The sequence below is a fragment of the Peromyscus leucopus genome, chromosome 2 (assembly GCF_004664715.2).
Source record: "Peromyscus leucopus breed LL Stock chromosome 2, UCI_PerLeu_2.1, whole genome shotgun sequence".
Taxonomy (NCBI): Eukaryota; Metazoa; Chordata; class Mammalia; order Rodentia; family Cricetidae; genus Peromyscus; species Peromyscus leucopus.
The window spans coordinates 38,045,502-38,333,859 of record NC_051064.1 but is presented as its reverse complement, the minus strand read 5'-3'; the positions used below and the strand labels follow the sequence as shown (position 1 = coordinate 38,333,859).

At 36.2% G+C, this 288,358-nt stretch overlaps 1 protein-coding gene across 11 annotated transcripts; it reads left to right on the top strand.

Annotated features, from left to right (window-relative positions):
* Nucleotides 1-70,376: 70,376 nt before the first annotated feature.
* On the top strand, nt 70,377-276,698 carry Fut9 (fucosyltransferase 9). 11 transcript variants are annotated; one of them, XM_028861161.2, is made up of 5 exons: nt 70,620-71,023; nt 71,334-71,427; nt 78,908-79,033; nt 172,965-173,051; nt 265,001-276,698. In XM_028861161.2, the coding sequence occupies exon 5, from the start codon at nt 265,010-265,012 to the stop codon at nt 266,087-266,089; it is 1,080 nt and encodes a 359-aa protein (XP_028716994.1). In that variant the 5' UTR covers nt 70,620-71,023; nt 71,334-71,427; nt 78,908-79,033; nt 172,965-173,051; nt 265,001-265,009; the 3' UTR covers nt 266,090-276,698. The 11 variants fall into 11 exon arrangements, 10 of the variants coding, with proteins under 10 accessions (XP_028716994.1, XP_028716996.1, XP_028716992.1 ...); XM_028861163.2 differs by lacking the exon at nt 71,334-71,427; XM_028861159.2 differs by lacking the exon at nt 78,908-79,033 and adding an exon at nt 134,731-134,766 and having other exon boundaries at nt 70,620-71,427.
* The last annotated feature ends 11,660 nt before the right edge of the window (nt 276,699-288,358 follow it).

Here is a 288,358-nt window from a genome sequence, read left to right as displayed (position 1 = left end):
AAGAAAGAAAAAGACAATTACTAATTTTAAATACTTTACATTGGATTGAATTGTTTTATATTGTATACAAATTTGAAACTGATATTGTTAGAAAATGCTATATGTATATTTCTAATTGTATTTATACCATTCATTTAACAATGTAATGCAAATTTCTGATCCTTGAATGTTATTATTGCCGACTATTAGGATATAAAGAAATGAAAGTTAGTAGTTAGACATTACAATAGAACTTGTAGTCATATTAGATATGTTTTAAAAATTGAGCAGAGATGTTTTAGACAGGTCATCTTCAAACCCTTCAGAGATCTACAGAATATGGCATTTAAAATGTTTTAATAACTTAGAAAATTTTTCTTTTTTGAGACATGTCGGCTCCTGGCAGTACCAATCTACTTCAGAGAAAATATGGCATTGAAGAAACTGCATATGGAGTCAACTTTCATTGTGGCAAAAGTTAGCCACTGGACAACAAAGTATCCTCAAATCAACAAGACAAAATGGACAGACAGAACATGAAACAAGGGACTACTGATTCTTGCCAAAACAAGTGTGGTTATGGCTTTATTAAAAGGCATCCTCTGAGGCCAGGACAATATGGCCCCATCCCTGAAGTGGCTTTCGCAATCCGGAAAAGATACAGTGCCCTTTTCTTCGAAGGCAGCTTAACAGGCAGAGGGCCGATGGCTTCTGTTGTGCAATGGAACAGCAGCTGAAAGCTCACACCTCTTGATAGTAGACTGGCATTTAATAGAGGGATGTGGAGAAGAAGGGGATGCTGAGATGAAGCCATATATACACAGCCAAGAAGAATGAACAGCTGAATTAAAAAACTGTCAACAATTTCCAGAATTTAAAATCCTGAATCATGACAGGACACTAGTGGAATTCAGGTGTTTCTGGTACATGGACTGCTCTCACCCAATGTGAGGTTGAACTGTTGACCTTGTGTACATCCTACATCACAAATGAGTCTGTCAGATACACTAAGCCTATATGCTGAAGATGATGCCCCAACACCTCAGGTGACTGCCCAGGCAGCTGGCTGTTTCTGTCAACTCACAAATTTTTTGGAAGTTGCTTGCATGCACTTCCTGTTTTTATTTTTGTTAGCTAATATTATTCCCTTCTTGGGTCTCTGAGGAGTTGGAGATTAGTTAGTTATGGTTGAAGATTAGTTAGTTATAGTTGAAAATTAATTAGGATAGAAAGTGCATTAGATACATTTTGGATTTACCAAAATAGGATAGATAATGGAATTATTTTCTCTGATTTGTCAAATACCTGTTTAGGTATTTATCATTTGTATATATTGTATATAGTTATTGTACTTTTGTATATAGTTTTTCTTTTGTTAGTTATAACCTTTTGCTTTCTTTTTCTTTTTATTAAAATAGAAAAGGGGAAATGTGGTGGTAATCTAATTGTACTGAAATGTGATTTTGATTGTTTGTTAATAAATAAAGTTGCCCAGGGGTCAGAGCTATTAGAGCCATAGACAGAGTGTGGCGGTGGTGGCACACGCCTTTAATCCCATAGATCTCTGTGTGTTCAAGGATACAGCCAGCATTGGAGACATATGCCTTTAAGACCTAGGGGGCTATACATTCAGACAGTGATGAGGCAGTCACGTGTTTGGGTTTACAACCAATGAGAAGGCAGAACAATAATACTATAAAAAAGACGTACAGACAGGATATAGCTCTCTTTCGGAAAGCTGGGACAGCAGAAGGAAGGGTGAGATTTTAGCTCTGAGTTCTGACCTCTTGGCTTTCTCTTTTATATTGTTTCTGTGTTTCTTATTTAATAAGACGGTTGGTTACATCTACAGTATGTTGTAGCATGAACGACTACACTCATCTCAATATATCAGTTATTCCAAAATGAATTGACCATGATCAAAGCCATTTATCTTAACCAACAAAAATAGCTCCCAGTTCTTTGAGAACTGCTAGAAAATCTGTTTTATTCTGTTACATCCTTCTCATTATGTGTATGTTTGATTAAATGACCAATCACTGAGTGAGTGTATGTTACTTTCTGAGAACAAATTGTCACTTGGTAAACATTATAAAAAAATCACTATAAATATTTTAGAATTTGTAATTTCATGAAATTGTGCAATAAATGACCACTGTTTCCATCTGTTCAAAGCTTTGTTTATCTAAATTCAACAAAGTCTATTCATATAAATACAGATTGTAACACATGATAATACATATTGTAACATATAATATGATGTCATACTATCATAGTCACATCCACATCACAATTGTGGAAGTAGTAGCCATTTCAGCTGTTTATAAAAAATAGACTACTGTCTTTCATGGTTCAGTAATACTATTATTGCTTGTCCTCTTGATTTAATGCAAACAGCTCTGAAAAGTGTAAGTAATTCAGTCATCCTTTTATACTTTTACATTTGTCATCATTTTTCATTAGCTAAATACAGAGTTCACTAGTTACCATCATAAACACAATTAGCCAAGTACAGTGCAGTATAGTAATAGCCTATGTTTGTTCTATTATTACACTTCACTCAACTAATGACAAATGAACTTACATCTAAAATGTGAGTTAATGTACACTGCAGACCAAAACATAGGCTGGTTTGGGTTTTCAAACAATCGGTGCAGACAAAGTATACTACTGATTGGCTGTCAATATCCCAACAGGAGTCGCTGTTCTCCGGGATATCTGCAAAAGAAGACCCCAGTGTTATAATGGCAATGTTCCCATCCATGTGTGGCTTTTAGTTATTATGAATGAACACATGTCAGAGACTGATGAGTTGGGAAGTGTGTATTCACAATATTGGCTTTGTGTTCTGCACTATATGACAATGAAACACAACAGAAAGAACTGCTTTTTTAGAAAGAATACCAATGGTGGTTATTTTAATGCATCATGCCTTAAAGCATCCAATGTTACAAGAAAAAAAAATGTTGACTTTCAACAAAAAGCTATTGTGTTGAAGTACTTCAAGACATTTGAGAAGAAAATAATGAATCTGCATTGTTCATTATTGTTAGTCTCCAATATATATTGTCATTACTAGACTGATCATTCTGTCTGTGACTGGCACAATACCTTTTTTATTATGTAGAGATTATATTCAGTATTCCTTAGTTTAATAAATAATAATAAAACTTGACATGAAGAGTCCTTATAATTCCACAAATTTTTCAGTTAATCTACTCTAACCTAAAATTTATAGCTACAGCTTGCTTCTATCTTTATGTAACATCACTTTCAGTGTAATTGTAGAAGTGAAGAAGGCTGTCTAACATTACAAGCAAGCTTTTTAATTTTGAATCAGATTCAAAATCATTCAGGCTAATTTTAAATAGTGTAGCCAAACTAAGAACTCTACATATCATTGTTAAGTATAAGTATTTCTCTACAACCCAAACTTTCTTCCTTGATTAACTGGTTTAAAAAAATTCATGAAAGTAATTTTAGAAAACACACATGGAAAACATGGAACAAATACAAAATAAAGAAGGAGGGAAAAATAACAACAAACATGTCCCCAAAAATCATAAAGAGTAATACTATTAACTATTTACCTAAAAACAGTATAATACATGTAAGTCTGTGTATAAATATACATATATAATTTAAATGAAAATTTCTCCTTTGTGCTGACAATGCTTCCTCCATGAGCCAAAATCCACCTACCTACGCCTGTAATACCAGATATTATAAGCCCTTTATGGGTCACTATTGCCCAGGAGATTTCTAAAACAAACAGGCTATTAATATTGCCTTTGGTTGCTATCTAGAGAAGGAAGGGAAGTGTTTATTACTGGAGATACTATGTATTTCAGACACAGGGCCTAGAAGACCCTGAGCTAAAATTGACCTGAATGATCCTTCCTAGGGATTGCCAATCATGGTACAACAAAGCTCCATAAAAGCTTTCAAAGGAGGAAAACAACCAACAGTCCTACCCAGTTATGATACCTGTGACATACCAACATGACAGCATATCACTAAGGGTGCAGTAGTGGCATCCATACCCTGGCAGAAACCTCAAACTTGCTAATTGGACTAAATACCATGAAATAAGAATGAAAATATGTCTGGTATTTGTAACCAATTATGCAGGTTCAGTGAATCCACAGATGTTGGTGAACTGCTGGGTGATGCTTTTCTGTATGATATATATATATATATATATATATATATATATATATATATATAGTTACCATTGGTTAATAAATGAACTGCTTTGGCCTATGGCAAGGCAGCTTAAAGGCAGGCAGGAAAGGAGAGAGGCAGGAAAGAGAAAGGTGGGGTCAGGAAAAAGATGCCACCCAGCTGTCCAGAGAGCAGCATGTAATGGCACACAAGTAAAGCCATGGAACTTGTGGTAATACATAGATTAATAGTTATGCGATAATTTAAGGTTTAACAGCTAGCTAGTAAGAGGCCTGCCATAGACTATACAGTTTGTAAATAATATAAGCCTCTGTGTGTTTACTTGGGTCTGAGTGGCTGCAGGACTACGTGCAACACAGGAAAACTTTCTGACTAAAGAGACCTACTATCATCACTTTATGAAACCAGCATAGTCCTAGCTATATTCTCAATATTTGTCCTTATACCACATATGACTGTAGCCCTCTCCTTTCATCAAGGACGCTTCTTTGAAAGAGTAGCAGATCACTACAGAAAACTACAAGTAATCAAAATGCAGAGTTGTGGATCTCAGTGGCAAAGAACACTTCTACAAAACTCTCCTATAGCAAAGGCTCAGAAAGCAATGCAAAAGAGAGGGAATGAGACAATTATACGAGCCCAGTAATCAGGGATTTTGCTGTGAGGATGTATCTTCTAGGGATAGCAGAAGGTACACGCAAAAAATCTCACCAATAAGACTGCCTAAATATGAGTTGAACAGAGAGAGAGCAACAAAAGACAGCTAAAGTGGACAAAGAGAAGCCCACGAGACCCCAACCTTACACAAAGAACTGCAGGCAAACAAGGAAATTCCGGAGCAGGAGAGATGCTTTTCTGAAAGGAAGAGCAAAAATAACGTTTCCCATACAAAATGATCAACCATGAAAACATATATAAAAGTAACATTATGCCGGGCGGTGGTGGCGCACGCCTTTAATCCCAGAACTCGAGAGGCAGAGGCAGGCGGATCTCTGTGAGTTCGAGGCCAGCCTGGACTACCAAGTGAGTCCCAGGAAAGGCACAAAGCTACAAAGAGAAACCTTGTCTCGAAAAACCAAAAAAAAAAAATAATATAAATAAATAAATAAATAAATAAATAAAAGTAACATTATATACACTGAACAGGCTGAATCCAGGGATATATACATATATGTATATAATAATAATTAATGAAAAAAGAGGCCATGAAGTTGAACACAAATGCAAGGAGAGGGATATGAAAGAGTTTGACGGAAGGAAAGGGAAGAAAAAAAAATGATGTCATTATATTATAATCTCAAAAAAAACCAAAACTCCTTACATAATTATCATTATTTTTACCATGAAATATTAACTGAAATATATGATTATTTTATTTTAGTTTACTTGTCTATCACCATATCCTCTGGTTTAAAATAAAGTTAAAATAATATTTTTTTCTTTTTTTTACCTACAATGAATAACATGGGTTTTGATATGTAACACACTAACAACATTAACAAGTTTACTTGTTCAAATTTATTAATACAATTAGCTGAGTCTTGAAAGGTGATTCAGTGTTTGTGGGGACTTAAAAGAAGCCATGTCTGAAAAGCAGAGAGGTATGTGAGAAATCACAAATTTATTGATATAGCTGAAGGGAAGAATTTGTTAATAAGGATTAAGAAGCCTGAGAGAGTAACAATTGAGAGAAATCCTAGAGAAAATCAGGAATTAAGATTTTGTTACACAATACAAAACTCCACTGTCATATATAAAGCAAGGAAAATACAAGAATTTTTTTTTTCCATTCTGTTACTTATTTGGCCACTGATTGTCACAGTGCTTGAGGTCAAACCCAGGGCCTCACACATGCTAAGAAAACATTGTACCATTGACTTACATCCCCAACCTACATTTTTTTTTATTTTAGAAACTTAAAACAGACCAAAGTAAACAAGATAGATGTTAATTTAAGAAGCCTTTAGTTCTGTTGCTCTTCAAACAAAAATAAATAAATAAGTAAGACAATGTGTCTATGGGATCCTCTGTATTACCTATGTGAGTCAGGTGACATCTTTGAAGTGTTCACACGCATACTTCTCTTGGTGATTTCTGTTGGAAATGTCCAATGCCTATTGTCAAATAGAGACTAAAATAGATTTCTTTAAGAAGACAATAACTTGGGCTTAAGGCTATGTTAATTATAAATTTTTTGTTTAAATATGAGTTTACTAACTGTGGATACAAGGAATATCATTTAAATAAATATTTTGCCTTTTGTATTTTGCATCCCAACTGCAGTTTTTCCTCCTTCCTCTCCTCCTAGTCCCTCTGTGCCCACTAACAATCCACTCCTCCTCCATTACAATTCAGTAAAGGACATATCTTCCCCGCCAAAAAAAAAAAAAAAAAAAAAAAAAAAAAAAAAAAAAAAAACCATGGAGTATCAAGATACAGTAAAATTAAGCTCCTCCCTTTATATTAAGGTTGGGCAAGGCAACTTGGTATGAAGAACAGGGTCCCAAAGCCAGCACAGGAATCAGAAGAAAACACTCATCCAACAAAGAAAACTCCAGAAATTATCTCCTAACCTATAATCAGTCCAAATTCGTACCTAAACATAAGTGTAAGAACACAAACCAGAGCAGCCAGGGTAATATGTCACCACCATAGACCAGCCATTCCACTGTAACAAGCTCTGAATATTCCAACACAGCTGAAGCACAAGAAAAAGACCTTAAAACCAACTTTATGCTGATGAAAGAAGTTCTTAAAGAGAAAATGAATAAATCCCTTAATGAAGTCGAGGAAAAAACAAAAAAAATGGAGGAAATCAGTAAATCTCTTTTAAAATGTCAAGAAAACCAAGAAACAACAATAATAATCCAATTATTTCACATTAGTTGAATCCAAAATGACTAACACATGCATTACCTTTATGAAAAACCAAATTACTAAATTTTTTTATATTTAATCTTACTAAGTCCAAAACCCAAGTTCGTTATCAGATGCCTAAGAAACAATGTAGGTGACACCAAAATGTTTTAAATTATTTGATTTAAGTTTACTTCTATATCATAGAAAAAGACTGTGGAAGAGTTTTCATATTTTCAAATAGAGTCATTTCTTAAATTCACACATAATTTAAATAGGGTCCTTAAACATATTCTGTTTCAAAACTTTAAGCCAACAGTGCAAATCAGATGAATATTATATTCATTAACTTAAAAATTGTGAACAATTTTAAAATTTGAAGCTAACTGTTAACTAAAAACAATGGTATTCTGGTTAAAGTTTTAAAGGCTTTGTTACTATATTATAAAAGTAGAGGCTATGAAATTTTGAACAAAATAGTTTTTGTTCTTTTCTGTTTTCAAAATACAGAACAGGATCTATACTACGGGCAGTCAGACAAAAACATGCAGCTAGAAGTCAACCTGTTCAAATGATTTTTTTCCTGCCATGGTGCCTAACTATTCAAAACATCACCAGATCCATTCACTGTCCAGTCTTTGACTTATCATCTTTAGTTTCTGTAAATTCATCAACATAAAAATTACATTTTATTTAAAGGGTAGATACCATTTCAAGAATTAAAACTTCAGTTAAATTCTTTCACTTATGGTTGTTTCATATTGTCAAGGATCTATTTGTAAATAATCTAGTTATACTTAAAACTAAAATATATCTTGCAAATAAATACTGTGACAACACATGATAATTAAATGTGCAGATTTTTTTTTGAAATATTGAAAGTTACAAGACTGTACTAAAGCAATTGACAGTCTAGGTTTAGACCAAAGGGCAAGAAAATGGTCAATGATAGAACATATTCTACTAGAAATAAATTAATAAAATAACACCGAAAAAGACTGCAGGACTCCTAGGAGCCTTTGAGCCAGCCTGGAGCAGACACAGGAACTCCACCTGCATTGGATAGCACAGCCCTTCTAAGCTTTATAAAGACACTGCTCCACTCTTGGTGTCAAATTTATCCTCCAGGACCAGCCAGTTTCATGCATCCTGTACTCTGCAACTTCCTGGTGAGTATACCTGCCTTCACCCCCCCCACACACACACAATTCCAAGACTATTTCATTGTAAAACCTGAAGTGCTGAAACTGCTAGAAGAAAACATATACAGCACCCTACAAGACACAGGTTTGGAAAGAACTTTCTGAATTTTCCCAGGAATTGAGGCAAAAACTGACAAGTAAGACCTCATTGAACCAGAAAGCTTCTGTACAGCTAAAGAAACAAGAGGAAACCCACAAAGTGGGATAGAATCTTTTCCAGCTAAATGTCTGACAAAAGAATAATATCCAGTATATATAAATAACTCAAAAATAAAACAATCAACCCATTAAAAAATGGGCTACAAATCTCCTATATCCAGGAGAGGCTTTTAGTGGCAAGACTATGTTGCAATCAACTGAAATTTTGGCCAAAAGGATTCCATGAAAACCCAAAAAAAACCTAGTCTGTTTCTAAGACAAAAGATTGCAAAGTGACAGCAGGATCCCATTGCTCAGGAGAACCCCCACACCAGGCTTTGAACATGGAGAAGTCAAGCTGATGCTTACATGGACCACTTAACCTTACATTCTAGGCTATTTGTTGTAGGAAGTTATACTGAAGGCTACCAAAGGAGGAACTTAGACTCCAACTCAGACACAAAACCTTTGACCTGCAATGTATCCTGCCTGCAAAATATGCGAGAGCAATGGTGGTGCAGAACTTGTGGGAGTAACCAACCAATGTCTGATTTGAACTAAGATTCACTCCATGAGAAAGAACCCATACACAATACTGTTTGAATGACCATGAATCAGAGACTACATGGGGAGAAGGCACTTTATTGGCAGAGAGGGTCAGCTATCAGAAGAAGGAACATGGTGGGATACTAACACTAAGGATATTTGAAAAAGCCCTAAGCAATCATATTACTTTATATTTACCTAAAATTACATATAATGCATATAAATGTATGTGTATACATATATTTGTTTTAAATGAACTTATGATACTTATAGTAACAACACTTTCCCTAAGATCAATAGACTAACAAATATCCCAGGACCAGGAATGAAAGGTATCCTTTCTAGTTTTTGGTTTGGGGAGTCCAAGAGAATCCCAAAATAATTTAGGTTATACTATTGTCCTTGGTTGCCTCCAAAAAACTGAAAATAAATCCCTGTTGTTGAATACACTAAAAATTTTGGACAGAACTTGGAGAACTCAAGCTGGAGTTCCCAAGGCCTCCTCCCTCCCTGCATACTAGCTTTCATAGTACTGGAAGGTGCTTGCAAGCTGCCAATTAAAACAGTATTTAAGAATCCTAGCCAGCTGTGATGCCTATGAAACACAGAATGGCAAGATAGTCCTAAAAGTGCAGCCACAACACTTATATCTTAGCAATAACCATCATATGTCTAATTGGACTAAAGGCCTACTCACCAGGAGGAAAACTGCCTGGTACTGTAAACCTACACAAACTTCTAGGGCTAGCAACATCATAGATCTTAAAGGAAGACCTACTATTGTCACTTTCCTCATCTAGTATGATTGTTAACTATGCTCTGAATGCTTATCCTTAGGCCCAAGGTATGTGTAGCTTTCGGCCCTCATCCAAGAACCTCTTTTTCAAATTGATGGAGAAAATAACAAAAAGTCACACTGGTCAAAATGCAGAGATCAACTAAACATGTAGTTCCCAGCTCCAATTAATACATTTACAATATAATCCCTACACCTAAATCTCAAAGAGCATCTTGGAAAAGGGGCCAGAAAGATTGTAACTGACATAGAATCACGAAGTATGCTGCAAGATTTTGCCTTCTAAATATGGCCTGGAAGCTATACCCATGAAATCTCAAAACAATATGGCTGCTTAAAGAAGACGTGAACAATAATACCAACAGTTGACATGATAAAACGGATGGGAAATATTGCAAGTGTCCCCACACCTGGATGAAGAGCTACAGGCTATTCACAACTGCTTAGAGAGGGAGAATTATAGGGAAGAGGTGAGTTTTCCCTAAATGGTTATCCAGTCCCAACCAGACAGCCCTAATTTGTGTGGTGTGTGTGTGTGTGTGTGTATGTACTCAGTGGGCTTCATTGATATGTGTATTTCCATACATATTTAACAATAATAACTAAAGATTAATAGACTATAAATTTGAAAGAGAATAGAGTATAGGAGGGGCTCTAGGAAGGAGGAGAATCAGAGAAGGATGCAATATTCTTCAATTAAATAAACATAAATGTAAATATATATCAACACAAAAGCCTACTGGCATGAGGAACCCTTAGACTCCAATTGTGGTAAGCTAAGTACCGAAAAAGTAAAAATTGTGCCATAATAAAAGACTTTTTAACTCAAGAATAAGTGTTCAAATCTGTGAAGTCAGAAAAAAAAAAACTGACATTGATTAAATTGCCTGATTATATTTGTTTCTTTGTTTATTGATTTTTTTTTTTTTGAAACAGGGTATCTCTGTGTTTTCCTGGCTGTCCCAGAACTCTTCTGTAGACCAGGCTGGCCTCAAACTTAGAAATTCACCTGGCTCTGCCTCTCAAGTTCTGGGATTAAAGGCACGGGCCACCACCACTCCAGTTTATTTATTCAGTTTAAACTTCATGTTTGGCAATTCTTTATCTATTTTTTTATTTCAACAAAAATATAATTACATCATTTAACCCTCTACTCTCTCCAACCTCTCACACTTCTACCCTCCCAAATCCAAAAATTCATAGCCTTTTAAAAATTATTTATGTTAAATATATAAACAAAAATATATAAATACAATTTGTTGAGTTTGGTTAGTGTTGCTTGTGTGTATATAATCTCAGGGCTGACTATTTTGTATTGGGTAACCAATTAAAGGTCTCATGCCTAGGGAAGATAAATTCTCCCTCTCTTAATTATTAGTTTACTGTAGCTCTTTGTCTAGGGGCCAGACATATGAGATGTCCCCTCTTCATTGTTAGCATGTCTACTAGTATTATTATTGTTCAGGTCTTAATTAGGTAGTCATACTATTCAGGTTTCATTTGTGATGCTTCACTGTCATTTCCTGGTCCTCTGGCTCTTCAAATCTTTCGACTCCCCTACCCTACCCCACCACCCCACTTTCCATGATGTTCCTTGAGCTTTAGCTCAGAAACTGTGCTGCAGTATGGGCACCCACCATCAATTATTTGATGCAGCATATCCTCAATGTGATGAGGTAAAATGTACAAAGATTTATGTATCTTCAATTAGGAACTCTGTTTTCAAGTATGGAAATAATTTTTAGGTATAAAAAATAAATTCTATATTATGGAAAGCTAGCTAAATTCATAAAATGTTTTAAAATGGGTGTTTGTCAAGTATCATAGCCTTAAAATATGTAAGGGAAATATACAATGAATTCAATTCTAAATCTAAAATTTAAAAAATTGAGCATCTTTCTGACAAATAAATTGAATAATAAAATAGTTTATTAGTGTTTCTGAAACATGTTCATAAAATTTTCATGGACCCCTAGACTTAAAATGTTCTATTATGAATGGGGGTGATGATTTCATAGATATTAGAACTAGAGTTATTCATCAACCTATATAACTAAAGAATGTATCTCTTTACTTTTATTTTTATGAAATCACTTTATTCTTACTAACTTACTAGTAAACACATTTTACAGTCTATGCAAGAAAGCCACTCAAATACTTCACAATCTCAAACTCTATACTTTTCAGTAAACCTCTATACAGTTAGGACGAATATTCTAATAACACTTCAGATTTTACACTTTCATGATCACTTGCATTGTTGAAACTTGAAACAAGACATAGTTTTATAGCCTCTTCCATGACCCAGGTGTCAATTTGCCTTCATTTTTTCCCTCCTTCCCTCTAATACTACTCTCTTCGGGCTTTCTTTCTGAAGCTGGTTTGTACTTACCTGTTTACCTATGTGTATGTGTACAGCACAGACTAGAATATACATATGAGGGAGAACTTTTTTTTTTCTTTCTCAGTGGGGAATACCTGGCTAAATATTATACTTTTCAAATCCATTCATTTCCATGAAAATTTCATGTTTTAATTTTTATTTTCAACCAAATAATATCCTACTTAATATCTGTGCCCCATTTTTATTATCCATTCTTCTGTTTATAGGTATCTAGCTTGTTTCCATTTTCTTACTGTTGTGTTAAATACTTGTTTAAATTGATGGCTTTGCATAAAACTGTCTAAACACAAAAAGTAGATTCCCAAGAGAAAAATTCATGAGAGAAAGATAGAATAGAACCTAAGTAGAATACATAAACTGAATGCTCATTACATATGATCAATAGCAATGAGTAGATAGTTTTCCAAAGAAGATAATCAAATGACAAACAAGAAAAATGATGAACACCCCTACTTATTACAGAAATTCAATTCAAAATCACAGTGGGATATCCAGTCATACCTGTTAGAATTATTTTTCACACAAAGATAAAAGATAATATTTGGTTAAAACAAACAAACAAGTAGTGTGTGTGTGTGTGTGTGTGTGTGTGTGTGTGTGTGGTGTTTTAAGTTGAGAAGATCGTTCTTCTAGATTGTTGATCAGACTGTAAGTTAGTGCATCCATTCTGGGAAACAACATGGAAATTCTTCTGATATTAAAGGAATAACGATATATTATCTATCAATTCCATGGCTGTGTACACATCTAAGAAAAACAGTCACTAAATGAGATACCTGTATTTCTTTTTTTTATTTTAAATGTTTTTCATTTTAAATGACAACTACAGTTCCCCCTCCCTCCCCTCCTGCTGGTTCCCCCATACCTCATTCACTTCTCAGAAAGGATAAGGCCTCCCATGGTCAACAAACCCTGGCATGAGATACCTGTACTTCTATGTTCATTGCTACACTACCCTGAATACCTAAGGTGTAGAATTGACCTCACTATCCATGAAAGATGAATGGATAAAAGGTTTCCTAGCATCTATCATCCTTACATCTGTCTATCTATCTATCTATCTATCTATCTATCTATCTATCTATCTATCTATCTATCTTCTATCTATCATCTATATAACTATCATCTTTCTTTCATCTATCATCTATAATAAAATAGTTTTCAAACAGTCAAAGCAAACTAGAAAGAAAGATGATCTCCATCACACGTAGAATGTATATTATTATTCAATCTTTCAAAAAAAGAGGGGTTTGTGTAACATGGATGAGCCTGAAAGAATAACACACTGAATGAAATAAATAATGTAGAAAGCCAAATATTGAATGAGCTCATTTACACATGAAAAGTATTCTGTAATTGAAATAAAGAATGGAATTGAGGCTTAACAAGAGATGGAGGACAGAGAGAATGGATACTCATGTTGATTAAATGATACAAACTTTTATTTATATGGTGTTAATATTCTAAAGAGCTAATGTTTTATCTAGTGACTGTAGTTAACCAAACACAGAATTTGCTGAGAGAGTAGATCACCAGTGTCCTCATCATGCACACACACACATACACACACACACACACACACACACATCCTATGTAATAGATAAGTTAGTAAGTTTGATCGAAGTAATCATACAATGCATAAATATAGCAAAATAAAGTTACAAAACATAAATATGCACTATTTTAAATTGTCTAATATACCTCAAAATGTCAGAAAAAAATTAGAAGAGACAGATAGGTCATCATTGACCTGTGAGAAAAGTCTTCTAGGGAGGGACATGAAGATTTAGGGAAATGAAAGGAATATGCCAAAGAGGATATCAAGCTGAAAGGAATGAAGTCAGAGAACACAAGGAAGGTTTTCACTGGGGGTGTGGGGATGTGGGGGGGGGTGCACGCCTTCAATCCCAGCACCAGGGGGCAGAACCAGGCATATCTCTGTGAGTTCCAGGCCAGCCTGGTCTACAGTGCGAGATCCAGGACAGGCATCGAAACTACACGGATAAGTCCTGTCTCGAAAAATCAAAAAAACAAAACAACAACAACAAAAACACAACAAGCTTTTCTTTTTAGTAGACCTAAAAACTGATCTCTTGTTGCTGGATTTTCACCGCCACAGGAAAGGAGGCAAAGCTGTAGGTGCTAGTGTCGGAAGTGAGGTCTTCAGTGGAGGATAAAAAAGCTCACTGTCTCCTTGCCTCCTGGACTCACAGATGGTTTCCTGAGAATTGAGAAAGGATTAATATGAGACTTTCAGCAATGATAAGAAATTAGTGAAGTCACATACCAGAAAGCATTCATTGATAGCCTTATGAGACAAAATATATCCCCAAAGGGAAAATCAGCAACTCTGGTTTTGTAATTTGTTACATTATCCTCCAAGTTATCGAAAGTAAAATATCAGGATAGACAGTCTCCCAAGTCCAAATATTATCAGTGTTTTTTGTGCCAATTTAATATGTGATTTCTTTTTATAAACTTTTTTTATTCTTTATCTTACTATTAAGCAGAATTGGCATGGCTATTGTGTTATTATACAGATTAGAACACTTTGAGTCTAAAAACAAAGGATTTAGAAATTTGCTGCAGTAAAAATAAATATAGTAATGACCTCAATAGATTAAACATTTGAGAGGGTGTATATGTGAATGCTGTATCATATTCAACATAATGAATACTGAGTCTAAGGAAAGGTCAGTTGGGCATCTTCCATGAATATTTGTAGAGTGGCATTTTGGTGAAATTACCATATTTTTCAACCTGAATCTTAAACTGTTTATTTTGGTGGTCATTGTTTTGTTTCTAGTACTGAGAATCACACCTTATGCTTTGAACATGGTAAGCAAGTGCTCTACTACAAAGCTCTATCACCAGCCCTAGTTATTGGATTTTTTTTTATTGAAAATAGATAGTTCTCTTATACAATATATCCTGATTATAATTTCCTCTCCCTCTACTCCTCCCAACTCCCCCCCCTCCTCAACTCACCTCTGGATCCACTCCCTTCTGTCTCTCATTAGAAAAGAACAGTCTTCAAAAAGATAACAACCAAACATGACAAAATAATATATATTAATATATACTGTCATATCGAAGTTGGACACAGTAACCCCACAGGAGAAAAAGAGTCTCAAAAGCAGGCAATAAAAATTTTATCATCAAACTAAGGGAAACACATCCCAGAGGAGAGCCTCATTTGAACAGAGCCAAAAACTTAGAAAATTGATGTGCTTTATGTTTTGTATAATGAAAATAAAACTAGATTTCATGTTTATGAGCATATCTGAGAAAGTAGAAAGTCATCTCATGTATAAAATTGAAGTGTTAATTTATTCATTTGTTACTAAAATAGAATTATAAAATTGAAAAAGTACTAAATTTGGCCAGATTAAATACATACCAGACAAATACACAGCAAGCCAAATTTATTTTTTGAGTATATGAATATTTGTCGAACTCTTTAAAGCTGTGAGTAGAAAATAATGTAAAGATGAAAATTGTAGCTAAATTGAGAAGTTAAGGTAAGTATTGGTGTTTGATTTTTATTGTAGTGGTGTTATAATTTAAATTACATTAAACACAAAAAACATGTGTTAAAATAAGATGGGCTTATAATCTAACACTATCAATGTCCTTATTAAAAGATTGCAATATAAAAACAGAGACACAGAAACACATGACTTTGGAAGATAGTTATTAATTATGCATCTTCAAGTCAAGAAACAAAGCATGGCCAACCACCTACCAGAAGACCAAGAAGCAGTTTGAATTGCGAGGGAGTAAATTGTTGTTTAAATGACTCATTGTCACTATACTCCTGGGAAACTACAATAGAGAGGATAAAGATAAGTAAAGCTTGTTGGGAATGGCTGACTAGAAAGGGACAGAAAATTAAGACAGGATCAAAAGGAAATTTTGGTGTGTTCTTGACAATAGGAGGAAATACTGACCTAGAGAAAGGTCTTACGACAGTGGTTCTCAACCTTCCTGATATTGCAGCGTTTTAATACAATTCGCTAGTTCAAATGGTAGTCCATTTTTAGTTTTCTAAGGAAACTCCTCCATACTGGATTCTGTCCTGACTGGACTAACTTTTCTACCCACCAGCAGTATAGGAAACTTCTTTTCTCCATCTATCCTTAATAGTAGCTATTTTTTCACTCTTAATAACAGCCAAAATGACAGAGGTGTGATAGCATTTGAATCTAATTTTGATTTGATTCCAGAGGTTACTAAATATGTTGAACACTTTTTATATACTTACTGGCTATTTGCAGTTCATCTTTTGAGAACTATATTCACTTTGTCTATTTTTTTCACTGTAGTTCTGGATTTTTTTAAAGTTGCCTACAGATTCTCCTGTCAAATGAATATCTGGCAAATACTTTCTATTCCATTTTGTAGGCTCTTACTGAATTTAAATATTTGGTTCTTTTGCTGTACAGAAGCATTTTTTTTTTATTTTTTTATTTTAAAATACTATTCAGTTCTACATAACAGCCACAGATTCCCTTGTTCTCTCCCTTCCTGCCCCCTCCCCTTCCCCTCAGCCCACCCCCCCATTCCTACCTTCTCCAGATCAAGGTCTCCTCTGAGGACTGGGATCGACCTGGTAGACTCAGTCTAGTCAGGTCCAATCCCCTCCACCCAGATTGAGCCAAGCATCCTTGCATAAGTCCCAAGTTTCAAACAGCTAACTCATGCAATGAGCCCAGGACCTGGTACCACTGCCTAGATGCCTCCCAAACAGATCAAGCCAACCAGACTGTCTCACCTATTCAGAGGGCCTGATCCATTTGGGGGCCCCTCAGCTTTTGGTTCATAGTTCATGTGTTTCCATTCATTTGGTTATTTGTCGCTGTGCTTTATCCAACCTTGGCTTCAACAATTCTTGCTCATATAAACCCTCCTATTTCTCACTAATTAGACTCCCAGCGCTCCACCAGGGGCCCAGCCGTGGATGTCTGCATCCAGATTCTTCAGTCCTTGAATGGGGTTTCTGGCACAACTATTAGGGTGTTTGGCCACTCCATCACCAGAGTAGGTCAGTCCCAGCTGTCTCTCGACCATTGCCAGCAGTCTTTTTTGGGGGTATCTTTGTGGATTTCTGTGGGCCTCTTTAGCTCTTTGTTTCTTCCTTTTCTCATGTGGTCTTCATTTACCATGGTCTCCTATTCCTTGTTCTTCCTCTTTTTTCTTGATCCAGCTAGGATCTCCCGCTCTCTTTCCCTCGACCCTCGCCCTTCATTGCTCCCACTCATGTCCAGGCTGTTCATGTAGATCTCATTCATTTCTCCGTGTCTTTCTTGGGGTCCTGTTTTCCGGGTAGCCTCACTGGTGATGTGAGTAGCAGTCCAGTCATCCTTATTCCACATCTAGCATCCTCCTATGAGTGAGTACATACCATATTTGTCTTTCTGAGTCTGGGTTACCTAACTCAGTATGAATTTTTCTAGATCCATCCATTTGCCTGCAAACCTCAAGATGTCATTGTTTTTCTCTGCTGAGTCGTATTCCATTGTGTATATGTGCCACAATTTATTTATCCATTCTTCAGTTGAAGGGCATCTAGGTTGTTTCCAGGTTTTGGCTATTACAAACAATGCTGATATGAACATAGCTGAGCAAGTGCTCTTGTGGTATGATTGAGCATTTCTTGGGTATATGCCCAAGAGTGGAATGGCTAAGTCCAAAAACACTGAAGACACTTTATGCTGGAGAGGATGTGGAACTAGGGGAATTCTCCTCCACTGCTGGTGGGAATGCAAGCTTGTACAACCACTTTGGAAATCAATATGGCGCTTTCTTAGAAAATTGGGAATCAATCTCCCCCAAGATCCAGCTGTACAGAAGCATTTTAACTCAATTTGATTCTCTTTATACGTTCATGCTTTACTTCCTAGGCTCTAAGAGTCCTCTTCAGAAAACACTCCTCTATGCCTACTTCTTGAGGCATTGACATAAGTTTTCCTCTAACACTCTGCATGTTTCAAGTCCTGCATTCAATTCTGATTCAGTTAATGTGCTTGTTTAGGTTGAAAAACAGGGATCCACTTTCATTCTTTTATGGGGATATATAGTTTTCCAGAAGCAGCTTTTTAGAGCTTGCTTTTCAGGTCTTTGTCAAAAATCAGGTGCTTATAGCAATGTAACTTTATCCCTGGGTGTTCCAACCTCTGTCATTGTTTCAGTACCCTGTGCCAATGTCATGTTATTTGTGATGCTGTGGCTCTGCAGGGCCATGGCCATTGATATCGTAGATGGAGCCTCCCCCAGCACTGATCTTTCTAAACTCAAGATTGCTTTGTCTATTTTGGCCTGTTATACTTCCATATAAATTTTAGACATGCTTTTTTTTATTTCATGTAAAAAAATTCATTGGAATTTTAATGAAGATTAAACCAAATCTAAAAAAACCTTTCAATATTATTGCCATTTTTGCAGTTTTTATTTGAACAATCCAGAGCATGGGAGAGCTATTCACATGCACTGTCTTTAATTTCTTTCTTCTGTTAAAAAAAATCTTAGAGATTGCTTTCCTTGTTTATGTATTTGGGGGTACTATTGTGTGAGTATTTTTTCTAATTTCTTTCTTGCAGCTTTACTATTATTATATGAAAAGGTTTGATTTTCGTGTGTTCAGTTTTTTCTGTTATTACTTTGTTGAAAAGGGTTAATCCATTTTAAGATTTTTCTAGTGGAGTCTTTAGGATCTCTTAAATATATGACCTTAGCATCTGTGAGTAGAAATAATTTGATTTCCCAAAGAGAACACCTTGTTTCTTTCTCTTGTCTTATCATTCTCATTAAGACTCCAAGCACTATATTGAAGAGAAATGAGCATACATGTCTAATTTTTAGTTTAAAATTAAATTATTTCTGTATTGCTTCATTTTGCATTATCCATTGGATAGTCGTATAAACCTGTGATGGTGCTTACATATGTTCCTCCAATTCCTTTGTTCTTCAGGGATTTTATCATGAAGGGATGTTACACTTTTATCATGAACTGTTTTCTGCATTTTGTGAGATGATCATGTTATTTATACCTCTGGAAGTATTTATGAGCCAAGTTTTACATAAGTTTTTGTTTTCCATATGTTGATTGGAAAGAAGTAAGTTCAGCCATAGAGACATAATCCTTTATATATGTTGCTAAATTGACTTACTAATAATGTAAAGAAAATTTCAAATCTGTATTCAATAGGGAAATTGGTTTATCATTTTTTGTTTGCATGAATGAGTATGGACCATATGAAATAGCAGTCAGTAAGATAAACTTAATACTCCTTAACAAATTCATGCAAGCAAAACACAAGAAATAAGATAGATCTTTTTTTAAGCATCTCTTTTTGTAAAGTAATAAAACAAAGTTCATCATTTTACACATATATTTAAAATTAATAAAATTGCTAATCACTAGAAACAAACATTAATTATCAATAAGTCATTTCATACAAAGACAGCATAATTTTGATGGGTTATTAATCCTTTGCCTGTTGGTAATATATGTGTGTGAATGCATACATTAGATACACATAATCTTCCTGCTGAGGAAAGACTGGAGAAAGGCTAACAGTAAAACATTTAGGTATTTTATCAAGGGCCTTCCACAGGGGAACCTTGCCATCTCTTCATTCAATGGGTTCTGGGTTTGCAGACTAGCTCAAGTCTGGAAATTCCCTTCTGACAATATCCAATGTAGCCATTCTCTCACTTGTTTGAGATTTTTTTCACTTATACAGATCAAACAAAAAGTCACTAGGCTTCTAATCTTTTTTTTATGCCTAGAAACACCATGATGGATTAGCAAGTACCAAAGGACCATACAAGTCATGCCACCATAACATCACGTTGCCTGTGCTGTCCATTATGTGTCAGGCCATTATGGACATGACTTTGTCCATGTTGCCCATTATGTTAACCATGATCATCTTACCATTGGTGATTCAGTTTTTCCCCCTGGTCCCTGACACCTTGGGTTGTAATTAACCCCATTGCATTTAATTCATCCAACTAAGCAGCAGTGTCTCCAATCTTTAGGTCTGGTACAAGAAAAGGGGCAACAACACAATTTTTCAAATGTGCTGGTGCCTCTCTCACCATTTTGCATCTTATAGGATTAGTGAAGAGCATGTCTTCTGGGATTTCCCATTGTGGATGATTACGTTTTACACAGCATACCCACTCCAGCATTCCATTTTCCCTTGATCCTTAAGATCCCTTCATCAACATTATGTCAAGGAATATTAGGCATCTCCAACTCCTTTTCACTAGGACATCTTTTGACAAAAGCTTCAATCAACCTTTCAAACAAACTTTTAACACGTTTTTAATTGTGTTAGCTTCCAAATTAAACCTAGAATATCCACTCAGAGGGTCCATATCAATAAATTCAGACTGATCCCATTTATGTTACTTCCAAAATTATCCCACACTCTTAAAATCCATCCCACACATACTTTCCAGACTTCTGTTTAAATTAATTAGCAACCTCATTAAGCTAATTAGTAGTATAATGCACCTCCTAATGGGCTACACTTTCTACCTCCCCTTCTGGAGCCTGCTTTGCCTTAAGTCTGGTTATAGGTCTAGAGGCAATTATTGGTAGGTCATGATGGATATCAGTATTGTCTTGGCTGACATTTTCTTCAGAGAAAGTTACTGCTGGTTTAGCAGACAATGAAGTATTAATTTCTTGAGTCAAAGGGGGGAAAGGCAATATTTCAAGACTACTTTCTCAGGTGAGATAAACCCTTGAGAATCTGAGAGTTCAAAGTTCTCAGCTTCAATAGGATCCTCCCACACAACTCCACCACAAGTTAAAGGATCCTATTCTTCACCAATTAATACCCTTACATTGACCATCAACACCCTCAGAGGCCGGTACTTGAATTTTTGCTGTAACTCAACCAACCTTACACAGCTTTGGCTTGATTTTCTTCATCTAGAGCTCTGTGGCTACTGAAGAGAAGATTCTCTTCTAGAACATGCTTTGAATCCTTTAGACTGTTTATGGCCATCTTGACACAGTTAATTTTTATCACCGAGTTCATTGTTTTCCTTCATATTCTGAGATGCTGGACATTGGTTAATTTTATTACAAAGCTCATCACTAACCTTTGTCAATTTATCCAGAAATGCTAAGAGCAATGGACCAGAATCATCATTTTCCTTAAAACCTGTCAAAAGTTACATACACAGAATCAACAAATCCATTGCCTCTCACAGTTGGCGAGTTATGATAATCAAATGTGTTTGTCTTCTTAAGTTTGTTAAGGAGATAATAGCTCACATGATGGGCTTTAAATATTCTCAGAGCTCCCATGTAAGACTTCAGTAATGGGAGAGGTTTCAGTAACTGTAGGTGTTGACAAACTGGAAAGTGTATTCCAGGTAATTAAAAGATTCACCCTAATACTTCTGCTGCTCTACAGCCACTTCTGGCATCAAAATCTGTATCAGTCATGGTTCTCCAGAGGAACAGAACTTACAGAATGAATCTCTCCATATGTATATAGAAAGGGGGATTTATTAGAATGCCTTGCAATCTTTGGTCCAGTTAACCCAACAATGACTGCCTATGAATGGAAAGTCTGAGAACACCTGCAAGGTGAAAGCAGGAAGGTAAGAGCAAAAGCTTCCTTCTTCCATGTCCCTATATAACATTGGTTCTCAACCTTCCAATGCTGCAAACCTTTAATATAGTTCCTTATGTAATGGTGATCCCAGCCATAAAATTATGTCCATTGCTGCTTCATAACTGTAAGTTTGCTACTGTTATGAATCATTATATCTTGTAATCCACATGGTCTTCATTTGACCCTACCCCAGGAATCTCAACCCACAGGTTGAGAACCACAATTATATAGGCTTTCAATAGAAGATGTGCCCCAAAATAGAGACGGGTTTCACTAGCTTGAATGATCTGAATTAAAGGATTTTCCTATGTCAAAGATTCAGATTAGAAATGGATCTTCCACCAGGTGGTGGTGGCACATGCCTTTAATCCCAGCACTCGGGAAGCAGAGCAAGGCAGATTTCTGTGAGTTTAGGCCAGCCTGGGCTACAGAGTGAGTTCCAGGACAGGCTCCAAAGCTACAAAGGGAAACCCTGTCTCAAAACACAAAAACAAAAACAAAACAAAAACAAAAACAAACAAACAAAAAGAAATGGATCTTCCTACTTCAAATTAAGCAAAAGTCCCTCACAGTTGTGTGTGGTGATAATTTATTTGTATTCTAACAAATAAAATTTGCCTGAATGTCAAAGGACAGAGCCAGCCACTAGATTAAACATCGAAGGCAGACAATGGTGGCACACATCTTTAATCTCAGCACTTGGGATCTCATGCCTTGCTATCAGTATTTGAGAAGCACACACACCATTAATCTCAGCTTTAGGAAGGTTAAAACAGGAAATGATATGTCTGGGCAGAGAAAGGCATATAAGCCAAAGTAGACAGGAACTCAGTTCTTTTGGCTGAGAACTCAGAGGCATTTAGACTGAGGATTCGTGGAGACAGGATCTTCCCCTTTCAGCTAGAGTTGGCAAGGTGAGAAATGGTTGTGGCTTGTTTCCTCTGATCTTTCAGCATTTACCCCACTATCTGGCTCTGGGTTTTTATTGTAAAACAAATTAGTATTTGTGCAACAAGTATGCCCTCCATTTCTGGATTTTAGTTAATTCCAAATGTAGCTGACAACCAAGAATAGCCATTCAAGATGGGTAAATGATAAAACTCATACTTAGTTCTCGATCAATTACCTTTACTCAGTAAAGGAATTCATATTTATTCATTAGGAAAACATAATATTCTTTTATGGTTTTGTTGCAAACTCAGAGAAAACAAAAGATCAAACCTCACTGCCACAGCTACATTAGCTTAGAGATGTGAAAAATCATGTATAATGAATACAAGAGGGCAGATCACTTTAAACAACCATTTCGTTTTCTCTGAACACACATTCTGAAGTGCAATTATAAAATTACTATTCGTAAACTAAAATTAAATTAAATTTAGACATCAAAAATTGTTAGCTTTTGTTTTGTAGGTTTTTTTAATCCTAGAGACCATAGCTTTAGAGTTTGTGTCATTTTTGAACAATATCTCTTTTAAATGGTTCACTTTAGTCCTAATTGTCTGAGTCTTTTTTCCAAGATTGTAAGATCTAACCACTGTGCAAAAAAAAAAAAAAAAAATTGCTACTGAAAATGTTTCAGCATTTCAATGTCAACACTCAGAGAAATATATTTACTTCAACTAAGAAAATAGAGTTAAAACCGACCTTGCAAAGCTACAGAGGCCTATAGCAAAGAATGGTCCCAGTCAGCTGCTTTTAAATAAAATGCTAAAATAAACTGAATTAAGTAATTTCTTATATAAATAAAAATTTAAGAATACAGCGGTAGAATACAAATATAAATATTTGGGTACATGAACTTATTGCAAATTGCTTCTTAATTACACAATAAATTTTGAGAAAAATTGTTGTGTACATAAAAACACAAAATATATCACACCACTGTAATTGTGACAAATCATCATTCAAGGAATTTTAATGAAATGTAAATATATTTTAAAGTTAAATGACATACATAAAGGGAATGAAACAGAAAGTACATTGTGGTGATATTGTGTGCCCCAAAATATTGTGCACCCTAATAAACTTATCTGGGGGTCAGAGAACAGAACAGCCATAATATTACACATAGAGGTTAGGCAGTGGTAGCACACACCTTTAATCCTAGCATTCCAGAGGCAGAGATTCACCTGGATCTCTGTGAGTTCAAAGCCACACTGGAAACAGCCAGGCGTGGTGACTCATGCCTTTAATCCCAGGAAGTGATGGCAGAAAGCAAAAAGTTATATAAGGCATGAGGACCAGGAACTAGAGTCAGGTTAAGCTTTTAGGCTTTTTAGCAGCAGTTCGGGTGAGATTCATTTCGATGAGGACACAGAAGCTTCCAGTCTCAGGAAACAGAAGCAGCTGAGGAACTGTTGAGGTGAAGAAGCTTTGGCTTGTTCTGCTTCTCTGATCTTCCAGCATTGACCCCAGTACCTGGTTCCAGGTTTGTTTCTTATTTAATAATAACATTCAGAATTACATCTACAGAACATTTAGAATTGTATTGGTCACTTTTCTCATTGTTATGACCAGAAATTTAAGGAAGAAAAGTTTTATTTTGACTCAAAATTTAAAGAGACACACTCCATCACAGCAGCAGCATGATGATCAAGTGGCTGGTTACTTCTGGTCAGTAGTCGAGAAACAGAACGAGATGTACACTGGCATTTGGTATAGTTTCCAGCTGTTCACTCTCCATTCACCCTTAAGGGCCTAGCTCAGGCATCACACATTCAAGGTGTCTCTTACTCCTTCAGTTAATTCTTTCTGAACAAGCCATTACAAATATGTCCAAAGACGTATTTCAATGATGTCAGAGATGTCCCTGGACCAAAACAAGGTGACAATTGAAACTTACCATGACAGGTATGTTCTTACTGTGTCTCTGAATTTGTACTGAAAACTCAAGCAATGCTGACATTTTAATGTGTTAAGAAAGGTTTTTATGTTTTATTGTTTAAATTTCTAAAGTGTCTAACCTCTATCTACAAAATTTTATGTAGCTCAATTTATTTTACATGTTTTTGGATAAAGTGTGATAATCTAATGTATATATAAAGTATGAAATTATCAAATCAAAATAGTCAATATCCTGTCTCTGCAAATGTTGCTCCCAATATTTGTCTGTAAGCTATAAGGTAGGGTGTAATATTTATGCAGGCATATATTATGCACTGGACAGGTCAGAGTAATCAATGTTTCCCTCACCTATCCTAGTTTTGGCTCTAAGCCTTCTAGTGCCTCCCTGATTGTTTTGCCTTAAAATGTATAATAAAAAATAGTGAAATACAGTTATTCCACTATGCTGTCAAATGGTGTAACTTATTTTATTTTCCTTAGTTCTTGTTTCTCATCTTTTCTCTGACACTACTTATCTCCAACATGAAAAACCAGTAATAAGAAGTATGTGTTCACATTGACGTTTACATCCAATTGAGAGAACATTCAATATTTACCTGACTTGGCTCACTTACCATTATTGTTTTAGCTTTTAAGAACATTACATCATTTCAAACTCTCCATAGGACTAAGGTTTTAAAATTATGTTTCATTTGGTTTACTCTGTTCAGTACAAACAATGCAGTTAGGAACTATTTTAGCCTTGAAGAAAGACAGTTGAAACTTTGGTTGAAACTAAACCACAGTAACTGATATAGGCACACACATGTACACCCACAGAAGTTTTCTGTTGATCAGTCATATGTACCTGCCACATATTACTCAGCTTAAACTGTAGCTGTTACAACTAGAATTGCTTAAACATTACTGAAAACATTTAAAACAAATGAAGCTCTGTATTATTAGTTTATTGTTTCTAATAAAATTTAATTGGTGTTATATGACAAAATTGAATGTAATAATGGAAAAAAATTACATGCTATGAAAGTCAAACACACCAATTTGGTCATTTGTACTTATTCTAATTAAACTTTCTTAGATCCTTCATGACTTTTCTACATAATTAATATATTAATTAGTCTAGCCATCTTCAATATAAGTCAATGGAATTATAAGTAAGAAATTGTGTTTATGAAAATAATTTTTAAAAAAGATATTGTATTTACTTGCTATATACTATTTATGACAAAACATAGGTATGTGCTGATTTAAGGTATTATATATTTGTGGTGGGTACTTTTCTAATTAAAACAGAACTTCAGCATTCTGATCAACATCAAGTCAGAAAGTTATTAAATTTTCAAATTTCAATTAAGTTTCTTAAAATACCAAGTGGCAACACAGCCAAAAAGTAGGGAACTTGGATATTCCCATGTAATCATGTTTGGAACTACAGATTTCTTCAGTAAATAAGTGTATCACATCAATTTTCATACCAAAAATGACAATTACTGACACAGAAATGTATCTTTGATTTATTTTTAGTTTTAAAATATGCATGTGGGGAAAGAACAAAGATACACAGTTGCCAGTTTATCCAGAGTGATATTTTGTTTTTTCTTTTCTTTAATTTACTTTTGAATTAATTCTGTTATGATAGCAGGTTTGTCATGAGTTCATTTTATCATATGACAGTTTCTATGGGATTCAGAGCTTCTCATCACTGATTGTGTGCACTGTGAAGATAACTGCTTAAGCCATAATGTCATCTGAGTGTTAAGAACCAACAACACTTCCCTATCATCAGATAATTGCTCAAAATCAGTTTTATGCTTGCAAGGGTATGTCATATTTATGTTTTATTTAGAGATGCACTGAAGAAAGTATATGTTATTTAACGTTATTTTAATACAGTCACTGATATAAACACAAAATATAAAAATTATAAACAATAGAAAGAAAGAAAGAAAATTGTATATTTTGAAAGCATACAAAATGAATTGAAAAATTATTGAACCATATAGATTTTTTAGTATAGGACTAGATTACATTACAATAACAGCAGCATTTTGTGTAACTACTAAAAAAGACATGATCAAGCCAACATTACAGGAAAATATTTTAAATGGGCTCATTCAGTTTTTATTTCAAATAAAACTAGTTTACCTTAAAATTTCAAGGTTTTAAATTTTCTATTACCTGATAGAAATTATGTTACTCATTTTGAAAAGCAATAACCTACCTGTGATTTAGATGAAAAGTGAGTTCTGTGAAATGCTGCCAAGAGGAAGTTTACAAATCTCTCTCTCCTTTCTTTCTTTCTCTGACTTCAACTGGCCATAATGTTGTTCTTAGCTACTGTTACAGTGCCTGCCTGTACGACACCATGCTTCTCACCTTGATGATAATGGTCTAAACCTCTGTAACTGTAATCAGACCCCCAATTAAATACTTTCTCCTATAAAAGCTGCCTCAGGCATGGTGTCTCTTCATAGCAATGAAATAATGACTAAGACAGTTTCCCTTTATAACATTTATTCCCCTATTGCATCTGTGAACATATTTTTCTGTGCTGATCATTATTGTATCTCACAGAGTTCACAGGTGAGCATCATATAGATCAAACTGCCCTATAATTTCATATCTTTATACCTACAGACTAGTACAGATCTCAGACTTTATTAAGAGAGATTTTTGTTTGTTTGTTTAAGGGGCGGCAATTAACACAGAAAAACACAACTAGTAAATGCACAGAGAGTAACTGTGGAATGCTAAGTTACAAATGGAACATCTATATCAAAATTTTTTCCCATGTTTTAGGAACTATTATACAAGAGTAGACTGAAAGATGGCTAAGGCTCAGATATCAGGAGGGACAAGATTGAAAATGTCTTGTTGTCATAACTGGACTTCTACACTCATGAACTCAGAGTAGCTACTGTTACCTACCCAAGACTTGCACAAGGTCAAGCCAGTCAACATTCCACCATGAAGAGATGAGACTCGTGAGTCCGCACAGCCAGCTAAGTAGCTATGATAGTTGATTGCTTCTGGGGGAGAGAAATTTTATTTTCCTGAAGGGTGTGGGCTCTGGTAGATCAACTATGGTCTTGTGAATGACCCCATACTCTTGAGCACATTAGCAAAACAAATCATATATTGTGAGTTATTTATAAAAAGGGGGTGTGGGATAAGATTTGGTGGGAGGTAGGGAGACTGGTAAGAGTTAGGAGGGGAAGGGGCTGAATACAATCAAAATTCATTCTATGCATGTTTGAATTTTTCAATTAATAAAAATATTGTATTTTCTAAAATTAAATGGATATATAAGTATAAAAATATAAATGTATCTAACAACAATTAATGAAAAAGAGAGGCCATTAATTTGAAATACAGCAAGGAAGATTTGGAGGTAGAAAAGAGAATGGAGGAATGGTTTTGTTTGTTTGTTTGTTTGTTCTTTGAGACAGGGTTTCTCTGTGCAGTTTTGGTGCCTGTCCTGGATCTTGCTCTGTAGACCAGGCTGGCCTTGAACTCACAGAGATCTGCCTGGCTCTGCCTTCTGAGTGCTGGGATTAAAGGCATGTGCCACCACTGCCCAGCTGAGGAATGATGTCATAATGTCATAATTTCTGATCATAATAGGTATAATTAAGAAAAAACTAAGAACTTTTTAAAACTTATTTTAATAATCAATGTTAAATAACTGTGTGTTTATATTTGATCCAAAAAGAATTATTTCAATAATGTTATAGATTTTTCAATTCAAAAAATTAATAAAGCCAGTTAGCAAAGAAGAAAAGAGAGTGGATCAAATGTCATTCTCTGGTACCTCATCTTCTAGAATAGCAAAAGCTGCTAAAATACAATGAGAGTTTAATTGTTCCTTTGTCTGTCTGAGGCTTCAGTAGGTCTATAGCCTTAGGTCAAGCAATATTTTTAATGCAATATAAACTGAGGTCCTCTGCATTTTTTAAAAAAATATTTACATTTTGTGAGTATGAGTTTTATCTAGATGTATGTCTCTGTGCATGTCTGGTGCTTGTGGAAGGTGGAAGAGGGAACTGAATCCCCCAGAACTAGAGTTACAGAGATTTGTAAGCTACTGTCTAGGTACTTGAAATCAAACTTGGCTCTTTCCCCACTCCTCATACTGTGCTGCCTTGCCCAGCTTAATACAAAGTGAGGTGCTTAGTCTTACTACAACTGACATGCCATGTTTTGTTGATATCCATGGGAGGCCTGCCCTTTTTTGACTAGAAACAGAGGAGGAGTGGATAGGGAGGTGCAGACAGGAGGTAGTGAGGAGGGGGTGGGAGGAGAGGCAGAAGGGAAAACTGTGGTCAGGATGTAAAAATTTTTTTTCAGCCGGGCGGTGGTGTCTCACGCCTTTAATCCCAGCACTCGGGAGGCAGAGCCAGGCGGATCTCTGTGAGTTCGAGGCCAGCCTGGGCTACCAAGTGAGTTCCAGGAAAAGGCGCAAAGCTACACAGAGAAACCCTGTCTCGAAAAAACCAAAAAAAAAAAAAAAAAAAAAAAAAAAAAAAATTTCAAATAATGTAATAGCATAAATAAGAAAAGAAAAAAGTAAATTGTATGAACTATTACATTTATTTTTAAAAATTATTTAATTTTATGATGAAACTTGGTAGAAAAGTTTATTATGCTAGTAACTCATTAGAGTTGCATACTTATTCTTGTGTAATGAAGTTGAATTAATCAATAAACTTGATTATTTACAAAGACTAAGATCCTTAAATAGATATAAGATTTTAAAACATATAAATTGGAGAAAATTCATAGCAAAATGATTGATGTTAAAGATTTTTTTTTTCTTGTTGAAGTTAAATACAAACATAGTTTAAATTAGTAAAGTGGGTGGAGAATAAAACTAGACTACAGGATATATAGTGAAAACATGACTTTCTCCAAAGCAATAGAATCAGTGCTTATATATACAATTCATAAGTTTACATGAAAAAGTCTGTGTATTTTCTGCAAATATAAAAAGTCAGTTCTTTTTATATTCAAAACATTCTGCAAAACATACCAACATCTTTCACAGGCTCCTTTCTATCCTTTAACTTTTGAAAACCTATCAACACAATTGTGTTCCACACATATCAATTAGTTTTTTCATTTTATTTTTCTCTTGGTCTAAGATCTTAATTCATATTCTTTGGCAATTTTAGTGCCAGCAATTTCTAAAAGGTCTTTCCAGCTCTGATGCTTTTTTTAAAACAAATTTTTCAAGAAATTATCATACATTTAGAGAAAGATCAAATTTTCAGGCTTTTGCAGGAGTTTTGGAGATTGGCTTTATATATATATATATATATATATATATATATATATATATATTTATATATATATATATCCAATGACTGAGAAGAAAATCGTTCAAGTATCATCTATAGGTCATTTTTTTTCTTTTTAATCACATTAACTTTTAGAAGGGTTTAAACCATCATATGATTCATTTTTGTGATTTTTTTGAGACAGAGCCTCACTATGCAGCCCTGCATGGCTTGGAACTAGTTACCTAGACCAAAGTAGGATTGAACTTACAACGGTCTTTCTACCACTACCTCCCACTTGCTGGGACTAAAGGCACATACCTCCGTGCCTGTATCACTTTTGTGATTTTTTTAAATAGAACACGAATTCCCTTCCTATCACTTACTAAAGTCACATTTTCAATTTTTTTTTTTTTGCAATTTGTTCTAACAAACTGCAGTGTCATTAGGTTGGATGTCACTGAATTCACCTATCTCCTCTTCCTCCCTTCCTTTTCCTTCTTCCTCCTTCCACTTTACTCTTCTCACTGCACCAATATTTCATTTTATTTTTTTCAGAAGAAATCTTCAAATTTCTTTGAACAATTCTGCAGTTATACAGGAAAAAAAGAATATTTTATTTCAAATATTCACCCCATTAGACCATTGATTAATAAATGGATTTTTTTTTTACTTTTGTTGTGCAATCTGTCGATTTCAAATAGAAAGTGATATAACTAAACAAGTACTTAGTATGACTTTTTCATAGGAAAATCACCTTTATCCACATCTTTTGAGCATAAACAACTTGATCTAGCACAATGACACACCCTTTAGTGTCCTTCATTTCTTCTTTTATACGTTCTTCATCGGTGTGAGAATTCCTTACACCTGAGCCACAAGAATTCCTTTGAACAGTTCAGATAAAGGAGGGTTGAGGTCAAAACAGCACAAAAGTTGTTGTTCTAAAAAATAATTTTAGAAGATAAATATGGAACCTCTGTCCATCAGGAGGGATCAAATTCGCAGAATATGAAAGACACTGTCCTTTCACATTGAAAACCCTTGACAAGTTGAGTTCAGTGGTCATATACATTACCTTTTCTTAACTTTAGACTCTTCCCACTTCCATAGTTATAAAGATCAGCAGTGATTCATCTCAGTCTCTGCACTTTGTTTTTTCATGTGTTTATTTGAGATAGAAAGACAGAGAGATATAGAAAGACACAGGGAGACACTTGGGTAGGCAGGTTTTCTCCCACCATGTGGGTTCTATCCAGACCATCATTTTGATTGGATATACCCTTACCAGCTAAGCCATGATGTCTGCTCCCAAAGGTCTTTTAGTTTACATATACAAAAGTTTCTACTTTTGCCATAAAATTCTGCATGTTCTTCCAAATATACAATGCAATATCAAACAGCATAATTTCATATCCTTAAAAAAAATCCATGCTTGAATTATTCAACACCAAACCAAAAGCAACCATGCATCTTTTCACTCTTCAAACTTTTTTCTTTTGAATTTTATTATATAATTAGAATTACACCCCAAAACTATCCTTTATAACATTAAAAATATGCTAGTTCCTCTAAGTGTTTTGATAACTTGATAATCAGCATTGGTATGTCATTGAATGAAAATTTTTCTCTGAAGACAATAGTGTATACCAGTTTTTGTTAATTAGTTAATTAATTGGTAGCCTCTATTATTTAGCATTTATAAATAAAGTTTCTATAAATATTTATAATATAAATAAGGTTTTATGTAAGTGGAAACTTTGTTAGTTTTTGTTTTTTGAGACAGGGTTTCTCTGTGTAGTTTTAGTGCCTGTCCTGGATCTTGCTCTGTAGACCAGGCTAGCCTCGAACTCACAGAGATCCACCTGGCTTTGCCTTCTGAGTGCTGGGATTAAAAGTGTGTGCTACTGCTAAACAAATTGAGTAGATAATGAAGAACATAATTTCTGGACGGTATACAGTCTATTCTTCCCTTTTTATTTTTGCCTTTATGTGTGTTTCTTAGCCTTTTCTTTGGCTTTTTTCCTTATATTTGTTTGTTTTCTCTTATTCTGGTTTGTTTGCTTTTATTTTGTCATATTTTATTTTATTATTACATTTAGGTGTCTGTTTGGTTTCTAATGAGAGAGAGAATGGGTATGGATTTGGATGGGTGGGGAGGTAAGGAGGACCTGAGAAGAGAAAGAGAAACCATAATTAGGATAAACTGTATGAAAAGAATCTATTTTCAATAAAACAAAAAAATATTTCTTTCTCTTTAGTAAACAAATAGGACATTGTGAGCATCTATATTAGATAAATTCTCTTTAATGGGAATTAGAGCTTCATTAGCATTTGTTACATGGGTTCAAAATTAAGGAATTTTAAAAATAACTCTTATTGCAGATAGATAGCTTGGAGAAAATGGCTGATACTGATTGAATCTTTTCCATCAAAGAAACTTTGAACACAAAGAGCATGTAGAGAAACATGTAGGGAATTAATACATTTAGAAATAAAACTTTGAGGCAGAGGGTATAACTCAGTAGAAGAGTACTAGTTTTTATACAAAATAGTTAACAAACAAAATCCTATGAAAGCTATTTGCCAAAGACACTACAATATAGAATGAATTGATAAAATATAGCAAGAGACAAAATATACATCTCTAGCCTATTGACAATTACAGTTTTCTTCAATTCAAATGCCAGAGAACTAAGATTCACAAATAAAGATTCTTCTTTGGAAGCGAGAAGTATAGCAAGAGAAAGTACAGGCAGCAATGGAAATGCACTAGTGTGTCATTCAAACTCTACTATTTAAATGAATATGTCTGGAAAGAAGCAAAGATGTTAAGACAAGGAGACAGACAATGACAGGAAGGAAAAATGCAAAAGCAGATCTCAAGAAGCAGAGGAGAAAATAGAGTAATGTAGCAGAAAAATTCTTTAAAGAAGTAAATGAAGTATACAAAAGCTGAGTATGTTACAAAGCAATCAATCAGTCAAGGTGAAATTGCTGAAATCAAATGTTGGCACCTAATTGTGAAGAAACTAATAAATTCACCTACAACAAAGGTAGTGATACAGTTTGTATAACAAAAAATACATTTTTAGAAAGTTAGGACTAAAATGTAACATTGATGTGAACTCATTGGAAAAACAAAAATATTTTACATTGAAAGTTAAGTGAAATCTAAATTTAAATTAATTAATCTAAATAAAGAATTTGGAATGCAGAATTAACTTCATAGTAGTTCTAGAAGAAATTTATTAGTAAATATGAAGAAATAAAGATCAAAACTGATAAAATTCTGATATCAGCTGTGCAGACATTGAAAGGTACATATATGTTCTACTATAAGCAAATTTCAGAAATTATATTCAATAGGTTCTACCTTAGGCAAATTTGTATGTCTGGGGAGTTCTGTGGGTTGTCTTTCTGTATTCTGTGAATATGTGTGGCTCCCATTATATAATAAATAAAGCAGTTTTGGCCTATTGCAAGAAAGCTTACTGCTAGGTGGGAAAATCCAAGCAGAGACACAGAGAGAAGAAGGGCAGAGTTGAGAGAGTGGAGCCCGCTACAGAAGGAAGAACAAGATGCCAACAGACCAGCAATGCCATCGCTACATGGCAGCATATAGATTAATAGGAATGGGTTGATTTAAGATAAAAGAGCTAGCTGGCTGGAAACTGAAGCTGAAAATATCCAGGAAACCTCCTGGAACAATATGTAAAGGCCAAACTTACAAATATCAAGTATACAAGAGGAAGAGAATTTATTTTTAAAAAAAATCACAGATTTTCCCAAATCTACATTAAGAGATGCCTATCAAGGTGCATGAGGCATCCAGAACACACACACACACAAAAAAAAAAACCAAGACCACAAAAGAAACTTCCCGAGACACACAATAATCAAAGCATGAAATAAACTGGAAAAAAAATTAAACTAAAAAAAAATCACATATAAATAAAGGCCCCTTAAATTAACACCTGTCTTTTCAATGGAGTCTTTGAAATCCAGATAGGCCTCAGCTGTTGTTCTAGAAGCTCTGAAATACCACAGGCATCCCAGACTTCTAAATACTGCAATAGTATGTCATAACAAAAAGAGAAAGGAAAAATATTTCATGATAAAACAGATATAAAAATTTATATCCACCAGGACAGCTGTACAAATGACAATAAAAGGAAAATTTTAGTCTAAAGAGTAAGTTAATTATACCCAAGAGGTCAGACGGAATAAACAATTCCAAACAACCAAAACACATCTAAGAAAACAGCAACATCACAACAAAATAATAGCAATTAATAAACAATATTTAATAATAACTCAGTGGTCTCAATTTACCCTAATAAAAATCTCAGATGAACAGACCGGATTAAAAAACAGAATTAATTCATTCAACTTTTTGCTGCCTCTAAGAAATATCACATACCTCACCATCAAAGATAGACAGCATTTTAGGATAATGGGATGAAAAAGGGTTTTTCAAGTAGATGGATCTTAAACATTAGTCTGCTATCTATTATATTTTGATTGCCTCATTTTTTTTTTTAAGACAGGACCTCTCTATGTGGTTCTGCCTGTCCTGTAACTAACTATGTAGACCAGGCTAAACTGGAACTCACAGAGATCTGCCCGTTTTTGCCTCCTGAGAGCTGGGATTAGAGGAATGGCCCAGCACGCTCAGTTTGTCTAGCTATTATAATGTCTGACAAAAAGGACTTTAAATGAGAACTAGTCAGAAGCAATAGGCAATGATATCACATACTCGTTAAAGGGAATTTTTAGCAAGAGGGAATTTCAATTTTAAGCATTTATACACCAAACATGGGCACTGAATTTTATAAAAGAAGCAGCATTAGATATAAAATCTCATATCGCCCCTACCCAAGGAAAGTGAGTGAATCAATACCTCATTGTTACTACTAGACACACAAAAAACAGGAAAAACTCTAGGGTTAAATATTAAAATAAATTTAATGGACATCTATAGAACATTCCATCCAAAGACTAAAGAATATACTTTGTTCTCAGCAACTCAGATAACTTTCTCCAAAATTGACAATAAATAAGGATACAAAACATGTCTCAACAAATATAGATAAATTGATATAGGATAATGTATCACAAAGAAAGTGAATGCCAATAACAATAAAAAGGTAGAAAGGAAACAAATATATGGAACCTAAACAACACACTCCTGAAACCCCTGAATAAAAATTTGGTCAAGAGAAAAATCATGAAGAAACTAAATATTTTATAGGATTGAATGAAAATGACAACATATCAGAATTTATGGGGTACGCGGAAAGTTCAGGTCATTAAACACTAACATAAAGAAAAAAACTAGAGCTATCTCATGTTAATAACTTAACGATGTACATGGAAACTTTAGAAAAACAGACAATCATACCTAAAAAGACCATGTAGGAAGAAAATAAAAACAATTCAGTACTAAAATTAATAAGATGGAATAAAATAAAAATAAATGCAAAGAATCAATGAAACAAAGAGTTAGTTATTTGAAAACATTAACAAGGTTGATAAAACTTTAACCAAATTAGATAAAAGAAAGAGAATACCCAAATTAACAAATGAGAGATGAGAAGTGACAAATTATGTCATATTGACAAATTTCAGAAAACCGCAAGGTTATACTTTTAAAATCTGAATTTCACCAAATTAAAACACCTAAAAGAAATAGATAAATTTCTTTGTACACATATTCTACCAACATTAAACTGAAATGAAATAAATAATTCAAACAGAAGAATAACATCTAGTGAGATATAACCAGATTAAAAATCTGTTGTTACCTTAATAAGGAGTGGTAGCACAAGCCTTTAATATCAGCCAGATTAAAGAGGCAGAGGCAAGCTAATCTCTGTGTTTGGGACAAGCCTGGTCGACAAAGTCAGTTTCAGGACAGCCAGAGCCATAGAATGAGACCCTGTTTCAAAAAAGCAACCAACCAACGAACCAACCAAACAAACAAAATGCAAAAAATCCAGAAATCCTCAACCAATAACCACAAACAATCTATCATAAAAGAAAGTCCAGTGCCAAATGAGTACAGCACATAAACCTAACAAATCTTCAAAGAGGAATGAACAACAATCCTCCTTGAAAATATCCAGAAAATAGATTCTGAAGGATAATTTTAAAATCTTTTTGAAGCCAGTATTATCCTGATATCAAAACATAGCAAAGACTTCACAAAGAAATGTATACACCAATAATATTTATTAACATAAATCCAAAAACTTCCAATAAAATGCTTGAAATGAAGTTAAAAAAACACATCCCAAAGGTTATCCACAAAGATCAAATAGGTTTTATCGTATAAATGAAGAAAAACTTCAACATACATAAATCAATAAACATAATCACGCATACAAATAGAGTAACAGACAAAAATTTCACCATAATATCATTAGATTAATAAAAGATCTTGACAAAATTCAACTTTTTTTTCATGTTACAAGCATTAAACACTACTACTTTATTCTCTTAGTGGAATAATTCTAAGACTAGAGAAGGGAGGGCATATCACAATATAATAAAGGCAATTTGTAATCAGACCACATACAATATGAATAGAAACTCAAAGCATGTCCAGAGGAACAAGACAAGAATAATCAATGTCTCCACACTTGCTCAATACAGTGCTAGAAGTCTTAGCTAGAGGAGCAACACACATGGAGAGGAGCAAGGGGACACAAATAAGAAATAAAGAAGTCAAAGTATTTTATTTGCACATAAAAGATTTTAAAGACTCCACCATGAAATTTCTAAAGCTGATAAAATAAGTTCATTAAAGTTGCAATATACAAAATAAGTACCACAACCAGTACCCTACATATGTATTAATAATAAACAGTGAGAAAGAAATCAAGGAAACAATGCCATCTTCAAAGGCCTAGAAACCTCCTAGAATAACTCTGTAGAAATAAAAAAGTATAATAAATACTTTGAGGTACCAAGGAAAGAATTTGAAGAAGATGTCTGAAGATGCAAATACAATCATGCTCATGGATCAATGAGATTAATTTGGGAAAACAGTCAGTCTACCAACATGATCTACAGATTCAAGGTAATATACATCAAAATTCAAAATAATTCTTTACATAAATTGAAAAGAAAAAAAAACAACCTTAAACTTCATATAGAAATATTTAAAAAATCCAGAATGTCTAAAATGATCCTGAATATTACAAAACAAAACAAAAAAAAACTGTTAGGCTATCACCAGGTTTTGGCAATGAAATCAACAATATTCACAGGAGGAAAGACAGCATTAGCAACAAATGGCAGTGGACAAAATAGCATAGCAGTGTTTGGAACAGTGACACTAGCTCTTTAGCTTTAATTTTGCACAAAATTCAACTTCAAATCAATAACAGACGTCAAAACAAGACAGATTCCCTGAATCTTCTAGAAAAGAAAGTAGAAAATATACTTAAATTCATTAACACACACACACACACACACACACACACACACACACTTTCTGAATAATAATGCAGGCATTAAAATTAAGAATTAATAAGTGGTACATAGTGAAATTAATAAACTACAGAAAAGACACCATCATTCCAGTGAAGAGTTAGCCTATGGAAATGGAAAAGATATTACTAATTATACATCTGACAGAAAATTAGTATTTAGAAAATAAAAACAAACCTTTTGAAAAAAATTTTTAAAGAACACCAAGAAAAAAATCATTCAATTAAAAATGGGGCATGAAACTAAACAGAATTCTCCAAAAAAGGAAGCATAAATGTCTGAGAAAAAACCTAAAATCTAGCCATCAGGAAATTTCTAGTTAAAACTACATTGAGATTTCAGCTTATCCCAGTCAGAAAGGACAAGATTAATGATCAAATGACAACAGATGCTGGTGCAGACATGGGGAAAGGAAAATACTCATTCAGTGCTGGTGGGAGTTTATATCAGTACAACCAATATAAAAATCAGTGTGAAGATGTGGTGATGCTGTGTTCCCCAAAATATTGTGCACCCTAATAAACTTATCTGGGTTCAGAGAACAGAACAGCCATAATATTAAGCATAGAAGTTAGGCAATGGTAGCACACGATTTTAATCCTAGCATTCCAGAGGCAGAGATTCATCTGGATCTCTGTGAGTTCAAAGCCACACTGAAAACATCTAGGCATGGGAACAAGAGCCTTTAATCCCAGGAAGTGATGGCAGAAAGCAGGAAGGTATATAAGGCATGAAAAACAGGAACTAGAGCTGGTTAAGCTTTAAGCTTTTAGCAGCAGTTCAGGTGAGATCCATTTGGATGAAAGCTCAGAGGCTTCCAGTCTGAGGAAACAGGATCAGCTGAGGAATTGGCGATGTGAGGAAGCTGTGGCTTGTTCTGCTTCTCTGATTTTCCAGCGTTCACCCCAGTACCTGGCTCCAGGTTTGTTTTTATTAATAAGACCATTTAAGATTTGTGCTACATGAAGATTCCTCAAAGAGCTGAAAATAGATTTACCACAAGAGCAGGCCACAAAATTCTTGGGTTTGTACCCAAAGGACTCTATATCATACTAAGGAAATATTTGCTCATTCATATCCATTGCTGTTCTATTCACAATACCTAAGAAATAGGAACAGCCTAGATGCCCAACTGATGAATGAATAATAAAATTTTTATACTTACAGAGTGGATATTATTCATTTGTTTATAAAATTATGAAATTTTCAGGTAAATAGAAAGTATTGAAAACAATCATCCTGAATGAGGTTACCTAGACCCAGAAATACAAACACTTCATTTTCTCTCATATGTGGCTCTTAGCTTTTGTAATTTGCATTTAGGTGATTGTTTAGAGTTTCAACAGAGGTTACTAGAATACATCTAGATAGCTAGTAAGAGGCCATTTGGGAGAAAGGGGATCTTTGAAGGAGGGGAAATTACAACAATTTTTTATAGATATAAGGAAGAAATTGGAACAGCAAAGAATAAATTTAGTGGATAATAGGAGAGCTAGTTAGATGAAGGAATATACATAGAGATAACTAACACTAAAAGTCTTTTTGAAAAAGCAATATGGAAACCTACTACTACAGAATATTTCATATATATATGAAATATATATATTTATATATATACATATATGTATATATACATATATATATTATTCAAAATAATTACTGTCACTGGAATTACTATTAAATGCAAGGAGTTACAAACTCATATACATATATATGAGGTTTAAATAGAGCTACCCTATAATTGGGGAAGAGCAATACCCCACCTGGACATTACATGGCAACAAATAAATAGCCCATAGTAGAAATGGGTTCCATCTTTTATTGTTCAGTGGAGTCCTATAGACTACCCAAATATGAGAGGCTATTGTTAATGCTATTGGTTACTCTCTAATGCTATAGATTATTCTCCTCTACTGATTAGACAGCGAAACTCAACTACTAAAAACATGAAATACTTATGTTATATAACATGGAGACATCTAGCTGGTGCACAATTGGTATACAACTAAAAGCTACAAACCAACTGTCTAGCTACTGAAAGAGAAAAATAATAATGAAAATCATTCATTTATTATTGCTGAGAGTTTCAATAATCAACTGCCTGGCAAGATATGCCCACTGATGTAATGGTGGCACAAATGTTATGGGAGTAACCAATGACTTTTTTTTATAGAATTTAAGGCCCGTTCTATGGAGACAGAATGCATACCTGATAATGTCAATAAAGTCAACTACCTGAAGCTGAATATGTTGTGGGCCACGCTGAGGTAGAACTTAGAATTATTCCGCTAAGAGAATAAAGTAGTAAAATGACTCCTGGTGGCACAGTACTGGTAGAATTTTGCCTCACTCAGTCCTCATTAAAGAAGCTTCTTCTTGCAATAGATGACAACACAGATATCCATAATTGGTCAGCATTCAGAGGAAGAGACTTTGAATTGCTTAGCCTTATGAGATGCTTGTATCATGACCTTTTCCTCAAGATGCAGGTGTGTACAAGAGGGTGAAATGATTATAAGGGCCAAAGGTGGTGAATGAATTATTGTAAACAATATTTCATAGACATAAAAGTGTGCTTGTGACAGCAAGAACACGACCAGCAGAATCACAAGTCAGACAGAATTCCAGGTGTGCACAGTCTCACTTCTATGCCTAGGAACTCTTGGCAGCTGATTGCTGATATGTGAGAAGTCAGTTTCCTTCCATGAGGTGGCTTGTGGGATATGAGTAACGCTCCTTGGCAGGACCCAAATCTAGTAATAGAACACCACCATCAACAACAAATAAGATTCCATGTTTTATTTGTTGTTCTTTTTTGTTTTGCTTGTTTATTTTTAAAAAAGAGAGCATGAAGTTGAGTGGGTGGCTTGAGAAGTGTGGGAGCACTTTGGAGGAGTAGGTAAAGTGGAATGAATATGATAAAATGCATTGTATAGAATTCTCAAAGAACAAATAAAATCATTGCTTTAAAAATGTATGTTGTAAATATTCCCAGAAAAAGAAGAGTTTGTAATTCCTTGCATTTAATAGCAATTCCGGTGACAGTAATTATTTTGAATAAAAGATTTAATCTAAATGCCCATTCCTAGTGAATAAGTCTGATGATATTTGAAAATTCAATTTGGCACATCCATTTAAAGAATAATTTGGATGTGTATTCATTAATCTGAATGGAATCAGAATCGATGCATGGATAAAATAAACACTATGCTTTCCAAATTTCAAGACTGTGATGCCTGAATTCCACTTGTTTGTTCTATACCCAAAACACAGAATTAAAAATAATTGCAGGAGTTTATAGGGACAGAGGATCTGTGGAGATACCAGAGCAGTTTCTGTGCTTGTATTCAAACTGAGGTAAGATTAGTGGACAAAACCAACAGTATCCTTAGCTATAGCAGTCAGAAGCACTGGGTATCTCTTTACCTTCTAATTGTTTTATTTTAGATTAGCAATTGTTTATTTTCCCTAATTTTTGTAACAGAGTGTAATCCTTTCTTTTCATTCTGACATATTTTGTTCTATTTCACAATACTTATTAAAGGAGAGTAATTTGAGACACAAATGTATCTCTGTAGTTAAAAATCCCAAAGACAATATAACAATATGCAGTATGTAGATTCTCTGTGTAATTCTTATCTTTATGTGACTTAATTTTTATATTATATTTATTGTCACTTTAAAGACTATTTTTTAACTATCCATTTCTTTATATAATTGTCTATATTTCTTTTCCTCTCTCTTCCAAACCTGCATATATTTTTACATACATTGTAAAGCATTTGGAGGTTTATTCCATCTGTATCTGTCTTATTATGTACCTGTAATCCTTTTTTGATCATTGTGTTAAATTGCAGCATGACTAGGACTGAAGTAGCAGCAGCCCTGACTGCTGGCCCTGCCCAATTTGGTTTTTTAATATGGTGTAGGTACCAATGAGTCTTGCTTACCTCTCCAATCTGTGAAGCAGTATTAAGTAGTATGTGGGTGTTTTTAAGCCCGTGGCTGTGTTCCCATTCCCTCAGGAAGCAGCTGTGAGAAGCCTCATTGTATTGTGGCCCAGCTTGTCAGAGACCACAGGAGAACACCATGTTGTTGCTGAAACTCACTCTGGCCAGGGGTAGCATCTCTGTATTGCAGCCTGCCATGAGTGACATGAACAAGGAAGCTGCTCTTAGCTCCATATTGGAAACATTTTTTAAAGCCTTTTCAGGTTTTGGGTGGAAATTCTTGCCCCATATTAGGCACTAAAATGTAGCCATAAATTTCTCCAGTCCCACCCAGCCCTGCAATCCCACAGCCACTTATAAAATAATCATTCAGAGGCTTAATATTAATTGCAAATTATACGGTCTATGGGTCAGGCTTCTTGCTAGCTAGCTGTTATAACTTAACTCAACCCATTTCTATTAATCTATATGTTTCCATGTGGCCATGGCATTACAGGTCTGCTGGCATCTTGTTGCTCCTTCAGTAGTATGATGGTGTCTCCTGGAGTCCACCCTTCTTCTCATTTTTTTGTTTGAACATACTACTTAACCTTATCCTGCCCTGCTATAAGCCAATGCAGCTTTATTTATCAACCAATCAAAGCAACACATACTCATAGCATACAGAAAGACATCCCAAAGCAGGTGTCAGAATTGCAACTGAATTTCTATAATAATTTATTTAATCCATATGTAGAACATGTGGGGGCTGGAAAGACTGATTAAAGTTTAAAAACACTGGCTACTCTTGCAGAGGACAGTATCAATTCCCAGCATCCACATGATGTCTCACAACCATCTGTAATTTTAGTTCTCTATTATTTGCTATCCAATCCTGTTTTCCATGGCACTGTATGTAACTGGTAAATAGCTATACATGTAGGCAAAACTTTCATGCACATAAAACAATAAAATACTAAAAAAATGTAGCTAAAAGTTTTCTTGGTCCTGCTTGGATCACGATCAGGACAAATCTCTCTCACCTGTCAGTCCCGCAGCCGCTCAGACCCGAATAAACACATACAGGCTAATATTAATTAAAACTGCTTAGCCATTAGCTCAGGCTTACTACTAACTAGCTCTTACATTTAAACTCAGCCCATTTCTGTTAATCTATATGTCACCACATTTTCCATGGCTTTACCTGTGTGCCATTACATGCTGCTCCCTGGATGACAGGCTGACATCTCCTGACTCAGCCTTCCTCTTCCCATAATTTTCCTTGTCTACTTATCCTGCCTATACTTCCTGCCTGGCTACTGGCCAATCAGTGTTTTATTAAACCAGTATACAAAAGCATTATCCCACAGCAAAACATGAATTTTTTAAATGTAAAATGATGTAGAACTTGAAACTTTCATGTCAACAATGGCCTTATTATTTAAAAAACAAAATAAAACAAAACAAAAATGTATTTTTTATTGACTCTTTTCCTGTTTCAGTTTCCAATTCTGTTTACCTCATGGTCCCCCCATATCATCCCCTCATCCCTGCCACGGCCCCCCACATAAGGAAACAAATCAAAGTAAGCAAGCAAGCAAACAAAGCAAAAGCAAAGCAAAACAAAACAAAACAAAATCAAAAACAAAAACAAAACAGAACAAAACAAATACCACAACAGAAAAATCTCTTTGCTTCTCCTTCTTTCCTGCTTCTCTGACACCTCTCATCCTGGTAGCAATGGAGGCTTCAGTGTGCCATATGGTATATATCTTTGTCCCATCAGTTTTACTGGCAAATGTTTATTGCTGTGAGTCACTGGTCTGGTTCAAGGCATCTGGTTTTTTGGTACACCATTATCACGAGATCCTCACCAGTACTCCTCTGGGATTTCCTGTGACTGCCAAGAGTCTTGGAGATCTTGTGGGTATTGTTCCATAGGACCATCTCCTTCACTAGCTCCTACAGGTCCTAGGTGGGGTAGATGCTAGGGTGGGTCAACCCAAGGCCCAGATATGGACCTGGATGGTAGCCAAACTGGTCAGTTTGGACCCCTTTTCCAGTTGTCTTTTACAGTACTCCCTTCCTCCATACCCCCTCACCACATGATCCCTCATGTTCCCATCAGTACCCAAACACTGTCAACTCACAAAATCTATTTAATTTCCCCTTCCCAGGAAGACCCATACTTCCCCACTTGAGCCTTCCTTGTTACTTAGGCTCTCTGGATCTGTGGATCATGGCATGGTTATCCTTCACTTTATAGCTAATTTCCACTAATAAGCGAGTATGTACCATGCTTGTCTTTCTCAGTCTGGCTTACCTCACCCAGACCATCCAATTTCTGGTTCCATCCAATTGCCTGCAAGTGTCATTATGTCACTGTTTTTAACAGCTGAGTAATACTCCATTGTGTAAATTACCACATTTTCTTTATCTGTTCTTCTATTGAGGGATATCTAGGTGTTTCCAGGTTCTGAATTTTATGAATAAAGCTGCTATGAACATAGATGAACAAGTGTTCTTGTGGTATAATTAAGCATTTCTTAGGTATAAGCTCATGAATGGTATATCTTGGAATTGAGGTAGATCAATTCCCAATTTTCTAAGAAACTGCCATACTGATTTCCAAAATGGCTGTTCTAATTTTCACTTCCACCACTAATGGAGAAATGTTACACTTTTTCCACATCCTCTCCAGCATGCGCTATCACTTGTATTTTTGATCTTAGCCATTCTGACAAGTGTAAGATGAAATCTCAGATTAGTTTCAATTTGCATTTCTCTGATGACTAAAGATGTTGAACATTTAGTTAACTATTTCTCAGCCATTTGAGTTTCTTATATTTAGAATCTCTGTTTAGTCTGTGCTCCATTTTTAATTGGATTATTTTGGTTTTGATGTCTAGTTTCTTGATTTCTTAATATATTTTGGAAATTAGCCCTCTGTTAGATGTGGGGTTGGCAAAGATCTTTTTCCATTATGTATATACCTCAGCTGCAGCCACAAAGAGCTCCTCCTGTGCACATTCACTGTGTTTCCTCATAAAAGACAGGTCTTTCTCCGATTGGACTCCCAGAGCTCCACCTGGGCCCTGGCCATGGATCTCTGCATTTGCTTCCATCAGTCATTGGATGAGAGTTCAATCATGACAATTAGGGTGTTCGGCCATCTGATCACCAGAGTAGGTCAGTTCAGGCTTTCTTTCAACCATAGCCAGTAGTCTTATTATGGAGGTATCTTTGTAGATTTCTGGGGACCTCTCTAGCACTTTGTTTCTTCCTATTCCCATGGGGTCTTCATTTATCATGGTCTCTCTTTCCTTGTTCTCCCTCTCTGTTCTTGATCCAGCTGGGATCTCCCGATCCCCTAAGCTCTCTTTCCCACGACCCTTGCCCTGCATTACTCCCCCTCATGTCCATTTTGCTCACATAGATCTCATCCATTTCTCTGTCACTGGGTGATCCCGGTGTCTTTCTTAGGGTCCTCTTTACTAGGTAGCCTCCCCGGAGTTGTGAGTAGCAATCTTGTCATCCTTTGTTTTACATCTAGTATCCACCTATGAGTGAGTACATACCATGTTTGTCTGAGTCTAGGTTACCTGACTCAGGATTTGTTTTTTTTTCTAGATCCATCCATTTGCCTGCAAACCTCATGATGTCATTGTTTAGTGAGAGATGCTGAGACCATGATTGGAAAAAGCACAGGGACAAATAATCAAAGTAGCAGAAACACATGAACTATGAACCAATAGCTGAGGAGCCCCCGTGGAACTGGATCAGGTCCTCTGGATAAGTGAGACAGTCGATTAGCTTGAACTGTTTGGGGGGCCCCCAGGCAGTGGAACTGATACCTGTCCTTAGTACATGAGCTGGCTTTTTGGAACCTAGGGCCTATGCTCAGACACTTTGCTCATCCTGGGTGAAGGGAGGAGGGGACTGGACCTGCCTTGATTAAATCTACCAGGTTGAGCTGAATCCCCAGGGGAGTCCTTGTCCTGGAGGAGATGGCAATGGGGGATGGATTGGAGGGATGGTGGGGGTTGGGGCAGGAGGAGGGAGGACAGGGAAATCTGTGGCTGATATGTAAAATTAAGTTAATTATAAAATTTAAAAAAAAATAACAATGAGCTAAAAGAAAGAAAGAAAGAAAGAAAGAAAGAAAGAAAGAAAGAAAGAAAGAAAGAAAGAAAGAAAGAAGGAAAGAAGGAAAGAAGGAAAGAAGGAAAGAAAGAAAAACAATTATTCCAATAAAAATTATGAATCAACTGAAAAAATAAAAATAAAAGACAGGCCTTGCCCACCTCCTGTCTCCTTTCTCTTTCCCTCCCTTGTACCCAGGGAGTGGTCACTGCCTCCTTCTCTGCCCCTTCTCTATCCCCTTCACCTCAATAAACCTCCTACATGGGCCTTGTTGTATGGTGTGACTCCTTCCCACCATTTTTAATACACAACTGTTGTTTCCCTGCCTTTTTTATCAGTCCATTTATTGTTTGTATATAGAACGGCTAGCAATTTTTTTCATTAATCTTGAATCCAGACACTTTGCTGAATGTGTTTATCAGCTGTAAGTGTTCCATGGTAGAATTTTTTGAGGTGGTTTCTGTATACTATAATATAGTATTATTAACCACAAGTTGTAATTTTTGTGGGCTCCCACAGCTTTCTGAACATATGTTCCATGAGTTCTTTACTAGTCTGTTGTCCAGTCACATGTTTGATGTAATGAACAGATTGCCTAATTTTTCCGCAATATAAAATAATTGAGAATTTTCCAAGTATTTACATTGTAGTTTCTTTTAGCTCTACATGTATGTCTTCCTTTATCTCTACTCTTACAGTTTACTATAAGAAATCAAACCATTCTGCCAACAGTTTTTCTAGATATCTGCTCAGCTACACATTTATTTTCAAAGCTGACCAATTATATTTTCTACAAACCACTAGAACACAGCTCAGTCATGTTCTTTGTCATTTTATGACACTCTTCACTTTTGTTCCCAATGTGTTATCCTTTATTTCTATCTGCGTTGTCACCAAGATAATCATTAAAGTCCACATTTTTAGCATAAACTTCAGCATCTATTAACCTCTACCATTCTCCAGGTCCATAGTTGCTCCTCTAAGTTTGGATATCTGTAGCATCTAAATGTCGTATTCACAGTAAGTCTTGATTTCTCTGGAGAAGTAAAATTGATGTGTTGGAGCCAAGCTTTGTAAACTGTGGGATGTGGCCCAAAATACTATAATATAACTGAATGTGATGGTCTCAGAATTTTTTCAATAGTACAGGTTTTTGAACATGCAATCACTCAAGATTAATTCAAAATCAAATGTTTAATGAGTCAATGGAGTTTCTGGAAAGGGTTTGTTGTATCATGTAACTTCACTTCAGCCTTGATTCTGAATACACCACATGTGTACTCTGCCCTGTGCATTCCATCCCACAATGTATTATCAATAAACACTGCCTGAGACATGCTTGCTCACATTCAGGATGATTATATGATAAGAACTGCCATGTTTTACTGCATATTTGGAGTTTTCTGTTTCTTTGAAATATAATGATTTAATCATGGAAAATGAAGACAATATATTCTTATGTACTCCACAGTATGTATCAAAGTAGAATACCTTTAGATTGTACTGTTAAAATGATTGGATTTAGAATTACTGTTTGAGTTGGTTACCTAGGTTTCTTAAATAAATCATTAAAATAAACTTGACTCGGAATTAAGTGAAAGTTATCAAAAATCACTAAAATGTTTCTAAACATATTTTTGTTATTTTATACTGTACTTATGCAAAGTGGCACTCTCAGCATTGACATGATAAAAATAAACTAGCCGGGTGGTGGTGGTGGCGGCGGCGGCGGCGGCGGCGGCGGCGGCGGCGGCGGCGCACGCCTTTAATCCCAGCACTCGGGAGGCAGAGGCAAGCGGATCTCTGTGAGTTCGAGGCCAGCCTGGATTACCAAGTCAGTCCCAGGAAAGGCGCAAAGCTACACAGAGAAACCCTGTCTCGAAAAACCAAAAATAAAAATAAAAAATAAAAAATAAACTAAAAATATTAACCCTGCAAAGCATTGAAATTGGACTGTCCTGTAATAGCAAATATTCAGCTAAGATTTAATTATTCTATAAAAATAAGTTGGTACACTCATGTAATTAGTATACAATTTTGTATTCCTTTTTTATTAAATGATAAATACATAAGTTTTTCAATGGACTGTTTTAAAATAAAGTTATGATTTATTGTCAGTAAATGCTTGATAATCATATATATATATCATATAGATGATAGGTAGATATATAGATAAATAGATAGATAGATAGATAGATAGATAGATAGATAGATAGATAGATAGATAGACATGGTGTGTGTGTGTGTGTGTGTGTGTGTGTGTGTTTTGCAAAAAAATTTTTGAGTAAAAATGAGTCAAGAGGGGAAAATATTTAAGCTGTTCTGCCTTGGTCAATCAGCCAGATGAAAAGTCCTTCCCTCTTCTCAGAAAGGCCTTCAGTTGATTAAATGAGACCTATTTGCACTAAGAGCTGTTTTATTCCATTTCCCCAGTGCAGACTGGAATCTCAGAGCTCCAGTGGTGTAATTGGTTAGCACTTGGTACCTAAAGAGCAAATAGGAATCTCACCTAGGGCTCCTCACAGACACGTTCAAAATAATGTTTAGGTGAATGTCTGGATACCCTGTTGCCCTGTTAAGCCAATGCAAATAATTAACAATAACAGATGATGAGGTTTCCTTTTCATTTGAAATATTTATTAATGATACATATAAATTCAGTGTGAATAACTTCCAAACTTCACAAACACATTTTATACCTCTAAGTAAGCTGTGATCACATACACTTGGGCAAAATCATCTAAAACAAACCTGTATAAAAGTGTTGAGTATCTCAGATAATTTTTATAAGTTACTAAAATGAGAATAAAATTGATAAGTTGAATGTTCTTTTTCCCTTTTTCTATGGGATCTGCTTGTTACATTGAACATGTAGCTGAGAACATGGGCTCTTACCTAGAAATTGTGGTGACTGTATTTTCACAAACCCATATATCTTCTCTTAAATTTTTACAGGAAGGAGTCAAATTCATATACAAATGTGGTACAGAAGGTAAGAATAGAAAATGGCACCCTGGCTTCTAATGGATTCTTTATCTTGTGTCAAGGGGCACACTAAACTACTTGGACAAAAGTGGAGGCTATTCCATTCTATCAATATTTTTACTAATGATATAACACATGAATTGTTCCATCATAATTGGTACCACGTGTATTTCATATTGCTTAATTATTTTTGAATTAAAAGAATCCATTTTATGTTGCACACTCTGAAATTTCCTTTTAAAATTCCATATCAGTAATATTTCAGAGTTCACTTTATTCCTCAACCTCTTGAGATTTATTTCAGGCAAGGAAGATCATTGAAAAAGTAAAAAAAAAAAATGCTCTCAATTTTTGGTGGTAAGAAAGATTCATTCGCCAGGTGGTGGTGGCACACGCCTTTAATCCCAGCACTCAGGAGGCAGAGGCAGGCGGATCTCTGTGAGTTTGAGGCCAGCCTGGGCTACCAAGTGAGTCCCAGGAAAGGCGCAAAGCTACACAGAGAAACCCTGTCTCGAAAAATCAAAAAAAAAAAAAAAAAAAAAAAGAAAAGAAAAGAAAAAAAAGAAAAATAAAAATAAAAGATTCTCGTTTTTTTAAAAAAAGGGGGGGGGTGCTGGAGAGATGGCTCAGAGGTTAAGAGCACTGATTGCTCTTCCAGAGGTCCTGAGTTCAATTCCCAGTGCCCACATGGTGGCTCACAACCATCTATCTGTAATGAGATCTGGCACCCTCTCCTGTATACATAATAAATAAATAAATCTTTAAAAAAAAAAAAAAGAAAGAAAGATTCATTCAATTCAGTCTTTGAAAGAATTTGTGGAATTCCACTTCAGAAATTTCTTCACAAAATTGAAATATGTGGTCAACAATTTATATAAAAAACAAACCATGTTTTCTCCCAATAATTTATTTATTTTTATTGAGAAACAGTACAAATGGTTAAGAGTATAGAGTTTAGAAACCATCATTCCAGAGTTTGGATCTTGAGAATATACAAGTTACTTGTTATATGATCTTAACCATGTAAGTTTAATTTTCTTTGCCTTAATTTTGGCATTAATCATGTGGGCATTATAGAACAACTTATCTCTTTATGAGGATCATGTCAAATAGAATAAACTATTTAACATCTTACTAACAATCTACAGGGTGTAAGCATCCCAAAAATATTAATTATTTTCTTTTTAATTTTGTAGTCAGTGTGCTTCTGAAACACAGGACAAGAAACCACCATTCTCAGTCAAGTCCTCTGCTACCTGAGTGAATGAACTTGATTGATTCTGATTAAGTGGAAGGGCAGAAAATAAAAGTAATAATATTATTGATAGAGAGAACAACCATTATTAGGCTTGTAAGTATGGGTGTAGCTAGAGTTTTCCTGCCTTGCCTACAGTCAGGACAAATCTTTGTCACCCGCCAGTCCCACAGCTGCTCAGACCCAACCAAGTAAACACAGAGACTTATATTGCTTACAAACTGTATGGCCATTGCAGGCTTCTTGCTAACTGTTCTTATAGCTTAAATTAATCCATTTCCATAAATCCTTGCCATGTAGCTCGTGGCTTTCCGGCATCTTCACATTTTGCTTGTCCTGGTGGAGGCTGGCAGTGACTCCTTCTGCCTTCCTGTTCTTTTATTTCCCCTTTCTGTTAGTCCCGCCTATACTACCTGCCTAGCCACTGGCCAATCAGTATTTTATTTATTGACCAGTCAGAGCAACACATTTACCATACAGAACATCCCACAGCATATGAGCTACTTTTGTGTTCTAGCAAGTGATGTTTTGGCATGGACCCTCTTTTATTTCAATACTGTTTTCTGACTCTACTATCAGCTTTGTCCTGATCCTTCAAGGTGTCTGTTCCCTAACTCAAGTCTGACAAGCACTTATCCATCCTCAGCAGTGGCAGAGTCCCAGTTTTTTTTTTTTTTCAAACAATTGGCTGAAGTCTGACAGCTTGAACTTTGCTAAGATGTCCCCTGTTCTGCTTCTGGGGTCTACTCAGCAGAGAAACATGCAGGTGATTACCATAGAATGAAACAGGAACCTGCCCAGAACTTCAAGCTACTTTTGGGAAGGACTACAGTACATCTTTAAATCTTTTTAAAGATGTACTGTAGTCCCCGCTTCCCAATAGCAAGATCATTATGAAATTCTTGTTTCTGGTCTTCTGGAGAACAACAAAATGTATTCTTCCTGTGTCCTGATTCACTATATTCTATGACTTTTACCTTTTCAAAAATTCCATGTGCAATAATGATTTAAATTTAATCACTTAAAATAAGAACCAAAACAGAATTTATAATTGGAAAGGGCCATTGGGGGACATTTATTTAAATTCTCTTACATATAACAAATTTTAAAGGCATTCATATGGTGTCAATAGTATTTCCTTGATTTAGAGAGGAAAAAATATTTACTGAAACTTCATTGATTGGGAATTTGTAACTTACCTTGTTAGAAACACAGACAGATGTTGGTTATGAGAGAAATCATTGTTAGGTGAGTGTCATTATTGTCAACCATATTAGACCTTAGTCTGCACATCCACAAGAACCATCATTCAAAATAAAACTTATTTTTGCAGCCAATACTTTGATTGATTTACAAAAACACATATATTGATGGTGAGAAAAAGAATTCGGACAGCACTTTCAACACTTTAAAATAACCTTTAGCTTATACATGGTTACAGAGTTTGGAAAGAATCATTTATCAAGGACACATCCATTCACTGTTTTATTCTAGAAGTATTTCAAGAATATTTTTTCTGCTGATATTGGTGATGAAGACATTAAAATATGCCAGACAATTGCTGTTTCTCATGGAGTTTGTCCAATCTAGGAAGAGAAGTTGTTTATTTATAGTCCAAGACAGGTACTGATTGGCAGGAATGGGGAGAAATGAGCAAAGCTCTTCAGAAGCCAGGATTTACAAAGATAGCCTTTCACTTGGGCATCTCAATTGTGATGGCTTCAATTTATCTGTGAGAGAGTACGGTGGTATTTTATTTGTACTTAAATGTGATTTTATTTGTATGTTAATAAATAAAGTTGCTTGGGGGTCAGAACTAATAGCAAGCCATAGCAGAGCTGGGCGTTCATGGCACATGCCTTTAATCCCAGCACTTGGTAGAAGAGCTATGTAGATCTCTGTGTGGTCAAGAATACAGGCAGCATTTGAGACACACGCCTTTAATCTCAATACCATAGAAGACCTGGAGGGCTGTACATACAGGCAGTGACAAGGCAGTCATGTGTTTGGGTTTACAACCAATGAGAAGGCAGAACAGAAAGACTATATAAAGACAAACACACAGAAAGTAGGTCCCTTTCGGAGAGGTCTCTTGGCTTAAGAGGCTAGCTGTAACAGGCGGTAAGGCTCTTAGCTCTGATCTCTTGGCTTTCTTCTTTGCATTGGTTCTAAGTTTCTTATTTAATAAGACAGTTGGTTACATCTACAAGAGAGTACATTTGATCATATGCAGATGATGACATTAGTTTAAAATGAATTTCAAATAGTACAAATTCATGGGAGACCTGCTCCTTCCTAAACTGAAACAGAGGAGAAGTTAATTTGGGGAGCAGGGGGAGCAGAATGGGAGGGAAGGAAGGAGGGGAACCTGTGGTCAGGATCTACAATAAATGAATGAATTTAATTAATATAAAAGAGTAAATAAGTCAAATTGTAAAAGTATGGTATAACATTATTGTAATGTTTATGGTCTGATTTCAAAATTTTTATATAAATATACATTACTTTTGATTAAAAACTAGAAATTATTTTTCTGATTATAAACAATTTCTATTATTTTTAATAATAAAATATAACAAGATAAAACAAAAGCTAACACATTGGAATTGGACAAAACAAACAAACAGAAGGATAAGAGCCCAAGAGAAGTACAAGAATCAGATACCCACTTGTACATACATCCAAGAATCCCATAAAATGCTAAAATGGAAGCCATAATATATATACATAGCAGACTTGGTGCAGATTCATGAAGGATCTGTGCACACTGGCCTCCATCTCTTTGAGTTCATTTGAGCTTTGCTCATGTTGATCTAGAGAGCCTTATTTTCTTCCTTCATTCTTCATTCCCTCTCACTTTTATATTCTTTCTGCAACCTTTTCTACAGGGTTCCCTTTGCCTTGAGGGGAGGGATTTGTTGAAGACATCCCATTTAGGACTGAGTGTTACAAAGTCTCTCACCCTCTGTATACTGTCTTGTGATGGGTATCTGTTTTTGCTACCATCTCCTATAGGAGGAAGCTTCTGTGATGATGGTTGACCAAGGTACTGCTCTATGATTATAACAGAATGTCACGGGAAGTCATTTTATTGTTTTGTTGGTTTGGGGCAGGGCACGGGTAATGTTTGTTTGTTGTGCTGTTTTAGAACAGTATCACTTGGTTTTATCCTAGGTCCCTGGGCTATCTAGTCTCATATTCTTGGTCACCCAAACAGTGACAAGTATAGGCTACATCTCATGGAGTGGGCCTTAAGTCAAATCAGATATTGATTGGTTACTCCCACAAGCTTTGTGCCACCATTGCCCTAGCATATCTTCCAAGTAGGACATCATCATAGATCAAAAAGTTTTATGCATGGCTAGGTGTTTACATTTGCCTTTTGGTAGTGTATAGAGTTATCTTCCATACTGAAGACACTAGAATATAAGAGTGAATGCTCTATGAGCCACCAGCTTAGTTTCTTCATGTTAAATGAGTTGTGTAGGTGTTGTCTTCAACAATGGAGCCTTGCTGTCTGTAGAGAAAAGTCTATAGTCTTGGCAACAGCATGGATTGTTTTGGGATTCTGAGAGCACCTCTTTGGTCAACAACTCAATTATGCTTAACCTAATCCCAGTATTAGAAGTTTCATTTAGGGACAGGAGCTGGCCAGTTGAGACTCTGTCTCTTCTATTATTTGGCAATTTCATTTTTCATATATGTATATATTTTAGGAAGATTCTGCTATGTTAAGTTTCTGTACTATTACTCAAATGCCCCTTAATTTTAGCTGTGTTTTCTCTTAGTTCCTCCGTCATACCCTTCTTTCCCTGCCACTTGATCCTCATGTTCCAGGCCCTCCATTCCATCTATAGCTATTTATTCTATTTTCCTTTTGTAATAAGATCTATTTGTCTCTCTGTTTGACTTTTTGTTACTAAGTAGAAATTATTTTTTTTAATTAGGAACAATTTGAAACCAATTTTTATGTCAAGAGAAAATTAAAGTGGGGTAGAGCACCTTGCAGAATACTATTATCCCTTAATTTAATTAATGTCTGATACTTAGTATTATTTAGTAGATGATGTTTATTAAAGCCAGTCAGTAGCTAAATTTTTGTATAATTTTAGGACAGAACTCTTTGTACCCTTCGCATCAGATATATCCTTGAGCTTTGCAATGTCAGGAAGCACTTTAGGTGGAGAGGATAAAGAAGAATTCTTAAGACATGACAGAGTAAAGATCAGTGGAAACATCTCAAAAAAATCAAGAGCAGGCTGGGAGAGATAGTTCGCCATTTAGGAGTATGTACTGCTCATTCAGAAGATCCAAGTTTTGTTCTCAGAACTCACATTGAGCACCTTACAAACTGTATGTAAGTTCAGATCTAAGGAATCTGACACATTTTCCTGCCCTCTGTATTCACACGCCCAAAATCCCATATACATATATGACATATATAATTTAAAATAAAATGTAATTTTTAAAAGAAAAAGGAAAACAAAATTAGAAAAAATAACTTTTTATAGCCTTATAAATAAATCAAATGCTTTATCAACCCAAAGATCATTTATTCAAGGAACTAATTTTAGAGGTCATGAATTTAGCTCAGTTGGTAGAGCAATTGAATAGCTGGGTATGTGGATCATATCTGTCACCTTAGCACTTGCTGTCTAGATAGAAAAAGATCAGAAAATCAAGTCTCTCCATACAGCAAGTTCAAGGCCAGCCTAGGAAACAGAAGAACCTGATAAGAAGACTGAATTTTGTAGTATTTTACATTTTGTCAAGTTGAATCTCTACTCTCAGCTTTGTGATTTCAATATATTTTATTACTCAAGTACCTATCATCATCAACAATCAGGTCTTACCTCAAGTTAACCAAAAGCCACAAATGTAGCTGGTAGTGTCCAGGGGGATCTATGGAACCCATTGATCCACATTGCCGAAAAAAGGTAACCAATTACTACTGTCTTTGAGCTTTGATTTGATAGACTATAGTGTCTGGTCTAGGCACTGGTTCCCCAATTATAGGGCAATTCCATTGCAACTCCATTTATAGATGTATATGTATAAATTTTGGAAATTTGTACAGTGATGGCTGTAGCTTTTTCCCAGTAGCTTTTTCAAAGGTCTTTAGAGTTAGTCATCTCTCCCTGTATTCCTTCCTTTACCCTGAACTCCCATCCTTGACACCATCTAAGCATTCCTTATGCTATTGATGCTGAGAATTTGAACATAATTAGCAGAAAACATGAGATGAACGTGCATTTAGCAAATGATACAAATTATAAAATTCATGTAATTTAACAATAACAAAATTAGAAGATAAACACAACCCAACAATTATGAAGCTATAATAACCAAGATAGCATCATTTAGGTTGGAGAACAGACAGGTCGATTTGTATAGTAAAAAAAAACAAAAAACAAAAAACAAAAAAAACCCCAAAAACCACAACAAATAATGTAGAAATATAGCCACCTAATCAATTGACCTTTGACCAGGGAGACAGCGAGTGAAATGAAACATTGATGGGAATGTCATTCTATATGCTGTGCATGCATTGTTCTGATTGGCTACCAAATAAAATTCCAGTAGCCAGGAAGGAAGTATAGGAGGGATAAACAGACAAGAATAATTCTGGGAAGAGGAAAGCTCAGTCAGTAAAAGCCCTCCTGCCATCCAGGGAACAGCATATAATGGCACACAGGTAAAAACCATGGGACATGTGGCAATATATAGATTAACAGAAATGGGCTGAATTTAAGTAAAAGAGCTAGTCGGTGGTAGGCCTGAGCTAATGGCCAAACAGTTTTAATTAATATAAGCTTCTGAGTAATTATTTTACAAGCAGCTGCTGCAGGGTCTGTGGAGCTGGGCAGGACCTGAGAAAACTTCAGCTACAGAACTCAGGAGTTCAGAGCTTTTCATTAGATGTTGCTGGATCTTCACATTAATGTGTGAGGAAAAAAGAATCTAGACATAGGCTGTAAAATCATAATAGAGATTAGGTGAAAATCTTACCAAAAGAATTCAAAATGAATCATGGGCATAAATGTTAAATGGCTAGTCTAATATTTCTAGAAGAAAACATAAGGAAATAATAAAGATGACATTGACTATTCATAATTTGTATCACAACAATGATATGATCCTTGAAAGAAATAATTGATAAAACTTATTTAGTCAAAATTTAAAACGTCTATTCTGTTAAAGACAATGTTGAGACAATGGCTAGCTAAACCACAGATTGGGTGAAAATGTTTTAAAAATATTGAATGATAAGGACTGTTTTCTAAGATAGACAATGAGAATTCAAAGTGCAGAATAAAAATGATAGACAATGAGAATTCAAAGTGCAGAATAAAAATGAATAATCTGATGTTCAAAAAGGGGATAAAAGACAAAAACAGACAGTTCAACAAAGAAGATATACAAATGAAATGTGAGCATATGAAAAGATCCCAAATACTGTAAATCCTCAGGAAGTGAAAATTAAAGCATGGATGATGTTACCTGATTGTTGTTATTCCTCAAATTCAGTAGTGGCAACAGTAAATGTTGGAGTGGACATAGAACAAGACTGGATATGGAAGTTTCATTCACTGCTGCCTGAGAAAGCTCAGGGTAGATGAGACCATGGACACCAAGATGAAGAACAGCAAAGGACACAGCTTATTTGGGTAGCAGAGTGCAGAGTCTGTATTCATAGCCCTATGATACGATTGAAGTTCTGATTATAAAATATCGTGGTGTGTAAGAGAGTAGTCTACTAATGTTTGCCTTTTTTCTTACTGGACAAAGAGTAGCCTTTTATATGTTACTAGCTGAACCTTTCCCCAGATGATAAATGAGAAGAGCATGACATCTGACCAAGGAAATACTTGTTGGAATGTGAAGGCAATATTCTGCCAAAGCTCTGCAAACATCCTCTTGTTTTCAAGGGATGTCTGGCAAGTGCACTGTCTTGGCCTGATCTCAGTTCAACAATTCTTTTTCAGCTACCATGGCCCAGCAATTTCAGAAAACATTTTAGTTACTTATAACACTAAACATATTCTTAACACATGATCACCATCACAGTCAATAGTAACAAAGGGGTGTGTGAACAATGCCCATACAGCAATTGCATATTGTTGTTTATATTCATAGATCCAAATTTTGAAATTAATCATAATTTCTATTAATAGTTTAAACAAACTGTGGTGTATACAGAAAATAAAATGGAAGGCAGATGAGATTCAAGCCACTAAAAGACATGGGAAAAATTGAATCTGTATGAGTAAAGAAAGAAGCCAGTCTGAAACAGCCACACACTGTGCAATTTCAAATATAAAGCAGCTTCGAGAAAGCAAGGAATCTTGGAAAAATCAGTAAATATATAGTAAGCTGTTGAGATTCGGGAAGGAAGGGGTGATGAACTGATATTTTAGAACAGTGAAGCCATTCCACATGATACTACAGTTATGGACACATATCGTTATAAAATTACAAAATGCTAGAATGTATGATTTCAACAGTCAATCCTAAAGCTGACTGTCTGTGTGAAGTGACAATATGTGTCATTGTAGGGTCACTGTAGACAACAAATATGGAAGATATTGAGAACACTTGAAGAAGATTGAGCAGGTAATGAGTGAACTCTACTTCAGTTTTGCTAAAATCCAATAGCCACTCTAAAAAAGGAAGTCTTATCTGAAAAAGAGAATGTTTAATGCACTCATATATTACTATTATGTCTTAAAATCATTTTACGATAAGTAGCCTTAAGAACTCTGGATGTTCAAATTTATTTTTATTCTTAGCAGGACATTGATAATAATACAGAAAGACTAGAATTGAAATCTCAGGAATGAAAACCCAAGACAGGACAAAACATGAGGACAGCACATTAATAAAGCATCACAAAGAGTTCATTATTCAAGAAAAAGAAGAAAAGATTGATTCTGCTATCATAGCACAGCTGCATAATATCATATGAATGCTAATAAATACAAGTGACATCTAGCAGGGACTTACTCCATGCCAGCCTTCTTGCTAAAGATTTGGCATGTGATGGCTACACCAACAGTACTTTAAAAATCATGTAAATTGAGCACAGATATTTTATTTCTGTTTTGTAGATTAGATAAATGATGAAGCATGTTTATATATATTTTGCTATATACACATTCTTACATTCTTGATAATATAGCAGATACATAGTAATGGCATATTCATATACTGCTGTGATTTATCTAATATATTTTAACTATAATTTTTGTACTGGTGCTTTCAATATTGGCCTTAAAATATATATGTAATATTTCATATTTAATATACTTTCTAATTTTCTGTTAATATAGACACAGATTGAAGCTTTAAAATTCCTATTAATAATAGCTTCATTGTAGCTCTGCTTGCTATAATTTCTCATGTAGTAATGTTATTATTATCTGAGACATACATAAAAGTTCATAATTTATTAGTTTTGTCTATAATAGAAAAGTGCCTGTTTTATTATCTTGAAACCCCTTTCTTCTTGCTGAGCATAACTTGGCCTTGGTGAAGCTGTTTCCCTGGTTGTTTGCAATTCCCTGGTTCTTGCTTACCTCTTGTGTGCATGCCCATTCTTCTCTCTATCAATCTTTTGGAATTCACTTCCTGGAAAAATAAACAGACCTCCTTTTGTAGTCAAATATAGAAATAAAATTTCCCTATTGCATATAAATATGGAAACATACTTCTATTTATTTATATGGATGTTATAATCAGTCTTGATTATGATATATACTTTTATGCTGCTTTTATTCCTTACAGCTATGAATTTTCCTTACAGTATAGTTTATTTTATAGTATTATTTCTTTACATATAGATTTTTATATTTGTGAAAGTTTTTATTGTACTTTGTGATTTTAATATGTATAAATTGAATATACATTGAGAAAAAGAAATTCTCTATTTTTACAGACTACATAGCTTAGTTTACTGAAATATCAACAATAAAATTAAAGTGTTTTGACCTGGGGAGATAGCTAGGTCACCAAAGGACTTGCCACCAGTGTGAGAACCACAGATCAGATCCAAAGCTTCCACATAAAATACCTGTGCAGCACATACTTGTGATTGCAGCACCCTCAGGTGAAGAGCTCTGAGGATTCCAGGGATGTGATGGATAGCCATTCTAGCTGAACATGTGACCCTGTCTCTAAAAATAAGGTGGAAAGAGATTGAGGAAGAATCTGACATTGACGTATGGCCTACACGGGCACTCACACACACATGCCTGCATGTGTGTATGCACACACACACATACATAATTGTATATACAAATGCACACACACATACACACACATGCTAATAACAAGAAACACACACACACACACACACACACACACACATATATATATATATATATATATATACACACACACAGTATTTTTCTATTCTTCCCTGTCTTCCTGTTTAATATAATCCAGCTGTTTATTTTGTTTTTTGTTGCTTTAAGTGATCTTCTTTCATTTCAAACCATCAAATGATCATGGTCTTTATAGCCTATCTTCTTTCATTTTTTCTTCAAAGTTTGCTCAGAAGTATCACTTTATAATCTGTGGATCAATGAAGCTTACATTCTAGTCTATTGCTTTATTTCTCATATTTTTACAAAGTTAGATCAATAGATCAATGATTCCAATTTATTGACTTTAACAATCAGCTTCTGGTCCAGCACATTTCTTTCATTTGTCTTAGAAAGCTGCACTTTGTTTTCTACTTTAGTGATTTTTCTGAAGATGTGCTCCTGAAAATAGTATTTCTTGAATTCTCACAAATTCATACTAGTTTGTAGTCATTATATTAGAAGGGCATTAGCTAAACAGAATTAAACAAATAAAAAATGAGTACACTTCACTACTGGAATTAACAGAATTTTAATAAGAGTATCAATAATTCTCCTTAATGCAAATCAAAACTACTTTTAGATTCCATCTTACACCTGTCATAATGGCTAAGACCAATAATACAAGTGACAGCTCAGTGACTGGCAAGGAAGTGGAGCAAAAGGAACACTCCTACATTGCTGGTGGGAATGTGAATATGTACAACCACTATGGAAACTAATTTGGTTCCTCAAAAACCTAGAAATTTATCTACCTCGGAACACAGCTGCTATCTCACTATTGGGCATGTATGCCAAGGATGTTCCATTTTACCACAAGGACACTTGCTCAAATATGTTCATTGTGGATTTACTCATAATAGTCAGAAACTGGAAACAACCTAGATGTCCCTCAAGCAAGGAATAGATACAGAAAATGTGTTATATTTACACAATTTACTTAGCTGTTAGAAAAAAAAATGACATCATGAAATTTGCAAGCAAATGGAGGAAACTAGAAAAAAAAATCATCCTGAGTGAAGTAACCCAGACCCAGAAAGATAAACATGATCTATCCCAATTGTCATCAGAGAGGTGTCTGCTGGCAGCTGATGCGAACAGATGCAGAGACCCACAGCTAACCTTTAGGCAGAAAGAAAGCCCAGTTTGGAGATCTCTATTGTGTCCTCCCTTGGAGCTCAGGGAACACTCTGCAAAAACAGCAGAGGAAGAATTGACAGAGGGGTTGAGGAAGCAAAGGAATAAGGCTCACAGACATCAACTAAGCAGGGCTCGTAGGATTTCAAAGGGACTGAAGTGGCAAACATAGAGCCTGCATGGGCCTGCACTGGCTCCTCTGCATATATGCTGTGGTTATGCACCCTGGTGTTTTTGTGGGATTCTTAACAGTAGGAGTGGAGTGTCTCTGACTCTTTTGCCTACTCTTGGGACCTTTTCCCGCCTACTGGGTTGCCTTGCCAGTCTCGATATAAGGATTTATGCCTAGTCTTATTGTATCTTGTTATGCAGTTGTTATCTCTGAAATGCCTGCTCTTTTCTGAAGGTAAAAGGAGGAGGAGTGGATCTTCAAGAGAGTAGAGGTGAGGGGAATGGGGACTTAGAGGAGTGGAGATGAGAACTGTGTTTGGGATGTATTTAAAAAATCTCACAAACAAAATAGACAATGAAATTCCTAAAAAATAAAAAAAAAAGAATAGTTTTTCTTAGAAGTTGGAGTTTATATTTCTAGAGAACTTTCTCTGGCAATCATTGTTTCTGTCCAATGAAAATTGAAATTTTTCAATTTACAGAAAGTATTCTTAATATAGTTTAAAATATTTCTTCATTTCATTACAGTTCTTATTCTTCAGGGACTTAGTGTGTCTATTATTCTTCAGGGACTTGTTATGTCTATTGGCTTGATAATGTCACCTCATCCTTTTCCTGATTTACTTTTACATTTCTGTCCTCACCCTTACTCTTTGCCTCAGTGTCTACTTTATGTTGTATTTCTTCCATTTTTCCGTCCTAATTTGTAACTGCTCCTTTTCTCACTTGTCTTCTGTTCTCTGCCAGCCATGTGTCACTATTCACTATTTTCTCGTCATCTCTCTCAAAAAATCTTGCATTTATGCCTGTATTTTTCACTCTTAGAAGCAATTACTTTGCTGTGTCTTTATAGAAATTCATGTCAGAATACTAAAACAATTTTTCAACTTCTCCATAGCAACATTTTTTATGGCTTAAAATTTTCAGCCACTGGTTCATTTCATCTCCTCTCAGGGATTTTCTTGTTTTTATATGGATACCATTTTTAGCCACTCAGAATTAATGAAGTCAACATATTTTTCATCAAAGTGAGAGACAGAAGAGTATCCCAGGACTTCCAATGGCTTTTCTTTGTTGCTACTAAAAAACCAAACAGCTAATTGCCATCAGTGCTCCTGTCTAATCATTCCATATCCTGACCTCCTTCAGGGATTTAGGAGAGGTGTTGCATCCCTCAGAGATCCTGGGGAGGAAGGAATGCTGGCTTCTCAAGCCAATGTCAGCGACTATTCTCTGCTGACTCCTGTGAGGCCTATGCTTTTTCCTTTCCTTTTATATCCATGGGTCAGTTCTTGTTCCTGAATGCATTGTGCCAAGGAAAATAAATTTCCCATTTCCAAATGAAATTTCCACTTTTCAGAAGCACAGATTTGTTGGTTCATTCTTACAGAAGGTGTCATTGGGACCACTCTCAGATCTTTTTCATTTTTCACTCTCTAATAACATCTACATTGAATCTTGGCAGTTTTGACAACTCATCTATACATTTTGGAAATGGCAAGCTGTCTGTCTTCTGATTTGTTGACAATAGATATGGCAGAGCCTTTTCTTTTGCCTTCTCACTGTGGCTTTGGAATATTCTTCAGTGGGACAGAGGGAAAGATGAAGCTTTCAGCAACATCTTCTCTTCACATCAGCTTTAGTTCATGTAGCCAATGGTACCAAACATACAGTGTAATTCATTTGTAGTTTTTAGAATGCTCTATAAGCTTAGAGACACTATTCTATGAATTACCACAAGTGGGAACAGATACCCATTTTAAAAAGCTAAAGCTGACAAAAATTTCACTTACCTACAAATTATGATTTTCTCATACTGTGTGAATTTGATTTTTTGTTTGTTTGTAAGCCCTCTTTCCTCTTTTCTCTTCATATCTCATTGTTGTAGAATATTTCTTTACAGTGTTTAAAGATATTTCACTGTGAAGGGTTTAATAAAAAGCTAAATAGCCAATAGCTATGCAGGGTTTTCAGAGAAGAGAGAATGTGTGGTGATATTTTATTTGTGCTGAAATGTGACATTTTATTTGGATGTTAATAAATAAAGTTTGCCTGGAGATCAGAGGTTATAGCAAGCCATAAACAGAAGTCAGGTGGTGGTAGCACATGCCCTTAATCCAATCACATGGCAGGCAGAGTCTCTGTGTGGTCAAGGACACAGCCAAGCATGGTGACACACACCTTTAATCCCAGTATCAACCATAGAGATCTGGAGGTCTGTATAGACAGAAGTGATGTGCTGGGCTTAGAGCCAATGAGAAGGCAGAACAGAAGGGCAACAAAAGCACAGTTTAGACAGGAAGAAGCTCTCTCTTGGGAAGCTACAGAGAGGCAGTAAGCTAAGGTTAGTCAATGGCTATTGGCTATTTCTCTTATCTCTTTGGCTATTACCTCTGTATTTGGCTCTGTGTTTCTTATTTAATAAGACTGTTTAGAAATTCATCTACAAGAATGCTGAGAAGGGAGGAGTTTCAAGGAAACACCAGGACTCAGAGGAAGCATCATGGGAAGTACAGAATAAAGATAATACATCCAGAAGACAAAAAGTAAATTGATAGAAATAGGTTCATTTAAGTTATAAGAGCTAGTTAGAAATAAGCCTAAGCTATCAGCCAGTCTTTTATAATTAGTAATAAATCTCCATGTTGTTATTTGTGAGCTGGCAGTCCAAACAAAAACTGATCTACATCTCATATCTAAATTCACTGTATCAGAGCCTCGTAATCTTTCTTCCTTTACCTCCTATGCATCTTAATGACTATAATAAAATTATACTCTACCCTAGACTACTGGCAATAGTCAAGAGGGTGCTTGAGCTGACCTACTCTGGTGATCAGATGGCTGAATACCCTAACTATTATCATAGACCCCCTCATCCAGTGACTGATAGAAGCAGATGCAGAGATCCACAGCTGGATCCCAGGCAGAGCTCTGGGATTTCAATCAGTGAGAGTGAGGAGGAATTCTTTGAGCAAGAGATAACAAGTCCATGATTAGAAAAAGTACAGAGACAACTAGCCAAACTAGTGGAAACACATGAACTATGGACCAATAGCTAAGGAGCCCCCCATGGTCTAGGCCGTCTGGATAATCAAGACAGTTGCTTAGCTTGAACTGTTTAGGGGGCCCCCAGGCAGTGGGGTTGGGACCTGTCCCTAGTGCTTGCACCAGCATTTTGGAGCATAGTGCCTATGGTGAGACACTTTATACAGCCTTGGTGCAGGGGGGAGGGGCTTCAAATGAATGTACCAGGCTCTGCTGACTCCCCAGGTAAGACCTTGTCTTGGAAGAGGTGGGAATGGGGGTGGGCTAGGGGGAAGGCTATGGGGTATGAGGAGGAAGGATAGGGGAATCTGTGGTTTATATATGAATGAATAGAAATGTTCTTAATAAAAAAATAAAATTAAAGAAAAAAATAAAATTATTAAGTATCTATTCTTTAGGTATAAAACATATCATTACTGCCATTATCATATATTTTTTACTAATAAATTATTTTATTGAATCATTGAACAACAACCTTTATAAGGGCAAAGTTAGCACTTTCCATCATTGTAGTACCCTTTAACCTAGTACTTGTCCATGGAGTGTTTATTCAGTATCTGTTGTATAAATACAGCATTGATTTAACTGCACTAAATATTTCCTACCACATGTGCATTAATAGTTCATAGATCAGGCCCTTGAGACCTCCAGTTTCAAAAATATTCAAATGTTTTTGTTTTCAACTAAATAAATTCAAAGTAGCAAGCTATTCATGAGGGTTTTTACTTTATTAATCAATTTATTTTTGTTTTTGTTATTGTAATTCATGATATTGTTTGGGCAAGTCCTACCCCCACTTTATTCCCCAGAGTGCTCTTGAGCAGGGAGAAGTGAGAAATATTTAGATAGAAATACAGAGGAGAGAGACAGATAGAAACATGGGATAGCCTTGGGAGGGCCTGGGTTAAAACCCACCATCTCCCTCTATCTCTTCTAAATGGCTATTTATAGAAATGCCAAGGGGTAGAGCAAAAGACCTCCCTCTTGCACAACCAAGTGCAGCCCTTTCCAAACACCTGGTAACTATGTATGGCTGCATAAGGCAAGCTCAGATCTCACTAGGAAACTCCTGTGGACCCCAACAATCTTAATTTTTTTAAAGAGCTCCTCAGGGCCCTCAGATAGTATGAAGTCTGTCTTAAGTCATTCTCCCTGATTATTTATTCCATTACCCATCATGGAGATATGCTTTCCATCAAGCATACTCAGTCTTAGGTTGGATGCTATGAAGAAGAAAGTTGCCTATCTTTGACAATCAGCCTCTGGCAGGAGGGAGTATTGAGCTTAGCTTTGGCCCAGGTTCCTACTCATCTTCATAGCTGCCACACCTCCCAGTACAGAAGTAGAGGATAGTAAAGATGGAATCATTTTTGGAATGGGTCTTAAGATGTCTGTAACAGTCTTAGCTGTGCCAAATCCTTTTTAAACTCAATAAACTCTTGATGCAAACTGTATCAAATAAACTACATCAAACTTAATGATTCCCTTAGCTTCACCAAACCTGGTTCATTAACATCAATATAATTCTAGTATAAACATTACTATACATATTTACAACTCTCTTAACTGAATTATTATCATTAAACATATTTATACTTTTTCAAGTTTACATTAAACACTTAGACTTACATTCAACATTTACAGTTTTCACAAACTCACATAAAATATTTGCTTATTCATACTTCTCATTCATACTTCTTAGAAACTTATATTGAAAAGCAAACTATATAACTATTTTATAAACTTATACTCATAAGGAAACTCTCTTAACACAACTAACTTACACTAGGAAAAAAATCTCTTAGGAGAACTTAGCAAATATCTAGAAGAGATTTCTTAACACTTAGAAGAGATCACTTAACTAACATTTAGAAAAGATTTCTTAACTAACATTTAGAAGAGATTTCTTAACTAAACTATTAACAAGACAGGAAGTATGCAAATTATTTCTAAAGTTCAGAGTTTACAGTCAACTTTGATATCATTTTTAAAGTTCTTGAGAGTTTGAGACAAGAGTCTAATTTGGCAATGGTTCTCTCATCTCTGGGATTTAGTGAATTCTATTGCTATGGAGTTGTAACACTTGCCACATAGGGGGTGGTAACACTCAGAACAATGCCACTCCCACAAAGTACCCTTTCTGCTGGCCCTTCCAGCAGAAGTGTGCACAGCATGGATGGTTGCCAGTAGGCAACTGTCCCTTCACCAAACTCATTGCACCACTCCTGAGTGCAACAATTCAGACAAACATTTCTGTTACAACAGAACTTTTGGTTTGCGCTACCAAAAGCCTCGCCTCAGAATGAGGGTGAAATTACCATATGGAGCTGCTGTAAAGCTCTTAGAAAAAACTCCTTGTTCAGCTATTAGGCCCTGTCTCAAAGGAGTCTGCATTGATTTGCCAGGAGTCAAAAGCAGTGTGGCCTGAGCTCCATTTGTTTTCAGCTTTTCATTGGAGCTGATATTCCTCTGTTTTACACTCATCACCAAACTCTCACACAATTTCCCCCTTTTTAAGTTTTTTTAAGCTGCTTTTTAAAAGTTTACCATGAACATTTTTTAATGATATCAATGTTTCTCTCTTGAATCTTAAGCCCAACTCAATCTCATAAGTTTTTTTTTTTTCATACCTGAAGCCATCTCCCAGTATAAGGTCTATTCTCCCTTGTTTTCTAAAGGGTTTTAAAGTAACTTGTTGATAAACAGTATTAGTGTTTTCACTATCTCCTGAGAGGCAAGTTGTTTGTCTGTTCTTAGTCTTTGGGAAATAAAGTTAAGCTTTCTAGCATTGCTTAGAAAAGAAACTTCACGTTAAGCTTAAAAAGCAGCTTTGTGGGGCAGTACTGCCATTTTGATCTGAAAAACTATGTTTCCCATAGTGCCTTTCTCTATGTTGTCTCTCTGTTATGAATGACCTTACGGACTACGTTTCCCATGGTGCCTTTTGAGTACACCACCACTTCTGTTCCCTTAGCACGGCTAAAGTCAAGTTTCTGCCTTTAGATCAAGGGGTTTCTGAGTCAAGCTTTTGCTCTTTTACCACGGGAGATTGGGAGATTTCTGTTCTCCCTGAACTGGCATTGATAGGTGGTTTTGTTTTTGTTTTTGTTTTTTTCTTTCTTTTTTTCCCCCTGATATTGTCCCCATAACGGGTCACTCCTGTCTGTGTGCACTCAGACTAGTGTTTTAGTACCAGAGGCAAAAACCCTTCAGGGCTTGCTTGCTCCTCCACCTTACTGAGTCAGTAAAGGAAAATGAAACTAAAGGTTTTTTAGAGATATTTTCTCCCAGATAATTCTTAGTTTTGCCATGGCTTATCTCCTCCCTCAGACACACAGCCCCTGACGCAGCGGTAGCAGCAGCCACAGCCAAAGCTCAGTTTTATTGCTTCCTCCGCACCAGTAGCTCCTCCTTGTCAGGGACGAATCTGCCTAGCCAGACAGCAGCGCTCTCCGCCTGCACTTGCCTCAGCGTCTTCGGCTAGGTGCTAGCTGCAGAGGAATTTCTGACTGCTATTTTTACAGGCTTGAAGGAAAGACGAGGAGAAAGGTTTTGCCCTGTTCCAAGAGGTGTGGGTTTGTTTTTTCTTAGAGAGAACCACAGGTGATTTTCCCATAGATGTTATTTCCAAGTGAAAAAAAATTTGCCCTTAGAGAAAATCTGAGAAGCAAAGACCTGAAAAGCTTTTTAGTTTTTTAGAGAGAGAAATTGCTAAGGTTTTCCAAGAAAGCTTTCAGTTTTTGAGAGAGACTACCAAGTTTTTCCCAAGACTTCTCTTCTCTAAACTTCTGACTTCATAGTCAAAAGGTAACAGACCCTGTTTGAATGGTGTTGTACAAGTTTTCTCAGGCACTGCTGGCAGAAGAGAGGGTGTTGCCTCTCCCATGTCCACCTCAGGGAAAATTCTTTCCTCTGCTGCTTGGGACTGTTCACAGGCCAAAAGCTTACATTTTTTTCTCCTGTTTGATAGATTTCCTCCCAGGATTTTGCGCTCACAATCCCATAGTTGGAAGTCAAGGACATAGTTCCTCTGTCTTGTTGCTTATCTTATCCTATGCTTTTTTTTCTTATGCTATATTCCTGCATTCTACTTTATATATTTTTCTTTTTATCCTAAGTTTTCTTTACACTATATTCCTACCCTATCTTACATTTTGTCTTTAAGTTTTATAGATAAAGTAAGAAAGACACCTTGATAGGGACATATATCTATGCTGCAGCCTCACATTCCAACTTTGGCACTTTGCTGCCTAACCCTCACTCCTGAGAATAAAAACCCCTGCCTTACTTTTCACTACAAAACTGGACATGTCCAACTGCTTCTCACAGGGTCAACTCCCCACGCTTTTGTCAAATCCCTGGGTCGCTGTTTCTGGAGCCATCTGTGGGAGACCTGCTCCCACTTTTCCCCACAGAGTACTCTTGAGCAGGGAGAAGTGAGAAATATTTAGATAGAAATATAGAGGAGAAAGACAGATAGAAACATAGGATAGCCTCGGGAGGGCCCCAACAATCCCCTTCTGTCTCTTCTAAAGGGCTATTTGTAGAAATGTCAAGGGTTGGAACAAAAGACCTCCCCCCACACACACACAGCCAAGTGCAGCCCTTTCCAAACATCTGGTAACCATGCACATGGTCAATCCATCCCCTTATGCAGCCCTGCTGTGTAAAGCAAGCTCAAATCGCACTAGAAAACCTCTGTGGACCTCAACAATAGTTATACAGCAATGGAGATGCAAAGGAGAAAGGAGAAAGAAAGAATGCTATGGTAGAGGTGAACATTTTCATTCATCCAAAATTGAAATCAAAATTGAAGTCCACAGGCAGGAAAAACAGAATGCCCTTTCATATTTTTCTCTCTCTCTTCTTCTTGTCTCTAGTGGGTCACATGGCTATGGAAGAAAGCTGAGGTGAAATTGTAAATGTGTTTTGCTGTATTCTCTTTGCTTGGATTTAAGGAATTTTAGCTTCCATTCTTTTCCATTTCACAACAGTAAAATCAGCCTACAGAAGTATTGTTATTGCCAAGTGATGAACCAAATATGAGGAGATGACACTAAGACTTCTCAAAGGCAAATTGAGGTGTGATAAAGATGTCCCATTATGACTGATCCAGGGTTTGAAAAGACCTGGGAAAAACAACATCTTTAGGACATGACAGGATCACTACATTCATGAACTCATAGTAGCTGAGGCTGCTTACAGAAGACCTCTTAGTACTGTAGTGTTCCCAGTCAAGCCAAGCACAAGAGCTTCCAATACCACCTACTGAGCAGCTGACAGTCAATGGCTGCTGAGGGTGAGACAGTCTGTTTCTTTTAGTGGGGTGTCCCCTGGGAGGTCAACTGTACTCTAGTGGATGGCCTCAAACCTACAAGTGCAAACCTGACTTGGTGGGTTATTATTTTAGTTACTTTTCTATTGCTGTGATAAAACACCATAACCCAGGCAACTTATAAAGGAAGTGTTTAATTTGGATAGTGGCTCCAGAGGATAAAAGTCCGTGATGGTGAAGCTGAATCATGATGGTAGGAACCTCTGAGAGCTCACATCTCAAACTACAAGCAAGAAGCAGAGAGCACCCTAGGGATGACAGGAGGTTTTTGAAACCTCAAGCTTACCCCCAGTGGCATGCCTCATCTAACAAGGTGTGTTAATCCTTAACTAATCCCTAATCTTTCCTTAACAGCTCTAAGAACTGTGGAGCAATTATTAAAATATATCAGCCTATAGAGGCCACAATTGTTCAAACTACTACAGTTACGAAAAACAAAGTCAGAGCATATGAAATTGAGGTGGGGATAGGGATGGATCAAGAAAGGAGTGAAGGGTATGGGTAGTGGTTAATATCAAAATACAATGAATGTGTGTGTGAACTCCTCAGTTATATTAAGTTACATAAAAACATTATATTAACTACAAAAACATGAGGGATATCTTAACCACATATGAGGAAATCTGTATCTTGGCTAGTTCTCAATAACCATTCGCAAACTTTTACCGTTCACTTGTGATAAAGACAAGAGTGCTTAGGCAGATTCATCTGGTGCACTGCTGCATATGCCCCTTGGAGCCGGGGTGTATGGTCTCTTGGCCCTTATTGAATAGATCCTTCTCTTACTCTTATCATTAGGTAGATGTGAAATCAAATATTTTCATTAGCATGCACGCTCAACAGGAAAGAGTCTAACAAGCCAGGGACACTATCAAATATTAAATGTCACTAAAATTTTACTTTTACTTTTGTTCATGTAAAAAGATACAGGAAGAGATAGAAGGTTTTCATTAATATTTAGGCCTGGCTTGTTGTATTAAAAATGTTTTCACACTGCATTTACATCTGAGAGCGCATTTATTTTAATATGAGTACATTTGTTATATAAGACATAATTATGTAAATTAAAATGTCTAAATTATTCTGGAGACTAAATTCCTTTAGCAGAGGAAAGATTACTACATGTAAAAAAGTAGCATGTATGCACATGAGTGGGTACACACACACACACACACACACACACACACACAACCTCCTTGCCTCCACTCCTCTGTCAAGGAGTACAGAGGCACTTCCTGTATTATTTGAGGAGAGCTTTCCTAGACTCCACTTTCCACCTGTATCCACATCATCCACTTGCTCCCTGCCTGCTGCCTATCCCCATTTAATGAAGATTGCAAAAATCAAGGTTCACAGGAATCAGTCAATAATACTCTGGTTGTCTTTGTATTTACTAAATGTGTGACTTTATTTCCCAGTTCTTGGAGTGTAGGAGGAGGCACTAAAGATAGTTTCTATATGTATTTGAATCATTGCAGTTTAAGAATAAATAGCCAGGATTGATTTGCAGCCTGATACAGTAAACAAACCTATCCTAGTAAAATGGGAGAAGGGGTAATGAAGGCTGAGCCCTTTTTTGCTATCTATATATCTATCCATCATCTATCTATCTATCTATCTATCTATCTATCTATCTATCTATCATTTGTCTACCTACCTACTTACCTACCTATTCATTTTTAAATGTTGGCTAAAGAGGAAAACCTGTACTAACTGCAGCCCTGCCCTTCACATTTACAACCTTCTTAAATCACTAAGATAATCTGGTACAAATATTGTTGTTTTTATCATCCTTTTTTAGCTGGTCAGCCCCAGGGGAGAACAAGCACCTCAATCCAGGCAGCAGATTTTAAGGGACAGGAGAATGTTGCCTGTCCTGAGCTCCCTGTTGTTGCCTTCTGGCTGGACAATCGGTGCCAAATAGCGCCCAGGGAAACAAATAGCAATACAGAACTCCATAGATGCGGTTGATGCACGTACAGAATCACAGTTTGACCGAAAAGGAGAGTGGAGGAAGGTGACAGGCTGAGAGTGGGCATCTGGGAGCCTCAGCAAAGGAACCAGCGGCTATGTGTGCACACACAGGTGCCACAGGCCTGGCGCCCAGAGCTCTGTCTTTGCAGCCTCCCAGCTCAGCACAAGCGGCAGCTTGCTGAAACTGCAGCCGCGGCAGAGCGTGGGTATTCCCAGCCACCTCCACCCGAGGAAGAGCCAAAGGAAAGGGCGCGAAGGGGGAAGCATGGCGTGGCAGGGGTTTGGGGCAAGACCCACAGCCTCATCTTGGAGCTCCTCTGGTGAGAACCTGTACTCAGCGTCTGTGCTCCTCCCTTCTCTTCCCAACTCTCGGTGATCATCTCCATCTCCCCTCGCGCATCCCTTCCCCCCCTCCTGCCTTTCTTTGCTCTCCCTCCTTGCCGCGTGCCTGCTCCCCTCCCCCTCGCCTGGCTGCTCTGGGCAGCAGCAGCCTCAGCAGCCCCGGAGATGGGCAGAGAGCGCGCGGGGCGCTGCAGCTCTGGAGCAGCGGCTCTCCCCGTCCCCGGTGCCCTGCGCCCCTGCTGCCGCTCTCGCCGCCTGGCTGTCCCCCGACTCCAGCTCTGCTTCTAGGACAGCGCCGCCACCGCCGCAAGCCCTCGTCCCGCCTGCGCTGCGCTACCCTCACGCGCCCTGGATGGCGCTTTCCCTGGTTGGGATGGAATTGGTGAGTACCAGAGAGTCCAGTGTGTCAGGCACAGGGCTGAGCTCCCACAGAACATCCTTAGATGCGAGAGGCACCCCAACCACCTGCTGGGAGTCCTCTTGGCACAGGATCTCCAGCAGGTCTCCGGGGACGTTTGGTTTCAACTCGATCAGCCGGGAACCTGAACCCTTTCTCTTCCAGAGATAGCTGATTGTAGATCTTAGTCCCTCGTCACCCTTCGGCCCTCTGGCTGCTACCCTTACTCCCGCTGCAGACAGCCCCTGCCTGGCCTCACTTCAAACAGGGTCGTTGCTGCCCTCCTTGTCCCCATGTCTTTCTGAATTCCCTCTTCTGCCGCGCGCTGTCGCGCGGACCCAGCTTTCTCCACGAAGTCCTCCCATGACCCGCCTCCCCTCAAAGCCTGACCACAGAGCTACCGGTCCTGCTGTCCGGTTCCTTCTCAGAGTGGGTAGTCTTAGTGAATTCTGACCTCATTCTCTCCATATGATGCTGCCTCCCAGCTTTTCTGACACTCACCTCAAGACTGACACTGACACGGGGTGATCCTCCCTTCCGAGTGTTTGTGTCTCTGCACCTGGACTGTTCAGGGGATGATCAAGCATGAAAAGGGAAGGACAAAACCAGCAAACCTTGTGGGACTAAACTTTTGTCACTGTTTCAAAGTGCGTAACTATTTATTTACCTTGTTTATATTCCTTCTTGTCTGCGGGCTTGTTGGCTGGGTACAGGAAAGGCACCTTATTTTACCTGTTTTTCCAGAATCGGTCTTTCTTTCAAGTAGGTCTTAGGGCAGAACAACCACCTAGCACAGTTGTGAATCGCCCTCAGCCACGGCACCCAAAGCCCATCAACTCTTGAGGTTAAACAGATTTTTCTTGAAAGAGGACAGGGTGGCAGCAGAGTTAACCTTTGAAATCTTTTTCTGAAATTTCAATAAGCCAAAGCCCTATTTCTTTTTGCGTTTAGTGCCTAAGAGGGGAACGTTGTGCAGAAGACCTCTACATCATGCTCTTCAGGTGTGGTGTAGTCTTTTGCCAACCCTATGGGATTTCTGTATGAGCTTCCTGAGTGCAGCAGCCTTTCTTGCTGAAACCAGGTTCCTTGTGTCTGTGGTTGGCTTGACGGAGAATAGGCATTGTGTTCAGTGAATGAATCTGACTAAGAGAGGATAAAGGAAAGAGGGAGATAATTTAAACACTGCAACTTGTATCAAGATTTCTGTGTACTTATTATCTTAAAATAAGGCCCCACACAACTTATGATTTACATTTTAACAACTTGTAAAATATTAATTTTGAGGTGGCATTTTACTGCACAGAACTCCTGAACATAGGGTTAATGTTGTAATGTACAGTTAGGAGTATTCAAAGAAATGGAAGAAACTTTGAAAGGTACCCTATTTAAGCATGGGTTGTGTAAATACAAGTTTCTTGGTATTTCTATAAGCAGTTTCAGGGGGAAAAGACTTGAATTGCTATCCTCACCTGTGCAGCTGATGGAGAGGATGTGTTCTATCTTCTTCTTGAAAAGGCAATTCTCAATTTACAAAAAACAGAAGGGAAAGTCAATCAATTGTATGAGGAGTTTGTTTAGCAAGGATTCCCTTAAAAAAAATCCCACCTTTTGCATTATCAGGCATTTTACTTCATTTTGTTTTCTTTGTAGTTCTCTGCCTTGTGTGGTCTGGGTAGGAGCACAGTGACCAGTGGTGGTTGTCAGTAAATGTGTTCAGCTATATCAAAACTCCCGGGGCCATGAGTACTAACTTTACTCTTGGTTTTCTAAATATGGAAATTTGCTTAATTACATGTAGTGTTGAACTAAGAAGAACACTCAAAACCATGTATTTAAGTTTGCAATTGCTGCAGATATTCATGTATAGTATGTTGTGTGAACAATAAGTGAGTTAGACGCTGAATCAAAGGATCTCTTAATTTTCCCTCCAGAAATATTTACCTTTTGTGTAGTAATGGGGTAATTTATATGTATAGTATATCCTAAAATAAAGAGTCTTCACTAAAAACATAGACCACGACTGGACAAAGTAAAGGAAGGAGTAATGCTGACAGCTCTGATTTTGTGATAAGCATAAGTTCAATTCAATGTATTCTAACATAATTCTAATTTCTGTCACAATATTAAAATTGTCTCAGAATTATCTATGAACGTGCAAATTAATGTGTCATAAAGTATGGCAAAGATTTCTAAGAATTCTTTTATTTTACTCATTTTTATTTTTCAGGAATTCTTATAAAAAATTCAAGAACCTCCTGGATTTAAAGTTTCTGTAGTTAGTAAGACTATACAAAACAATCAAATAGAACAGGTAAAGAGACAGGTGCACTGATATTGGACTGGTACATTGTTGAGTATGTAATGTTCTTAATTATGTACCATCAAGAGGACAGGTCTAAAGTAAATATTTACCTTGGAAAAACGTATTAACATTTGTGTAAATGACATAGGTATTTCATCAACAAGTTGTCATTTAGTCGAATGTTCCATGTGAATTATTTTACTGAGGGTACAAGGTAAAAAGAGAAAAAGGCTGAGGAAAAGGAAGCATGGAGGGAAAATAAAGAAACTGGGATAGTGGCTTGGAACTATTATTAAATGAGGAAAACTGAATACAGTTCCTATTATGTGGTGCTTTAGGTAGCAGCGGTTTTCCAACTTGATTTTTTAGAAGCCTCTTAATTTCAGGAATAAAAAATGCAACTTTTTTTTCTTTTTAATGAAGTGATTATTTAATTTCTTTCTCTAAAATTTGAGGGTCAAAGGCAAATTCAGGTAAACTATCTAATTGAACTAAATTCTAGACATATTTTAAACCAAACCTTAGGACAATGAATATATAAACTAATACCTAAGTTTACAATATCTTGTGCTGGTTTACAATGTTGGTGGATGTCTCTTTCAATTTTATTTATATTTGCACTTTATTTAATCACACAGTAGTCTATATATTATAACATACAAATTTTAAGAGTTCAAAAAGCAACCAATAGGATGAATAATAAAGCATTATATAAGCATTCATAATAATTTTTGTTTCTAGCCCCAGTCTATACAGTAATATTTAACAGCAAACCTTCTCAGGGAACAAAATAGAGATAACTTCAAAACTAGTATAGTGATTCCACCAAAGTTTCACAGTTTTCTAAGATGTGTGATTAAGATACTTATGTAAATAAGCATTTCCTTTGATGTCTTGCCACGTGCCAATTATTCCAGTATTTGGGAGGCTGAGGCAGGAAGGTCATGAGTTCAAGGTCAACTTGGTCTCACTCAAAACAACAAAGCAAAGGCATGCACCGGCAAAAGACATATACATTCTTTGCTGTGACTTGAGTCTGCTTGAAATATAGCTTGATTCATTTAATTGCAAATGAAATGACTGGTAGAATTTAGAGGTTGATTAGAGGATTTGAAGGACATTCCATTGCCATTGTTTTAATTGTGATTTTTCTAAGTCTTGAAGTAATAGATTTAGAATACGAATCCAAGTCTCCTCTCTCCATGTGGTGTCTATCTTTTGATGACATTAGAACAAGCCCCTCATTTGTAAGGCAGGGTTATTCAGTTTCAGCATTAAAGCAAACAGGAAGCTAAACACAAGGAAAGGTCCTTTCTGCTTCAGAGTCCACCGCAATGCTTAACCTTTAGTGATCAGAGTCCACCTTGGCGTTTAATCTTTAATCACCACAGTTGATGACAACCATGCATCCTGACATGTTTTTGTCACTTTATTGTTAATCCTTGGTAAACATTTTAAAATTATACAGCAACCGGGCTACCCAAAATATTTCATTTAACTTTTCATTTTTCTCATCAATTATGCACTTACACAGTGTAAGTTTATCTTACAGTAGCAATATACCACAGGCATTTTCCATTTTACTTTTTAGAAATAGTTGTTTGGAAGATGTTCCGAAAACAGACACTAGCTTCTTTAAGTGAGGAACAGAACTGAATTTGTAGTTTTCATCTGTGTGTTTACTTAATTTTTATTTCACCACAAAGAAAGTTTACACATCTGTGTGCTTATTTTTCACTTTGATCTTTGTGTCCCATAGACTAAATAGCTTGGGTAGTTAGGGAAGAAAAATCTGTTTCACAAAGTTAAAAACCAGTTCTGATAATCCTGGCCTCCGTAAATTTCTCTTCATTGACAGGGGACAACAGGAAAGTGCAAGAATATGCCAATAAGGTGCCATCCCTATTACTGGCTAAATAATAAATTGTCAGATACATTCTCTCTTGGACATGGTGGATCATCATTGTCATCTTTGCAAAGAAAAAGAATGAATATGTAGATAACTAAGTAATCACATGGAACAATATTGTAATGTCTGAGTGTGGCTGGATTGGAGGTAGTTAGCAGAATCAGCATGCTGGATTGCTTGGTGGCTTGCTCAACAGATGAGGAACCAGGCTTGAAGGGTCCCTTGTTAAAGGAATTTGTCTTTGAGCCCTTTAGAAGGCAAATTTGAGCCGGGCGTTGGTGGCACACGCCTTTAATCCCAGCACTTGGGAGGCAGAGGCAGGTGGATCTTTGTGAGTTATAGGCCAGCCTGGGCTACTAAGTGAGTTCCAGGAAAGGCACAAAGCTACACAGAGAAACCCTGTCTCAAAAAACCAAAAAAAAAAAAAAAAAAAAAAAAAAAAGAAGGCAAATTTGTCTAACAGAAGAATTGCATTTCTAAGGTTTCCATGACCTAATTTCTTTGCAGTGCAATTCATCCTTCATTAACTGAGATCTTACTATACTGTAAGATCAGATGTGATGAATACAAACAGATGAAAGAATATGACATAGGCTCTGACTTCAGACATATTACAGTTTAGCTCGAGAGGCAGCTTATAAATAAGAAAGATTGATGAAATACTGACTGCCCTTAAAGTAAGGCAGCCCTATCTTCTTGGAAGAGATGATCCAAGAAAAATCACACAACTTAAAAAGAACACAACTTGAGCAAGTCTTCATTGCATTTAATTTAGGGCAAAGATATGTCATTATTAAGGCTTGATATGAAATTAATACATTTCCTTGAAAGCATATGACTTTGTTGCTGCCTATACTTAAATATAATGTCAAAAAAGTTCTGACAATACAGACATTTATTATGTTATCTTAAACAAATATATCTGCATATTTATAATCCTTACAAATAAACACATTTTGTAATTAGGTCACAAGGTAAATTTCCAAGGGAAATGTAACTAATTTGTATACTTTCATTAGTGATTAGAATTGCCTACTTTGTCTTTTTAGCAACCATTCACAAGAAAGTGAGTAAATACAGGACAAGAAGCTATAAATAATTCCTATATTGCATCCTCAATACTTACAAGTCTACAAATGATTTTAATAAAGCATATTTAAACTTAAGTAATTAAAATCTCTAACTTATTTATAAGGAACATTTATTGAATGGTAACAATTGAAAGAAAAACAGATAAAACTTAGTTGGAATGTTAAAATGTATTTTTGGGAAATAGTTTGGAGAGATTTATAATGTTGACCATAGACTGAAAGATTCTTTTCATAGTCATCAAAATTTATATTATCGTAGCTATAGCAAAGTAATAGTTTGCAATAGAATCTTAGGTTACTTGAATAGTTTTGCATGAAAAAAACTATTTTATGCACATTAAGAATTCATTTATTTTATGTTTTCTGTTGGTTGCCCAAGAGGAATTAGCATGAATCTGATTTTTACATGAATCATATATGTCTATATGTATATACACACATTTATACATATACATACACTTGTGTGTGTGTGTGTGTGTATGTGTGTGTGAACAAATTTATGAAATCTTCACAGCAAGATATAATAATGTGGTAAAAGTATATTGGTGACCTTGTTCCATGAATGTAACTTGATCTTTTACCTTTAGCAGCCTTTAGTAGAGAAAAGATGACCTTGACAGAGACCAAGACCCATTCTAGAAGTTTAAGATGTGCAGTGTATCCAATTTCATGAACAGCTGGGACTCAGGGACCAACAGCTGGATTCAGTGGGAGATAATCCACTCTGAGCTAATAAAGTTGATTGACTCTCTCACTGTCTCTGGAAAGCTGCTATATTAGGATATTGCCTCGCTCACTGCCAATGGCCCCTTAAAGTCTATAATCACATCTGTGGTCTTTCTTTCTCCTATAATATTTAAGCAGTTCCTATTGGACCATATGGGAAGAAAAGAAAAAAAAAAGAAATCTACTTATGTCTTGTTAGCACATATGACATATGTGTTTGCCCAGGTTTAATAGTCTTTTGATAGTTAAGAGATGATAAGGAATAAGCACATGAAATGTTATTTTTTACTGTAAAACATTGTCAAACAGATTCACAAGACCTTATCACAAGGTGTTGGTTCCTTGCCTTTCCTGCTATGATCTTGGTATAAACTCAAGAACTGGGTCTCAAAACCTTTATTTTCTACAGATACAGGTAAAAGAAGTGATCTGAGCATCTATATCCAACATACCCAACCCTTCTCCTCACTGAGAGTCCTGAACATACTTATACATGTGCATATTCACTTAAAAACAATTAATTTAAATTTTATTTTATGGATTTTCCTGTATTTCCTAGAAAATACTACCTCAGTTCTCACCAATATCAGGGGCTGAAAGATGGGTTATCATGTCTACATAGTGCTAGCGATCCCAAGAATTTAAATTTTTTTCATCATTCTGATTTTCCAGTGAGTCACTTTCATCTGAATTCTAACTCAAGTGGACAAAGACAAAGAGCCCACATACTAGTACGTGTGTACATGTGTCACACATCCATGATTTCAAGAGATTTTTTTGGGGGGCATTTTTTTTCTCATGGGAAAATCTCCCTGAGAATACAAAAGTCATTGAATTGGAAAAGGTCCCTGAACACACACACACACACACACACACACACACACACACACACACACACACAGAGAGAGAGAGAGAGAGAGAGAGAGAGAGAGAGAGAGAGAGAGAGAGAGAGAGAGAGAGCAATCAAATAAACAAAACAGCTTCTGAGAACCTTATTACCTTATTGTCACTTATAAAAAGCTCCATGTTTGCCATGATAGAATAACCTTAGGTGGGGTTTGGGCATAAAACAATGTATTGCTTGCCATTTTATTTTAGCAAATATATTAAAAAGTAATGGATTTCATGGTTCTTCTCACAGGACACAATCAAGATTCTTATGATGGACATGGTAAAGTCCCCTGTCCCACTGGATGTATGTGTTCATTTTTCTAATTACTGTCACTAAGTCTCAGAATCCTGAGACTACCAAGGATAAATCTTACTGCTACTATTATTAGGGCTGTACATGTGAGACTACTGCTCATTCTATTGAGGAGGGCATGTTTCTGTCAATAGGAGAATTAGAAACAGTTGCGATGACATTCTGACATCTGCATTTTACTTATTTCCTATTCATTATGCTGAAATAACTTCCTTGATTTATTATCAATACAGGCAAAAAAATAAGAAGAAGACCATTTATTGTTCACTGTGTGTTTGTTACTGACTCCTGTAGACTCGCTTCAATCCCATGAGAAAACCAGCAAGGACCTCAACACTTCTCATGCAGAAAGAATGCAGGTGATGTTGCTATGAACATTTTATCTTTATCATTGTCAACATCTCTGAAGTCTGAGATTTAAACTCTTCTTGTTCCTTAGCTCAAAAACCTGTCATTCTTTCACAGATACTCACAAAAGATTTTAGATTTCTAGGTTAGAGAGAAAGGAAGGTTTGTTATTCATAGAGGTAGCAAATAGGATCAACATTTTTATACTGGTTTCCAGAGCTCAGTTTTCACTAAACATACCCTCACATGCCTACACATTACAAGAAAGGCACAGCAACGTAAAAATGCAAATCTTTTGTAATAGATACTAAATGTGCCTCCCTTTGTTCCAGAAGGAGACTCTCTTTATAACTTCCTGGAGTGCTTGAATTACAAACATCTCCTAAAAGCAGTTGAAAGTAAGCTAGTCAGTGATTCATAAGAAGTGAAGAAATATGAAAGACTCATGGGAAATTATCTCTCAGTGATAGCAAAGAGCTTCAATAAATGCTTATTTTAGCCAGGCTCCTTTTCTACCACATGCTATATGTGAATCCTAATGATAAGATGCTTTTGCACATGGGATCCCTGAGATTTCTGAATCACTGAGCTTTTAGAACAAGTATGTTGCATTTAATTTGCAGTATTAGATTTTAGATTATTTCCTCCCAACCATATATTTTAAAGAGAGATTATGCCATTGAAAATTCCTATGCCAGTAAGTAAATATTTGAGCCACAACCACAGACTATAAGAAATGTATATTTTACCTGTGTAGATTATAAATAAAACTCACTAAAACATTTAATGTTTACATGCACACATGTCCTTAAATTTCTTTAACATGTTATCCTTAGAAATTAGACTAAAGTTTCCAAATAATCAAAAGCAAATAAATTTTGTCCCTTGAGAGGATTATAATTGAAACAATGCCTTGGGGGTCATAATGATCATTTTTTTATATAAATACTTATTTAAATATAAAAATGCTTATTTTTGTTTGTGATACATAATTAATTCTTAAAGTTTTATTTGACTTTGTATACTTTTAGAAATTGAGATAAGACTCACAAAGCAAATGATTGATTGGATTTACATTATCCAAGATTGACTTCAGTTTTTGGAGATCCCAAACTGAAATCTCCACAGTTGCAAACTTCTCTTTTTTTCAGATGAAACTGAGGATGAGGATGCTTTTCAGTCTCCTTTTGTGTCTTTCTTCATTTCTTTCTCACAATATTTTGCTCTTACACCAAAACATCTGCTGCCCCATCTACCCCATCTCCATCACTGAGGCACTAACTCTATAATCTGCAGAAGCCTTTTCCTTGCTTTTATATACCATCTTCAAATTTATTCTGTTTTGAATTGGTCACTCATACTCTACAGACCATAAAATTATAACAAAAAAAAAAAATCCACCCTCTAAGGGATGCAGGGTTTTCTTCTGTGAAGGGAGAGTGGAGGTGCTGATGTGATGATGGTTTCTGGCTCTTAATTTTTGCTGGCTGCTATCGGTTGATGATGTAGTCATTTCAAGTCTTACTGTTAATTTATTTTTTATTCTACACTGTTATGGAAAGTTAAAAATTGCAAGTTCTTGCATTTTTATTGAAAATATATTTTTCACAATGTTCATAATTAATATGTTCTTGGTAATTGTTTTGTTTCTACAATGTTTCATTCCTTTCCTGACAAGATTATAAGGGTGCTACATAAACATGATAGAATATATGGTATTTAGGAGAATACAAAGGTTAGAGTGAATCAGAAGGCTAGTATGTTTCCATGGGAACCATGAATGGTGAAGCAGTAAGTTCACTGACAGAAGACTTTGGTGAAAATCTTGTGAAAGTATGGTAAAGTGAACATAATTTTCAGTGTGATAACATCATAGAAAGTAGAGATGATAAAACCATTTACAAAATGATAAAGTAAAAAATCTGTCTAACATATACAGCTTCACAGAGACACCATACATAGAGAAAAGAGTATAAATCTGTAACTGCATACAAATGGACTCAAAGTCTCATAGAATTAATAGTTGAGAGAGTAACGTCAAATTTTGTAGGATCTATATGACTCTTATTCCCTTTATGTAAAACACTTGGTTATTAAAAATGTACAATTAGACAATATTTAGAAATTTCTAAAATACTGGGTAACACTAAATTCTCATTCAACAAATATCAAAGAAAATCATTTTATTTTTGCTTAAACAGTTAGGAAGTGATACTTAGATAATCAAGTTATGTAATTAGCAAATCTAGCGCCACTAAGAAATTTGGGCTTGACTGGTGGATGTATAATTATATAGAAAGTAGCATATAATGAGTAGTTAAAATATAACTAGAATCATATTTATGTGAACAAGATTAAGTGAGCCTTTAAAAAAGCAGTTTTCCCTTTTAGTCATAACTAAGCTGGTGTGGTACAATGTTTTTCACATTTATTAAAAGTCATTAGCTGACTGAAGGTCTCTCTTGATAAAATATTTTGGAAAGATTGTAAATCCTTCCCACACAGTGAATGCTAGAAGAAGAACAAGAGTGAAGCAGTTCTTGAACCCAATAAAACACTGAATTCATTGGGCCTACAAATGTTCAGATTGTATAAAGGTCCTTCCATGGAGAAGTGGGTCATCAGTTCCTGATATGTGTGGAAAAGCTCAGAGAAGGATTTGACCACAGTAGAGATGTTCATAGAATCAGTATGGTCTATCTATATCATCTAGTAATACATAAAGTAAAGTTTTGACAAATAATTGAAAATCAAGTATGAGATATAAAGAGACAGAATGAGACCCATGAAAATCCCCAGTGAAAGTCTGCTTGAAGTGACTCACCTTGATTTTAATTAGAACTCAAGAATATTTGCTTGAGATAAATGTTAAAACAGGCTGAAAGCCAAAAAGAAATGTCCATCAGACATTAGATGCACAGTACGTCTATCTACTAATGCATGTTCTACAAGAAATCCCCTAGCCCCTCTCTGAGCCTCCTTTTTAAGTTCAAAGAAATGCAATGGGTTCTTCAGTACATAAAAGGCCAACTTCTGGTTAGAATAACTCAGTGCCTCAAATAAATGGCCTTAGACTATAAAATATGCAAGCTGTGTCCAGACATAAATAATTACTGTAAATCTCAGTTTACCCTGCATAATAAATTTAACAAACAGTTACGAAAACATTGAGAGAAATAAAAACATTTAAAGAAATTCTTAGAAAAATTTAAAGAAATAAAAACATTGCCAAGAGTCTAAAAACGTAAAATGAGACTCCAGAGATAATATCGAAGTTGGACTGTGAGGTATATTCAATATGGTGACTGATAGACTAGAGAGAGAGAGAGAGACAGAGACAGAGATAGAGACAGAGAGAGAGACAGAGACAGAGGGGAAGCAAGAGCAAGAGGAAGCAGAAGAATTAGAAGAGGGGAAAGAGGAAAAGGGGGATGAGGAAGAAGAAAAGACAGAGGAGAAAGAAGTGAAAAAGGAAACAGAAGAGGAAGAAGAAGAAAACAAACACATAAACAAAAATTCAAGAAACATTTTCCAAAAACTCCAGGATAGTATCAAACCATTACACTTGTAATTGAAGTTCTAGAGAAAAAACAGACAGAAGGAAAAAACACTAAAAAGGAAGCAGAAATTTCTTTATAAAAACAGGAAATAGACTAGACTTTTTTCAATGGGCTCTCCTAAATAGTACTCAAATCATAATTTTTTTTTTTTTTTTTTGGTTTTTCGAGACAGGGTTTCTCTGTGTAGCTTTGCGCCTTTCCTGGAACTCACTTGGTAGCCCAGGCTGGCCTCGAACTCACAGAGATCCGCCTGGCTCTGCCTCCCAAGTGCTGGGATTAAAGGCGTGCGCCACCACCGCCCGGCTCAAATCATAATTTTAAAGAGTCAAATGTGGAATATTAGTTTAAGATGTGTTACATTTGTTTATGCTGTGCTTTATTTGTTTAGTGGTGCAAAGATGTGTTGCATTCTTTTATGTTGCATTTACTTAACTCTTTATAGTTGGGTTACTTTACTTGCCTAAAATACTTGGTTTAATAAAAGAACTGAACAGCCAATAGCTAGACAGGAGAAAGAGGAGGCAGGGCTGGCATGCAGAGAGAATAGGAGGAGAAATCGAGAAAAAGAAGGAGGAGCAAGAAAAGAAGAAGGAGAGGAGGATGCCAGGGGCCAGCCACCCTGCCACACAGCCAGCCATGGAAAAGAAGAAAATCAAGATATATTGAATAAAGAGAGGTAAAAAGCCCAGAGGCAAAATGTAGTTAAAGGGAAGTGAGATAATTTAAGTTAGAAAAGCTGGCTAGAAATAAGCCAAGCTAAGGCCAGGTATTCATAAGTAAGAATAAGTCTTTGTGTATTTATTTGGGAGCTGGTTGGTGGTGGGTGAGGCACAGAGTAAATATCAAGCAAACAACAAAAACACTAAAGACAAAAGAACTAAAAACTAAAAACATGATAACCAACCAACAAACAATTAAAATACATGTACCACTATACACATTTGGATAAAATAAAAATCAAAAAGAAAATCTGAGAACAAGAGAGTACTATGATGTATATATATTAAGTGCTCTATTAGAAAAAAATTAGATAGAGACAGAAGCCTGGTTTTCCTAAAGATAAGAACCCTAGGGATAGTAAAATCAAGGTCAACATAAGGATGTTTTTTAATTGTTGCTACTCCACATAACAGTTAATTGTTTACATATATAAATTTAGAGTATATATTAGTACATCTGAACTTTTGAAAATATAAATTTGTTTCATTTTGCCTAATGTAGCATATTACTTTGATGTAGTCTCTGATAAGTAACTTATGGTTATTGTAAAATTTAGGTCAAGTAGAAATGTTTTGAAGACATGTAACTATTATGGTAGAGAAAATGGCATCACAAAAACAGAACCAATAAAAAATAAGCAGAAAAAAATGGAAAAAAACAGGAAGCAGTTCATGTAGCTGCTGAGTAAAGTTAGTGAGCTAAAGAGCTGAACTAAATTCAGCAACCAGTGAGCCACTATTTAATCAAGGGCTTTAGAAAAGAAAGAAGCCCTTGATTTAGACTGTAAACTATTTGGTGACAAGCATGTCTCAGTGAATATTAATCAATTGTTAGAGGTGTTCTCTGCTGTAAAATATACTGATAATAGTTACAAATTTATGGGTTGAACGGTCATATAGAAAAAAATCTTAATTTATGTTGAACCTAATATTCCTGTAAAAACAGTCTATTAACAGCATATGAAATAAAAGTTAAAGATGAGTAAAAATAATTAATTAAAATTATTAACTAAACATTATGTTTTAAGCCAAAAACTCTCTCAAGGTCTTATTATTACTTATAAAAGAATAAAATTTAGAAACATAGGTTACTTGAAAACAGAAGGGTAGAAAATGATGCATCATATTATTTAATAAAAAAAGAAACAGGAGTTTTTGTGTTAATATCAGTTAAGTAACACTGGACATAAAAAGTGCATATGAGTGCATTTCACAACATGATTGCAAGATTCAATGGGTATCCAGTTAAAGAATTTCTTAATTCAAGAAGCAAAATGGATCAAATTAAAAGGATAAAGAGATAAATCTGAAAATCTGTTTGAAGATTTCAGCTCTCTTGTCTCTGTAATCACAGATGAACAGAAATAAATAAAAATATATACAGCATCAAAAATATCAATAAGCCAGGTGGTGGTGGCACATGCCTTTAATCCCAGCACTCAGCAGGCAGAACAAGGCAGATCTCTGTGAGTTCGAGGCCAGCCTGATCTACAGAGGGAGATCAAGGACAGCTCCAAAACTACACAGAGAAACCCTGTCTCCAAATAAAATTGTCACCAATCAATTTGGCATAACTATTAGTTAGAGAGCATATCATTCAATTGGAGTAGAGTTTTATTTTTTAAAGATATATGATAAAGAACTAAATGCAGAATATGTGAAGAACTATCACAAGACAATTATGGGGAAAACCATAATAAAACAGGGTGAGCATTTTTGAGGACTCAGTTTAATACATAGACATCATTAATAAAGAAGTATGTGACAAAATGGTCAACATTTTCAGTCATTAGGAAATTTAATGCCCATTAAAATCAAAGTAATATTCCACTGTATACCTACTATAATAGAAAACAAAAAGTACATGGACATTTGTTCTTATCAAGAAGGATTAGGATGATAATGCCACTTTCCCCTGGAAAACACGGAAAGATTTCTTTATAAAGCTGAAACATATACATACATATGGCCCAGGAATACTATTTGTATAAAATAACATTTATTGACATAACATGACAATATGCGTGTGCAGACGTACAATGAATATATATGTCCATAGTTTGCAAAAAGGAAAACAAACCTAAGCGCTCCTTAAAATTTAAATAAGTAACAAAATCAAAGTACTCACACAATGTCATATTTTTCAGCATTAAAAAGGAATTGATTATTCTCCAGTGAAAAATTTCCCTCAAAAGGATACACATTACACAATTAAATTTACATGACTTTTTGAAAAAAAATTGAAATTTAGAAACAAAACACTAAGAAGTAATTTCCTCGGATTTCTAATGGGAAGCTGAAGCTAATTTATGGTGTCAAGAGGACAACTTGGAATGAGGAAAAGTGCACTGTGTTGTCACACACATGGATAATTCATGGACTGTTTCAAACTTGTGGTTTACCACAACTAGTATGTGAGCCATAGATCCTCCATGCATCCAAACTAAACAATTGCCTTAAGGAGACTTAGCCTATGGCTTACCACTTTCCAGTCCTCTCTTTGAGCATCTAGATATTTTAATTTGTAGTTTGTGTGCTGGGTTTGTATTGTTCTAACACTGATCTAAGGAACTCTACTGGGACATTATGTTTTGAGTCACACTGAATCTTCAAGAACACTGCTGTGTTTAAAAGGAAGAGTTTATGAAAACATGTATTATGGTAATGTTCAGGAGAAATGTTTCTCAGACTTGTGTAGCCAGCAAGTTTCTCTGGTCCTGCATGGCCCCATGGTCTGGATGAATCTCTCCTACCTGCATCCCGCAGCCAGCCACTTGGTCCCAAGTACATACACAGGAGCTTATATTATTTACAAACTCTATGGCCTATAGGTCAGGCTTCTTGAGAGCTAGCTCTTATAATTTAACTCAACCCATTTCTGTTAATCTGTATGTTGCCATGTAGCAGTGGCACTGTCAGTCTGCTGGCATCTTGTTGCTCCTTGGGTGACAAGCTGGAGTCCTTGCCTCTCCCTCTTCTTTCTTCTCCTTTCTCACTTGGATTTTCCTGCCTGGCCCATCCTGCCCAGCCATAGGCCAATGTCACTTTATTTATTAGCCAATGGGAGTAACATATATTCATAGCATACAGAAATACATCCCATAGCAAACTTGTTCCCCAGAACCCCAGAACAGTGATACTTGGTTTCTTATGTGTCATTTTGAATAAATAATTTGCTCCTTTTAAGTACAGAGAAATCAATGGTTTTCACTCTTTACATGCCATTCTATCTATGCTCTTATTTGGTTGCATTTTTAAAAGCCTATTTTATTAGTGGAGAATGTTTCCCCTTATAGGACATTCAAATCTTTAGTGAAGTATAGAGCACTAAAGGGAAGGACTGTAGGAAGGAAGAAAGACATGCAACTCAACATATTGTGTGCTGTGTAGTAAAGAGCTTAGTAAATTCAGAGTATATTATTTCTTTAAATAGCATTCTTTAAGAAAATTAAGTGAAGAAATTATATATATGTATATATATATATGTGTGTGTATATATATTTAAGGTATATATTTGTTACACATAAAGTATATATGTGTGTGAGAAATAATTTTAATGGTAAAAAGAAGTGAATAAATTTCATATAATTTTCTAATTATGAAAATCGACAACAAAATTTACCCATTCTTTCTACATTCAAAACCCCTATTATTAACCAGATATGAAAACTGGGTGTTACTTCATTTCTGTCTCTATGTTCATGTGGTCTTACAGTGTTCAGGTCTGAATTTAAGGTAGGTCCTTGCTGTTGCAGACTATGCTACCAGAGAGATAAGAGCACCCCATTGAGATAATACGTTTTTATTTCTATTGGCCCCCTGAGGAGGGACAAAAAGTTCACATTATTAGAGCAACTGTAGAAGAACTTCTGGTCAACTCAGCATGACAGTATTTGACTCCCTGAAAGAAGTTTCTGTGTTTCCAGACAGGGAAAGAACCACACCTATTAAGAACAGTCACGTGTGATTTTTTGCATTTTACATTGGGAGATGAAATTCTGTATAATTATTTAGACATTATAGAGAAAAAAAGGAAGATGGTTTAAAAATAGACTACTCTGTAAGTAAAAGTAAGACTAATATTTAAATTTCACATTATCAACCATTTCAGTAGTAGCACTTCTAAGATTTGCTCTAAGATTTTCCATGTTGTGTTATATTTCTCTGAAGAAAGGTAATTATACTAATTTTCAGGTAATGTACATTTATGTATAGTAATTTCTGAAAACTTTGGTCACAAGTTAAGCCTCTAAATTGTGAACTTCTACTGAATAGTAATTATTGGCCTGATTGGATTGTCATCTCTGAAATAGGTTGTCATTATTTATACGTAGAATAAAACTATGTAAAGGAATGACTCCTCATTCAGTTGAAGCAACAGTGTCCACAAATCCACCAGTTATAATTACTTACATAGCATGAAAATCATCCAAATCCAGCAAGACTGTGCAAGGTCTATTTCCTTCTTCTTAAAGTTGTCTTCCTGAAGTGTACAGAAGACTTATTGCAATAGATCAGGAATATAAATAGAAGATACCAGAAAGTATATTTTCCCAACAAATAACTATCAGCAATACACTTACTCAACTCTGCCTGACATACTAAAATATAAGCCCTCATAAATATAGTCAAATAGAGGTAAACATATTTATGCATATGTGTAAAGATCCAGAAAACTATCCAATATATAAAAATATATGCAAATATGATTGCATTCAAATGTGCAGGAACACACACACACACACATATATAATTATATAGAGACCTTCACATTTGTAAATATATTCAAAAATATGTGTATATATACATGTATTTACATATAAACACATATAACTAGATATACTTCATGACTACATTCAGTAATACATACATGCACACACACACATACACACACACACACACATATATATATATATACAGTTACATACTTACATTATGCAAAAATTAAAATGTCCAAAGTTCCAGAATAAAATCTTCTAAAGTTGCTGGAGATCATAACATAAAGGCTTTAACTTAGGAAGGAAAACCACAGAGACAGAAAATAAAACTATACAAATCTAAACAAAAGGAATTGTCTGGCTTCCATCAGTGGCAATGATCTGGAATTCTTTCATCTGCATCCTTACTCCTCATGAAATCACCCCATCTTTGCCCCTCCATTACTACATCAGCCACTTCATGAGAAGGCATTAGGGAGAGGAAAGTTCTTACTAAATGGGGAAGGGCAACACCATATCACTGTGAGCAGTAACAGTAGATCATTATAACTGTCACACAAAGATCATTTGATTAGGCACCATTCAGCACTAATATCCACTTAGTCCCTGCTGTACAGACAAAATGATATTCAACATGATAGTAAACCTGCACAGCAAAATGTCAGGGAAAAATAAATAATAAATCAACATGTAAATGGGCCGTAAAATATAATTTATTTGTAAAAAAAAATGGATGGTGTTCTAACACTATTTCCTTGAATTACTGCCTCCATTCAACAAACAGCTATTAATAAGTATGTGAGCTTTCAGTTTAAGATAAATGACCTTGATTATTAAATGAATCAACTGACATGAATCAATTTGAGATACAAGGGAATAAAATGTGTTTATTAGTTACTATTACTATGGGGCAGTTTAGTTCTGTGATTAGGAACCACCAAATATTTATTCATCCTGGAAATAAATATTTATTTCTAGTTTCTTCACAACTGCCAAATCTTGAAGGTAGTCAAGATACCCTTTAGAGGGAATAGATGTACAAATTATAGTTATGTATGGACAATGGAATAACAATCAGTAATTAAAATATACACTGACAAAGATGCAGGGGAATCTTCACTGCATATTCCTAAGAGAAATAACCTAGTTTTTAAGGCCTGTACCATACAAGTCCAACCAAATAGTTTCAGTGGTGAAATTATGGAAACAGTGAGCAGATCCTTGTCTGCCTGAAGTTTGGGGAAGGAAGTAGATTGTTGGGTATGGAGCACCCAGCAATCATTGAGCAAGGAAACATCTTGGTGAAGACTTTATTTTTTAATTGAAAATAGATTTTTTCATATACTAATAAAATAAGATAAAATAAAAACAAACCCAAGGAAGACAAAACAAACACACAAACAAAAACAAATAACAACAACAACAAAAACCCAGAAAAACAAAGAGCCAAAGAAAAGGCACAAGAAATGTATAGAAAAAGAAACACACAGATTGGCTAACATCGAAACCCCATAGAACACAAAATTGAAAACCATAATATGTAAGCATAAGACCTTTAGAGTATGGGGGGAAATGCTGAGAAAAGCTTTATGAAAAAAAAAAAACACAAACAAATAACAACAAAACAAGCACCTCCAAAAACTATCATTGATTTTGTTTTGTGTTATCCATCTACCATTGGACCTGGCCTTAAGAACTGTTTGTATACCCAGTGAGATACTGTTATAAAACAAACAAACAACAAGCAAACAAATATTTTGTATGCAAGGGTTTTATTTGTATGTGTGTGGGGGTGAGTGGGAGGGTGTGACTTTTCATTGGCTCTTTGTTTTTCTGTTGTTTATATGCAAGTCTATCACTTGGAGACAGCTTTAAGTTTAGGGATGGGGGCATGTATCCATCTCACCTCTTATCTCTGGGGCACAATAGAGTGCAGACCTATGAAGGCCCTGTGCATGCTATTAGTCTCTGAGTTCATGTACATATCAGTTCTGCTGTATTTAGAAAGCCTTGATTCCATGAAGTTCTCCATACTGTCTCGCTCTTACAATCTTTCTATTTCCTCTTCCTTAGGGTTCCCTGAACCTTGAGGGAAGGAACTTGATGGAGATATCCCATTAAGACTGAGTGTTCTAGGTTGTGTCATTCTCTTCACATTGTCCAGCTTTGGGTTTCTGTATTTATTTCCATTTACTGCAAGAGGGAACTTCTCTGATGATTGAACAAGACACTACTCTACGATTATAGTAGAATGTCATTAGGAGTCATTTTGTTGCTATGTTACTTAAGCAGAACAATAGTATTTGTTTTTTTCCTAGGTCCATGCCTATCTAGTCTCAGGTTCTTGGCCTCCTGAGCAGTATCAGAGAAGGGTTCTATCTCAAGAATGGACCTTAAATCTAATCAGATATTGGTTGGTTACTCCCACAAGTTTTATGCCACTATTGCACTAGCACATCATACATGCAAGTCACCATTGTTGATCTAAGGGTGTGTGAGTATGTTGGTGTTTATCTTTCTCCTTTGTTGTGTGCAAAATACCTTCCAGTACCATGAACACTATTCAATAGGAGTGAAGGCTCTATGTAGACACCAGCTTTACTTCTCCATGTTTAACAAGTGGGCCTTGCTATTAGTTTGTTGAGGGCAAACAATAGACTTAGAAATTGCCTGGGCAATTTGGGTGTTCAGATGGGGCCCCTTTGGCCAGTTACTTGGTTAGATGTATTCCATTCCCAGGACTGGAAGAGAGATGTCCATCTGGGGCTCCATCAACCCCATTATTTTGCAATATCATTTAGATTACCTTCATATATGTGTATATTTTAGGGAGTTTCTAATGTATCAGGTTTCCATATAATCCTGCAAATAGCAGTTAGTTTTAGCTGTCTCTCCCTTTATTCCCTTCCTCACTTCCTCTACCCTTCCCCTTCTCATATGATCCTTCTCTTGGAGGCCTCCCCCCATAATTATCCATCCATAATTATCTATTCTATTTCCTCTCCTTAGCGTGATCCATTCCTACCTCTGTTCCCTTACTCTATGCCTAACCTCTGTGGTTATATACACTGTAGCCTCTTATTAAAGACTGAATAACCAACATCCACATATAAGCAAATATGAATCATATTTGTCTTTCTGGAACTGGGTTACCTCACTCAGGATGATTTTTTTTCTAGTTCCATCCATTTACCTGCAAATTTTATTTTTTTAACAGTTGAGTAATACTCCATTGTATAAATGTACCAACTTTTCTTTATCTATTCATCTGTTGATGGACATAATCTGTTTCTGATTTCTGGCTATTAGAGCGGTAATGAACATGGTTGAACAAATGTTGTGTAGTAGAAATAGACTTCTTTGAGAATATGCAAAAATAGAATGTTGTGGAATAATCTTTTTGTACACTGTGAAGATATGTCTTTGCCAAGGTGCTTTCTGATTGGTTTAATAAAGAACTAAATGGCCAATAGCTAGGCAAGAAGAGGTTAGGGGGACTTCTGGGAAGAGAAAAGGAGAGGAGGTGAATCTAGGTGTGGGAGAGACACCAGAAGACATGGAGAGGAAACAGGAGCTGCAAGATGGAAGAGAGGCAAAAATCCATGAAGCAAAACTTAGATTAATATGAATGGGTTCATTTAAGTTATAAAAGCTACTGGGACAAGACTAAGCTATAGGCTGAGCTTTCATAATTAATAATAAGTCTCCATGCCATTTTTTGTCAGCTGGCAGCCTAAATAAAAATCTGTCTACAATGATACCAGCTGGCTATTGAAGAGCTATTCCCATCTTCCTGAGTAACCAGCACACTGATTTTCACACTGACTGTGCAGATACACAGGGGTTTTGTAATAGATGCAGAACAAGTTAGCGAAATTCTTAAATGGAAGTGAAGTAAAAGAAATCACCCATGATTTTATATCTTTGCTCAATTTCTAAACTTATAAGAAAGATCTCTTCTAGAGAAAGTACTTATTATTAAAAAGCAGAAAGCATGCCATACAAGAACCAGGAATTAAAAGCCACCCATAGTTTAGATAATGGAAAAATAAAACAAAATAAAAAAACAATAAATTTAAATCAGAGAACACTGGCAAGTGAACATTTCTCTTAAAGCAAAAGTTACAGAGCAATGAGTAACTATCAACTCACTTAACTCATGTGAGTCATAGAGCTTCTAAGGATAAGATATACTTATTGAGAAGAAAGCTAACTACCTTTTTTTTTTCTCTAAGGAATTCTGCTGTTTCCAGAACAGCACAATATGCTACATCTCTGACACACATAGCAGGTGGGGAGTGAGAGGGAAGAAGGGAAAGGAGCATGAAAAAGGAAGGGAGGGAGAAAGGAAAAGGGAAGGTGTCCCGTGAACTTTTGAAGCATTAATGAGTTGCTGTTATTGTGTCCCATGAACTTTTGAAGCATTAATGAGTTGCTGTTATTGTGTCAAGAAAAGTCTAAGAATACTTAGAATTATACCTTCTATTCTGTTTCCTTTACTGGAACAGTAAATGTCACCAGGCATTTTTGCCTGAAAATTCTCTTTCTTCCTCCTGTCTTTATACCCTGTGCCACTCAACCTCATACACACACACACACACACACACACACACACACACACACACACACACACAGAGAGAGAGAGATACAATTCTAAATCTTTTAGCATCTTACATTTTAAGAGGCAATTTTAGAAATACAAGTACTCATACTTTTATAGACTAATATGATATTTATTCAGAACTTCAAAAATTACTTTTAGGCAGATCTTATAAATTTCTGTCTAATATCTGTGAATGAATAGTTACAATTCTAAATTTCTTTTTTTGCATGTGTGTTTTGAGCCAGAGCATTTACACTTCAGAAGAGAGATTCTAAGAACTAAGTAGCTTAATGTAGTAACCTAACTTAATCATTAGGATATCCTTTTAAAATAATATTTATCTTAATTATGAAAGGTTCTATGCAGGTTCTCATACTGTAATAACAATAGATTATAAAGACTGGATATATCCTGAAACCTGTTACAATAATTAAATCACATCTAGAGTAGTGGTAATTTGATATGTTGGAATTATCATGAACAGCATAATCATTATTGTGCTGCATGATTAAATAAATGCTTCATGTAACTGGCTGTCATTATGCCAATGTAATTTGGGGGTTTCTTTTATTTTCCTTTCCATTTCATCAATATCACCACTAATGTTGATATTTTCTGCTAATGTCATTCATAATTAATCATGATTATGATTAGATCAAGCATAGTACATTATAAAGAAGGTTGTTTTCATTTAGACAATTATTCTTTCATTGTTAGGCTCATCATTTCATTATGAAACCAGAAATGCAGCTTCACCACCTTTGCTGTGGTATGTCTGTTCCTTGGGACCTCGGGAAAGAAACAAAAGAAGAACGTCTCTAAATATCATCTAATATTCTGTTCTTTCCTATGAAGTATATTTAAACCAAACCTTATGGCTACCCATACTTGAGCTCTTCATTAATTAACTCGAGATATTATTAGAATGCAAATTCTAATTCATTAATCTTGTGTGGGACACGGGATTTCTGACAAATCCTGTTAACTGATGTTCTAGGGACTATGCTTTAAGTAGCAAGGATCTGCTAAACTATACCATAAAAGCCATCCAGTTCAATGGCCCTTAAGCAAGGCTCTGGATCTCCAAAGCATTTAACCAGAGGTTTTACGATTCTATTATTCACAGGATATTTATATGTATGTGGATATAAGTGTGTATTTCTGGAGTGTAAATTTTAATTATTAGATTGTTTGAGAAGCTTATGATTTAAATTATGTGACTTCTGTTCAATTCAGTCCATTTTTGAAAAGTGAACTGAAGAACAAGGGGGCTGAGATCTTGGCAAGATTGACGGTGAGCTACAAAGTTTGAACCTGACTTCACTTTTGGGTACCCAAGGCACAAAATTTTGTAGTGCTATTAGATTGTCTTTCAGGCTTTGATTAGAAAGAAGAAAATTTAAAATCCACTAAATAAGTGACAGTAAAGAACAAATAAGGGAATATAAACATATTTAAGTAACTGAGCCCTTTAAGGATTTAAGGGTATTTGGCATAGATTATATGAGAAACTGATGAAGAGTCAGGAACATATAATGCCATGAATAAATAGTGTCCTTGACAGAGAAGAATGTGGAAAAAGCAAGGCCTGTGAAAGCAGAGGCAACAGAGCTCAAAGCTAAAAGTAATTCTGAGGTCTAGTCATATGTATTAGTGGGAGAGCAGTGCATAGAATGTTCAAAACAGAGTTTGGTCCCAATTCCTGAAGGAAAATGAAGATAAATATAAGAAGAGAGCTCACAGTTTTACAGACCAACGTTGCATTTACTTAGAAGAATTTTAAGATTTATCCTAGTTTTATCCACATCTGATAGAAAAATAAAGTTTAAAATCTTTTTATTTTTCTTTTTAAATTTCATTTCAGTGCTTTGAGCCAGAACATGTATGCATCAGAAGAGTGGTTATATATAAAAACCAAGTTATCTTTTTCTATCTGAATAAAAACTGTACACTCAAGTACTTGTTTTAAGTCAAAAATTTTACTGAATATTAAAAAAAATTAATAAGTGAAAAAATCTTTGTATATGCACTCCAAAAAATGTACTTAAAGCATCATTTTGTAAAGAAAACATAAAAGTAGCATACATTCTTGGAACTGAAGTTTATTAACATTTAGTTGTGTAATTGATGGGTTTAGATATGGTATTTTCATTAATGTACATAATGTACAACTATTATCCTTTTGTTTTCTTCCTTCCACCCCTTGTGTCCCTCCCTTTCCTCATTCCATTTCATTGTCTTTTAAAAAGTCTAGATTATGCATATGAGTGAAATCATGTAATGTCTATCTTCCTAAGTATAGTTTAATTTTATTTAACATGAACATTTCAGATCCATTCTTTTACAAGTAAATGAAAAAAAAAAAAAACTGACCTTCTTAAGGCTTAATGACAATCCAACCCTTGGTGTATTGTAGATGAATTTCTAAATGGTCTTATTACATAAGAAACAGCAGGGCGGTAGTGGCACACGCCTTTAATCCCAGCACTCGAGAGGCAGAGCCAGGCAGAATCTCTGTGAGTTTGAGGCCAGCCTGTGCTACCAAGTGAATTCCAGGAAAGGCACAAAGCTACACAGAGAAACCCTGTCTCAAAAAAAAACAAACAAAAAAAAAAAAAAAAAAAAAAAACCCAAGAAACACAGAAGAGCCAAATACAGAGTTAAAAGCCCAAGAGATCAGAGCAAATAGCCTTTAGCTTACCACTCGCTTCTGTCCTTCCCCTGTGAGAGAGCCCTTCTCTTGTGTGACTGACCTGTCTTTTTATTGCCTTTCTGTTCTACCTTCTTGTTGGCTCTAAACACAACCACATGATTTCCTCTTTACTGCCTGTCTATACAGACCTCCAGGTCTCTATGGTTCATACTGGGATTAAAGGTTATGGTCACTGCTTGGTTGTGTCCTTGACTATGCAGAGACTCTGCCTGCCATGTGATCGGATTAAGGGCATGTGCTACCACCGCTGGACTTCCACTAAATGGCTTATTACTTTTAGCTCTCATCCCCAGGCAACTTTATTTATTAACATACAAATAAAACCACATTTCAGCACAAATAAAATATCACCATAGTGTATACTTGCTAGTGTAATTTGAAGACAAGCATTGTGGAAACTCCAGAATTGTGCATCTCTTGCTCTTCTGTCTTTTGTTAGCACTATGTATATTCTTAAAAGAGTTCCTCCCTTGGTAGGAGAGGCAGTTGTTTTGTCAGACTCATGAGGCATACATGTAAAAACTTCAAGCTGTGCTATAATTCCAAACACTGTTAGAAGTTTCCAGGCAACGGACATCATTAAAGATAACACAGAGCATACATCTAATCATGGATCCTCACCAGAGCTGCTGCCTAGAACAGAGGGAAAAAAACATTTTAAACAGTACCAAAGTTCAGTAGGCCACAGGAAGATCTGTAAAACATAACTAGATACCTCATTTAAAAGAAACACAAATTTGAGATGTAAGGTATAAAGTTATAGTTTTTCATTTAATTCTAAGTTATTGAATAAAATAAGAGGACCAATGGTTTTCTGAAAGGAAATTCTTGCTAAAAGGTGGCAAATATTCATTGCCGACTATCTTTGTCATATCTAGGCCACATGAATTCAAGTTATGTTGGAATCTACTTTGTGAGTGATATTAGAAATTGCTCTATCATGATTAAAGGACATAAAGAATTCAGAAGTAATTTGACATTGTTAAAATAAGTGTCTACTTAAATGGAAGCAGGGGAGAAAAAGTCTAGTGTGTTTCCACCAGCTACCTGTGACCTATTTAAAATTCAATTCTTATGGGGTCCTATCAATTCTCAACCTCTGCCAATGCTATTAAAACATCAGGATAGCATCTGAACAGCTAGCCATAGGTCTAGTTACTCTCTTGCTCTGTTTCTTGAATAGTTCCCACTGGTCTCTGTTTCATACTTGAAGCTTTACTAACCTGACCAAAAAATGTTTTTGCATAATCTGTATGAAATGAGTCTTCCTCTCTTCTTCCTCTTCTTCTGCTTTCCTTCTTCAAAGAGCACTTTTTGGTTCTGAATAGTTAACTAAGAACTCAAGTGTTTCATCTTCTAAGAAACTCCCCAAATCACCAGTCTAGAATATTCAGTATTCACTGCCATTTTATAATATACTGACTATATCATCCTTTCTTCTATTGTTCCCGAATGATGCCATTGTGGCTGGCTTTCCACCTACTTTGAATACTCTCTAAGCCATGTCCTTCATGTCGGAATCACTGAAATCACATGGTAGGTGCCCATGAAATGTTTGTTTAATTGAAATAGACACCATTCAGTTATATGTGCCATTAGTGAGAAACAAGGGAAAGAAGACAGATTAATGGTGGTTGTGTGAATTGCAGACATGAGAACTGGGGGGAACTTAGGTATGTCTGTGCTTACTAGCTACTCCCTATCACCTGTCTAGGAATTCAAAAATTCCCTTCTTTCCCTGTGTCACTGAGCTATCACTCTGACCTAATTTTATATCGTGCATTTTTCCTCATTTTCATCAATTCCATTTAAACCCAACAAAATTCTTCCTACATCAAGACTTAAGTAGATGGCAGCTCTTTTTCCTGGGTTCTTTTTTACTTCTCTGGTTCTAAACTCAAATATTCACCCCGCTTCTTAAAGTCTTCAATAATCTTGTCAATGTAGCCATATTGCTTCTCCATCATTTTCTACTAAACTATTTTGTTCTGTTATTTTCATAATACTCTATTTCAATGTTTATTGTAATTTTCTTGCTGTATATGAGCATAGCGGCATGGCTTAGCAGGCAAAAGTAACTAAGCCCAACCTCCTAAGTTCAATTTCTGGATCATACACACTGAGAGGAAAGAACTGACTCCCACAAGCTATCCTCTGACCTCTATGTGGGTACAGTAACATCCCCCCACACCAATTAGTTAATTAATTAAATGAAAAAATGTAAAAAAATAAAATAGCTCTAAGTCAGAAACCATATCTATATCACTCTGTCCTGTGTCTCCATCAGTGGAAATAGCTCAATTATGTGGTAAAATGATCAGCAAATATATATAGATTTAATGGAATTAGGACTGTTTACCCTTTGCATTTCTATAAAATATAGTGAAAGAACTTGGGTTGAAGTTACATAAGAAAACCATATCTCATTGACTAAATTAAAGAAATCTCTCTTTTACCTTGTCATTCTTACTGACCTTCCTGCTTTCTCTCCTTCCTTTTTAGCATTGATTTGATTTCTATTACATGCTATGAGTGATAACTTACATTATATTGAGTCTATAGGCTATGACCTACACAAAAGACTTTAATTTCACAGTGCCCAAGATATTGACTGGTGTCATGTGTTTCAGAACATAAAACTACTTGACCTTATTGTTTTGATGTTCATCAGAGTTCAAGGACACATTTGTTTAAATGGCCCATTCATTGAAGAACCATTAGAAAAACTAAACACATTACTAGAGATGTTGAAATATACTCTTACATACTGAACACTGATGAGAAGAATTAGAATGAATGCCTTTATTTTTTCATCAGCAAGGTAGTATGCTATGTGATCTAAAACTTGCACTGCCTATCAGCTAGGATTGCACAGCAGAAAGACATAGGAATACAAAATTTGACATGTTTTCAGAACTTCAAGTGTTTCTGGAGAACAATGTTAGAGGTAGAGAAAGAAGGTCACATAGTAGCCACAATACCAATGGAAAGAAGATCATAAAACACTGAAGTTGATAGAGGTTGAGGTTAAATCCTATTTTATGGATGATAATGCCTATTCTTTAGGCAACCAAGTAGAGGGTTAAAGAAAGTAAATCCAGATACAGTCATCTAAATGAAAACAATGAGGTAGGAGGGAATAGCACAGATTCTTGGAAAGAAGTGTATAACAGATACCTGTGTTGGAGTCACATTCTTAGGTCTTAAAGTATAGGATATGGGAATTGAAGGCCAAGGAATAATGTAATCTGGATTGGGATTGGTAATGACATTCACAACATTTTGGAAGGTGGAAGGTTTGTTAGGTCAACATTTTAGCAGCTTCTTTGTGGTAAGCATGATCACTTTTGCCTGTTTGATTACTGTTTTATTACTATAATAAGAGGGAAGCAGAACAGGACTTGATCCTGAGGATAACCCAGGTTTGGAAGCAGAGTATGTCCTCCTTTTCTTTAACTACCCGATCTTTTCCCCACATTTAACTAATAGTCCCTTTGACTCTTACTAATATTTCTCTAGTATGATTTCCCTCAGCATTTCAGTTTCATGTTACACAATACAACATAGTGAATATTATTTGTGTATGAATTGTGTATGAACATCTAGCCTTGCCTGAACCAGCTAGCCTTGTCTGAGCCAGCTAGGCTTTCCTATAGTTGACCTAATGAGTGATGACTGTTAGGACTCTTAATGTTCTCATTCATAAATGTACATTTCCAAGTCCATTTGTTGAAACAGTTCTCTGATCTATACATTTTAGAATTCTAGCACACTAAAAAAATCTACCGGCCCATTTATACTCACCATATCTTCAGTCTTATACTCTCACCAGACTATAAAGTCTTGTGGAAAAAATTAAATTACTTCTGATATTACTTTTATATAAAATAAGAATGGTTATTGTTTATATAGTCCAGAGAAAATATTTCATGAAAATATCCAGATCACTGAATATGAATTGATTTTGCCAAAAAAATTGATCTTTATTTTAGTATTTGTATAGAGTTGAAATGATTATATAGATTTGTTCTGTGTTTTGATTCCCTATTCAACAATTAAAATAGTTGGCATTCAGGAAAACACAACACAAAAACACAGCATTTTCATCAAACTTTTTTCTCTCTTTTTAAATAATAATATTCAAACACTTGAATTAGTTTTCATTATTTCCAAAAGAAAACTAAAATTTGTTCCTGGTGTTAATTTGTCATTATTATTCACTAGATTTTAATTGTACATCTCAAGCTCCACATCTTCAGATATCAGTACACAGCCTGGAGCAGCTACAGAAACCAGGAAAGCAAAATGACACCATTGACAGGTTAGGCAGCTGTGGGCAATAGAGAGGGAAATAGCAAGATACAAGTGGTCTGATACGGCAAATAGGTAAGGAGAGTCTCTTTAGGGAGGCAGAGGAAGGTAAATACAGAAAGGGGCAGGATAGTAAAATAACAATGGGGATGTCTGAAAAGGCCTTAAGGAATAATACTATCATGTTTAACTAAAGAAAAACAATATAATATACACAATTCTATGAATAAGTATGCATAAACAGTTTTAGTGAGCTTTTCTCATCTGGACTGATAAGACTCCTTTCAAGAGTTAAAATCCACTTAACAAAACCCCTAATATCAGATACCAGACATGAGAGGCCCAAGTCTGAGTTGTTGACCAGCCAAAACAGGCAGCCTATTGCTATCAGCCTTGGTTGCCCTCCAGAGGTGGAAGCAAGTATCTATTGCTGGAGACAACATGCACTTCAAAAGCAGAGCCCAGAGAGTTCTAATCTGGTACTGATCTGAATGTCACCTCCCTATTGATGTAACCAACTGTCTTATTAAATAAGAAACACAGAAACAATGCAAAAGAGAAAACCGAGAGGTCAGAGCTCAGAGCCAAAATCTCACCCTTCCGCCTGCAGTGTCCCAGCCTCCCAAATGAGAGCCCTATTTCCTGTCTGTTCATCTATTTAAAGAGACAGAACAAGCCACAGCTATCTCACCTCACCAGTTCCTCAGCTGGTCTTGTTTCCTCAGACTGGAAGCTTCTGTGTCCTCATCCCAATAGCTCTCAGCTGAACTGTGTTGCTCCAAAGCCTGAAAGCTTAACCAGCCAAATGCTTCTAGTTTCTGGTCCTCACCCCTTATATATCTTTTTGCTTTCTATCACCACTCCCTGGGATTAAAGGCTGGTTTTCTGGGATTAAAGGAGTGTGTCACCACCATGCTTGGCTATTTCCAATGTGGCCTTGAACTCACAGAGATCCAGAGGGATTTATATCTCTGGAATGCTAGGATTAAAGGCGTGTGCCACCACTGCCACACTCTTGCTATGGCTCTAATAGCTCTGACCCCCGGGGCAACTTTATTTATTAACATACAATCAAAATCACATTTCAGTATAATTAGATTACCACCACATTTCCCCTTTTCTATTTTAATAAAAGGAGAAAAAAAAGCAAAAGGTTATGACTAACAAAAGAAAAACTATATACAAAAGTACAATAACTATATACAATATATACAAATAATAAATACCTAAACAGGTATTGGACAAATTAGAGAAAATAATTCCATTATCTATCCTATTTTGGTAAATCCAAGATGTATCTAATGCACTTTCTATCCTAATTAATTTTCAACTATAAGTAACTAATCTTCAACCATAACTAACTAATCTTCAACTCCCTCAGAGACCCAAGAAGGAAATAATATTAGCTAACAAAAATAACAAACAGGAAGTGCATGCAAGCAACTTCCAAAAAATTTGTGAGTTGACAGAAACAGCCAGCTGCCTGGGCAGTCACCTGAGGTTTCTCCGCAGTGTTGGGGCATCATCTTCAGCCTATAGGCTTAGTGTATCTGACAGACTCATTTGTGAAGTAGGATGTACACAAGGTCAACAGTTCAATCTCACATTGGGTGAGAGCAGTCCATGTACCAGAAACACCTGAATTCCACTAGTGTCCTGTCATGATTCAGGATTTTAAATTCTGGAAATTGTTGACAGTTTTTAAATTCAGCTGTCCATTCTTCTTGGCTGTGTATATATGGCTTCATCTCAGCATCCCCTTCTTCTCCACATCCCTTTATTAAATGCCAGTCTACTTTTGAGAGGCATGAGCTTTCAGCTGCTGTTCCATTGTACAACAGAATCCATTGGCCCTCTGCCTGTTAAGCTGCCTTCGAAGAAAAGGGCACCGTACCTTTTCTGGATGCAAAGTCCACTTCAGGGATGGGGCCATATTGTCCTGGCCTCAGAAGATGCCTTTTGATAAAGCCATAACCACACTTGTTTTGGCAAGAATCAGTAATCCATTGTTTCGTGTTCTGTCTGTCCATTTTGTCCTGTTGATCCGAGGATACTTTGTTGTCCAGTGGCTAACTTTTGCCACAAGGAAAGTTGACTCCATATGCAGTTTATTTAATGCCCATATTTTCTCTGAAGTAGATTAGTACTGCCAGGAGCTGACATGTCTCAAAAAAGAAAAATTTTCTAAGTTATTAAAACATTTTAAATGCCATATTCTATAGATCTCTGAAGGGTTTGAAGATGACCTGTCTAAAACATCTCTGCTCAATTTTTAAAACATATCTAATATGACTACAAGTTCTATTGTAATGTCTAACTACTAACTTTCATTTCTTTATATCCTAGTAGTTGGTAATAATAACATTCAAGGATCAGAAATTTGTATTACATTGTTAAATGAATGGTATAAATACAATTAGAAATATACATATAGCATTTTCTAACAATATCAGTTTCAAATTTGTATACAATATAAAACAATTCAATCCAATGTAAAGTATTAGTAATTGTCTTTTTCTTTTCTTTCTTTCTTTTTTTTTTTAAACAAAAACCTTAAATCTAATCTCCCTTGCTTAGCCTTTTTCTTAACCCTTGACAATAACTTGTAACCAACCCCTCTAAATACTGAAAATTATTCCAGACCCAAAACCCATTAAAAAGACCAAAAAACCACCCGCCCCACACCACCTCTTTGGGAATGTGGGCGTCGTATTCTTAAAATTGCTTCCTGCTGGGTATGGGCGAAGTTTTCTTTATCCTGAAAGAAAAATTTTAGGTTAATTGTCAAATTCTAGGAGAGGTAACTATATCCTTCATTATCCAGTCCGTGTATAATGCCAAAGTTCAGGGTTTCTCTCAAGTCCTTATTCAAGTAGTCTTTGAGACTGGATCATCTCACCTAGTTATCTCAAAATTGCTCTGAGCACCTTGTAGTTCAAAGCTGATCTGTGGATGATGTTTGTCAGCTTAATGATATTATTATTGTCCATGTGGAATTGTTGTTGTTGTGGGGCCCCATCTTCTTTCTGGAGACTTCAGTTGATGTTAAGCCTGGCCATGATTTTCTGCAGAAAACTGATAAGAGACTCGAACACAAAAACATATATATGCAGCTAGCCTTTTTTCTAGAATTAATTAGTACTCTATATGACCATTCATATCTTAACAAAGTTTAAAATGTATATATATCTATATATCTATATATCTTTATATGTTAATCTTGTAAATTTTGATATAAAATTCATACTTTAAGAAAAGTTTAAAGAATCAGAATAGAATCAAAGAGTTGAGATTAGTAATAGAATAGTCCCTTAATTAATTTTGCTTTTGTCCTGTACCATAGCAGAAGATGGCTCTTATTCTGGCATGATACAGGGAGTTTGCATTTTCCTTTTAACAACATGCTTGAGTTTAAAGAAGGAGAGAGCCATTCTCCAACTCCAAAGTCAGCTTTAAATTTTAATTGAACTGGGACTATTAGAAAACCAATAGTGTTAAATCTTTAGAGAAAAGCAGAAACAAACAGTTAGGAAGACATAAAATTTTTTAGATAATATATACCCATACACCGTTTTATTCTGTTTCTTGGGATAGATGATTTGTCCCTTTTCTTCAGTTGTCTCATTTGTCCAGTGTTCTTCAGATTCCTTAACCTTCATTCTCCTAAAAGACAAAAACAAAAACCTTTCCCCAAGACTAATTTTGGGGATGTTTCCTTTTGACAAGTTATTATCTGATTAAATGAAAAGGCATGTGTTATTGATACAAGTTAGTTTAAATTGGATGTTCATGCTGGTTGATGAACTATCACCTCCTCAATTAAGAGGTCTCTCTTGTTCAAATAAAACCTTTATCAATTTTGATGGTACCCACAGCTTATCTTCTCCTGTAGAAACAAAAGCAAAACCTCATCCCCAATGTAATACATACCCTGGGTTCCATTCTGAGGTCAGCACATCCTTAAAGTATATAGGCTGATTTAATTCTGTAGTTTTTTCTATTATCCAATGTCTCTCTGCAGCTGTTGTTCCTTTCTCATTGGCATTCAAAAAATTCAAAGTTAGAAGAGCATTATGCAGTCTATTTCTGGGGGTTTTTGTTACCCATTTCTGTTTATTTAGCATATCCTTTAGAGTTCTGTTTGATCTTTCTATAACTGCTTGACCTGTAGGATTATGTGGTATGCCTGTAATATGCTTTATATTGTAATAAACAAAAAACTGTTTCATTTTAACAGAGACATATGATGGAGCATTGTCAGTTTTGATTTGTGCAGGTATACCCATGATGGCCATAACTTCTAGCAAATGAGTGATTACAGAATCAGCTTTTTCAGAACTCAAAGCAGTTGCCCATTGAAATCCTGAATAAGTATCAATAGTGTGGTGTACATATTTCAATTTTCCAAATTCTGCAAAGTGAAACACGTCCATCTGCCAGATTTCATTTCTCTGAGTACCCTTTGGGTTACATCCTGCTGGTAATGGCGTTTGATTGTAGAAGGAACAAGTAGGACATTTCTTTACTATTTCTTTGGCTTGTTGCCAGGTTATGGAAAAATCCTTTTTTAGACCTTTACTATTAACGTGATGTTTTTTATGAAATTCTGAGGCCTCCAGCACATTTCCTATCAATAATTTATCAATCTCATCATTGCCTTGTGCTAAAGGGCCTGGCAGACCAGTGTGGGATCGAATGTGAGTTATATATAAAAGATGATTCCTTTTCCTCATTGTATCTTGTAATTGAATAAATAGTGAAGTTAATTCTGAAGTATCAGGGATAAATTCTGCAATCTCAATATGTAACACCACTCTTTCAGCATACTGAGAGTCAGTTACTATGTTGAGAGGTTCTGAAAAATCCCTTAATACCAACAGAATAGCATACAGTTCTGATTTTTGAACTGAATTATACGGACTTTGAACCACTTTACTTAAATTTTCTGATTTGTAACCTGCCTTTCCTTCTTTGTTGGCATCTGTATAAAATGTACGATCTCCAGATATGGGTTTTTGCCATACAATTCGAGGCAAGATCCAATCAGCTCTCTTTATAAGATTAATTCTATTGCTTTTGGGATATTTGCTGTTAATTTCTCCCAAAAAATTACTGCAAGCTCTTTGCCAAGGTTCACTTTCTGTCCATAATTTTTCAATGTCTTCCTTAGTTAATGGTACGACAATTTCTGCTGGGTCTATGCCTGCTAATTGACGAAGTCTCAATTTTCCTTTGTAAATTAAGTCAGAGATTTTTTCCACATAAGTTTTTAATTTTTTATTTGGTTTATTTGGTAAGAATATCCATTCCAATATAATATCTTCCCTCTGCATTAATATTCCAGTAGGAGAACGCCTAGAAGGTAGAGCATGGGACTCTTAATCCCAGGGTCGTGGGTTCGAGCCCCACGTTGGGCGCCAGATATTGATGTAACCAACCGTCTTATTAAATAAGAAACACAGAAACAATGCAAAAGAGAAAACCGAGAGGTCAGAGCTCAGAGCCAAAATCTCACCCTTCCGCCTGCAGTGTCCCAGCCTCCCAAATGAGAGCCCTATTTCCTGTCTGTTCATCTATTTAAAGAGACAGAACAAGCCACAGCTATCTCACCTCACCAGTTCCTCAGCTGGTCTTGTTTCCTCAGACTGGAAGCTTCTGTGTCCTCATCCCAATAGCTCTCAGCTGAACTGTGTTGCTCCAAATCCTGAAAGCTTAACCAGCCAAATGCTTCTAGTTTCTGGTCCTCACACCTTATATATCTTTTTGCTTTCTATCACCACTCCCTGGGATTAAAGGCTGGTTTTCTGGGATTAAAGGAGTGTGTCACCACCATGCTTGGCTATTTCCAATGTGGCCTTGAACTCACAGAGATCCAGAAGGATTTCTATCTCTGGAATGCTAGGATTAAAGGCGTGTGCCACCACTGCCACACTCTTGCTATGGCTCTAATAGCTCTGACCCCCGGGGCAACTTTATTTATGAACATACAATCAAAATCACATTTCAGTATAATTAGATTACCACCACACCTCCCTGAGCACTAGATTTTATGATACAAGAAGGCATTTGAGCTTCCAAAGGAGGGAAGCAACCTTATCATTCTACTCAGCTATGACACCTGTGAATTGCATGACAGGGTAGCACTAACTGTGCAGTAGTGGTACACATATCTTGATGGTAACCAACAGCTCAAGTTATAGACATTGGAGAAGAATCTGCAACCACTGCTTACACTGAACCAGAATAATCTAAATAAGTGTCCTTATACCCAATGATAAGTGTAGTCCTCACCTCTCAACAAGAAAACTCAAGAAACATCAAGAAAACAGCTGGAGAGCATTACATGTTCAAGGCTGAGCATTTAACCACCACTTTCTAATCATGTTGAAAAGCCGCGAGTCTATATTCACTACTCTTCACTGCAAAGAGAAGCTTTTTAATTAAGGATGAAGGGAACATTTGTCTGTTTGTATAAACATAAGTATTCAAAATGTACCATGTCAATTCAGCTGAAGAACAATAGTGAGTTCATCCTTTTCTCATTTATGGATTGTTGAACAAATTCACTGGACCAGGCATTCATTTCCTCCTATACTACAGACCTCAAATCAATTTGATAACAATTGGGTTTTGCCACTTTTGCACTACTGGACACATTTTGCTTGGGAATTGACACTGTAGTTCACATTGTGCTCAGCTGAGTAAGAACGTAAATGCCTCTATTTCCCAGCACACTTCATAGTATCTTCAATCACTGGAAAAACTATACAATATCCTGAGTGGTTTCTTTCTAAGCATCTTTGCCATTGGCAAATAGAAAAACTACAACTTTGTACATAAATTTTGTATCTTGCCATTTTCCTGAAAGTGTTTATCAGCCTGGCATTTTCTAATGGAATGTTGAGGATCCTTTTGTATAGAATCATATCACCTGAAAATAAGGACATTTTGACTGGTATTTTATCATGAAGAAATGCTAGATTTTGTTAGAGCCCTTCTCTTTATCTATTGTGATGGCCATGAGATTTCTGTTCTCAAGCACATTTATGTGATAACTGATGTTAGTTGACCTGTGGTTACTGAACCTTCCTTGTATCTCTGGATTGAAGTCAACTTGAATATAGTGAATAATTTTTTGATGTCATGAATTCATTTTCCAAGACTGGTAAAGAACTTAAACATCTGTGTTTGGCAGGAAGTCTGATCTGTACTTTCTTGTGGTGTTGCCTATTTTTGGTTTCAGGGCAATAGCGACTTTAAAAGCATTACTTCCATTTATATTTTATGGAATAACTTGGAAAGTGTTGGTGTTTCTTAGAAGTTCTCATATACTTCTGAATGGAATTCTTCGTGAGCAGGCTATTTGTAGATTGGGATACATTTTATTAATGCTTCATTTTGTTGCTTATTATATACTTGTTCACACAAACCTTTACTTAGCTGATTGACTGTAAAGTCTCTGACTTGTGTGAAAACCTAACATCCCTTAACATTCTAGTGAGGCGAGGCTGATCACCTAATGCTATAAGATAGGCAGTCCTGTAACAAGATACTGTACTTTTTCTTCCGTGGATCCCCTGCTCTATTGTAGTAGCTCACCTGACTACAGTCATGTAGCATCATAATTCTGCCTATGTTGCAGAATTTTTTTTGAATTATTCAGAAAAGTGTAACTTCTCCTTTTCTTCTTTTTACCTGTTTTCTAAATACACATTGCTTAACACTCTGGGTTTCCCCAACATTCCTGGAATCCACACACTTTCTCTGGAGCCTCCCTCCCTGCCATGTGGCTACTTGTTACTATGTATCTGATATCCATGTGGCTTAAATGGCATGTACTGGGAGTCTAACTCCTAAATCCCAAAGGGTCCAATGACCTGGGAGAGATGTGTGAAGTCAGAGAAACTATGACCACCTATTTCAAACAAGTGGCCCCAAATAGCCTGGGCTGTTTTTATTTATACAGCTTTAATAGTTTGCATGAACAGGTTTACAATCAAATTTATTTCCTTAAGTTTCTAAAAAAAGGTTCCAATAATTGCCATTTTGTTCCTTTACCTCTCTCCCCTCTGTCCCCCAGCTTTCCCACCAGTAACCATTCCCTATTTGACTCATAGCTTTCATGTCAGGCAGTGTTGCAAGTGATAAAGGAAGTTTTTCTAACTAGGCACACCTACAGGTAGAACAGTGTGTCCAGTTGACAGCATTTGCAGTTACAGAGTCATGCAAAGTAAAAGAAGGTTTTGCTTCTGGTGGTTAATGCTTACCTCTAGTCAAATTTAAGTTCTCCCAGTTAACTCATCAGTGAAGGCTGAATCAATTCATTCTTCATTCTGTACTAGTCTATCTCTTCCAAGTTTTCCCATTTATCCTATAGGCAACATAACTTGGAAACTTACTTTTAATACTTGGGATTGTTTATACCTTGTTCTCATGTCCTGCTCCTTAACTTCTCAGGGTATGAGAAATGAGAGAACCATGGGTTTCTATGATTCTGCTTCATTCCCTGTCTCTAGGCTCTTACCATCAACTCCTGATACTATCTATTTATTAGCATTTCTACTAGATTCCTGTGGTTAAAAATCATTCTCCCAGAACAGTTATGCAGAGTTGTAATAACATGAGCTACTGTGAATCTTTCAGACTAGTCACAAGGTGTACTGGAAAGGCAACATCTTGTTCTTGAGAATCCTGAGTTCATGGTTACACTTGAAACATCACAGGCTTTAGGAAGCTGAATTAGGTCCACTGTATATTTTTAACAACATCCCTTCTGGCTCACTCAGAGGAGAATCATCAGGGAGAAATTGTCCTTGTGCAAAAGCCATTTGATCAGTAGCTCCAAGAAAGTGAAACTGGAGGCAGCCAGCAATATGATTTGTATAAAGAAAGCAAGGAGAGCAGGTAGCACCTATGCTCCTGGGGTCATGCCCAGAATTATGCAGCGAACTATCTGTTGGCCTTGACAAAAATGGATCAGATTCTCCATGACTTTGCCACAAGGAGAATTTGTCTGTGTCGTTATCAGGCCTTGTCCCCCAAAGAAGTCATGTGGCTCCAGCAGGCATGACTGTTCTTCTCCTTTCCTTGATTTTCCTCTTAGAGGCAGCAGGTGAGATATAAAACTTCACTTCCCTGGGAGAGAAACAACAACAATAGTTACATTTGGTTGTGTACATAACTAAGAGGCTGTGCAGGAGAACACAGAAACCAATAGCATTACAATTTACTTAGTATTTGTACTTCTTCAATATCTTAGAACAATGCCTATGCTGTATACAAATAAAGCTCTAGATGCCTGAATTCCTACTGCAGGTTTTATTATCTGTAATGTGCTCCTAAATTAAAACAAATTCAATGAAAGACGGCACTATTATTTAATTAATTGTGTGTGTGTGTGTGTGTGTGTGTGTGTGTGTGTGTGTGTATTTTACTAGATTTGGTGGTTTGAATAGGAATGACGTGCATAGACTCATGTATTTAAATGTTTGGTCCCCAGGGGGTGGACTATTAGGAGGTGTTGCCTTGTTGGAGCAGGTGTGCCCTTGTTGGAGGAAGTGTGTTACTGGGGGCAGGCTTTGAGGATTCAGATGTTCAAACAAGGCCTGTGTCATTCTTCCTTCCGGCTACCTGAGGATCCAGATGTAGAAGTCTTATGCCCTCTCCAGCACCCTGTCTGCCTGCATTCCGCCATGTTTCCTGCCATGAAGATAAGGGAATAAATGTGAAGGGATAAGGGAATAAAAGCCAGCCCCATTGAAATGTTTTCCTTTGTAAGAGTGGCCCTGATCATAGTGTCTCTTCACAGCAGTGGAAACCCTAATTAAGTATGACAGACGTTAGTAGCACGGAATGGGGAATTGCTATGATAAACCTGACTGTGCAAGTTTTGTTGGGAGGAATATGGACTTTGGGACTTTGGATTAGGAAAGCAGTTGAATGCTTAAAGCTAAAGCAGGCTTTAAGCTCACAAAATAAACAGAACTTATTTTCTAACAGTGCTACTGAATCCAATAGAGGACATACTTTCTTATATTGTTTGAGATCTACATTTACATAGAATCTCTCCACCAATAAACAAGGAATTATTGAATTTCCTGGCTAAACAATGGAAAATTCATCAGTAGTTCTTTTTAGTGACTTAAACACAGTTAAAAATCACATTCTTTAGAACCATAATTTCTGATTATTCTGAAAATTTTATTTATAAATATATTTAACTGTTACATCCAATGAGTCACATGGATTTTAAATCATCACTCATTCTAGTACTTATGAAAGACTAGTTATTTACTAAAGGTAAACTTGGAATCATAATGTAAGTGCATGTATATCTATTTAAACATTAATTGTTGCCTTGTACACTCAGGTTGAAATAGTCACATGATTATGCTAGAATGCATGATACCCTGTGTTACTAAAGCCTTTTGATGAAATGCTTCACAATACCATGTACAGATGTACAATATAAATTTGGTTGCAGTGGAGGAAGTAAATTACATCAGTCGCATTAAAGATATAGCACCAAAGATCAGTGAATTCAACAAGGGAAGATGCATATATCTACAGGATGTAATCAGTCAAAGAGGTTAATTGGATACCATAGTCAGAGAGCATAACAAGAAGGAAAAAATGTTAAAGGATATCATGCACAAAGAAAGTGACTGATAGACATGCTGGCATGCCAGTGATGTGTCAGTGATGTCTTCAGCACTGGAACCATACTAAGAGATTGTGGAGTGTAACCAACAGCCTTGGCAATAGCCTGCGATGTGTTTTGGGGAGGGTCTATGGGATCCCTTTGGACAAAGACTCAGGTAATCCATTCCTGGCACTGTATCACTTCATAACACAAAATGTCAAATTTGGGCATTGTCTCCCCAATTTTGTGGTCATTCTATTTAAATTCCTTTCATTTATGACTATATTTTAGGAAGCTTCTAAGGTAATACGTTTCCATGTAGTTTTTTTAAAGGGTGATTTGTATTGATTGTCTCTCCTCATATTCCTTCCTTTTCCTTGCCCTCCCAACTCGTTCCCAGTATAATCCTCCAATTTTAGTTTTCCATTGATCTTTTGTATCACTACATTTTATTTCCCCTTCCTTGGAAGATCCCCTCCTCCCACTTATTCCCTTACTATGTAGTTATTATTCAGATTATTCAGATTGAAGGACACATATTAAAAGCTTTGAAGCTAATATCCACATATAAGAGAAAACATATAACATTTTGGTATTCTTTGGGGATTCTTGTAGAGTTTTCTGGGTATATACAGATTGCAGTGCACATATCAAAAGCTTAAAAGCTAATATCCACATCAAAGAGAAAATATATAATATTTGTTTTTTGAGTTTCTTGTAGAGTTCCTTGGATATATGCCCAATAATGTACAGATGAATCTTGTGATAGATCTGTATTTCAGCTTTTTGAGAAATAACTGCACTGATTTCCACACTAGTTGTCCTAGCCCATACTCCCAACAACAAAGTGTTCTCCTTTTTCTGCATTCTCAACATAATATACTGTCATTTGTTTTATTGATCTTGGCCATGCTGACTGGGGCAAGAAGAACTCTTAAAGTTGTTTTAATTTTCATTTTCCTGATAACTAAAGATGCTGATCATTTATTTGTTTCTCAGCCATTTGTGTTTAATCTTTTGAGAACTCTCTTTAGTTCCATGGAACATTTTTTAATTGGGTTGTTTGTTTACTTTCTTTTGTTTCTCTTCCTTCCTTCATTTCTTTCTTCCTTTCTTCCTTCCTTCCTTCCTTCCTTCCTTCCTTCCTTCCTTCCTTCCTTTCTTTCTTTCTTTCTTTCTTTCTTTCTTTCTTTCTTTCTTTCTTTCTTTCTTTCTTTTAAGACAGGGTTTCTCTATGTAGCCTTGGCTGTCCTGGAACTCACTTTATAGATAAGGCTGGCTTCAAACTCAGAGATTCACCTGCTTTTGCCTATGAAGTTCTGGAATTAAAGGGATGCACCACCATCATCAGGTCATGTTGTTTGTTTTCTTGATATTCAGGGTTTTTTATTTTTTATATAGTCTAGATACTAACCCTTTATCAGAAATATAGTTGGTAGAGATGTTATTTGTCTCATTTTGAAGGCTGGCTCTTTGTTTTCTGTCAACAAGGTAAGCTTTACTATGCTGCCCAGATGAGGTGCGGGGCCAGCTTTCCCCAGTATTGCAGCTGCTATGGGGAGAGTCAGCTCCTCACCAGCTCTAGGTGGTAGGGACAAGGGGAGGGGCATCTTTCCCTCACCCCCAACACTAAACTGCAGACAAGGGAGCTGGTATCCCCTATGCTTCTCTCAAGCCCTCAGGGCTGGCTCATCTGAGCCCCTGTCTACAGGGTCAACTCTACAGTGGTGCCCAGGTAAGGTGAAAGACCAGTTCTCCTGAGTGCTCCACCTGGTGGAGAGTTGGATGAGGTCTTCCACCTGCTGCAGGTGGTGAAGGGCTAGGGGAGGCATCATTCCCTCACCACATGGCAACCATGACCTGTTCTTCCATTCTTAAGACCACAGAGCCAACTAGCCAGTGCCTCTGCAAAAAGACTCAGCTCTATTCTATCTATTGGCATGAGTGAGGTATTGTTGCCTTCTCTCACTGTGTAAGGCTCCATATATGATTTTAGCTTTAGTCGTGTTTCCTTTAGGAACTTGGGTGCCCTTTTGTTTGGTGAAGAAATGCTTAGAATTGTAATATCCATTTAGTGCATTTTTCTTTTCATGAATATGTAGTGTCTTTTCCTATCTCTTCTGATTAGTTTTAGTTTGATGTCTATTTTATTAAATTTTATTTATTTATTTATTTTACATCCTGGCCACTGTTTCCCCTCCCTTCCCGCCTCCTAATTCTCCCCTACCCCCTTTTGTCTCCACTCCCCAATTCACTCCTCTTTCATTTCTGTTTAGGAAAGGGCAAGTCTTTCATGGATATCAACAAAACATGGCATATTAAGTTACCATAAGACTAAGCACCTCCTTGGTTATTAAGGCTGAGAAAGGTATGAGAAGTAGGGTCTCAAAAGCTAGTAAGAGAGTATGAGATAGCCCTTATTCCCTCTGTTAATACTCCCACAAGAGAACCAAGCTATACAACGGTAACATATTTGCTGAGTGCCTGGATCAGTCCCATACAGGCTCCCTGGTTATTGGTTCAGTCTCTGTGAAGTCTGTTTCATTAGATCTTAGCACAGCTGTATCTGCTTGCTTCTGATTTATATTTGAACAACTTTCCCTATCCTTTTACCCTAAAATTATGTTTTCTTTGGTGGCAAGATATGTTTCTTGGATGCCACTAAAAAATGGATCCTCTTTTCTTGTCTAATATGTTAGTCTATGCTTTTTCATTGAGGTACTGATACCATTAATATTATGGGTTATTATGAGCAGTGTTTGTTGTTTCCTGTTATTTTGTTGTTGTGTTGTGAGGTTTTGCACCCATTCCTTTGATTAACTGTTCTGTGATTAATATTGCTTCTGTTCTCTTGTGTATAGTTAACCTTCTCTTCAGACTGAGGTTTTCCTTGTGGTGCTTTCTGTAGAGCTGATTGGTAGACAAAAATTTCTTAAGTTTTTTTTTTTTTTTTTTTTTTTTAATCATGAAATGTTTTCCTTCTTCTAGTGATTATGATTGAGAGCTTAGCTGGTATAGTAGTTCGGGCTGTATTGCTAGTCTTTCAGAACTTACAGAAACTCTTTTCCAGCCCTTTTGGCTTTCAGTCTTCATTGCAAAGTCTGATGCTCTTGTCATGGGCCTGCTGTCACGTGTGACATTTTCTTTTGCCCTTGTAGCTTCTAATATTCTTTCTTTGTTCTATAGTTTTAATATTTTTATTATGTGTTGTAAAGAGTCCCACACAGAGTATTGTCTATTTTGTATTTAGCATACTTTTTTTCTACCTTGATATAAATCTTTTTATATTAGAGTACTTTTCTTCTGTGGTTTTTAAATAATATCTCCTGTACTGTGGACCTGTTTTATTTGATTGTTTCCTCTTTTCTCTCCTTCTATATGTATTATTCATATGCATGATGGCTAGATTTATGTCAACTTGGCACATGGTAGGATGAAGTATTCTTAAGAAAGTACCTCAGTAGTTTTGGCAAATCTGTAGGGCGTTTTGTTGATTAGTGATTGATATGGAAGTGCCCAAGATACATGAGTAGTGCCATCTCTGGGTCATGGTTCTGAGTGCTGTAAGAAAGCAACCTGACCCAGCCATAGAGGCAAATAAGTAAACAGCATTCCTCCATGGGCTCTGTATCAGTTCTTGCCCTAGGTTCTTTCCCTGCTTGAATGTCTGCCCTGACTTATTTAGATGATGGACTGTGATATTGAAATGTATGGGAAATAAACCCTTTCCTCCCCAATTTGTTTATGACAATGGTGTTTTATTACAGCATTAAAAACCCTAAATAAGACAGTAGGTTTTATCTTTTCATGGTGTCCAAGATTTCTTTGATATTTTGTGACTTGATGGTTTGTTTTTTTTTAACTTTTTTTTTTCCATTTGAAATATCCATTTCTTCTACATAATCTTCAAGATCTGAAATTAAACAGCATCTTGGGAAGTTCTTTGTTTCATAATGTTTTCAGGGCATTTTTTGGTTGTTTGTTTGTTTCTTACCCTACCTTCAGGTCCCTTGTAAAAAATATTATTGGCTACCAGTTTTGGGTTCTCATGGGATTCCTGTGTATGGGCATGTGTGGCTCTGCATTGGATATGTTTTGTATGTTTTTATTCTCTCTCCTTTTCTTATTTTGTTGTTTTGTCATATCCCATTTTGTTTGTTTTATATTTACCTTATTATATTATATTTTACTATTATTCATCAGATGTCTATGTTTTCTGATGAAAGGTAGAAAGGTTGTGGCTGAATTGGAGGGGAGGAGGGGAATAACTCAGAGGAGAAGGGGACAAGTCGTACTCAGAATATATTGCCTGAAAAAAATCCATTTTCAATAAAAGAAAAAAAAGACTTCTTTAAGTATCAATGGAGTGGTTGATAATTGAAAATGTTTCTGTAGTGACTGCAACAAATTATTCCCAACTTAGTGGTATAATGAAACTTGAATTTATTAAATTACAGTTCCCTAAGTAAGAACCAACACTTCAATTTCACTGAACTTAAAGTGTTGGCTCCATTTTCTTCCTGGGAACTCTTAGGGATGGTATTTCCCCACATGCCATCATTTAGGGTCTGGCTGCATTCTTTGGTTCGTGGTCACTTACTTTACACCCAAAGTTACACACTTAATTTTCTTCAAATTATCCCAACTATTGTTTTTGCAAAGCTATCTGTTTTTATAAACCTATCTTACTATACTAGCATACCAGAAAAATCCAATATGTCTTTGGATGATCTTAATTTAATCATATTTTCAATCTTCACATATGTTAATAGGTAATATATGTTTACAGGTTTTGAGTCTTCTGACCTTGATGTCTTGGGAGGAGGATCCACTTTGGCTACCACAGTAGCTAAGTGGAAAGACTAGGGTTTTAAAAACATGTATCTGTCAAAGCCGTGATACCTAAGTTGGAATAAATTAATTGACTGCCATAGAAACTCAGTGCAAGTATTTATAGGTGAAGAATGGTGTTTTGATGTATACGACACTTAGTAAAAAAAAACAGCAAAGAAAATAAGGAGGAGAGAGGAAAATGCTACTCAATAGAGGAATAAGTGGTAGTTGTGTTCCTGCAGATATAAGTTAGCAGAGAGATGACAGATAGTGAATTCTCACCATCATTATGACTTAGGGTTCCATTAATACTTAATGTTTCATCTGAGAGATCTGTGCATTCTTAAAAAAAACTAAGGTTCAAAAAAGAGCCTTGAATTGGAGCTGTTGATTCACACAGTCACTCACTCAAACGTTTCTAGACCTCTGCTATGAGGCAGGCATAAGAAACAAGCAGGGTTAAGTTACCGTGTGTTGTTGGAGATGATTCAGTGTCTGATTTTCCAGTGCAGATGAGGTGAAGATGCCTTCAAGACAGCTGTGAGAGAAAAGAGACCTGTAAGTCTAGCAGCCTGCTCCTTTCTATTTAGGTAACCTGCAGGTGATTAATCTTTCTACTGTTCAGATTTCTCTTCTGTAAGACAGGTGTAATCAAAGTGCAGTCCTCATAGTTTTATTGTCATTTAGTCCATGTGAAATGTACAGAACAGATACATAGAAAGACTTAGATAATTGCTAACTGTAATGGTGCAAAGACAAGGGGCCATAAAGCCAAGAATATTTGTGAAGAAAAAGTTTGGTGGTCTGAGTGAGTTGGAAAGTGATGCATAGGAAATCATTTAGGAGACAAAGATTCTCAGAAAATATATTTCCTATTGTGAGGACATATAGCATTTTTGCTGTTGTTTTGTTTTGATTTGTGTGTGATCCTCTGATACCCTAGCTTCAATTCGATGATTCTAGAATCTCTTTTTAAAAGTTACATGAGTTAGTAACATATATTCTCATGGAAGTCCAAAAACTGATGTCCAAAACTATTAATATAATTCACTCACTGTTCAAACAGATAATAATAAAAATATTTATGTACAATATAAATATATCATCTCAATAGAGGAATTGCATGTTAATCCACACATTCTAAAAATATTTCCTTCTATCTTCTGAATCTTATATAAGACCATCTTGTTTCAAAGAAAGTGATCAGCCAAGGCAAAATCTTACACAGGGAACTGAAGAAAAAAGATGCCTTTAATTACCTCTTATTTTGTGAAAAACACTGGAAATAATCTCTCAAAGATGTTGATGTTCATAACATCAATTTAATTAACAAGAGAATTTTTTCACCTAGTCTATCACTAAGTGATATTTTTGATATATATATATGGTCCTTGTTTGGTATCACTCATGTCAAATCCGAGGAAAGTATACACCTCCTTAATGAATTCCTTTCTGGTCACTGTAAGAAAAACCAGAAGCAACATGAAAGAGAGAGTTCTTTTATTTTTTACACTTTAAAATTTTTGGTATAATCTCACATTGTAGTCAGTGATTGTCTGAAGCTTACTGTGTAGTCTAGCCCAGACTGATTTCCTCTGGCTCATCTTCCCAATGCTGAGATTCCAGCATTACATCACCACTTCTAGCTGGGGGAAGAAGTGTTACTTTTGACTCAAAGCTCATAGGGATACAGTCCTTCCTGGTAGGAAAAACATGACAGCTGAGATACCTGATTCCTGGAGGTGGGAGCTGTGTCAGCTGGTATTTTTTTTTTTTTTTTTTGAAATCATAAATCAGAGTGCTCAAGCAAGAAGCAGGCAAGCTTATAAATTTATGCATCACTCCTGTGATTTTATGTGCTAAAAGTCCAACTAGCATCCACTAGTGAGGATGCAGTTTTCAAACACATGTCTATGAAGAATATTTTACCATCCCACCATAATATGCCTATTCTGTCTCTTTGATTTCACCTCAATAAGACATAGGGATAAAGAGTTCCAAAAAAGACTTTGACTAGTAGCTTCCACATAAGTAAAATCCTATGTCTTCTTTTCAATAATGAAGTTGATTTTCTTTAAATGTATATATCTGTGTGACATGCATGTATGTGTGACATGTATGTACATGCATGTTCATTTTTTTGTGAGTAGATGTGTGTGAAATGCATATCAAGGTCGTAGATTGACATTGAACATCTTCCTTAATCACTTTCTGCCTTGTATATTAATGCAAGGTCTTTCATTTGAATCCAGAGTTTGTCATCAATCAGACTGATTTAACTAGCCAGTTTCCTAAAGCAATCCCTTGTTTCTGCTCCCTGAAGTTTGGGATTACAATTGGGCTACAATAGCAATCTGGTTTACATAAGTCTGGGGGATCTGAACTCTTATTCTTGAGTTTGTGTGATAAGCATTTACCAGTGATCCACTCATAATAAAGATGATTTTTTAGTGTTATTTCCCAATAAGGAACTTAGGGATATTACATGAAAATATTTTAATTCATTTATGGGTAATAGATTTATACATAGTAGCAACAACCTCATAGACGAGGACAGAGCATACCTCCTAGGTGTCAAGTAGACAATGAAAATTAACCACAGTCCATCTCCTGTCAGCTTAATACCCAAATATATCACTTTTCACTATAATGATTGACCTCCAGCCCCTAAAGTTCACATGATACAATTAGTACTCTCATAGAGAAGAATAACCTCCAGATCAACCTGATGTTTATGGAAAAGGAGTGGTGGTTTCACAGGCATGCTTACATATGGCAGAGTTACTAAAATGAACTAGAAGATGTTTTTTTTTCAAGTGTCCTGTTTTTTTCTCCACAGAGTTCCCCAGTGCTTAATTTCTCATGTTTTCCCACTGAGATTCTTGAAAAACATTACCACTTTCCAAGTTCTCAATAGTTTCCGTTGTTAGTTGAACACCATTTCTTTCTGTCAACTACCAATTAGTTAAGTCAAAACAGAAACAGACTCACAACAATGACAAAAATGGACAACCAAATCTTATGTGTGCTTCCTAACCTGGCCAGGTTGTGACTGAAAAGAAACCGGATCAAGAAGGAGATGAGAGGGGAGATATTCCCAGTGGAATGGAACCAATCAGTGTTGGCCTCAGATGCCAGATGTCTGATGCTGATACTCTACCTGAAGTTTTAATGTGGAAACAAATGCAGATAAAAAATTAAAGAGCTTATAAATACTGAATGTGGTCAAAATATAAATATAAAAACCCATAAATAATCTTGAATCTTCACTTTACTAATTTTGTTTCTTTCTTTGTCAGGAGTTGGTCAAGAACCCTCAAAGCTACACAGTCACTGAAAATAAGTCCAGAATGAATGAAAGTGTAGTTTTTTAAAAAATTATGTACCAAATCAGATTAACTAGCAAGACCTTTTGTAGTCTGTAAGAGAATAATTGTCTACATGGGTCAAAAAGTTGTCAAATAATTCACTAGTTTTACATTTTTATAAAATTAATTTTATACTTAAGTCTTCAAGATTATGCTAGATTTTATACATTTTACATATGGGGAAAGAAACATTAAAGTGATGCATTTATTTTTGAGGCTATTAGGTCATTTCAATTACTTTCATATTTCAGAAAATTAAATGTGTTCTGTCCAAAGAGCCATTTAGAGCAATGACTGCACTGAGTGAAGAAAACCTTTCCATTCTCAGGAGAAACTACTCAGCCTTCATTCAAAGAGAAAGATATAATTGTGTAAACAGAAACTTCTAAAAAGCATGGCAACATTAGTCCAGAGATCATATGCTACATGTTTCCTATTGAAGCAGTAAAGTTCTCTTGGGAAACAACTCAGCGTCTGATTGAATACACCAATCACATCAATTGTTTGTGCTGTTTATTTCTAGTATCAGATTATTCTTCTACAAAAATTGTGACAAAATAATGCATTGTGACATGCATTATTTGAGGACATAATATAACACAGAATATGAAATTAACAAATCAGAAAAATCAGTTTTATTTTTATCTTTTGGAGATGTTTAACAGTGTTTTGTGAAGCATAGGATATTATAGGGAATTGCGGCATGATGTTCCTGTGCTCAGCTCTGCAGCTGGAAGAACTACTCAGTTAACTCTCAGAGTTGGCTTTGCACAATCATCCTCTGTGCAAACTGTTGAGGTTGTCACAAATAAGATGGGGGCAGAAATGGTCTTGGTCTTCATGTCTTATACAGTCTAGCAGCTGATTAACAGTCACTGTAATCTAAGAGAAAGACTACACACTGATATACAATATGAGACTTTCCAACTACATTTATTAATTTTTACATTCAGCCTACTCTTCCCGAGTAATTGTATTGATCCCAACACTCTGCCAGACCCTTAGGCTACTAAATTAAAGAGAAATGTCTTTAAAGAGTTTATATTTGAGATGATAACAATAGCAAGTTCCATAAATTTAATGATTATAAACAAGAACAACACAATATTATACAATGGATATTAGAATACAATGCAACAGATAGATTCAAAGGTGGAGTAACCAGTTGCACCTGAATATTAGAACATAAGGCAGAAACATAGAGAGCTTGTGGGCAAGTCCTAGCCAACTAGATTCTCCTGAAGTTTAGCGGGTAATCCTTGGACCTTTACTTAGAGTTTGGTGTTTTGAAGCAATTCCTACGTCATATGACATAAAGGGGGAAAATTAACACAGAAATAAGCTTACATATATGCATAATATATAATGGCTACTGGATCAAATTATTTTTATTGGTTTACTTTCACCTATCTTAATTTTTTTGGTTTCTCTTTTCACTAGAATTATGATTATGATCCTTTTTCTTGTGTCAACAGTTCATGGTACAAAATACTTTGTTTTATATTTTATATATTAAAATCCAACTTACTAAAAGCATATTTTAACATCTTCATTAAAATAACATAATTTTAATATAATTGATTTATAGATTATAGGTGGCTTATTTAGTATATTAATTTATGTTTATTCATTAATGGAAATATTTAATGAGAAAATTCACATTATGATATAGCTGTGATCATATCATGTACTTTTGATATATAGGATACTTAAGCTCATTACAAATGAGCTTACCAATATATGAGATTATTACAGATGACTTTATAAATATATAAGATTATGCTTGAAGCTAAATTTTTAAGAAATTCTACTTTTTAAAAACTCAAATTTCTCAAAGAGAATTCATATTTTGGATACATTGATTCATTTTCCTCTATTGCTTGATATTTCAGTACGGTTAAACTCTATACCTTTCTTCCTTCATAAGAGAAATCATTTATATCCTATCCAATGTTTCCTTCTTTATGTCTTCAAGCTTATCTTTCTTAAACTTAAGTTGAATAAGTGTCTTGTTTGCTTTATATCTCTCAAGTACATGAATATCTGACTCTCACTGAATGGGGTAGGAAGGACAATTAGAACTTGATTCAGTTCTATGACAAAGTCTTAGGTGTGAGGTGGAGTCACATAACGATACTCAATTTTACTGTAAATTTATTAATTTTTCACAAAATCAATTAAGATGTTTTGATTAGCAAAAGCACAGTGAATTATAAACTATCTCTAGTTACTACTACTGATTGAATTCTCAAGGTTTCTTTAGTAGAGGAAAAAAAAACCTTATTATAAGCAAAAATTTCTGCTATCTGAAATCCTAAATTATAAATAACCATATAGTTAGCCATCCAGAGCAATAGTTATATTACATACTTATAATGTGTATAGTTCTTGATTGCCCATGATATTAATTAGAATAGGTTAATTAGATAAAATAGCTTTTTAATTTTCTTTATCAATTTATCTTCTTTTTCTTAAAAGTTTTGATAAGTGGCAAAATATCTTAATCTCCATTTCCTTTATTTCTAGAGGCATTTTGGGATGCTAAGGAGAGTTGAATTAAACTACTCTGGAAGGCAATGGGTGAAAAATGTTCACTAAAGCAAACACTTCATACACAGTCCCTGAAAAAAAATAATAAATGAAAGAAAAATGTAAGCTGGGTAAAACATAAACGAGAAACTTGGCCATGTAAGAAGCAATAATGTACACAATTTGCAGAAGTAGATCTGATAAATTTACTTTATCTATTTTTTGATAATAAAATACAATTATATCATTTCCCCCATTTCTTCGATCCAACCCTTTTTTAAATGTTATTACATATATATATTCCTAAATATGTGTGTGACCTGCTTACTTCATATCATATAGTGTTACTTGTATGATACTTGTAATGTTACTTGTATATGATCTCAGGCCCTACTTACTAATTAGTATTGAATAACCAATTGGTGTGCTCTTCCCTGGGGAAGACAATTTCTCTTGCTGTCAGCATTCCTTAATTGCTTTGTCTAGAGATGGAATAGAGTAAGCTTGTCCCTTCCATATTACCTTATCAAGTGCTGTCACCTTTATCAGATTCAGTTAGCCAGTCATGCTATTGAGACTTCATGGGTGTAGCATCCCTGATATTTCACAGATAAACTTAATTTTAAAAGTTCTGATTTTAGGCTAGATGATAATCTATTGCTTAAAATTGCTTAATAGGGAGAATTTTTGTTAAAATTATGCTATAGAAAATGATTATAATGGTAACACAGGATGTGGAGCCATATTTTGTATGGAGAGCTACTATAGAAGGAAGCTGAAGAAGAGACATAAACTCAGGTAATGGCGTGGACTGGCTATGTGAAACATTCTTGAAGAGGGTGCTGCAGATCAGTGCCACCCTGCAATTCCATGCTGTCTGCAGGAAAGTTAAACTTTAGCAAATGCCATATAACTTTGGCAATGTAAACTTTGTAGGAAGGAAGAAGGAACAAATTGGGGGGAGGTGGCAAGAGAAGAGAGGAGAGAGAGGGAATAAAAAAAATCTGCATGTACAAACAGCTAAAAGTAAATAGGAAACACCTAAAGCAAAGGGACTGTCCTCTCATTGGACATGAAGTAAATACACATGAGGACAAGAATAATTTCCTCCTTTTCAAGAGCTTAGAATTAGCTCATGTTTTTCTTTCCTCAAGTTGAGGGAATCTGCTTAAGGAATATCTATAAAATTGATGTACTTAACATTCTAGTAGACAAGAAACTAACATTATTTTATTAGTGTTTTTAATTGATTTTTGTTCTGTGTAATTAAGGTATACAACATACTGTTTTAGGATGCATATATAGAAAATTAATGTATCTATCAATTTATATAGTGGCCTATTTTCCTTATCTTGCATTTGCTAAGTATGGTGCTTTGAACAACACAACATCAAAAGAGATCTAGGGTATTGTCTTCGTCCATATGTGTAGCCATCTGTTTCCAAGATTCATCCCTAGACAGGAAGGAACACTGTGTCCTCTGGTTCCAGAAAAAAGACTGGCCAGGTAACAAGTCAGCCATTGGTGCACAGACTTTTTCTAAGTGCTAGACCCAGTGCAGGGTTGCTACCCACCAACCCCACAGTTCCCCAGAGTTTTCTTGAGTGGGAGTAGCAAAAACATTAGATAGAAGGATTTAGATTATGGAGATAAACAGAAAATACAGGATATCCTACAGGATATACCTGGAACCTATTCCAATAGGCCCCGACTGTCTCTACCCTAGGGTATTTATAGAAGATCCAAGGGGTGGAGCAAAAGACCTCCCCCCCAACCCCCACCACGCACCCCAACCCCTGCCCAGCTAAGTGCAGACCATCTCAGACATCTGCACTCAGGCCGGTGGTCCAATCATCTTCTCTATATGGACCTGCTGGGTAAAGCCACTAGGAAACCTGAAAATGGGCTCCCACAACCCAATTAATGAGAAAGGAATTTCCCTGGCCCAGCACCTCTTAAGAGCCCTAGGTCTTGACGTCATCACACTGGTAACAATTATACTCTGTTAGAGACAGGTTCAAACCATGGTAGATTCGTTACCGTAAAAGCTTCTGTCTCTCTAAAAGCCCCTGTGTCTATTCACACTCACACTCTGCTGTGCCTCATCTCTGTTTTCCCTTTTCTCTATCCCCTCCCTTCTTTCCCTTACTAACTGCTAGGAGTACTGTGTGGGTCTAGATGGGGCTGAGATGGGAAAGAGAGAAGTGGAAAGCAAGCAAGATATCCACTAAGTCCAAAGTAAAGTGTCCCGGTTCAGTTGCGTCATGCGGCTCTCTCATCTGCTTCACCCAAAGAGGGAAGAATAGGGTTCTAACAAGGACCTGCTATCACACCTAAACACAAAGCCGTGGCCACGCTGGATCCATGTTCCGATGGGAAACAAAATACATTTCAGTTCTTTCTAAATCATTTTTATAGCTCAAATTCTCAGAGGGACTAATGAGTAATGTGAGTGCTGGTCATAGAGCATACATGTTCGGAGTTTGTTCCAAGGCCTTCCGAAGTTTAGACATGTGAAAAGTAGAGAATTGGTGCAGGGTGGATAGGATCAAAATACAGTGTACATCTGTATGATGTACATGTTTTTAATACATAGATAAATGTATTGATTTCAACAAAAATCTAAATCTAAATTAACTGTTATGTACACCAGACAATTTTCTCAATACTGTGCTTTTTCTTTCTCAGAGGCTCACTGAAGTTCCATTCTCCAATTCCATTCACATCTCAGAACATTTTCTAATTCTGTAAATTAAAGATATTGACAGCCCTTCACATTATTATCTGGACTACTGCTCCATCTTATTTGATATTCTTTGCTGATTTTTTTTTTATTGTGGGTCAGAAGCAAGGAGGTTGTAACTGATCTCCTTGCTTCTGAGATGGAAACACAAAACATTTTGAGTTGGGCACAGTTCCGTTCTGTTATGCTGCCCCCCCCCCTCATTTGTCAGTAGGTAAAAACTTTGCCCAGTCCCCAGAAGGCAGTACCTCTTGTGAATAGTTGCTTTAGACAAGCATTCATTGTTCAGAAAGCTTGATTTCTCACTGAGCAAAAACCACAGCATTGTAAAGATGCCAGTTTAAGGTTTTTTATTTTTTTTAAGCTCGGTTGTTTTAAAGCTGGAAAGGAACTCTCACTGTTGAGGCAATCATGAAAGAAAACCTCTTTTCACTCCCCATGGAACAAGTGCCTGAAGAGAAGAGTAAGAGTGAAAAGTGCAAAGACCGGGAACCTGGCTCTTCTCCAAAGCCACAGAAAAAGCTGCAGTTAGAAGAAGTAATTGAACACTTCGGAAATCTCTTTGAAGACCTAATGCTGTGGAACTTTTTTAAATGAGTAAAATCTAAATGCATGATAATTCCACGTAAGAAAATATAAGTGAATGTTTTAAGGACTGAGTGATGAATTTATGAATGTTTAATGTAGCGAGACCAAGCAGCAGCGGCCTTCTGTAATGCACATTGAGCATTAGCAATGCTGTTACTTGGAAGAGACAAATTAAAAACCTGGCAAGGTCTTGCCTCTTAATATTTTGTTACTCATATGCTTTGTTTAGTTTATGATGATAATATTATCTCTATTGACTATGCTTGCTTAGTAGGATTCTGTGCACTTGAAAAATAAATTTGGGCATGGTAAAAATAGTGCTGATGTAAATATAAACATTTCCTATTATTTAAATTTGTTTCTAATAATGACATTAAACAATCTTATGCATACTTTAACAATAACGTTAATCATATTTCACTTTCCTGGAGAATGTAAAAATAGATTTTAGCATATAGAGTAGGTTTTAACACTGTATTAGTTTGGAATATTCTTGCCAAATCAAGTCTAGGTATGAGAATCATTGGTATTTGAAGAATTTTAATATAAAAACAATTGTGTGTAGAAGACAGTGAAGGCTGAGACCTATAATGCAGAAAGTTCTTAGTATTTATCAAGCTGAAGCAGTTAGTGTTCTCTGTTGAACTGGACATAAGCTGTTACATATTTAGTACATGCCATCAGGAGCATTCCTTTAGAATTCCAGTAGTTATTTTGTGTCAGGTTTCTTTAACTATATTTCTCCATTTAATCTGTGCTGACCCCATATGTAGGATCCAGAGGAAAATATAAGATTAGCCACATGCATACACACTTGCATGTCTCCTACTAACAAGCTAATATTTTTTACTTTGGGCTAAGGCTTTCACCCTAGGACACACCTACCCTAAGGATGATGGTTACCCAGAATATGCTTTATCTAATGGTGAAGAATGTCTGATGTGGTAAAGCTTGATGGACACCCGAATACATAAATACATATATGTGTGTGCATCTGTATGTGTGTGTGCACATGTGGGTGTGTACACATACATATATGGGACTACCATAGTTGGAAAGATTTTAATAATTGTCTGAATTACTAACTGGTGCTGCTTTAGAACTCATTTCTAGGACATCATTTAGATTTAATTTTTAGAACAACCTCTCAGTTTTTTATGCATTATCTTCTCTGAATGTAAAAAGTTACCTCCTTTACTTCAAAGTGAGAATATAAAACAAGGAGGCTGATTTTCTTCTGAGTCATATCTTATCTCTGAAAACAGTTCTTAAATTGGCATCTCAAAAATATTTCATATTACAGTAGCATGTTTGGCATAGACCTTTCAAAGGTGGCTGTTTTAAAGGTTTTGTGTGACTTTTTCCCCAGTGTTATTGAAGTTCTGGGTGACTGTGCCCAGAGCCTTACACATGCTAAGAATATGCTAAGAAAGCCTCTACCATTACACTATCCCCTAGCTGAAGATAAATAATTCAAATGTTTCTGTACTCATTTAATAATCTTGTCTGTATAATCACATGTTAAGTATAAATTTAATACTAAAAGAATTCAAAGCAGCACAACACGTCTATTATTTGTATAGAGAAATAATCTAATTTCTTTCTTGGCAGATCACATTTTATGAAAGCAGTACCTGACAGAACTTTATTTCATTGTTATTAATTATCTGTATACAAGGAAAGTGACTGATCTGAATTAACACTCTGTATTTAGTATCAAATTGAACAATACAAACTCACATGTGAGAGGCTTTCCTACAGATATGAACATACGTACAGATGTGTGCACACAAGCACATGTGTACCCACTAATGTGTATCCTATATGTGAAAATGCATAAATAATGTAGAGGCCCTGGGTACAGTGTTGGGTGCATTCTTTAATTGCTCTTCACCTTAATTTTTGATAGGGGGGGTCTCTCATTGAACTTGGAGCTTATAGATTTGGTTCAATGAGCAAGGTGGCTATCTTTAGTTACTTACCTATGTCTGCCTCTCCAGATGTGGAACTAAAAATCCATGCTGCTGCTGTATCTGACTTTTTATCCGCAGGTATAGGGCATGGCACTCAACTCCTTATACATACATGGCTGTAGCTGGAGAATTCTCTCCGGGTCTGCCGAACCCCAGCAGTCTGACAGCCCACTTATAAAATAAACACACAGATGCTTATATTATTTACAAACTGTATGGCCGTGGCAGGCTTCTTACTAACTGTACTTATATTTTAAATTAACCCATTTCTACAAATCTATACCTTAGATAAGCTACCTGGCTCGTAGCTTACCGGCATCTTCACATGCTGCTTGTCATGGCAGCGGCTGGCAGTGTCTCTCTGACTTAGCCTTCCACTTCCCAGAATTCTCCTCTCTCCTTGTCCTGCCTATACTTCCTGCCTGGCCACTGGCCAATCAGTGTTTTATTTGTAAAGAAGATATCCACAGTACATGGCAAACACTTTACAGGGTGAGTAATTTCCCTAACTACGGTAATAAGCTTCTTAATACAATAAATGAATACTCCAACACACTATACATACCAAGACTACTTCTTTAAACTGTTTCATCTTCCAAAGAACATTTAACAGCAACACATAAAATTAATTTAATTTTATTTTACAACACGTAACATTTAGAAACACCAAATACAGAAATATTACTTTAAATTGATATTGCTAATATTATGAATATATCAGGACAGCTTGAAAACAGCAATTTAAGTAAACTATTATCTTTTAATTTATAATAAAGACTACCTAGAATGTACCACAGTTTTAGTATTTACAAACTGGAGATTTAATGCACTTAGCTAGTATAATTCAATTTTAAAAAGTCAATGTCTAACTTCAAACCAGAGAGCTTAAGAAAGTAAATGTGTTGCCATTATATTTTGCTTTGCTTTTTTAACTGAACAATGTTATAAAAATATGCATACATTTCCCTGTGACTACATGTTAAAATGCATTTCCACCCTGATTTGCATTAATACTGATAATAACCTATGAGCTTTCATTAGGGATTTGTAGAAATATAGGAGAAGGCGTATATTTTTATGTATGATTTTTAGATTTGCCTATTATTCTACATATATAATGAACTATTTTATAATGGTAACAATGAGACAGATTCTATAATGTGTATAACTCTAGTATGTAACCATGTTTCATTTTCAGAATGAATTTACTGTCTATTATTCATTAAAATCTTGCAAGGAATTATTTTAGCTATACTTTCTGTGGAAGTAGTAAATTCTGATAATCATAGTGTTATTAGTTTAGAATTCATTACTTATTCTCTAGATAATTTCAACATTCCTAATTTTTTCTTATTTATGTTGTTATTCATGTCTTTACCAAAAAGGAAAAGATAAGAAAGAATGAAGGAAAGTTAAGAAAGAAAGAAAGAAAGAGAGAAAGAAAGAAAGGAAGGAAGGAAGGAAGGAAGGAAGGAAGGAAGGAAGGAAGGAAGGAAAGAAGGGAAAGAAAGAGAGAGAAAGAGAGAAAAGAGAAAGAGAGAGAGGAGGAGGAGGAAGAGAGGAAGGGAGGGAATAAAGGCCACTAAACTACTTCTTGACACTTTTTAATTTTCTGGAATTTTTCTGCTATGTATTTTATTGTTTTTATAGTGATTTCTTTTATGATTCTGAGATCGTACCTTTCTGTTTCTGGAGTCATCTATGTTTTAGATGTTCTTAAGCTTTTAATTCTTCTTCCTTCTAATGGAGTATTTTCAACATCATTATATTACAGATATAGTAATCTGTCCCTTGCAGAAGCTGACTGCTTAATACCATTTAACCAGAGAAGGCTCTTATCTCCCCCACCCCTTTTTGATTATATGCATCTTCCCAGCACAGTTTTTTATTGCACTCTAAGGAGAAAAAGTGAAGACATGCCCCTATTGAGCTACCGAGGCACAGCTACATATGTAGTACCCAGGGACATTATCCCATGTGGAAATGAAATTAAGCTAAATCATTTTTGGACTATGAGTTAAATAACTTAATGTTTTAACACTTAACTATGCCACAGTTATGAAATAGTCATGATACTTTCATGACAGTATTCCATAGTCCATTAAGTAAATCATCTATTGTAATATTGGAATGCAATGGAATAAAATAGAAAGAGAGAGGAGAGAGGAGAGAGGAGAGAGGAGAGAGGAGAGAGGAGAGAGAGAGAGAGAGAGAGAGAGAGAGAGAGAGAGAGAGAGAGAGAGAGAGAGAGAGAGAGAGGCAGGCCTTATCTCTATTTGGAAACAGAAATGGAGATCATTCTGGAAAAAAAGAGGAAGGCAGAGCAAATAATCAGATACAGTGTTGCAAAAATAGAAAACTACACCTACTGATAATTGCACCAATTATTTAGCAAGAAAGTGAAACCTCCTTTCTAGAATGATCTATCATTTAACTTATGTAGTTTAGAGTTGCTTCCAGTGTACGAGTCCAGAATATGTAGAATGAAGGAACATAGTGAAATTTGTAAGCTTGCACATAATCTGGGGTATCAATTGTTCATACATAATAAACTGGATGCCTGCTGATGCTTGAGTAGTATGATAGCAATAAAACATCATGATGAAGGTTTTGGTTCCCGATTTATAGGAAGATGGGTACAACCAATTTAGTTTTGGAAAGAGAAATTTTGCAGAAATCTTGCCAATGTCGCTGATGCTTTTCACCTAAGCAGATGTGCCAGTGTTTCTCATTAGTTTCATTAAAAGTGTGATGTAAAAGTGGTGACTATGCATTCAAATTAACAAACAACTTAATGGAGAATATCTGTATAATTAAATTTAAATACAAAGTATTATTTATAGTCATTTGAAAAGCCTCCAAATGAAATAATTATGACTCAATTGGGTAGACCCGAATTTTTTGAGTATACGGTCAGGTTCTATTACAAATCTATTTAAAATGTATAATAACATTATCACTGCTAAACTGTACACATTTATGGTAAATGTCCCAGAAATACTGGCATTGGGGTGGAAACATTACCTTGGCTTTATCAACTCAGGGTCACGCCCTAGTGAGAAAATGCTTCTCCATACTGACTGTCATGAGTCACCTATTATGCACCTTATTGTTTTGGGTAATAGTGTCATATTTTTTCTGTTATAGCATAGCTGCATGTTATGGAAGCCCAGCCTGTGTGCTGGGGAGGAGTGCTGAGTCATGTGGAAAATGATGTGTTTCTTTAGGGATTCATCATGATTGACAAAATTAAAACTGATCGGCAATACCCAATAAAATGCAACAGATGTGTGAGTGCATGATAAGGACAACATATACAAAGGGGGAGGTACCATTATAGTCATAAGTCCTTAACAGAATATGTTGGCCACAGCTGTCACTTTGGAGTAACTTTCCTTTGGCTCACAAGACACAAAATGTTCTGTTTTCTAAAACATATATCCTGCATATAAAAATAGCTCAATTATGAAAAACAAGCACACTTTAATTGTTTTGATTTCTTCTTGTTCTTAGCATGTTTATGAGCAAGGACCCATCTAAATCATTCCTCATTTTCATCTTTTACCTTAACATGAATGTACACACACACACACACACACACACACACACACACACACACACACACACTTCACCCCTTGCACTAGATCAGTGGTTCTCAACCTTCCTAATGCTATGACCCTTTAATACAGTTTCTCACATTGTGGTGACTCCCACACTATAAAATTATTTCATTGTCACCTCATAACTATAGTTTTGCTCCTGTTATGAATCACAATGTAATTATTTGTGTTTTCTGATGGTCTTAGACAACCCTTGTAAAAGGGTCATTTGACACCCATGTTGAGAACCACTGCACTAGATGTTCTAAAGGTGAACATCTAGTAAATCCTATTTGTGTGCTGTGATGGGCAAAGCAATTGAAAGTTTATGATTGTTTAAGTGCTGTGATCCAAAACACTATTTCTCCAAGAATTGCTCTAGATCTGCTCTATCAGAATCTCTTGGGTTACAATATAACAGACTCCATAATTTTACCGTAGATTTGGGGAAAGGATCTAAAAAACTGTATTTTGGTTTGCTTTGTAGCTCACTGGAAAAGCACATGCCTGGCATTCAGGTCTGCTCTGTAGATCAGTGGAAGAGCACTTGCCTGGTGTTCAGAGACCTTGGGATATTTTTACCATCATAAAAAGTATAATTTTTTTTAACCAAATGTTTCATTTTTGTTTTAGAATAATGACTTTAAGAAGAACTTTGCATGAGGTTTGTGTAGCAGAATCACTAATGTCATATGGTTGCTTTAGGTTTCTTTTCCTATATAACTAGTCTTGAGTGCATTATAAATATGTTATAAACCTTAGTTTCCTCATCTTCAAAGCAAAACAATAAAAATGAATTTTCATAGATATTCTAGGTCTAGTTAGTGCAATTCACTGTCCATTTGTTCTTTATAATGTACTGTCCATGCAAACATTGGTCTCTTTGAAGATATCTTTTTTCCCTTTCCTTCTGTATATGGGGATATCTCCAACAGCCAAAGACATGACTTAGAAAATGCAAATTGTTTAGTGAGAGGAATATCAATGGTTTCAAGTTCTAGGTTACTTGTTCAGTTCTCTAAGTAGCTGACCGTGAGAGTAGACCACCTCACAAAATTGGGTATGGCCAGTGTTTTCGTGATGAAATTATTGCTGTGCCTTCTTGAATTTATTATATGAAGTTTCTTGTGAAATCATTTGGATTGCAAAGAAATTTTCATTTAAAATTTCCTACACATATACTTACATACAAAATCCATAGAAATGTTATAGGTCTAGTTTTTTTTCTTTTTTATTAGTTATTTGGTAATTATATACAGTGTGTTTTGATCCTTTTCAGCAAACTACTGTCTCCACTGTCTCCAAAATCCTTCTCCCCTCTCTGTCCCACCCAGTTTTTGTCCTTTCTTTTTAAACCCATTAACAAAATTTTGTGTGGCCCTTATACTCTTTTTTGTTATTTACTGTTTTGCTTGGATTTACATTTGGGCCAACATTTTCCCCTCTCTCTTCTTGTCCCAGATAACACACACACACACACACACACACACACACACACACACACACGAGCTTTCCTTATACTCTTAGATGTGTGGCCTTTCGATAGAATGTACCCAACCAGTGTGGAATAATACCCTGGAAGAAAAGTGGATATCCCCCTCCTAGCACCTATGGTTGGCCAATAAATAGCTTCTTAGCTAGGGGTGGAACATTGAGCTCACCTCTCACTCTGTATTTCAGGAAATTGTAGGCTTGAACTTGCAGGGGTTTTGTGCATCCTGTCATAACTACTGTGAGTTCAAATGTGCTGTGCTGTGTTCAAAAAATACTTTTCTTGAAGTCACCACCCATGGCTATTATTCTCCTCTGGCTTATTCCACAAATATCCCAGAGCTTTGAGAGGAGGGTGTATGGTGTCTTATTCCCTGCATTTTGATCAGTGATGTGTGTGTGTGTGTGTGTGTGTGTGTGTGTGTGTGTGTTCATCGCCAGATACTAGTGGTAAAAGAAATAAAGGTAGAAAAAAAGCAAAACCAACCAACCAACAAACAAAAATGCTCTTCTGATGGGGACTGAAATCTGCTGGCATGGAAATAAGTTATTAGGAATAAATTTAATAATGTACTCATTTAGCCCATTGATAAAAGTAGATTACCCACTAGGATCTATGACCTGTCTAACACATGTTCATGTTTGATAATGGCAGCAGTTATGAAGTTTAATTTGTGTGATGGGCCTTAAATCCAATGTGAAAATGGTTGGTTACTTGTATGACATTCATGCCACTATTGCCCCACTGAGTATATGTTGTTACACAGGCTATTGTATCTTGCATGATTTGTAGTTGGGTAAGATCAATGACTATTTATCTCCTACAATCCTATGCACCCTACATTAGGCTTCTCTTTTTATTTACATATGAAATAACTCACCCAAAATTTGAATAATCAGGAGCAATTGAAGAGCAATTTAAATCCTAAACAAAGAGAAGTGGTGTTGAACAGCACAGTGAAAGGTGGTCAATAAGGGATGAATCTTCAAGGTCCATACCCGGCTTGATTTTTTTTTTTTTTTTTTTGCATTTTATGAGTCAACTATGTGGTGTCTTTAGCATTAAGGTTTTACAAACAGGTTCTAGAGTATAAACGAAAACATTGGCAATAGTCTGTAATTTTATAGGATATGTTACACCTTATTGTCAGCAATTTCAAAAGAGGTAACTCATTTCTGGCACAGGTATTTGTATTTGTTAACCTGTGATATGTATGTATATATATGTGTGTATGTACATACAGATATAGATACATATACATATATGTGTGTGTGCATATATCTATATAGTATTTTTGCAAACTCATAGGGAAAATTTATTTAAAATACTTTATAAAGATGTGAGTATATATTTAGGAAGCTTCTACTAAGAAAAAGTTAGTTTTCTAAGAGTTCTTTAGTGTTAGCTATCCGTTCCCATATTTCTTAAGATACATTCCCAGAAAGTTTGGAATTTTATAACATCACTTTCAAAATTTATAGGAAAGCCAGGGAGAAGACTCTGCAATTATGAGTTGTGAGATAAAAGAAAAGAATCGGTTGTCACAAGATAATGGCAGCTGACTGTGAGATAAATGTCAAGGCAAAGTCATTGCAAAGCCTGGCAATTTATCAAAAATAAACACTGAAGAAAAGCAGGAAGCATTTATCAAGCAAGCGACTGTTCTAATAAAGCTTCATTTTCCCTAGCCTAGCTGATCTTTGATTTAGATGCTGTCTTTTATTTGCCAGATGTTTGTGCAGCTAAATGACCAAGGTCACTTCCAATTATTTAGAGTTTTATGAACTTGATATTTGAGTAATCATTGTGTTTAGCACAATAAAAATACTATTCAAGAAAATAGTTATGAAAGGTAGTTGATTTTCATTCAACTTTAGTTTCTTCTTTCTACTAAATTGTTATGCATTCACCGATTAATGAAAAAAGTGCCTATGCATTTTAAAGAAAGCAATGAGGTGTATATGGTATAGTTTGGATGGAATAAAGGGGAAAATGTAATTATATGATAATATTAAAAATAAAACAAATTAAGAATTCAGTCAGAATGAGTGGCATTCAATTGTATATTTAATAAAGAAATAGTGTATTGATATAAGGTTCTAGAACCAAGGGAAATTATACTTATATTACTGAAAGCTTAATGACTCTAATAGGTATAATGATTGCTCTATAAAATTTACACTGGAAAATGTCATCTATTGAAATAAATTTGTAATATTTTTATTAGATATCAGCAACCCTAATTGCTCCAAGCCAATTCTAATAATCATAGATCACTAGTAATTAATAAATCTGTTTTCATAACCATGTTTTACCACCTTTCAACCATGATGAAAAATTCAGAACTTATCTAATTTCTTCAAACTATAGGACTGGGGCCAGCTTCCTCAAATTTAGAACTAGGCCAAGTAATCATTAAGTAGATAAAGCATGTGAAAATCTTTAAAAAAGAAAAAGCTTGTATAAACAGTAGTGTCTACATACTGAGATGTGCGAGTATGTACACCTTATTGTTAGAACTATAGCTTTATGGCATTATTGAGGAAATGATATAGTAAAACTTTCCCACAGTCTTCTCCCTACAGACTACAAGTAACTCTTTCCAAGGTCCTGAATCTTCCGTTCTGCAAACTGCTTTGTTTTGGGATTGGCTAACAGCAATGCATAACATGCTTTCTCAAATATAATTGCCTGGAAGTTTCGCGTTCTTTCCTTTACTGCCCCTTCCTTTGTTCTCTCAACAACAAAAACCACTGAAGACTGCCATGAGCTATTACATATGATTAGATTAAAATGTAGTGGGTATGAGTGTATTTATGCAAATATATTTAGATTTCTGGATAAATAGTCATATATGCATAGGGCTTCAAATACTATATACAGACATATATGCATACTCGTATACACATATGTCTTGAGGTTTGGGTATTAAATAGAAGTTCAATATGATTGGTAACATATTAAGCAGGATTGTGAAACAAATGGTGAACATTTGTAAATGTCATAATAATTTAGAGTATAAAAGACCTTGTGTAATATGCTGAGAAGTTTTAATTTTATAATGTAGGGAATGGGAATTTAAAGAAAGATTTTAAACAAAAGAATGATAGAATCTGACCTGGTCATACTGAAAATAGCATAAAAACAAACTATTAGAATTTTTTTTTGTCATACTATGGAACCTGGAATTTCTGGAAAAATGAAAGTGTAGTAGATGTAATAAAATATTGAATATTTGTGAGACTGACAGCTGTTGACAAATAATTTAGTGATAGAAGAGGAAGAAATGACTCAAAGATGACTCTCATTTCTTTTAGCCTGGAAACACAGAGGTTTGGATTTAAGACGTTGTGGTGAGTCTAAAAAGCTAGTTTTACTGTTTTGTGTTATAAGAACAGCCTTGGGCAATGTATTCAAATTCTAAATGGGCATGATATTTAATATTGCTTTAATATTACTAGATTCAGCAGTTAATGACTGGTAAATATGTTGTAAATGTTCTTATAATGAATCTTTCAATTTAATTTTATGAATAAATGTTCTCAGTTCTGTTATATGTTACTGCTGCCATGAAACATCATTACTATCACTATCATGCTGGCACTACAAAAAAGATGGCTTTTAAAAAATGAAAATCACTTTTTAAAAAGAGTTTTTAAAAATTATATTTATAAGTGATTGCCTGCACGTGTGTATGTGTACCATTTATGGTGCCTATGGAGGCCAGAAGAGGATGTTAGATTCCCTGGTACTAGATTGCAGATTGTTGTGAACTACTGTATGGGTGCTAGGAGCCAAACCCAGGTCCTTTGCAAGAGGAACAAGTGCTGTCAAACACTGAGGCTTCTATCCAGCTCCACGAATCTCTTTTTGAAATTAAGTGTTGCAGACAAACATCCAGATAAGACTGGCAAACAAACAAGCTTTCAAAGGTATAGTTTTGATGTCTGAAGATATTTCTTAGCAATTTAGATTGCCTATTACTCTTGGAGAAGACCTGTTTTCTGTTCTCAGCATATACAAGGAGACTTATAACTTCCTGTGACTCTACTTCTGGGGGCATCAGACACATCTTCTGTTTTCTGGGACATTGCACTCAGGTGATTTATATTGCCTGGAAATAAAAATAATAAATGAATAAATCTTATAAAACTGTAGTTCTATAGAGTATGAGTAGTACAGAACTTTGGAAGTCAGCAAACTATAGGTCACATTTGAGGCTGTGCAAAATTTGAATGGGTAAAGGAAAACATAAGAAAAGAAAGAATTGAGAAACAAAATAATCCTCTATAAAAGCCCAGTATTTAAATAGCAGATAAAAGCTATGAAGCCTCAACTGTACACAAAGAACTAGAGACAACTGAAGAATGCAGGGAGTGGGACATATGGCCTTCTCCAAGAAAGAGCACATCAACTGGGTTTCCAATGCCAAGTGGTCAGCCCTGAAAATGTACATAAAATTAACAAAATGTGGACTGAATATATATATATATACATATTTATATATATATATATATGTGTGTGTGTGTGTGTGTGTGTGTGTGTGTGTGTGTATATACCTAGTCATACAATGCAATAACATTCAGTGAAAAAGAGGCTTTGAATTTCAAGGAGAGTGGGGAGAGAAGAATATGAGAGGGTATGGAAGGAGTTAAGGAGAAATATTGTAATTATAATCTCAAAAAATCCATCACAGTATCTGAAAATATTTGCTACATAATGAAGGAATATGAAAATATGGATATAATAACAAAAATATAGAACTTCGTAAGAAATAATGATAAAAAGTATATTATTGTAGCAAGAATACTAATTGGTCTCAATAATAAAAACCCCGAGTCAGCTCTCAGGCTGACAGCTGAAAGATCAGAGGAGCAGAGCAGCCAGCCACTAGAGTTCTCACCTCTACAAAATCCTCAGCCTCAAAAGGAGCTAGATCCTGTCTCTTCCTGACTTATATTCCTCTCTCTGCCCAGCCATATCACTTCTGTCTCCACCTCCCTAGTGCTGGGATTAAATGTGTGTGCCACCACTGCCTGGCTCTGTTTCTCTTTTAGACTGGATCAATCTTGTGTATCCCAGGGTGTCCTTGAACCCACAGAGATCTGTGTACCTCTGCCTCTCAAGTGCTGGGATTAAAGGCATGTGCCACCTCTGTCTGGCATTTATGGCTAACTAGTGGCTCAGCACAGCACTCATCTTCAGGCAAGCTTTATTTGTGAGATCACAAACAAAATACCACTACACATATAAAAGTAGATGTTCATTGTAATTCAATAAATAATTGTTATGAGTGAAGTAATCATACAAGTTGATAATTAGAGATAATTGTTAACATAGGAGTACATTTTCCTCATGTTCTTATTTATCTTAATTGGAGTAAGTAGAAAATAAATGTTATGCTATTGTTTGGAGTTAAATTTACATCCCATGGCCATGCTGTCAATGGAGCAGTGGCAGCGGCTATGCTCTCTTACCAATGGAATTGTTAGTTTTCCTTTACAATAAACTGCATGCCAAGGAAGCTTGTTCTCATGCCTTTATCCTTACCATCATGAGAAACAATTCAGGTAGTTTTGTTCATGGGCTGAAGAAAGAAAACAATGGAAAGCCTATCAAAAAGAATTGTACAAAAATGTCAAAGTTTTTAGTCAAATAAATAAACAATTTGAATGCAAGTAACTAATAACCTACAGATTTTTCCAAACATAGATAATATCTGCTGAAGTTATAATAGAAAATTATTATATTCAAGTGAAAATAATAAATGCAATATCTAAAATACTTGCACATAAAATTAAAGAGATATTATTTTACTTGGCTATGTGGAATTAATACACAAATTCATAATGAGAAAATTAGAAAATAAATTTATTTTATTTTCAATTAAAATTTCAACAACTTTAGGAAATTTAAATACAATTTTAAAATTCATATAAACATCAAAATTCTGATAAGATCATTTTTAGAAAGGTGAGTGAACAGAAGAAATTTTTAGAGTATTTTAAGCAAAATAATTAAAACCTAGAAATCAATTTGCAATATCTCAACAGAGCCAACGAATAAATTATGCCTCATTAATCTAGAAATATGAAAGCTCAAGAATGACAGACCATTTAATTTCATTAATTAATAAAAACATGAGAATATAAAAGTACAATATGTGGGGATGGAAAGATGGCCCAGGGGTCAAGAGCATTTGTTGCTCTTGTAGATGAGCTAGGATTGATTCCTAGAACCCACATGATGGTCCACAACCAGCTGGAATTCAGTTGCAGGGAATCCAATGCCTTCTTTTGACCTCCAGGATACCAAGCGTGTATGTGATGCACATACATACATGCAGGCAAACACTCATACACACAAAATAAAATCAATAAATCTTTAAGAAAAATGCAACAAAATATTTTTGTAGCTTTTGATTAGATGATATGAGGGGAACCATATTTATGTTTGACACAAATATCACATGCTTAAAAACTCTATATTCTTAGTCTCAACTATCATTTTATGATGTTATTGTAATAAATCAACAATCCAGAGAAGACATTTATTTAAACATAATTGTGATATCAGAATATTGGAAGCAATGTAAATGTCCCATAACTGAGAAAATTTTAGTATAATAATCTATACTACATAATTCTATGCATAAAATTATAGTTTTATTTCTCCAATGGGGCAAGGTAATGTTTTCTGCAGTTATTATTATTTTATATAATATTCCAAGTAGCATATTTTAATATGAGCTGCACAAATGTATCCACCTAATGTTTGATTATTTTGATTATGAGGAAAACTGTTTAAAACTTTATAACATTTGGATAAATTATTGCTATATTCTACACATAAGGCATACATCAGTGCTGCCACGTGAAGGTACTGCAATTACAAATGAGCAGCTGGTACCCTTCCAAGCTGTAATGCTCTTTCTGACTCTACAGAGAGCTACTCCATCTCAAAACACAGAAAGGTAATTGTAGTAGCTTGCATGCAGGCAAACATCATTCCTCTCTGAATGTGACAGAAGATAGAAATTGGAGGTGTTGTAAAGATGTGAGTTCTGAGCTGCTCTGTGAAGAAGAGATGCAAAGATGAAGGATGGTAACACTGGTGATAAACATGAAAGTCCAGTAGAGGCTGAGAAGACTTTGAGTGTTCATGTATGTATGCAAGTGTGTGTGTGTGTTGTGTGTGTACAGTTGTGTGTGTGCAGGTGTGTGTGTGTGTGTGTGTACACAGTGTGCACAGATGTTTGTGTGCAGGTGTGCATGTGTGCAGGTGTGTGTGTGCCTGTTTGTGTGTGGGAATGTGTGTGTATGCAGGTGTGTGTGTGTGTATGTGTGTGCACAGTGTGCACAGATTTGTGTGTGCAGGTGTGTGTGGTTGTGTGTTTTCAGGTGTGTGTGCAGGTGTGTGTGTGCCTGTTTGTGTGTGGGCATGTATGTGTATGCAGTTGTGTGTGTGTATGTGTGTGCACAGTGTGCACAGATGTGTGTGTGTGTGCAGGTGTGTGTGTGTGCAGGTTTGTATGTGTGTGTGCAGGTGTGTGTACTGGTGTGTGTGCATGCTTGTGCACATGCACACATGCATAATTTTTGCTAGATTAAAGATAATGCAAGTTTGAATATCAAGACTGAGTTCAGATTAGAGAAACTGGTTGAATAGTGTCAATATCTAGCCATTAGCTAGAATCTCGGTACAACATGACAAGTAGGGCTGGAAGAATAAAGGCTGGGAAGGATAATGGATGGAAAAAAACAGGAAGTGGTCTGAGGAAAAGGAGCTAATTAGGTGTTCCAGAGAGTGCTCTGTCACGAAAGTTTTCCCCTTGAAGTACTGTCTCTCTGTCTTCAGCAGAGCACCCTTGAGCAACCCTTAGCTACACCACCACCTGTCTTCTGTAATGAGATAACAAGGCCATCTCCTGTGCTCCCAACTTAGTTTACCAAAGCACAGAGTTCTTCAACATTAAGAAAAACTCACTCCTCTGAAATTTTCAATATTAAAAGATAACAATGTACATTCTTTCTTGATTCATATGCTTAAATTTTTGGCTTGAAATTATTGTATAATAAAAATAAGTAATTTATAATAAGAATAATGAAAAATCCTTACAATTTAAAATTTTACATCATTTAGTAAAGATGGTTATGAGAGGCCCTTGATGGTCTTTGAAAACATTAGTCTTTTTTGTCAATGAGTATTTTCAATATATGCCATTCTGTTTCTGTGTCTGAACATACACAGAGACTGTCAACTATGTGTGATAAAACCTGTTTTCTTTGGTTTGTTAGGATGAGACTAGAATCAAAGTAATTTCTTGTAAGATATATAATGAGATTAAGATAGAGTTGTGAATATGAATTTCATCAAGAAGCTTAATTCACTAATATCTATGTGGGAGTCAAATTTTTATTTAATTATGATTCTTAGAAAAGCTAACTTATCCCAGTAATGTATCACTTTTCTTCTTTGTGAAGTAAGTGGGATCACAATTATTTTTACATTGTGCTTCATGTAGGAACCCTGGGCAATATCATTTCTGTTCATTTAGACACTGGGGATTAAAATCTGGGCATTGGAAACAACCTGGTTACCAACATAGAAAACACATTCTTTCAGAAGAAATAAAATATTGATTTAATACTAAAATACTGTAATTCATAAAAGACAGACAATTGATCAATTAGAAGGATTTAGATCATAGGTAGCACATGAATATGTCACATAAATAAATTTACATATACATAGAGGTAGATATTTTGTTATAGATGACCAATTAGGGATGGACATCCCTTGGTCAGTGGTTCTCTGCATTTTTGATTGGTTGTGGTTTTTTTCAATAGTATCTGTCTGCTGCAGAAAGAAGTTTCTTTAATGAGGGACAAGAGCTAAACTTATCTGGAGGTATAAAAATGAATGTTTAGAGTGCAGACAGAGATTATAATAGTTGGGAAAGTGACAGGAGTGGGTTCTTTTCTACATTCCTTGACCTAACTAGTCGTGGGGTAGGTGGTTGGTTGTTGAGTAGTTTCACACTATCAGACATGAATTCCCTCCTACTGAGTGGGCACTACATCCAATCAGACAGCTACTGGTTACTGAACAGATGTAAGTGCCATTGTTGCACCTTTTCAGATATCTTGCTAGACCAGTTACCGCTGTGATTCATAGACATCAAAGTTGGGTAGGACTTTCTCCTTGACAGCTGCATGACACCTTCCTCCACTATGAAAGCTAGTCCTCAGGGAGGAAGCTTCAGGTAGGATCCAGCTCAATCCCTCCAAGTCCTGTGCTCAAAGTGCATGTTATTTTTTTTTAACTTTTAGTGATGTAACTGTTATATTTGGAAAGAATTAATAGACTAGGAATTCTATAGATTGATATTTTTGCAATATAAATGTATAACTGAAACTAACAGTAATTAATTCACATTATAAAGTTTGTTTAAATAATTTTAACTTTTAAAGCAACAGACTTATGCAGTCCAAGCCATCACTGGCTGGTTCCTTGAGTTTCTCTTCATCTGAGTTCTACAAAGTGATTTGACAGCAGTCAGTGAAGAAGGCCAGCAGGACTCTGATGTGTATCCCATGCCCTAAGACACATAAGAGGATAACATTGCTTTTCTCCTCCTATATGCTTTACAGTAAGTTTACTGAGTATTTATAGCCTCAAAGATCCTGCTGCTAGAGCATCTTTTGTTCTTCCCCTTCAATGTACCACTAAAGGACAGGTACACAAGCTGTGTTGCTCACAGCCTGTCACCCACCTATATATTTACTATAAATAATGGGCAAGTGGTCTGAGGGAATCTGTGACTCGGGGCACTCAGTTTCTTGGTGGATAAAAGCCCATGAGATTCAGAAATAGAACCACACAGTCTCCACTTTCTTTCTTAAGAGCTAAAACTACAAAAAGACTGCTTGCAAGTTTGTTCTTTGCAACCCCAAATGATATGTTCTAAAATGATGTTGAGATTTCAGGAAACATCAGAAGCCTTTTTGGAGCTGAATTCCAAGGAAGCAAGTTTTAATGAGATTGTCAAGTTATCTTTACTAAACTTCAAGAACAGCAGATGCACTTGATAGATGGTTTTGTTGGCAGGGGCCAATTGCCTGAGGGCTTGCAACTGGCTGCAAATTTGATCTATTCTATTTTGTGAATATAAATTACAGTCTTGCTTCATTGAAGGAGACAAATATCCACATTCTTTAGGAGGTTTTACCCCAAATTTGTTAAATTTTAAAAACACTATATTAAGAATTGCACTATCTGGGAATAGAAGTAGAAAAGAGACTGGGTTTTTTCCTGAGAAAATGGAGTTGTTGAGATGATTATATTAATTGGGCATTGTCCTTTTTAAAATCATTTATTTGTGTATTTATTTGCTTGTTCGAGTGTTTGTTTGTTTGTTTATTATGTGCTTTGGTGTTTTGCCTGCATGTATGTCTGTATGAGGGTATCAGATTCTGTCTGTAGCTACAGACAGCTGTGAGCAGCCACATAGGTCCTGGGAATTGAACCCAGGTCGTCTAAAAGAGCAAACATCTTAACCATTCAGCCAACTCTCCAGCCCCAGGTGTTGTCTTCATAACCACAAATAATTTATATAAGGTCATAAAAGGTCAAAGGAACATTAAAGTCTAGAATATGTTTACCGTGCCACCATTTTGTCCTCATGGCATATTCCCTACAAATGTTCCTCTCAGTAGTTAGTAAGTTTCCACACCTAGCATAGGAAACACTCAGCAATAAAAATTGTTGAATTCACTTTACAAATTGAAACAAGTTCATGATATTTTTATTTCCTAGCCATCTAGAGACTACAACAAAGAAACCTAGGTTATTAGTCACTGTGTCATTCTCCATTACTTAATAAATTGTTTTGTTTTTCAAGACAGGGTTTCTCTGTGGAGCTCCATGTATGTAGCATATCTACTACATTTAGAGTGGCCATAACTTCTTCTGGAGTGCCATCTGCAGTAGGCAGCCAATTTTTCCCATGTTTCCATTTCTCAAGTAGCTCTGTCTATATTATGTTTCTGCAACTTGAGCTACCATTCAATGACCGGAGGTTTCCTTGTAGGATCCTCCTCAAGGAGAATGAAAGCTGTTCAACATCTTTGAAAATTATAGCTCTTACTTGGGCGGGGGGCTGGGGGGGAGTTACAAAATCCCAGCACTCAGGAAGCAGAGGCAGGTGAATCTGAGTTCAGGAGAGTAAGTTCCAGGACAGCCAGGGCTGCTTAGAGAAATTCTGCTTAAAAAACAAAACAAAACAAACAAACAAACAAACAAAAAACAACCCAAATATTATAGTGCTTAAGATATGTTAAATAATCTATTCAATATTTTAGATTTTTAAATTTATCCTTTATTTTCATACATATGTTCTTTGATAAATATTTCTTGAACTTTTACCATGTCAAAAGCAGAGTAAAGATAAGCATTAGCAGTTTATAAAATAGTTTGCAAACATGTAATTTATCTGACAATTTTCTAATCTAGGCCCTATCTAACTCATCAATCTTTGATGAGATTCTGCCTGGCTTGATATTACACAGGTCTTATGTATTCTGTCACAATTGCTGGGCATACATAAGAGCAACTACATTATTGTTTCTAGAAATAACTGTTGTGACAGCTATTCTTGGTGGTCAAATTGACTATATCTGAAATGAACTTCAATCCAGAAATGAAGGGCACACTTGTGATCCAGATCTTGAGGCAGGAAGGCAACATGCCTTTGATCTGGATCTTGAGGCTGGATGACACACACCTTTAAACCAGGCCTTGAGGCAGGAAGGCACACCTTTAATCTGGGCCACAACTTCTACTGGAAGCCTATATAAGTACAATGGAAGAAGGAATGGTGTGTGTTCATTCTTCTCCTGTTTGCTCTCACCTTGCCATCACATCCACTCATTCACTGGCATTTGTAGCCTACTTTTTCTGGATTCCAGCATATACAGAAGACCTTCTGAGATACCCAGCCTCATGTGACTTAGCAACTACTGTATTCATTTATATATATATATATATATATAGAGAGAGAGAGAGAGAGAGAGAGAGAGATTCATTCTGTAAGTTCTGTGACTCTAGAGAACTTTGACTAATACAGCTGTTTTGTAATAGCCTCTGGATCTTAAACTCTTTTGGCCCCCTCTTCCACAATGGTCCCAGAACCTTGGGGGTAGGGAGATGTGACAAAGGTGTCTCTATATGTGATATAGGTGTCATCTAAAGAGATGGTCACTCTACTGTCACTATTCTCTGCACTTGGCCAGAGTAGGTCTCAATTTTAATTGCCATCTACTGAAAGCTTTTCAGATGAGCTTTTAGAGATACACTACTCTGTGGGTACAGTGAGAAGTAGTTAGGATTCAGTTTGTTCTACTGACAGAATGATAGTAGGAGGTTCTTTCCTGGAGCCTATGACCACTCTAGTCATAGGCTCTTAGCCTTAAACTGGTGTAAGATATGGCTTTGATTTTTGTGTAGTGGTTAGGACGTGCTGATAATTGATAGCTGCCAGGAGGAGGAAAATTGATTTTCTTTAAAAGTATGATCACTGGTAGATCTCACATGCTCCAGTGCCTAGTCACAAAACAAAGGTCTCTATGGGACATGATGGACACAACTTTGAGTGAGTATGGAATGCAGATGGATCTGGGAGAGACTGGGAGGTATATATGAAAATGTTCAAAATACAGAATATGGAATTCTCTAAGAGTTGTTAAAACTATTTTAAAGACAGTCCTGACATAAAATACCTTTAATTGAATAGGTACTCCGTAGAGATGTTTTTAATTCTAACCACAGAGTTAGAGTTGGGGCTGTTTCTATAAAAATAAGTGCTGAGCATCCTTACTTTTAAAAATAGCACACTAAAGTTTAATTTCACTAAAATTTTGAAGCTTGGAAGATGGCATCTCTCTATTTCCTCTTAACAGGCAAAGTAATTTTGAGTTGATTTGCCAAAGAATTTTGTGAAAAAGAAAGTTGTTCTTAACTTTCCTGGAAAGACCATCTGGCATATCTCAGTCGTGTTATGTGTTATTTCAAGCTACAGACATTGGTCTCTGACTAAGAGGAAGAGATTTGGGGTAAAGAACCAAATCCCAAAAGAGTTCTTCCAACTTTTACTTTTGAATTTTGCTCCAACTCATTCTTTTGTTTTCATTATTTTTATTATTTGAGATCATAATTACATTATTTTATCCTTCCCTTTCCCTCCTCCAAACCCTCCCATTTAAACCCCTTGATGCTCTCTTTCAGATTAATGACCTCTTTTTCGTTAATTGTTTTCACACACACACACACAAACACCCACTACCACATTCCTGAATACATAAAAAAAATCCTGTTCAGTTGATATAACATTACTTGTATTACATTTTCAGAGCTGGCCATTTGACACTGTAGAACCAGTTGGTGAGCTATTCACTGGGGAAGAGGATTTCTTTTGTTTTCAGTGTTCCTTTGGTGACTACAGTCCTTTGTGTAGGCTTGAGGGCCCATGAGATTTCCCCCTTCTGTGGTTAATATATCTATTGGTTTTATTCTTCTGCAGGTCATGTTTCACTAGCAATGCTGTTTAGAATTCATGGGTGTGGCATCTGACATTTGTAGAACACAGAATCTCACAGCAAACTTCCTGTTCCTTTGGTTTTCATAAATTTTCTAACCCATCTTCTGCAATGATTCCTGAGTCTTGGGTGCCAGACTTGTATTGCAGGTTCATCAGTGAGGACTGGGCTTCACCGTTCTTACACATTTACACATTCAAAACTAAATTGATCAAAGTTGTAAGGTGATGATTTACCTTATAGTTTACTAAGTTTTTCAGAATACAAAATTAATTTTATTGTATATCTATTTGTAACAAATCACTCTAATATACAGCTACTAACAATTTGGAGATACTTATGAATAAATGGTCTAGAGAAATTTTATTGAAATGCATAATTTTAAAGAAACATCAAACTCATAATTGTATGCTCAATGGATATGATTTACACAGTGTATCAGAAAAATTATTTTAAAATCTCAGGTATAATCTAGGAGTTCTATCCAATCAGAAAAGTTTTTTGAGAGAATCCCATTGCATACTTCTGTTTTCCATTGACATTTTCTCTGATGTTTAATATATATGTCCCTACATACATATTTATCCTTGCAAAATTTGCTGTGTGGCGTTTGTGCCTAAATTTTAGTTTATACTGGGGTATCGTGATGGATAAAATATTATCTTGATCAGTTTTCTCTGTTTTACCAAATTCTTGCTACCCAGGCAGTTACTATATGAATCATTTTCCCAAAATGGTTGTTTAAGAGGATATTCAGACCACACAGAGGATACTAGCCAAATCTTTCTTTTTTTTCAACACATGTGCCTGTACATACTTTAGGAAGTTTCTACAGTATTAGATTTCCATAAGACATTTTCAAAAGGCTTAAATGTTAGCCATTTTTCCCCATAATACTTCCTGTACCCAAATCTTTTATTTAAATATAATGTATAAAGCATAACAAAAGAAACAGCACAGGAAGTATGAAAAGTCCCAGTGATATTTCAGATTTGATGAACCATAATTTAGAGAACATAAAGGTACTCATTTGAAAGAGTAGCTGGCTACTTCTCCATGGTCCCTTATAAAGACCCTACTTCCATTTGTGGGGGCCCTAGTTCCTGCCCAAAATCTTTGTTTTCTAATACTATTATTACCTTGGAGGTTAGGATTTCAACACGGACTATGAGGGAAGCAAACTTTAAAGCTATACATATCAGAACACAAGTTTAAAGGAAGTCTTTTGAAACAAATAAATAAACCAGCTCTGCCAAATGCTAATGGATGAAGTGAATTCACCAAGAAAGACTCTACTACATTGTAACTTCTATTGCAGCTAGCTAATTGAGTCACAGTGAAACTCCAAGTTCTTAAAAACCAAAACAGTTTTCTAGTATTTAACTCTATTTCATATGTACAGACATATGAGAATGAGTTGATTGTTTTCAAGTACTTTATGCCAACTCATAATTGTGTTCATTCATTATTTATCTCCTAGAGATGGATGTTGATGTTACATCCAGTTTCTAACTAGCACAATCTGTACTATGATGCACACATGGATATCTTTATGGCCTGAATGGATTTCTTAAACAATGCGTATGTGTGATCTGTAGAACAAGTATGTAATTTATCATCCATATTCAACTTATTTGAGAATGATGTGGACTTAATAACTGTTATATTAAAACAAATCCAACCTGAATAAATAAAAGTATATGTTTGTTTGAATTACGCACATATTTTTGACAGTCACAAATTGTGTAATGAGACCCATTTCTCTACATTGCTAAAGACATTTGCATCTTTCAATTTCTAGATTTGCATCTTGAAAAAAGCAACATTCTCTGCACTTCTATGCCTGTTCACTTATTTGCTAGCTATATTGGTCTACTTTTTAATTTGTGATTTGAAGGTTTAGATCATTTTTTAATTGTAAACATAGACTTGTCTTCAGGTTTATATAAAAAAATTCCCTCTCATGCTCAACTCTTTATTAATTTGCTTTGTAAATAAAAAATTCATGATTTTGATGTAATGAATTAACTAGTTTTCATCTTTTAGGTTGAACTGTATGTAACTTGACTAAGAACTGTTTCCCAATCTTAAAGTAAAAAAACATTCTTATGTTCTCTCATGAACTGTATGTTTTACTTTTATATAACATAGAATATAATCTTCCTGGAATTTAATGTTATGATTAAGAGTAAATAGGAACCCAATATTATTTTTTTCCATATCAAAAGCCTCATTTGAGCAGAGAATCCTGAGAGTTCTCTGCCAAGTATTTTTTCATTCTTTTGGTTAGTTTCCTCCTACTTGTACTCTATTTCAGCCCTTACTGAAAAAGAATCAATTACAGCAAGATATTAGGAGGCATGTGATGATCTGAAAATCATGCTGTGGGTTGGACTAGGTCTCTGCAGTTCAGGAGTGTGCCACCTGACAGGTTTTGGTTTATGTATGTGCCTCCTGAATAATTGCCAGAGGAACACACACTGGAGCACACAAGGATAATAAAAAGAAATAAAAAGGTGAAAAATGAATCATTTCTATTATTAGTTGATTGACAAAATTCTTTCTTGTTTTGTTATTTCATGACTGTAGCTGGAGAATTTCTCCCCAGCTCCCACCAAGTCCTGCCAGTCTCAGAGCCCACTTATAAAATAAACACACACTCTTATATTATTTAAACTGTTTGGCCTAATGGCTCAGGCTTCTAGCTATCTAGTTCTTACATCTTAAATTAATCCATTTTTATAAATCTATACCTTGCCACGTGGATCGTGGCTTACAGGCATCTTCACATGCTGCTTGACATGGTGGTGGCTGGCAGTGTCTCCCTCCACCTTCCTGTTCTCTCATATGTCTTTGTTAGTCTCACCTATACTCCCCTTCTGGCTACTGGCCAATCAGTATTTTATTTATACAGAGTGATATTCACAGCACATGACTTATTGCTTATTACTGAAACTTAGTGCAGTCAACCTTCAAGTGATACTATACCACTTTACATATGCTATCAAAACTGTAATAGTAGATTGAATTTCTCCTGTTAACTTTCAAGCTATTGTCATATGTTCTACTTATAAATATGTTATAACTCAACAGTATTTGTTTTTATTTTTATCTAAACATTACATTTGTTGGACTGGTGTCATAATTAAGAGATAATTATAACAGATCTACTCAATGTTTATAGTGTTCATTCTTTGATATAAGTACATATTTCCTTCCAGGACCATTCTCTTCTGCAAGTCTCCCTTTAGTGTATCTGCTGCTGCTATTTCTGTGTGTCTGAGATGTCCTCTTTTTGTCTTTACTGCTCAATATGCTTTCACTGGGTAAAGCATTTTGGTTTCAGTACAGTGAAGGCATCCCCCACTGTTAGCTGCTTCCTTGCTTCTGGTTAGACATATGTCATTTTTTAAATAATAGTTGTTTTCTGTCCATAATATGTTTTTTCTTGGCTGATTTTACAATGTTATTGTTTAATTTTCAAACAAGTTGATTATTGTATGTTTTGATATGTTTTACTTTAATATATTATCTATGTGCCTTTTTGAACTTACTCTGTACATTTATAACTGTCACCATATGGAAAAAAAATCACCATTGCTTATTCAAATGTTTCTCTCTCTCTTCTATCCCCAGATTCTGTAGGAGCTTCTAATATATATATATATATATATATATATATATATATATATATATGTGTGTGTGTGTGTGTGTGTGTGTGTGTGTGTGTTTGTTTGTGTGTGTGTGTCAAGTGGCTTGAAATTTTTCCAGAGCTATATGGTGCATAGTTTATTGTTTCTCTTTGTGTTTCAAACCAGATCATTGATGTTGCCATGTATTCAATTTCCTGCATTGTCTTTGGAATTATCTGGTACATGACTAATCTCATTTACTATATTTTTATTTTAGAAATGGTAGTTTTTGTCTCTAAAGTTTAAAAAGAGTATTTAAAAATATCCTCCATGTTTTAGTCTCTCCTCTATCCATTCTCCTGACTACTTGCATGAATATCTACTTTTGTTAGATACTACATTTTGTAGATTTTAAATCTATTGGATGCAGATATTTGTATATCTGCTTTCTTTAGTCTTGTTCAATTACAAACATTCTGATCCTTTGCTTTTGAAAGCCTTTATTCAAGGACTAGTACTACCTCCTATGATGCTGTGGATATTTTTTCAATGACCTATGGGATTTTTCTTCTTTGTCTAACTGTAACACTAGCAATTCATGGCTACACTGATATCTGGAGATGGATTTTTGCTAATTTTACATGATTCTTTCCTCTATCTTCAGTATTTTCTTCACCCATGAGTACTAATTAATACTCAACAGACTATAAGGTAATCTTTTGGATGTATTAAGAGACTTTCTGTGAATTTTTCCCATCTAGATTATTCTTTTCTGTGATTTGTAGCCAGAATCCCTAGAGTTCTCGTGTGTGATAGATATTTTTTCTGAGTTTTGGGTATTCTTTACTTTGCAAACTAAACAATGCTATCTAATGCACATATCAGAAGATAAACTCATTTTATTTCCTGCACAGTGGCTAAAAGTACAACAGCAGTCTAAATTCTTTGATTACATTTGTTTTATTAATTATATTTATTTTATTGGGGTTTTAGACCTATCCATAGAATTTTAAGTGTACCACAGAATGACTTCCACATTTGTAAAATTTAAAAATAAACAAAAATGTTATATCTTATTTCTGGTCACAAATTATAGCAAAAATACAAAGTATGGATGTTGAGATTATCTCCTTCTGCCTGTAGTTCAAATGATTAGTATCTGTCTTTATGCTGCCCTTGTGACTCTCTCTACATAATCACGAATCAAGAGCACTGGTATTTTGCCTACCATTCTGTTCCCAGTAGCTCAAAGCTCACACAGTCAGGGCACATGTGAAATATTTATGAAATTTGTAAAAAAAAAAAAAATGGCAAAGTTACCTTCTTTCATAGATATCTTTTATTTTGATCATGTTCCTTCTGAGATAGTTTTCTCTTGTATCTTCTACACCCATATTTATTTTTCCCGCATTAGTGCAGTCAAATATGACTTAAGCATATCTCTTTGATTAGGATGGGATGGGCTTTATGATTGATAGTACCTTTAAAGGCCATGGAAATTGTATGGAGCATGTCCAAGGAGGAAGAATATGCTGATCTTGATAATATATATAGGTGTATCTTAGGAACTTGCATAGAGAGCTAATAAATTATGCTGCCTGTAAAATACAATAGATCTCTGAAACACAAAGTAGAACTAAATTGGCTTTCCTCATGGCTATATTATTTCTGAGTATGGAGTCACTTTTTCTGAAAAGAAAGTAACATTGCTTGAAAGATGTGGAGTAAATAAGAATCCACAAAAGTAAAGTCCGAGAGTATTTGTTTTAACAACTTTTAACACAAAGTAAGTTAAACTGTGCTTGTTTTTTTTTTGTTTGTTTGTTTTGCTTTCACATTTTCAATTATCTATGCAATGACTGTTCCTCAAGCATCAAGTATGTAGATACTGTGACACGTGCTGCTTTTGGAGTTTTTGTTTTGTTTTTTTCTAAAGGAAGGCAGCCTTGCCAGAGAAGCTCCATGGCTATGACTTTTACCTCCATGGTTGCATCTGGCACTATACCTTGTTATGTGAGAGTTCTAGAGTTAGCTTTACATTTCCACCCCAGAGTTTACAAAAATGACTTGGGGGTCAAAAGGGTTTAGACACTTCCTTGACATTATCTAATGACAGGGCCACAATGAAAACACATTTCTGCTAAACAGATCAAGCCAATCGACTGTCTCACCTATTCAGAGGACCTGATCCAGTTGGGGGCCCCTCAGCCTTTGGTTCATAGTTCATGTGTTTCCATTCATTTGGCTATTTGTCCCTGTGCTTTATCCAACCTTAGTTTCAACAATTCTCGCTCATATAAACCCTCCTCTTTCTAGGCAGTGGTACCAGGTCCTGGGCTCGTTGCATGAGTCGACTGTTTGAAACCTGGGACTTATGCAGGGACGCTTGGCTCAATCTGGGAGGAGGGAACTGGACCTGCCTGGACTGAGTCTATCAGGTCAATCCCAGTCCTGGGGGAGACCTTGATCTGGAGGAAGTGGGAATGGGGGGTGGTCTGGGGGGAAGGGGAGGGCGGCAGGAAGGGAGAGAACAAGGGAATCTGTGGCTATTATGTAGAACTGAATAGTATTGTAAAATAAAAAAAATAAATTAAATTAAAAAAAAAAGAAAACACATTTCTGTATGACTTGTGTACTACAGTCAAATAGCTGGACATCTTAAGGAAGCTAGTTGAGTCTTCCTATTCTAACTCAATGTTCCTTCAGAAGTAGTTCTCTGCTCTGAAAACTACAAGGTCAGTGTGTTTTGGAAATGGTGGTGCCATGTATTCATTGAGTTCTCAGGCAACCTTTAGAAAAGAAACCTTCCCATTGCTTAACTTAGCACTTCTCGAATGACATTTAAGCAAGCTTTTTTTTTTCTTTTAAATGTAACATATTCTTGGAAATTGTTCCTTGGAAGAGAGAGCTATAAATGTTCCTAATCTTTACTTTTCATTGTAATCTCTTTTTTTTTTTTTCTTTTTCCGTTTCCTTTTTTTCATGTTTCTTTCTAATGTAGATTTCTATTTCAGGAAGACATTTCTAACAGGGCCACATTTCCTTTCTTTATGTTCTAGTTGTTTTCTTTGCTAGAATATACAAGTACTTTTTTATAATATATAGTGAATACATATTTGTATAACAATTGAAATATATCATCTGTGGAGCATCCTGGCTCCTTTCAAACTCCTACCAGTCAGTATACATTCATATGTATACAGCCAATTAATTGAATAATAATGTAAACAATGTTATCATTGATATGCATCATTAATGAGCACTAACTACATGTAATCCCATATTAAAGCATCAGAAATCCAGGCTGGAGAGATGCTTTACCACTTGCGGGTCTTTCAGAGGACCTAAGTTGAGTTCCCAGAATCTATATTAGGTGACTCAAAACCATCTGTTTCTCCATTTGGGGAGATCCTATACCCTCTTTTGAATTCTGTAGGCATCTGCACTCATGTGTACTACATATAAGTGTGTGCATGTGTGTGTATTCATAATAATAAATATTTTTAATTAAAAATCTCATTTAATGCTTGCAATGATTAATATTGTTATTAACTCTTGTTTTCCTTGATAGAACATATTATTGCTGTGAACTCCTCAAGAGCAATCTTTCAAACAGATGTCTACACATCCTAATTGAGTCCTTTCCTCAATCTCTCTTGAACAGATTCCAGTCAGGCTCACCTCACCACCACTCACCAGTTTTTCTTTTTTCTTCTGTACCAGCGTTTGTAACCTGATGATGCCAAGAAAAGAAAAGGCCCAGTTCCCAGTTTCCTTGAACTTTCTTCTGCATTTGGGGGAGTCAATCCTCCTTTGGAAATTCAAACTCTTCTTCTCTTGATTTCTAAGACATTGTACTTTTCAAAATTTTCTTTGCATGCTACCAGAACCTATTTTAGATCACTTTTCTAGTTTGTTCAATCTCTGTGTCTCCATAGCTTCTGAAGCATAACCCTTCCTGGCCTTTTGTGATTATCACACTGGTAATTCATGTTGATTACCTGTTTTAGTCCACTGAGCCTTGCACCAGCTTACTTGTCTTTAAATGACAGCTTAATTATTTTCTGGCGATAGGCAGTTGGGTGTAGGGTGTAGTGATCATCTCTGCTTATTTCTATTTCAATTTCTTCAGTAGAAATAACTGGGAATTGGACCAGTACCTGTGCAATAAAACTTTAGAAACTCTAATGACTGAATATCTGTAAAAGGGCAAAGCTAAGGTCTGACACTCTATGCAGGTATGTGGTTGATTATCTATACCCCAAATATTTATAAATTCTACTAGCATAGATTTTTGCAATGAAACAGTATATTTTATATTTAACTACTTGTACTTGGAGTCTGTGCTCTACTTCAAAGTTCAATGTGCATCTCGAACTTTTATGCATAAAATATAAAAATATTAATCCAGAAAACTTACTAAATGAAAACCACAACTGATTGCAAAGGCTAAGAGAATTGGGAGCATATTTGGCTTCTTTTTTTTTTTTAGGCCAGACAAATAAAAATCAAATGTAAAGTTGTTTTGACTTTAGGTTTTTGTTTGCTTGTTTGTTTGTTAATTTACCTCAACCAATTCATCCCATGGTCCAAAGCATCAATTATTTAAACTCATTTATTGCCTAAGCCCCCATGTTCCCATCTCAACATGTTTGTATGAAAGATAAATTCATTATTTCCTCTGCTTACAAAATTCTATGACTTCCTATCACAAGGATTCAGACTTGGATTCACTATTCTCACTAATAAGACTATAATTTACTATTGCTAAGAGAAAAATGTAAAGTTGTAGAACAGCTATGTAAAAAAGTGTGAAAGCTCTTAAAAACAAATAACACCAAACTAGCTTAAACTAGATATTTCAGCCCATTCCTGAGTTTATGTCCTAAGGAAATAAAGACAAAAAGTTCTCCATTTTTACTGAAGCACTATTCACAATAGCTAAGACACAGAATCAAAATAGGTCCTCATTAACAGATTAATGTATCAAGAAAAATGTGTTCTCCCATCCAAGTACTAACCAGGGCCCACCTTGCATGACTTCAGAGATCACACAGGCCCGTTCAGGGTAGTATGGCAAAGGAGAAATTGATGAGATTTCCTTGAGCAAACTGGGGGTAAGGGAGGCTATAGAGGGTAGGAGATGGGGGATGAAAACATAAGGGAATGGAATATTCAAGCTGGAATAGGGACAGAGTGGGAGAACAAGGAAAGAGATACCATGATAGATGGAGACATCATGGGAATAGTGTGAAACAGGGTACTAGGGAAGTCCCCAGGAATCCACAAAGATGACCCCACCTTAGACAACCAGCAATAGTAAAGAGGGTGCCTGAACTGGCCTACTTAGGTAATCAGATTGGTGAATACCCTAACTGTCATCATAGAGCCTTCATCCAGTAACTGATGGAAGCAGATGCAGAAATTCAAGGCCAGGCAGCAGACGGAACTCCAGGGGTGCAGTTGATGAGAGAGGGGAAGGATTCTATGAGCAAGGGACAGTGACATCATAATGGGGAAATGTACAGAGAAGACCAGGTCAAACTAGTGGGAACACATGAACTGTGGACCAATAGCTGTGGAGCCCCCATGGGTATAGGCGAGACAGCTATTTAGCTTAAACTGTTTAGTGGGTCCCTTGGCAGTGGGATCCAGATCAGTCCCTGGTGCATGAGTGTGCTTACACAGCCTTGGTTCAGGGGGCAGGGGCTTGGACCTGCCTCAGCTGAATGTACCAGGTTCTGTTGACTCCCATGGGAGGCCTTTTCTTGGAGGAGGTGGGAATGGGGGAGGTGGGGTCTCGGGAAGGCTGGGGAAGTAGGAGGGAGGAGAGGGGGATCTGTGGTTGGTATATAAAATGAATAGAAAATTTCTTAATAATGAAAAAATGTGGTCTGTCTATAAATGGAATGCTTTTCAATAAAAAAATAATAACAATCTTCCCACCTGTAGAAAAGTGAATGCAACAAAAGACATTGTATTTCATAAAATATGCCAAACATAGAAAGACAGCTATCTCATGCATTCACTCAAATGTAGAAACTAAAGCAAACTATATATACCCAGGAGTAGTGATGCACATGTCTAATCCCAGCACTTGGGAGGCAGAGGCAGCCAGATCTCTGTGAGTTCAATGTCTGAGGGCTAGGACAGCCAGAGCTACATAGTGAAACCCTGTGTTGAAACAAAATGACAACAAATGTGTGTGTGTGTGTGTGTGTGTGTGTGTGTGTGTGTCCCAAAATAGTTATTAGAGAAGGGTGAGCAGACTGTGAGGAGGAGAGAGCAGTGAAATTTAAAGTGCCATTGGTTATGTGGATGTATTTAAAGGATGATATCTGCATGTATAAAAATGTCACACTGTAACCCATTAATACATACAACATCCAATTAATATGTATTAGTTATAATAAAAATAACATTTAAGAGAATCACATCCAGATAAAGAGACAAAAATGCACAAAAGTGTAGGTGACTCTTCCAGACATTCCAGAACTTCCAAGCACCTTCTCAGGTTAAAGAGCTCTATATGAGAATGAGAGGAGCTTGAAGACATTTGTCAAATTATTTAAGAAGGAAAATGAAGATAAGTGTTGAAACTGATTAACTAAGTGGAATAAATAACTAGTAGATTCCACTTACTGCACCCTAGCTCTTTCCTTTTGCTAAGTATCAATATTCTCCATATGTTTAAAAAGCACAGCTTCAAAGTCCACACATTCTAGTCACCCTCTTCTGGTAGGCAGTGTTTTGGAAAAGACACATGGATGGTTGTGCCACACTTACTACAAAATAAGTAGTTCATTTTGTAGTTTAAAATTCCACTAATATTCTAGGGGAAAAAAATCTCTCATGATTCACAACAACCTTCTGTTTTGCTAAAACTCTAGATTGTTTTTACTTCAAAAAATAGTAACCTGTACCTTTTAATTTTTCTATTTTCTAGGTGGATTTCAAATGTATCTCTGTATTACTATTCACATCCATTATCTATTTTGAGTAATTGCTATAGTCTTTCAGAATCATTGAAAATTGAGTTACATAGTAGCTAAAGGCATTACAAGATTAGTTGGCATGTCTTATATGTGACCACATCTTTGACTTTTAAATGGCATAAAGATGAGTTCCTTGGTAGGTATCTGTGACTTTCTAATGTCTGACCTAGAGCCATTAATCACTTTCCTTTGGTAGCAAGTGTCTCAGGTCAGTATTAAGTAAACTACTGAATTTTCCTTTCCATGTACATTTAGCTCTTCTACAGCAATTATCTTAGGGTTTATTTCAAAGATTTTGTTGAAATCCTGATGGTTCAGATAAAGCAGAGACTCTTCTGTGGAACATTTTCTCAGAGATTCCGTTGCATGTCTTTCTGCTATAGTCCACAAATTCCATTACAATCTCCTGACATTGTCTTGACTACAATGTACCTTGATATACACTTGCGTCTGTCTCATCTGAATCAAGTGCTGAAATGTCTTTTATGAAGGAGTCTAGGATTCGTTTATCTCTATTATCAGAATATGTACATAGAAGTTACTGGAGAAATGCTTACCAAATTAATGAGTAACAAAGATTCCCATAGTTTCACCTTAAATATGGAGTTCTATAAAGAAGTTTGCAGCTTTCTCTGAAATTATTGTAGGAAGCAAATTGCTAAAAATGACTCACGACAGTCTGGGGGAAGAGGAAAGCAGGCGCCTCATTTAAAATACTATTTTAGCTTCATGAACATATGGGCACTGTCAGTTTTGTAACCAAAAGAAAATTTCATCCTTACAAACAAAACTGCAAGTTGTTGTGATTTCTCTTCTTTTCTTCCTTTTACAAAACACCTTTGCATTTCTTTATGAAATGTCAGGAACAGTATCTCATTAACTCTCATAAGTGAGAAATAATACTTGGAGTACCTCCCTTAGAGTCACATGAAACGACAAACTGCAGTAAAACCATACTGTTTCTGAATATCTGCTTATTCTCACACTTAAACTCTACATGGAAGCTGTCTATGCCTGATACTCACACAATTTTTCAAGTATAAATGTCTTGAGGTCATTCATGTCTCCCTTTTCGGAGACAGAGACTGATCCAACAGTTGCTGTTGTTTTTGTTAAGCAAAGTTCCTACAAGGAAAGGATCATCAATAAATAGTCAGTGTCCCTGCACGTAGAATGAGGAATTATTTTCAAAGGCAAATTGAAAAATTCAATGGAATGAGAATTCAATGACCTTGAATTTTATATAGAATCTTTATTAATTGAACTGTAAGCTTGCTCGTGAATTTCTTATTCAGAAAAGTCAATGGAATATCAATAAATCCTCTTGAATTTGTGAATTAGTTTTCAAAAGGCTAATGTAAATGGATTGAATTTATTTATAATCCAATAGAAAAGGAAAAATTACTTGTTCTTACTCAACAATTTATATTTACAGGGAAAACATTTGCAAGGAAAATTGCAAGACTGTTTATAAAAGTAATGGACACATTGGAATTTGAACATGTTTCTCGTGTTTTATCATAAAATATCCTGAATATTTATTAACTAAAATTATGAAAATGATTATTGCATTTAACTCTACTATGCTTTTAAAAAACTTTTGATGCAGTGGTGAAACATAATATTGAGAGTGCATTATAGTACAAGATAAATTACACAAAAAATCCTTTGGTATAATATAAAATTATGGGAGAAGAGAGGATTTAGGGATGAAATTTAATTAGCAAGTTAAAGTTTGAATTCTATATTAGGTTAGCAGAATTCCATAGGCTTTCAAGAAAATACTGAGGGTAAAAATACAGACAAAAATTCTAAAGATGTCTGAAGATATGATGTGAAAGGGTGGACAGACTTGAGTAACTGAGATGTGGTTGTAGTGAGGAAGACCAGATGAAATGGATGGATGCAGGTGGAATTTGAAGATTGTCTTCTTCTTTCCACATTCAGGTGTGAAGCCTTTAGCCCCAGCATTGAGGAACCACAGGATGGCCTGTGTTTAGAAAGAGGGGCTAAGTTTTGGGAAACACCAGCGACAGGAGAGAAGGTGTAAAACATGTGATTGTCCCAGTAGAAGTGACAGTGTGAGCCTGTCCAGGTGGGATGGAAAGGAACAGAGGGACTTATTACAAATCAGAATTGAGATTTAGTCTTTAGATGAAAGTTGAAGTGGTTTGATCTTAATGTTTCCCCTCAGCAACTTCTCCCTGATCCTCCCCTTCCCACTCAACTCCTGACCCCTGCACTCTTTCTCTTTCTCTCTCCCTCCCTCACTCAGTGCAAAGAAATAAAAAAAAGAAAATCAACTAACAAAAACAGAAAAAAGCAAACATCAAAGATTAAAACAAACATAAAACTCCAAAAACATACATCTGAATTATATGGACTGAGCAAATTACATTTAGAAATATGTGTATTAACATGTAATCAGGCAACAGAAATTAATGGAAAAAGAAGATGTATTTGAAAGAGTGAAGAGGGGAATATGGAAAGGTTTGGAAGGAGGAAAGGCAAATAAGAAATTATTTCATTTTATTATAATATCAAAAATAGAAGAACAACTTTAAAAAAAGAAATACCAAAACAAAACAAAAATTGTGAAATCAGTTTTGGGTTCACCAACAACTCCTGGGTATGGGGCCTGCCTTGGAAAGTGATTGATGTACCAAGTGATACATCAATTGGAGAATCTTGCTTTTCTTTTCCCAGTAATCATTTGCAACTAGCTTCTTGGCTATGGATGGAAAATTTTGTTCCAAAATCTCAGTGCTGGGATTTTCTCTGGATTGAACCTGTACAAGCCTTGTGGGTGCTGTCACAGTCTCTGTGAGTTTATATGTGTATCAATCCTGTTATGTCTGGAAAAGTCTGTTTCTTTGGCATCATACACCCATATTTCTGTGCCTCTGCAGCATCATACACCCATATTTCTGTGCCTCTGCAGCATAGATTCCTGAGGCTAGAGGGCATAGATTTGATAAAATGTCTTGGTCACAAAAGCTAGGCTCACTATGAAAAAGATAGATCATATTAGATTTTAACCTGAACATTCTAAGTCCTAAAAAATAATGCTACACACACACACACACACACACACACACACACACACACACACACACCTTCAAGAATAAATTTTAGGGAAAATCTTAAGAAAATAAATAGCTACATTTATTATAAGTCCAGTTACATTACTGTAATGACCATTTTTCTCACTGGAGAGAAAAGAAACATTTGTCATTCACAATTTCCCTTCTTATCTAATCACCATCACAAGAACTCATGCATCTCTCTAGTCTATAATGAACTTGAAAGAAGGAGTAGCTTGCAGTTTCCTTGCAAGGATCAGTTTTTAATTTGCCTGCATAAGCAAAGGGTAACACATAAAACCTTATTCACTGGAATGACAAAGTAATACCTACCTACGCATCAGGAATTTTGCACTAACCAATTTCCCCTTAATTAAAAAATAAAGCTTGATACTAGGTCTTAGCCATTCATTAACCAGAACAAGAAAACAGGACCCTTTATTTTTGAGGAAATTGCCTGATGCTTATTTTTTCCCTTTCATTGAAATCTTAAGATCTGCCATTGCCTTAAGATATTTTGTAAAGTCAAAATTTAGTGCTCAGGGCCTTCTCTTCAAGATGTGCAGTTTAGAGGACTGGAAGATTGCTCTGTAGTTGAAAGTGTTCTTCCAGAGGTAATCTTAGTTTGGTTCCCAACACACAGATCAAGCAGTTCACAACTGCTGAAAACTCCAGCCTCATAGGATCTGATGGCCACTTCTACCTTCTACATGCAGCTGTACAACTGTACACACACACAAACACACACACACACAAGTATTTAAATTCTTTTTCTCAAGGTTCCTGAGATGGTTTGTGAATCTCCTTTATAGATATGCTGATGCTACAATCATCTTTAATTTAAAGTAGTGTTAAGATTTCACTTGTCATAATCACATATGACTTTGAATTTGAGTTCCAGGCCAATTCATCTTATGCTATAGATAGATATAGTTGGGTCCGTCACCCACAAAAGAATACCAAAAAATAAAATAATATAGTTAAGTTTACATTCTTCTCATCCGTCCAGCTGCACTAAAATGTGTGCCTTATCACATAAGTCAGTGAACGTCCATATGGGAACACAATTTAAGACAAATGACAGGTGAGTTTGATGGTGAAAACAGTGAACATTGCCAAGAGAATAGAGGGCAGGACCTCAGTTTCCTCTTGAAAAGTAACAGGAGGAGATGTATAAGTTACCCATGTTTGGCCTGGCAACCTATGCTATCAGTTAGCAAGATCAGCCTGAATGCTTGAAAGGTGCAAGAGGAGACCAGAATGTTACATAAATGCTATAGGTGATGATGTACTTGATGACTTTATGTTCAGTCACAACAAATTTTATTTATATCTACATCTATGTTCTATCTATCATCTATCTTCCTCCTGCCATCTGTCTGTCTATCATCTATTATCTACCAATCATCTATTTATCCTCATCTACCTACCTATCTGTCTGTCTCTCTGTCTACCTATTTGTCTGTCCATCCATCTATTTATCATCGATCATGAATCTGCATGAGGGTAGATGGAGAAGTCTTACTTAAATATATCCTTTCTTTCTGTTTACCAGATTCCATATTCTAGGCAAACATAACTCTTATGTTGCCTTTTTCATATACAGGAACTCAACATTACAGAATCCCATTATTTCAAAGGTGACCTCCTTATTCAAATCCTTATTAAATTCAAGAGGGATCCATTAATTTTCCAGGTCTGCCAAAATAAATTAGTACAGAACATAGTGGATTAAAAGAACCCTCAATTCTTTAGGTCAGAAGTAGCCCATAGGAACACTCTGTTTTGCCAATCCTGGGCCTCTAAAGGTTGCCAGCGATCCTTGAGATATTGCATACCTCCTGCCTCCTTCTTACCTTTTTGTATCATTTTCCTATGTCTCCAAATCTCTGTCTTTACAACAACATTAGTTAGTGAATTAAGGCATCATAATAATCCAATGTTACCTCATCATCATTTTCTTAGCTTTACTGAAGCTGTTTTGTTTTCCTTTGTTTTGCTGATGTGGGGATAACACCAGGACCCTAATCATGCTAGGCAAACACTGTACCACTGAGCTGCAACTTCTGCCACATTGAAGGATTCTTGGTGAAGAAAACTTGTATAGATTTAAGGTATATAGACTAATGTTTTGTAAAATGCTTACCATAAACAAGCTAATTAACCTAGACATATTAAATGTATTACATATGCAAAATCCTTATTTCCAAAAAACTTTAATGCCCAGTTAACAACACCTAGGAATAAAGACTTCAACATGATTTTTGTAGGAGACATAATTTAACCCCCAATAGCATACTCATTATATGTAGATATTTAGCAGAAAAATAAGTTACTATCAGTTTTCCATTTACATTTAATTTGACAAAACTTTAGTGTTCATTACATATCTAAGGATATCTGTATGGCATAGCACATAATTAGTACGGTACCAGGACCAAGACATTCTTTCTATCTTCTTACTTAGGCTTTCTTTTTAATTGATAAATAAATATGTATATTTTACAGTATAATTTGATGTTTTCATCTATGCAAAAATTATAGAAACAAACTATTCACAAAACCATCATCTTACCAGTATTGTTTTTGTGATAACGATTGAAAGTATGAAAATGTTGAACCATACAGTGTATTAGAGCAGCTAAAGTCTTCACTCAGATCCCACACTATATGTGCTATGGTATACAGCTTTCCCTATGCACCTCAGACTTCTGGTAATGCCTGTCTGTTTCTATGAGACTACTTTTTTAGTGTTTCATAAATATAAGGCATCACATAATACTTGTCTCTCAGTGCCTAGCATTTTGCACTTAATATGATGTCTTTGGATTATATGTATGCACACATGTATATATGTATATGTATATATGTTTGATGCATCACATGATCCCCATTTTCACTCTGTATTATATTCCATTGTGATTGCATACCACATTTTATATCCATTTGTTAGCTGGCAGTCGCCTAAGATGCTTATCTTTCTTAGTCATTGCTAACCCTGATGCAGTAATTGTAACTGTGCAAATATCGCTTTTTTACCGCTTAACTTCTTTGAATGCATACCTAGTGTTGTGGTTGCCAGATAAGGCACAAGAAATTAGACTATGTGTTGTATTTTCATTTATTTCTGTCCCATATTCACTTTTGTCAGAAATGTTGGATTTCGACCCAATTACATAAAGAATGCCTATATATTACATTTTGACTTTCCTGTATTAACATGGATTTATGTCTTTATATTTCATATATGAGGACCATAGTTGAAAGACATTTATAAAACCATGGACAATGATGCATTGACTTTAATAACAGAAAGCTACAAACATGCAAGTGCTTAGGGTTAGGTTTGATTTTTTTTCCTGAATATTTCTTACATATGAATTATAAAAATAAAGTAGCCTTTTGAAATATATACCAGATAATCAGTGTTCCTCTGTGCTTGGTTACTAGTCAATATCCATTAACAGATGTGGAACACTGACCCTTAGAAAAATTAAGGCCAGAATAATGTGTAATTTTGCTTCTACAATTAAAGTCTAGAAGTTCAGCTTTCAAAATGTTTCAAAGGCATATAAATCTATGTAAAAACATTGCTTTTTTCATGTTCAATGAGATAGAATTCATCTCTGTATTAAGTTTGTCCAACATTATAAACAATAGGACACTTCAGGTTCTTGAAAATTTTACTGTAAATTATGTATTATCAGCACAGAGCTCAAACCACCAAAACTTAATGCATAAATTGCAGCTAGAATTGAAATGGACTTTTTCCCCTCCCACAATGTTCATTGTTTAGAATCTAGAATTTAATAAGAAACTCCAATTTTTAAAATTATTTGTCAGTGAAAAAACAACTGTACACGAGACGAAACATTAGTTAAAATTAAGTTGGCTTAGTGGTTACAGAGCATGTAATTAAAGTATTAGTATATCTTTTTATAAATAACAAAACATACTATATTAGATTGGATTTTATTTTCTTAGTTTTTAGTGTTAGATATTGAATCCAAAACCCTATAAGCATTATATACACTATACCTCAGACCTTAAATATTGTTTTGAAATGATTCTCCAGATTTTGTTCTAAGTGAGGATACTATAACGTAATATATAAAAATTTTTGATCTAACTTTATTTCACATAAAGTATACAAAAGTAAGTATTTTAACTATTAAAATGAATCTTTCATCCAACTATTCTTCAAATGTCCATTTAGTCAATCAATATTAGCAACACTCTAGAACTAATCTACTATTTTTTAGTAGCATGGTCCCCAAATTATCTTCAAGGAAGTCTCCTGGGAGGTTGACGGATTATTAGGTATGGGTATTATGGATCATACATCCTTTTTAATTATCAGATACTCCTTAAATATACTCTATGAATTGATAGTTTTAATAAGCCATCCTAATGATTCTTATGCATATTACAAATTTGATAAATCAGTATTAATGGAAAAAACCCATTAGGTATTAATCTTTCAGCAATAGTAATCTCTAGGTTCTGCTTTATACTTCTAAAACCTGCTCACTATTGACAGTGTTCAAAGAAAATTGTTCAAGACCAATCTTTGTGCTACAGAAACCTGTCCAAAGATGACAACAGGTAGAGTAAGTCAGCAGCAACAGAGAGTCCCATTACTCTGCTCTCCTCCCAATTCACTTTCATTTCCTTCCTCATTCTCTTTCCTTCCTTAGATAATTTCTCCTTTCTTCCTTCTTTCTTTCCCTTCTCAATAGCTTCCCCATTGTTGAAAAATAGGGAGGAAGTAATCTTTCAAAAATAATCATAATTAATAAAAAAAATTAAATAAAAACAAAACCTTCCCTTTCCCTCTCCCTGTTCAATATCATAAAACATTCTAAAAGCAGGTAGTTTTAGAATGAAAGTCTTTAATTATTTATACAGAATGAAAATGCTCCCCCATAAGAGCAAAGGCTATCCAACAAAATCCCTAATGCCAAGCATAGGAATCCTCTCATCTACTTGTTGTTCTAGAAAGAGAGGCTTATTACCATTGCTTTTGGGTGCTTCTCAGAATTTGAAGGTAAAATTCTATTGCTAAAGACATCACACACTTGGGACACAGAACTTGGAGGAACTGAGCTGGAACCGATAAGCCTCCTCCCTGAAGACTAACTCTCATAGCATGTAAGCTGACAAAATAGAAAATCAACAGTCCTACAAAGTTGTTAAACCTTGCAAATAATCTCCAATAGTGGCACTTTATCTTGGGCATGACCAACAACTGTCTAATTGGACCTAATTTCTGCTCAGAGTGAATTCATACTTGATACTGTAAACCTAGGCAACCACCAGTGGCTCAAGGGATCAAAACCTTAGACGAGAACCTACTACTAGCATTTCCTTGAACCAATATAATTTCTGACTTTTTTGAAAGAACTTTGTATCTGCACACTAGTGAGGCTTTCTCCCCCTCACCAAAGAAGTTTCTTTTCATACCTGCTGAAGAACATTACAGCAATTTACAATAGATCAAAATTGAAAGAATAAGTGACTGAGGGATGCCTAGCTATAATGATATCTATAGCTCTTAGGCTCAGGGAACATCACAGAATCATAAGGACCAGACTACCTGCTGCAAGATAGTGTCTGTTAGATTCCACAGGAAAGTAGTTCCCCTGATATTCCAACAATATTGCTGCCTAAATATAGCCCACATAATGACATGATAATATGGATGGGGAAAATTTCACAAGGCCACTACCCTAGACAAAGCAAGTCAATGGGTGATGGAGAGAGAGAGAGAGAGAGAGAGAGAGAGAGAGAGAGAGAGAGAGAGAGAGAGAGAGAGAGAGAGAGAGAGAAGGAGGAGGAGGAGGAGGAGGAGGAGGAGGAGGAGGAGGAGGAAGAGGAGGAAGGGAGAGAGAGAGAGAGGAATGGGTTGATAACATTGATGGGGGTAAAGGCCTTTATTGGTAGACCAGACAGCTGAAATTTGATCCTAAGATCTCATGTGGTAGAAGAAAACTGATGACCCTGGGTAGTTCCTTAATTTGAACATTTGTGTCATGTCACATGAGTACCCAACACATAGAAAATAAACAAACAAACAAACAAACAAATAATCAAATATTGTTCTTAAAAGGACACAGAATGGTTATTTTATATTCTTGTACACATAAATATGTGCATATATATATATATATACATACATACATAAACAATTTTATCTAACAATAAAAGAAAAAGTCTACTCAATTAATAGTGGAGTAGAATTTGGAAAGAAGGTACCTGAGAGGTGCTAGAGAGAGATAAGGGAGAGGTGAAAGTGATGCAATTCCTTCTTTAAAAAAATATTTATTTATTTATTTATTGTTTGTTTGTTTGTTTGTTTTGCATCCTGGCTGTAGTTTCCATTCTCCACTCTGCTCTCAGTCTCTCTCCATACCACCTCTCTGTTCTCACTCTTTCAATCCACTTCTCCATTTTTATTGAGGAAAGGGTAGATCTCTGTTGAGTATCAACAAAACATGGCATATCAAGTTACAGTAAGTCAAAGAATTTTGCCATGTATTAAGACTGGATAAGGCAACCCAATATGAGGAATATGGTCCCAAAAGCCAGCAAAAGAGTTGGCGACAGCCCATGTACCCACTGTTAGGAGTCCCACAAGAGGGTCATGCTACACAACTCTAATAAGTATGCAGAGTGCAGTCCAATGCAGGTTCCTTGGTTGTAGGTTCAGTCTCTGTGAGCCCTTATGAGCCAAGGTTAGTCAATTCTGTGGGTTTTCTTGTTGTATCCATCACACCTCTAGCTCCTTCAATCCTTTATCCTCTTTTGGGAGATTCCCTGAGCTCTGACTAATGTTTGGCTGTGGGTCTGTATCTGTTTCCATGAGTTGCTGGATGAGGCCTCTGATGAGAACTGGATTAGGCAACAACATATGTGTATAGCAGGATATTGTTAGGCATCAATACATTGGCTTTTTTTCATCCAGTCGTGTTTAGTTCTATCCTAGGTCTCTAGATCATGCAGCCTCTGGATCCTGGTGCTCCAGGGAGTCTCACAGTTGTGCTTATTCGCCTGGCATGGGTTGTAAAGCTAGACCAGTCACAAGTTGGCCACTCCCTCAATCTCTAGGCCACACTTACCCCAGTACATGCTATAAGGAGGACAGACTGTGGATGAAGGTTATGTGGCTGGGTTGGTTTTCAACTCTCTCCTCTTGAAGTCTTGCCTGGTCACAGGAGATCATCCACTATTGCTAGAAGTCTTAGCTGGGGTCATCTTTGTAGACACTCAGGCAAGTCCCTTGCGCCAGGCTTTTACATGACTCCAAAATGCCCCCCTCTTTTAAGTAGATTAGTACTTTCAATACTATCCTCTCTTTGCCCTCTCTCAAACTGATCTTTCATGTTCCCATTCCAACCCATACACAGTCCACTCAAAAAAGCTCTTCTGTTTCCTTTTTCCAGGAAGATTCAGTTGTCTACCTTTGAACCATCCTTGTTACCTAGATCCACTGAGTCTGGGGATTGTAGCTTGGTTATCCTTTATTTTATAGATAATATCTACTTATGAGTGAGTACATACCATGTTTGTGTTTCTGGGTATGGGTTACCTCACTCAGGATGATTTCTTTTTCTAATTCTATCCAGTTGCCTGCAAATTTCATGATGCCCCTGTTTTTACCAGCTGAGTAATACTCCATTGTATAAACACACCATATTTTCTTTATCCATTCTTTATTTGACAGACATCTAGGTTGTTTCCAGGTTCAGACATTACAAATAAAAAACTATGAACATAGTTGAGCAAGTGTCCTTGTGGTTTGATTGAGCATCCTTGCATATATGCCCAAGAGTGGTATAGCTGGGTCTTGTGGTGGATTGATTCTCAATTTTCTGAGAAACGGCCATATTGATTTTCAAAGTGACTATAAGTTTTCACTCCCACCAACAGTGGAGGAGTGTTCCTCTCACTCCACATCCCGTGTAACAGGAGCTGTCACTCGTGTTTTAGACCTTTTCCATTTTGACAGGTGTAAGGTGGAATCTCAGAGTCATTTTTATTTGCATTTCCTTCATGGCTAAGGCATGTTAAGTTTTTCTTGGCCAGTTGAGTTTTTCTGTGGATAATTCTCTGTTTAGATTTGTGCCTTAATTTTAACTGGGTTATTTGGTTTATTGATGTCTACTTTCTTGAGTTCTTTATATATTTTGGAAATCAGCTCTCTATTGGCTTGGTGAAGATCTTTTTCCAAGTTAAGTGTGAGTTAAGCTTTAGTAGAGTTTCCTTTATAAATATGGATGCCCTGGCATTTTGGGAATAGAGGTTAAGAATTGATATGTCATCTCAGTGGATCTTTCTTTGATGAGTATGAAGTGTCTTTCTCTGTCTCTTTTGGTTAATTTTTGCTTGAAGTACATTCTGTTAGATATTAGAATGGCTACACCAGACTGCTGCTTGGGATCATTTGCTTAGAAAATCTTTTTTCAACTCTTTACTCTGAGGTAATGTCTATCTTTGATGTTGAGGTGTATTTCTTATATGCAGCAGAAGGATGGATATTGCTTAAGAATCCTTTCTATTGGCCTGTGTCTTCTTTGGGGAGATTGATTCCATTGATGTTGAGGGATATTAATGTCCAATGATTGTTATTGTTGCTATTGTTTTATTGCTGTTATTGTTGGTAGTGTGTGTGTGTTTCCTTGTTTTGCTTTTGCTTGTATGAGATTATTTACTTTCTGTGTTTTCATGGAGATAGTTAACCTTGTTGAGTTCAAGTTCTTTTTTTTTTTTTTTTTTTTTTTTTTTTTTTTTTGGTTTTCGAGACAGGGTTTCTCTGTGTAGCTTTGTGCCTTTCCTGGGACTCACTTGGTAGTCCAGGCTGGCCTCGAACTCACAGAGATCCGCCTGGCTCTGCCTCCCAAGTGCTGGGATTAAAGGCGTGCGCCACCACCGCCCAGCTCAAGTTCTTCTTATATGTTCAATTTTCCTAAATTTCTGGATAGACATTGTTTCAATTTGACTTTCTCATTCAATATTTTGTTTTCTCCATCTATGGTGTTCAAAAGTTTTACTGGCTATATTAATCTAGGCTGATAACTGGGATCTCTTAGAGTTTGCAGAGCATCTGCCTAGGCTCTTCTGGTTTAAGAGTCTCTGCTGAGAAAATAAATTCTAATCGGTCTGCTTTTATATGTTACTTGTCCTTTTTCCCTTGTAGGGAAAGCTAGGTGAACTCTGAGAGACTTTTGGTGGTCCTTAACTTATTTATAAGGCTTAAATGGATCAACCAAGTCAACTAGACAATAGGGAAGGGAAAAGGAAATCCACCTTTTGAGAGGTTCCAATTCTAATTAACAAAAATTATTTTAGAAGCTATCAGAATTCAAAAGCTCCTCCCATGACCATACCTTCTATATCCTGTCATCAAGAAATAGACCAAACCAGATGATCTTTAGAATATGCATCTCAAAGTATGTTTCAAGGTAGAATGCTGAAGAAACATGCACACTCTTTCCTCATCATCTGCTTTTGTGCTATTAGGGCCAGGATTGTTAGTCATATGTGCTTAGTAGAAAGGGAAGACCAACATTTATCTATTATGAGGATGTTTTTGTTTGTTTCTTTTTCCATGTTCATTATACAGAAGGAACCCATTATGACAGTGGTTCACAACCTTCCTAATACTACAACCCTTTAATAAAATTCCTCATATTCTTATAACCCCCAACCATAAAATTATTTTTGTTGCTTCATAACTGTAATTTTGCTACCGTTATGAATTGTAATGTAAATATATGTTTGCTGATGGTCTTAGGTACTCCTGTGAAAGGGCCATTTGATCCCACTGGGGGACAACTCACAGGTTGAGAACCACTGCTTTAGGGTATCACATGTTGATCCTGAGGCAGACCTGCAGATAAAGAGTGGGGCTCTGGAACAAGCTTACTGGATTACAGTGTAGCTATACTGCTTATTTTGCTGAACTTGGTGTGGTGGTTTGAATAAGAATGGCCCCTATAAATTATATTGGAATGCTTAGGGAGTGCCATTAGGAGGTGTGGCCATGTTGGAGGAACTGTGTTTTGGAATTTCAGATGCCTAAGCCAAACCCAGTGGCTCTTTCTCTTTCTGCTGCCTGACAATCTAATTTAGAACTCTTGACTCCTTTTTTAGCATCATGTCTGCCTGCACACCACCAGGCTTCCTGCCATGACAATAATGGACTAAACCTCTAACCCTGTAAGCCAGCCCCAATTAAATGTTTTCCTTTATAAGAGTGGCTGCTGTCACCGTGTCTCCTCATAGCAATAGAAACGCTAACTAAGACACCTTTCAAAGCTACTTAGTGTCTGAACATGTAATTTTCTTTATATAGGAATAACATTGATGCACAGAATTATTTACAGGACTGGGAAAGAATATAGGCCATAAACTCTGTATTCCTCTCTCTCTCTCTCTCTCTCTCTCTCTCTCTCTCTCTCTCTCTCTCTCTCTCTCTTTCACACACACACACACACACACACACACACACATCCCTTAAAACTGCCTATATATTATAAATATTGTTTAATTACTTACTGGTGTTAGTGTTAATAGGTTCAAGCTCTCTAGTAGCTGGGCCCATGTTCACTTTCCTGCCTCTTCAGTGTCTTCTGTTGTACTTTCTATGTCTCTAACGTCAAATGATATTTTATTCCCATACTCTATTATTCTTCCTTCTTGTCTCTGAGCATGCTGCACTGTGGGTCACCACTGAACATTCACCAGGCACAGTGTATTTTCTATTAAGTCCCTGCCAGGGAAAATGGAGCACTGCTCCATTTGTGTCCCCAGACAAACATTTTGTACAAAGTTCTTCATTATTCTTCCTCTCCCTCTTTCCCTAGATATGAACCTTTCAAGGGCAAGGGAAATGTGTTAGCAACCCTGATATTCATAGCACCCAGCCACCCTCGGTTATATAGAAGGCATTTAGAAGAATGGGTGTTGAATTAATGTGGGCTTAAAGACCCAGTTGAGTAATTGTGAAGCCATAAAATTCTATTTGAAGTACGGCCACAGGAATTGACTCTGTGACCTTTTCTGGAAGCAAATCTCATTTATTACCATAGATGGCACAAAGTAATTGTCACTAGTTGTTCAAAAGTCATTGTCCTTTAATCACATCTAGTGATTTAAATCATGGGGTATGATTCTATTAACAGAATGGAGTCTTGACTATACCAAAGATGGTACCGGAAACATCACTTAATGTCCTCTAAAGTTTTTCTTCAATGTAATATTTCCTTTCCTATTCTTTTGATTTATATATAATGTAGTGCTATGATTAGTGGTTTTCCGTCTCTTTGGTCAACTAAGTGAACATTAATTGAAAAAATGTAAAACTAACAGGTATTTTTGTCCTTTTTAAATTTTACTCAAATGTGCTTTAGTGTCCTGTGTAAATATTCACTTTCTATTATTCAAACATTTATATATAGAAAAGAAGTAACGTATTTTAATGCATCAATACTTTGACCCATAAGGTGTCCTGGAGGATAAAAGGGCTTTGCCACAAACCCAATGACCTGACTTTGAGGCCCAGAAACCACATAGTGGAAACAAAGCACCAAGTCACATGAATTGTTCTTTGACCTCCACATATATGTTGTGGTACATGCACACTCACATCTACACATATGAATGCGTGCATACCCACATACACACACACACACACACACATTCACATACACTACATAAATCTTAAAAATATATTTACATTGAGGAAATAGTAAAATTGATTCTGGAAAGATGGCTCAGTGGTTAATAGTACTGGCTGATCTTCCAATGACTCATATTTAATTATCAGCTTCCATATGGCTGTTCAGAAACCCCTGGAACTGGAATCTGAACCTGGAATCTAAACACTTTTAGTCTCAATAGGCAACAGACACACAACAAGTGCACAGATATGTTTGCAGGCAAAATATCCATAAATATAAAATGAAAAAAATTAAAAATTAGAAGAAATGATAAAATTTATCAAATTTACATTATCTCACGAATCCAAACATCTTCTCTGATTGAAATATCAATAATTTAACTGCCTCCATTCAACGATTACAATGGGCTTTTTTCTGGCCATGGTTTCCATTTTAATCAAATCATGTTAGTCATCTAGTCCACCTCCCTCTATCCCACAGTGCTTTGAGAAAAATCTGAGCTCCTTAGAATGAACTTTGAGGCTTCATGATATGATGCAACTGGCCCATCTAGCCCCCACTTCCCATCACTGCATAAGGTACAGATACAGTGACTTTTTTGTGTGTTTGAATATGCATTATTTGTTTCTGACCTGCAGTCTTTGATAGTGTCTACTTTTCAACTTAGAGGTTCTAAAATGTGAGATCAGATTATTTAAGTTCAAACAAGACTTGCTCCATGAGACTAGCATTCCCAGACTGAACCCTCCTCTTTATTAGTAACCTTTATGTCAAGAGTTACAAGCATCACATTGAGTGCTTTATGAAAATAAAATATTGATTTGTGTTTTTACCCTTTCAGCAGCCCAAAACACAAGGTAACACACTTCTAAAGAAGAAATTCTACCCACTACAGCACTTTCATTATTCTTTTGTAATATGAGGCATTAACAATACTGAAAGTAGATACCTAAGCAGAATAGCCTTTAAAATGATTCCCAGGGAGCCATGTGCAATTGAAGTCTACAGTTAACAAACAAGGCTTTGTGATGTCAGGTCTGCATTTGTCTGTGAGCTTCAGGACTTCCCAATTCCTAATACACATGAGAGGATTGAATTTTCATGACTGTGAAAATTGTAGAAAATAAAACTTCCCTATGACAGCCTCTTAGGATGTGGCTCCCACAACACCTTGAATAAATGTTGCAAACTATGAAGCAATACATCTCCATTCTCTGGTATATTTGGGAAAAAAAGAACATTTAGGTGAGATTTCATTTTTATAATCAGACAGAACATTTCTTCATATTTATATTTTCATAAAATGGATTTGAACCAAGATTAAAGGGTATACCTTCAGAGAGTGAGCACTAAATTTGACAGAAATTTAAGCTATCTTCCTCTTCAGTATACATAACCGAAGACCTTGTATAACTCCTCATTAAGATCAAAAGAAATTTTTTCTTTAAGTACACTAATTTCTGGGGTGCCAAGTTTAAGGTTTTGTTAAACATTGCATTGGAACATGTTATATGTGTGTGTGTGTGTGTAAAATGTGTATATGTGTATGCATGTGTGCATATTTATATGTGTATATGGATGTGTGTGTGATGGGTGTATGCAAGTAGTGTATGTATTTATGTGTGTATATATGTGAGTGTATAAGTGTGCAAGGCATCTAAAAATAGCATTAGTGGCCTCTAAGGATAAACAACTTATTGATTCTATAAGAAAACATATTTTAGATATGACATCAATCTATGCAGTGCAATTTAAGGAGGTATTATCTTAAGGTGAAATCCGAATTGTTTCCTGATTTTAACTTGTATTCTGTAAGATGAAGATGATTGTTCTGATGAATTGGTGGCACACACCAGTAATCCCAAAGCTGCAGCAAGAGAGGAATCCTGTCGCAGAATTACATTTGAAGCTTCTTGTAGCTACACTGAAAAACTTCTTTAAATTTTAAGAAGATATTTGTTGCTGTCTAGTGTGATTGAATTCAAGGGAGTCAACTTCCTGTCTTTTAATTAATTATAGTCTTATTCACAATAAAATGACTAATTCAAGAAAAATGTGAAAACAGTTCCCTTTATTTATATGAACCATGTAGGTTGACTGACAAATATTAGCTTGAAAATGAAGGACGCTTATGTAAGTCATCCCAAAATTAAACCTTTATTTTACTAACCATCCATACAATGAAAACACTTAGACAATTTAGTAACTTTATTTTATTTTATTTTTTTCCTGTGAACACAATTTGTGCTATTATTAATGGACACAATGAATGTGTATTTTGTAAAATGTATGCATTTGATTATCAATATTTACTCTTATACTTAGAGAGATTAATTCTTTAAAAATTATATAAATACCAATCACTCCTGGTATTTTGTATGTGTTTTGATAGCATTTGCCTAAGAACTAAAAAGAAAACAATGAGTAGGTGGAAGAATATTAATGTATGAAAATGTATATGTTTATAAGGTGAGGTAACTGATCCCTTACCATTTTTTGGTTATGTCCATTTAGCACACTCTCAGGTCATTTAACTAATCTCCTTGATTATTTACCTTTCAACAGATTTAGAATGTGACAACTCAAGCATCTGATAACACAGTGGAGTAGTTCAACATCCGTCTCTCTGCTTCCCATGCTGGTCTCTACAGTGTGAGTATGTGTTCACCTTTTCTTGTCAACTTGGTGGTGTGGAAAATGGATTTGGTTTGAAACTGGAGATATTGCATATTTTTTATGGAAAATCATAAGCTAAAACTCATTCAAAATATAATGAATTTAGATTATCTGATCTAAGAAGATATTTTGCAAATTTAGACTTAATACTATTTCAAAGTTATAGCATGAAGCAATAGGAAAGTAATATACTGGCATTCAATGATATGTGATATCTTTAAATTTTTAAACTCTTTAAGTATCTTTGTTCCTAGAAAGAAAGGCATAAACATTACTTTTAGAAGATGTTTTGTTATTTTCTAAAAGGTTCCTGAAATGTTTCTGGTAGATGTAATTTGCAGTGGAATTTTAAGGTCAAATCAGTTTCTTTTTTTTTTTTTTCTATTTTGTTCTCTAGTAGCTCTCAAGCTCTCAATTGAAAATGTGTTTAATAGTATTGACTAAGTGATAGTTATATTAAAAAGTCATTTACAGCTTAGTAAGTTCAATTAAAAGAAGAGGAAAAGTAGTCAATACAGAGATAAGTAGTTTTTACTGTTCATTTCTCAGGACTGAAAAATAAGTTAAGTCTGATGTAATGTGCTGGTTTATTTTTTGAAGAAGTATTAAGCTTATTCAATGATAAAATGATATTTATATTTAAAGAAAACCTAAAAGATAGAATTCTGAATGTTTATTCATAAAGAAATGATAAATGTTTGAGGCAATACACATGCTTAAACTACTTTGAACACAACAAAAATTATACTAATATAAAAATAAAATAATATCAATTAAATGTGTTTTATTTTATGTGCTGATTAGAAATAGAAAACATTTTCAAAGTAAAGAAACAAAAGCCAAGAAAGTCTAAGAGGACATTAACCTTACTCACAGGAGTCGGGAGAATGACCATCCCAATCATTTCTCCCAGAAAAATGTAAGCCTGGGACTATAGCACTTCCATTATTCTAATCCACATTTACACCATCCTCAAGGTGCCAGGAAAGGCTATCTTCCAAGAAGCTTCCTGGAATCCACATTCTGAGCCTTGCTAACTTATTCTCTCAGGCCTTTTCTGGGCTTGTGTGAGGTTAATAACTCTGTTCACTCATAGAGTACAAGATACTGAGACTTGTTCCTTCTGCATGGAAGCAAGCCTGGATACATGAGTAGATTTCAAGTGTTGGCAATGGTAATAGAATTTGAATTTTTCTTATGACTACATTAAAATTATAAAATGAGGAAGTGAACTATATTTTAACATGTTTTATTTCATCCACTATAATCAAAATAGAGGAATTTTTAACAGTAGCATTAGGTTCATGTTAAAGATTTTCAGAGAGTTTAAAAATTCTTCATACTAACTCTTTGAAATCTAGTGTGTACTTATAGGACATCTCAATTAAGATATTACTTTTCATAATTTAGTATGTATGTAGTAGAGTGTGTGTGTGTGTGTGTGTGTGTGTGTGTGTGTGCGCGCGCGCGCGCGCGCGTGTTAATGCATGCATGTACACATATATGCCCTTACACCCTTGTTTAGCATATAGAGGTCAAAGAACAACCTTCAGGAGTTTGTTTGTCCATTCCTCCTTGTTGAGGCAGGATTGTTGCTGCTGTGTGCTCCTAATTCCAGGATAGCTGGCCTGCATCTTCCAGTCTTGTATGAGAGTACTAGGATTAAAAATCTATGCTACCTCACCAGGGTTATTTTGTTTGTGTGTTTGTTTGTTTGGGCGGGTGGTCCTGGGATCAGAATCAAGTATAAGGCTTGAGAAGTAAGTGCTTTTACTTCTGAGCCATCTAACTTGCCTTTTTTAAGATTCTTTCTTTCTTTCTCTCTTTCTTTCTTTCTTTCTTCCTTCCTTTCTCTCTCTTCTCTCTCTTTCTTTTCTTTTCTTTTTTCTTCCTTCCTTCCCTCCTTTCCTTCCTTCCTTCCTTCCTTCCTTCCTTCCTTCCTTCCTTCCTTCCTTCGTATATTCTTGATCAATCTGGGGAAATAAAAAAATTATAATAAAAACTAGATTAATAAACACAATTAATAAACACATATTGAAAATGCTTTGACTATGAAAATAAAGTATAATTTTTGAAATTAACTTGTTCAATCCTACCAATCACATTTCACTTAAATTTCAGTCCCGCTAATCACATTTTACTACTTAACAGTAGCATGTGGCAAATAGCTACAGTCCAGCACAGCTCTGCCACATAAGACTGTTGTTCCAAGGCTATAATTCAGCTTCCCAGTGAGCTGTGCAGGCTGACTTCAAAACACCTAGAAGGAGCAAATAATCTTAGTGTTTCTATGAGTTTAAAAAAGTTAAATCTTAAATCTCTGACTTAAAACAAGGATTACTAGATATACATAGTTTATGAGAAAGTCAGCCTAAGAAGTTATACCTTTTCAAGCAATGATACATGGTGAAATTGGGGAGGGGGATTAAATTTTGATTTGGTATATATACTCTGACACTCTGATATTATAAAGGAATTGGCCTTCAATATGAAATATAATATTTTAAAATGTTTCCAAAGATTCATAGAAGGATTTTAAAAAGTAAGCTGAAGATTTATAGATCACATCTGTTAAAAGAATTGATAAAGAACTCATAACACAATAGAATATGAATTTCTCAATTTAAAAGTACGTAAAATGCCAGAATTTTAACTGGTATTTATATCTCGCTAACAAGTACCCTGAAATACTGGTATACAAATACTGAAATGAAAATCTGGGACTATGGAATATTAGTAAGCATTTATAGCTGTAAAGGCTTTCATTCATTGTTATTGAAATTCAAACTGGGACAGCACATTAGAAAAGGGTACTTCCTTTTCTTATATAGGTAAATACAGATGCTGGAGCTATAGCAACAGTCCAGTGAACCCACTGTAAGTGAAACATGAGCAGCTGAGAAGCAGAGAATAGAACAACATATCATCATGAGGGTATCATAACCTCTACATCAGTGGATCTCAACCTTCCTAACACTGTGACGCTTTAATACAGTTCCTCATCTTGTGGTGATCCCCAACCATAAAATTAATTTAATTGGGACTTCATAACTGTAATTTTGCTACTATTATGAATCATAATGTAAATATATGTTTTCAATGGTCTTTGGTGACCCCTGTGAATATTCTTTGACCCCCTCCAAACAGGACATGTTCCACAGGTTGAGAACTGCTGCTCTGCATGTTTGACTAAAACATGGTCAAAATTTGGAACACAGTTTCTTATAGTGATATTTTGTATATGCTCTAACAAATAAAGCTTGTCTGAAGATCAGAGGGCAGAGCCAGCCACAGAGGCAACAAGTCACAGCCATTAGCCATAGAGATTGGGCAGTGATGGCACACACCTTTAATCCTAGCACTCGGAGGCAGAGGCAGACAGATCTCTGTGAGTTCAAAACCATCCTGGATTAATCCAGACTAAGAGAAATTGAGTCGGGCAGTGATGGCTCATGCCTTTAATCCCAGTATTTGGGAGTCACATGCCTTTTTTTCCCATCACTAGGAAGGCTGAGATGGGAAGTGATATGGCTGGGCAGAGAAAGGAATATAAGGCAGGTGGAGACAGGACTCAGGGGCATTCAGTCTCAGGATTTGTGGAGACAGAATCTTCCCCTTTCAGCTGAGGATTTGGTAGAGGTAAGAACTAGTGGCTGACTTCTTTCCTCTGATCTTTCAGTATTGTCCCTGATATCTGGCTCCAGGTTTTTATTAAGAAGACCAATTAGGATTTGTGCAACAGTTTCCACCACCTGGACATTACTTTTAAAGTGCTCTAAACTGTCTAAGATCACAAACGGAACTATTATAATTAGAAATCATTTATATACCCTCATTACATAATTCCATCTCTATGTAATTACCCTAGTGAAAAGAATACGCATTTTACTAGAAATGTGTGTAAATATTTATAGCAACTTAGTATTTATTCATAAAAATTTGGAAATAACCAAAATGTTGTTAGGTGCAGTAACACATGCCTGTAACTCTTGTATTCAAGAGTCTGAGGCAAGAGAAAATGTCAGAATTTTACCTTGTATTTATAGAGGGCAGTGTGGAAAGTTCAAACCCAGCTTGACCCATACAGTGCACCTTTGTTTCCAATAAACAAACAAACAAACAAATGCTGCATTTAATTGCTAAACTGAAGAACAAGCTGGAATATCAATAGCATATTATTCAACTATAGAAAAGAGCTATTGACTTCATGACTATAATAAACATTTCTATTTTCTTTTCAATACTGAGAAATGAATCAAGGGCTTTGTGCTTGCTCTGCCACTGAGCTGTCTACACAGGCCCCCATATATAAATCCCAAATCCATTTCTGCAAGTAAAACAGGGAATCCCCAAATGTCTAAGTACTGTGTGATATCAAGTATCTAAATTCAGAAAAAGGCAAAACTGAGACAGAAAGAAGCATTATATATTTGAATGTTTAGAGCCATTAGTGTTTTGTTTTCGCTCATCCACACCCATTTCCATCATAAACCCTGTTTCATTTTATTCATGACTTTGTAATGGTTTCATTAAGAGGTTATTCAAAAGTCTTTGTGTGTGTGTGTGTGTGTGTGTGTGTGTGTGTGTGTGTGTGTGTGTGTGTGTGCTGTGCATTTCTGCTCTGCTGTCTGGTGAATAATATGCACTTACAATACTTGTGTTGAATTTCTAAGCACATTTCCATGAGACACACTTTGTTTTCAATTAAGAAAAGCCAGAGTTTCTTAAGAAGATAGCAATTTCAGGAGTACTTGGAAACCTGGGAAAGACTTGTGGCGGCGGGGGGGGGGGGTGCTCTGCTGTCCCATGGTTGGTACTGTGTGTTCTTTCTATATCAGGACATAATTTCTATTGTAAAAGTAGGTGAATATACAGACAGCTCCATAGGGTATAACAAGGAGGAGGGACTGGACAGATAACATATAAAAAGTTCTTCCATTATACCACACATATCACAAACAAGTCATAGCAACACACAGAAAGTGAATTTAAAGGAGCTGAGGAACAAAGCTCGAGATACAGAGTGAAATTGAACCTAGAATATTTGGCAGAAAACTAAGATTATATTTATGTTTTGACTCCCGAAGAAATTACTGGTTTATTTTATTTATGCCAAAAAAATTGTAGAGAAAACGTCAGTGGCTGTGAAGGACTGCCTATTGTACTATCTTATTTTGTTTACTCATTGTGTGTTCAAATGATATTTTATTGGTTTAATAGGCAGGTATAATTACCTTAACATCTATGCTTTATGATATATGTCAAGGGAAACAAAGGCCTAGTCAACAAAATGTTCAAAAAATTTATCTCATTACTTTCAAATTGGTCTTAAATTTTTACAGAAGCCTGTGGCTTCCCTGTAATTGCCATTATAAAGAGACAAAAACACACTTCACAGTCATCAAACCCTCCTGTGGAAAGTGATGTGAGTATTTATATTGGCAGTTTTTTGAATGAGTAGAAGCAGATTAAAAAATACTCTCTACTTTTCCTTAAAACCATATTTATTTAAAACCATATATTTGTCATGTGGATTTTCTAGCTAAGTATAAAATGAATCATCATTCAGGATTTTCAGTTTCTTTCAATCATTTTTTTTCTGTCTTTGTTTAGGTTTCATTTATTTGTTTTTTAATTGTATTAGTTCTTTGAGAGTTTCATGCAATCGGCTTTGATCATATTCTCCTTCTCCCAGCAGCTAACAAATATCAATAGCTCTATGGCCAGGGATGGGAATGTTTGTCAAATTTCACTCTCCATGCTGGGATTTGGTTTGCTTGGGCTTGCCCAGGAGTTTTGTAAGCTGTCACAGCCACTGTGGGGGCATATGTTCATGTGCCCTGCTACATCCACAAGGTACTTCTTTGTAATCGTCTACCATCTCTGAATCTCGTATTCCTTCTTCCCTGTCTTTCAAAACGATCTCCAAGTCTTGGGAGGGCAGTGTTGTATAGATATATTCCATTAAGTGCTGGACACTCCGTGGTCTCTTACTCTCTTTGCCTTTGGCAAGTTGTGAGTCTCTGTATCAATCACCACCTATTTGTAAACAGAAAGTTCTCAGATGGAAATTCAGAAATGTATTCATCTATGGTTTTAACTAAAAGTCATTAGGAGTCAGTTTAATACTATGTCCATTTGGCTGAAAAATAGAAATGGATCCTCTTCTAGGGCCTATATCCTGCCTAGTCATAGCTTTTTCGGCCAAAAATGGTATCTGGTATGGGTTTAATCTTGTGGAGCAGGGCTTAAATCTAATTGGGAAGCAATTGGTTACTCCCTTGATATTCATGCTACTGTTTCACCATTGAACATGTCCTGCTAGGTGAATTGTAGATGAATTTCTAAATGGTATTATTAAATAAAAAACATGGAGCCAGATATAGGGGTGAAAGCCTTAGAGAGATCAGGGAAATAGGGAAAGCCACCAGCCAACCTTACCTCACCAACTCTGCAGCTTCCAAATGTTGCAACTTCCTGTTCACCCAGGGAAGAAAAAGGGAACATGACATGGTGCAATTATATTACAATTTCAAAATAATAAATTGTTTTATGTATATACATTATATATACCCACTTACATATATAAAGAACTTGCGTATTTTTTAGGAATCTTCTCAAGTAGTAGGCTTTCCTATATTTTTTTCAAAACTTTTTAACTACTCTAGTCAGACTTGCTAGGGTTAAAAAATTGAAAAAAAAAGATAATAAATGCTGTTTTGATCGTGGGGATAAGGGGACATTTATTTACTGAGGTTGTTAATGGCAATTGATGCAGTTACTACAAAAATCCGTGTGGATAGCCCCCAAAATGCTGCAAATAGATCTACCATATGCTCTAGCTATATCACCCCTGCATACGACTCAAAAGACTGCATAGCCTACCTGCCTACTCTAGTGATAGCTGATGAATTTGTCTAATTATTCTATATCAATAAAAACTTGGGAGTCAGATATTGGGATAAGAACCTGAATGATCAGAGAAGCAACCAGTGACCTCCTATCTCTTCTGTTCCTCTCTCCAAAAGCACTGAGATCCTCTCTAATGCCCCACCTTACTACTTCCTGTCTCTCTATCTCCCCTCCGTCCTACAACCTCTATGGTTAATTTTGGTCAGCTAGTGGCTTACTCTATCCTCTGATTCAAAGCAAACTTTATTGTCACAATGTGATCAAAATACCACATAATAGATAACTGCTTGTCTCTGTTCTTTGCTGGTGTACTTACAACAGCCAGGAAATGGGAATAGTCTCAATGTCTATCAACTAATAAATGGATATTGAAAACATGGTATATTTACATACTTGAATATTATTCAGCTACTAAAAAAAATGAAATTATAAGAGTTGCAGGTAAATTGATGGAGATAGAAATAATCATTCTGAGCAAAGTAACTCTGACTCAGAAAATACAAATGTCCCATGTTTTCACTCATCTGTAGATGTTAGTATTGAAACTTTGGAAATGTGTGTTTCATTTGGAATGTCCATAGATCTTAGGAAATTACCACCAGGCCACAGGGAAGAGATTTCAAGGAGGGGAGATAGAACACCCCAATGTAAAAGGTTAAAGAATGATGAAACAGTGAGGTTTAAACTGAGGTTAGTACACAGAGTACAGGGTAGAGGAGGGAGTAGGAGAAGGAATAAACAGCACTGTGTTGGTTTCCCATAATATCTTTTAAAAATAACTTTCATTTTCACTATTCTTTATACTATGACTTTTAAAATTCACTTTATTTATATACTTCAAAGGTAACAGGATGCTAATCTATATTATATATCTTTAAATTAATATTAATTCACTCCCCTCATAAAAGCTTACATGGTGTATTTTACATGCCTGGGCTTGGAATACTGCTTTCAAAGTCAACCACAATGTTGTTTTAGGATGATGGAACACTGTGCCAAGCTTTACTTATGCTCCGAACCTACATTGAAGTCAGAGCGCTATCTTAGGAAATAAAGTGAGAACATGTGCTGTCTTCAGCAGGAAATGAGAGATGCTAGTGAGGCAAGAAGAGTTTTAGGAACATGATGGTCTGTGTTCCATAGTAGCTTCTCTGCTTATGGTGTGAGATCTTCTGCTCTAAAACTTTAAGGCCATCTGCTAACCTTGCATGTGTCTTATGTGAATGTTCAGGGTAAAATGAAAAGAAAGGTTCAGAGATAATTTCCATGTCAGGTCTAAGCAACCAAAGAGAAAGGAATACTTATATTGAAGAAGACAAGTTTGAATTTAGAAATAAATTTTCAGGGTAGAGTCAAGAACCCTAAATAATAAGGAATCATAACATCCCTATAATTCTCCAAAGTTTTGTAGGAAATTAGAATTTTTATAGAATTTGAGATGGTTGGTTAGAATTATCTAATGCCAAATATCACAATTTATACTCAAGTTTGTCCTGCTACAACAAAAATCATTATAGAGTTACTAAAACCCAATCCAAATATATTTCATTCAGAACCCTACTATACTAGAATTTACAGTTATCTGGCCATGTTTTCTTTGCTTTTACTCCATGATTACACATAATTATTATCCACAGAATTCTTAGTTGCCAAAAGTATAAAAAAGCATCCTTCAATTTTAAGCAAAAGCATGAAGCTGAAGTTTTTGCTTATTTAGGAATGGGGAGAATATACCAATCCTGAAGATTACCAGAGAAAACAGGGCTGTTAAAATTATTCAGGCTCCTGATAAAGAGTAACATGCAGTGATTGTCAGACTTTGAGAGACTCAATTCTATGAACTTCCCTTGTAAACACATGGCTCCTGAGATGAGAATGTCACTGATTGATGAACTCTCAGAAGTGTACTCTTTGGATCAACTGACAGTTGAAGTTTGTGTTGTTCCTATCTGGTTGACTTGCAAATGTGCATTCACTGAGGTGTACCGCCATCCATCCTTCACATGCACGAGAAATCCATTCTGACATCTTACAGAACTGTCATTGCTTAAGTAAGCGTTTTTTTAAAAACACTGCAGGTGACTATTTGCTACCACAGCTATAGGAAAAAATCAATTGTCTCCTAGGAACATGAAGGCATTCTATTCTCAGGCTATTTGAAACAACCATATTAGACAAAACTTGAGAAGCAATGATGAAGAGTACCGAGGAGCCATCTCCACTAGGGAAAGTAGGGAGTTATAGAGGGAGGCTTTCCTTAAGTCATCTGATGTGAAATGCTATGCCAGGTATCAAACAGTGAAATGAATGCAGAAAGTTACTACCCAGAAAACAGTACAAACACGATGGAAAAGTAAACATATTACACAAGTTAATAAAGTTATACAAGAAAACTTATTACTACTTTAGTATAAATATTCATAACATTGTGTATGTTTATGGAGTCATATGTCTTTTAGATAAGGTTTTACTATATAGCCCAAAGTAGCGTTGATTTCTTGAAATTTATTCTTTCTTTTCAGTCTCCCAAGAATCAGGGGTTATCACTGTGACCATTACTGAAATAAAAATGTTAATCATTTTTCATTCCAGTTCCTAGGGCTGATTTTCTCTAAAAATGTACTCTGTTGGGGTATTTCATGGTTTTTGTTTGATTCCTGATATTTTTGTTATTTCACCACCTCTTTCTCTTTTACAAATTTTACTCTTAATCTATTTTAGAATGATCTAAAATCCTTTCCTGGTTCTCATTCTTCCATGTTTTCTTATCCACAGTAGTTTCAGTTTGAACTTCATACTTCTTTTCCTCCTCCTTCTCTTCCTCCTCCTCCTCCTCATCATCATCCTCTTCTATTTTTAAATAGAATTTTCTTACTTCAATGTTGGCTTTTCTTTCTCTGCTTTCAGGCTTCTGTTATTTCAAAATGCAAACAATAACAGCATTCTTCTCTTCTCATTCCATTTTCCCAAAAGGGCCCTTGAGAAATATGCCAGTGAAATGGGCCCTGGTTAGCTCACATGATGTTGTGTGTCCTGTTCTGTCATTCTTGGAGAACTAATTGCTGCACTATCAACAGATGACTCACTCCAATGTCACCCTTGAGAGAAAGCTTGAATTTCAAGATTAGATAATTTCAAAATAATAAATGATTCCCATCTCTTCCATTTACTGACTGACTTTACATTTCCTGCCTAATTCACACTTCATAACAACCCTATTTTAGAAGATAGCTAGGTCATAGTGAAACTATATATGGAGAATATATAGCACACCCTTCATACACAGGAGTAACCAAAAAAAGATAAATCTTGTTTGTGTTATTTCCTATTTTCTATTACCACATTTCATCATTAGAGGAATTATACAACTCAGTGTCAAACACTCATTGCTTCTACCTAGCTCTTTATCACTTAAGCCTGGTTATCTAATTTTTCTCATTTTTGAATAATAATAGTAAGCCAAACTGAAAGGCAACAATGGTAAAACAATGCATAATAGTTCAACCAAAAAACACTGTCAACATGCATGCGAGGCCTGTGCGGCAAGTTAGTAACTAGAATCAGGCTTTAAAAACACAACTTAAAGGTAACATTCTCATGATGTGAGTCAAAGATATGCAGCTTGGAAAGGGAAGAGCTAGAACTGAAGTCATGTAACTTATCACCTTTAAGTCCAGAGCTCTGAGCAGGACTAATAATCACAATTCATTTTGTTCATTTCCTGTTCATTATAAATGATGCTTGGGAGTTACTGGAACCAAATTCCCTCACTACTAAGTTCTTTTTCAGAGGATTCTATTAAATCTCTTCAGAGTGTTATGCAGTTACATCCTGCTTGCCCTTACCTGAGATTATAGTAGGTTTCTTTCCTATATAAACTATTTACATTTTTGTAGTTTTATGTCAAAGTCCATATTAACAGCACCAACACAGGCTGGAGAAATGACTCAGTGGTTGTTAAGAGTCCTTGTTACTTTTGCAGAGGCCCTGGGTTCCACATCCACATGGCAGCACACATGATTAACATTTAGAAGAAAAGCAATTTATGACTCCAAAAGATCCTAACTTCTCAGCTACTAAATTCAAAAACAATGCAGTAGGCAAAATGCTCTGTGAAGATTTCAAAAGTTTACAAGTAAAAATGATCAATGAGCACAAAGAGAACACAGACAGGCAGATAGATTCATTCTGGGACCATAAGGGGAAAGTCAGCAACATAGAGAAAAACCATCAACAAAATGGATGAGAACACCAGCAAACAAACAAACAAACAAAACAACATTTAGAAATCTAAACATGCATGACAAGAGAAGAACAAGTCATGATATGTGATACTCAATGTGCCAAAAATACAAAGCAAAGAAATATTATGAAGGGTCTCAAAAAGACCAAGTGTGATGGCTCATGGCTTTAATCCCAGTGCTTTGGAAGCATAAGCTGGCAGATCTGAGTTTGAGGCCAGTCTGGTCTACAGAGAGAGTTCCAGGAGAGCCAGGACTACATAGAGAAACTGTCTCCAAAAAACAAAAGAAAAGAAAAATCTCAATGCACCAACAACCACAAATGAATAAATGTATCATTTCTCTCATTAGCAACACTTGAAGCAGGAGAAACATGGGTCAATCCATTCAAGCCCTGAAAACATATAAATGCCAACAAAAATTGCCTTATCTGGGAAAACTAAAAAGATATTTCAAGATAAGCACAAACTAAGGCAGTTCATGAGCATCAAAGTAGCCATATACATAACAGAGGAAGAAAAATGTTCTCAATCACAAGAGCAGAGGAAAAAAAAGTCATGAGAGTACTTATGAACAGTGAAGATTCAGAAGGAGTCCATCTTCCCATCTTAGAAAGCCAGTCATCCTCCTAATACTTATAGAGATACTTAATGCTTGCTGTCAACCTGATTAAATATGAATCAAATAAGAGACATACCTTTGGGTGAGTCTGTAAACGTGTTTCCTGGAAAGAATAATTAAAGGAGTGATGCTCTTTCCCCAGAGTAAATGACACTTTTCAAAAATAGTTCACATAGTAAGAAGTCCTGGGGAATAGCTGCTGCTTATCACCTACCTGCTTTTGCCCCTTGTTGTAGCTACAGCTAATTTATTGATGCTACTGATTTTGCCATCCTTTCCTGACATTGAAATCCAGCTTCTTTGTCCTCCTAAGGTGTCTACTAGCAATCCTCTAGGCCTTTAGCACAAAATTAGATCTGCTGAGACATTCAGTCTTGTTATTGAGAGGCTACTAGATTTTCATTCTTTGCAGTGTGCAGTGACTGTTGGAACACCCAGTGTGTATCATATAAGACTGTCAAATACTCCTTTAATATGTATTTGTTCTATCAATTTTGTTCCTCTAGAGCAGTGGTTCTCAATCTGTGGATTGTAACCCTTTTAGAGATATTCACATTATGATTCATTCATAACAGTAGCAAAATTGCAGCTATGAAGCAGCAATAAAATAATTTTATGATTGAGGGTCACCACAACATTAAGAACTGTATTAAAGGGTCACAGCATTAGGAAGGTTGAGAACCACTACTATAACAAGTCACACACACACACACATGCACTCTAGACTCTTCTCCAGGGTCTAGCCTAAGAAATGGATGGAATTAGAAAAGATCATATTGAGTGAAGTATCTCTCATTGGAGGTTACAAGGTTATCCAGATTTTCAGATGTAAGTGCAGTTCTCAGCCTCATCTAGGAAATGTCTCTTTGCAACAAACAGAGACCATTACAGAAAATCACAACAAATCGAGATGCAGAGTTGTAGAGCTCAGTCCTAACAGCTAAGTCTAGAAAACAACTCTTGCATCCAAGGCTCACAGAACTTTGAGTAAGTGGGCTTGGAAAGATTTTAAGATTTTATTCAAGAAGTTTACTATGAGACCGTTTCTCCTAGTAATGTCAAAAACTACATTCTCACCAATATGATTGACTAAACATGAGCTGAACAAGGATGATAACAGTAGACATGCCAAAGCAAGTGGGGAAAATCTACAAAAAGAACGACATATAACTAAAGAATGGAGAGTAATTCATCAAGAAGATGTAACATCTCTAAATATATTTGAGTGAAATTGGTGAGCTCCCAATTTCATGAAATAAGTATTAATGAATATAAAAGTTAGATAGGTCCAGATACAATTCTAGTGGATACTTCAATATACCACTTTCAATTTAGATAAATGATTCAAAGTAATCCAACAAAGAAACACCAGAAGTAAAACTTATCATATGTCAAATAGATTTGTAGCCTATCTATAGAATACTACATGCAACAGAAACAGATTACACGGTCTTCCAAATAGTCCATGGGATTTTCTGTGAAAGATATTTTAGCTCTAAAGTAAGTTTTTAAAAAGGCAGAAGAACTGAACTTATTTCTGTTAAATGGTTGGATCATAGTGAAGTGAAAGTAGAAATCAACATCAAAACAATCCACACATACAACAGGAGACTGAAAAATACATTCTTAAATGACCATTGTAGACATCAGAAAGAATATTTTTATAAGTTCCTGTAATCAAAAACCAACAACAGCAAAAAAGGAAGAAAAAAGAAAACCAGAAGCAAAGTTCATATAATCAAATGAAAACAAAAACACAACGTATTAAAGCTTTGGGATACAACCAAGACAACTCAAAAGAAGACAGTATATAGCTATAAGCAATTACACTTAAACATCAGAGAAATCTCAAATCAATGATCTATTGATGTACCTCAAGATCTTGGAAAATCAAGCACAAACTAAATCCAAAGCAATGGCTGAAAAGAAATACTATCAAGGCAGAAATTAATGAGATGTAGACTAAGAATAACATAAAGAAGCAACCAACTTCTAGACAAACTAACAGGGACCTAAACAAACCAAATTAGACATGGAAAAGATGGTCACAACAAATTGGAGAGATATCCTGAAGAACATTAGGAATAAATTTCAAAATTTATTTTCCTCATAAGTGGAAAATCAAGAAAAAAATGGGTAAATGTCTGGAAACATATATCCTACCAAAGTTGAATCAATGGGATTGAAGCAGTAATAAGAAGTCTCCCGATAAAGAGGAACCCCACACCAAAGAGTTTCACTCCCTAATGAAAGGAAACTTTCGTAGATGAGCTAATGCAAAGCACCTAAAATTTACAAAAAAAAAAAAAATGTGTAACCCTACCCATCAAATGGTATAAAGTAAGAACTGAACTGACACCTAAAGGGAATAAGGACATACCAGGTGGGGGTCGGGGTGAGAGCACACTACAGACCAACTTTTCTGATGGAAATACATGTAACTTTTTTCAGTAAATTTCTTACAATCTGAATTCAAGAACATATAATAACATCTACCATGATCATATTGGTTTCATTACAGAGATGCAACAGTGTTTCAACATACACAAATCAATAATTTAAAATTCAAGGTAGCACTTCAGCAGATTTAATGACAGAAATCACAGGATCTTTTTTTTTTTTTTTTGGTTTTTCGAGACAGGGTTTCTCTGTGTAGCTTTGCGCCTTTCCTGGAACTCGCTTTGTAGATCCGCCTACCTCTGCCTCCTTAGTGCTCGGATTAAAGGTGTGTGCCACCACCACCCGGCTTTTTTTTTTAATTTTTTTTAGGATCTTTTCAATAAATGCAGAAATAGCTTTGACAGAGTTCGCCATCCTTTCTGATAAAAGTCCTGAATAAATTAGTAATAAGAAGTAACATTTCAACATAAGAAAGGCTGTATACCATACAGCAAAAGAGTGATCACTGCTATACTGAATAGAGAGAAACTAATAGCATTGCCTCTAATATAAGAAATGAGGCAAGGGTGCCTATTCTTTCTACTCTCGCTCAACATAAAGTTCAAAGTCTTAGCAAGAGTAATAGGACCTGAATCTGACTTTGTCACATGTGCTTGGCTTTATGGCTTTCTGGAACCTTGGTTAAAAAAAAAAAAAAAAAAAAAAAAAAAAAAACCTCCATAGCTTCTGAAGTCTTATTTATCGTAATCTTTACAAGACCCATGGCATGCAGATGATGCTGGCTAGTGCTTCTGTGAACTCAAGGTATAGTCTGTCTCCTTTCTTTCAAAGCTTATCTGCCTTGGTGACTGAATCTGAGAAAACACTTTCCAAAGCATTTGTTTTCAAGAGACCCTGCAGGTTCCTTCCATTCAAGTGCCTTCAGAGATGAGAATCTTTGGCAGCTAGGATCTTGCCCACAGGGCACCCTCCCTATAAACCTAGCACAGTGCAGCAAGTTTCTAGGCCCTTTTAAATTGCATGTGCTGTCTTTACATCCATATTGTCTGCAATTTTAAACTCAGCCACATATTGTTACTCATCATACTGTACATTTTTTCATATCATTCTGCTATCTGTCTGTCTGTCTATCTATTCATCTATCTCCCTCCCTCACTGTAGGCCTTGATAGGAGAAAAGAGCAGTAACTAAGCCTCAGCCTGAATGCTCTCTTGTCTTGAAATTTCCATCTCTTCTCTCAAGCAAAATTGTTCATTACTCATGAATTTAACCCTACTCAGATTATCAAGAGAGGAACAAAATGAGGGTAGATTATTTGCTAAATCTAACATGAATGAATTTTAGCAGAATTTCCAGCAGAGTCTTTGTCCCCCCCCCCCAAATCTAGTGAACTGGGACTTTCACATCTATATTTCACTCAACACTCTGGTCTTCCCCATGCAGGCATTTGATAAAAATGGCATTTATCTCTACTTACAGCACTTACATTAAATAAGATGGATATCTGTGACTGGTATAAAAAGTCATTTTTTTTTAATTTTAGAATGTTATATGGGCACACTTTTAAGACATCATTGTGGCTGAGGGTGAATAGGAGCTGAGAGAGTGAGAAAGACATAGGACGGATGACCGCTGTGGCAGGCAGTCCCTGAGAGAGCTCTCAACTGTCCTTGGCTCTAGGACTCATTTTAGTGTGTGATCTCCTTCCCTATATGTTACTTGCTTCTAATCAGTAAGATATAGAGAAAGTAAGAGGGTGCCTCCCCTACTCCATGATTCTATCAGAGGGCAAAGGGAGGCCATTACCCCAGTTCCTTTGGCGTATCTGAAAGACTTCATCTTGGTAGCTGAGTCCCTGAAGGGACTGACCTTCAGCACCTGAACAACCACTCAGTAGCATGCTGGAGAGTACGTACAGCAAGAGTCATCAGGAGCGCTTAGGTTCCTAAGGTTGGACTTTTTAATAAGTGAACAGCATGAGGGCACTTGGCCGGAAACCTTTCTCAAGTTAGTCTCAGATGAGACTGTGCTAGTAAAGACTTTACCTGGACTTGAAACTGAAGAAGTGAAACTGGGAGGCAGATGATCCAGTAAAACTATCCCCAGATCTGTGTTCTTAACAGCAAGACAATGAGTGTATGTGCTCTAAAATAACAGTTTAAAAAGTGGAGGAGAGTGATGACATGGAGGAGCAGGAAGAGTGGGAGGCACAACATTATTGCGGCACTAGGGAAATTGAGGTAGAAGGAAAGTAGGTGTAAGGACATCATAGAAACACAGTAGTTTCCTGCCTCTAAAAATCATAACAGAATAGAAGGAAGAAGAGGAGGAGAAATGAAGGAAGAGGCTTTTATAAGCACTTTAAATAACAGCTATCGCCTTACATATGTTGGCCAGCTGGAAGAGAATATACAGGGAGGAAAAACCTCACCAATGAGAAGTAAAGGCATAAAATGAAAAGTAATTTTTCACTCTCCTTTATGAATCCCAAGTTATGATTTATGGCTACTGAGACTGCTTGTGTGATTATTTATAGCTGTTCTTCAAACAGTAGGAAAGAACTAAAATATAAATTATTTCATAGACAGCACTGTCAGTCATAAGCTTTCTATAACGATAGGTGATTGAAGCAAATGCCTATGCCTGCGGCACTTAGAGAATACAAGTGGAGTCAAGTTGCCCAAATCATGTAAAAAGTGAGATGTTTCTAAATAAATAAGATGGAAGAGCCATCAAACCTGATGGGAAAATTAAAGTTTCATTATTTTTACAAACGGCTGTCTTTGCCTGCCCACCATTCATCTTGACTATCTCAATAACACAAAGTCTATGTATCTAGAATTGCTTCTAAAAATCAAATAGACATCTATCCACTTATTTAAACACCCTCAGGAGGTGTTGGTTGTTAGACACTAATGTAATGTAGAATCAATGCAATCAATAAGCCCAGGTGAAGCCCAGGCACTTTAGCCCATACAATAATCAATATCCAACCCACCTTTTACACATTTTTCTAAGCACTTTATACAATTTTAGTTAAACACCATGAATATGTTTTAGCCCATACAATAATCAATATCCAACCCACCTTTTACACATTTTTCTAAGCACTTTATACAATTTTAGTTAAACACCATGAATATGTGCTTTCAAATGCACTATGAGAGCACAAGTAATATCCTGTCATTCTAGCTTTGTCTCTGACTGTGTGTGTGTGTGTGTGTGTGTGTGTGTGTGTGTGTGTGTGTGTGTGTGTGTGAAGGAGCCCTCTTTGTAAATCAAGTGAAGAATATCATCAGCCTGAAATGTGTTGGTTTGATGACTCCAACATACTATTACACATGTGTTAGTGTTGTGCGTAGTCCCTGATTATGCACAGTCCTTAGCAAATTTGAGTCTGTGAGTCACTATGTGTCTTTTCTTCAAATGTATCGCCATAACTCATAACTCGCTCTTTTAATTTCAATTCTATGCCATTTATACCAAAATGTGATTTAAAAAAAAGCAAAGAAAACATTATAAGTGACTTTCAAAACTTCAGCTGCCTAATATTCACCCAGTTACCTTGCGGAGGAGGGTCTTGGTTTTCCTTCTTCTCATCTTCTTTCCTTCTTGGTCTTTACATTTATTTTAAGTGGCTCTAACATTAAAGGGAAGTTATACAGACTGCAGGATCAGTGACATCACACACTTATTCCCCCACACAGCCCTATGTTTCAAATCCTTGCTGATCTTAATTATTATTATTCAACTATAATGTAGATTCCCACATTTGCTGCAAGTTTCTCCTTCTGAGGAAGTTTGCAGAGGCTGTTTCCATCCTGCCACTTCTAGACTCATGGGCATGTGCAGAAGATGGTTCTGGATGCCTGACATACTCCAGCTTTTCCCAGGATCACCCACTGATTCTTAAGAATCTCCTAAGAAATAAAGGTTGAAAAAGTTATCCTATTGCTTTGAAGATATTACAGAAGCAGAGAGCAGTCATTTTTCTTCTCCGTTATACAGATGACTCATTCCCTATCCCACTTTGGAGAATTGAAGAAGTGGGTACACAGGACCTTGCGGGGGGCGGGGGGGGGAGTAAGAAGTGATCCAAATGTGCTAGATTGATTCTAAAACAGGTCACTAAATCACTGGACTTATTTTTACTATTACCATGCTTTTATGAAGAGGTATTACAATCTATTCCCCATATGAATACGTCTTTAAAGTTAAAGACTTGCCCATGTCTTTATCTGAAACCGTGAGACAAAAGGAGCTGTAAGTAATGCTATCTCCTTCTGGCATCCCCACCAAATCCATTCTCTCTGACACATTTTTTCCCACCCTAACATTGCATTAATTGATTTCAGAACAAATATAAAAATCTTTTCCATTTTGTACTAAATATTTTTGACAACTATCAATACTTTCTGTATTAGAGAAATTCTCCCTAGATAAAACTCTAGATTTTGAAATATTTTATCAATTCGCCACGTGTAAAAGTAGCAGGGCATGGTGGTATGTGCCTGCAAACTTAGCATTTCCAAAGTATAAGTAGAAGGATCTTCAGATCCTGAGTTCCATAGTGAGACACTATCAGAAAAACAGAAATGCCATAGGCTAGAGATATAACAAACTGGTAGTGCATTTGCTTGACACACACAAGGTTCTGGTTTTGTTTTATAGTACTGGGGGAAAAATCAAAAATACATACAAATGTTTATATATATTATATATCAGCATGATTTCAAACATTGAGTAATTCATAAAAGTTTTAAGAAGTTACATCTCAGCTGCCCTTCTCCTAACCAGCCTTCCCTCTACCTGTCTCTGGTTTTGTTGGTGGGAAATTGTTCATTTCATTAGAATCTACTGTAGAGAATACATAATATATAGTGTGTCTTCAGTGTTTGTTCACAGAAAAGTTGTACAGATGGAGGGACATAGCTTGGCAGCTTGGCAACACAAGGACCTTTGTGAGCCATTTGAACTTTCATTTTGTATATCTTAGTGATTTGAACATAACCATTTCTTTCATATTAAACATTTTATGGTATGTCTTAATGGTATTGTATTTTTGCTAAAACTTAAAAAGTCTTTATTAATTTCCATGAGCAATCTCAAAAACATTGTTAATTATAATTGCTCTGAGCAAAATTCTATTTTCAGATTCTTATTATGAAAGCCTAGGAAAACACAGAATGATCCTTTTCCTTGGTTCAGGGTGCTTTTATTAAAAATTTTGTTTGTATGTGTATGTGTAGTCTTCTTATTTGTGTGTACACATTCTGCAAATTTATATAAAATACATTTCTTAATGTGGATCATAGTAAAAGTCAAACATGATTGTCAAGAAAAAAACAGAGAATTAGAAAGAAATGCTTTTCATACCTAAATAATTACCTTTTTGCTTCTGTAGTAGCTGATTTAAAACAGCTCAGAATACAAAGATTCAGCAAAACATAGCAAAGGAAAGTAGCATTGTCTAGAACCACTGAAAACATCTAAGCAGGCAAGGGTTGGGGTTTTCTGTTGTTAATGTCATTAATAGTATGAGCATTTCTTAAACCACAACTAATAAATGTTAGATTGAGATCTTAGCTATAAAAATTTGCTGAGGAATGCTGAACAAAGTTATTAATCAACTACCTGCTCATCTTCATGTCTAGGATAAATATGAAATTAAGCCACCTAATTTCCTTAGTTAATGAGCAGAATTAAGAGACATAATTCAGACAGTGGGCTTCATGCCTCATGCATAGCAAATTTTCAGTAACTGCCAACAGTTGGCTTAATATCTTCTACAGCTGACCTACAGTTGTCTTGCTCCAGTTTCCCTGGCTTTGTATGCTTGCATGGCTAATACTTTGTTAAAACTATTGTCAAAATCAGCAGCTTACCAAGTAGAAAGTAAGTTTGCTATATGGTCAATGAGATGTCATTTGGAAGAAATTCTGTTTTCCTGGCTTTTTGCTAGAAATACTCTCTTTGCTAAATATTTGTTATAGAATATTAATAGCTGAAGAAAATAAGATTAAAATGAGGTTTCAGGCTAACAAGTTTGCCTTACCTTTTTTGTCTCCTATGAAAGGAAACCAAGAAAATAAAGAATTGGCAATATTGTAGCCTCAGACAATATTTCATTGGGGTTAGAAATGAATGAATACCACTTATATTGTTCCAGGGAAGGGTTTTAAAAAAAGAATATTGGAGGTTATACATTAACTCCAAAACTTAGACAGTCTGAAGTTAGAGACACCAGCTGCAGCCAATCTAATTAATTTGCTTATCATTCAACATTAAAAGAAATACTGACCATTGGTGATATAAAAAATTATGGATGCTAACTATAATGTATAAGGATGTGCCCCCAAAAGGTAGAATTCTGTTCATTATTGTGCTTGCTGCTGAAAAGAAAGGCCCCGGGTGGAGGGAAAGGAGTGCCAGCATTTAATAACTATGATTTTGAGTCCTGAGATCAGCCTACACATACTTATAATGAACTTATTAATTCAAAGCTGTGAGGTAATACAAGATATGGGAACCATGATATTTGATATGTTTCTTCAAATATTTAAAGATAAGTTTTTATTTTTCTCTAATGTGCAACTCCTAAATCCTTCCTTACACATGTGCTTTTCTTTGGAAGACTTCCATGACCTTTATGTATAACCTTTCTATATTTCACTACAATCAGAAGACACAAAAAGCATCTCCTTCCATGATTAGTCAAGGCTAATAGCACTTGTAATCTGAGGATGTAAACACAAATGCTTAGAAGTCAATTTGATACATACTTAGCATCCATTTGATAAATAACTGGTGTGTGTGTGTTTGTGTGTTTGTGTGTGTGTGTGTGTGTGTGTGTGTGTGTGTGTGTGTGTGTGTGTACCAGGGCCTCTGAAATATTAAGTAATATAGCTGAAGTTTTCTCTGGTCATGCCCAGCCCAATGAACCCCACAGCCATTTATAAAATAATCACTCAGAAGCTTATATTAATTAAAAACTGTATGGCCCATTGGCTCAGGCTTCTCACTAGCTAGGTCTTACATCTTAAATTAACCCATTTCTGTAAATCTATATTTTGCCATGTGGCTCATGGCTTACCAGTATCTTTACATCTTGCTTCTCATGGTGGTGGCTGGCAGCATCTTCTCTGTTCTGCCTTTCAACTTCCTCCTTTCTAGTTAGAATGTCCCGCCTAACCCTACTCTGCCTCACTATTGGCCAAACAGATTTATTTAACAACCAATCAAAGCAACACAGACTCACAGCAAACGAAAGACATTTCCCGGCTGGGGATATCGCTCTATATAAATAAAACACTGATGGCCAGTGACCAGACAGGAAGTATAGGTGGGACAAAGAGAGAGGAGAATTGGGGAAACAGAAAGAAGGGGAGGGAGACACTGCAGCCACTGCCAGGACAAGCAGCATGTAAAGATGCCGGTAAGCCACCAGCCACGTGGCAAGGTATAGATTTATAGAAATGGGTTAATTTAAGATATAAGAACAGTTAGCAAGAAGCCTGCCATGGCCATACAGTTTATAAGTAATATAAGTGTCTGAGTGATTATTTTATGCATGGATTGTGGGACTGAGGGGATTGGTGGAACCTGGAGAGAAGCCCTCCAGGAACATTTCCCCATCAAAGTAAGCTTCTACCACTGAATAATATCCCCATCTATTGTTTATGCTTTCAATGGGAAAGTTATTGATTGAATATCAAGGAATTAAAGTGATTCTAGGCTTAATTTTAGTAAATATAATTGGCCAAAATAAATGTTCATAGGTAAATTATCTGTCTGACAACTGCAGTAGAATACAGAAAAGTCACTGAAGTCTTCTAAATGAAAGCACATTCTAAACAAAGCCCCATTGGTGAAAGAAGTCCTACCCAGAAAGTCCTTATTTAAGCATATATCCAAATGTGTATTCCCTCCTCTTCTTTACAGGACTTTCAAGTTTTCAAGTCTAACTTTGAGGTCTTCGGTCTATTTGTAATTGATTTGTGTAAAGGGTAAGAGATAAGGATAGAGTTTCATTTTTTTCTACATGTAAATATCCAGCTTTCCCCACACTTTGTTAAAGATACTGTGTTTCCTTCCATGTAAATTTTTGGCATCTTTATAAAAACCAAGTTGGCTATAGGTATCTAGACTTGTATGTTTTTATGTCACTTCCCTTCAGTTTGTGCTATTGTGACTTTATAGAACAGCTTGAAATCAGGCATGGTCATCCCCCGGAAGTGTTTTTATTGTTTAGAATCAATTTGGCTCTCTGGGATCTTTTCTACTTCCCTATGAAATTAAAATTTGTTTCCAATTTCTGTGAAGAATTGTGGGGGAATATTGGTGGGAATTCCATTAAAATAGACTGTTTTTGGTAGGATGATCATTTTCACAATATTAATCCTACCAAATGGGAACCATCTGGTATCTTCTTCAATTTACTTTTACAGTATCTCAAAGTTTTAGCTGTAGAAGTTTTCCACTTCACCAGTTAGATTTATTCCTATGGACTTCCTTTTTGAGGCTATTGTGAATGGGATTGTTTCCCTTATATCTTTCTCTATATGTTTGATGTTGGTATGTAAGAAGTTACTGAGTATTATGTGTAAATTTTATATCCTGCTAATTTCCTGAAGGTGTTTATCACTTTGGAAGATTTCTAATGGAGTAGAAATTTGTACTTCTACTCCACTAGAAGTACAAATTCATATACATTTTTATATCTTTGAATAAGAATACTTCTAACTTCTTCCTCTCCAGTTTGTATCCCATTTACCTCAGTTCCTTGTCTTATTTCTCTACACTTCAACCACTATGTTGAACAGAAGTAGAAAGAATGGATATATATTTTTCTTGCTACCAGTTTTAGTGGACATGTTTTGAGTTTTTCATCATTTAGCATAATGTTAGCTGTGGTCTTGTTGTATTTTGCCTATATGATGTTGAGGTATATTCCTTATATCTCGAGATTCTATAGAACTTATAACATAAAAGGAAACTGGATTTTGTCAAAGGCCCTTTCTGCATCTAACATGTTGACTCTGTCATTTCTGCCCAAGTCTGCTTATTTGGTGGGTTACATTTAATCATTTATGTGTGTTCAATTATTCCTATATCCCTGCGATGATGCTGACTTCATCATAGTGGATGATCTTTTAGAGGTTTCCTTGTATTTGGTTTGCAAGTATTTAATTGAGAATTCTTGCATCTATATTCATTATATTGGTCTATAATTTTCCTTTGTTTGTGTCTTGTTATTGTTACACACTTATATGTACATGTATTGAAAGTTTTTTGTGTAAGTACTTAGTACCATAAAGTTTCTTTTTAGGACTAACTTCATTATGTCCCATAGAGTCTTAGTATGTTATGTTTTCATTTTTACTCAATACAACATGCCACCTAAGCTGTATGTGTGTATGTGTATATATATATATATATATATATATATATGTATATATATATGTATATATATATGTGTGTGTGTGTGTGTGTGTGTGTGTGTGTGTGTGTGTGTGTGCATGTGTGTATATATTTGTAGCAGGAATCTTAAAGAGTCTTTATTAATAAAACAAACCCGGAGCCAAGTATTGGGGTGAACACTGGAAGATCAGAGAGACGGAACAAGCCACAGCTAACCTCATCTGGCCAACTTCTCAGCTGATCTTGTTTCCTCAGACTGGAAGCCTCTGTGTCCTCATAACCGAATGGCTCTCAGATGAACTGTGCTTCTCAAAACCTAAAAGCTTAATCAGCCAAAATGCTGCGAGTTTCTGGTCCTCATGCCTTATATACCTTTCTGCTTTCTACCATCACTCCTTGGGATTAAAGGCTCACTTTCTGGGATTAAAGGCGTGAGTCACCATGCTTGTCTGTATCCTTGAACAGATGGATTTCTGCCTCTGGAATGCTAGGATTAAAGGCGTGTGCTACCACTGCCTATCCCAAGTATCTAGTGGCTTTTCTGTTCTCTGACTCCAGATAAGTTTATTAGGGTACACAATATTTTCAGCTCATGTAATTTCCCCTAAATTGATAACATATTAGGATACAAAGAAAGTCTCAATGAGTGTATAAAAATTGAAATAATGTATTATATCCTATCTGAACACAGTGGAACAAAGCTGAGTATTAACAGCAATAAAAATGACAGAAAGCAAATAAACTTATTAAAACTAAACAATATACTATTGAATGATAATTTGTGAAAGGAAGGAATCAATAAGGAAAGCTAAAAATTACCTGAACTGAATGAAAATGAAAATACAACATACCAAGAATCTGTTATTTATAGATTTAGTGTTTTTCATAGTTGTCCCGGCCAGCAGGATCTTCAGCAGAGACCCTAGAAGGGGGAATGGCAAATGAAAGTGACAAGAGACACAAAGAATTGACAGCAAGACAGTATTCTGATCAAGCTGCAGAAATTTATTTTTCTCAGGTGGGTTTTATAGTAAGCAGACCAGGAAACTTTCTTAGAGAAAAGATCAGGGACTGTTGAGTTGCCAATCAACCCAACCAAGCAACCTAACCACAAAACATTGTCACTATAGCAGAAAGATAAGGAAATGTTAAGTTATTTTCTAATAACTCAGGACTTGTCCAGGCATGTCAAAAGTTTCTGGTTAGTGGCTCAATACTGGACAACAGAAACTTAACTCAGGCAGGCAATATGGCATGGCTCCTACAATTATCCTTGGCACATAGTGCCCTAGATTTCCTGGATGTTTTGTGCCTGGAATTCTTTAGATTTACATCTTTCTTATTTGAGGTATGCATGTCTTCTATCTTGTCTCCAAGACCTGAAATTCTCTCTTCCATGTTTTGTGCTCTGTTGGTGACACTTAAACTTCTGAGATTTTTGTTTGACTTCCTAAATTTTTCATTTCCAAATTTATTTCGGTTTTGGTTTTCTTTAGTGATTGTCTTTCTATTTTCATGTCTTGAACTGTTTTCATTGTTTCATTCAACTACTTTGTTTTCACAGACATCATTAAAGGATTTATTCATATTCTCTTTAAGATCCTTGAACATATTCATAATTACTATTCTGCAGTCCTTGTCTTGTACTTCAGCTATGGGGGAGAGTAGCTACTGTAATGGGGTTATTGGGTCTGATGGTGGCAAACTGTCTCGCTGTGAATGTTTGTCTTTTTGTGCTGGTGTGTAAGCATCTTGAGTCAAGATGAGTAAGGTGATTCTAGGTGTTGATAGCTAGACTTCTCTGTTGGGTGGGTGTTCCATTCTTTGGTTTCTGTCACTTTCTCTGGATCTTAAGCAAGAGTGGTAGCTGTGGTTTCCTGGTAGGGAGTGCTTCTGCACATTGGTGGCTGTCAGAGAGGAATAGAAATGGGCTAGGAAAAAAGGTTGAGAGGGACTTTAGGAAAGTGCTAAGAAGATTCTGTTCATACCAAGAGATGAGGTCCCCAGAGAATGGTAAATGTTATAGGAAGTGGGACTCTTCCAAGTAAATTGCAGTAAGATAAAGAGCAAACTAATGAAGCAGGGATGAAAGGGCTAAGGGAATCCTGGATCTGTACCAAGAGTTGGAGTCTCCAGTGGATGGATTTGAGGTGGGATGAGGAACACCTGTAAACAGGTTGTTACAGGGCTGAGGGTAGGGATGGAGAAATCATAATGGAGGACAGGAAGGATAGTATGAAAAGTACGATTTGAGAATGTCAAGAGGTTTAGGGAATATTCTTTATAATGTGGAATTTCAAACAGGAAGAATATGAAATGAAGCAACAAGATAGAAAGACTTATCACATACTTAGAAAATTGGAACTAATATGACAAATGTTGATTGTTAGAACAGAAAAGGACATCTTAAAGATCAGTTACAAGGTTCCTTCCATACTATATTCCCTCCTTCCTTCTTACTCCCATTATTTCTTCCATAGTAGGGACCTCCTACTTTCACTTCCTCTTCTTCCCTCCATTCTCCTCCTTTCTTGCTTCTAGGTTTTTTCCATTTCTCTGTCACAAACCCTCAGGAATTCTATATTCTGAGTATATGTATCTTAGGTACAAGGCCATTACTTGTTTTTTGAGCTATCAGTGTTTGTCCAAGAAGGACATTTTAAAATATAAAGATATATAGATTGGTGACTACCCTAATTGTTAGCATATAACCTTCATCCAGTAACTGAAGGAAGCAGATGCAGAGATCCACAGCCAAGCACTGGGCCAATCTCTGGGAATCTTGATGAAGAGAAAGAGGAGGAATTGTAGGGTCAAAATCATGACAGGGATCCAGTGGGGAGAGCCACAGAGATAGCTGATCCAAGCTCTTGGGAGCTCATGGACCCTAGGGAGCCTGCATGGAACCAACCTAGGCCTTCTATATGTGGGTGACAGTTGTGTAGCTTGATCTGTTTGGGAGGACCCTAGCAATGGGACCTGGATCTGTCCCTGGCACATGAGCTGGCTTTTTGGAACCTATTCCCTATGGTGGGATGCCTTGATGCAGCGGGGAGGAGCTTAGTCCTGCTGTAACTTGATATGCAGTGCTTTGCTGACTCCCAGGAGGAGCCTTACCTTTTCTGAGGAGAGGATGAGGGGGTAGAAAGGAGGTGAGAGGAGAGGATTGTAAGAGAAGAGGGAGAAGAAACTGTGGTTGGTATATAAAATAAATAAAAAGCCAATAATAAAAATAGATTTGAAAAAAGTTATAAACTTGGGTGGTGAGCTGAGATTTTAAAGCCAAGCACTATGTCACTATCTTTTTTGAACAAAATGGGAAAAGTGCCATGTCACACACCAGAAACTGACTATGATAAAGAAGAGAAGAATGGATAGTCATGTGAATTATTTAAGCAGATTTATCTCCTACATGTCTCCCAATCATCTACCTAGTTTTGTTTGTCATTTCTGCACCTGACTCAGAAAGCCCAATTCCAAAAGTGTCCTAAATAGTCTTCCTTAATAAACACAACTGCACTTTGTCTTCCTCTTCTCACTGGCCCTCCTCTTCACCGTTCTCATTCAGCACACTCACATGGATGTATGTTCTTAAGATGAACTGGTGAGCTGTACACACACACACACACACACACACACACACACACATACACACACACACACACACACATACATACACACACACACACACACACACACACACACACACACACACACACACACACACATACCAGTGGGAACCAGTTTATTGTATAATTCATGACTCTTGCTTTTGTAGGAAATTAGTTTCTACATTCTTTTGGTGATTATTTTTCTTGATTACTTGAATGATTGATATTTGTTTGTGGCTTTCGATATTGTCTACAAAGAACAACAGGTTTTCATTCAGGAAGAATGTGTGATCGATGCTATGTAAGGCTATAAGTCTTTTTCTGCTGATAGGAAAAAAGAATGATATGCCTGATTGAGACAACTGGAAAAACAGACTACTGAATTAGAAATGAAGATATAATCAATCAACTTTCCCCTCCAACAATTGGTTATTATTAGAAGCATTTAAGCCTGTACATAGTCCGATATTGTAAGGCAAAACTACAGAATCCTTACGTAAGCTAAATAAGATTTTATAGACAGTAATAAAGTAAGAAATCTGCTTACTAAATTGATTAAGAACATGATGAGTCTCTGTTATTTCAGTTATTAAGCTTCAAAATAGGAGGAAGCTAATTAGAAAATGATAAATTAATTTAATATATAAAATCTATTATCAAATACTCCACATTCTAAACATAAGCTTATTTATAACAATTACAGGTATATTTTCATGATTTCTCAGAAAATAATACATTTCTTTCTATCTCTTTAAAGTGGAAGATATATAAAGAAAAAATAGTACACTATTAATATATACAGTTACATAGACTGTTTTACAGAAAATAGACTGGAAGAACTTCACACTGAAAGTGAGGTCAGAGTCCCATGACTTAAGAATTGTGTCTTTTCATCATTTACTTACTCTGTGACTTATCCTATCAGGGTTATTAGGAGACATGTCTTCATTGCTTTATGTATGTCAGGCATGTCAGGATACCATTAGCACCTACTGTGTGGCAGGCAGTCTTAGGGGAATTTGGGACATCTCAGAGAGTTCAGGAGACAATACTTCCTACTTTTATGGAGTTCTTTATATCAGAGATGGAAAAGGTTAAAAGTATGTAAGTCTGATCTATAGTATACTGGGCGTTATGGAAACTAAAGAAGAAACATATGAAGACTATATTTGAAATATGAGTGAAGTTCATTTTAGAAAGAGTTCATTTTAGAAAGAAACTCACTGAAAAGTACTTCAAGTACATTTGAATAATAAAAAAGAGAGGGCCTTGTAGAATCTGCAGAAACCTTTACCAGATTTGCTAATGTCCTGAAGCAGTAGAGATAACAATAAGAAAGCTAGAATTAAAAATGTAAAACACAAGAAAGGCAGGGGTAGGACCCAGGGATGAGGTAGGCCAGGGTTATAGAAAGGATTCTGAATTCAAATCAAACTTAGAAAGGAAGCACTTTTTGGCTTTCAGGCGAGGAATAAATGGTCTGGCCAGCACCATTAGCTAGGAGCTTATAAGTGGTATGAGCTGTTCTGAACCATGTAGCTCTGTGTATTTTCCTTTGCTATGTTTTCTTACATAGTACCTCTCACATGGGGTTGGGGAAGAATTCTTGAATAACAATTCTAAAAGCAACTATGATTTTCTTTCTTATTTATAGTTATCATTTGTACTTATAAACCATTCTTGTTACATATTTCATATGCCAAATCTAATATAAATATCTAATGTACATTTGACATAAAATTTTCAAATTGAAAAGGATGCTATGAAGGATTATATCTTTGTAGTCCAATATAAACACCCATATTTCCCAAAACCAAACAATACATGAAGTCCACTTGTTTTGGCTAACTATCATGTGACCTTCCCCAGAGTATAGTTGATTCAATGCCATCTCACTGAAGAATACTTATCCTCCCCAGCAGTTATCAATAGAAAGAATTCAAAGTTGGGTGGGTAGAGAAAAGGGAGAAGATCTGAGAAGGGATGGGGGAGGGAAAGAATATGTCTAAATATATTGCATGAAAAAAAACTATACAAAATTTTTAAAAGGCACAGAGTAAAGATTAACAATCATAAACATAAATAAACACCTGTATTTCCTGAGAATTGACACCAGTTCAAGTATCCTATATATGTTTTCTTTGCTTCTCCCTTTCAAAAAATTCAATTTATAGAGAACAAAAAAGCTATCACTTTATTAAAGATATAAGCCAAAGAAATGTCTCTAATTTTGTATTATATGTACCTTTTTATTTTTTCCACTTTAGTATAAAACAGCATTACAGCTTGGTAAAAATTTTACTGTACAATACTAAAACGTAAGTTAAGTTTATTTCAGAGTGCATCCAAAGGCAGCTAAATATGTTCACAGGTCTGCTCTGGCCACATTTTTATTGCTGTTAATTGACAATCCTAATTGTACAGCACTAAATTTGGAGCTGAAATTTTACTGTCTTTGAATAGCAGAAATGTAATTAGGCTTACTTTAGCTCCCTTATTATTTCATAATGAAATAAAGAATCTTACAACCAAATGCCTTTCTTCCAGATGCTAAGTAGAAAGCAAACCATTCATAGCCCAGAATAATAGACAGTGCAAACACAATTACCACATAAAAAGGAAAGCAATGCTGCCCTCTTCAAAATCCTGTACTATAACAGCACCATCCTTTTCCTAACTTGCATGCATGTACAGTATCATCAGGCTTACTCTAAAGAAAAGGAAAAAAAGATGGGACACCATAGGATACAAAATATTAAAGGTATTAGTGTTTATCCACTTTAAGCCTAAAGACAGACGTATGCCTTCTCACGTTACAGATCCGTGTGAAGCTTGCCATGTGTAGCAGCTACAGTAAAGATTTCTCATCTTTTTACTTCCTTGCTAATTGAAATGAAGAAGATACCAGTTGGTTCATCCAGTGTCTTAGTCACTGTTATAGTGCTGTGAAGAGATGCCATGACCACACAACCCCTAAAAAAAAAAGCATTTAATTGGGGCTTGTTTATATTAAGAGGTTTAGTCCATTATTGTCATAATGGGACGTATGGCAACATGCAGGTAGACATGGTGCTGGATAGGTAGCTGAGAGTTCTACAGCCATGGTCAGGCAACAGGAAGAGAGAGAGACCCTGGGCCTGGCTTGAGCATTTGAAACCCAGAAGCCCACCCAAAGTGACACACTTCCTTCAGCAAAGCCACATCTACTCCATCAAGGCCACCCCTCCTAATCCCTGTCAAGAATGGCCATTCTCTAATGACAAAGCATTTAATGTATGAGCATATGGGGGCCATTCCTATCCAAACCACCACATCTAGCAATCATTGTCTTATGCAAAATGCAGCATCACCTGGGGATGGCTAGTCAGCTAGTCAGGATGGAATCTGCCTGTCTAACCCTCAAAAGTTCTTTGAAGATAACAGGCACATGTTGATAAAAGATACACAGGGTCCAAAATGTAGTCAACATTTTAGAAGGAAGTACATTTAATATTGTTCCACACAAAGATAAAGGTACAGAAGCACTGTGGATGGGATAAAGAGCATTGGAGGCAAAAGTAGTTATAAACCCTACTGTATAAAGAACACCTTAAAAGAAACATTTGTGTTTCAAAAAATAAATAAATATAGCAGTCAGGCATAGTTAATTGAAGGCCAGCCGTGCATTAGAAACTGTTTTCAATATTCCAAATGTCTCACAAACTGCAATAATTATAATTATTTTCTAACTGCTAATTGCAGCAAACTATTCACTGAGCTAGGGATGTAAAAATCTCAGTCATACAATAAATGATTAAATGACCTTGAACTCAAGCCATTCAAGGACTCAGATACTTATCCACAGAATGGGAAATGGGGTCAAGGTGAACCACTAGAGCCCCCTCTGTTCCAACAGTCTTTGGCTTTGTGAACTTCATAGAGCTCTGGGTGATTTGGATGATAGAAGCTAGTCAATGGCTGTCATTAATACCAGACCAAACATACGCAAATAATCATCAGAGCCCCTCTGTTGGGGAGAGGGTGTGAATGAGCACTTTACAGGGCATCAAAGCCAACCCAAACTGCCCAAGCTTTCAAACCTGATAGTTTTGCTTCAGCTAAAATTGCACAGTAGGATGAGTATTGGAAATGTATAATGAAGGCTATCTATTCCCGGGTTTTCTCCATTTATATTGGCCTTGTGAATTCAGTTAAATATTCCAAGCATATAGTTGGAGAGTTTGAGTTGCAAAAATTTTATTTTGCTCAATGTATATGATGTTCCAGGCATATATTTTTGAAAGGATTGAGATTATATAAAAATAAGAAATAAGTAAGTCACCACTTAAATATTAATGTAAATAAATGCAAATTTAAACATGTGTTTTTTATTGAGTCTAAATACACACAAACTGCTAATAAAATGTTCATTCTTTGCTCTTAAATTATTGTAGTTTAAAGCATGGACCACTAGATTTTGAAAAACTAGATTATATAATTTCCTAACAACATCTTATAGGACCAGTACTCCGAAAGCTTCTGTTAAATTAATGTAATTCCTTATCACTAGAGTACATTCATTTTAGTGATGAACTAATTTAGATGACATGTAGCAAAGTTTTAAAATGGAAAAAAAAGATGAGTATAAGAGCCCACAATGAAACATCTTGGGAATACAATAAAATTTTGATTTAAAACATATTCCACCATTCTTTTAACCCAAAGCAGGTAATTTTTTTAAAAAACTTAAAGCAAGTAAGTTTTTTGTTTTTCTTCACTCTCATTTCACTGCAACTCAGAAACAAGGCTGTGTGAAACCAAATGTAACACTGTTAGAAAAAACATCACTTCGGATTCCACCACAAGTAAGCATTTTTTTGCCTGAGTTTTTAATAAACACATGTCTCATGCAAAAATATATTTTTTCCACATGAACCTTATTTCACTGAAGAGATAAATCCAAGAAACAGAAAAAGGGAAATGGTATCAATGAAAGACTGGGTAAAGTCCTCTGAGAACTGACCAGGTTATAATTTTACACAGTGCCAGGATTATGGAAGTCATCTTAGAGAAGCAATGCTATGATGCTTGGCATTTAAAAACATGGTGGCACTCGCCTTTAATCCCAGCACTCGGGAAGCAGAGGCAGGCAGATCTTTGTGAGTTTGAGGCCAGCCTGGTCTAGAGAGCGAGATCCATGAAAGGCACAAAGCTACACAGAGAAACCCTGTCTCAAAAAACCAAAATAATAATAATAATAAAATAATAATAATAATAATAACCATGGAAATTAAGGGTAGTTGCACGTTTTGGAAAGAGTGAGCAGTGTGCATAGGTAAGAGAGGCTTTCAGTGTGTACAAGGGAATACTGATCAGTAGGCATTAGAGAGCCACAGCTTTGAGTGCCTGATGAGGACTTTAATCTGCAGACATGGAGACAGCTTGGGGGACTTTCTACAGGAATACAAGAGCAAGGGCTGTGTTTTCGATTATTTTGGCAGCCCTGTTTATACATGGACTGAAAGGGATGCTGCTGTTTAAACAACTCCTTGAAGTAGAGAAAAGTTACAGCAGCAAATAAATAAGCCACTGTAAGTGGACTAATCATTCAGTTTCAGAACAGCACAGGAAGACTGCTTCTTCCTTCTAGGGGAGCTTCCTTCTGGGAAGATTTAAAATGTTTGGAAGTAAGAGCTGGCCTGCTTCAGGGAACTATAAGAAAAACACGAGAGTCCAGCACAGTGCCAAATACCACTCCCAAATTCTCATTGTGTTCTCTTTTACATTTTATAAAGCTGCTTAATTCATACTGAGGTTTGAACTATGCCACTCAAATACAGAAAGGGAAAATTATAAAAAATGCCATTCCATAATTAAGTTTTCAGTTAGACAATAGACTGCTAACTCAATTGTTGGAGGTATGATTTCCTAAGTTATTAGACTTTGTAACAGCTAAAAAAATTTTTATAAAGTCATTTTGGAATGATACTTAAGCAATGTTAAATTTAAGCTATAAAGAAAAGTGAGGAGAATTCTGCTTGAGGCTAGAATGCATTGATTAAACTTGATAGTGTTGTTAGTCTTAGGGTAACTTCTATTACATTGGCTAGATCTTTATAATTACATATAATAGAAACCCCTCAATACATTTATATTGTCTAAAACAGATAAACTTAGTTTGACAAAGAAAAAAAATCAAAGAGAATTTAAGAAATTCTACGCCCAATGTGAATTGAAATTGCTTGCCTGTTGTCAGACCAAGTGCACATATGTAGTGGGCAGCCATTCCAGGCTTGGTCTGGAGCTTCCAACCCCCATGGAGGCTTCGGTAACTGTCACACCTACAAGGCGGGGCCAAGGGAGGGCCCTGAAGACCCAAGATCGGGACTTGCTGCGCTCTTTAGCTGCTGGGGACCCGGACGCTAGAGGTGAACCTACAGAGCTTTCCAGAGAACACCTCCAGACTACGCTGCATCTTTCCCAGAACCCTCAAACTACCTATCCCTTCATTTGTAAATTATCCCATTAAATAAATCTCCTTTTAACTACATGGAGTCGTCTTAATAATTTCACCAATACACATACCTTGCGGAGACTAGCTTTCCCATCAGCCCTGTTTTCCTACTTCCTTCACCAATCTGTACATGGCCCGAGAGCACATTCATCTAGTTGGAAGAATCATTCCCCTCCATTAGGCAGAACAATGCTCCCCTAAATTCTCAAGAGACAGAAAGCTCTGAGCAGAGTTGTATTCTGTAGAGATTCATAGTCCACATCTCTCATGGGCTTTGAATTCCAGCTGGGATATTTTGAGCCTAAGGAATATATTATCTTTTCTCTTTCTCCAGAGAGAAACCTTCCAATATAAATGATATAAATATAAAAAGAGTTATGTAATAAAGACATAGCTGTGAACTTAGAGTATATTTTAAATCACCAGCATCGGATTCTTTTCATAAGAGAGTCTCTCAGTCTCCACAATTGGGGATGGAAAAAAATGGGGAACTTAAGGAAATATAAGGAAGGACTTTAGAGAAGTGATATTAAGAAATATTAAAAGGAGGAACCTTTGTGTCACATTGTGAATCACCACAGGGAAAGAGCCTGCAGTTAAAGCCCAGCACTACCCAGTATTCATCCATGCCATTGGCTTTTCCAGTGGCTCATCTTTTACTAGGTTGCATAGATAGATGCTGGTAATGCAAAACAAGACAACAGATTCAGCCAAGACATCTTTGCAGTTCAGATTTGAATAATGACCTAGATTTTACAGATGGGCATCCCTCCTGCAGGCATCTGGCACTAACCCTGGCTTCCAGAGTGCTTTGTCCCACTTGCAGCATTGAGTGTGTGCCTCTCTCCTCTCTCTCACTGGTCTAAAAGCTCTGGGAGGCCATGTCCATTTTGTTCTTTGCATGCCCTAATTTTGATACAAAACAAATTTTCAATAAATAAACTTTAATAAGTAAATCAATAGTGTATCTTAAATAATTCCAGGGAATTATATTTCATAAAATGTCCTTCTCTAGCAATCTTCTTTCTAGATACCACATTTAAGATGAAGAGACTATATTAGGATTGGCCTAAAGGCCTGTCTGCCAAGATTCAGTGTTAAAATCAACCTTGTGGAGTCATTTTGCATGACTTGCTATATTACTCTGCATGATTTGCATATTTTGCTAAGTATAAAGTAATTTAGTATTACTGGCAATCCCATTGGTGGAGTTATAAATGTAAATGCTACAAGAGTGTTGCTAAGAATGCATGTACCTCCAAAACCTGAAAAGCATAATATATAATGTGTTTTTATTTCCATACATGAAAGCTGAGCTTTACCACACAAAGTACATGCAAAGCACATCTCGGAAACAGCAGAGAGGGTACTGTAGAAATCTATTTGAGAGCAGGACCAATGAGCACGTTTCTAGGTAAGAAAAGAGAAGCCATTAATTATTGTCAGAAAAGGAAGTGGGGTGCCATCAAACATGGCCACCTTTTTCTTACTTTTTTACACATGGATTCTAAACTGAGCCACCTACAAAAAGTTCTTAACTATCATAGGTAATTGACAGGATACATTTTCAGTTCTGGAATGTAACACATGTGAACAACTTCTGATCAAAATTGAATCAGACCATTCAAAGTGTGATCATGTGATTTTTTTTTCCTTTCAGTTGGTTTATCTGGTAGATTTCATTTACTAATTGTCATCATATATTAAACCATCTCTGAAGCTCTGGGATGAAGCCTACCTGATCGTGGTGGAGATTTTCGATATGTTTCTCCATTCATTTTGCAAGCATTGTATTGACTTTGTTGTTGTTATTGTTGTTTGTTTTTTGTTTTTGTTTGGTTGGTTGGTTGGTTTGGTTTTTCGAGACAGAGTATCTCTGTACAGCTTTGTGCCTTTCCTGGATCTTGCTCTGTAGACTAGGCTGACCTCGAACTCACAAAGATCTGCCTGCCTCTGCCTCCCAAGTGCTGGGATTAAAGGCGTGTGCTGCCGCCCAGCAGTATTGAGTATTTTTGCATCTATGTTCCTGAGGAAAATTGGTCTGTAATGTTCTTTCTTTTTTGCATCTTTACATGATTTGGACATCAGAGTAATTGTGGACTCATAAATTGAATTAGGTAATGTTTCTTCTGTTTCTAATTTGTGGAATGTTTTGAGTATTTGTGTTAACTCTTCTTTAAAAGTCTGGTAGAATTCTGCACTAAAACCACTTGGCCCTGAGCTTATTTTGGTTGGGAGACTTTTAATGAATGATGCTATTTAAATTATTTATCTGATCTGGTTTGACTTTGTTAAGTGGTACCTATTGAGAAAATTGCGGCTGGGCAGTGGTGGTGCACGCCTTTAATCCCAGCACTCGGGAGGCAGATCCAGGTGGATCTCTGTGAGTTCAAGGCCAGCCTGGGCTACCAAGTGAGTTCCAGGAAAGGCGCAAAGCTACACAGAGAAACCCTGTCTCGAAAAACCAAAAAAAAAAAAAAAAAGAAAAAGAGAAAATTTCACATTTCTTTTAGATGTTCCAATTTAGTTTTAGTGAAGTACAGCTTTTACAGTATTTATGCCCTTATGCTTGCTAGATTTCCTAAGTGTCTGTTATGTCCACTTTCTCATTTCTGTTTTTTTTTTTTAATTTGGATATTCTCTCTGTGTTTTTTAGTTAGTGTGCATAAGGGTATGTCTATCTTGTTGATTTTCTCAAAGAACCAACTCTTTGTTTCACTGTTTCTTAGATTTTGCTCTCTTTGTTTCTATTTTATTGATTTCAGCCCTCGGTTTGACTATTTCTTGCCATCTACTACTTTTGGGTGTGCTTACTTCTTTGTTCTAGAATGTCTTTAATTTCTTTATTTCCGTCTTGACCCATTTTTCATTCAGTAGAGAGCTATTTAGTTTCCATGAATTTGGAAGCTTTCTATTTTTTCTGTTGTTGTTGATGTCCAGCTTTAATCCATGGAGGTCTAATAGGATGTAGAGAGTTACTTCATTTTCCTCCTATCTTTTGAGATTTGATTTCTGAGTACATGATCAGTTTTGTGGTAAAATCTATGATATGCAGAGAAGAAGATATATTCTTTTGTGTTTGGGTTAAATATTCTGTAAATATCTGTTAGATCCATTTGGTTTATTAAGTCTGTTAGCTCGAGTATTTCTGCTTAGTTTTTGTCTGGATGACTTGTTCATTGTTGAGATGGGGGATTGAAGTCAGTATATATGTAATTCCAGTTGTAGCAGTATTTTTTGTATAAATTTGGAGGCATAGATGTTAAAATTGTGATGTCATTTTGTTGGATTTTTCCATTGATAGTATACTTTCCTATCTCTTTTGATTAGTTTTAGTTTGGAATCTATTTTTTTAGATATAAAAATGGTTTTCTGCTTGGGACCATTTGCTTGGAGTATCTTTTTCCAACCCTTTCTTTACCTGAGGTAATGTCAATCCTTATGTTGAGTTGTGTTTCTCGGGTTCAGGAGAAGGATGGAACCTGTTCTCACATCCATTCTGTTAATCTGTGTCCTTTTGGGGGAAATTGAGACCAATAATAATGAGAGATATCAATGACCAATGTGTGATGGTATTGTGTTCCCCCAAATATTGTGCACCCTAATAAATTTATCTGGGGTCAGAGAACACAACAGCCATAATATTAAATATAAAGATTAGTCAGTGGTAACACACGCCTTTAATCCTAGCCTTCTGGAGGCAGAGATCCATTTGGATCTCTGTGAGTTTAAAGCCACACTGGAAATAATCTGGCATGGTGACTCATGCCTTTAATCCCAGGAAGTGATGGCAGGAGGCAGAAAGGTATATATAAGGCATGAGGACCAGGAACTAGAGCTGGTTAAGCTTTTAGGCTTTTGAGCAGCAGTTCGACTGAGATTCAGAGGCTTCCAGTCTGAGGAAATAGGATCAGCTGAGGAACTGACAAGGTAAGGAAGATGTAGTTTGTTCTGTTTCTCTGATCTTTCAGCATTCACCCCAATACCCAGCTCCAGGTTTGTTTTTATTTTTTTTTTAATTTTTTTTTATTTTTTTTGGTTTTTCGAGACAGGGTTTCTCTTGTGTAGCTTTGTGCCTTTCCTGGAACTCACTTGGTAGCCCAGGCTGGCCTCGAACTCACAGAGATCCACCTGCCTCTGCCTCCCGAGTGCTGGGATTAAAGGCGTGCGCCACCACCGCCCGGCCAGGTTTGTTTTTATTAATAAGACCTTCTAACTATTCGTGCTACACCAATGGTTGTTGATTCCTGCTTTTGTTGTTGTTGTTGGTGGTGGTGGTGGTGGTGGTGGGATGTGTGTGTGTGTGTGTGTGTGTGTGTGTGTGTGTGTATTTCCCTTCTTTTGACTTTACTAGTGTAAGATTATTTATTTCTGTGTTTTCATGGGTATAGTTAACCTTTTTAGTTTGGAGTTTTCTTTCTAAGACTTCTGTAGGACTGTCTTTGCAGATAGCTATTGTTTAGTTAACTTTATCATGGAATATCTTATTTTCCCTATTTATGGTGATTGAAAGTTTTGCAGGGTATAGTAGTCTGGAATGGCATCTTTGGTCTCTTAGACTCTGCTGCACATCTGTTCAGGCCCCTTTGGCTTTTGGAATCTCCACTGAGAAGTCAGGTATAATTCTAATAGGTCTGCCTTTATATGTTACTTGGTCTTTCTCCCTTGCAGGTTTTAATATTCTCTCTTTGTTCTGTATAATTAGTGTTATGATTATTACATGAAAAGAAGCTTTTCTTTTCTGGTTCAGTCTATTTGGTGTTCTGTATACTTCTTGTACCTAGATAGGCATAACCTGTTTTAAGTAGAGAAATTTTGTTCTATGATTTTATTTGAAAATAATTTCTGGCCAGGCTGCTCTGTGATGATGCAAGCCTTTAATTCCAACACTTGGGAGGCAGAGGCAATTGTACCTCTGAGTTCCAGGCCAGCTTGTTCTATATAGTGAGTACTAGGACAGCCAGGGTTACACAGAGCAACCCTGTCTCAGAAAAAAAAAGAAGAAAGAAAGAAAGAAAGAAAGAAAGAAAGAAAGAAAGGAAGGAAGGAAGGAAGGAAGGAAGGAAGGAAGGAAGGAAGGAAGGAAGGAAGGAAGAAAGGAAGAAAGGAAGAAAGGAAGAAAGAAAGAAAGGAAGAAAGAAAGAAAGAAAATATTTTTTGAGCTTTTGAGCTGGGATTCTTAGTTTTGGTCTTTTCATCATGTCCTGGATTTCCTGAATGTTTTTTTGTCAGGAGATTTTTAGATTTAGCATTTTTTCTTTGACAAATGTATTCATTTCTTCTATTATATCTTCAATGCCTGAGTTTCTTTCTTCCATCTGTTGTATTTTGTTTATGAAGCTTTCCTCAGTAGTTCCTGTTTGAATTCCTAAATTTTCCATCTCCAGAACTCCCATGATTTATGCTTTTTTTATTGATTCTATTTCCAGTTTAAGTCTTGACTTTTTAAATCCATCATCTTCATTTAATAGTTGGGTATTTGTTTTGTTTTGGTTTTTGGTTTTTTGAGACAGGGTTTCTCTGTGTAGCTTTGCGCCTTTCCTGGAACTCACTTGGTAGTCCAGGCTGGCCTCGAACTCACAGATCAGCCTGTCTCCCAAGTGCTGGGATTAAAGGCATGAGCCACCACTGCCTGGCTAGTAGTTGGTTTTAAGGTCTATATCTTCTTCTTCTTCAGCTATCTTGGAATATTCAGGGCCTGCTGTGGTAATATTGCTGGACTGTTATTGGTTGTGTTTTTATGCTGGCATCTATGCATTTGGGATTGGATTGATTATAGTCTAGGTGGTAATTTCTGGATTTGTCTTTGTTGGGTGGTGTGGTGATAGTTTGTATATGCTCTAACAAATAAAGCTTGTCTGAAGATCAGAGGGCAGAGCCAGCCACAGAGTTAGCCATAGAGACTGGGTAGTGATGGCACATACCTTTAATCCTAGCACTCAGGAAGCAGAGACAGACAGATCTCTGTGAGTTCAAGGCCTCCCTGGACTATATAAGATTAATCCAAACTAAAAGAGAAATAGAACCAGGCAGTGATGGCTCACACCTTTAATCCCAGTACCTGGGAGTCACACACCTTTAATCCCAGCACTAGGAAAGTTGAGACAGGAAGTGATATGGCTGGGCAGAGAAAGGAATATAAGGTGGGTTGAGACAGAATCTGGGAGCATTCAGTCTGATCATTCTTGGAGACAGGATCTCCCCCTTAAGCCTGAGGACTTAGGGTCATTCAGTCTGAGGATTCATGGAAACAAGATCTTCCCGTTTTGGCTGAGGTGTTGGTCAGGTGAGAAGTGGCTGTGGCTTGTTTCCTCTGATATTTCAGCATTTACCCTGATATCTACTCTAGGTTTTTATTATAAGACCAGTTAAGACCTTTTCCCATTTTGTAGGCTGTCACTTTGCCTTGTTGACCGTATCTTTTGCTCTACAAAAGCTTCTCAGTTTCAAGAGGTCCCATTGGTTGATTGTTTCTCTCAGTGTCTGTGCTACTGGTGTTATATTTAGGAAGTGATCTCCTATGCCAATGCATTCAGACTACTTCCTACTTTCTCTTCTAGCAGGTTCAGAGTAGCTGGATTTATGTTGAGGTCCTTGATCCACTTGGACTTAAGTTTTGTGCACAGTGATAGATATGGATCTATTTGCAGCCTTCTACATGTTGATATCCAGTTATGCCAGCACCATTTGTTGAAGATGCTTTCTTTTTTCCATTGTACACTGCACCTGCCTGGATTGAGTCTACCAGGTTGATCTCAGTCTTTGGGGGAGGCTTTGCCCTGGAGGAGGTGGGAATGGGGGTGGGATGGGGGAAGGGGAGGGGGGCAGGAGGGGGGAGAACAAGGGAATCCGTGGCTGATATGTAGAACTGAATTGTATTGTAAAATAAACTAAAAATAAAATAAAAAAAAAGACCAGTTAAGATTCATGCAACAGGGTGGGTATTTTGTTCCTTGGTTTCTGTTTCCTCTGGATATTCTGTGTGAAAGCTTTGTGTTACCAGTTTTCCTGGCCTGCTCAGCTGGTGTATCCAGAGGGAATGCCTGGTGGTGTTGGATGCTAGGATATTGGGATGAATTAGGGGAAGGAACTTCGGAGGACAATGTCTTTGTGATCTCTGGGTGATGAGATCAGAGAGGAAAGGGAGACCACAGCAGATTTTCTGCTGCAGAGCTGGGGATGAGATGGTTGAGGGAATGGGATTTCAGGAGCAATAGGAGAGGTATGGGTCTACCTTCAGCCTACTCATTGTCCTAGGAGGAGTGGCCTTTGGATTAGTGGGGGAGTGCCTGCTAAGGCTGCAATCTGTAATAGAGCAACAGTGTGAGGAAGAAGACTAGAAGGGGAAGATCCCCTATTGGCATTCTGCTCTAGAGCTGGGGATGAGACTGGGGGGTTGGGTCTGGGGAAACAGAACACGTCATTACTTTCTAAGAGTGTGATAGTCTTAAACAGTACTTTGTAAAAGGAAAAGAAATGTATATTTTACAAATATTTTCTTAACCAGGAAATTGAGAAATAAGTCAGTGAAGTCAGGCCCAATTCAGGTAAGAAAGTACAATGGGTCAGCTCTGCTAGAATCTTCTCGGCATCATGGTTAGAGAGATGTCTCAGTGAGAGATGGCATTGCTGCTCATCAATTCCTGGCATTGGCTCCCCTGTACCCACATAAAACATTGGTTATGGTCATGTGCATGTATGTGTAAACCAGCCCTGTGGGGAGGAAGGGGGATCGGATACAGGAGGATTGCTGGACTTTCTTGTCACCAGCCTAGTTCCAGGTTATATAGAGAGAGTGATGGATTACAACTCTTCCTATTACCTCACTGATCGCCCACAGATACACATGCACATGTACATGTATGTACACACACACACTTGCATACCCATGTTTGCATAATCTTTCTGCATTACCCTTTCAGAACTATGACTAAGAAATGCTAAAAACAGTAGCGTGTTATCGCAGTATACAGGAATCACCGCCTACTTCTTCAGATCTCTCATTGTTGGCATATCTTGAATCTTTTCCAGGGCCTTGCCAGTTTAGATTATGAATACCAGGATTGCTGCTCTCATTTCATTTTTTTTAAAGTTATTTCTATCTGCATTTGTATTTTTGTTTGTTGCCCATTTAAGAAATATTTCTTTTGCTAAGTTGTGGCTGGGATCCTACCTGAACAGAGGGGGCAATGGATTAAATCTGTAACTCAACAGATAACTCACCCAAGATGGGGAGACACTATATGTTTCTTTCCTCTGCATTTATCAGTGTGTTTCTGCTGGGTTAACCCACCTCAGCACCAGCTTCCAGTTTAGCAATGGCAAAACATGGTTAAATAAAATTAAGTATGTTAATGTAAGACTAATAATATTTATCATGCTTCATAGAGTCAGTTACTAGTGAAGATGAAAGAAATGCAACGGTGTGAAGCAATGGGCACTTCCCACCTGCTGATCCATTGCTAATGCTTATGTATAGTCACCATTGTCTGTTCATTTTGATTTTTTAAAAAACTATCTCTAGTCTGTAAGTCCAATGATAATAAAAGTAACATGTACACTTCAAACTTTTATAAGGAAAAAGACATTTATTAACTTTTATATTTAAAGAGTTCAGACATCAGTGGGCTTTGAGCACATTTGTGATTGATTCTTATTGTCTATAATTCAATCAAGTCCTTTTTTATTCAGTGAAAAGATTTATTCATTATCAACTTTTTTTAAAGTTATTTATTTTATTTATTTTACAATACTATTCAGTTCTACATGATAGCCACAGATTCCCTTGTTCTCTCCCTTCCTGTCCCCCTCTCCTTCCCCCCAGCCCACCCCCCATTCCCACCTCCTCCAGATCAAGGTCTCCCCCGAGGACTGGGGTCTACCTGATAGACTCAGTCCAGGCAGGTCCAGTCCCCTCCTCCCAGATTGAGCCAAGCAACCCTGCATAAGTCCCAGGTTTCAAATAGCTAACTCATGCAATGAGCCCAGGACCTGGTACCACTGCCTAGATGCCTCCCAAACAGATCAAGCCAATCGACTGTCTCACCTATTCAGAGGGCCTGATCCAGTTGGGGGCCCCTCACTCAGCCTTTGGTTCATAGTTCATGTGTTTCCATTCATTTGGTTATTTGTCCCTGTGCTTTATCCAACCTTCGTTTCAACAATTCTCGCTCATATAGACCCTCCTCTTTCTCACTAATTAGACTCCCAGCGCCCCACCAGGGGCCTACCCATGGATGTCTGCATCCAGATTCCTCAGTCCTTGGATGGGGTTTATGGCACAACTATTAGGGTGTTTGGCCATCCCATCACCAGAGTAGGTCAGTCCCGGCTGTCTCTCGACCATTGCCAGCAGTCTTTTGTGGGGTTATCTTTGTGGATTTCTGTGGGCCTCTTTCACTCTTTGTTTCTTCCTTTTCTCATGTGGTCTTCATTTACCATGGTCTCCTATTCCTTGTTATCCCTCTCTTTTCTTGATCCAGCTAGGATCTCCTGCTCTCTTTCCCTCGACCCTCGCCCTTCATTGCTCCCACTCATGTCCAGGCTGTTCATGTAGGTCTCATCCATTTCTCCATGTCTTTCTTGGGGTCCCGTTTTCCAGGTAGCCTCACTGGTGATGTGAGTAGCAGTCCAGTCATCCTTGTTCCACATCTAGCATCTTCCTATGAGTGAATACATACCATATTTGTCTTACTGAGTCTGGGTTACCTCACTCAGGATGATTTTTTCTAGATCCATCCATTTGCCTGCAAACCTCATGATGCCATTGTTTTTCTCTGCTGAGTAGTATTCCATTGTGTATATGTGCCACAATTTATTTATCCATTATTCAATTGAAGAGCATCTAGGTTGTTTCCAGGTTTTGGCTATTACAAACAATGCTGATATGAACATAGCTGAACAAGTGCTCTTGTGGTATAATTGAGCATTTCTTGGGTATATGCCCAGGAGTGGTATAGCTGGATCTTGGGGGAGATTGATTCTCAGTTTTCTAAGAAAGTGCCATATTGATTTCCAAAGTGGTTGTACAAGCTTGCATTCCCACCAGCAGTGGAGGAGAGTTCCCCTAGTTCCACATCCTCTCCAGCATGAAGTGTCTTCAGTGTTTTTGATCTTAGCCATTCTGACAGGCGTAAGGTGGTATCTCAGAATTGTTTTGATTTGCATTTCCCTGATGATTAGGGATGTTGAGCAATTCCTTAAATGTCTTTCAGCCATTTGAGTTTCCTCTGTTGAGAATTCTCTGTTTAGTTCTAAAGCCCATTTCTCAATTGGACTGTTGGTCATTTTGATGTCTAATTTCTTGAGTTCCTTATATATTCTGGATATCAGTCCTCTGTCACATGTGGGGTTGGTGAAGCTCTTTTCCCATTCTGTAGGCTGTCGCTTTGCCTTGTTGACTGTATCCTTTGCTCTACAAAAGCCTCTTAGTTTCAAGAGGTCCCATTGATTGATTGTTTTTCTCAGTGTCTGTGCTACTGGTGTTATATTTAGGAAGTGATCTCCTATGCCAATGCGTTCAAGACTACTTCCTACTTTCTCTTCTAGCAGGTTCAGAGTAGCTGGATTTATGTTGAGGTCCTTGATCCACTTGGACTTAAGTTTTGTGCACGGTGACAGATATGGATCTATTTGCAGCCTTCTACAAGTTGATATCCAGTTATGCCAGCACCATTTGTTGAAGATGCTTTCTTTTTTCCATTGTACACTTTTGGCTTCTTTGTCAAAAATTATATGTTCATAAGTGTGTGGGTTAATGTCAGGGTCTTCATTCAATTCAATTCCATTGGTCCACATGTCGGTATTTATGCCAATACCAAGCTGTTTTTATTACTGTAGCTCTATAGTAGAGCTTGAAGTCAGGGATTGTGATGCCTCCAGAGGTTGTTTTATTGTACAGGATTCTTTTTGCTATCCTGGGTTTTTTGTTTTTCCATATGAAGTTGAGTATTATTCTTTCCAGGTCTGTGAAGAATTGTGTTGGTATTTTGATGGGGATTGCATTGAATCTGTAGATTGCTTTTGGTAAGATTGCCATTTTTAGTATGTTAACCCTGCCTATCCATGAGCATGGGAGATCTTTCCATTTTCTGACATCTTCTTCAATTTCTTTTTTCAGGGACTTAAATTCTTGTCATATAGGTCCTTCACTTGCTTGATTAGTGTTACCCCAAGGTATGTCATTTGTGGCTATTGTAAAGGGTGATGTATCTCTAATTGCCTTCTCAGCTTCTTTGTCCATTGTATATAGGAGGGCTACTGATTTTTTTGAGTTGATCTTGTATCCTGCTATGTTGCTGAAAGTGTTTATAAGCTTTATCAGTTCCTGGGTGGAATCTTTGGGGTCACTCAAGTATACTATCATGTCATCTGCAGATAGGGAAAGCTTGACTTCTTCCTTTCCAATTTGTATCCCCTTAATCTCCTTATGTTTTCTTATTGCTCTGGCTAGAACTTCAAGTACTATATTGAATAAGCATGGGGAGCATGGATTTTATGGAATTGCTTTGAGTTTCTCTCGATTTAATTTGATGTTGGCTGTTGGCTTGCTGTAAATTGCCTTTGTTATGTTTAGGTATGTTCCCTGTATTCCTGATCGCTCCAAGACTTTTATCATGAAGGGGTGTTGGATTTTGTCAAATGCCTTTTCTGCATCTAGTGAGATGATCATGTGGTTTTTTTCTTTGAGTTTGTTTATATGGTGTATTACATTGATGGACTTTCCTATGTTGAACCACCCTTGCATCCCTGGGATGAAGCCTACTTGATCATGGTGGGTAATTGTTCTGATGTGTTCTTGGAGTCTGTTTGCCAGTATTTTATTGAGTATTTTTGCATCAATGTTCATGAGGGAGATCGGTCTGTAGTTCTCTTTCTTTGTTGCATCCTTGTTTGGTTTAGGAATCAGGGTAATTGTAGCCTCATAGAAGGAGTTTGGTAATGTTGCTTCTGTTTCTATTATGTGGAACAACTTAGAGAGTATTGGTATTAACTCTTCTTTGAAGATCTGGTAGAATTCTGAACTGAAACCATCTGGTTCTGGGCTTTTTTTGGTTGGGAGACTTTTAATGACTGTTTCTATTTCCTTAGGGGTTATTGGACTATTTAAATAGTTTATCTGGTCTTGATTTAACTTAGGTATGTGGTACCTATCCAGAAAATTGTCCATTTCTTTTAGGTTTTCCAGTTTTGTGAAGTAGAGGTTTTTGAAATATGACCTGATAATTCTCTGGATTTCCTCGTCCCCCTTTTCATTTCTGATTTTGTTGATTTGGATTCTCTCTCTCTGTCTTTTGGTTAGTTTGGATAAGGGCTTGTCTATCTTGTTGATTTTCTCAAAGAATCAACTCTTTGTTTCATTAATTTTTTGTATTATTCTCTTAGTTTCTAATTATTAATTTCACCTCTCACTTTGATAATTTCTTGGCGTCTATTCTTCCTGGGAGACTTTGCTTCTTCTTGTTCTAGAGCTTTCAGGTGTGCTGTTAAGTCACTAGTGCGGGATTTCTCCAACTTCTTTATGTGGGCATTTAGTGCTATGAATTTCCCTCTTAGCACTGCTTTCATAGTGTCCCATAAGTTTGGGTATGTGGTGTCTTCCTTTTCATTGATCTCTAGGAAGTCTTTAATTTCTTTCTTTATTTCTTCCTTAACCCATTGGTGATTCAGTTGAGCATTATTCAGTTTCCATGAGAATGTAGGTTTTCTGTAGTTTTTGTTGTTGTTGAAACCTAACTTTAAACCATGGTGGTCTGATAGAACACAGGAGGTTATTCCAATTGTTTTGTATCTGTTGAGATTTGCTTTGTGGCCAAGTATGTGGTCGATTTTAGAGAATGTTCCATGGGGTGCTGAGAAGAAGGTATATTCTTTCTTGTTAGGATGGAATGTTCTGTAGATATCTATTAGGTCCAATTGGGTCATGACATCAGTTAAGTCCTTTATTTCTCTGTTAAGTTTCGATTTGGGAGATCTGTCCAGTGGTGAAAGTGGGGTGTTGAGATCTCCCACTGTTAATGTGTGGGGTTTTATATGTGGTTTAAGCTTTAGTAATGTTTCTTTTACATATGTGGGTGCCCTTGTGTTTGGGGCATAAATGTTCAGAACTGATGCTTCATCTTGGTGGATCATTCCTGTGATGAGGATGTAATGCCCTTCTTGATCTCTTTTGATTGATTTTTGTTTGAAGTCTATTTTGTTGGATATCAGGATGGCTACACCCGCTTGTTTCTTAAGACCATTTGATTGGAAAGTCTTTTCCCAGCCTTTTATTCTTAGGTAGTGTCTGTCTTTGAATTTGAGATGTGTTTCTTGTATGCAGCAGAAAGATGGGTCCTGCTTTCATATCCATTCTGTAAGCCTATGTCTTTTTATAGGTGAATTAAGTCCGTTGATATTAAGGGATATTAACGACCAGTGATTGTTCATCCCTGTCATTTTTGGTGGTAGTGTGTGTGTACTTCCCTTCTTTGGGGTTTACTGTTGTGGCTTTATCTATTGCCTGTGTTTTCGAGTGTGTATCTGACTTCCTTAGGTTGGAATTTTCCTTCTAGTGCTTTCTGTAGGGCTGGGTTTGTGGATAGGTATTGTTTAAATCTGGCTTTGTCTTCGAATGTCTTGTTCCTTCCGTCTATGATGATTGAAAGTTTTGCTGGGTATATTAGTCTGGCTGACATCCATGGTCTCTTAGTGTCTGCATTACATCTGTCCAGGTCCTTCTGTCTTTCAAAGTCTCCATTGAGAAACCAGGTGTTATTCTGATGAGTTTACCTTTATAGGTCACTTGGCCTTTTCCCTTTGCTGCTCTTAATATTCTTTCTTTATTCTGTACATTTAGTTGTTTAATTATTATGTGTCGAGGGGACTTTTTTGGGGGGTCTAGTCTGTTTGGTGTTCTATAGGCTTCTTGTATCTTCATAGGCATTTCCTTCTTTAAGTTGGGAAAGTTTTCTTCTATAATTTTGTTGAATATATTTTCTCTGCCTTTGAGTTGGTATTCTTCACCTTCTTCTATCCCTATAATTCGTAGGTTTGGTCTTTTCATGGTGTACCAAATTTCTTGGACATTTTGGTTCATGACTTTGTTGGCTTTAGTGTTTCCTTTGACTGATGAAACTCTTTCTTCTACTGTATCTTCAATGCCAGAGATCCTCTCTTCCATCTCTTGCATTCTGTTGGTTATACTTGCATCTGAAGTTCCCAATCTTTTACTCAGGTTTTCTATTTCCAGCATTCCCTCTGTTTGTGTCTTCTTTATTTTTTCAATTTCCCTTTTCAGGTCCTGGACTGTTTCCTTTATTTGTTTCATTGCTTTTTCATGATTTTCTTTCAGTACTTTATTGTTTTCTTCCTGTATTTTATTGTTTTCTTCCAGGACTTTATTATTTTCTTGCAGGACTTTATTGTTTTCTTCTAATTTGTTTGCCCTTTCCTCTAGCTGTTTACAGCATTCTTCCAATTTTCTTGTCTTTTCCTCTACACAAGCCTCTACCTTCTTCATGATGTTACTCATAATGCTACTTTCTTCTGCTTCTTCCAATTTTTGATGTTCAGGTCTAGATGTTGGAGGCGGGCTAGGTTCTGGTGATGCTGTATTGCTCTTCATTTTGTTGTATGTACTTCTGCCTTGACGTCTGCCCATCTCCTTGTGGTTCCTTCTTGGTCTTATCAGTGTACTTGGTTCAGAAAGAGCTGACAGATTAAAGAAGTCTCTCTATCTTGTCCAGATGGGAGTTCTCTTGTCTAAATGGGAACTCCGGGGCAGGATGGAAGCTCTTATCTGGACCGGAAGTTTCTGGTCCAGAAGGGAGGTCGGGAGCAGGATGGGAGCTGGGGGCCAGTCTCTAAGTCTCAGGAGGTGGCCTGGGTCTCAGGCAGATGGGCGTGGGGACAGGGCTTGGAGATTGCATAGGCTGGGGAGGGGGGAATCCCTCTGGGTGGGGCTAGAAGGGGACCTGCCCGGTGGCCAGAACCTGGGGCCAAGTTGGGCAGGTCTTCCCAGAGTGGCTGGTGCCCAGGGATGGGGTCCAGGTTGGGCCTGGATACTCACCTCTGGTCCAGAAGGGAAGTCAGGGGCAGGATGGGAGCTGGGGGCCAGTCTCTAAGTCTCAGGAAGTGGCTGGGGTCTCCGGCAGATGGGCGTGGGGGCAGGGCGCAGAGATTGCAGGGGCTGCCAGGTGCTTGGAAAAGGGGATCCCTCCCAGTGGGGCTAGAAGGGGACCTGCCCGGTGGCCAGAACCTGGGGCCAAGTTGGGCAGGTCTTCCCAGAGTGGCTGGTGCCCAGGGATGGGGTCCGGGTTGGGCCTGGTTACTCACCTCTGGTCCAGAAGGGAAGTCGGGAACAGGATGGGAGCTGGGGGCTCAGGCAGATGGGCATGCGGGCAGGGCGTGGAGATTGCAGGGGCTGTCGGGGGTTGGGGGTGGGAAAAGGGGATCCCTCTGGGTGGGGCTAGAAGGAGACATGCCCGGTGGCCAGAACCTGGGGCCAAGTTGGACGGGTCTTCCCAGAGTGGCTGGTGCCCAGGGATGGGGTCCGGGTTGGGCCCGGATACTCACCTCTGGTCCAGAAGGGAAGTCGGGGGCAGGATGGGAGCTGGGGGCTGGTCTCTCATTATCAACTTTTTACAGTGGTTGTAGCATTCAAATTCATTTACTATGAAAAGTGAACATCTTGATCTAAGGGAGAAGTTACTCTTTTCCTTATTAAAAATCTGCACTTCATGCAACTTGAACAGTGTTATTTCATATACACACTTGTCTGTGGGTAAAACTGGATTGTTCCCCTGTCTGCAGAGAGAAGTAAGCACTAGGTGAGGCCTCATGGAGAGCCTGTCATGGTAAAATCATTCCTCAAGGTGCTTGACCCAGCATGATGAGCAGGCAATGATCCTCTTCATAGTTAACCAAACTTTATTAACATTTCAATAGATTGCTTCTTAAACACAAATCCTTTCTGTTCTATTTAAAAATGGCCTACAATATTCAGAGAAAAGAATTTGTCTTTTGAATCTATTTAAAGTACATTTTAATTAAAATTTAATTAAATCACCTTCTGTCCTTCCTCCAGTACCCTCAAGTCCCCTCCTTCAACACCTCCATGCCCCTCATATTAAAAAAAAAGAATTTCTAAACTCATGTGGCAATTAAAGCAGACTTCCCAATAGTACCTACTTTTTATTAAATTTAACTTGAATATTAAATTTAACTCTGAAATGTAAAAAATTACAGATTAGGAATTCGGAGGGAGGAAAGCATGAGTCTCAGCAATCGATTTATTTCACAAGGTTTGTCTTGTCTTTTAGAAGAGGCCATATTATGGTTTGAGTTGTATCTCCCTGATTCTCCTTTTGTATGTTAAAATCCCATTCTCCAGTGCACAGTCCAATTAAGAAATGATCAAGAAAAACAATTTCAGTAAAGAGCTCTAATATAATTTGACTAGTAACCTTTCAAGAAGAGTCTTTGTGGTTAAAACTAGAGGAAGGCATGACTATGTGAGAAGTTAGCAAGCCATCACAAGAGCAGCAGAAATGGTGCAGAGGAAGTCTACCCTGATCACACTTTATCTTTTACCTGACAAACTGTAGAACGTGAACAAAATTATATTTTGTAGATGGCTGAGCCTAGTCTCTGGTATTTTTTTATGGCTAGCCTTTCAAACAATTGCAGGTTTTCATCCTTTTTTACATTATGAAATATCTGAATATTGAGACAATTCATTTCTGATTTTATTTGATTAATTTAGAATTTTATTAGGACATTTTTGTATATGCATACCATTATACTTTTCTCACGTTCACCCCTGTTACTCTCTTGCCTCACTCTTTCTTCCTCCTTGAAGCTCTCTTTGCCCTGGGTAACCCCTTTCTATTTTTATGTCATTTCTATTTTCTTATCACCACATCAAGAGAAAAAATGGGGCATTTTTCTTTCTTTTTGTATTTTGCCTAACATGATGATTTCTAGTATTTTTTCCAAGTAACATAAATATGTTCTTTATGTCTGATTAAAACTCCAATGTGTACAGACTACATATGCTATCCCTTTGTCTGTTGTTAGATATTTCATTTTTAACATGTCCCTAGCAAGTACATTTTATTTCTGCTCTAGAACTTCTCCTGTAAGATAGTATGTTTTTCTGACTTTTATTATTTTTTAAATGTTCATATAATAAACATTGATCATAATCTGTCCTCTCCCCCAGCTTCTCTCAGATGCTCCCCAACTCCCACCCCCACTCAATGTTATGTTCTTTTTACCCCACAAAAATAAACAAAGTGAAAATAAAAACAAACATCCAAAAAGGCAAAAAATACCAAAATAAAACAAAAATTACACAAGAAACGTGTAGTCCATTTGGTGTTGGCCAACTTAGCCCTGGAATGTGGTTGATACACCCAGTCACATTCCATTGTAGAAAAAGGAGTTTGCCTCTGCCAGCAGGTATCAATTGCAAATATTTACTAAGTTAGGAGTGGGCGTCTGTGTCCCTTCTCCTCCTCTTTCTCCTTCTCTGTAAAGGATTTCTTTGTCTGGTTTGAATTTATTTAGGCAGGTTCTAAGCATGGTACCACACTCTTTCTGAGTTTGGATGTTTATCAGCTCTGTTGTACCTGGAAAACATTATCTCCTTGGAGTTATTCACTACATCTAGTTCTTAAAAACCTTCCACCTCCTCTTCGACATGGATCTCTGAGCATTTAGGGTGAGGGGTTTGATAAAAGACATCTCATTGAGGGCTGAGTGCTCCAAAATCTCTTACTCCTTTCACATTGCCCAGTTAGTACAGTGATATGTCATTAGGAGTCATTTTATTGTTATGTTCAGTAAACAGAATGATAGAAGTAGGTTTTCTCCTAAAACACATGAACTATCTAGTTCTAGGTTTTTGATGACTTTGTCAGTGACAAGCATAGATTCCATTTCATTGAGTGGGTTTTATTTAAATCCAATCAATGAGTTGTGGGTTATCTCCATAACATTTGTAGCACTGTTGCACCAGTAAATCTTGAAGGAAGGTTGTTGTTTTAGCCTACAGTGTTCATGGCTGGGTCATATGAATGATTACTGTTTTCTGGCAGGAACTTGCATAATACCTTCCAGAACCATGGATGTTAGTCAGTATATATGAAGCTTCTGGTTGGGCACCAGATCAATTCTTTACATTCAATGACATAGATAAATGGTGTATTATTCAACAGTGCCTTACCAGAAGACTGTGAAAAATTAGCAATAGCTTTGGCAATAACCTGTGATGTTTGAGGTACTGTATTGAATTCCTTTGGCCAATGAGGCATTATCAAAATATAATGTCTAGTATTGGAGATTTTACTTGGTGGCATATAGTGTATAATTGTGACATTTTGTCCTCCATTACATAGTGACTCTATTTACATTTTATATATATATACCCTATGGTAAAAGGTTTCCATGTGACTTTTCAAAAGGTCTTTAGTGTTAATTACACTTCCCACATTCTCTTCTTTACTCTGCCCTTCCATCCCCCTCCTCATGTAATACTTCTATTCTACTTTCTCCTCCATCTCTTTATAACACAATATTCCATTTTCCTCCTTGGAAGATCCCTTCCCCCTTCCTGGTCCCTTACTAGCTATCTAACCTCTGTGGCTGTTCTATTTGAAATACACACATCTAATGATTAAAACCTAACATCCATATATAAAAGAAAGTAGGATAAGACTTTCTGAGCAGGACATAAATAGCATAGGCACTGAGATAATCCATTAATAAGTAGAAGCTCATTAAGCTAAAAAGTTTCTGTACAGCAAAGAAGACCGCCTTTTGAGAAAAGTAGAAGCTCTCAGACTGGGGGAAAAGCTTTAATATGTATACATCCAGCAAAAGAGTTGTATCAGAATACATGAACAACAATGATGACAAAAAGCCCTAAACAATAAGAAAACAAGTATCCTAATTAAAAATGGGATATAGAAGGAAACAGGATTCTCAAAAACATGGAAAACAAACAGATGAGGAACACTTTTTAAAGAGTTCAACAGCCTTAGCCTTCACGGAAATGCAGATTAAGATAACTTTGTGTTGTTTTTTTTTATTTAATCCAGTCAAAATGGCCATGATTGATGTAACAAGTGATATCACATGCTGGTGAAGATGTGAGGAAAGGGGAACATTAATTCATTGTAGAAGAGCCAGCTGGTATAGATACTATAGAAGGTGGTGTGGAGTTTCCTTAAAAATCTGAAAAGAGATCTACAATATCTGGTTATGCTACTCTTGGCTTATACCCAAAGGACATTACACCTTACTACAGAGATGCTTGTTTGTCCATATTCATCGCTGCTCTATGCATAATAGCCCAAAATAGGGAACATTCTAAATGCCAATAAACTGATGAATGGATAGTGAAATGCATGTTTACCACATTGAAATATTATTCAGCTGTTAAGAAAAATAATATCTACAGGTAAATGAATGGAGCTATATATAGTCATTCTGAGTGAGGCAGCCAAGTCCAAGAAAAACAAATTTAGTATATTTTTCTCTGTAGCTGATTATGTTTTATTATATTTTTCTCAATTGGGCAAAACCCAAACGTTCTCTTTCAGTCTTAATTCAAGATTTTGTGATTACAATAGTAACTGATTTTACAGAAGAAAATAATTATTTGCCAGTTGTACTGGCTGGTTTTGTGGATCAACATGACACAAGCTAGAGTCATCAGAAATGAAGGAGACCTGGCTGAGGAAATGCCTCCATGAGATCCGTGTAAGGCATTTTCTCAATTAGTGATCCATGGGGGAAGGCCCACCCAGCCCATGGTAGGTGGTGCCATCTCTGGGCTGCTGGTCCTGGGTTCTACAAGAAAGCAAGCTGAGCAAGCCATAAGGAGCAAGCTGGTAAGCAGCTCTCCTCCATGACCTTTGCATTAGCATTTGCCTCCAGGATCCTATCCTTGTGGTGATATTGTGTTCACCAATATATTGTGCATGCTAATGAACTTATCTGGGGTCAGAGAACAGAACAGCCACTAGATATAGAGGCCAGAAAATGGTGGCACAAACACCTTTAATCTTAGCATTCCAAAGGCAGAGATCCATCCAGATCTCTGTGAGTTCAAAGCCACACTGGAAACAGCCAGGCATGGTGACACATGCATTGAATCCCAGGAAGTGATGGCAGGAAGCAGAAAAGATTATAAGGCGTGAGGACCAGGAACTAGAGCCTGGTTAAGCTTTTAGGCTTTTGAGCAGTAGTTCAGCTGAGATCTGTAGATGTAACCAACCGTCTTATTAAAATAAGAAACACAGAACCAATGTAAAAGAGAAAGCCAAGAGGTCAAAGCTAAAATCTTACTTCCTGCAGTTCTCCTAGCTTCCCAAAAAAGAGCTACTTCCTGTGTGTCTGTCTTTAAATAGTCTTTCTGTTCTACCTTCTCATTGGTTGCAAACCCAAACACATGACTGCCTCATCACTGCCTGTAAGTACAGCCCTCCAGGTCTTAAAGGCATATGTCTCCAATGCTGGCTGTATCCCTGAACACACAGAGATCTACCTAGCTCTTCTACCAAGTGCTGGGATTAAAGGTGTGCACCACCACCACCACACTCTTGCTATGGCTCTAATAGCTCTGACCCCCGGGCAACTTTATTTATTAACATACAAATAAAATCACATAACAGTACAAATAAAATACCACCATAGAGATCCATTTGGATGAGGACACAGAGGCTTCCAGTTTGAGGAAACAAGATCAGCTGAGGAATTGGCAACATGAGGTTAGTTGTGGCTTGTGTTCTGTCTCTCTGATTTTCCAGAGTTCACCCCAATACCTGGCTTTGGGTTTGTTTTTATTAATAAGGCCTTCTACCAATTCATGCTACATGTCCTGTTTGAGTTCTTGTCCTTATTTCTTTCAATAATGAATATCTATAAGGAAATGTAAGCCAGACAAACCCTTTCCTCTCAGCTTGTCTTTTAGGTCATGGTGTTTCATAGCAGCACTAGAAACCCTAACCTAAAAGACAGGTGTTTGAGGTATGTTGCCTATCCTAAGTGAGAGTGCTCTAGCTCTTATCTCATTACATAACACAGTAAAGAAGAGTATGAAGTTTTATATAATTTTAGGCCAAACAACTTTCAACCTCATAGAAACAAGCCAAAGCCCATATCACAATAATTCATTCCAATACTTTTTGTTATTTATTAGTATCATCTCATCTTTTCCACTTGTGTCTTCATGACATTCCTGTCTTTTTTTCATCCCTTCACAAACCCAGTTTATAGGACATAAATGAAACCACTCTTTATTCAGGTGCACTGAGAGTTGGAACTTGAGTGTGTAAATTTCACTATCTGTATTTAAAGAACTGGTGTATGATCCTTTTAAATAAAATAACTGTCAGAGAACATTGGTTTGAAACATTCTTTATTCCCTCTGTCCCCATTCCATTTCTTTGTTAGAACAAAAGCAAAGGAAGTATAAGTCAAAGATTTTAACTAAATTTTGTCCCCAAAGGATCTGAGTGAGCAATACCCTCCCGTAAAAGGATGTTATGAAACCATGACTGGTTCAAAAAGCTAAACAAGATCCAGTTTCTTATAAGATTCCTGTTATATGTTATTTGATTCTATATTATTTGATTCTATAAAATATAATCAATCTTTACCTTGGATTTCTCTTGTGCTTGTAAAATATGATATTTTTAACTACTGTGTTTCAAAATCAATTACCAAAATCACTGAAAACATTGCAGCACCTTAAGCTCCTCAGAATATATTAGATAAACACTAAATAAACAAGTTAAGATGCTGGATCTTTTTGTAAACTTTATACTAATTTGGGAAGTATCTTTTGTTTCTTATTTTAGAAGAAAATACACACACACACACACACACACACACACACAAAAAAAAAAAAAAAAAAAAAAACAAACCCTCATGGTATATGTACATCTGGTCAGAGAAAGCAATACTTCAGGATTTTGAGGTGTTTATATTTGATATTTTAAAAGTTCTAGCTAGGAATTTGAAGCAGGAATGGTAGGATCTCCCACTGTAAGAATGGATGTATCTGTTTTCTCTGTATCCTTAGCAATTACTGCCTTATGGATTTTAATGATCTGTTGTCATTTACATGTGTGATAAATCTCTCTGTGTAAGTTGAGAGTTGATCCCTGTATTGTTGTGTAATATTAACATTCTGCTTCATATATTTTTGTTTTTTTTAAGCATATTGGATCGAACATAAAGATAGCTGCTGTGGCCTCATATTATTCACAATGAGCATAGCATGTCTTTCTCTATATCTTTAATTTTTTTGTCATTTCAAAGATTATAATTTTTTATTTTATTTTATAATTTAATTTCATTTTATATATCAGCCACGGATTCCCTTGTCCTCTCCCCTCCCCCCTCCCCCAGCCCACCCCCCATTCCCATCTCCTCCAGGTCAAAGACTCCCCTGGGGATTGAGTTCAACCTGGTAGATTCAGTTCAGGCAGGTCCAGTCCCCTCCTCCTAGGCTGAGCTAAGTGTCTTTGCATAAGCCCCAGGTGCCCCAAACACAAGGGCACCCACATATGTAAAAGAAACATTATTAAAACTTAAACCACATATAAAACCCCACACATTAATAATGGGAGACTTCAACACCCCCACTTTCACCACTGGAAGAAATCTATATCTTTAATTTTAAACCACTGGCATATTTATATTTAAATAAGGATTTTAAAAATTAAATTATTATTTTATAAGAGCTCAGTACATGAGAATTATAACTGCATTGTTTCTGCTCACTTCCTCTAACTATTCCTATGCCTCCCAACTCCTTCTCAAGTCGTGACCTCTTCTATAATTGTTATTGTTATGCACACATAGTATGCTTTTTATGAAACTGGATGCACTGGAGTTTAATGCATATATATTTAGGATTGTAATGCCTTCTTGGTTAATTGTTCTATTAATTAGAATGAAGTGTCTTTCTTTATCTGTTCTAATTAATTTTGGTTTGAAACAAATCCCTTTTTCAGATGTTATGATAGTGGAACCTGGTTGTTTTATGGTCCCAGTTGCTTAGACTATGTTTTTTCCCATCCTTTCATGATAAAGTATTTCCTATCCTTGAAAGTAAGATGACTTTCATTTAGGGAACAAAAAATATCAATTTTATTTCTAAATCTATTCAAGTAACTTGCATCTTTTGATTATTTAGCTGAAGCCATTAGTATTAAAATTACTATTGAAAGATAAGAATTGATTGCTATAATTTTTATTATGCTTGTAGTCACAATTTGTGTTTTACTATTATAGCTTCATTTATTTTCTTTCTGTGACCTATTTGATATTCTTAGATTAGATATAAAAAATTCCTCTCTTTAGTCTGAAGTATTACTTCCAAAGTTCTCTGTAATCTGATTTCTTAGAAATGATTATTTAGCTTGTTTACATGATGGAAAGGCTTTCTCTCTACAACTATGGTAGATAGCTTTGCTGGGTAAAAGTAATCTTGATTGGGTCTGTGGTGTTTTAGGTCTTGGAAAACAGTGCTTCAGGCTCTTCTGGTTTGTAAAGTTTCTGTGTGAAGTTAGCTGTTATTTGTGACTGTGGTTTTTCTTTCACAACTTAAAAACCCCTTATTTAATCTGTATTTTGTTTTATAGCTATAATATGATGTGTCTATTTGTTGTTTTGTGTCCTTTTCATAACTATATGGCAATTTGTGGAGGTTTTCTTCTATGGTCCTGTTAAAGATCTATTCTGTACCATAGACATGATATTCTTTCCTTCCTTTTTCTATGATGATAATTTAGATTTGGTCTTTTCATGGTGTCCAAAAGTTCCTACATATTTTTTTCATGTGTTTTTGTTTGTTTGCTTTTTTTAACTTATCACTTTCTCTCATTGACTAATTTAATTTCTCTAATTTATTTCAAGTTCTAATATTCTGTCATGATCATTCTACTGATACGACTTTCCCCTGAATTTTCCAATTGGGTCTTTTAATTTTTCAATTTGTCTTCATTTTAGCTTGATTTTGTTTGCCATTCCTTTTCATTAAAATCTTGGATTGTCTTTGGAATTCTGTTCAGCCATTTGTTTGTGTTTTCTTGCACTTAAATTAGTTAATCCTCTTTAATTCTCCCAGATGTTTGCATGTGTCTTCTTTGAATTCTTTGATTACAATTGTTCTTTTAAATTCTATGTTATAAATAAGTTTCATCTATGTAACTGTGTTGGTTTGAATGAGAATGGTCCCCATAAGTTCAAATATTTGAGTACTTGGTACTCTGTTGGTGATACTGTTTGGGAAGGTGTGGCCTTATTGAAGGAGATGTTTCACTGAGTCTGGACTTGAGTTTAAAAAGGCATCCCACAATTCCCAGTGAACAATCTCTGCTTCCTGTTTGCACTTAGAAATGTGAGCTCTCAGCTGTTCCTGCCACCATACCTTTGCTCCGCCATTATGGACTCTAACCCACTGGAACCATAAGCCCACTTAAATTCTTTTTTTTTTTCTGGATTTCCTTGGGTCAAGGTGTTGTATCACAACAATAGAAAAGAAACTAATACAGTAATTACATTGGAGAGCATTTCCACAGGACCAGTACCCTTGGGGAAGGAACATATTGTCTTGGTCTTTCATAATGTTTATTGTTTTGTGACAGAACATGGGTATGTGAGTTTATTTCTTTGGTTGTGTTTCTGATGTGAGATTCTAGCCTACCTCTGTTGAATCAGAGTTTGCTTCAGTTTTTTGTTTGTGTGTTTGTTTGTTTTGTTTTTACTATCTGAACTTTGTTGATTTCCTGTCAAGTCAGTCTTCCAGAAGCCAATTCTTGATTATTGATTAGAGAAAGAGAGGTGATTCCCACTCACTGGTTACGAATGTGATGTGTGATTTTTATGTTTTGTGTGCGATTTCTTTGGTAAAATATCCAAGACCTCTGATAGAGGTTCCAGTTGGGCTTGAGACTGGAGAAACAGCATAGAGTAAAGAATCAGGAAGAACCTCTGGAAAAAATACTCAAATGTTGCACTCAGATATGCCAGGATCAGGAGGGCAGCCTATGTCCAGGGACCTAGGTTAGATTCAACAAGGAAGTGCTCAAATTTGGATCCTAGCTGGGCCTGAGATAAGAGAGATCAATGATGCAGATTTAATTTATGCCTGGAAGGATGCATGGATGGGCAGCATAAATTAACAGTTCACAAATGTAGCACCTAACTAGGCCTGGCCCTGGAGAGGGAAGATTTGGGAGGAAGGAACAGAGTGAAACTCACCAAAAGAGCCTACAGATTCAGCTTTGATCTGAATCTAAATAGGTGACCTGGATGGATAGCACAGGGAAGGTCCTGCATCATACTAGTCATAGACTGTAAATGCAGCCCCTGCTCAGATATCTGCCTGCAGGTTCTAAGTGGAGAGGGCAAACTTAGGAAATGTTAAGGTACTTTCTGCATCCTTTAACTTCTTTCACTTCTCTCTGTAATTGATTTTTTTTATACTTTGGAAGTAATGCACTTAGATGCCTTTTGTTGTTGTTGTTTATTTTACTTGGGTGTTCTCTGGACTTAGAATTTTGGTTTTATTTTTTCATTCATTTAGTAAATTATATTAAATTGTTTATCTTATATATTTCTTAATTTACCTCATATTCCAATTAATAATATGTTACTCCTGAAACTGCTCCCTAGTTCTTGAAATTCTGGTTTTTTTTTTTTTACTTTTTTTCTTTGTGCTTCAATTTAGGAAAATTATCTTTGTGTGTTCATGTGTATATGTGTTGGTTATTTGAGGATGTTCTGCCTCCTAGTCCTGAAATTTCCTTTCTTGTTGGCTCAGCCTCCTAAGTACCATAATTGCAATAAGCACCATGACACTAACTCCTCAATTTCAGAAATTACTTTTTCTTTTTGAGATGAGATCTCATATTGCCCAGAATGGCTGTGAACTTGTTTTGTATCTGTGATGATTAATCTTGTCTATTTGATGGGACTTAGAATCACCATGGGAACTAGCCTCTTCTGTCCAGGTCATATTTCTAGACTAGGTTCATAGAGATGAGAAGACCCAGCACAAATGTAAATAGCATGATTCTGTGGACTAAGCCTAAGACTACGTGAATGGGGAAAGTGCATTGAGCACTGTCATGCATCTCTCTCTATTTCCTAACTGTATTTGCAGGATCAGCAATTGCCTCAAGCTCCTGATATCCTGGATTCATCTCCATCAGGAACTGTAACTAAGAACTGGGAACAAACATAAACACTTTCTTCAAAAAAAGAGTTACATTTATTAATCTATTTATTTATTTGCTTGTTTATTTATTTATTTTGTATTAATGTATTTTTCTCCATTTTTATGCACGTGTGTCCAGTGCCTGCAGAGATGGAGAGAGGGGGATCAGATCCCCTGAAACTTGTATCTGAAATTAGAGATTGTTGTGAGATGCCATGTTGGTGCTAGGAAGTGAACCAAGGGCCTCTACAATGGCAATATGTACTCTTAGCTGCTGACACACCTCTCCAGTCTCAACTCATCCTTTCTAAGTTGCTTTTGTCAGACATTTTATTGCAGCAACAAGAAAAGTCAATACTGCAGTAGCTGAGGTTGGCCTCAGATTCCTCATCCATACATCTCTGCTTTCTACTGCTGTGATTTTAACTATGACCCTGAGGTCAGGCCCTAATTTGAGACTGTCCTAGCATTTTCCAAGTTAACAAAAAAAAAAAAAAAAAAAAAACTGATGATGACTAGCAAACTTGATTCCCTGTCAACTGGACTCTGAGATACACCACTGTAAAGCATAACCTTCCCTTCTTATTTGTCCTCAAGATCTTGTTCATATCACAATATAAAACATAGTATAACTTTAAAAAGTTCCACAGTCTTTAAATTTTCAAACATGTTTAAAGTTTAGTCTCTTTAAAGTATCCAATGTCAGCTTCAAAGTTTGAAGCCTCTGTAAAATGAAAAGTAATTCTCATACTTATTATTCCAAGAGGGATGAATCAGGACACAGATATGATAAAATCAAAACAAAACTCGAGCAGTATAAATTAAACTCTGCAACAAAATGTCTGGCATCTTGGATTCATGGTGTTTAGACTTCAAGGGGCCCAGGCAGCTCCATATCTCTTGTTTTGTGATCTACAACATACATAGCCTACTTTCTATGGCAGGCTTCCTTGATTCTACACCTGCTACCCTCCTTGGGTAATTGCCCCACACTCCTGGCATCTTCAGTCTACTGAGTCTTCACTGCAACTAAGGCTGCACTTGCACCAGGGGCCTCTCCTGACCTTTCATGGTGCCAGGCCTCAGCTTCTATCCACACCCTGTTCAGCCATATGGCTTTCTTGCAGTAAAAGAAAGAGTCTCCCACCTGGGAGACTCCTACACGTAATCAAGATTGGTTACCAGATTGATGTAAAACAGTCTCAGTCTCAATCTGAACTACAGGGTCTGTGTGCTGACCCTCAGGAAACCATTTGCAGAAGATTTTGTCTCTTCCTAATTACAGATCCAAAACAACATTTTGTTGTGGCTTTAAATTTGCAAATAATTTCCACAATTCTTCCAAAATCTTTATGGCCGAGTTTCCCGTAGCAGTAGTCACTTTGGTGTGAACCTTTGTCCCAGTTTGCTTTCTATTGCTGCAAGAAGGACAATTACCAAAGCAACGTGGGAAGAAAGCATTTATTTCATTTTTCATTTTGCAGTTCATTTTGAAGGGAAGTCAGGATAAGGACTCAGGGCAGGGAAATATAGGCTGGAACTGAAGGAGAGGTCTTGGAGGAATGATGTCTGCTTGCTTGTTCTCCATGTCCTACTCAACCTGCTTTTTTATATTATCCATGGATGGAACCACCTGCATATGGACCAGGCCCTCCCATGCCAATCATTAATTAAGAAAATGAGGACAGGCACAACTTTATTTGTAGTCCAAGGTCTACACTATATAAAGCATTAGAAGACATTTAGTTAAAGCATTACTATATGCCCACCAAGTAGTCTCAGAAGCTTGGTAATGGTGCTATTGTCAAATGAGTTAACTTGCAAGGCAGTGTAATAGGCATCAGAATAAGGGGAAGTGCCTAGGTTAAAGGTTTTGGATGTTAGATACATTCCAGCCCCTTGTAAGTATTCTAACGTTAATTTAGGTTGCCCCTAGTGACAATGAGTTTTGTCAGTGTATCGGATAACGCTAGTTAGTTCTATCTCTATGAAGTAGTGTGGCTAGGAGCATAGGGGCAGAGGGAAAGATTCTTCTGGATGAAGATAATGGTTTGTGTAATGTATGAAGGAGTGAGTACTACTGGGAGAAGGTTAGTACTTGGGATTCACTATGGTATTAAACAAAACAAAACAAAGAGAACTGGGAACTAGTAGGGAGAGTGGAGGATATAAGGTTCTAGACATCATTGACGTATCATATACATAAAGAGCCAACAAGAGTTTGTGGTGAATTGGGTATTTGTGAGAGGTAAACAGTAGAACTTCTATCTCGTCTGAAAGGATGAGATTGTCATACAGTAAGATGGAAGGGTGACCAGGTAGAGTAGATTTAGTACATGAGGAATTCAAATTTTCTTTCATCTCTAAGCAAAGTCAGTAATTGACTCATTTTTTTCTTTTTTTAGTTTTTCAAGAAAGGATTTCTCTTTGTAGTTTTGGAGCTCACTTTGTACACCAGGCTGGCCTTGAACTCACAGAGACCTGCCTGCCTCTGTCTCCAAGAGTTCTAGGATTAAAGGCATGCATACCACTGCCCATCTTGACATTTATTGATGCATTCTTATTTATCTTAAAAAGGATTTGAGCTATGTCTGTGGAAAAGATAAATGGAAAGACCAAATATGACTTATCTTGATACCTGAGATTAGATAGCATTCAGGAATGATCTGATCTGGAGATATAAAAGTTATTACTGTGCAAATATTGATTTAACAAAAGAAACTATAAATGTTAGGTACTAGTTTGGGGATACTTGAGCCTTGCAATCTTAAGGATAGGCAGAATAGGAGTGACTAGTAAAGAAAAAAACAGTAATAAAATATGGTTTCTTGAAGGAAAGTTTATGCTGGAGGTAAGAAACAAATATACCAAATGCTTCATATAAACCAAGTAAATGAAAAATGATTAATGATCACTGGGTTTAGCAAAGTAGAGAAGAGTTTTTATTGGTAAATGCAAGATTATAACAGATTTACTAGAATTAGGAACAAAAAGGGTGAAGGATGTGAAAATGCAAAATAGTGCTGATTTGACTGCAATTTGCAGTACAGGAATGAATCAGCAAACAGGACAGGCATGTTGGACTACTGCAAATGGGAGATCTCTTTGTATTTTGATGATAATATAGAAAATTTAAAAAAAAAAAGAGTGACATTAGCAATGAGATCAATGAAAGGTGAGGGCAATCAATCCCTCTTTAACTCTAGAATTGGTCTTCACAAGAGTAATGTTCACTTAGGAAAACATGCAACAAGGCAGAATATGCTAGCATGCTGCTGTGTTGACTTCTCCATGTGTATTTTTCATCCAGCATTGTGGCTGTTTCCTCTAAACTGAAACATTCACCTGTGGACAGACTAGGAGATTCATCAAACTCTGGAAGTAAATGAGATTTATAAGGCTCTGATGAGCTTTACAAGATGTGAGCAACCCCAAGCAAGATCATAAAAGCAGCAAACAATAGCTGTAGAGAGAGATGGACTAAACAAACTGCCTGCAGCTGGTACAGGAAGTTTGAGAAATACCACTTGGGTGAGTCATCAGCCATGTAGGAGTGATGCAGCTGCCTTTGAGTCACTCATGCTCTTATAAGTAACCACCCTGGACATATTCATTCACCAAGCTACATTGGGTGGAATTAAGTCTTTGGTCTCTCATCAGTACCCTGTCTAGAGTGAGTTCATGTCTCTCTAGGAAAAGCTACATGGTACAGTGAGTACCCAAACTCTAACCTATAGAACCAAAGATTAATTGGAAGTTGTAGTTGAATGTCACCTACATGAGTGACGAGACCTGCAACTGAAGATGTCTGAGTACAGAGCTTCCTGTGAAGGCAATCCTAAAATGTAACGGTGCAGTGACGGTGCATGCTCCCATCAATAGGTGCTAAGATCTGGAGTCAAGGCTGATGTATCTGAAATTGTAGTGTTTTTGAGAGGAATTACAGGGTTGGCCATCTTTCTCTATGTAGTGGTAGTCGAAAGGCATATATTCCTGGAGAATAAGATAGGCACCATAGCTGATGGCTTGAAAGTATATATTGTTAGCACTGAAAGTTACATGTTTAGGAACAGATCATAAGCAGGCTGTAGAATCAATTGCATTGTTTTTGTTGAGGACAATACGACAAGAAATTTAGGCTCAGGCATCTTCCAATAAAGAAAATGTCCACATGTGTGGTGATATATTGTGTCCCCTAAAATACTGTGCACCCTAATAAACTTATCTCGGGTCAGAGAACAGAATAGCCACTAGATAGATATAGAGGCCAGCAAATGGTGGCACACACACCTTTAATCCTAGCATTCTGGAGGCAAAGATCCATCCAGATCTCAGTGAGTTCAAAGCCATACTGAAAACAGCCAGGCATGGTGACACACACCTTTAATCCCAGGAAGTGATGGCAGGGAGCAGAAAAGTTTATAAGGCGTGAGGACCAGGAACTAGAGCCTGGTTAAACTTTTAGGCTTTTGAGCAGCAGTTCAGCTGAGATCGATTTGGATGAGGACTCAGAGGCTTCCAGTCTGAGGAAACAGGATCAGCTAAGGAACTGGCAAGGTGAGGTGGCTGTGGCTTGTTCTCTTTCTCTGATCATTCAGCATTCACCCCAATACTTGGCTCTAGGTTTGTTTTTATCAATAACACCTTCTAAGATTTGTGCTACACAATTGAGGTGGGGAAAATCAGGAAAAGAATTCCAGTTTCCCTCCACTCTATTGTCCTCTGGTTCAGCCGAATAAGTGAACAAAAGAATAGAATAAAAGTGTTGGTGTACTGTTTCTGAATGTTAGCTGTATTCAAGTGAAAGAGAGTGTAAAATAGGAATCATGCCTTTAGTCCCAGCACTGAGGAGGTGGAGACAAGATCTCCCCTCCATTCAGTGGGAGGATCCCGGAGAGGTAAGAAGTCACTAGTGGCTGCAACTTTGCTTCTCTGATCTGTCAGGTTATTACCCTGGTATTTGACTCCTGGATTTTATTGATAAGACTAATTAGGATCACATTTCAATACTCTGTTACTAAGGACATGACCTCTTTGGCTACAGCACATGGAAAAACCAAGAAGGGGATGCACTGGAAGAGATCCCTTTTGTGTGAATTTTCTAGTACTGGTATGCAATATACATTCTGCTGGAGAAGAGCTACCACCTACAGCTCTGCTAGTTTATAGATTCTAAATGCTATAGCACCAACATGCCAGGTGTGGATAGAGAAATGCTTCTCATAGGTTTGGGCATTTGAATACTTGGTTTCCAGTTGGTAATACCGTTTGGAGACACTTAGGTTAGAAGTATGCTTTGAGAGTATATAGGCTAACCTAGTTCCAGTTTGTGCTCTCTGCTTCATGCTTACAGTTAAAGATGTGATCTCTCAGTTTTCCAATGATTCAGCTTTTAGTCATCCAAGCTCCTGTAAGGAATTCCTGAAAGCTCATTGCTTCACCATGCTAGACTTCTTACATGGGATGGTTTCTTTGGTTCGTCATTGGTTTCTAATCTGGGATAAATAGCCAGCTTTCAAATCAACCCCCAGGAAAACTTACACAATCAATTGCAATGGAGAAACAAATGACTCTTACAGTCACAGCAGAGGCACCTGTGTGGTGTCCCTATTGTGTCTGCTGTAGACTCACCAAATAATAACTCACTAATGTGATTATGGAAACTATGAAGACCAGGAAGTGATTATAGACATTTCAATTTATTTTTATCTCTATGTATGTGTGTGGTATATATGTAAGTGTGCATGAGTGTGTAGAGGCCAGAGGTTAATACTGAGTATCTTCTTCAGTCATCCTCTTATTTTTGTGAAGCAGGGTGTCTCACTTCACATGGTGCTCATTAATATGGTGCCCATTCATTTATCATTGCTTCCTAGTCAGCATGTTCCAGGCACTTGCCTGGCTCTGCCTCATCATCACTGGGATCACAGACAAATACTGCTGTGTTTGGTTTTATGTATGCATTGGGGATCTGATCTCAGTTCTCATGGCTTATATATTTAGCTTCAAATTGAGTTCCTTGATGACTTCAGGTGGAAATCTATCCTCAGTAAAACAGACTAGCATAATCTTGTTATCACTTGAGTATTCAATGAAATAATGCTAATGATGTACATATAGGTAATCATTATATTATTTGGTATATTACCAGTGATTGTCAGCTACAGTTATAAGCTAAATGAAACTAAATCATAGCTCCTTTTCAGTGGGCTTATCGAGGGTCATTTTGTTGTTAATTTATTTTTATTTCTACATTTTGCTTCAGATTTTCTATTCAAAATCAGAACTAGGATTCATTATTTCACTACCTCTACTTGTTGCAGATATGCACAATCATTTTAAACTCAGACAATTAATTCCTTCTTTGGAGTGTTTAACTGAAGAACTTTCCTAAAGTGTCTTAGTATTTTAAACCAGACTTTGCACTCTCCTATTCACATCTCTTCTGAAATATAATGTGTTCTCTACTATTTCTCCTTTGGTTTTCAAAATTGTTTTTAATTTATCTCATATATGGAAATTTAAATCAAATTTTTATTGTAGTAGAAATGGAAAATAATGTCATAGAGTAACAATGAGTGAAAGATCATTTTCCTGACAACCAAATACCTTGAAAACGTTTCAATATTTTAGCATCAGCCTGTGAAAGGCTATTTACTTCTGCATACGACCATAAAACAAATACACTTGACTTAATGAGATGAAATCAACCCGGAAAACAAATAGAACTCATTTGCAGTTCAAACTAAGTTTGATACTGAAAAATGCTTACATTCAGATAGGTTTTGGAGTTTCTAATGGGGTTACAAAGTGTTTCAGAGAAAAAAAAGTATGTCTACAGCATAACAAACTCACTTTGCACTTGAAGTTTCTCTTATTCATAAGTCAGCGATGTGAAATCATGCAGGATAATCGAGTTTACACCCAAATCTTAAAGAATTAATAAGTTTCAAGGGAATTGAATATAAATAGCTTACAATGTGCACTGAAGATCAAATAGATATTATGATCTGAGAGTTGAATATTTTTACTTGACGAATGTAGAAACTCAGTTTTAAATGTCAGAATTTTAAAAGATGTTCTATGTAATATTTAACATTAAGAGCATTTATTTGTACTAACCACAGAACTGGAAAAAATTCGCCTTAACACATCAAGATCAGAGCTAAAATGTACACATCAAACTGTCTTCTTTGTTGTTTTTGAGAGAATAGTTTATACAGAAGTCAAACTTTCAAACTATAGCCAAATGTTTTCACACATACACACAGATCTATTCATATGTATATTAATTTTTCTAGTTGTCTAGTCATATAATACATTTAAAACACTGGAGTGATTGTTCAAAGTCAAATGAAAGTAGAAAGAAAATTCCAGTGATATGAAAAGTTTGTGACCATCTCTATCACTCAAAAAAATGATTGAACACAGAAATGAAGTAACTTTTCTATTTATGAGGGGAGGAGGTATTAAATGTGGTTCATTTCTCTCGGCATTTTCTTTCTTTAAATCCTTCCTGCTTTGGCTTTATTTGGGGTGGCAGTGGATAGAATCCAATAAGGGAAAAGGGAAAGAGGGGATAGCTGCTTCTAGAATGAACTATTAATCTGGCCAACACACAGTTAAGTAGCATTCAAGCCTGTAGTACTTTCTAGGCCTTAAGAAACGGGATCAAAGACAAAAGCTGTCTGTTCCGAGATGAATTTAGACAAAGCTAAGGAAGCAGGTATTATCTGCCCAGCACTTATTCTTTGCTCTTGAATATAAATACCTGGGAGGATTCCAAGACTAGCTCATATTCACCAGTCAGAGAAAACTCCAGAGAGTTAATAGATGGCATGTCGCCCAAAGAAATTCACCCTGGAGTACAGAGACAGAGCCTGCCAACTTACTAAGTCAGGAGTTAGGGTTGGAAGTAGGGTTCTTACAGAGTCAATTACACATCTTTCCCATATAGTCTTGGCATATAATCATAACTGAAGTTCACTAGTGCCATAGTTATGCCTTGTTCAGAAGACATCATTTTGGCATACATCTCATCCTCTGACTCTTGTATTTTTTCACCCTCCTCTTCCACATGTTTTCTGAGCCTTGGTGGGGGTGGTAGTGAAATCCATTTATGGCAGAGTACTCTCTTATCTCTGTAATTCTGCCAGTCTCCAATTGACCACTGCCCACTGAAGTAAGAAACTTCCCTGTGAAAGCTTGCACAACACTTATCTATGGACATAAGCATGAGTGTTTAGAAGGCAGTTTGAAAACATGACTATTTATCAAAAACAGTAGCAGCAGGTCCCTACCTATAGCCTATGACCTCCCCTATGCAGAGCTAAAGGCTCTTCATCAGGTTTGCAGAACCAGGTTTGAGTTTTGTCTCAGAGTTAGCTTCACATCCAGCCAGAACATTTGTATCTATTTTATTCCTTCCAAAATGCCTACAAGTTATTGCATATGAATCTAAGAACCATTTTTGGTGACTTTTTGCTCTCTTTTTCTGACATTCAATACACCATCACATCACTAATCAGGTACTTAGGCCTATAAACAGTTTTTGTTCCTTTTCTTGAAGATCACCCTTAGTACTGGGCTACTACAATAACTCCACCAATGTTCACAGATGCCTCTCAGAGATAAGGAAAACAGTCCTGTTTGAATAAAACTAAATAATAACTGGATGTTTAAGGGGAATAATCATTGAATGCTTAAGGCTGAGAACTAACCCAAAACATACAGGCTATTCATCCAAATGGAAGAGTAAAACTACTCTATCCAATGAGAAGCATATTGCCCTAGCAAGTTTGAGTCACCTGAGAAGGGTGTCTCAATTGAGGGATTTCCTAGATCAGGTTAGATTGTGGGTATATTTGTAGGGGGTTGCCATATTAACTGATGTAGGAGGGTCCAGCCCACTGTGTGGGTCACCATTCTCTGGCCAGGTGCTACTGGACTGTATAAGGAAATTAGCTAAGCAAGAGCCTGTGAGACAGAAAGCAGTTGTTCCTCCATGTTTCTACTTCAAGAAACATTGCTTATGTCCTGTAATGACTTCCCTCAGTGATAGACTATAACCTGTAAACCAAAATTAATACTCTCTTCCCCCATTTTTTTCATCACAGTAGCCAAGTGAAGCTAGAACTCAGTTACTTCACCCTTTTTTTGATTTTGGTTTTCCAAGACAAAGTCTCGCCATCTACCTCTCATTGACCTCATGCTTTCTATAGTCAAAACTGACCTCAAGGTTGCAATCTTACAGTTCCAACCTCCATAGAATACTGAGATTACAGGCATGTGCCACCATACCCAGATGGGTTCCATCATTTTGTTTGTTTCTTATCATACTTTTACCATTGTTTTTCAAGGCATTTCAGTTATTAATCTCAACTTCCTTCCTTTTCATGAAACCTCCTTTTAGGTGTAGAAAATCTGAATCAATTCATAGTCATTATGCTTCAGGGTGATGATGTTTAGTGTTGCAGGAAGGGATTCCTTTTCTCTGCCGTTTTAATGAATAAAAAGTCAGGAAAAGTAAGGTCTCTGCACTCAGTCAAGTTCTATTAAAAGTGAAACACACACACAGGAGAGAGAGAGGGAGAGAGAGACAGAGGCAGAGAGAGAGAGAGAGAGAGAGAGAGAGAGAGAGAGAGAGAGAGAGAGAGAGAGAGAGAAACAAATAGATTCCAGGGTTGACAGGGGACCAGGGATGGTGTCTGAGAGTCTGCTTCAGTAGTCAGCCTTTTTATATGTTTGGCATAGGGATAAATTCCCTTTCTTCCTCAGAACTGGCTACTTTGGGCTATAGAAGGGTTTAGACAGCCAGACAAAGAGCTGATTGGTTGCCTCCACAGGAGGTTTCTAGTGGGAGATTTGAAAGTCTAGCCTAAGAGTTCTCTGGGGGTTGGAGGGAAAAAAGTCTTTTTCTTAGAGAATAAAAACCTGGAACTCCTCTTCTTAAATGTTTAAGTGAAAAAGACATTAATCTTCCTCGATGCTCTTTTCCCTATTTGCCTATCAGAGAGCTTTCTGATTGCAGTCTTTTTTAAGGCTTAAGATTCCTACTTTGTTGATATTATTTGTCTGACATAATGGAAAGCAAAATAAAGAACACAATCCTCATTTTAGAATAGAAGATTCATAAACATAATTAGATGTGAAAATTCCTAGTGCTGTTGAAATATTCTTTTTAATTGAAAAGAATTTAACATGAATTTAGTGAATTCATGTTAAAATGAATGACTGGATTTAGAGAAGGACTTGCAGAATGTGGGGAGTTTGACTTTGACTTGAGTTGTAGAAAAGAGGATTAGAAGAAGCATCGTTTGTTGGTAAAAAAAAAAATGGACAAAGATTTGCATGATTATACACAACTGTTTCTCATTTTCTTCAGTTGCTTCTTCCTTAGATGTTATGAAGAAGACTCAATCTTGATCTAACTATCTTCTATCATGTTATTTATGTTAACAAAGAGCTATCTATCTATCTATCTCTATCACACACACACACACACACACACACACACACACACACACACACATGCAGTCTTACTTTCTTAGTAGAATTTGCCTGAGTTGATGCTGTTTCATCTACACACTTACCTTCTTTACATTTTTTTGACATTCCCCACTAAGAAATTAGCTGTGTGAGATATGAGGACTGGTTTTTCTTCTTTGCTTGCTGCATTGGCAGCAATCTATAAAGTTTTTGAAATGATGGTGGTAGCCAATCACTTATTGAACATATTGACAGATTGCCGTGTATGACTTTGGCTGTCCTTTCATGGGACTTTAGACTTTGGCTTGTTCTGCTATCACTTCACTAGTGCTTTTTTTCTTGGTTCATATTCTTGCTTCGTTAAAAGTCTATTGTTTAAAAAAAGATAAAATTGCTGGCTGCCTCTTGCGATAGAATAGTCTTGCATCTCTCTTATAAATTTGGCAAATGGTGACCCTGGACTTTTATATGCACAATATAATTTAACATGTATTATGGATATTTAAAGAAAACTTCTACAGATTTTCTTTTGTATTCTTTAGCATTTCAAAATAGTCACTGTCTTGATATAACACTGGTAGGAGTTTTCAAATGAATGTGATTACCAGATGGTTGTGATTAAATTTTTTCCTTTTTTTTAATTAAGAAGTTTTCTATTCATTTTACATATCAACCACAGATTCCCCCATCCTCCCTCCTCCCACCCCCATTCTTCCCACCCACCCCACTCCCCATTCACACCTCCTTCAAGGCAAGGTCTCCCATAGGGAGTCAACAGAGCCCAGTACACTCCTTTGAGGCAGGTCCAAGCCCCTCCCCGCTGTGCACCAAGGCTGCACAAAGCATCTCACCATAGGCACCAGGCTCCAAAAAGCCAGCTCATGCACCAGGGACAGGTCTGGGTCCACTGCCTGGGGCCCCCCAAACAGTTCAAGCCAAACAACTGTCTCACTTATCCAAATTGCCCAGTCCGAAGAATGGGTAAAGAAAACATGGTACATATACATAATGGAGTCCTATTCAGCAAAGAAAAACAATGACATCATGAGGTTTGCAGGCAAATGGATGGAACTAGAAAATATCATCCTGAGTGAGGTAACACAGAATTAGAAAGACAAACATGTTCTCACTCATAAGTAGATAATAGATATAAAGCAAAGGATAACCAGACTACAACCCACACCTCCAGGGAGACTAGATAGTAAGGAGGACCCTAGGAAAGACACAGAGATCACCCAGTGATGGAGAAATGGATAAGATCTGCATGAGTGAGCTGGGGGTAAGGGGGTGGTAATGGAGGGTAAGGGACGGGGAAATGAGAGCTTAGGGGAGAGGGAGGTTCGAGCTGGATCAAGAACAGAGTAGGAGAACAAGGAAAGAGATACCATGATAAATGAAGGCACCATGAGAATAGGGAGAAGCATAGATTGAACATTTTTTAAGAAATCTTTTACACAGCAAAATGGTTAATATGTCCTGGATTTAGATGTTGTTTCCTAAACACAGATGTCAAATTTTACTCTTTGAACTTAGATTAAGAGAAATCAGTAGCTAATGGGAATTCTAAAGGAAGAATATTTTATACAGGTTAAAATAGAAAACACAAAGTTTCAAAGGCCCAGTAATTCCCTCATGTATATGTGCAAATAGATAGCACTATTCACCACTTTGAAATCTACAAACAGCACACAGCAAATGTACATAACAGAGATGTGACTGAGGGAAATCTCTTCACTGGTTCCAAAAAGACAAAATTAGTATCCTAATAATCACAGGTTTGTATTTAAAGGGCAACCCATTATTAGAAACAGGTTAAAGACACTTAAACTGCTAATAAAGAAAGGATGGCTGAGAGCTGCTTATAATTGTTTTTAAGCATACGCAATGCTCTTTTTAGAGGTGACCAGATTTTTTCATCTACATAGGACAGAATAAAAACAAATGGCAGCATATTACAATATAAATGGTGCATATTAAAAAAGTAAAGACAAAAAAAAGTCAGTGTGGCTAGAGAAGGAGTTTGGGGTCAGTGACAGCTGCAAGGTAAGACTTTGTCTTGGAGAAGCAAAACCAAAACTAAAAATCAAAGGAAAGGAAAACAGACCTTACTCCTAAAGAAGGCCACTGAAATGACAATCATCTTTCATTTGTACAGGTTAAGTTAGAACTAGGAGACAAAGGTGAAGGGATTTCAATTTTTCTCCATCATGGTGCTTTTATTTGGAACCACGTGGTAAAAAGACAAGTAAACACAAGAGCATTTAGAGCAATTGGGGTGAGGAAAATGGAGTAAGGAGAAAATACAGAAGAACTCATAGGTGATGAGTTGCTTCCTATTTCTAATGTCCAAAAGGAATGACCTAGAACACCCCTAAACAAAGTCCTCTAAAATTAATGCAAACTATTTCATATATGTGCATTTTTTAATTATCATATTCTAAATCATTCACCTATTCTAAAAGGATAGCTGCCTGAGTAACGTTTCTGGATGGTAGGCTGCTATGGACCACTGAATTGCCGAACATGGTCTTGCCTCCCCAAATGGAGTTTGAATGGTGTCTTCGTTCCTGGAACCACACTTAGAAATTGTCCTTGTTTGGGGACTATTTAGAACTAAAGAATGCCCCTTTGTGAAGTGAAGGTGATAAATCCTGGAATTCATCAAAGAGAAAGACTGTGTTTCTTTCTTTCTTTTTTTACTACAAGAAAGCTTAATTTATTTTGTCAAAATGAATGCTTTGTAAATATTGGATTTAAAACAGATTAATAAGACAAAAGCTTTTGGAAGGAAGACAGTTATTTTTAAAGGTATTTTTAAATCTTTTGACAGGGCTCCAATTTTTCTGCCTTTTTCACTGTGAGGACTGGTTTAATTATGGAACAGAGTTAGTATTTGGACCAGACAGTTCTCATGGCACTGGGAGCTGTGTGATAAGACAGGGTCTCTCTTAATGATGTGTTCTCACTGGGGTTGGTGTTTCAGTTGGGTTATTCTCCGTGCCACTGAGTTTCTATGAGGGGCAGTCAGGACAAGACTGTGTTTCTTCAAGATGACCCCACCTCTTGGTCCTCCCTTCCACCTAGCCCATTTGGCTCTGGGTTTTTTTTGTTGTTGTTGTTGTTGTTGTTTTGCGTGAAGGCAAGCCATAACACTTTCATTTCTCTTCTACATCATTTCCACTTTTTTTCAACTTACTGTGTTGCCATTTTGTTGGTAAATATAGTCTTTTTAAAATAAACAGAGAAAAATTAATGGTCCACTTAATAAATCTACAAATCCAGTCCTCAAATATTGTAATTACTCCACATTTACATGTGACAGTCATTTGCATGCAAAAACTTTAGAATACCTAACTTAGATGTATATTTAACTCCCATAGGAAGATAAAATATTGAGTGTGGTTTTTAAAACTATTCTCACCTTATACATTAGTGGTTAATGTATTATTAACCAGCCAGAATAAGGAGATAAATAAATAAAAAAGAATTAACTTTAAAATTAAATTCAACTTGATGTTTTAAACCCTAGACTTGGATACAATTTAATCTTAAATTTAAATTGATTAAATTTAGCTATGAACTTGATAGGATGAAATAATATGCACATCATTGGGAAAGCATCATTTTTTAAATATCTGTGCTCATGCATCTGGAAGAGAGTAGAATTTAGATGAAGTGAGAAATGAATCTACCATCACTCATTGGGGAAAGTACTATATTATCTGCTGAGGGTCCTCCTCTTCTATCCTTGGCCCTCCAAGATGGAGACAATCTTTAGTTATATTCTCAAACTTCTTCCCAAATCCAGACCCTCTCAAAATAGCCTTGTTGGAAATCAAATATTCAGCACATGAGTATGTAAGGCACACAATTTGACAAAATTAAAGAACTCTTTTCATTCCTTATCTAAGGCCATAAATTGGAAACAGCCTAGATATCCACCACTGATGAGTGGGCAATGAAAATATGGTGCATTCACATATTGGAATATTATTCAACTGTTAAAAAATGTAATTCTGAAATTTTCAGGTAAATGGATGGAGCTAAAAACAGTTAGTCATCCCATTGAAGTAACTTAAACCCCAAAAGTTAAGCATTACATGTCTTGTCTTCTATATGGATGTTAGCTTTTAAGCTTTAGATACATGAGTTTCAATTTGAATAACCACAGACGTTAGGTAGCTAGTAAGGAACCAGGAGGAGGAGGAGATCTTCCAAGGAAGAGAGACTAGAATATAGCATCAAGAGGAACAATTGTAAATGAATGAGTTATTCACCAGAATTTGTATATTTACTACATGTATTAGTTTTGTTTATGAATTCTTTTTTTTTTTTTTTTTTTTTTTTTTTTTGGTTTTTCGAGACAGGGTTTCTCTGTGTAGCTTTGCGCCTTTTCCTGGAACTCACTTGGTAGCCCAGGCTGGCCTCGAACTCACAGAGATCCGCCTGGCTCTGCCTCCCGAGTGCTGGGATTAAAGGCGTGCGCCACCACCGCCCGGCTTGTTTATGAATTCTTTAAGGATATTTTTATAGCAAGTGTCATAGCCATTCATGATACTAGATCATGAGCATATGATTTTAAAAGAACTAATAAAATTTCTCATATGCAAAGCCTTACTGTGATAGTTTGTTGGGTGAAAAAAAAATAGAATTTAAGTGTTTAAGATCTCTTAAAGTTAATATAGTAAAAATAAGTGGAAGATTACTTACTCCCAAAGAGAACATCTAAAAAGATATGTTTGCATAAATTAGAAGTCCAAGATGAGCAAACCACATGAGTAGAAATTAGTTTCTTAATCTCATGGAGCCAGACTTGCCTATTGAACACACAGTTTGTGACAAAATTGCCTAGTAATGATTCTAAAAGATGAAACAAAATCAAATTCAAATTGAGCAAATTAGATTTCTAGTGTGGCCAGAGACACTTTAATGATGCAAGTACCATTTTCTTTTTGTGAGAGGTTACCTATTACTGCATAGTTAAGTGACAAGGTTAACCATTGCAAAATTTCTTGTAGCTAGGTCTCAGGAGAGGTGCATTTTTAAGTTGCTACTACTATATGTGGCAATTTCACATTCAAGAATGAAATACTATTATTTTTTAAGCTATACACACATATGTGTAACTCTGGTTAATGTTCATATTTACTGAATACTTGCCTTGTGCTGGGAACTGTCCAAGGCAAATTATTGTATACTTTGTATACACAAGTCTAGCATGTACATATTTGTTTCAAATTTTCCATGAACAATTGATATAGGAGTGATTAAAAAACTATGTCTATTGAATCAGAGCTCCATCATTAGGGCCTCGTTTAACCTTAATTACTTCCTTCAAAGCCAATCCACAAATACAGCCATTGATGAATTTAATTTTAAGTGTATGAATGGGTGAAAAGCACTCATCCTCTGTAGTGATAGAAAGTAAGGCTGAACCTGATATCTTTAAGAATAACATATAAATTTGTACATGGGAGAAGCAACATAAGAACAAAGTCAAGCAGAGCATTGATGTTGATTTTTGCTTTTTTTTGCTGTTACTTTTTTATGAAGTACTATATATAAGCAAATATAAAAAGTTACGAAATTTTAAAACATCGATAATATGAATAATTACCAGAAAAAAAGTTGTTAAAGTTCACTCAAGGGATACAACATAAATAAAATACATTAGAAATGTTATTAAATGTATTAGAAACAGGAGATCTGGTCCAATCAAGATTGTTCTAAAGGAAAGGTCATCTTGTACAAGAAAGATTTCTTGGAAATACTACCTAATACATAAAATGGTTAATAAAAGCAATATCAGCACTTACGTTATACTTCCAATTTGTTCGGACCATTTTGAGGCCTTCACTATTTCATATACTTTTTTATATAGGTATCTTAGCAGTAATAGAAAAAAACTAAGGGAGCTTCTACAGCAAATTACATATGTATATCACTCTGGGCATGTATGTAAAAATTCCTATACCTAAATTAATAATTGGTACTAATTTGTCCAGAAAATATTTTCATGTTCACACTTCAAGAAAAGTCTAGGAGTCTACCCTTGCCATTTCTACCACAACCCCCAGACCTAGATCTCTCTAATCATACAGCTCACCTACCAACTTCTTGGTTTCCTCACCAGCCCAGGCTTGGGTAGATTAGAATCCCACTTCAGATCCACAACCAAGGTAAGAAGTTGGCATGCTCAGTTAAAATTGAATATATATATATATATATATATATATATATATATATATGTATGTATGTATGCCACCCCCCCCAAGAAACCTATTCCTCATACTGAATTGCCTTGGCCAGCCTTAATATAAGGGGCGGTTCATTGCCTTAGTGCAACTTGGTATGCCATGCTTTGTTGATACCCATGGGATGCCTGTTCTTTTCTGAGCAGAAACAGAGGAGTAGTGGATTGAGAAGAGTAAGGCAGAGAGAATGGGGGAGAGGAGGGAGGGGAAACTGCAACTGGGATATAAAATAAATGAATTAATTAAAAAATAAAAACCCCTACTAGTCCTATAGAAATGTTCTCCAGTGAAAATTACTTTGACAAATGCCAGGACACAGAATTTAAAAGAACAATCATAAATATAGTCAAATAATTGAAGAAGTTTAAAAATGTAATAAACAAAAAGCTCAATGAACTTAAAGGGAACAGCAATAAAGGCCTGAGCAAGAGCCAAGGAAAGACAAATACATGGAGAATGAAATGACAGATATTTCAGGATTAGGGAACTGAATTCAGTAAAAAGAGAGAAAGGTTGAAGAGAACTCAAGCTAAAATTAAGATGGAGTTGAAAAACTCAACAACCTAACCAGAAAAATTTTGCATAAATTGCATTTGTGGTTAACATTTATATTAGGAAGAAATGACAATAGCCATCATAATGGCCGTTGAGAATAGCAACATAAAAAATCCAGTGTCATATCACTTCAGTCAGAAATTGGGCTCTAACACTTTAAAGAGACAGAAAGTGGCAGAAAAAGAGAACACGACATAGAGAACAAGCACAGATTATGATCCAGAAAAACAAAAATACCCATGAAATTTTTACATCCAAACCTTCCAGGAAGCCACACCTCATTAATCTATGGAACTTCGGCTTTATTTTTAGTAAGCAGCCACAAATCAAGAATTACCTCAAAGGATTTCATAGATGAGGAGTCTCCTTCCAATAAATTTTATTAGTCTGTTTGCCTGGAACTCCGTATGTTATTGTGTTTACAGGTAGATTAGACCATGTCACAAATTTCCTTCATTGTTCTCCGGAACTTTTCTCTTAGTAACCAGGAAGAATCAAAGAGTAGACTGTTTAGCTCCTACCTGTACTTCACAATCTTTTAAAGCAAGTCATGTGTGGTAGTGCATGCTTTAAACCCTAGCATTTGGGGGCTGAGTTGGAAGAATCACAAAGTCCAGGCCCTTCTATCCTACATATCAAGTACCTATTCAAAAAAGGAAGAGAAAGGAGACAGAGGGATGTGGTATTGTGCTCCCCAAAATATTATGCATGCTAATAAACTTAGCTGGGGTAAGAGAAGAGAACAGCCACAATATTAAACATGGAGGATAGGCAGTGGTAGCACACACCTTTAATCCTAGCATTCCAGAGGCAGAAATCCCTCTGGATCTCTGTGAGTTCAAGGCCACATTGGAAACAGCTAGGTATGGTGACTCACGCCTTTAATCCCAGGGAGTGATGGCAGGAAGCAGAAAGATATGTAAGGCGAGAGGACCAGAAACTAGAAGCTTTTAGCTGGTTAGGCTTCAGGCTTTCGAGCAGCAGTTCAACTGAGAGCCATTGGGATGAGGACACAGAAGCTTCCAGTCTGAGGAAACAGAATCAGCTGAGGAATTGTCAAGGTGAGGAAGCTGTGGCTTGTTCTGCTTCTCTGATCTTCCAACATTCACCCCAATAACTGGCCTCAGGTTTGATTTTATTAACAAGACCTTCTAAGATTCCTGCTCCTGAGGGAGGAGGAAGAACAGGAGTATCAAGCAGTTGGTTTCTTGTGGTTTCACTTCTATTCCATATAAACTGGGGAAAAGCTTCTAATGATCAGTGGACAGAGGATGAGAAATTAAGGGGGAAAGTCTGAGAGAAATGTGATCATTTCAGCAAACTCAAAGCTGCTTTGTCAATGGCACATTTAACTTAGGTGACTGGTTCTACAAGAGCAACAGAAACCTAGAAACTAGCAACCAGCAGGGTAGAGTTCGGGGGACAGCTGGATTTAAGACTCAGGTTCCACACATTCAGATGTTGTGGGCAGGGATGAAGTTGAAGATAAGGATTCACAAATCAATGGCAGCCAAATGATAAGCAAGGCAACAACTGAGGAACATACAGGAAAACTCCAATTAGCCAGCCTGTCAAGGATTGAGACACCGTGACATTGTCTTTTAAAGTATATGAACTTATATGGAAAGATCCAGGTGAAAACCAAGAAATTCAATAGAGTTTGGTTTTAGTTTTAAGAAAGGTGTTTTTTCCCCTAAATATTGATTGGAATCTATACTTATAAATCTTTTAAATATTAACTGATGGAATTGTGTGGAAGACTGACATATAACTGAATTTTTTATTTAACCTCTTTCTTTTTGGTATATATATATATATATATATATATATATATATATATATATATACAGGCAATCTGAAATCAGTTAATATTTAAAGCTGCTTGAAGACAGTGGTAGGTAAAGGGTTGTCAGAAAAAGAGTGTGGCTAGCAGAGAAGTATGGTAGAGGCTTTGAATCAACATCTGTCCATGGGTAGTGAACATGCCCCATTGTTAATTGCTTCGGAAATAACCAGACAATAAAACAAACCTAGGCTTCTTCCCTACTTTAATTATGTGCAATGCACATGACCCCCACTATTCCTACTTCTAGTTCCCAGAATGAGAGCAGAGGGTAACATTCATATATGGAGTCTATCCTAATGAGCAATGGTCCAGAGTAGCATGCTGTAGAATGTTTTCTTTCATATGATTCCTAACATAAAAGTCTCTGGAACTATAAACTATAGTCTCCATTCTCACTGTCTATCTTTAAATGCAGCACGTTCAGTTACTTTAGCCATGGACGTAAGATCTTAGGCAAGCCAGTCTCCTCACCTGCAAAACAAGATATAGTTATAGCATTTATGTCATCTGACTGCTTTATGATTTAAAAGAATTCATATTTCTAAAATGTTTCATACTGGTGGTACTTAGGAAGTAACATTTTTATAATTAAGTATTTTTTTATTATTTTTGGAGATGATAATATAATGACATCATTTCCCCTCCTCATTGCATCCCTGAAAAACCTCCCATGTATTCCCTTGATCACTTTCAAATTCATGGCCTCATTTTCTTTCATTTTCTTGCATTACATATCTCTCTCTCTCTCTCTCTCTCTCTCTCTCTCTCTCTCTCTCTCTCTCTCTCTGTGTGTGTGTGTGTGTGTGTGTGTGTGTGTGTGTGTATGTGTATTCCTAGATATATAAATATGGCATATGTGTGTTTTTGGGTCTGACCATTTGATATTGGGCAACCATTTGGTGTCCTGCTCCTAGCATTCTCTAATTTCCTGTAGTTCTGATTAGGGTTGAGACCTCATGATGTTTATTTTTTTAACAAAAAAGAAAATTAAATTTCCTGGCAATCAGATGACAATATCATATAGAAAAGTCTTAGCGTGGGACCTTACACAGTACAAATGCTCTGAATAGTTGATAGCTATTTGGTGACCCATGAAACATAATATTAAGAGAGGGACTATGTTTTGTGATTTAGATGCTAGGATTTAAATCTGAGTAATAAAGGGACATCTCTGCCCTATGAGACTTCTTTCAGTTGAACAAGGGCAGCAACATCAAATACACAAATGTGTGGACTAGCGCCTATAAAGCAGTGCAAACATAACATGTACTACAAGAAAGCATGTGCTTAAGAGCTCTGATGTAGTATGTTGGGGAAGGTCATCAGCAGTCCCTTCCACAAGGACCTCTGAGTGGAACTGAGAATTGAAACATGAAAAGCAGAGGATGGAAAACTTCCCAGGCAGAAGTGAGAGCCAATGTGATGTAGGGACAAGCAAGGACATGCAATGGATGCAACATTGGCAAGGATGAGGTTAGAGCTGCAGTGCCCCATCATCAGGAACACATGGCCACTTTAAATTTCATCTAAAAAGCCATTAGAATGAAAAAGCCTGAACCAAAAATATATCTTTGACTAGAGGTTTGAGATGTCACTCTACTTCAAAAGTCCTTGAACTTTATGGTTCACCAGGACTGCCTGAAGGGGTCTTAAGATTACTATTCCTCACTCCAGATGCAAATTGCATATACTTGTGCTTTGTTGGGAAAATCTACATTTCTAACTGTATACCAAGTGATCCTGTAGAGATAGACATCATGAAGGATGATGGTGAACAGTGAAGTTTATAACCTCTTGGGCAATGATGACTGTATAAGGCAAGAGAATCCTAAAAGTGAGTATATAAACATCCATTATATATCTATTTTATCTATAGATTTAATGAAGCATGGGCATCATCAGAGACATGATTGGACCAGAATTTATGATCTAATACTTAGTCTTCACAGGAAGCCTGCAAGGCCAGTGCATTCAGATTCTTTTTAGCCTCTGCAGCATGCATTCTTCTTTACTATAAAACAGGACTCCTTCTGAAATTAGGATCTTCTGACCCACTAAATGACAAGGTATATCAAAGAATTTCTTCACCACCAGTTCCAATACAGAAGGCCATGAATTATTAGAGCAATATTGGGGGGGTGGTTTGAAGAAGGGATTTCCAGTTTGTATGTCTTATATCCAGAAAAAGAAATTGAAGTTTATATAGTTTGTCTTGAAGGGAGAATTCAGGTAGCAAAGGAGACAGGAAGCAACTGGGAGATCAGAAAGAACATTTCTTTCTGAGATTGATTTGATTTTCCAATGGTGTGTTGTTTTCTGGATGTCAAAATGCTGGAGGTGAATTTTCTGGTCTAGGGACCAGGTCTCACAGACCATAGGTACTCAATACCATGAACAAATTCAAAGGAGCAATGTAAGTCCCAGCAGAAAGACAGGTAATGTGTGCTCTTAGTCATATGTAGATGACAGAAACATCTACATCCTAAAAGGAGACAGGATCATGGTGGCTACCTAGAGGCAGGAGGGAAGAGGAGAGAAAAAAATGGACAAAGACTTGTTCACAGCTAAGAAGTTACTGCAAAATATATAGAAGAATGTCAGAGACTACTGGGGTCCAGCCCCTCGATAGCCCCCTCCCAAGGTCTGGAAAAAATCTATAACCAGCTAATAATTAATCTTTGAAGAAAAGAAATGAATCTATGTACACGAAATTCCTTAGTCCATACACTTTATTATTCCATCAGTTCTCTCTCTACAAGCTTATACTCTGCTCTCGTTTTTAGCTCCTTTCTTGCCCAATTTCTCTTTACATTTATCTGTTGTCCCCTCCAGGTTCTATCTTAATTCCTTCATCTAGTTCTGCACCTTCTAGGTTTTCATCCATCTAGTTCTTTCCCATATCATCTCTCTCATCTTGTTCTTCCTCATCTTGTTCTTCCCCGTCTGGCTCTTCCTTATCTTTCATCTCATTCCTCTAGCACTCTCTTCTAGCCCTTCAATCTAGTTCTTCCCCATCTCAGTTTGTTCCTCTCAAGTTCTTATCCATCCAGTTCTTCCATTCTCTTTTCTCTTCTCCGTCCTCCTGTGCCCTGGTAGTCCTGGTATATATACACTTACAAGAAGTATTCTCTTAGCAGTGCAAAGCCAGGCTTCCAGGGTCAAAGGGAGGGGTGATAAGAATCACATAGAGAGGAAATAACCATTAATTATCATTTGCAAACCCAAACAGAAGTGACCAATGGGGAAATGAATTAACTAAAGCCTAAATTCAGGTAATATCTAAGAAGAGGGATCGTATGTGCTCAACTATAATCTTAAATGTGATTAGTAGAAAATGTTAAGAATCTATAAGTTGCTAGGTTAATGGGAGAAAATAAAACTGTCTTCTTTTTTCCTGTGGCTCCTATCTGTCCAAGCTATCTGTCATTTTTTTTTTTTTTTTTTTTTTTTTTTTTTTTTTTTTTTTTGCAGGGTAAGGGAAAGTGTGCTCAGTCGCTGGGTACAGCTAGATGCCTCTGGTGATAGTTAAAGGGAGATCTGAAATTAGAGGTAAGGTTTGGGAAAGGAGGAAGTAAAGCTTAATTGGCACACATCCAGGCCTTCTCAAACAGGTAGCCTGGGTGCTTACGTCTGTTCTTAGAGAGTACAGAGGTATCTCTGATAAGGTACTTTCCTCCATCTGGGGTTGGACCTGGCCAGATGTTGCCAATGATTATAATTACAAGGAGGCTTGAACTGGGGTTCAGGCTGAGTATAGCTGTCAGCGCAGAAGGCTATCTAAATATTCCTAGAAGTGGTTAGGTAAAGAGTTAGAGGTCAATAAAGTTAGTAAGGCTTTAAGAAAGGAGAGTCCAAGCTAAATTGTGTAAAGCTATTATTTTAACATCCACCTGACCTAGGCTGTGTCTCCTTGTGGAATTTATCCTAAATCAGGAGACTTGCATGTGGACTGTTATAACTGTTAGTCCTTGAAAGTGGCTAAGGGAGATATCTGATTCCAGAGGAAGACTTTCCTGAGGCTGTTCTACCTTGAATGTGTATGTCCAGAGAGTGATCAATCTACAGTTAGCCTTTCTTAGGGAAGTCAATTGGGAAAACTATGAAGGCACACATGAGTTTCATAACAGAATACAGCTGATATATAACAAGCCAAATAACACCAAAAGCTCCTTGGAATTTGGCTTCCTCTGGAGGAATTCCCTGATCCATCCAGGCAGTGGCTTTGCCATAACAAGCTGAGTTCTTATGATATATTCCTGTGGCCTGCAGCAGAAGAAGTTGCTAAAAGTCATTACCTTATTGTACATAAGGTACAGTAAGGTGATACATACAGGTATGACAATAATGTACTGGACATTTGAAACAGAAGAAGAAAAATACTTTGAAAGCCTTCACCATGAAGAAATGATTAATGTTTACAGTTATAAATATTTTGATCCGATTGAAATATTACAAGATTTATTGAACAGTACATGATAGGTATTCCATTACCATATACAATTTAATGATTTTATATATCATTCGAAATGAAATTTTAAAAAGTCAATGCCAAATGGGTAACTTTGAAGTAATGCCAGTATTCTGCACAAGAAATGACAGGTGTTTTACTTAGATAAATGAAAAATAAGCAAATAATGCAACAAATACCCAGAAGATAACATTTGGTGTGGGATTGGTGTAGATATAAGGGATGCAGGACCACCAAAGAGAACTGACTGAGTTAGTTGCTCTGTCTTATCATTTGGATAAAATGGGGTTTCATTTTTAAAATAAGAAGAAATATGAATATCCCAAAGCAAAATGAGGGGGTATGTGTGTGTTCATGAACTATATTATCTGAAATGGTTTTAGACCAGATTATATAGTTCATGAGCTTAGTAAATGTTGGTACTAACAGCCAAGTTCTGAAGGACTGCTAGTCTCCAGGGGCACTGGAAAGCATGTTCTAGGGGAGAAAAATGTCATGAAGGAACCCCTGGTCTTGTCTACAGCATCCCTTAGGGAGTATGAGCCAGACTACACTTGGGCTCTCTGTCAAATCTGATTGCCATGCCTGTAGCTCAAGCTGGTAAGTAGAGATTGTTATTGAATAAAGACAGTGATTAAGAACTAGTGATAGAGGAGAGAGAGCCAATGAAAGAGCAGAAGAAAAGAGGTTAATCCCTGAACTGAAAAAGAAATTCAAAGGGAATGAATATAGAAAGCACTGAAAATAAAGGGGTTGATAGTGCACGAAAAATGGCATCTGGTAGCACATTCTCTAAAGCAACAAATATCTGAAGACACAAAGGAAAGGGGCAGCCTAAAAGAAAGCCATTCATTAGGCTGCCTAAACACAAAGCTATGGGAACCACTCTGAAGAAGACTCGGGAAAAGCACTGGTGACCCTGGCGAAAGCAGGTGACCCCATCCTTATTGGAGCACGTCAGTGGAAAGTTGCCCAGAGTCCAAGGAAGCAAAACAAAGGTTTTCCCAGGGGAACACCAGAGATTATATTTAAGGATATTTGACAGAGGTTCAGAGACATAAATTTGAGAGCATTCCAGAAATCAACCAGTGTCATGTTGCTAAAAAGTAAGCAGCATCTCTCCCAAGACAGGAGGTATGCAGCTCCATATCAAATATAGAGAACTGTGGGAACTAAAAATCAATAATGGCCATGAGAAAGGCTCAACACAATTTGAAGTTCCAAAGGACCTTGAAAGAGAAGTGATGGATATATACAGCTTTATAGTACAAGGGAGAATATAATCTAATTTGGTATACAATGAAAGAATGATATTTTATTTTTTAAAGTGTTCTTAGTGTTAAAAAAAGATGTGGGATAAGCAAAATAAGAAAAGCCAAAACAAAAAAATATCCTGAAAACTTATATTATTTGGACTTTGGGTAACCTCAAACTAATATGATGCTATTAGCAAATCACATTAATATTGAAAGAGAAATATTCTCTGAGTTCATCATACACATAATAGTTTCACTGTACATAGCACAACTAAATCCCTAAGCTTTACCTGGAGTCAGTACAAGTATTTATACAAAGTGATATGATTTATTCCTGCTTCAACAATGTATATATTTTGAAGGATTCAAGATATATACTTTGTATCTCAAGTGGAAAATAAGAGAATTGGTGTAGAGACTATATTATATAAATTGGTCTTTCTGATTGTTTAGAGTGGAGATTGTTCTGTTCATTTGTCTGTTCTAGTTTGTCCATTTCAACTAATAAAACAATGAATATAACACAAGTGAAACTGTTAGATGGTTATAGTATAACTCTTGGAACTGAAGATTAACAAAGAAAGGTGAGCCCAGAGTAGCTCCATTAATTCAGAACTCACCAGAGATCCCCATTGTGATCCTCAGACCCAGACACCTACATTCTCAATCTGACTCCCAATCTGATCAGCACTGCTTGTGAAAAGAGAAGTTTTCTTTTTCTTTTTTTTCTGTAGTCTCTACAAGTTTGCCCAGCAGAGGTAATTGTCCAATAGGAAACCAGGATGCAGCTGAGGGAGTTATCACTTCTATAGCATGCATAAGGCATGAGGGCTTGCATTATTCAATGTATTGGACCACAGAGGGGGTAGGGGGAGATGAGTTCTATCCACATAGTTAAATCAACAAATATTTAGAATAATGTTCCTTAAAGAAGTTTCCATAAACAATAAAAAGACCCTAAAGATATTCAGAAACTTCATATACTAGGAATGTATTATATAATTTATCTAGATATTATTAATCATAATAATCAGTTTTATTTAAACTTACAAAAGAATTTTGTGTGAATGTGTAGCTAACTAGAAATGATAATAATCTTCAGAAATATCATAAAAGATCTGCTATTGTGCAACATTTGGCTAAGAACTCTAATTTCTGATTTGTTACCATAGAATAAGAAAAATATAAAAACAAACATGTAGTTTTCACACTTTACAAGCTTTATTTCAGAAAGAATAAGTTAAAGGGTCATCTTATGACAATCATTTTTTTAAAACTATTTTTAACTTAGTCTCTGTTTTAGTTGAGGTTTCTATTACTATGAAGAGAAACCAGGACCACAGCAACTAATATAAATGAAAACATTTAATGGGGGTGGCTTACAATTACTGAAGTTTAGTCCATTATCATCATGGTAGGACATGACAGTGTACAGGCAAACATCGTGCTGGAGAAGGAGCTCAGAGTTCTAAATTTCAATCTGCAGGCAACAGCAGGCTTCTATGTCATACTGGCAAGACTTGCGCTTAGAAGACCTCAAAGCCTACCTTCACAATGACAAGCTTCCTCCTACAAGGCCACACCTACTCCAACAAAGCCAAACCTCCTATGATGCCACTCCCTGTGGACCAAGTATTCAAACACATGAGTCTGTGGGGGCCATCTATACCTACTCAAGCCACCACCACGACCTCAAACTTCTATCAATTTTCTAATAATTTACTCCTGGTTTTTGGATTAGGTATGCATTGATCAACTTTTTTCTATTAACCAAGGATAAAAGATGTGTCACACAGACACACACACACACACACACACACACACACAATCTAAAGTAACTAGGACTACACAATGATGATAAAGTATGTTGACTGAATAACTCCTACTGATATGAGTGGTGATCTTTTCCAACACTAAGTATAATGTGGGCAAGACAACAAAATGCAGTAGCCATCACCACCTGGGGATAATGCCCAAGTGGGAAGCTCCAAGCCGAAAAGTTGATTCTATCATACAGTTTTTGGCAGTTGTTGAATTCTGTGCTACATTTAATCCATGCCCTTTCCATTTTAGAATAAGGGTGAATATTAGCTGAAAAAAAAATCTCAAACAACAACTCACACACAGATGCTTTCTGTAGAATCACCAGGGTCTGAAGAAGCTTCCCATCTTCTTTACCTTCTCATTTCTACCCCCAATATCTGCACATGTATCTAACATTTGCAAACCACAATGTTTGTATTTTAAATTTCTTTCCATTCTTTTAAAAAAATCTTTCATTAGAGCAGTATTGGAAAATAGAATTAGTTTCTCAATGGACAATGTTTTCCTATACTAAATCTTAGCAAGCATGATTTTTACCAAAGATTCAGTTCTTTTCTTTAAAGCTTAAGTCTTTGTCGTCTCTCACACTCTCTAAGGCCATTGAGAATAACTGAAAAGTTTCAATTATCTGATTTATGGCTACATTTTCCCTATTCTACACATTCATTGCTGTTGCTGGAGAGAGCTATAAGGCCACTCTGCTTAGAGGCTTTAAAAAATAGGTTGGCTTGGCTTATAAATCAAAATGTGTTGGGTTTTCACCTGAATTTCAGTTATGAGGAGTAAGTAAAACTGCTCCTGTCAAAGGAATGTCAACTTGGCTCTAGGAAGCAAACTTTTCTGACAGTCTCTGTGCATGGTAGGAGCTATTGAATGACTGCCCCATTGTTTAGTAATTGACCCTGACATCAGTGAAAAATTAGAGGTAAAGGGTGTAAAGAGATGAACAAGTGATACAAAAAGCCAAATAGGGAAATCGAAGAACACAGAGCAAACTCAGTGTTGCTTTCTGCCTAGTGATCAAATCATTTTCATTTAACGTCAACTGCATGCATGCTAGCTTTGAAACAGGAGAAAATCCAAAACAAGATTTTGTTCGGATACTTTTCTGTCAGCTTCAGTGGTTTTCACTGTCTACAGGAGCATATACTACGTTCATAGAGAAAACAGGTAAACACAAATTCACACTCAGTTCATAGTTTGTGTTTGCAGTTTCTGACATGGCATCTTACACTAGTGTGAAGCTCTGTAGTTCACTCGTTCATTCACATAACATGAGGAGCACTTATTAAGCACTTACTCTGCCCAGATGGTAATGGTTTGTCGGTGAAGAAAGCAAAGCCTATCAAGGGTATCACTACAATGATTGCAAATTCTGCCTTCAGTGAGCAAAACTGTAGATCATCAAATACGGTCTTCAGGTATTTATAACCTGCAGCCAGTAGCCTGCACTAGAAAGTGTGTTCTGCACCTTCTTGGCTGACTAATTGTGGGCCAGCTGCTTATTAGTCATTTTGTGCCTCAGTTTATTTCTTAGTAAAATGGTAATATGAGATGATAGATGTCCTGATGTATGTGAGTTAGTGTAAGTTCTTAGATCAGTCTCTACAGTAATAGGCACAATATAAGTATGAGATATTGCGTGATAAGAGAAATTGATCCACATCTCACCTGTTAACAAATAGCCCTAAGTCAAAAGGGGCAGATAATGAAACCCAAGGTACAATATGAATGGATTATTGATGTATTATTTTGCTTGGTGTGGATTATAGAAAGCAACTCAGTGGTTAAGTTAGTTATTTCTAATATGTATCTCTGCCCCATTTGCTCATTTGTGAAGAAGAGACAATGGCCTTCTCCACAGTAGTTCTATGAGGAGTGGCCCATGTAAACCCATAGCAGTCCCTGCTGAATAGACAGTTATTAAATGGAGGCTGTTGTCACTGTAACCTGATAGTATAGAATGAGCAGCTCTGATTAGATTATATCACAGGAGAGCATGTTAGTACAGGAGAGCATGTTAGTGCACGAGAGCACATTAGTGCAGGAGAGCATGTTAGTGCAGGATAGCATGTTAGTGCATGAGAGCACATTAGTGCAGGAGAGCATGTTAGTGCAGGAGAGCATGTTAGTGCACGAGAGCACATTAGTGCAGGAGAGCATGTTAGTGCAGTTTAGCATGACGCTTATGAGGAGTTCTTCAAACAGTTAAATGTATGTTGACTCCATGACTCCAGGATCCCATGTATATGGACTTCCATAAACGTATTCTGCAATGGCATTCTCTTACATTTACAAATCTCTTTTTGCTAAAGTTTGTCTGGATTTTTAACTGAAATTGACCTTTGAAAATATCTTCCTCACATATTTTGTTAGTAAGATTGTAATTGAATTCATGTAATGATTGAATCACTTATCCTTAATTTTATGTTTTCTAAAATGATTCCTTTTTTAAAAATATGATAGAAATCCCTAATTAATGAATTACTGGTCTCAGTCTTTTTGTACTGTCTAGGTCTATCGCTTGCTCTCAGTTGTTATTCATAAATTCTATTCTTTAACAAATTCCATCTTCAATGGAATTTTTTCTTATGCCAATATTTGTTCTTCTCACCTGGCTCAAACCACAGTCATTTATTTTATCAAATCCTTTAAATGTATTAGTATATAATAACTGAATAGACATTTCTAATTTTAATCTACATTAAGTCATTCATTATTTATCCTGTTGATATTTAACCTAGATTTCTTATTTTCTGTCTTGGATAACCTTTATATTGATATTTCAGATATTGTAATATTACTAATCACCTGAAATTTAAGCTCTTAACATCAATGAGTTTTGTCTTTGCTATATTTATTTTCTTCATTTTCTTTTTTGGTGTTACTGTTTTGTTTTGTTTTGTTTTTCTTTAGCTTTGTTCCATGGTTCTGCCAGGCGTCTTGTGTTGTCAAATAATTAGTTCCTTGGAAACTGTCAAACCTGTAAATCTCTTCTAAGTATTATTTTTTTTCACATAACATAAACTTTGGAACATAGTACCTGCAATATCCCCTTATTATAAATATTGAGATTTCCTTTATAATTTCTCCTCAATTTTCTCTGCAAACTAAGTTTGAACTAATAGGTCTTAGATATAATATATATAATTATTTTATATATAAATTATATATATAAATATATAAATTTATATATAAATTTTAAATATATAAATATATAATTATTTTATATATAAATTTTGTGAATTTCTTTGATACTGAATCTAGCTTTGAGAGAAAATTGTAATTTTTTCAGCAATTCTGTACAGGGAATGCTCTAGAATTCAATATCCACAATTTTTATACTCACATGATCAAGCTTAATAACTCACACATCATATTCTTTAAAAAGTTGTGAATAAAATGATTATGTGTATGTGATTTTTCAAATGTTCACCTAAATTTAGGTAAGAATATTCTATATATAATACCCTATACTTGATTAAGACTTCAAGTGTCATACTTCTAAAATGTGGTTGATATATAGGTACCCCAATAAACTTATCTGGGGGTCAGAGAACAGAACAGCCACATATATTAAACATAGGTTTAGGCAGTGGTAGCACACACCTTTAATCCTAGCATCCGGGAGGGAAAGATCCGTCTGGATCTCTGAGTTCAAAGTAACACTGGAAACAGCCAGGCATGGTGACACACGCCTTTAATCCCAGGAAGTGATGGCAGGAAGCAGAAAGGTATACAAGGCATAAGGCCCCAGGAACTAGAGCCTTTTTAAGCTTTTAGCAGCAGTTCATCTGAGATCGGGTGAGGATTTTAGTCTGAGGAAACACCAGCTGAGAAGTTGGCAAGGTGAGGTTGGGTGTGGCTTGTTCTGTTTTCTCTGATCACTCAGCATTCACCCAAATACCTGGCTTCCAAGTTTTTTTTTTTTTTTTATTAATAAGATCTTTTAAGATTCATGTTACACTGAAATTGATGTTATATCATTTAAGAAAAAAACTATGAATTTCAGAGGTCTTACAAGAATGCTATTAAGAAATAATCTTGGAAGTTGGGTGGTGCTGGCACACGCCTTTAATCCCAGCACTTGGGAGGCAGAGCCAGGTGGATCTCTATGAGTTCAAGGCCAGCCTGGTCTACAGAGCAAGATCCAGGACATGAACCAAAACTACACAGAGAAACCCTCTCTCAATAAAACCAAAATAAAAATTTGTTCATATTCATAAAGAGATTTAAATGTAAAAGAAAAACTTTCAGTACATACACACACAAAAGCCAAAAGGCTCACTGACTTAACCACAAGCTAAATTCAATGAATTAATGTTTTTCTCCATGATCTATATCTTTATTTTAAGAATCTTATTTATGATAATATACTAAGGATAAGCTTGAAGCCCTAATACCTGACAAATGAGAGTTTGTCCTAATGACAACAGTGTGCTTGATTATTAAATACTGCTAACTACTGAGTTCACTATGAGGGTATTGACACAAAATTGTCAGATAAATGTGAAATGTATAAATACAAAGAGAAAAACAACAGTAGATTTATTAATGTGCTTATTTACCAAAAGAAGGTATCAAGGACACATTTCATCACATGACTATCTTGATGCATTTCTATATAAAGAGTAAAAATGAACTTTTACCCAGAAAGAAATATGAACTTTTCAAAAACTTTAATAGTCCCTTAACTTTGCTCTGATTGTAAAAGTATGTTACTATCTTTTTTATTTTTTATTTGTTCTTTGAGAATTTCATACACAATACTGTGACATATTCTTTTCCATCCTCCAAACCCTTCTAGATCTCCCTCCTTACCCTCCCAACTTCACGTCATTTCTCTTCCTTAAAAAGGAAGTTTTTAAAGCATAGTTGTGAACAAGCAAATATGTCAACTGGGCTATGTTTGCAAATCTTATTAACACTCACTGATAATCTCAGTCGTGGTTTTAATAATGGTGATCAGTTATGTCAGGTTTTGTTTTTACGAACAAAATCAGAACAGGTATAGAGATCATTGACGCAGTGGTTAACCTGACTTCAAGATGTGTGCTGAGAGTGAATTCTGATTTATGCTTTCTAGGCTAAAGTTTCTGGGAAACTTCCATTTAAAAGCAGTTTTCTGCCTAAATGAAACCTATTTCTCACAGTGGTTGTTAATACTGAAAGAAATTACTGTTGATTTCATGATTACAACAGTCTTAATATTTCTCTTAAATTGTATTTATAATTTCATTTTTTGTTACCTACGATTTCACTGTAAACCTCCCACTATAATGCATTTTTACCTTCCCTTGTCTTTCTCTTTTCCGCAGAAAAAAAGTATGACCTCAACATCCAAAGGCATTCTCCGTCCATTTCTAATCGTCTGCATTATCCTGGCCTGCTTCATGGCATGTCTGCTCATTTACATCAAACCCACCAACAGCTGGGTCTTCAGTCCAATGGAGTCTGCCAGTTCTGTGCTGAAAATGAAAAATTTCTTCTCCTCAAAAACGGATTATTTTAATGAAACCACTATTCTGGTGTGGGTGTGGCCATTTGGGCAGACCTTTGATCTTACATCCTGCCAAGCGATGTTCAACATCCAAGGGTGCCATCTTACAACAGACCGCTCACTGTACAACAAATCCCACGCGGTCCTGATTCACCACAGAGACATCAGCTGGGATCTGACTAATTTACCTCAGCAGGCTAGGCCACCCTTTCAGAAATGGATTTGGATGAATTTAGAGTCTCCCACTCATACTCCTCAAAAGAGTGGCATCGAACACTTGTTCAACCTGACACTAACTTATCGCCGTGATTCAGATATTCAAGTGCCTTATGGCTTCTTGACGGTGAGCACAAACCCCTTTGTGTTCGAAGTGCCAAGCAAAGAGAAGTTGGTGTGCTGGGTTGTGAGTAACTGGAACCCTGAGCATGCCAGGGTCAAGTATTATAACGAGCTCAGCAAGAGTATTGAAATCCACACCTATGGGCAAGCATTTGGAGAATACGTGAACGATAAAAACCTGATTCCCACCATATCTACTTGCAAATTTTATCTTTCTTTTGAAAACTCAATTCACAAAGATTACATCACAGAAAAGCTCTATAATGCATTTTTAGCTGGCTCAGTACCTGTTGTCTTGGGACCATCTAGGGAAAACTATGAGAATTATATTCCAGCTGATTCATTCATTCATGTGGAAGATTATAACTCTCCCAGTGAGTTGGCAAAGTATCTGAAGGAAGTTGACAAAAACAATAAGTTGTACCTTAGTTACTTTAACTGGAGGAAGGATTTCACTGTAAACCTCCCACGATTTTGGGAGTCACATGCATGCCTGGCTTGTGATCATGTAAAAAGGCATCAAGAGTATAAGTCTGTTGGTAATTTAGAGAAATGGTTTTGGAATTAAAGTTTCCATCATTTTCACATTTTATGAATTATAATAATGTAACATCATTCAAGTTGTGAGGATAAGAAGAGAAACAATTTGCTTTGTGTCACAGTTTATTTTTATCACCCTCTCTTGAACAACATGTATATTTTGATGGAAATTTTTAAGAGCTCGAAATTAGCAATCAGTCCATTTGGTTTTAAATTATCCTGTATATATGTGATAATGAACACTGAAAATAATTTATTCTTCATTTTCATTTGTAAACATTCTTTTTCACATTTTATAGCTGCCTGTAAAGTAAATTTATGATTCAATTGTTCCTGCATCAATAAGATCTTTAAACTGTTTGGGAAATGGAAATGTATATCCTAAAATATGAAAGATTTTTACCAAGTATTATAATGTCTAGATTCTAGCTCTATGAACAATGTTAACAAAGAAGGATCAGAGTATCACTTCATTCTTAACCTCATTGACTTAACTGATGTTGTTTTTACCTGTTTACCATATTTGTGAAGGCAGACTTACTCATGTAGTAAATAAGAAAGATATGAAGCAGAAATGTTATTAGACTTCACACTCATTTTCATTAAGTTGTTTTGCAAATGCAGACTCTCAACATTTTAAGTTAAGGTATCCAAGAATTTTGGGGCATACAATTTTTGTGATATTTTTAATGCCTAATAACAGCTAAGAGAAGCTTTGATTGTCCCCTTTCAAATCCTGAGCATAGTCATTGTTGTAAAAATAAACAATTTCCTCCTATAACAAGGAAAATAATATCTGCAAATACAAATAGACTATATAAATGGTAGCATTTACACAATTTTAATTACTTCTCCATTTGAATATTTTCCCAAGCATTTAAAAATTTTATTTTTCCATATTTGGTAATGAATGCATATAAAACTTAAAAGGTCTATCCTTATTTTAAAAAAACCTAAACAAAATTATTACCAATGGGTCTAATATATCATTAAATATAATAAAGTACGAACTTTCAAGGGACAGACAGTACTGACATAGAGTATGATTTCAATATGTATTTGTTAAATAAATTAATTAACAGCATTGAAAAGTCATGGGTTATTTTTGTTTGTTTCAGTAAAGGAACAGATCTAGCCTATGACTATTAATTGAAAGTGATCTTTTTTATTCCATTTTTAAAATTATTCCTACATAGCATATGTTGCTATGATATTCAGGGCTTTGCAAAACCAATATAAACTTACTATTGCACTGAATTTGGGGGCATGTTATTCATGAATTTTCACCTGCCTTCAGAAATTCTCTTCTGTAAGTTTAGCGGAGGTAGATGGACATATGCAGATGCAGTGGATTAGAGGGAAAAAAAACAGATACTGAGACTCTTACAGAAAATTATTCTCTAAAGGATTCCTAATGCTTGTGTTCTACTCTGGTCAAAATCTACAGAAAATGTAATGTTCTGATGACATCTAATTGGATCTTTTGTGGCTCATTTATAATTTTCCTATTACCTGTTACAATCAACAGAACTTACACTCACTCTCTACATAGATTATTGGGGAAGATAAATTTCAGTTCAGTAAGCAAAAACTGTGTGTCCTGTGAAAGAATGAGCTTCCCTGGCAAGGGAAGTATTTGGGCAAAGAAAGACTTCAGAATTAAATAGAGACATTGAACCTGTGTTCATTTTCTTTTTAGACATAATTACACAGGTAATGTTGTCAGCCCCAAACCAACACAGAAATAAAATAAAAATGAAAACATGTTTTCACTGCCATAAAGGGACTGTGACACTGAGCTTTCTATAAGCTCTAACTTGTACGACTCTCAATGGAGATTGTATGAGTCATTTGTTCATTTAATGAAAAGGAAAAAAAAAACTACTAGTAATTTTATCCAGTTGTTTAGCTACTCAACATGTGTTGGAATTGCAAGTTTTTCTACTCATTTGACCCATCATAGATTTTATTTCTTCTGTCCACACATTGTTTCATATATAAAGAAAGGGTCTGTATACATGGATAGTGCCTAAAGGCTCTATCATATATTTATTTGTTTAAAAGTCAATTTCATATGTGTACATCTATTCATTATGTTTTTGATCCATAAAAGGTAGGTACCTAAATATGCAAAGAGAAGCTTAGAAAGTGTTTTCTCTGAAAGCTGGAAAATAATCAGTATTGTTTCCACCCACCATTGCTAAACTGAATGCTAAGAGCCTTGAAGGCAGTTGTCTCTTCTGTTGACAATGAATCTGAGTTTATTCTTGAACTGAAACTACAACTAAATGCCAGTAATATAAGCCAAGTCAAGGCAACAAGTATTCCACTAGTGCATCTGTACATTGAAAGCCTAATACCAAGCCATGGAAATGAGTGTATGAACTTCAAGTGAACAGTGAATGGGCCAGCTATTTAACCAGAAGAAATGACAGCAATATTCGTAAGTTAAGCTCTTCTGATCTATGAGTTAATTAGATATAAAGACATTATTTACTCATGACATATGTTGAAAGGACGTGAACATGGTGATAATAGAGATTAGAATTTAAGGGTCCTATGGTTATTAATCTCATGTTTGTCTCCACCTCATCTACACCTTATTGTTCAAATATGTCCCAATTCCTATAATGTGAATATAACATTGTCACATAGGATGATATGTTCTGGGACTTCAACTTTTAAATATATAGTAAAAAAAAAATCCCTTAAGTGTTGACACTCTTTCTGATTTAATGTTTCTCCAGTTGACCTTTAGCAGAAAGAGTGAGCTTTTCTATGTTTACATGAGAGATAACCATTGAAAAGATATGCCAGTGACCACTTTTTAATAAGTCCTGTGACTTACAGTTTTTTTAAGGATATCCATGTGAAAGATAGATTGAGTCAACCAATTTGGCTTGCTGTTGGTTATAATAAAAACAGATAATATGCCTGATAATAAATGATGGCTCGAAAAAGACCATGAACAAATTTTCATTCCAAGTGCAGAAAGTCATTACAACCAGTGTTCTGAATATTTAATCGTTAATTATTGCAGACCTTATTAGTAAGAATATGTAAATAATTATTTTAAACCTTACTGATGAGAACATGTACTGAATTATCCATATCCATATTTAAAGAAGGAAAACATGACAGCCATATCTTGTAGGACAGCTATGACTTGATATAAAGTAGAAACTATAAAAAAAAATCTTAGTAGCAAAGTAGCAACAGCTTACAAGGTTCATATTTACTGTGAAAAGCATAGCCCTGGAATATGTGGAGCTTAGACCAAAAGCCTTGAGGTATAAAATGATAGATTACTTAAGGAATTATTTGCTGGGCCTTTAAATTCTTTCTTCTAATGAGAGATTAAATAAGAGAGGAACAAAAGCAGAAAATAAATTACTGAGATTTTTTTCACTTGTCTATTTTCAGACTAGATTCCATGGCTGTTACTCACCCAGAAAGTGTTTGATGTGAATTAATGTTTCATAAAAGTTAGTTCTCCATGATTACTTTGTGTTTGATCATGTCTGCCGCCTCTCATAAACTCTAATATCAAGGGAAGGGGGTGTTAAAAATTGTAATCAAGCTACTGAATACAATAGACTTTAGAAGCTAAAGGATAAGTAGTTCCTGATGAAGGAGGGGTTATTAACACATGCCTAATAAATGATTACATCAATAAAATTAGTGGGCATGAAAAATACTTTTAATGTCAAAATACCAGCTTCTTCCGGCTAAATGGAGATAATTTTTATATTAACTTTACTGTTCCCCTTGCTCCCTGGATAGAGAGGGCAGACAGTATAAGTTCTTATCATGCTTTAAGAACCCAAAAGAGAGCCTGGAGAGATGGCTCAGAGGTTCAATTCCCAGCAACCTTCTGGGTGGCTCAAAGCATCTATAATAGAATCTGATTACCTCTTCTGACATATAGGTATACATGCAGAGCACACATACATACATACTCATACAAGTATATAAAATTTTTAAAAAAGAACCCAAAAGAAATAGAATGTTAAGAAAGATTAAACTAGATTTGGAAATTGTTGGTATTCTACTCTTCAGCTGTTTCTAGTAGAAAGAAATTATTATGTAAAGAGGATACAAAATGAAGCACCATGATAAGCAAATATATATTATCGAACTGTGAGGAGAGAAAACAGTTATACTCTTCATCCTTTGCTACTTGCACTTGTTGCATTTTGAAAATATTGCAAACATCAGTCAGTCAGGTGATTTCTGATTGTAGCCATCTCTCCTCCAGAGATTTTATGGTACTTTGAAATTGGGTAAACTCTGCTACTATCCGAAGTGTGGTCCCTCTTTGTAATTCATATTCAATCACATATATTCATAAACAGTTAATAGAGTCTAAGTGGGAGACACACTGTTAAACTAGAAAGATAAGTAATTCTACCCTAGGCTATCATTGCAACAAATTGTAGCATTGAGAAAGTAACTTAACCTCTATGGATGACTATGTCTGTAAGGATTCCCTCAGCACCACTGCTCTTTAATGTAAGGCCTAAATTGATGTGTGCATAAATTTGAATTTCAAATTTCCTTGACCATCTAGAAATATTTTTGAAAGTTAATACTCTAAATAGAATTTCTTCTTATTTCTCTACAAAAATATATAAATATTTAAAGCATGAAACTGGTTAGTCTAATAATGAAAGGAACATAATCTAGCTTCTTTACTGAAACTTACAATGTAGCAAGTGCTCAATTAACTAATCTTTTTCCTTTATATTCTTCTTCTTAGGTCTTTTGTAACACACTTTTTTGAGAACTTGATTTCCTGTAGAAAATCAACCATATACTGAACCCTGTTCTAAAACTTTTCAGATTTTTCTGTACTATTAAAAATCTTACTATAGTAATCAAAACTATTTATTGATGCAAAACTCAGGAAGTCAGTGGAAGTACATCAGGCTGTTCTTCAACAACAGGAATATACAGTTTGAGTGTATAAGATTGTGAGTGTGTATTTAGAAATTTTATACTTTTAACCCATGACTAACTAATGTTCATTCATTTAACATACTTTGAATGTATTTTACTTTAAAATTAAATTCCCTACCAATAATTTTTAAAGCATTACACAAAGCATTGTTCCCAAGCAATGTGATCTAGAATTTGTAAAAGAATTTACTCATAACTGACAACTGATCCCTGTTCCATGCAAGTGGAACCACTCCAACTAAGAATCAAAAAGAAGGAATAAGGAAGAAGCCATGCTATTAGTACAAAATTATCCTGTGCTTGCCAGGGGTTCTCAGACTCACATCTGCCTTGGGGACTCCCTATATCAATGGTATAAGAATCATTTACATGATTTGAAATATCGTTATGATATATGACATTGTTGCCCTAGGTCCACAATTTTAATAACTCCCTAGACAATTCTGACATGTTGCTAGTTTTGGTAGTCTCTGTCCTGCTTATTAAATAGAAATCATTCTATATTGAAACAATACAGACATAAGATACTACCATTTTTAGCTAACTTGGAATCTTCTTAGATATATTGATAGGTATTATTGTATTTCATAACTCAAGATTTTCCACATGGTTAATTATGTCTTGCACAGTTGTACTGTTCTTCAGCTAACACTATGATTTAGGACAAACTATTTACCATTTCTAGCTGTTTACCTGGAGAATTTTTCTTTTACTCTTTCCCTTAGTTTTTAAATGCTTTTTTTTTATTTTTCAGCATAAAAACAAGGGTAGACAGTTATATGGATCTCTTACAGCCATCAAACCATTCAACATGCTTGACCATTGCTTTTCTGGGTCTCAGAAGCCTGTGTGACAGCTAGGATATGGCAACAAGTTATAACACTGTAGGTTGTCCACAATGATGAATTCAAAATTAAATGTGAGCTATGCTATTCATTAGCTGTGCTTGAGCTCTTCATCTCTGTTAGTATCAGGTTCTGTGTATGTATAATAGGGGTAGCCTATTTTACAAACAAATGAATGCACCCCTAAAATAATAGACCATGATATATACATATATTTATATGTATGTGTGTGAGTGTTCCACCACTAAGGTACACTCTCAGTTATAAAAGAAAATAAGAGAAATCTAGAACATATCCAAATTTCAGCTCTAACATCTGTTGGTGTTTAGCTGGAAGCTCACAAAAATTGATGAAAATTTAAACAATCAAAGGGCAAATACTGAATAGAAGGGATATGCACAAACACAGTGTGGAAACATGCAGTAACATCTACTGGAATTAGAAAGTACTGGGAGGGGTTCTGGGTTGTGGCAGTGATGGATAGACAGCTTGCCTCACTAAGCACATATAGCATCTCCTAAAATAAGCAGGCCTTCTTTTGTTCACTGTTATGATAAATAGGTAAATTAATATTAATTTAGCATGTTAGCAGTCCATACAGCTAAAGACCAAGGATAGAATAGCAGATACATTCTCAGAGATCATTTTTCTGGTGAGGAAATTTAGAAATATCCAACAACCTGACTGAATACTTCACATCAACTGCTGGCTTAGGCACAGAACCAGCTAAGGGTAATTTACAAGAGAACCCCACCTCCCTTTACCTTTCCTAAAGATTACAGAAAATGAAAGAGTCAAAATGTTAAGATATAAGCTCATTAAACAGAAATTAATTTGTTCAGTGATGCAGAAATGAAATAATTTAGCCAGGCTGTGATTAAGACTCTGCTAACTGCATGATAAGTGGGGCTTTGACACGAACAGTCTCAGCTGTGTGTGTATGTGTGTGTGTGTGTGTGTGTGTGTATACATATATATATATATGTATATATATATATATATGTGTGTGTGTATGTATATATACATAATGTTTAAGTTCAATGTCCCAAAAAGATAGATTTAAGGAATATTTTCACCTGTAAAAAAAGAGTGATATTTAAGATAATATATTAATTTTTTAATTCTGTTTCTTTAAAAGATATTAGAAATGTTATATCTTATTAGAAAACCTCAAAAATTGAATATTTACTGAATTCTCAGGCAACTGAATATTTTTGAATTAATTGAATATGTAATGGACATCAAATAAGAGGCTAAAGTTTTAATTGTAAAATCAACCAGTGAAAAAAAAAGTGTTGCAGGTGATTTCTATAGAATCTAAAATTGGAGAAGCATGTTAACTTTTTTACTCATGCCTAAATGCCATTTTGATTAATGAGGATGTAGCAGCTAGATAATCAGGCTTGGCAAAAATGGTTCACAAAGACTCAATTAACATCCAAGACCCAAGACTCCTTATTCTGTAAGAGATACATGCACATTAAAATGTATCCCCTGTCTCAAACTGACCTCATTAGCTCCCTTCAGCCCATAGTTGAGACAACCCTTGAGATGACATCCTTGTCAATGTAAGATCACCAAATGAGTGCTCATGTGGGTAAGGATATTATGTATCTCCATGGACTATGTTGAGACCAGAGTCCAGACTACTTAATTGTCTACAGAAAACTGGAAGCCATCTATCCATAAGAAAACATATGATTTATCACAGATTCTAATGCATTGTTTTAAAAAAATTAATCAAAGGACAATATTATGTTTTTCTTCCTTTTCTTTTTCTGTGTCTTAAAATCATGTGGATAATAGAGTGTGACAATATAAAAAAAATGTTTTATAGAGTTCCTATGAATCAAAGGAGGTATGGGGGAAGGTAAAAGGCAACATACCCCCTTTCATAAATACACTGACCATACTTTTAAAATTCAGTTATCTTTTCAGTAATAATGTGGTTTATTCCCTGTCTGTACCAGCATGGGATGAAGAAGTGCTTTCAAAACACAAGATAAAGGGATAACAAGTCTAAATTCAGACCCAGATTTACATCATGCAGAAAGAAGAAATCAGCAAGAAGAAACAAGAAAATGTGAAGTAAATTCATGATCAAGTCCATTTTAGCTTTTAGCACCTATGGTGTAATTTGCTAGCATTTCTGAGCCACAGATTTCTCTTCTGTTATCCAAATGTGACAGACTGTCATTAGATTCACCTAAGAAACTCATAAATATGGAAATTGATCAGAAATATGGGCTATCATATACTCTAGACTTTTCCTCCATGCTTTTTGCCAAGTGGCTATGTTCTATGACTGGTAAGGAGTCGGACCCTTCCATACAAAGCTTGGAATAAAGTGCTGCTAAAGAAGAAAGCTATAGTGACGATCCACAAAGGAAGAACACAGAATGTGCCTATCACCTTGATTCTGTTCAATGTTGCCATATAGACCATAGCCAACACTTGAGTAGTTCACGTACTTTTCATAAAGGGACTAATACTCAAGGAATGGAGGGCAAAGCAATCACACTAAAACAAAATGTGCCAATTCTTCCAATATGTAAATTTTAAGAATCAGTAATGAATAAACTACTTCGAAAGCAATTGTATGTTTTATTATTGTAATGTAATTTGCACTATGATATTGTCATGTTCAAGCAAATTTAAAATACTCTGATATCTAATGCCAAATGTACAGTTCATAGGTTCATGTTATTTCTTATAAGAATTACATTGCATTGTGCCAGTTGATTAATGCTATTAACTTGCCCTGGGTGTATTACGATGCAGATCCAACAGGGTTGTTGTAAGCACACTAATTAGTCATCTAGGGTTTTATAGATAAAATCACACATTGATCAGAAATCACTTTTCTACTTATTTTTTTGTAGAGTATTTTTTCACACCTGAGAAAACATGATTATTTTATATCAAACATCAGTTTTTCTTTAAAATCTTATTTTAGTAGCCAATGCATGTTTGAAATAAGATGTTAAATATTATATGATGATATTAAGGTTGTGTTTGTAAGTGAAAATATGCATGCTGTAATGAATCATGCAGGTTTGAGGGAGCGTTTTTCCACTGCCATCTTCACAAGAGCTTTGTCTTAATCTGTGCATGATTTACATCCTTTCTAGAGTCCCCTTTCAGTATTTATGAAGTGATATGTGAGTCTTATTGCTGATGAGCCCCTGAGACAAGGTGCAATACTGTTCTGTTTTAGTTTTTCTTCTAATTTTGCATTATAGTGTTGTAAATTTTCACAGAAAACTTTTTCTTGGAGTTGTTGGCAATTAGCTACAATAAATAAAACAATTTCTTGGTAAATCTTACCACTGACTGCATAGCAACTTAATGTGTCAGAGCATGAAGATATGAAAAAGTCATTTTTACGAGTTCCATTATATGAATACAATATTCTGGCAGCTTTTTGTATAATCAAGAAAGGCTTATCGTTTTTGAAACACTGCCAAATCAGTACTACTGCCAAGAGGGAGAAGCATTAAGTCAGACCTGCATTACACTAACTTGAGCAATAACAGACTATCCAGACCACAGCCAATTGGTACAGCAAAGATGGGGGAATTGTAGACCAAAACTTTTGTTTCTTAGTAATTTGCAAAATGTAAGAGTATGAATTTTGGCAATAGAGTCATGCTTTTACATGCTGATAATTCAAAATGATCTTTAAAATTAAAACTGATCCCATTCTGGGGAGGATGTGTCCACGCATTTTGTTTATTTGGTCTGATTTGTTTCAGAATATACTTGTGTTTTTGAAAGGCCTAAATTCAAGCAGGTACTATGTGTAGACCAACCTCTCCCTCTCCATATGAGAAGTCATTTATCATAACACACAATGGGTAGAACATAGCTTTCAGTAATTCAAATCACCAGTATAAACATTTATAATGTTGAAAGGTGATTTCACTGTTATGTTATCAAAGCAATGGAAATCCTAGCTTTCTGTTCATTTGTTTATCTACAGAATATTGCTTCTTTGAGGTCTAATTTTATCAGCAACAATGAAGTTAATGTAATGCTAAGAAAATTGACTCTAGTTACTATTCCAAGTCAAAATCCTGAAGCTGAGTCCTGATGTAGTCCAAAAGAAAAGCATTGATTCACATAATGAGCAGCCAGCCTCAGAGAGGATGACTACAACAGTCATGATATCATAAGTGTGAGCAGTCCAGTCTGCCACAGAAAGGATGACTGCATTGCACCATTCATTCATGATATTGCATTTGTGGGAAAGAATAACTATGCCATTCATTACACTGCAGGTGTGTAACAGTCAGCAAACCTCTGATCTGCTCTCCTAGTTTGATACTGCATGCATCCCTTCATTGAGTTTACCTGTAAGTAACAACACTTTGTGGCAGCTAAGCAAATATTTTAATAAGCCATTAAAGGCAAGATGTCATAGGAAATCTGTACTTTCCACTATTTGGAGAAATTGTACTTTCCATAAATTAAACTGGAATTGCCATTTGAAATTTCTTTCCCTTAAAAATATGCCATTACAATGTATGCTCCTGTTCATTGATGCCTTTTAAGCTTATAACTATATGATGTGACTGCTACAATTTTGTGAAATTTTGTTTAGCAATCAATGGTTTTTATAACCTGCACAAAGATTCCAATGCAGAAGAAAATGTGTAAAGAATTTGAGCCTGTATGTAAGATGTCTCTTCCTTATGTGACATTTACTATATTCAATGTAAATACCTCACTGATTTGACACTGGAGTTATTAGATGTGTAAATAATGATGTTCTATTTGGGCCTAATGAATTCCTGTAACGTGAATATTTAAAATAAAAGGATTCAATTTAAATGTACAATAGTTTTGGTTATTTAAAATGGTTATGTTCAATGTATTCCCTCGGAATCTATTTTGACTCACATGCAAATCTAGATTTGCTGATATTGAATCAAAAATACATTTATCAGATTACACATTCCTTATAGATATCAAACTAAATGTCAACAATCAGTGTACACATGGAGATATTTAAGCACTGGTTGAATGGGCTCAATACTGCAACTAGACCCATTAATAATTGGATTTCACTGCATGGAGATCAGGAAAACCTCATTTTTTCCTGATCTTAACCTTAAAGAACTTGTTTTCTGTTTTCTCTAGTCTCTGATTCTATACAGCCCCACCTCAGTCTCTAATTCAGGCCTGCAGAGTCAACAATAGCTAATACACACACACACACACACACACACACACACACACACACACACACACACACACTGTGGACATCTCCTTTCAACCATCTGCTTCTTCTGATTGCCATCAGTCATCTAATAACATGAAGACCACTGTGGAAGAATTTCAACACATCTCCCTTCTCTCACCCTTTATGTAATGGTATTGGTGTAAATTGCAAGCCTGATTCTTTTTCTTTTCATTGAATTGATCACTTTTTCTTCTGATTTGTTACCACTGGCTTCATTAAGTTGACAAAATTTGAAAAAAAATTTACCTGCACTGACCGACTCCTCAAAATTTCAGGATCCATGTTTGACATTCTTTCTAATAATAGAAATAAATAATAAAATATGACAGAGGAAAAGTTCTACTAGAGTGAACCTGTGATCCCAATTGCTCTACCCCTCTCCCAAAACTCAGACACTTATTAGGATCCTTCATGGATTTGTCTATTTTTAGATAAACTCATTTGGTAGTAGCTTATTTTATTTTTTTATATTTGACTTCCTCACAAATTTTATAAACTCTTCTTTGCTTCTAACTCATCCTCCATTGACACCTCCCATGTCACCGTCACCCATTTCCCAGGCAGTCCTGCCATTGGCATGATTCATGTGATCCACTTCCCAGGAAATTCCTATCCCTGATGAAGTCCTAGCATCCTTAATATTACATTCAAAGAAATATATGCTATGACTCAAAATATATTCCAGATATAAAATATTTCAAAATATTCTAAAGCAAAAGAAAGCAGAAAACGTGGTTATTATTTTTGTAGAAGTGAGAATTTAGTTAGCAAATTATACAAGCCCTTCAATGGGGATATGAGCAAATTCTTAGGGACAAAATAAGGTAAACAAACTTTGTAATTTTAATGGAACATTCATAGAAAATAGGCATAGGGGTATTTATAATATATGAGAATATGAAGAACTTGACAAAGTAATAAATGTATAATAGGTTAGATGATTGGAGCTGGCTTACCTTGATTTGATTTATATGGCAGCATCAAAAGTTCTTGAAAATTTATCAGCACATGTACAATATGTGGAAACCACAAAATACATAATTATGATAATGTTAATCATTTAAAAATAACCAGTATTAAATGATATACCCATTCTTATGTCTAAATTCAAGGTATGTTAAGATACAGTATATGTATTTAGCTAACAGAGAAGAATGATGTGGAAGCCCCAAGTATTTGAGTCCTAGAGATAGACTGCTCATGTTTCATTCTCATATCTCCCTCTTCTAACTGTAAAACTCATGAGCAGCATTTCACTATTTCCTTATCTCAAAAACTAGGAGCTCCCACTAGTTTGGCTTGGTTATCTCTGTACATTTCCCCATCATGATCTTGATTCCCATTGTTCATAAAATTCCTCTTCTCTCTCTTCAACTGGACTCCTGGAGCTCAGCCTGGTGCTTGGCTGTGGATCTCTACATTTGTTTTCATCAGTTACTGAATGAAGGATCTATGATGACAGTTGGGGTATTCACCAATCTGATTACTGGGGTAAGCCAGTTCAGGCACACACTCCACTATTGTTAGTAGTCTAAGGTGGGGTCATCCTTGTGGATTCCTGGGAACTTCCCTAGCACCTGGTTTCTCCCTATCCCCTTGATGTCTTCATGAACTGTAGACTAACAGCTGTGGAGCCTCCATGGGACTGGACTAGGCCCTTTTCATAGGTGAGACAGTTGTGTAGCTTGACCTGCTTAAGGGGAACCTAGCAGTGAGATCAGGATTTATCCCTGGTGCATGAACAGGCTTTTTGGAGCCTAGTGCCTAAGGTGGGACATCTTACATAGCCTTGGTGTAGGGGAAGGGGCTTGGACCTGCCTCAACTGAATTACCAGGCTCTGCTGACTTCCCATGGGAGGCCTTGCCTTGAAGAAGGTAGGAATGGCACAGGGGAGGTGGGGGGAGGCTGGGGAGAGGAAGGAAGGGGGATTTGTCATTAGTATGTAAAATTAATAGAAAATTTTTTAATAATAAAAAAAGAAAGAAGAAAACTAGGAGCATAGCTCAATCTTAAAGTACTTGGCTAGCATATATGAGGATCGTATATGAGGATATATATGAGGATCCAAGCATCATAAAAATAGCACATTAAGTAAAGTAATACACCAAATAAATTTACAAGAGGACAGGACTAAATAGTAGTGCAAGTATTTTCCACCACATCTTTTCTTCAGTCCTTCCAATCATTTTTAAACCATTTCTTCTAAAATATACTGTGTTATTAATTCAATTACTATTATATTAAGTGGGAAGACAGTAAAAATGCTTTCATCACAAAGAATGTAACTCAATGTTTCAGAGTCAAGAAAAATGTTGAATATTTGAAAACCTACAGTCAGTGATCAGAATACCCTGAAACAAACAAACAAACAAAAAACTGTAATCACATCTGAAACTCTGGGAATCACCAAATATAGAAGCAAACTGGTAATAGTGGTAACTACTATTTTAAAAGCCTTTTGACAAACTTTTGGGGACAGAGTCTCAGTTTGAGAAAAGCTGAGAACTGTTTATCAGGTAGGTAATGGTCTTTATTTCTCATCTATCTTATACTATGAAAACATTTTAGAAATGGGAATATATTCAAAAACAGTATGTTGCCAAAGTTATCAGGATGATGAGCCTGATTTCCAGAAGCCTGGTGGACATAAAGTATGACAGCAGAGTCTGGAAAAAGAAAACATAGATTATTATTAGAGGATCAACATTACTTTCACATTGCCAGATTCTTCCAGAATGCAAAATTTAAAGCCCCAAATCTATAAGCAGCTTTAGAAGTCCAGATTTTCATTATTCAAACTGTAAGTTCTTTAACCACAAATAAATGTGTAATCTATTGCTTTAGAAACATAAACATTTATATGGCTGTTGCTGTATGATCTACACCTGCTGTTTATTTAGAAATTGACAAATTATAAATTATCATTCTTAATAAATATTCTTTCAAATAGTGTCTGTTGAATCTGTTTCTCATGTAAGGCAAGTATTACACTCTTGTACTTGCTACTCAGTGTGTGTGTGTGTTTGTGTGTGTGTGTGTGTGTGTGTGTGTGTGTGTGGTCAAAAACAGTTACAAAAGTGATTTAAAAAAGCATTACTTTTTAAGAAGGTCAGTTTACATTTCAGAAACTAAGATAACAAGTCAGGTCCTTTGAGCTGTTCTCCTCTAAAGTTCATTGCTGTTTCTTCTCTGATTTCAATAACGTAAGACATTGAGTTCAGTTATCGTCCAATGCCTGTCTTTTCCAGAGGACTGTGACGTACACTAACTGGTCTAGACCTAAGAAGTCACAGTGATTCTAGAAAATATTCTATGACCAATATGGAAATCAGCACACTCTTCTTTTTAATAATACATATGGTTTTTCTGAAAATGGTCAAGTATCTGTGTTCATGGATTCTAAATTCTGCTGGGGGCTGGTGGCACATGCCTTTAATCCCAGCACCAGGAGGCAGAGCCAGGCAGATCTCTGTGAGTTCATGGCCAGTCTGGTCTACAGACTGAGATCAAGTTCAGGCACTAAAACAACACAGAGAAACCCTGTCTAGAAAAAAATGTATGTAATGTTTTGTTCATTTCTACCCCCAATCACTTTCTTACTAACCCTCTTAAACCTCCTGAATTCCTCTTCCAAAGTCCCCCTCCTATTTTCACATCTAGCTTGCTTTTTTGTTCTATATTTATTTTAACCACTGTGTTTAATTATGTTTGTTTATATTAATAAGTATAAATGAGGAGTTATTTACTTGAGCATGAACTGTTCATCAGTGAAGAAATTGATAATACCCTCCAGTAATTATTAGCTACCCATAGTCATTTGGCAGGGATGGAGCCTCAGGGCCCTCTCCTCTGTATGATGGAGGGTTGAGGGTCCCCATTTGTATAGGTCTTTTTCAGGTAACCATTACTGGTGTGGGTTCATTAATGAAACAGCCATATCATGTCTGAAAGATAATGTTTCATAGCACTTCTTCCTATCCTCCAGCTCTTCGATTCTTTCCACCCCCTTTTCCATACTCACTGAGCCTTTGAGGGCATAAAAAAAAAATGTAATGTTTAGGGCTGAACAATTGACATCCGATTATTCTCTACACTTTTTCTTCATTCATAGTTACCCACTGCAAATAGACAATTCTCTGAACAAAGCTGAAAGAAGCACTAATTTATGGGATTAAATATAAATATTTAGAAGGCATTTTGACAACAAATCAATGTAAATATTAGGAGGAAATTTTAGCAGGCTGTAAAATGACATCCAATCTGTTTCACACTTGGTAGTCTAGACACTCAATTAAGATGAAGCCAAAACCTTTGAATATAAAAAGGAGTGGTTGTGGCATGTGTACATGAGTGGTGTATGTGCATGTTTCAGCATGTGTATGTGAGTGGTATATGTTGATGTTTTGGCATTCATATGTGAATGGAGTAGGTTTATGTTTGGTATGTATATGTGAGTGGTGTATGTGAATGTAACCTTATTCACATGTATGTGCACTTCTGACTGGCCTAAACTCCTGATAAGAAGAGAAAGGAATGGGAGGGGAGGGGAGGGGAGGGAGGGGAGGGGAGGGGAGGGGAGGGGAGGGGAGGGGAGGGAGGGGAGGAGATCAGAGTGGACACATTCTACCCTGTCATGTGTTTTTTTCCATTAAGCATAATGCAACAAGAACACTCACTGAATGCCTACCAGATGCCAGTGCCAGGCTCTGATACTTCTATATATCATTAACCATGAGACAAAAAGAACTACATTCTTCAATAAATTTCTAATTCCCATTATGCAGTTATAGCAAAATAAAATGGACTAAAGCAATGGTTTATATCTCATAATACAGATCATAAAAGGAATAAATAAATAAATCAACATCAAGTATACAAATCAAATTTCATGCATGAAACCAAATTCCTCCAATAATTTTTTAAATGTCAGCAATGCATATGGAAACAGCATTCAGAAAAATATGTGAAAGCAAAATATTAAGTAGTCTGTTTTTAAATGAGTTATAGTGCTCTAAGAAGTCATCAAAAAGTAAAAGTTGCTTTAAATGGGTTTAATTTACTTTACTTTTTGGTTAAAAAATAGTATTAATGAATTCAAAATGAGTCCAAGGAAGCAGTTTCTTTTTCAACTCCAAGTGGTGATCAGTATTCCCCCAACCCACCACTGCCACCAGATACACCTACTTAGTTCTGCTGCATTTTTAGACAATGGTAGATTAAGATGCAAATCTGTCCTCACATCTTTCAAGGTTTTATTCTCAAACAGATTTTTAGACAGAGAAGAACCCTATTTCAGTGGGGAGAAATTCACTGGATACAACTAGAAACAGTCACAGAAAGGGTATTCTTTGACTTAGGAATCACGATAAGAGGAGATGAATTCTAAAATACAGAGAAGAAGAAATATAGAGAGAATATAAAGAAGAAGAAAATGTAATTTAGTTCCATGTTGTGTCTGAACAAAGAGGAATAAGCATTTTAATGTAACATTTAATATTATAGTAACTTAAAAGTGTACAGCAACACTACACTTAAGATTTAAGAATAACATCACTGATACAATGCACTGCTTATTAACAGATTCAGGGAAAATACTATGATCTCTGATTCTGAAATCATGGACTAAAGATTATACCAAAACTTTCTTCTGAGGAGAGTTAAAAATCTGAATGAACTATAAAGATCTTTTTAAAAAATCATTTGCTGGTTCATAATACATTTTTTAGAGTTAAGGTAAGATAAAAAGCAGATGAATCTAGTGCTTTTAACATGATTGGGAAAATTCTGCTGAGGAATTACACAGCTATTAAAGTACCTGTCACTGAAAGCAAAGCCAATTTGTATTTTATACACTTTGAATGTCTTCAAAATTTTGGGGTAATGAAAATTAATTCTAAGCAGCAATTAACAGTGAAAACCCTACATACTTTACTGTTCATTTTAGGCAGGAATCTATAAAGTCAGATATGCAGATGGGGTCATAAAGAATGGTGTGCAAGGACTGCCATCAGACCACCTGAACATATCATCCTACTTCATATCAAAGCCCAGTTTCAAGTTCTACAGCTAAGAAACATCAAGGGTCAGCAGAAACAACAGAAATCATTAGAAGAAGCTGCATCGCCATGCATTACCCATCATTCATTCAATAATCTTCCTGATAGAAAGGCCATAACACGAAAATAAAGAGGCAAACCACTAGAATAATTGTAAATGAAAAGTAAATAATAACCATGTTCAAAAGGGAAATAGAAACAGATACTGAAGATCCTAGAGCTGAGATGACAGAGTTTCTAGTCTGGAAAAGCAACAAAGATAAACTGTATTTCAGACAGGATGCCAAATCACAGGAGGTAGGAAGGAAGGGGAGAAAGAAGGGTAAAGGAGAAGACAATAAAAGAAGAGAAAGGGAAAGAGAGAGACAGAGACGGAGTGAGACAGAGAGGGAGAATCTTAAAATATCCACTAGACTAATCATAGGGGACAGAAGAAAGAGAAGAAACAAAATTGTCTAGAGATCAGGGAAATACTCATTAAAACTGCTTGAGGATTTGATCCCGTCCCAGAAAGAACAGACAAGACCATGGAAACAAGGGACAGCAACTAACTGCTGTTGAAAATATGGGGAAAGGGGGACCTTCCTTCATTCTTGATGAGATTGCAAGTTGATGTGGTCCCTATGGAAATCAATTTGAAAGTTTCTTAGAAAGATAAAAGTAGATCTACCATATGACTAGCTATACCACTTCTTGGCATATGCTCAAAAATCTCAACATTCTATACGACAAATTACTTTTCTCAGCCATGTTCATTGCCACTTTATTCAGAAAGGCAAAGATCCAGACACAACCTAAATATTCTTCAACTGTTGAGTGGATAATGAAAATGTGATGCATATACACAATGAAATGCTATTTGGTTGTCAAGTGAAATAAATTAATAAAATTTTCAGGTAAATGGTTCAAACCATGAAAGTAATATACAAAGTGAGGTAACCCAGATTCAGAGGACAAACACTGAATATTCTGTTGTTTGGGAATCCTAGCTATGAATCTTTGTGTAGCAGAATCTTAAAAGGTCTTATTAATAAAATCAAGCCTGTACCTGGAAAACGGGACCCCAAGAAAGACACGGAGAAATGGATGAGATCTACATGAACAGCCTGGACATGAGTGGGAGCAATGAAGGGCGAGGGTCGAGGGAAAGAGAACGGGAGATCCTAGCTGAATCAAGAAAAGAGAGGGAGAACAAGGAATAGGAGACCATGGTAAATGAAGACCACATGAGAAAAGGAAGAAACAAACAGCGAAAGAGGTCCACAGAAATCCACAAAGATAACCCCACAAAAGACTGCTGGCAATGGCCGAGAGACAGCCGGGACTGACCTACTCTGGTGATGGGATGGCCAAACACCCTAATAGTTGTGCCATAAACCCCATCCAAGGACTGAGGAATCTGGATGCAGACATCCACAGCTAGGCCCCTGGTGGAGTGCTGGGAGTCTAATTAGTGAGGAAAAGGAGGGTTTATATGAGTGAGAATTGTTGAAACCAAGGTTGGATAAATCACAGGGACAAATAACCAAATGAATGGAAACACATGAACTATGAACCAAAGGCTGAGGGCCTCCCAACTGGATCAGGCCCTCTGAATAGGTGAGACAGTCGATTGGCTTGATCTGTTTGGGAGGCATCTAGGCAGTGGTACCAGGTCCTGGGCTCATTGCATGAGTTTGCTGTTTGAAACCTGGGACTTATGCAGGGACGCTTGGCTCAATCTGGGAGGAGGGGACTGGACCTGCCTGGACTGAGTTCATCAGGTTGACCCCAGTCCTCGGGGGAGACCTTGATCTGGAGGAGGAGGTGGGAATGGGGGTGGGCTGGGAGGGAAGGGGAGGGGGGCAAGAAGGGAGAGAACAAGGGAATCTGTGGCTATTATGTAGAACTGAATAGTATTGTAAAATAAAATAAAAAAAAAAATCAAGCCTGATGCCAGGTATTGGGGTGAATGCTGGAAGATCAGAGAAGCAGAACAAGCCACAGCCACTTCACCTTGCCAATTCCTCAGCTGATCCTGTTTCCTTAGATTGGAAGCTTCTGTGGCCTCATCTGAATGGTTCTCAGATGAACTAAAAAGTCTAAAAGCTTAACCAGGTAGTTCCTGGTTTTCATGCCTTTTATACCTTTCTGCTTCCTGCCATTATTTCTGGGGATTAAAGGCTCTTGTCACCATGCCTGGCTGTTTCCACTGTGGCCTTGAACTCACAGATGTATCTCTGCCTCTGGGATGCTAGGATTAAAGGCGTGTGTGCCACCATTGTCTGACCTCTATATCTAGTGGCTGTTCTGTTCTCTGAGCCCATATAAGTTTATTAGGGTGCACAATATTTTGGGGAACACAATATCACCACATCTTTGAATATATATATATATATATATATATATATATATATATATATATCACCTGGAGTAAAAACAGAAACCAGAAAAGTAAAAAGAGAACATTGGGGTGAACAAGGAGGATCTCTAGAGATGGGGGATAATAGGATACAGTTGATATGAAAGGGAACCTGAACAAACTAGGTTGGGGATAACTGTAGAGAGGGAGAGAGGACAATACTAAGGGAGAGGAAGGAAATGGGGGCAAAGAACACCAACATGACCAACACGACTGAAGAAACTGTACGAAAACATGGTATTTAAGCTTTATTTAGATAGATAGATAGATAGATAGATAGATAGATAGATAGATAGATAGATAGATAGTTAGATAGATACATAGATAGATAGATAGATAGATAGATAGATAGATAGATAGATAGATAGATAGACAGATAGATAGATTTAGTGGTGATGGTTTGAAAGAAAATGTCCCCCAATGGAAGTGACACTATTAAAAGTTGTTGCTTTACTAGAGCAGGTATGGCCTTGTTGGAAGAAGTGTGTCACTGTGGAGGTAAGGTTTTGAGATCTCACATAGACTCAAGCCATGCTCAGTGACCACTTCCTGTTGTCTGCAGGTTAGTATGTAAGAACCCTCAGCTCCTTTTCCAGTACCATATTTGCCTGCAGGCTGTCTTGATTCCCACCATGATGATAATGAACTAAATCTCAAGCAAACCACCACAATTAAATGTTTTCCTTTATAAGAGATCGTCATGCTCACAGTGTCTTTTCACATATACTATGTATGTACATATGTAAAAAGTTTAAATGGCATTACACCAGTTGTAGTGATAATGCTGCTCATAAGAACAACAGACTACCTGACAAGAAACCTAGAATTAAGCATGGAAAGCCTCCCTTCAAGCTGTTGGTCAGTAAAATCCTGAAGAATCCCAAAATAATATAGGTTTGCACTTGCTCTTTGTTGACTTCCCAAACTTGAAGATTTCATTCCCAAAGACACTTCATGCACAGAACATGGAGGAATCCAGCTGGAACTAAACTGAAAGCCTCCTTCCTACGCTAGTTCATACTATCTGAAGGTGCTATAAAAACTACTAAGGAAGAAAAGCAATTAATAGTCCTAATGAGCTCTAAGCCCTACAAACCACAAGAATAACCAGTATCGCATGATTTGCCTGAGTTTTCCACAGTGGCACATACATCTTATGAGTCACCAACAGCTATTTGTACATATGGCCTACTCAGTAGGAGAGAATTAGTACTTGGTAACTAATACCTAATTGACTTCGCATGGCTTGTGATATTATGGACCTAGAGCAGACCCTACTATTGCCACTTTTCCTGAATCAGTATAATTTCTAACTGCATTCTATACGTGTATTCTTATATGAAAAGGTAAGTGATCTTACATGTAAAGATGACTTATCTCAGTCATCACCAAATAAACTTTGTTTTGCAGCAGACACTATTACAGAAATCCACAAATGGTCAAAATGCAGAAAAATTATGAACTACATGATGCCAACCCCCAGTTGATAGTTCTGCAACACAAAACCTCAACCTAAAACTCAGAAAACCATGTGGATGAGAGGACAGAGGATTCTAAGGGCCAGAAACCAAGACATCTGCTGTGATATATTGTCTTCCATACTGTTACCTACACAAGACCTCCACAATGAAATTTCAGTTAATATCCAAATGTGGATGGAGTAGGTTGGTTCACAAAGCACCAACACTAGTTGAATGGCTATGGACAAGTAATGACTGGTAAATAAAATAGAATTTTCTATGGGGATGAGTCCCCTCATAATCCCAAGTGATTAGCCCTCAATACATATTTAAAAAATGCAACACTAAATGTACTTAGCAAGGTATGTAATTATTGCTTGTATATATATATATATATATATATATATATATATATATATATATATATATATAGTTACATACAAATGTAATGATAATTAAATAAGAAGTCATAAATTTGAGAGGGAGTTGGAAGGTCACAGAAAGTGCTTGTGACAGCAGAGAGTGGTGTGAGGTGAAAATGATATAATTACAGTATTCATGGATAAAACCTCAAAAAAAAGTGAAACTTGGAAATAAGAGAAGTTAGATAACAGACTCCAGAGGCATCAGTAAGCTGCTGAAGGGATATTATAAACACATTTATATCAATCAAGTTTTGTGTTTAGATGAAATAAATTGATTTCTTGAAAGGTGCATATAACAAAAATTCTTTCCAAAGTAAAAAAAAATAATCTGCAATGTCAACATGCATTTTGAGCTTCAGTTTATTGCTGAAAAATTTCCCACAAAAAAAATTAACAGTGTAAGGCCGAGTGTGATGGATGGCACATGTTCCAGCATTCTGAACATGGATGGATGCATTTAGTTCCAGCATTTGGAGGCTGAGGCAGGTGGATTTCTATGAGTTTGAGGCCTGCCTTGTAGACATATCAAATTCCTGGACAGCCAGAGGTATATAACAGTGAGTCCCTGTCTCAAAAGACAAAATCAAAACAAAACAACAAAGAGGTGTAATGGCTTACTCAAAAGTTCTACACGATCTTGTTTAAAACTGTCTTCATAAAACATAGTTATTTCAAATCAATGTGCCTAGAAAACTGTTTATGAATATTAGCCCAAAATGAATAGACAGTAAATTTCCATTGGAAAAGTAGAACAAGATAAACAATGGATAACTTTAAAATTGTTTGGAGTCAGAACAGGTGAGTGACCTGCCTACTAGCTGAGCTGCCCTACTCTGCAGATTCTGATCCCCAGACCCTATCCCTCAGCATGCCCCCCCCACCCCTCACTTCATCACTAGCACCTC

Coding starts and splice junctions, on each gene's coding strand:
- Fut9 (XM_028861164.2), top strand. CDS start 265,010: ATGACCTCAACATCCAAAGGCATTCTCCGTCCATTTCTAATCGTCTGC.